This window comes from Marmota flaviventris, chromosome 6 (genome assembly GCF_047511675.1).
Source record: "Marmota flaviventris isolate mMarFla1 chromosome 6, mMarFla1.hap1, whole genome shotgun sequence".
NCBI classification, from domain to species: domain Eukaryota; kingdom Metazoa; phylum Chordata; class Mammalia; order Rodentia; family Sciuridae; genus Marmota; species Marmota flaviventris.
This window is the reverse complement of record NC_092503.1, coordinates 124,194,460-124,480,014: the sequence shown is the minus strand read 5'-3', so window position 1 is coordinate 124,480,014 and position 285,555 is coordinate 124,194,460. Positions and strand designations below refer to the sequence as shown.

The window sequence follows — 285,555 nt, the reverse complement described above, 5'->3', positions numbered from 1 at the left end:
GACCTGTGATGGCAGTAACTCAGGTGTCACCAGGGCTGATCCTGTCTCCAGGACTATGGACAGGGAGGGCATCACGTGGGTTAGCATTGGCTGAGACCTGAGTCTGGCCTTCTGCCTCTACCTTTTTTCATTTCTCAATTTCTATAGAGAATTATCCCTGTTTTTGTTAGTAAGTATGAGTTCTGGTCTCATTCTCCTCTGGGTGTATCTCACCTTTGACAGCAGCAGAAATCCTTTTTTCTATCATTGTCTCACAAAAACCAGTGCAATTTCCTGGATTGTATTTTCCATCATTCCTCCAGTATTTTTAAAGGGATCAGATTATGGGAAGAGAGGAAAGCTCTCACGACTCTCAGACTCTCATCTTCTATAAATTCCTCTTAGGGTTCCATCTTCGCTACTCAGCAGTTTTACTGCTCTGAGCTCTACTAATCCTAGCACTTGCTCCATTACAATTCCTAGATGGATAGAGTTTGATAGAGATTTCTGTTTAGTTGGAAAATATGACTCATTAGTCAAGGATCATATTTCCTGAAGAAAAGAATGTACTTGAGTGCTGTGGAGTGCAGGGGGGCTGGTGTGGAGAGAGGGAGGGCAGCACTTGTGAGAAAGGCCCAAATGCCTGAGACGTCAGTGTGAGAAGCCCTTGTGCTGCAGATGCCACAGCAGCATTTGGTATGAAACTCCATTAATAAAGAAAGTATCTCTAGAATGGGAAGGGCTGACACTGATCATTCATTCAGCTCTCATTTGTTGGATAATGACACATATTTTGTATCCAGGATACATTGGGGAACTGAAAACAAGCCAAAAGTGCCAACCTTGTGAAGCCTGTGTCTATAGAAAAGAGGAAGAGGATACACTCATGTTAGAGTCTGTAAACAAGTCAAAATAACACCTGGCATTTAGCCAGGGGAATGTTAGAGTTCGTAAACAAGTCTGGATGGTGCCTGGCAAAATGCCAGAGGGAGTGGTTGAGAAGTAACAAAAGCAAGCCATTAAGTGTGGAGATTCCTGATTGGTTGACTGATGTATCTAGTTTATGTTAATTAGATAAGCTGTGTGGAATGTATAAATACTGCTCCTGTCCTGCAATAAACGGCTCCTACTCCTGCTATATACTGCGGCACACTCAAAGCACAGTAAATAAGGACGATGTTCATGTTAGGTGGTAAATGCTGCAGGGCAGGTGTGAGAGTGGGTGTGTGTGGAAAGGGAAGATGGCTTTTTTACTATGGTGCTCAGCATGGGGCTTACTAGCTAGGTGATCTTTGAGGAAAGTTTTGAAGGCATGAAAACTTTTGTTATGTGGATGTTTTGGAGGAAGATCTTACTAGGAAGGAGGAAGCTGCAGTACAAATGCATCAGGACAGGGTCGTGTGTGTGTGTGTGTGTGTGTGTGTGTGCTGGGGAGAGCAAGGATCTGGGTTGTCCTGAGCAGAGTCAGAGAAGAAGTACAGCCATAAGCACAGCCAGTCACTTAAGATCTATAGGTTGACGGAAGGAATCTTGCATTGAGTGAGACAGTTTGGAGCAAAGACAGAGATGGTGCAACTTTTCAAAATATCACTCCAACTACTGAGCTGAGAACTGAGTTGAGACTGGAAGACTAGCAAGGCGGCAGGGAAACTGTGGGGACCCAGTCAGTCCTATGCTGGAGATATCATCACCTCACCTGGAGTATAAGCAGGGGAAATTGTGGAAGTGATTGAAGGCTGCACATTTTTGAAGATGGAAGATGGACTTTACAGCACTTCCTAACGAACTTAACTGGAGTGTGAGAAAGAGGAAATAAGAAAACACCCAAAATTTGTGACACTGTAATTAGAAAGATAAGAGTTGAGCTGAGGTGTTCAAACTGCTATACCAATAGCTGATGATCAGACTGTTCTCAGCAGACCCAAGGACTTGATGTAAATATGCATCTTTTGCTTGATTGGTGTCAGTCTGGGGCAAGGTGTGGTAGAGGTGTCCTTGCTCACTCTCACTTTCTATATGTGTCTTGTTGTGAGTTGGTAACAAACATTTCAAAGTCTAAGGCTTAGTACACTTAGTACTAAGTACACTTAGTACTCTTAGTACACTTTGAACTAGCATTACTCTAGACAGAATAGTATTTCAGCACCTTCCCTGGTGTTAGATCTATAGCAGGAAGGTATTAGTAATTCATGCTGATTCCATTTTCAGTAATGTAGTTTTTTTTTTTTTCAGAGTAGAAATTAGAAGTTTATTAAAGGACAGCAGAAAAGACTTCTCCCGGAGGAAGAAGGGGACCCAACAGGTGGAATCCCTTCAGTAATGTAGTTTTAAGGCCACTTCATACCCTTAAATCAGCGGAAAAAAAAAAGACATAAAATGGAAGACTCACCCAAAAGTACAGAAGTAAGAGAACAATTCCTAATCTCAATATATTAATGTGGGCAGAAATTCATGTAGAAAATTTGCTCTTATTCCAAAGAATTTGTCCATTCTGGAAAAACCTTAGCTTTGATATTTCTTACATTCAAGGTATATTCCTGTGTCAGTTTTCTGTCAGTGTAAACTAATACCTCAAATAATTCAGTATAAAAAGGAAAGGTTTATTATGGCTTACAGTTTTGGAGGGTGAAGTCCATGACTGGCCCTGCCACTTCACACCTGTAATAAGGCAGCTCATTGTATTGGGAGCACTGGACAAGGCAAAACCCTGGCAAAACGCTCTGTTCCTGTCCAGAAGGCAAAGGAGACGAAGAAGGGGCATTCAAGGTGTTTAACAATGCCATTCAAGGGTACAATCCCCCGCAACCTGAAGATGTCCCAGGAGGCCCCATCTCTGATGGATTTGATGGATTTTCTATAGCATAACCCAGGGACCAAGCCTCTAGTAATGGGCTTTGGGAACACTTGGCAATCATAATAAACACACGAGTGATGATCCTCAGAGATAGATAAGGAGTATAATGGGAGGTATTCTGGATTTCTGTTAAATATGGGAAACAAAAAGGTTTATATTCTCTGAGCAAGAAATAAAAATATTTTGTCTCTCAGTCCTAAATTATTCTTTATATATTTACCTTATGTCAAAAAAAAAAAAAAATAAGGGAAGAAACACAAATGTTTTGAGAATTCAAAATCACCACTATGCACACAGTTAGGTTTGTTGTCCTGATTGGCTTTCAAATTTTGGGTCAAATAACTTTAAAACTTGATTTTGTTTCATAGATGTCCTAGATTGACTCAAAATTTGAAGGCATGTATAAAAATAGGATTCCATATTTAACCAATGTATCAAACTATTTACAGAATTCATTACAAAAGGATATTAGATGCTTAGAGCAGAAATGTGTTAAGTACAAGTGGAAATGACAATAGGATCAAAAATAAGTAGAAACAACAGATAGTAGAGTGGCTCATAGATGTCCATAAGTGAATTAGGAAACAAAAAACTAGTATCATAACCAGTATTATATATAAAGAAAAATATGACAACCTTAAAAATGCCTGTAGAAGTAGGAAACTAACAATGACATGGCTATTCTCCAAAGACACCAAATTTAGTTATTAGAAAGTAAAATCATAACAGTTCATTGAATCCTGCTTTGAGTCATAAAGGTGTAAAAAACACTAGAAATTCATAAAGGCATATGAAAAGATAGAAGGACATTTAGACTTTGGACAAGTCTTACAGAGATTGCAATTGCAGAGAAAGAGAATGAAATAGGAGAGGCCTACAATTGTCCATCTTCCTTGCTGGATGCAGTTCACAGGACACAGTGCAGGGAGGAAGAGCCCTATACAGCCCCGAAGGCTCAGGGAGGTGAGAAGACAGAGATAAGTATTTGGAGAGGTTACAACAGCAAGAATAGGCCAGATGAAGGCACATAGAGAAGGCTGCTGAAAATAACAGCACTGGAGGTCTAGAGGGCACCTCTCATGTCCTCAGTCCTTCAGTATACACATAAGAACACGATCCAAGGACAGGGAAAGACAGTCTAAAAGCACCAGAGGAAACAATGGTACCTAGGGATACACAGGGCCAGAAAAAGTGTTTGTTCTCCCTGTCCATGCGAAAGCCTCATAGTCTGCTGGATTTTGAACACAGTATTCAGAAGAGTCTGTGACCCTATCAGTGAATAATATGTGGCTTCAAAAAATAAAAATTACCAAGTATGTAATAAAAAGAAGAAAATGCAACACATCCACAGCAAAAAAAAAAATACAGTTATTGTGAATGAATTACTCATGCTCAGAAGATTACATAAGAGACATAAATGGTAGACAAAAAAAGTCCATCATGATAGCACAGCTTGTAATTTCAGCTACTCGGGAGACTGAGGTAGGAGGATTGCAAGTTCAAGTGCAGCCTGAGAAACTTAGCAAGACCCTGTCTGAGTATAAAATAAAAAGGTCTAAGGTTACAGTGCTTGCATAGCACGCACAAGGTCCTTGGTTTAACCCATAGTATCACAAAAATCAATCAATCATTAAATAAGAGAGGATACATAAAAGATTCCAATCAAATTTCCAAAGATGAAAGCATCTATGATGTGAAGTGGGATTAGTGATAAACCCTGCCTTGGAGAATAAAAGATCGGTTGTTGCAGGGACAGATGAGGCAAAGCACCAAAGAGAGCAGGAAACAGTTTTATTTGGCTGCAGTCAGGTTCAGAGGATACAGCTTTTGCTGTAATCAATCAATCCGCTGAACCCTGAGTTTAGGTCATTTCAGAATTTTATACCCAGAGTGTAAGAGGAGGGGCTCAGAAGTTCACAGTCTGTAGAAGTTCACATAAAAACAGTTTTTTTTTCTTTCACTGTTCTGGGCAAGCTAACCCTTCAAGGACAACACCTGAGAAGGGGAGAGCTTCTTCTCCCCTTTCTTTCCTCCCACTGCCAGCTGTTACCATGGAGCCCAATTGGGCTTTTATCTTAGAAATGATGACATCTCTGAGAAGCTCAGCTCAAGGCCAGAGGCCTTGTTTACTTATTTCTACAAACTACTATACTGGATATGTGTTTGTAAAAAACTAGTAAGGGGACATCCTGCACCTGCTGTGCTGATTTCTTCCTGGCCAGTGTCCAAGTAAGACAGGGCAATATGAAAATAGGAAGTTTATCTACATTGAACTCTTTTGTAGGGACTCTATTGATGACAGCCCTAAAGTCAGCCATCTCCAGGTAAAGATTTCTGGAGAAGCCCAGTTAGGCCTTTTTTTTTTTTTTTTGTGGAGATAGGGGGTGCCATTACACAGTGAGCTTGAAAACAAAGAAATAGAAAATTTTCAAAATTACACAGAGTAATCCTTAGAATATATTCTTGGGTTTATAACACATTCAGATATAGATTTAAATACAACAGCACAAAAAACAAAAAAGAAATGTAGGTATTAAGAATCTTCATATCTTGCTGAAATTGTTAATATAATTTGAAGTAGTTTCTGAGACAGTATATCCTACCATAACCCACTAAAAAAACATAGCGACATTTAAAAAGAGAATTAACTATGAGAATTTCCATTACAGTAGAAAATCAGGACTGCACTCCCACCACAGGCCACCACTCCATCAGAGTGCACAGGCCTGGGGACAAGCCTGCCTCCAACTAGGACTCAAAGAGGGAGAACCCACTGCAATTTCAACAGGCCAGGCTGTGGCTGCCTGGAGCCTGGGAGTCAGAGCTACCCAGCTGAGCCCTGGAGGTGTCTGGTTTCACAGGATGACAGCTGGAGAGACATTTGCTTCAAGATGAATTGTACCATGTGTCTGTCTGACTCATATCTAATTTAAATGACGTTCAGATGACAGTTTGGACATAAAACGTTAGAAATGATATTGGAATGAGTTAAGATTTTGTAAGTTTTGGATAGATGAATGTGTTCTGCATGCAACAAAGGTGGACAGAGCACATGAAAATTCATTTGTTGAAGTTCTAGCCCCCAATGTAACTGTTTGGATGTATGTAACTTTAAGCTATACTTGAGGCTAAATATGGTCATAAGATTGGAGAGGATGAAAGGAAGGGATAAAAAGGAAGGAAGGGAGGGAGAGATGGAGTGAGTGAGTGAGTGAGTGTGTGAGTGAGGGAGGGAGGGAGGAAACAACATAAAAAGATGCAACACCAAACCAATAAAACTGGTGCCCTATAAAAATAGTAAGAGATTTTCCTCCTCTTCTTCCTCCTCCTTTCCTTCTTCTCCTTCTCTCTCTCCATTAATCCACACAAAAAAGGCCAGATTGTTACCAGGCAGCACAATATCCCAGTCTGGGAAGAAGAGGTTAGGATTCAAGTTGTTATTGGGTGCCTATAATAACACCTGGGAGGAAGGAAGCCAGACCATAATGCTCTCTGCTCCAGAACATTTGAAATCAAATTGGTAGGAAAATGGGTTTTATTCAAAACTTGCTTTAAGAAACATAGAAGAAACCTAACTGTTCCACAGTTCCATGTCCCAAATTTATGAAAATTAGCCTAATTTTTAAAGAAGAGGAAGGGAAGTGACACAGGCAGGAAATGTACCTGTGCAGATTTAATGATCTTGCCATGAGACAGGCCTGAGTGGGCATCTCTGCTCCCATCTTCTGTGGAGACTCCCAGGGTAGGGACCCGAGCTTCAGCTTCCTTCACTCTGCAGAAGAAAAGTATTTCTAATTCAGTGAGGGGGTTTGATACAAAACTGGAATGTGTCGAAGCTTTGAGTCACTGTGACCAAAAGACCTGACAAGAACAATATAAAGGAAGAAAAGTTTATTTGGGGCTCCTGAGTTCAGAGGTGTCAGTCCATAGACAACCAACTGCATTGCTCTGGGCCTGAGGTGAGACAGAATATCAAGGCAGAAGGTTGTAGAGGAGAAAAGCAGCTCAGGACTGATTAGGTCAGAACTCTCATTATCTAATCATTGCTCTTCTGAATGTACTTGCATTGCCTCAACATGAGGTTTTGGGGGGAACACCTCATATTTAAACCATAACAATAGGAAAACCAGTAAGTAAAAAATCCATAAGGAACATCTATGGAATCGAGAGCTTTTTTTTTTCTCTTTAGAAACAAAGGAGTCCAGAAGAAATTGGAGTGATGTATGTAAATAATTGATAAAAGAAATTGCCAAATGACTTCTTGTCCATTGAAACTGTCCTTCAAAAGTGACCTCTTGAATGACTTCAATTGTTTTTAGAATCCCGTATTAATCTTCTTGCTACCTTTATTTTTTGCACTTTTTTAATATTTACTTTTTAGTTGTAGTCGGACACAATACCTTTATTTTATTTATTTATTTTTATGTGGTACTGAGGATCGAATCCAGGGCCTCACACATGTTAGGTGAGCACTCTACCACTGAGCTTCAAACCCAGCCCTATTTTTTGCACTATTTTATAGGGCTTTTCCTTAGGATTAAAATAGTCATCTTAACTTTTCATATTACCTCCAGTTAACAATGTCTTAGTTCCCGTAAATGTAGAAATCTTGCAATCATTCAGACTTCTATAATCTTGCAACCATTCAGACTTCTAACTGTACTCCTTCTTAAATGTTATAGGTATCATGTTTAATATATCTATTCAGGGTACACAGTGCACAAGAAAAAGTTACATTTGTATTTATTAAGGAAGTGCAAAAGGTCAAAGGGAGAGAAAGAGTGCAAAGGTAGTCTTTTGCATTGAGCCAGATATTTGCTGTTTCTGATGTTCTTGTTTTTTTCTAGGAGTCTGCATTGTCCACTAGCATTGTTTGCTTTCAAATGAAGAATTCTTGACTGTTTCATATAGTGCAAGTCTACTGGTGACAAAATTCTTTACATTTCATTGGAGCATTTGTTTATTTTCTCTTCATTCTTGAAAGACAATTTGGCTAGATATATACTTATGGATTGACTTTACTCAGAGCCTTAAGGGTGTTCCCTCACTTCCTTCTTGTCCTATAGTTTTTGACAAGTCATCAAGCAGAACTGGAGTATCAGGAGAACAAGAAACAGAAGAAGTAACTGGGCAAGTCCCAAACCTTTGATGTTAACAACAACAATCAACCTTAAGAGTCACCTCTCTCCAACTGAAAGGCTTATAGACTAAATTACAAATGATATGCTGTTGGCAAGATATGCACTGGGAGCATAAATACCCAAGTGAAAGTCAATTCATGGGAAAAGATATGCCATGCCAATAGGAAGCCTAAGTAGGCTGGAGTGGCCACGATGCTATAAAAAAAAACACATTTCAAAATAAAATATATTACAAGAGATAAAAAAGCACACATCGGGAGGATAAAAATAGCAACAGGAAGACATAGTACTCAGAAAGACTCATGGTCTCAATAACACTGCTTTAAAATACATGATGAAAAATTAACAGAGTTACACAGAGAAATACACAAATCCAGAAATGCACCAAAGACTTTCATACTCTTCTCAGCAATTTAGGCAACTAGAGAAAACGAAAGCAAAGATAGATAGGAAGAACACTGAAAGCAACATAGACTTCATAAACATTAATAAAATGCACACAAATATCAATATGTGTATTATTTTAAGTGCAAATGGTACATCTTCCAGGCTACACCATTTTTTGAACCATAAAACACTTTTCAAGAAATCTGAAAACACTGTAATGATACAGAGTATATTTTTGACCATAATATAATTTAATTAGAAGCACTTTTCAATAAGATAACCCATAAGACAAAAATATTTGGAAATTAAGCAATAGAATTAAAAATACTCATTGAATAAAAAAAAATTGGAAAACATTTAAGATGTAACAATGAGAAGCATGTTAAAAAGTGGAATATCTCAAATTGGTAACTTCACCCGTAAAACACTGCATACCCAATGCAAGGATAAGGAATGACATAAAGACAATTTTTAAAAATTGATGGGCCCTATCTGGAATTTTTTCTATGAAAAATATTATCTTAGGAGCCTTTGCCTAGATTTAGAAGGGAAAAAATGTGCAAATTGCCAATGTGGGAATTAAATAAAGGATACCAGGATGGATACTCTAGACGTTAGAATGAAGATCTGGGAATATTAGAAATGAGTTCATTATAACACATTTGATAATCTAGGTGAAATTAACATTTTTTTGAGAGAAACAAATTAAGAAAAAAAATGAAAGGCTATACACAAACTGTAGACATTTTTATTTTGTCACTGAAGATCTCCCCAGAGGGAACACTTCAGATCCATAAGACTTAGTGGGTGAATCATGTTGAACATATAATTTAAAATAATATCAATTATAGATATACTTTTAGATATAAAAATATGAAACAACTTCCATCTCCTTTAATGACCAATATTATCCTGCTTCCCAAACTAGGCAAATATCACAAGAAAAGAGAACAATAGTAAAAATTCCTCATGAGCCTGGATGCAAAAATCCAAAAAAAAAAAAAAGATGTTAGGAAGTAAAATACAAAAAATATGCAAAAAACAGCAAACATCTATCCACAATGGTTTCATCATATCATGGGAAATCAAAGTTGGTCTTTTTTTTTTTCAGAATAAAACAAAAATCCATATCCCCACATTAAGAGAATGAAAGTGAAAAGCCTTAGGATTATATTATTATATATTATATAATAGCTATAGCAGTGCAGGAAATATATTTATTTAAATTCAATATCATTTCATGGTAAATTTTCTAGGGCTCTAGGAATTGAAAGGAATGTTCTCAACAAGATTAAGGAGAGTAATAAAATTCTGCTGCTAGCATCTGTATTGGTGATGAAAGTCTCAACACCTTCTATTTTGGGATCAGCAACAAAGTTAAAATGTTGGTTCTTCCCATTTTTATGTAACTTTATTCTGGATGACAAGCCAACACAACAACCTAAAGGCACAAAGGAGCCCCTGCTCTGCAGCAATATTCAAATACACCAGGAAAATCCCCGGGGGTTCTTGATTAGGACTTAGTCTTTTTTCTTCCCAAGAATAGTTTCTGGCTCTTGGTTCTACACAGTGAGATCTGTTTTGGTAATCTGCTGTTTCTCTCAATGAAATGCAGCCTGTGTTTGCAGTTGCATAATTTCTTCATTGCTTCTTGCTCATAAAATTAGAGGGCTCTATAGGTTTCTTCTTTTTGTATTATGTCCCTTACATTTAAGTTCTGTTTATCCTCATCAAGTTAGGAGTAGTGATTCTCCTAATCATGTTCTCTCAAAAAATCTCTTCAAAGTCCTTCATTTTCCACCCATTGCCCATCTTAATCCTTTTATATTTTTTTTATGATATCACCGCAGTTTGGTTGGAATGTGTGTTGTAGTGACTTATTGGAACAAATTGAGACAGAATATTTTTTCAGCCTTTAAAAAGGAGAAAATTTTTCATTTGCAGTAACATGCATGAATCAGGAGGACAGTATACTAAATGAAATAATCCAGGTACAGAAAAAAAATAGATGATCTCAGCATATGTTTCACCTGGTGTGGGGTGATGTACTGGCCAAAAGAGTATTACATTTAAGATATGCAGGATGAAGAACTACTGGAGATGTCATGTTAACATACAGAATGGTGACTATGGCTAATAATACTGCATTGTATACTTGAAATATGCAAAGAGGGCACATCTTAAGTTTTCTAACACGCACACAAACACATGAAAAGAAAGAAAGAAAATGGGAACTATGTGAGGTGACAGATATGTCAACTAGTTTGATTTGGTGATCACATCACAATGCATGCACATAGCAAAATATCAAGTTCTGCATGGTATACACAAATTCTATTTGATAATGATACTTCAATAAAGCTGTAAATATTTTTTCCAGTTGAAAATAATGATCAATTGGTGAAAAACGGGACTCTAGGAGTAAGTTTTGACTAAAATTTTCTCATTGGGTTGCAAGCAACACTTTGCTGCGATGTCAATAATATTCAGTGTTGGCTAGGGCTGAGGATCTATGTTCAATTTCATGACAAGACAGTTAGCCAGAGGTGGACCATCAGTGGCCCAATGTATGGGTGTCTCCACAGTGAGTATCTGCTGAACTAAAGACAAACACCTGGCAAGCCAGAGTAGTGCCCACTCCTCCCTGGGCACCAGTCACAGTGAAGATGAGAGAAGGAGTTATACCTCCACCTGAAGTCGGGAGTTTTAGGACCAAGTTTGTTCTTGGCATTTTTGCTCTCTGGGAACCAGGCAAAGGTTGGAAATCTTTGGGTCGTGGCTACTCAAAGTGTGACCTTCAGCATGAATTTCCTCTGGGTCATGGTAGAAATGAATGGATTCTGTGCACAAATGAATGAATATAGAATGGCCAAATGTCCCTCGATAGAATCTGGATTTGCACTTGAACAAACTGTTCAGATAATTTGCTCACATACTAAAGTTTCAGAAATACTGCTCTAGGACCATCATTCATGTATATATGGGTGGCTACTTATTAACTAATCCCTGTCTAGGAGCCGCTCATTCAGCAAGCCCTTCAATGCCTTCCAACCTCTGCATCCAGCACAAAACTCATGGCAAAGAGAATGATGTTGACCACCATTAGGGACCACAGTCTCCTGGAATCAAGAGGAGTCCCACCAGGTTCTGGATTCTGGGCAGTGAAGTCCTCCTTATCCCAATCTTAGTCCCAGACCTCACTGCTTCCCATCACAGCTGTGCCCCAGATGGCACCTGTGGATACATCAGAAAACTCCCCAGGACACAATTCCCCTCATGATGGTTAATCTGAATTGTCCACTTGATTGGATTAAGAGATGTAAGATTAAGGGGCTGTGGGTGTCTCAGTGAAGGTATTTCTAGGAATCATTGGCATGTTTGACAGTGAACTGAAGTGGAGACCCGCCCTAAATATGTGCAGCACCATGCAATGGGTTGGAGGCTTGCTTAGAGGCTTGTAAAAAGTTGGAACAACAAGGAAGCAGCAGAAGATGCAGATTGATTCTTCTTGAATGGATTCTTTTTTATGTTGTTTTTTACAATTTTTAAAAATTTATACATGACAGTAGAGTCAATTTTGATATAATTTTACATGCATAGATTGTATCTAATTGTAACTAGGGCCCCAGGCCTGTGGATGTACATGATGGTGGGATTCACTGTGGTGTATTCATACATATACATAGAAAAATTATGTCATATTTTCCCACAGTCTTTACTAACCCTAACCCCAACCCCATTCCCTTCCCTTCATTGTGCTTTGTCTAATCCTCTTAACTTCTATTCTTCCTATCTGCCCCTTATTGTGTATAGTAGCTATAGCAGTCCCAACACCTAATGTCCTTTAACCCTATCAAAAGGCCCATATTGAGCCACAAGACCATGGTACAGGATAATGGCAGCAGCTACAGAGTACAAGATGACAATGACCACCTGGTGCTCTAAGTCTCATGTAAGAACAAACATTTTGAGGGCAAATGACTCTCCAAGGAGATTCCAGGTCTTTGGTACCAGACTAGGGCTGCATCACTTATATCTTTTGTTCCGAGGTTCCATATTCTTGGATTGAGTGCCTATAGTTCCTCTAGCTCTCCAACCTGCAGGCAGCCATTGTGAGACCATCAGGCTTCTGGTTCTGTAAGACAATTTAATAAATCCCCTTTTGAAAATTATACACACACACACACACACACACACACATCCTGTTGGTTCTTTTCTCTAGAGAACCCAAACTAATATGACTTCCAAACTCTGGGGCCACATGGCAGAGTTCAAAATAAGGTCTGGGTTCAGGATCACAAGATGACTGATTTGGGGGAAGGCAGGTTGCAAGGGTATGAGGGCTGAGGAATGCAGACATCAGGCCTTGTCTAAGTAGGTCCCAAAGGGAAAAGAAGAGGCAGAATTCCTGTGTCCTGAACTCTCAGGGCTGTGTTGAGGCACCCTCCATACACAGAGAGGGTGAGTAATTAGCACCCTGGAGAAGGGTGCACCCTAGGTATTCAGGGATATGGTGGTTGGCTGTCTGGTTATTAGAGAAGTGGGAAGGTGGAGCGGAACACCTTTGGGTTCCAGGCAGAGGCTGGGCAGATGCCTGGGTTCACATCCATCACAGTCTGGTTGGTTGTAGACAATGTCTTCAGTTCCTTCCACTTCTACTCTGGACTCTCCAGGGACTCTGTTTCTGTGGCCACCAGGAGTATGGGGGACTCTCAACCCAAGCCCCAGGTTTGTACAGAAGTTTCTGTGACCTCAGAGATCCAGAAAGCCAAGGCTTGATGCAGGTTGCCTGAAGTTGAGCTTGGAAAGGGCCATGACATTATAGCACATTGAGTAGGACTCTGAGAACCCCAGAATGAGGGACCAGGTCTGTACATGTCATCATGTGGTACAGTTTTTGCTCTCTCCTCCCCTCCTTGATTTTGCCTACCAACCTACCATTAGGGGGCTCTGGTTGTGGAAAAGGGGGAATCCCTCAAACTGATTTGCCTCTCTCATCTTCTTTTCCCATTTCTTCCATGTGTGTTTGAATGATTCCTGTAAATACAAAACATTGCCTAAAACATACTATAGACTATTAATGAGTAACAGAGCTAATAGCTGTGTAAGTACCACCCCAGTGATAATGAGAGACCTCCTCCAGCACCCAGCCACAAGCTCCTTCGCCTGTCCCCAAACAGAACACATTCCTCCCCCACAAGAGATCACTAGGTAGACCCTTCTCATGGCCCTTTGCATCTAATTCCTGTCTATTTTTCTTTGGTCTCCATTCCCTTAATATCCTGATTTCCTCCCTGTTTTAACATCTTCAGGGACTCCCTCATCCTTCTTGATCAACATTCTAGAGGCTCCCCTCATCCTTGCCATTCTAGTGCTTAAAAAATCCAGTGTTTATTCCTTAAACAGTGCCCATTTATCCCAGGAGCAGAAGCAAAATCAAGTGTCAGAGAGTCAATGGTCCATAGCCCCATCTAGGAGACCTATACACCCACTATGTAGGGTCCAACACCGTCCTGGATCCAACAGAGTCCAGGATCACTCAATGGAAAAAAATATACTCCATATTGTGTTTTGAATAAGAGTTTTGACTCTGCAAACTGATATGGTATGAAGTGGCCCCGGGAGCCTGGGCAGACCAGGGTTTTCCTAGGTGAGGATAGAAAAATGAGCTCAGGCTTTCTGTGCTCTGCCCTGTAGCCACACGGTGGCGCCGTTGCGCTGCCTTCGGAAGCTACCTGAGCATCATTGTAGAGGACCAGGCTGTGGAAGGAGTGAGGCAGAGGTGGCTGATCCAGAGAGGGTGAACAATGTGGGGATAAAGATGTTTCTGGTTAGTACCCAGAAGTTAGGGTTGGGGTTAGGGTTAGGGAAGTTAGAGGAGGCTTCTACAAGGAATCCTGCAGGCTCCTTTCTCCAACTTCTTGATAATAGCCTAGAAAATTGAAAGTAGAGCAGATGTAGTTTTTCTTCTACAAACTATTTGTTTCCCCAAAGCAGCTTTTAAACATAGACTTTAGACAGGCATGGTGGCACATGTCTAAGCCCAGCTACTCTGGAGGCTGTCACTGAAGAGTCCAAGCCCAGCCTGGGAAGATTAGCAAGACCCTGTCTCAAAGTAAGTTAAATAAAATGACCAAGAGTGTACCTCAGTGGTAGAATGCCCCTGGATACAATCACCCACACCACCAAAATAAATACAAATAAATAAATAAATAAACACATACATACATACACTTGATATTTCATACTATAGATTTACAGAAAGGTAAAGGTAGGACAGAGTTCCAGTAGCTCACACACTGTTTCCCCTCCTGTTAACTTCTTACATTAGATCATACATTTAGCAGCAAGTTTTGTTTAAATTTCATTGGTTTTTATTTATGTCCCTTTTCTATTCCAGGATGTCATCCAGGATACCACACTGCATTTAGTTCCAATCATGTCTCCTTAAGACTCCTCTGGCTGTGACAGTTTCACAGATTGTCCTTTCTCTCGATGACCTTGGCATTGTTGAGGAGTGCTGCTCAAGTGTATTTTGCAGAATGATCCTTGATTTGAATTTGGTTGGCTGGGCTGTAGGTTTGGGAAGGCCACAGAGATAAAATGCCACTCAACACAGCATGTCCAGGGAGTGCACTGCCCTCTTGACTCGTTCTGATGCTGTGAGCCTTCTTCACCTGGCCAAGGTGGAGCTGCAAGATTTCTCCCTGGATGCTCCTTTTGTTAGCTTTAGACATTGTGGCATATAACAAATCTTCAGAAGTTATTTATCTTGTTATAAAACTTTGTTCCCTTTGACTTCCTATTCTTCCCACCCTTTCCTCCACCCAGCCTCTGGCAACTACCATCCCACTCTCTGCTTATGAGTTTTACTATTTTAGATTCCATAGACACGTGGGACCTTGAGATATTCATCTTTCTGTATCTGGTTTATTTTGCTGGGTATAATGTCCTCTAGGACCGTCCATGTCGTCAGAGTTGGCAGAATTTTCTTCTTTATTAAAGCTAAGTAATGTTCCATTGTATGTATGGTATATTTTCTTTATCCATTCCTCTATTAGTAGACACTTAGGTTGATTCCATAAGTTGGCTCTTGTAAATAATGCCACAGGGAACATTGGAATGAAGATATTTCTTGTAGATATGATTATACTTCCTTTGGATAAATACCCAGACACAGGGTGTTCAGATCATAGGTTATTTTAATTCTATTTTTAAGAATCTTCCATAATTTAAAAAAATATTGGCTGTCCCAATTTACATTCTGACCAACAATGTATAAAGATTACCTTTTCTCCACATTCTTGTCAATACTTGTTATTTTTTATTTTTAAATATCAGCCCTTATAATAGGTATGATGGTCCAAATGCTTTAGTACAGAAAGTTCTTGGTAACTCCATTCTTGAATTTGGGTAATAAAACTGATTTTTTTCTGTCTTGGTCAGTTGTGTTCTGCTATAACAGAATATCACAGACTGGGTAATTTATAATAAACTAAAGTTCACTGGCTCATGGTTTTGAAGGCTGAGAAGTCCAAGATCCAGGTGCCAGCATCTAGTGTGGTCCTTCTTGCTGCATTAAGCACCATAAAGGCATCAGCATCACAAGGGGGAGAAAAGGTGGGGAGACAAAATTCACCCTTTTATAATGAATTTATTTCAGTGATAGCAACATTGATCCATTCATGAGGGCAGAACCCTCAAGACCTGATCACCTCTTAAAAGTCCAGACTGTTGCAGGGTTAAGTTTCCAACACATGAACTTTTGGGGACACAATCACACATGCCAGTTTCCACAGCTTTTATAATAATAAGTCTATCCCGATGCCTGAATGAGTTGGTTTTTGAGGCATTTGTATTGAGTCTCAACCAGTAATATACATTATCACCCTTTTAGTATATAGCTTTACATTGTGTGCTCTTCTGCACATAATTATTGTAAAAATATTTTTGAAGATAGTTTTTTTTTCAGTATAAAAACTCCTGTATCAGTTTTCATTCAGATTTTAACCTCAGGGAAAGTATTAATTTTGCTGACAGACTAGCATATTTTCTCTTGTTAAAAACAAATGATGCAATTCATTGTTTTCATTTTCTCCATGGCTGATAGGAATCTTAAAAAAATTCAGTAATTCTGTACATAATGTGGATTTTGGATATGATAAAGTTTGGATATGGTTTAACTTTATCCCAAAAGTGTTCATGTGATGAGACCGTGGTCTTCAAGGATGGCAGTGTTGGGAGGTGGTGGACATTTAAAAGGCAGATGCTAAAAGGAGGTTGTTACCAGCCTCTTACTGCTTTTTGGCTTTCTGTCTGGTTATATGATCTCTCTCACATGTGTTCATGCCATTGTGATGTCATCACCATGAGGTCCTTACCAGAGCTGAGCTACCTGATGCCTGTGCTCTGTCCTTGAACCTTCAGGATTATGAACTAAATAAAACTTTTTCTTCATAAAGTGATCCAACATTGGGTATTTTGTTATAGTATTACGAAATATACTAAATCAGCATGTATACTTGCCTTCATCTTTTTAAATCTTGATTTTCTTCTATTTTTTATTTTTAATTAATTTGCTTTTAAATCATCTGATTTTTGGTGAAAAAGGACCATGTAAATATGATTAAAAACTATGTCATAAGTCTTAGTGGTTGTAAGGATAAAAGATTATTCTTTGGTATTTCTTTTAAGAAACTACCCTAAGCCATCAGTATTCAGTGTGTTTCTTCTTCATGAACCAGAATAGAAACCATTCCAAATATCTATTACTGTAGTACATAGTTTCAAATCCTATCTGGAATTACTTGGCATCTTCCTGTATTTTGGAGGTCATTTTATTCCCTTTCCTTTTTTTTTTTTTTAAAAAAAAAATACCTTTGTTTTATTTATTTATTTTTATGTGGTGCTGAGGATCAAACCCAGGGCCTCACATGCGCTAGGAGAGTGCTCTACTGCTGAGCCACAACCCCAGCTCTCTTCCTTTTCCTTTTTATTTTTTTTCCCCAGTACAGGGATTCAAACAAGGGCCTTCAAAGATGTAATTTTCATCTTAATCTTGAGATTATTCCTGTTTATTTCTATAGAATAAAATTCTAAACCATCTGAAGATTCTGAAAGGAGCAGGGATAGAATTCAAAATTTTCAGTCTACACGAGAAGATGACACTCAGACCCTGCTCATCAGAGAAATTTCTAGGAAATGTTCTGTGTTACAGAAGGAATGTTCTGGGAAGGGTGTGTGTGAGATTTTTGGAGGGGATCAAGGGGGTGGTGATTGAAGGGATTCCTGTTTTGAACTCATCTCCAGAAGATCTCACACATGTTCTAGTGTTTTCTGACCTCCCAGAAGGAGTCATCATTCTCTTTCTGCACTTACTGTAGACAAAATCCCAGGGCCACAGTCAAGATATTGTAACAGTGTTTGAACAGGGCCATCAGCTCTTGAGAGAAAGGAGCAGTTCCTGTTGGAATTGCTGGTGGGGCTGGAGCAAGAGCTCACGGAAGGGAGAAGCAGCCATATCTTTAAAGGCTCTGAGGAGGTGGTCCGGCTTGAGACTCTGATTTCTGAGTTAGAGAAGATGATTCAGCAGCCAGCACTGGACCTTTTGCAGGTGAGGGCCCAATTAAATTGTATCTAAATCATTTTGCCCCAAACTTCAGTGTGGCTTCTCTACTAGTAAGAGACTTGGAGCAGTAGTGAGGAAAGACAGGGTTAATTCTAATTTATTGAGTTCTTTAATAAGTTAATCAGCCAGCCAGTAGCTCTAAAGCCCTAAATTGTAGGGAACTGTACTGTCTGTGCCCTTTCCCTTGTCAAGATGTGGGGTACATTGGTTGGTCATAGAGAAATGAATGTGATATTAAACAGCACATATGTGTGGGAGGTGGGTGCAGGTGCTGAGGAAGATAGGAATAGGGAGATAAGAAGACAGGAAGGGGACAGAGTGAGGGAGCTACCTTTCTGGAGGAGTCAGTGTAAGTGAGAAAGAAGTTGAAGGGGAGAAGAGGTGGGTAAGATGGGGCCAGCTGAACAGAGGCCTTCCAAGGCAGGCTGAGATTTCACCTTAATCTGATAGATACAGATTCTTAATAGACTATTATCTATCTGTAAATCAAGGAAGGTTTCCTGGTGAGAAGAATGTAGAACTGAAAAGGGAGGAAATGAGGGAGAAGTCTGTATCCCTGGAAACTGCTTCTGCAGTGGAGAGTAGAGCAGTTTCAAGCCCATCAGAATAACTCTTTGTTTTTATAAGAATAACTCCTTGTATGGTCCTGTTGTGAATCTGCTCCCCAGGGGTCCCACAGGGACTGCTGATGGCTCCTGGGGACATTCTTTCCATGACAGGTCTGTATTGTCTTCCCTTCCAGGACCCAAGTGACATAATTAAGCAGGTAAGTGCTTCTTGACTTATTTTAAAAGCATTTTGTTTTCTCTGCTTTTAATTTATTAAAATTTTATAAGGGCTAGAAGGAAACCTATTTAGAGGGAAAGGAAATTCTTCTACTAGCACAAGTTGAAATTATTTGCATGGAACTAAGGAGGCAGTTCTGGAAAAAGTATTGTCATGGAACTTATGTTGAGATGGAAATGGGCTGAGGGAGAAATGAAATGGGAGCTTATAGAAGAGCATTAGAGAATATTAGAATCCACATTCATTTCTAAAGCCTAGTTTACTTTTGTTTCCCCAATTCTTCCCAGTTCTCAGCTGCAACTTCGGGCTGCAGTTTCCTCCATACTCTGTAGAGCACATTTCACCATCAGATCATCCTCCTTGCTTGGTCATGTTGGTTTCCTGTGCTCTGACTGTAGGAAGAGAACAGTTCTAGGGGACAAAGGGATGATGATTCTCTAGCATTGAGTCTTAGGAAATGTCTGCTAAAAACTTAACATTGGAGTTGAGGATATTTCTTGGTGGTAAAGTGTTTGCCTCTAAAGTTTGAGGGCCTGAGTTCATCCTCTGCCAAAAACAAAACAACAAGGACAACAAAGAAAACTTTAACAATTTTCACAGTTACCTGCCTTGGACAGAGATTTAAAGTCAGGCATTTTGATAATACATAGTTGATCTCCAGAGTCATCCTGGACTATTTGCATATACTGAGCATGTACTGTGAGCCAGACACTGGGTAGAAAGGAGGGTGATGAGATGAGTTACTAGATCCTGGCTGGGGAAACTAAACAAATATATTAAAGATGAGTAATTATATAAGAAATTAGGGTGGCAAAACAAAGGTGATACTTCTTTCCTTGAAGTATGTTGTTTGTGATTAGTAAACTTTCCTACTTTTTGTATATTTTATTTCCTACTTTCTGTATTTAAATTTTATAAAAATTTCTTTTCTTTTTTTATTTTTGCAGTACTGGGAACTGAACCCAGGGGGCTCTGTACCACTGAGCTGAACAATATTCCTGGCCCTTATTTATTTAAGACAGAATATGTCTAAATTGCACATGCTAGCCTCAAACTTGTGATCCTCCTGCCTCAGCTTCCTGAGTTGCTGAAATTACGGATGGGTAACACCATACCTGTTTGGTTTTGTTTATTAGCAAATCCATTAGGATAATTTCTAATTGCAATATTTAGTATTTATATCTCCTGGAAAATTACCATTCATTCATATTTTGAAATTATTTGCATAGTTGGTTAAAAGAATACAATTAAATTTATTAATTTTTGTTTTTATGTCTGATTATTTTCCATTTCTTATTTTGTGTATTTTTATTTCAATATCCTTTAATTTCCTGCCCTTTTCTCTTATTCTATTTTTAATGGATCATTTGTTTTTGCCTATGAGGACTGTTTTTGCCTTATTCCATAATTTACAGTATATTACTTTTATTATTTTTTTTTCTAGATATTTTGAAATTTTGAATTTGATTTGCTATTTCACATATGGTTTGTCTAAGAAAGGATATTTGACAGAGATGCTTTTTTACTAATAAGTTTATATATGTAATTTGTTCTAATTAGGCCATGTTATAAGGACTCCAGAGCCTATGTGAAAGATCTCCTTTGATATCATTTATGATACCACAACTGTGTCCCCTTGTTCCAAAAGTGAGGATCGTCCTGAATTCTCAGACAGCCAATGGCTACCTCTCAGTGTCTCCAAATGGGAAAAGTATGATATTCACTGGCTTGTGGATGAACAAATACCAACATGGTCAGCGATTCGATCCTGAGCCTGGTGTGCTGGGCAGTAAGGGCTTCACCTGGGGCAAAGTGTACTGGGAAGTGAAAGTGGATAGGATCTGGTGGGGAGCAGAGGAGGAAGAAGAAGCAATGAAATACAGAGGTGGAGCCAGAGATGTGTTTGGCAGTAGCTATCTTGGTGGGTTCATAGGAATCACTGATGGATATAGTTCTCCTGGATACAGAAATGAGAGCGAAGAGTTGGAGGAAGAATGGTCTCAGGAAAATGGAATATGGCCGAAATTCTGCTTGTTGGGGGTGGCAAGAGAGTCAGTGGTGAGAAGAGGGTTCCTGGCCTTCACCCCTGAGGAGGGATTCTGGACTCTACAGCTATCTTCAGCAGGGGTCTCTATATGTACAAACTCTGAACCTTTCCAGATACTGTCCTACTGTCCAAGGCAGATTGGCATTGCCTTGGATTATGATGGAGGGAAGGTCACCTTTACAAATGCTAGAACCCAAGAGTTTATCTATGAATTCTCATCTTCCTTTACTGGGAGAATTTTTCCTTTTTTGTGGCTTAACTGCATGAGATCTAGACTTACACTGAGACCCTGAGAGGAAATAATCTGGGCACAGTCCTTGTTTTTTTCATTTATCTCTTTCTCCTCTACATCATTCCCAATTTTCTACTTTGGCTAGACTGACCTGCTGGATTTCTGAATCCCTTAGGTGACTGAAACAGTATGGTAGCCTCAGGAGTGTTCTGCCTTCTCTGCTTTGTTTCTAAAATGGAACTGATAATACTTGATCTGCAGTGCAAAGATTATAATTGTTTTAAAGTATTTATTAAAGTGTATGCTATTATTAATAATTTTTTCCATTGTCTTTGATTTGGTCCATGTTTTTTTTCTGCCATGAGACAAATGTATGTGAGGGTGTATTTGTGTCATGGAATTGCAACCTCTGCTATTAATGCTAATTGTTTACAACTTCCATATGGGTTTCTAAAGGGCCTTTCCTATCTCATTATTGTTTTCCCCAGTTTTCTAAGAAGCTGGGAAAGCATAAATGTTTTGATGTGAATCATACCTGATCAGGCATTTCATCTTTAAACATTGTGAGGTGTATGTATTAGTGGACAATTATTTATTTGTGGTGTCTTTTTCAATTTTTACAATAAGAAGGAGAAGAGAACCATCTGAATTTTAATACACCTGAGTGTTGGAAATCATTTAGTCTTGATGTATGTCTGAGGTCAACTGGGTTTTAAGATGTCAGAAATATAAATTTAGCTTAAGAGTAAATTAATGGACTTAGCTAAAAGCAGGAAAAAAACCTGGATAATTTTAGTAGAATAGAAATCCATTAAATCATATTAGGGGAAGTAGAGTGCAAAGAAGAAAGGACACCTGTGTCTACCCATTTTTAATTTTGGATTTGCTACGGTTTCCACTACAGCCTGAGTAGGATATATCTTGGTGGTAGGAGTCAGTGAGGATGTTGCAGTGAGAGGAAGGAGGAGGTGGAGGAGTCATCACAACTTGAGAGGATCCTGGGATGATCACAATATAAACAAAGCACAGCACACATGAGTCCACTCTAGTTTTCATCTGAGGAAGAAATGGGGGCTTAGTCTGTTTTCTGTTTCTATAACAAAATAGCTGAGACCAGGTGATCTAAAAAGAATAGAAGTTTATTTGGCTTGTGGTTCTGGAAGCTTGAAAGTCTAAGAACATGGTGCCAACATCTGCTCAGCATCTGGCTTCCTTACTACATCATAACATGGCTAAGAATATATAATATGGCAAGACAGAGCAATCATGCGTCTCTCTTCCTCTTATAAAGCCTTTAATACCAGGATGGGGAAATTAGTTCTGATAACTCAGTTGTATAGGAATGTTTTGTTAAAAACTAAGACCAAACAGTTCAAAATTTCTGTGTGCTATATTTATATCCATCAATATAAGCAGACAGAAGTAGATTGTTTAACACTGTTTGGTCAAACTTTCGATATAGTTGGGTCAAAGTATTTTACAACCAGAGCTTTTCACATAACAGATAGCCAGAAGTTTTAACTAGCATATTCTATTACATCTCTGTTTACGTTTAACTTGTAGGGCCCATGGGAACAGATTTTATGAGTTGAAGATGCAAAATATGTTCCAATGATTTTGATTGAAAAATAAATATGAAACAAAATATGACTAAGTATTTATAAAAGAACAGGGTCAGATATTAACAAAGCATCAGTGAAATAGACATGTAAGCAGACAATGGAAGCAGAGAGCAGCAATAACCAGAAACTAATGCTGACATTTTGATCTTGTACTTTCCAGCATCCAGAACTGTAGAAATAAATAAATTTTAAAAATAAATTACCTAGTCTGGCTATTTTTTAAGCCTGCATAAATAGACTAAGACATGGTTAAAGAAATGACAATTCAAGCCATAGGAAAAAAATGTATGTGTCATGAAATACCCAGATTATGTAAAGAATGTTTGCAACTAAATAATGAGACAGACAATGCTTTATAACAGATTTGAAAAACAGTTCACACAGAAGATATGCCAGCCACTGAGCATGAAAGATGTTCACCATCAGTAGTCATCAAAGAAATGCAAATTAAATGACCTACCACCACACATCAACTAGAATGGATACCATTAAAAACATATGAGATAATACCACATCTGAGCTGGGTATGGAGCAATTGGAAATGTCATATGCTGCTGCAAATGAAAAAAAAATGTCACAACTCATTTGTAAAACAGTATCTCAATTCCTGGCATAAACATTTACCTTCTGACCAAATAATTCTACATTAGGCGTTTGTCCAATGGTAGGAAAACATACAGATAGGCTTATACTTAAATGTTCTTAGTGGTTTTATTTATAACTGACCTAAGCTAGAAATAATCCACATTTCTCACCTTCTCAATTTGTAATCCAATGGATAAGCTAGGATTTCAGCAATACTCAGCAACAAAATGAATGAAATATTAATACATATAACACATTGAATGAGCTTTGGAATTATTATTCTATACAAGACTGCATTTTAGGGATTGCACATATATGAAATTCTAGCATACTCAAAATTACAGACAGAAAGGAGATGAGTGGTCACCTAGGTCTAGGAGTAGAGGAGAAAATCAAATACAAACAGGCTTGAGAAACTTTTTAGGGAGAAGGTCAGATAAAAGCATATCTGGCTTGTGGTGATGGCTGTAATATAAACAATTACCAATATTTAATTTTACACCTAAAGTTAGCAAATTTTATGTGAATAAATAAAAGGAGAAGAAGGCAAAATAAACTCATATTTAGATAAAAACTTACAGAATTCAATGCTAGCAGTCCTGCACTACAGGTAATTTGAAGCGAAGTCCATTATAGTTCATGTGTTTTATTGGATATAGATCAATGTTACCTTAAGTAGATTGTGGAACATTAAAGATGCAACTTTTAATTATTACAACAAAATAATAAATGAATGCAAAGAACTAGGTCTAAACAGCCGGTAGAGGAATTAAAACTATAAAATAAATGAATAAATAAAAATAAAAATTTCTTGAAACAAAGGAAAGATAAGAAGGGAGAAGCAAGTATCAAGAAAAGATGAGATACTTTAAAAACAAATAAAAATAATAGTAAACTAAAACATAGCTATATAAGTAATTCAATCAAATACAAATGAAATAAAATTCTATTCAAAAAGCTGAAATAATCAGTTGGATAAAAATCAAGGCCAATCACATGACACTGATAATAGAAACACTTTAAATGCAAAAATAAAACATCAACTTGAGAGCTGAAAGATGGATAAAATTGTCATCTAAGTAGAAGGCATAAAAAACTGAATGCTTGTATTACTGTGAAGCAAAACAGACTTCAAGACAAGGAGTACTTTTAGAGACACAGAGGAATTATGTATAATGATGATAAGCAAGTATCACAAAAGACATAAGTAATAGATATATGAATAAATAATTACAGAATTCCAAAGTGGATGAAAAATAAATTAGTAGATTGGAAAAATAAATAGACTCCCCAAATCACAATATTTCATGAACAGTACTCATCTCCCATTAATAAAACAAGTTCAAATAGTTGAAGATACAGAATACTTACCCACATTGTCAACCAATTTGATCCAACTACGTTTATTGAATACCACATCCAACAACAACAAAAAAAAATAGTTAGACATTTTTTCCAAGTGCAGATGGAATTTTCACCAAGAACAGCTATCTCCTAGCCCCAAGACAAGTCTCAAAAAGTTGATAAGGATTGAACTCATTGAATATATGCTGTGCCTACAATGACAGTGAATTAGAAATTTATAACATTAATCTATCTGGAAAATCTCCAAACATTAGGAAATTAACCAAAGTACTTAAAATTCAAGGGGCAAAGAAGAAAAATTAATTTTTTAAATTTAATAAAATATAATCAAAGTATGAAGAATACTGCAAACACAGAATTTAGAAAATTTTAAATCCTTAATGAATAATAAAACTTTTATAAACAACTGCCAATAAATCAGTTGACAACTGCTATAGTTTGGCTTAATTGTCCCACAGATTTCCATGTGTTAAATATTTAGTTCCTGCTGGGCACTATAGAGAGGTGGTAGAGTAGAGATGGGACCTAGCAGGAGGTCTTAAAGTCATTTAGGCATGGTCTGGAAGAGACAGTGGGACAGCAGCCGCTGCTTCCTCTTGGTGGCTTCCTAGCTGTGAAGTGAGCGGCTCTGCTCCACCATGTATTTTCCTTGATGTGCTGCCTTAGACCCAAAGCAACAGGACAACAGATCATGGACTGTACTTTCCAAAACTGTGAGACAAAATAAACCTTACCTCTTATTAAGTTGATTATCTTAGACATCTTTTATATTAACAGAAAGCTAACTAAACCAATAGGTGATATGATGTAGACAAATTCCTTTAAAGACACATACCAAACTGGATCAAGACTGGCTTTGCAGATAAATTCTATATTTAAGAATTAACACCAATTCTACACAAATCCTACAAGAAAACAGAGGACTAATAATGATAATTCCAAATAATTTTATGAGGCTGATATGACCCCCATACCAAACCAGAAAAAGATATCAAAAGGGAATTTCATTATGTCAGTTTCTGGTACAGCAGGTATAGGAAAAAAACTAAACAAACTGAAAAAATAACTCTCCTTACTTCTGACAGAGAAGTGAGAACACAGGAGGAACGGTTGTTCCCAGAGTTGGATGAAACAAACAGACAGACAGAATCACAACCAGCACAGAAACTGTAAAGGAGCCACTTCTGGGTAGGAAAAACTGAACTTATTCTGGCAAACTGCAGAGGGCCAAATTTACATAAGTATATGAAAATGCAATCATAGCAGAAGGCAGCTCACAGTTTTGCTAGTTCTATCTCTTGGTTCTCATACCAATGATGAGGAGTAAAATCTCCAGCTTTCTCAGGAGAAGGAAGAGATGGACGATTTTGAAATACACTGATCATTCTGTTCTTAACAAGGTCTGAACTGAAGAAAAAAATAGTAGCACAAAGTCAATCTGAGGGAAAGGAAATATCAAACTCCTATCTGCTATAACCTTCTGCATAAAAGAAGGGAATACTGTACTTTAGTTCCCTTTAGCAACCTTCTACCATCTAAAGGATGGGAACCAGAAAAAAAAGTGAAGGCCACAGCCCAGGAGCATAGGCTCCCTAAGACAGACCTGCTCACAGAAACACAGAACCTTTCCTCACCCACCCTCATGTCTTGCAGCCACATGTCTAACGGCCAACTTCCTTTTACCCAGTATATCATGTCTGGGAGGGGCAGTGGGACTGCAGCCCCTGCTTCCTCTTTGTGGCTTCCTGGCTGTGAAGTGAGTGGCTCTGCTCCACCACATACTTTTCATGATGTGCTGCCTCAGGCCCACATCATGGAAAGCAGACATTAAATTAAATGACCTACCACCACCCATCAACTAGACTTCCAAGCCTCCAGAACCACCAGCCAAATTTAATGGGTTCTAAAAAGGAATTACCAGGCATACTAAAAGACAAAAATAACAGTTTGAAGGAACAGAACAAGCATTGGAAGTAGATCTGGATATGTCAGGGAGGCTGGGACTGTCAGACTGTGAACTTAAAACAACTTAAATCTGACTGTGATTAATATAGGAATTGCTCTAATAGAAAATTTAGATGGCTTGGGAGAATAAGCAGATAATGTGAGCATAGAATTAGAAGTTCTAAGGACAAAAGAACAACTAATATAAATAAAGAATATTTTTGATGGGTTCATTAGTATCTTGGATACAACTGGGAAAAAATATCTGAGCTTGCAGATTTGTCAATAGAAACTTTCAAACCCCAAAAGAAAAAAGAATAAAGACAAGGAAGAAAATAAATCTGAATATCTAAGAACATTGGATAACTATAAAGGTATGTAGTTTGTGTCATGTTGATATCAGAAAGGGGAAAAAAGGACTAGAACTGAAGTAATATTTGAAGCAATAATGTCTGAGAATGACCCAAATTAATGTCAGACACTGAACCACAGAACCAGAAAGTTCACAGAACACCTAGCAGGATGAAGACAGGAAAAAAAATATTGCTAGGTAAAATCATACTCAAACACTGGAAAATAAAATAAATAAATAAAAAGAAAGAAAGGGAAAAAAAAAGAAAAAATACTGAAAGAAGCCAGTACATACAGAGGAGCAAATTCATCATGATCAAATTTTAGTGAAAGTTCATGGCCATTCTGATGAGGTTTGGTGGAAATGAGAAATCTGTTAATAGAAGCTAGAAGAGAGGTGATCTTTGTTATCTGTGTCTTTGTGACAAGCCAGGAAGAGAGGCTTCACCTGGAACTAAATCACCTGGCAGCTGGATCTGGACTTTGAGCCCCTAGAACAGTAAAAAACTAAATTTCTGTGGTTTAAGCCACCCAGACAAATGTATTTTATTAATAAGATATACATTATTCACAAAATTATTTTCACTATCTGTTCTGCATAGGGTTACACAAAATAACAATGTAAGAGATGTGTCATCAGGCAGTTCAGAATACTGTGAAGTGAGAATGACCTGGGAAGGATTTCCAAAGGAAAAAGAAATTGGACAAAGCATAAGTAGAATATATATATATGACAAATAAATACATAACTGTCCTGCAGGAGCTCAGATCCAGGAAACAGATTTGGATCTGGCAGGTAGAAGAGGATATAAGGCATGGTTGGGATAGTGGACATTCTTTATTCAGAGGCAGCAGTGTCCTCTAGCCAGCCCAAGCTCCAGCTTCAGCCCCCAGCCAGTTCCATTTAGCCTCCCTGAGCTATTTCCATAGGACTTTTTTTTTATAAGTGGGCCAGAAAAAGAGGGAATATTGCCAACAGGTTACATAAGTGGGTGCATAATTACAAGCAAATGTTTATGATCTTGACTACATATGCTGAATCATGGTGCTATGACCTTGGTTGCATACTAAAACCTCGCTGGTTTCTGAACCTCAGCAATGGAGTCTAACTATAGCCATTTTTGTTCTTCCCTAAAATAACCTCACTAATAAATATAGAAATGCAAGTTTACACAACAGTGACAGATTTTCCACTGACGCACTGGATCAAAGATGAAAACATCAACCCTTCAGTGTTGGTGATGAAGTGGGGAAATAGCCACTCACACATACAGTTGGTGGCATCGTATATTGGTTCAATTCATTCAGAGAGCAACCTGAGATTAATTTATAATTATATATAGTAATATACAAATACATATAATGAATCATTGTCATCATATTTCTTTTTCTAGGAAATATCCTCTGAAAGGCTCTCATAAATCTGCAGATTCACTATGTATATATTAGAAGTCAAAAATATCCTAAATGGCTCCATATCTCTTAATACAATGAAATTTGTGGCTAAAACCTTTCTGCACCAGATCAATTGGTGATTGGATAAACCCAGTGAGGCATATTCATACTGTGGAAAAATATTCAGCAATAAAAAGGAATCAAAAAATGATACATGATATAACGTGTTAACCTTGAGACATTATAGTAGCTGGATGTGGCTCAGTGGTAGAGTGCTTGCCTAGCATTGTGCGAGACCCCGGGTTCACTCCCCAGCATTGTGCAGGTGCACGTGCACACACACTTTATGCTAAGTGAAAGAAACAAAATAGACCACATACTCTATGCTTCCATTTATATGAAATGTCCAGTAAAACAAATCTACAGAATTCAAAACCAGATCAGTGTTTGCCCAGCCCTGGGAGTGGAGACAGTGCAAATGAACATGTGAAATTTCTTAGGGTAATGAAATTATTCTATATTTGCTGATTGCATAGATCTGTTCATTTATTTAAAATTTAATTTTTTAACATAAGAAAATAGGGAACTTTGGACTAACATTAATCATGAACCCTTGACAAAATTGATATTAGCAAATCAAATCCAAAATATTATGATGAATATTTAAAAAGTCAATCCTAATTTACTATATTAATGAAATAAGGGAGAATAACCACAGGATCATCTCTTCAAACAAAAGGTATTATAAAAATTCAAAGCCTATTCCTGACCAAATCTTTTAGCAAACCAGGAGTAAAAGTCAACCTCCTCAATCTGTTAAATGGCACCTCTGAAAAATTTACAGCTAGCAATATACTTTATGATGAAAGTGCTTTTACTTAAGATATTGTGTTAGACAAATTTGTATTGCTGTGACAAAATACCTGATGTCATACAACTTAAATAAAGATAGGTTTATTTTGGATCACTGATTCAAAGGTGTCAGTCCATAGGTAGTTGGCCTTATTGCTTTAGGTCTGGGGGGCATAGTACATCAGCAGGAGCATGTGGCCGAGGAGGACCCTTCACCTCATGATGCCAGGAAACAAACAGAGAGTTGAGGTGTCTGAGGTCTCAGTATCTTCTCTAAGGGCACACACCTAATAATATAACTTCCTCACACTGTGTCCCACCTACTAAAGGTTCCACCACCTCCCATTAGACTGGTGGCCAAGACTTTGGCATATTGGGCCTTTGGGGGACATTCAGGATCCAAACCATACTCATAGGCAAGTGTGTTGACTCTCACCTTTTCTGTTACATATTGTCACTCAACATCTTAGCCAGAGTCTTGAGGCAAGAAATAAAAATAAAAGGGTGTCAGGCAGGAGCTTAGACTTAGGAACAGATTCAGGATCCTGGTAGGTGGAAGAAGATGCAAGATGCAGTTGGAATGGTAGACATGCTTACTCAGAGGTGGCAACAGTCTCTAGCTAGCTTCCAGCTCCAGCTTCAGCCCCACCAGTTCCATTTATCCTCTTTTGTCTTCTGCATAGACCTTTAGTTATATGCAGGCCAGACAAAGAAGGCACACTGACAACAGGTTATATCAGTGGGCACATGCTCACAACAAATGTTTTTGACCCTGAGAACATAGGCTGAATCAGAGTGTTTTTGACCTTGACTACACACAGAAAATATAGTCCACCAGAAGCTTCGGTGAGGGAGCCTAACTACAGCTATTTGGGTAATGCCCTACAATGGGATATAAATTGTAAAAATTATATTTCAATTCATAGATTATGATGCACCTTAATTTGCAGGTAACATGAGGGAACACATAGAAAATCCTAAGACAAAGAAAATTCCTAGAACTAATAGATGAATTTAGAACACTTCAAAGTACCAAGTCAATTGTATTTCCATGTACCAGCAACATAATATTTGGAAAATAGCAATAATTAAATTCCACTTATAATAGCATTGAAATAAAATATTACATTACATACCTATTCTTAAAATCTAGGTAACTGTAATAGTCAGCTTTTTTGCTGCTGACTCAGGGACCTGACAAGAAAAAAAGTTTATTTGGGGACTAACAATTTCAGAGGTCTCAATCACAGAGGGCTGGCTCCATTCTATGAGGCTCCAGTGAGGTGACACATCATGGCAGAAGGGTGTGGCAGAGGAAGTCAGCTCAGGACATCACAACAAGAAACAGAGATACAGAGAGCTCCCCTCAATTTTTGACAAAATATATAACCCCCAAAGGTACACCCCCAGGGACCCACCTCCTCCACACACCCTACCAGCTTACAATTACTACTCTTTTAATCCCTTTCAGGGGATTAATTTATTCTTTAGGTTAAGAATCTCATAACCCAATCATTTCACTTCTAAACCTTCTTGCATTGTCTCACACATGAGCTTTTGGAGGACACCTAATGTTTAAAACATAACAGAAATGTTTTACACTAAAATCTATAAACCATCATCAGGAGAATTAAAAGAAAAATTAAGCAGAAATGCTATAGACAAGGATTAGAATAGTTGATATGGACAAGCTATCAGTGGTCTCAAAATTGATCTGTCAATTAAATGCAATTCCACTTGAAATCAAACAGGCAATTTTTTTTCTAGACACTGACAAACTGAATTCTATAATTAGTATGGAAACAAAAAAATGTTAAATCTTTATTTATTTATTTATTTTACTTACAAGGTACACACTATCTTATTTCAAGATTACTACTGCATTCATGTAGTGAAAACAAAGAGGCCCTGGCCCAGAATAGTCTATATCACTAGCCCAGAATAAAGATGAACACCTAGAACTGCACAACTGTGCTAATAGAAAGGGACTCAAGGGGAGAAGATCATCTTGTCAAGAAATGGAGGTGAACAATGAGATACAAAGAGCAAAACAAAAATCATGTACAAAAACAATCTGAAATGAATCACAGACCTGAATATAAAAGATAAAATCACTAAGCTCCTAAAACACGGCTAGCCAACCAAAATATAATTTGGACCACAAACATGAGCCATAGATGCAGTCTTAAGTTTCCTAGTACATTTTTAAAAATAAAAAATAATGGATGAAATTAGCATTTTATTTTATCTACTTTTTAAATATTTTTTTTAGTTGTTGATAGATCTTTATTTTATTTATTTATTTGTGGTGCTGAGAATCGAACCCAGTGCCTCACACATGACAAGCAAGTGCGCTACCACTGAGCCCCAGCCCCAGCCCAAATTAGTATTTATTAATCTTCGTACCTTCAAAATATAATTTCTGCATAAAGCCAATAAAAAAGCGTGTTGACAAGATATTGTGCATTGCTCTCATGCTTACCCTTTCTCATTACTACTGTTTGGAGAATGTGAGGGCTAGAAAGTCCTCTATTTTAGATCCTGCCAGGTGGAGACTTTCTTCCAGCTCCAAGGACTCTGGCATTTGCACGTCAGATTCACTGACATCTCAAACTCTGCAGGCAAGAGAAGAGCACAGAGATGGAGTTGGAGTGGGACCCGACCTCAGCTTGCTTGCTCCACTCCCAACCTTCCCTCAGACATCAGTACTTCAGTCTCCCCAAACATCAGGTGCCACCCTCAACCTGTGCGGGCACCTGAACTTAAGGTGGCTAGTGTGAATTTCCTGGGACACCAAATAAAACACAGACACACACTTTACCTTTAAATAAAGCTTCAGGATGGCTCCTCTGCTCTCGGCCTCAAGCTCCCTAAATGGGAGGGTGAGGAAAGTCAGGAGAGGCTGGCAAGTGAGCAAACACGTTCAGAAGTGGGCTTTTATTGGGGAGACCCTCATTCTTAGAAAGTTCCATCTAAAAAAGGTTAGGAGGGGCAGGGTTACAAGACAGGTGAGAGTAATTTGACCTATGAGGCTGCAGGAAGGCACGCCTACATCTGAAGACATGTTCTGCTACTTGAGAATGGGGCAATATCCAGGTCACTATGAAAGAGACCTACAGAGCCTCTTCCAATCACTTGGGAAGGAGAATGCCAGTCATTCAGCGAGACCGCCCCACACAATCAGGACTTCAGGAAGCTTTCATAAGGCACAAAAGAAAAGCCATCATGCAATCTACTAATATTCGGCCCAGAATCACAGACAGGAAGTCCTTCCTGAAGTCTGCCCACTCCCCATTCCTGCTATAGTCTGTTGTTCCCTAGTACATCCCAGAATGTGTGGGCAGTGATCAAATGTCAACTCTCAGTAAATCCCACTCTAAGGATAATAATTAAAATAATTAAAAATTAAAACCATCTTCCCTCTCCTTACTTTGTTCCTTTTGTTTGAGTCACTCTACTTTCTGACACTTCTCTTTTACTGCAGTCACCTCGTTATTTATTAAGTCCCCTTGGTTTGTTATACTGCAAGTGCCAGGCACATAACAGATAAACACTTGTTAAGGAGTAAGTAAATCCAAAGATCAGATCTCCTTGGAGCCCAGTCTAGGATAGGAAAGGCAGGTAGATTTCTTGGATGTGATTGGGGGTCCTCTTGCACATGTGTATATGGTGGGGGCTACTTACGGATTTATTCCCATATGGAACCCCTCACTCAGCAAGCCCTAAAGCATCCTCACACTCTGGACATAGCACCAGGCTCATGACCAAGGGAGGAGTTCTGACCACTGTGTTCACAGTCTCCTGGAGTCAGGAGGGGGATCCTGGTCAGGTGTGGGATGCTCCCAGCAGCCTAAGCTCCTGAATTCACTGCTGCTTCCCATCTTGTGGTCCTGCCCCTGCTGCAGACTGTGAATCCCTCAGAAGCAACCCCAGACCACAACCCCTAAACTCTGGACCCACAGAGTAGGGATCAAAATAAATTCAAAACCACAGGACCAAAAATTTTTCAATTTTTCATAATGGAGATGACAAGATGGTGAGGCCTTTGGAATGTAGGTCTCAAGGAGAAGAGGCAAGAAGCTGTGTCCTGGAATCTCAGGGTTGTGGAGAGAAGGCTTTCCAGGGTCTAAGAGGGTGTGTGGTCTGATGTCTTGAAGAAAGTCCACCCTTAGCATCCAGAGGAATGATGGCTGGACACCTGCATTTAAAGGTGTTCAAATGTGAGAGGTGGACAGGGACCACCTCAGCATCCAGGGAAGATCCTGGGTAGATGCCTGGGCTCCCACTCATCACAGGTCTGGTTGTAGCCCTCTGTGGTCTTCAGATACTGTCACATGTATTCTTGACCCTCTAAGAACACTGTCTCCATGGCTGCAGGATACCTGTGGATAGGCTTGACATGGTAACACAATAAGTGGGACCCTGGGGACCCTGGGGCTGGACACTTCACTGTGAGGCATAGCCTTACTCTTCCCTCCTCTCTCCTATTCTGCCTGCCACCCCAGCATTACTGAGTGTGGCTCTGGAAGAGGGGGATCCCCTTAGTCAATTCTCCTCTCTGTTTCTTTTCACATTCCTTCCCTGTGTGTGTTTGATTTATATTACACAGGTAACACAGAAGATTGTCCAAAACATACTATGCCTACTGATGAATGACAGCTAATACCTGTGTCACTACCATCCTAATGAAAATGGAGCCCTCCTCCAGCACCCCAGCCAGAGGACCCTGAACCTATCCTTAAACAGGACAATCCCCCCCCCTCACAGGTGTTCACTAGGCTGACCCTTCCCATGCCTTTTTATTTGTTTGATTCCTTCTCCTCCCTCTTCGACCTGCATTTCCTTAATGTCCCACTTTCCTCCCCATTTTCACATCTTCAGGAGGCTCCCTCACCACCCTTTAGTGGCTCCTCTCACTCCTGCCCCATCAGTGTCACAGGTAAATGGGGAGCTGAAGCTCCAGGTCTCCATTCTCATGTCCCCATGAAAGAAAATTTAAAGAGTCATGAAAAGCCAAGCAAGAGAATTTTACTATAATTGAAAATAAAGCTCAAGCAAAGAATACTCTCAAGAGAGGAGAAAGTGTCATCTCCCAGTACAGAATGAGAAACTTGATACTACTGCCAAATTTATTAAGCTTGATATTTGCCAGAACAGGGATCCACCTTCTGCATTCTTCACCAATCTGATATTTAACTCCTCCAACACATTGAGCAGGGTGGTTTGGGACCCTAGTTGTTTCTTTCAATTACTGTCATGGTGACCATTCCATTCAGGGGGGCTTCATCCACAAAGCAATCCTGTGTTTATACAGGTGCTGGGGTCGAGGATCAGGAGACTTTATCTTAGTGCACCCGGGCTACTAGAGTCCCTTCCGAAATACACTGAGAAACCTGTGATGATAAATCCTAACTTACAATGATCTCACTGGACTCTGTCAGGAGTTAGCCCCATAGATAATTCCTTCTGGGCTTATTTCTCAAATGGTTCCCTTTGTTTTGTCCTTTTTATTCTCAGGGTTATTACACCTGTTTTGTTGTTGTTTGTTTGTTTTCCTATGAGTTATTCATTTATTTATTAGGTTTTTGTTTTGTTTTTGTTACCAGGGATTAAACCCAGGGTGCTTAAACATTGGGCCACATCCCCAGCCCCCTTTTAATTTTTTATTTTGAGACAAGGTCTCATTAAGTTACTTAGGGCCTCCATAAACTGCTGAAGCTGGCTTTGAACTCACCATCCTCCTGCTCTTGCCTCCCTCCCTGAGTACCAGAATCACAGGCATTTACCAAAACACAAAACTTGCTGCTCATTAGTATTAAACACATTTAAAGAAAACCATGTGACCCTACTACCTTATTCCTTGGTATTCCACTGCTCATTACTAATTACCACCTAACACTAGGGTTGGAATATCTCGCCTGTAAAGGAGCCCCATGATCCTGGGAGCAGCAGCAAGAACAAGTCTCAGGGACTCAGTGGTACAAGGCTCCATCCAGAAAATTGAGGGCATGCATTATGTTTGTAGGGTTCATCCAAGCCCTAGGAACTTTCCTTTATGCAAGGAGACCTGGATGCTCCCTGGAACAAAAGTCCACTACCGATCAACTGTGAAGAAACATATTTCATCTTCTATTTTGATTAACAGTTGAAAAATGGGATGAGAGCGCCAGCTTGTGCGCAGAGCCCTGTCCAGTTGCTGCAAGCCTAGGGAGACCCAGGATCCTGAGTTTGACGGGAAATGAGATTTCAGGCCTTCTGTGCTCAGACACGTGGCCACACGGGGGCGCCGCTGCACTGCCCTCCGAGGCTGCCACAGCAGCTCTGGAGAGACCCAGGTTGTGGAAGGACTAGGGCAGAGATGGCTGATGTAGAGCGGGTGCATAGATGTGGGGATGAAGACGCTTCTGAGTTGTCTTTAAGGGCACAGGAGTTATAGGACGCTCCTACTAGGAATCACGCCAATTTCTCAGATCTTCCCCCCAAAAGCCCTTTCTCCAGTTTCTGGATAATAACCTGGAAAACTGAAAGAAGTAAATATATATTCTATGAACTGTTCGTTTCCCAACTATTCTTTTTTAAACATAGACTTTAGCGAGGCATGGTGGTGCATGCCTGTAATGACATCTACTTAGAGGCTGAAGTAGGAGTATTCCAAGTTTGCGCCCAGCCTGGGGAAGTTAGCAAGACCATGTATCAAAATAAAAGGAAAAAGACTGGAAATATAAATCAGTGGTAGAGTTCCCCTGGGTGCAATACCCCATATCATCAAAATATATTTTATTCTTCAATAATATCTTTAGGTTTAGAAAAAGATAAAAATAACACAGAGTTCCTGTAGATCACATACTCTTTTCCCAACTGTTAACATCTTATTTATGATCATGTATGTCATACTATTAAAGCAATATTGATAAATTATTACTCAACAGCATGTTTTATTTGGATTTCATTAGCTTTTATGGATGACCCTCTTCTGTTCCAGAATGTCATCTAGGACACCACACTGCATTTAGTTGCAATCCTGTCTCCTTAAGGCTCCTCTGGCATGACACTTTCTCAGATTTTCTTTTCTTTTGATGACCTTCATATTTTTGAGGAGTGCTGCTCAGGAATATAGCAGAATGATCCTTGATTTGAGTTTTTTTGGCTGGGATGTGTATTTGAGGAGACCACAGAGATGAAATGCCACTCAATACAGCATGCGGACTGTAGATGCTGAGACAATTTCTTGAGATTTTAAAATCATTCCTTCCTCTCAATTATTCTAGAATTCACATTTTTCAGTTGTTGAAAATCTTTTACTGATAGCCTGTGCTCTTATAGTTCTTCTGTCTTCCTTATAATTACTTTTCTAATTATACTACTTTTTTTCCTGGTACTATTTTAATTGTCCAAATCATATATACAATTATTCATTTCTGTTACCAGTTCTAATTTCTAAGAACTTCTTTTTGTTTTCTTTCTGGAAATAATTGTGCATGATTCCATTACCTGTTCACAAATACTATATCTTTTTACATGTTTTAGCAATTACTGAGAGTAGTGGCAGTGAATCAAGCAAAAAAGTTGGGATCAGTTGGGATCTCTCCATATTTTATTCAGAGCAGTGGTTCTCAAAGTGTGATCTGTGGAACCCTTGAGGCGTTCAGACTATTGCATAGGATCCATATGATTTAAAATATTTTTATAATATCACTAAAACATTATTTACACCAAAGTAAAATTTGCCAAAGTGGAATCTTTGGCAAGCTGCAATAGTAGTTATTGTATTCTTGAGCACCTTGTGGAATATTGATAAATATGCCAGTTCACTCAAACATGTCTGGGTTTGAGGAGACCACAGAGATGAAATGCCACTCAATACAGGATGTTAAAAACCATTAACTGTATTAAGTTGCCATTCCAGAATCCACATTATAAAAACACTTAGCTGATAGAATGGGAAGTACACATGAAGCATTTCTGCTACATTAGAAAGTAAGGTGTTTGCGTCAACAAAAGTCATGTGGAGAGTTGTACCAACAGTCTCATTTTTTTGGAATACCATTCCTGCTTAAACGAATGAATGACAGAGAAACTATTCTTTAGACTTCAATATTTGGCCAACATTCTAAAAAATGAACTGAGTATGTCCCTTCGAGATAATCCACAGACAGCAATATGTTCAATGACAAAATATATGCTCTGAAGAGAAAATCACAATCTAGGAGAACCTGCATCCACCACTATTATCCCCATAGACTCCCAAGTATTTACAACACTTTCTGGTGAAATCTGTGGAAATATCAACATATAACCTCTCGATTATTTGCATTTAAATAACACTAGGAGGTCTATAAAACTTGGTCAAACAGTGCATGACTTTAAAAAATATGCACTTGCACAAAATCCATTCGATGTGCAAGACATACTCATTGTGCAATACTTAAATGCAAGAGAATATGAACTATTCAATGATAATGTTTCAGGGTCCCTATGGCAAAAAATCTTTAAGAAGCTAGCACTTCTGTCATTTTAGTGTAGTATCAAAGACAAATAGTCACAGTTATTGAAAACATTAATAAAAACATGCTTCCTACATGTTTCTGTGAGGCTGCATTTTTTTTTGTTTCAACCAAAATCACAGATTAAATAGAAAGAACTTTCAAAATTGTAAACAGTAAAATGATCCAGTCTTCTGATTAAATTTTTGATGTTGGAAAAGTTATTTCTCTTTGAAAGTATTGTTTCTGTTAACGTGCAATTATTTATTAATACTCAGAAAGAATACAATTTTTAAAAATAGAATTAATTTCTAATAGGGCAAGTATTGATAGGCATAATCCACAGAAACATGATTACCTCTGGAATGCACACTACTTTCTAAAAGCATATAAAGACCCTGAAGCGCAAAAGTTTGAGAACTGCTGATTTACACCCTGAGGCAGAAATTAAGGAATGGTGTGACAAAGAAATATTAGTACAAAGGAGTGTTCAGGGCAAAGTCCCAGCCATGGCCATGGGTCTCAGGGTCTAGAAATGGGTCTGGACACAAAGCACTGTGGATTCCCTATCTCCGTGGAGTTTCATTATCCTTCTCCCAACCTGGGTCAGGTCTTTCTGCCTGGACCCTCCTGACGCGGCCCCAGTTCTTGTTCCAATTGCATGTCCTACTCCTAGAGAAGCCAATCAGCGTCACCGCGGTTCGGGTTTCAACGTCCCCACCCAAAAACCCACGGGGGCTCAGAATCTCCACAGAACTGCAGAATGAGGATGATGGCGCCCCGAACTCTGCTCCTGTCAGAGATTTGGGCGGGTGAGTGCGGGGCGGGGAGGTAAACGGCCTCTGCGCGGGAGGAGCCAGGGGACCGTTTTTTGAACCCGCAGGACCGCGTCCCTGCAGCCTCCCGCCCAGCGCGGCTCTTCCTGACTCTCCACTCCTGCCCCTAAGTCCGGCCTCCCACCGCGTCCCAAGTCCCACCGCCTCCTTTGCGTCTCTCAACCCTGTTCCTCTCCTCCTGGATCTTCAACCAGGGACCTGGGGTCAGCGGCCGGCAGGAGAGTCGCGCGGATCTCAGCCGCTCCCGCCCCACGCTCCCACTCTATGAGCTACTTTGAAATCTCCGAGTCCCGGCCGGACCGCGGGGAGCCCCGGTACTTGGAGGTGGGCTACGTGGACGACACGAAGTTCGTGCGCTTCGACAGCGACGCCGCAATGCGAGGATGGAGCCCCGGGAGCCCTGGATGGAGCAGGAGGGGCCGGGTATTGGGAGGAGGAGACACAGAGAGCCCAGAGCTACGCGCAGAGTCACCAAGTGAACCTGATCACCCTGCTAGCCTGCTACAACCAGAGCGAGGGCGGTGAGTGACCCCAGGCCCGCGTAGGAGGTCGTTATCCCTGAGGTCCCTCACGGAAGGTCCGGAGTCTTCGGGATTCATCAGGCCAGTTCACCCCAAGGCTGAGGGACCCGCGGAGACACTCCACCCAGAAAGTGTCCAGAAAGCGTCCGTGGGAACTGTGACCGGTTTCTTTCCGGTTTAGGGGAAGCAACCCTCGGGGTGGGCGGGGCTGGGACGCGGCTGACCGTGGGGCGGGGACAGGCTCTCACACCAACCAGAGACTGTATGGCTGCGAAGTGGGGACCAAGGGACGCCTCCTCCGCGGGTTCAGATAGCCTATGATGGCTCTGATTACATCTCTCTGAATGACGACCTACGCTCCTGGACCGTGGCGACCTGGCTGCTCAGATCACCCAGCGCAAGTGGGAGGCGACAGGTTTTGTGGAGGGCTACAGGGCCTACCTGGAGGGCACATGTGTGGAATTGCTCATCAGATACCTGAAGAATGGGAAGAAGGACCTGCAGCGAGTAGGTATGAGCTGCTGCTGGACAACTGCTTGATCTCCTGTAGATCTCTCAGTCAGCTTTCTGAAAGAAGGGGAGGAGAATGGCACTCACCTAGAACATGGCCCTGCTCCTCCTCCAGAGGGAAGTGAGGGGCCCTTGATTCCCAGGTGCTGTACTAGACAGGAACTGAAGGCCGCTTTTTCTCAGGACAAGTAAGGGATCCAGTCTCTCCCTGGCTGGTGGGAAAGGCAGTAAATAACTCATCACAGTTCCCTGGCAGCAGCCTTGGCATCTCCAAGGGACTTTCTATCAGGCGTTTGTCTCAGCTCCAGCCTAGAGTCTTTGGAGGTCTGACTCCAGCTTTTCCACATCTCTCATCCCCTATCTAGACCAGAACCTGAGGTCTCGCTCAGACACCTGAAGCCTCTTACACTGGGTTGTCTCAACCCTCTTCTAGAACTTTCTGAGGTATAGGAGATTATGCCAGAAACCCGAGTCGAGGCTTCTGTTTAGGTTTTGTGCTCCCTTCACCAATCCAATCCTGTTGTCATTTCTGGGTGGACACACTGAGTGCTGCTTTAGTCGCCCAGGAAAGGTAATGCAATAATGTCTGAATTTCTGCATTCTTCCTCTCAGACCCTCCAAAGACACATGTGACTCACCACACTAGCCTTGAAGGGGATGTTACTCTTAGGTGCTGAGCCCTGGGCTTCTACCCTAAGGAGATCACCCTGACTTGGCAGAGGGATGGGGAGGACCAAACCCAGGACATGAAACCTGTGGAGACCAGGCCTTCAGGGGATGGAAACTTCCAGAAATGGGAGCTGTGGTGGTGCCTGCTGGAGAAGAGCAGAGATACACATGCCATGTGCATCATGAGGGGCTGCCTGATCCCCTCCCACTGTGATGGGGTAAAGAGGGGGTGAGGGCCCAGAGCCTGTTGTCAGGAAAGCAGGAGGCTTTCTGGAGACCCTCTGCAGGGTAGGGACTGAGAGCTGGGGATCAGGGCCCCTCCCCTAACTTCCCTTCCTCTCCCAGAGCCACCCTCTCAGTCCATCTTGGGAATTGTTGCTGGTGTGGTTCTCCTTGGAGCTGTTGTCACTGGAGCTGTGGTCGCTTTTGTCATGTGGAAGAAGAAAAACACAGGTAGGGAAAGTGAGGGGTCTGAATTTTTGTTCCACTGGTGGTTTTAAGTAACTGGTAGAAATGTGTTCTGCCTTGGTAATGGGAAGAAATATCTACACAAACATGTCTACCCAACCTGGACCCTCTTTACTCTTTATAAAACACATAGAAACTTAAGGACAGTTTTATTCTTCTGATGTTTGTGGTGAAGGGGACTTGATTCTCAGCATTTAGAGGCCAGAGGGGAATTTCCCTGATGAGGACACAACTCCAGGAGAGCAATTGCTCCATTCCTAAGCACCTCTTTTCTTCTTGTTTCCTGATCCTTCCCTGCATCTGGAAGGGAATGGAACTTTTGTAATTCTAGAATCTTCCACAAAGTCCAGGACTAGGGGGTACTTCTAAGACCTGTCTCCAACCAGTTCTCTCACAGGATGCTTTCTTCCCACAGGTGGAAAAGGATGGACATAACACTCCAGCTGCCTGTGAGTATAAAGAACAGTGATCCCTGAGACTTTTGGGGTAGTGTAGAGGGGAGCTGATCCATGCCATAATTCCTCCACTCTCCACATCTCCTATGGGCTCTGACCAGGTTCTGTTTTTGTTCTGCCCAGGAAGTGACAGTACCAGGGCTCTGATATGTCTCTCACTGCTTGAAAAGGTGAGACCCTTAGAAGGCCTGAAGAGGAAGAGGGGTTGGAGCATAAGGAGATTCCTGGGTTATAGGATTTAGAAATTTTGAGTGTGTAATGGATTGTTCAGAATGTCTCCACTTATTGACTAATCTGAATTTATTCATAATACTTTCTTTTACAGTTTGAGATAATTACCTTCTGTGGCACTGAGCAAGCAATACAGGTTTTGTTCTGTTTTCTTCCAGTTCCCTACTTAGAATTCAAAGAGTCCTGACTTCTCTTTGTGTAACTGGCATCGAACTATATCTAATGTCTGTGCTCCTATCAGCATAATGTGAGGAAAAGGAGAGAGAGCCCATTCTGGAGCACTCCCCACACTGTCCTGTTCTCTGACCAGGTTCTCTGACCAGTCAGCTTTCCTGTGTAGCAGATATGGGGCTGGGATGTCTCCATTCCTGATTTAGCTGTATGTTGCCCTGAACTGTAGCTTTCCCTTCCCTATTGAAAAACAGAATGTGGATAATGATTTGTATTTCAAATTTGTGACAGGATATATGGTCAATTGGTTAATTAAATTTAAGAAAAAATCCTAAAGTTTCTAAGAGAAAAGAAAACCTGAACTGGGCATAGTTGTCCATGCCTGTAATCCCAGCAGCTCAGGAGGCTGAGGCAGAAGGATAGCAAGTTCAAAGTCAGCTTTAGCAACTTAGTGAGGCCCTACACAACTCAGTGAGTCCCTGTCTCTAAGTAAAATATAAAAAGGACTGGGGTAAGTGCCCCTAGTTTCAATTCCCAGTACCAAAAAAGTGAATAAATAAATATAATAAAGCCTGAAACAATCAAGAATGCACATGTTTGCTGTGCTGACTCTGCTGCAGGTAGAGACGAGGTAAGGATGAATGGAGCTGAGGGTGGGAAAGTTGCCACCAAGTCTTAGCTTAGTCCATCAAGGACTTTGATGTGGTCACTCCTCAGCTTGATCATCTTCCCTGCTCTTTAGTCCTTGTCCCTTCAGTTGAACCTCATCCTACCAGGACTGTGATGATAGGAACTCAGGCATCATCATGGTCCTGTCTCCAGGACCGTGGGCTGGGAGTGGGTTAACATAGGGTGAGACCCGAGTCTGACCTTCTGCTCCCATATTTTTGTGCTTCTCGGTTTCTACAGAGAATCATCCCTGTTTTTTGTTAGTAATTTCTAATATGGGTGTCTCTCGCCTTTGACCACAACAAGAGACCTTTTTCTTGTCATTATCCTGCAAAACCAATGGTGGTTCCTGGATTGTATTTTCCATCATTTCTCTCATATTTTTCAGGAATCAGATTAAGGGAATAGCAGAGAGGAAGGATCTCATGATTTCTCACTTTAGACAAATCCCTCTTAGGGTTTCACCTTCTCTAATCAGCACTTTTACTGCCCTGAGTTCTACTAATCCTGGCTCTTGCTCCTTTACAGATTCCTGGATTGATCAAATAGAGATCAATAGACAAATAGATGTTTATTTGAGAAATATGACCCATTAGTCAAGGATTTTTTTTTTTTTTAAAGATCAAAATGTACTTAGCTGCCATGGGGTATAAAAGAGCTGGTGTGAAGAGAGGGAGGGCAGTACTTGTGAGAAATGACTCTGACCTCAATGTAAGAAGCCCTTTTGCTGCAGATGCAACAGCAGCATTTGGTCAGAGACCATTAATAATAATGGTGTCTCTCTAGAAGAGGGAGGAGCTGACACTGATCAGCTCTCATTTGTTGAGTACTGAATATATGACACATAATTTGCATCTAGGATACCTCAGGGAACTGAATACAAACCAAAAATTCTAACCTTGTGGAGCCTGTATCAGAAAAAAGATGAAGAGGATACACTCTAAGCACAGTAAATAAGGACAGTGTTTATTTTAGTCAGAGTGCATGTGTGGGGACACTAAATATAAGATGGCTGTTTTATTAGGGTGTTCAGCATGGGGCTTATTAGCAAGGTGATTTAAAAAAAACTTTTTTAGTTGTAGATGGACACAATATCTTTATTTCATTCATTTATTTTTATGTGGTGCTGAGGATTGAATCCAGTCCGTCACATTCTACCACTGAGCTACAATCCCAGCCCCTAGCAAGGTGACTTTTAAGGATAGATTGGAAAGACTTGAAGGAATTTTTGGGGATGTTTGGAGGAAGATTTTTCTAGGGGGAAGGAAGGTCCAGTGCAAATGGACAAGGGCAGAATCCTGTGTGTGTGTGTGTGTTCTGGGAAAAGCAAGGATCTGGGATGTTCTGAGAACAGTCATTGAGAGGAGCTCAGAGGCATAGCCACTCATTGAAGATCTGGAAGTTGATGGAAGGAATCTTACTTTGAGTGAGGCAGTTTTGAGCAAAAACAGACAAGGTGAAACTTCAAATGATCTCTCTGACTGCTGAGCTGAGAACAAAGGATTAGCAAGGGAGTAGGTAACTGTAGGTAACTAGTCAGTCCTATGCTGGAGTTTTGGGTTTGAGTAGGAAAAGTAGTGGAAGTGGTTGGATGCTATGCACATTTTGAAAATGGACTTTACCAGCACTCCCTAATGAACTGAATGTGGGGTAGAAGAAAGAGCAAGAAAGGAGAGCACCAAAAATTTGTGACACCATATTCAGAAAGAAGAGTTGCATCGATAGAGAAGAGAAGACTGACAGGCCCATGCAAGGAGAAGACTTCACAAGCACTCGGTGGAGATGTTAAGATGAAGTGTTCAAACTGCTGTACCAACAGTTGATGATCCAACTGTTTTCAGCAATCCAAAGGACCTGATGTACATATACTCTTTTGCTTGACTGGTATTAGTGTGAGACAAGGTGTGTGGTAGAGGTGTCCTTGCTCACTCTCACTTTATGTCTGTATGTGTCTTGTTGCGGGTTGGTAACAAACATTTCACAGTCCAGTGTTGGTGCACGTAGTACACTTTTAGGAACATTGTTCTAGACAGCAGAGTATTCCAGCATCTGCCCTCGTGTCAGATCAAAAGCAGGAAGGAATCAATAGTTCACGGTGATTCCTTTTTCAGTAACATTGTTTTAAGGCTGCCTTCCCACTAAAATCAACTAAAAAGAAGACACAAAATGGAAGATGCATCTAAATGTAGAGAAGTATAAAAAGATAGTAATCCTTTAGCTGAAAATATAAACGTGGGCAGGAATTCATGGAGAAAAGTTTCTCTTATGCTTGAGGCATTTGCCAAATCTGGAAAAATATTAGTTTTTTCTTAGACTCACAAGTCATACTACTGTGTTAGTTTACTGTGAGTATAACCAAATACCTGAGATAATTCACTAATAAAGAGGAAACGTTTATAATGACTCAATTTTGAAGGGTGAAGTCCATGATTGGCCCTGCTACTTCATATCTGTTAGCAAGGCAACACATCATGTTGGGACACTGGACAGGGCAACACTGCTTGCCTCCTCAGCAGGAGGCAAAGGAGAACAAGAAGGTGGAGGGTGTCCCAACAATGTCCTTCAAGGACACAGACCCCAATGCCTTAAGAACCTCCCAATAGGCCCCACCTCTCAAGGATTTCACCATCTCCCTTTATCACTGCCTAGGGACCTGGCATCTAACATGTAGGCTTTGGAAACACTCAATAGTCAATCATATCCTCAGAGATAGTTTGAATAGGGAAATAATAGGAGACATCCTGGCTTTCCGTTAGATCTAGGAAACAAAACATTTGTATCCTCTGTGTAAGAAATAAACATCTTTTTCTTGTTCCTACCCAAGAATTCTTAGAAAACTTACATTAAGCCAGGCAAAAAGAAAAAAAATTAAAAAAAAGAAATAACACAAATGTTTTTGAGAATTTGTAACCGCCACCCTGCACTCTGTTAGGTTTGTTGTCCAGATTGGCTTTAGAATTTGGGGTCAAATAAGTTCAAATCTTGGTTTTTGCTTTATAAATATCCTGGGTTGGCATTGATTCAGATTTTTGAAGAAGTGAATAAAGATTTGTATGGAATCCATATTTAATCAATGTGACAACAATTTACATAATTCATTACAAAAAATGAGAGACTAGCAGCAGAAATGTGTAGGTACAAGTGGAAAATGATAATGGGATCAAAATCAGCAAAAAACAGATAGTAGAAGGAAGCTCATAAGATGTCCATATTTGAATTAAGAAACAGAATATTACAAGTCATAACCAGTGTTATATACAAAGAAAATTATGACAACCTTCAAGTGCCTATAGAAGTAGGAAATTAATCATGATCTAAGTGTTTTTCAAAGACATCACATTTAATTATTAGAAAGTAAAATCATAACAATTGTCTTAAAATTAAGCTCACTGACTTTTGCTTTGAGCTAAAATGGAGTCAGAAACACAAGAAATTCATAAAAAGATAGATATTCACACATTGGACAAGTCTAACAATTTGCAACCTCTGATAGAAAAAGAATGAAAGAGGCAATGTAGAGAAATCAAAAGGAGACAGAAGCAAGGTGCAGAGGCAAAGCCTCAGGGAGTTGAGGGGACAGACACAGGCATTTGGGTGGCCACATCACAGAATATGTGAGATGAAGGCACAGAGAAGGTAGTTGAAAATAAAAGCACTGAAGGTCTAGAGGTCATCTCTTATGTCCTCAGTTCATCAGTACATACATGTAAGAACATCATCTGAGGACAGGAAAAAGATAGACCAAAAGCACCAGAGGGAACAATAGTAGGCAGAGCCAGAAAAAGTGTCTGTTCCCATGTCCATGCTGGAAAGCCTCATTGTTTGCTGGACATTGGATAGAGTGTATAGAAGGGTGTGAGCCTATCAGTGAATAATATGTGGCATCAAACAAAAAATTACAAGTATGCAATGAAAACAAGAAAATGCAACACATACAGCAGAGAAAAATAATCCAGAAAATCTAACATTGAGACAGCTATTATAAATGAATTACTCATGCTCAGAAGGTTACATAAAAGACATAAGATATAGAAGAGTCACCACTAGCACAAAAGGACTCAGCCAGGTGCAAATTTCATGGAACTTCAGAGCCTTTATTTAGTGGTAGATTCATGTCTCTCTCTGATGGGCCCACTTTCCTGGTGGAAACTGAGCCACTGGCCAAAGGGGGAGTCTGTGCTTATATAATTACACTGAGAGGTGACTTGATTAATGAATGTATCAGTTTGGGCACTGAGGAATTTGAGATCTGTTTTTACTGGGCAGGATGGGTTCAGTGGTCAGTATCTAGTAAAGGGTTTATCAGAGACTGCCATTCTAGACTTGATGGATGTCTCCTCCAATGACCTTCCTGGTCATTGGGAAAGAATGCATTTGGAAAGGATCAATGTTATCAGAATTTTGTCTTCATCTTCACTACCTCTTCCCAGGCCACACTGTTTTGGGGTTTGTCGTTTTCTATATTTACTAAGCAAAAGCTTGTAATCATAGCTACTTGGGAGGCTGTGTCTGGAGAATTAAAAATACAAGACCAGCCTGGGAAATTCAGCAATGACCTGTTTCAAATTAATATCCGAAAGTCTAGGTTTCAAGGGTTTGCCTAGTGTGCATGATCCCTGTATTTGATCCATAGTAACACAAAAATAAACAAATGAACAAACAAATAAAAGAGAGCACATAAAGATCACAATCAAAATTCCAAAGATGAAAGTGTCTGAGTTGTAAGGTGAGATTAAGGTAGACCCTGCATTGGAGAATAAAAGATAAGTGAGCTTGAAGACATAGAAATAGAAACTTTTCAAAATTACACAAAGCAAATCTTAAAATAAAATTTTGGATTTATAACATTCAGAAATATGTTTAAAGACGGTACAAAAAAAGAAAAGGAAATACAGCGATAGAGAATAGAATTGCCATCTCACTGCAATTATGTGAGCATAAATCTGAAGTAGTTTCTGGGACAGTAAATCCTAGAGCAACCACTAAAATCACTATAGTGAAAAACCTTGAAGAGAATTAACTAAGGCAATTTCCATTACAGTAGAAAATAAGGGCTGCCACTCCCACCCTAGGCCACCACTCCATCAGAGTACACGGGCCAGGGGAAAGACTGCCTGCAACTAGGACTCAAAGAGGGAGTCCCCACTGTGTCATGACATGTGACTAAATCAGTCAGGGCCACTCCAGGGAATTGGACTGGCTATTAAATAATTAGACACAGAAAGCACCTTTTTCTTGGTTTCAATGATAGCTCCTCAGCCCCAGCTCCCACAAGGGAAGCAAGAGAGGCAGACAAAAGAGAGAGGGGAGCACATTCTGAAGCCCTATATATTGAGGGGAGCCATTCCATAGAACATTCCATCCAAAGAAGAAGGCAGTCCAATCCCATTGGGTAATGCCCACTCCTAAAGCCTTACTCCCCTGCTGAGCAGAGATGGGAATCCACCTGCTTCTGAGGGCAGGGAAGCCAGTCTCCACATCTCCATCGCTGGAAGCTAGGGGGCGCTCAGCTCCTATGTGGCAGCTTCAAACACCACTGCACTTTCAACAGGCCAGGCTGTTGCTGCCTGCATCCCAGGAGTCAGGGCTGCCTCTGTGGCCAAGCTGCTTCTCCAGAGGTTTCAGAGGTGATAACACCTCTCCAGTGGTCCCGAGAGCAGAGCATCAAGTAAAAGAGAATTATTCTTGAGTCTCAAAACTATTGAAATTTTCCCAGCTGGGTTTAGGGGGACCCATAATCCCTCTCTTCTTTGTAGCTTTTCCATTTGAACAGGAATGGCCAGCCTGTACCTGTTTCATCATTGCACATGGAAAGCATATAACTTGTCTGGTTTCACAGGATCACAGCTGGAGAGGAATTTGCTTCAAGATGAATTGCACCATGTGTCTTTCTGACCCATATCTAGTTTAAATAGCATTTTAGATGAGACTGAAGCAAACAAGGAAGCTGGTTTGGGCCTGGGAAGTTGGAGACTGCCCCTGGGGGATTGACATGCTAATTCCTCCAGAGCCCTTCCTCCACCCTTTCACAGAGAACCTCTCCCAGGAATTGTTCCTCCCTGCAGGAGCTGTTAATTAATTCCTGCTGGCCTACTACCTGCCTGCATCACTCCACCATTGGCCCTTCCTCCTTGCCCATTTGTTTCCCACCTTTTGGCTCACCCCAGCCTAGTCACCTAGGCTTAGTCACATACACAGGATGGCGGAGACAAGAGGGGGAAGAAAGAAAATCTAAAATGTATAAAAAGGGCAGGATGCTCCCACTTCTTGGCATGCCAAGATACCAACTATAGACCCTTTCTTCCTGCAGGGAGAAGTATTTCCATTCTTTAAATAAAACTTGCTTTCTATGCTTGCTTCGGAATTTCTCTGGTGTTTAATCTTCACATCTGGGAAATGGGATTTGTGTCATCAGTAAACGACGGTATCAAGACTATGGACATAAAAATTAGAAATGATCTCCTTCGCTGGAAGCTAGGGAACGCTCAGATCCTATGCGGCAGCTTTAGACACCACTGCACTTTCAACAGGCCAGGCTGTTGCTGCCTGCATCCCAGAAGTCAGGGCTGCCCATATGAATGGGTGAAGATTTAGGGGGATGTTGGATAGATGAATGTATTTGGCATGCAACAAGGGCATTTGGGGGGCACTGGGGTGAAGCACTTCTACAATCTTCCTCCCCTGAAAATTCATAACTTAAAAGTTCTAACTACCAATGTAACAGCACTTGGAGATAGCATCTTTAAGAGATAATTGAAGCCATGTGTGGTGGCGCATGCCTGTAATTCCAGCGGCTGGGGAGGCTGAGGCAGGAGGATCGCTAGTTCAAAGCCAGCCTCAACAAAAGCAAGGCACTAAGCAACTCAGTGAGACCCTTCTCTAAATAAAATACAAAATAGAGCTGGTGATGTGGCTCAGTGGTCGAGTGCCCCTGAGTTCAATCTCCCGTACCAAAAAAAAAAAAAAAAAAAAAAAAAGAGAGAGAGATAATTGAGGCCAAATGTGGTCATAAGGGTGGAGAGGAAGAAAGAAAACAGCAACAATAAAAACAATAATGGATCCTGAGACCAATAAACCTTGTCCCCCTAAGCATAGTAAAAGAGAACTTCCTCCTTCTCTCTCTCCTTCTCCTTCTCCTTTTCTTTCTGTCCATTAACACACACACACACACACACACACACACACACGTAAACACACACACAGCCAGATTTTTACTAGGTAGGACAATAGCCAGTCCATGGAGGAAAAGGTCTTAATGTTTGTTTTTCTAGAAATATTCAGACACGAGGTGTTATTAGGCAGCTATAATACTGCCTTGGAAGAAAGAAGCCAGGCCAAAATACTCTTTGCTCCAAAAAAATTTGAAATCTAATTAGTAGAAAAAATACTATTATTCTTATTCAAGGCCAGTTTTGAAGGGAGATGATGAAACTTAATTGTTTCAAAAGTTCCATCTCCAAAATCCCCGAAAATTCAAAGAATTTTTAAAGAAGAGGCAGGGAAGTGACACAGGCAGGAAATGTTCCTACTCAGATTTAGTGATCCTGCAGGTAGACAGGCCAGAGTGGGCATCTCTGCTTCCACCTTCTGTGAAGACTGCCAGGATGGAGTATCTGGCCTTCAGCTTCCTTCTTTCAGAGAAAAAAATATATTACCAATTCAGTAAGGGGGTGGCCCTCAAATTTCGTCTGGTTCAAAATTGGAAGACGTTTTCATCAGCTTTGAGTGGAGCTCCTGGTTTCAAAGGTTTCAGTCCATAGACAGCCAACTCCACTGCTCTGGGCCTGAGGTGAGACAGAACATCAGGGCAGAAGGGTGTGGAGGAGAAACACAGCTGTGAACATGGTAATTGGGAAGGAGAGAGAGAGAGAGAGAGAGAGAGAGAGAGAGAGAGAGAGAGAGAGAGAGAGAGAGAGAGAGAGAGAAAGAAAACCTCAGGTCAAAGCTTGGATGAGCAAGCTTTCCTTTATTCTGCAGCGAAGTCAATCCATCAGGCACAGGAGGGCTCATTTTCTGGGTATGGAGATGGCCCCTGGGTTACAGAAGAAGTCTGGGTTTTATAGTTTATGATGAGGGTGAGTTCATCATTGGAGACTGCAGACGTTCAGTGTAGACAGTCAGGGACCTAGTTGTGCAGGTTAAAATTTTAACTCAGGAAGGCAGTTGTAAAAAGTTTGAGACTCATTGTCACTGTGCAAACCCAAAACTCAGTGTTCACTGCTTATCTTCCTTCCTCTGGGACCCAGTGTTACCTAGAGCTTCACTATTTGCTTTTCTCCTTCCAGGACTCATCTTCAAAGGGGAAAAGTAGAAGTCCAGGGCCCAGTGTTTCAGTATTTGCCTCCTTCCTTTAGAACCCATTGTGATTGGGAAGGAGTAAATGTTTGCTTTTGGTGGAGACACTGGGGATGAACCTGGGAAGGAATGATAATTTGCTTTTTCCTTCAGGCCCATTGTTACTGGGAAAGGTTTAATGTGTGGCTAATTTTCCCTCCCTCCTCCCTAGTCACACTGTCCCTCTGTTTTTCCTGGGGAATTGTTCTGTAGTAATATTATTATTTTCCATAACCCTTAACCACCCACACTGTACTTGCCTAAATTACCACCCAGTTAATCGCTCTCACTGGATCAATCCACTTATTAGGTTACAACTCTCATAATCTAATTGTTTTACCTCTGACCAGTCTTGAATTGCCTCACTCAGGACCTCATATCTAAACAATTAAAGTTGGACACCTCATATCTAAACAATTAAAGTTGCAAAATGGGTTTTATTCAAAGGCAGCTTTGATGGGAGATGGAATAAATTTAATTATTTCAAAAGTTTCATGTTAGAAAAGCTCCAGGTCAAGGAAAGCTTTTAACATCAGGGATAGGTACATGAGGATGAAAGAAATTGTACAAGTTTCACCTCCTTATAAGTCACTGTGGCCCAAATAAATTTTACAGGTTTTGCCTATTTTCTAGTATCTGGAGCCTTCTTAGCATATAAAAAGCAGCCAGGACTTCCTGAGACCATCACCTGTGTCTCACCACTGTATAGTAGGTGTGTCAGGATGCAGCTAGCTCTTCTCTTTAGTTCACAGGATGAGCTTTCATGAACTGTATATGGAGAGCTGCACTGACCTCAGTTCATTCAAGGAGCCTCATCTGTACCTGGACCTGATTCAGATGATGAGACTCTGAGTTGACACTGGTTAGGTGATGAAATGAGTTTTTTGGAAGTCTTGAATGGAAAGCAGTTTATTGTGCATGTGGAAGAAATATGAATAATTTGTGGTGCACTATGGTGGTTTTCAATGATCATAAATTTCTTGATACTCAAGAAGAGAAACTAGTTTCCCTCCCCATGAATGTGGTTGGACTTATTAAATTCATTTCTAGTGAAGAGACAAAGCAGAATCAATGATGTGCCACCACAGACCAAAACACACTGGGGTTTCCTGCTTGGTCTGCTCTCTCTTGAATCACTCATTCTTGGCTGAGTCATCTTCTTCTACACAGTCAGCTAAAGGGAGTCCGCCATGACCAGGACTGAGGGCTGTGGCCACAATCTATAGTAATGAGCTGTGATGGAGGTCTTTCTGTGTCAATCAGCCTTCTAGTTCTGGCTTTGAACATTGTCCATAGGAAAGGGGCAGGATAATAAATCTTGGTAATTTTAAGCTGCTTCATTTTGGAGTGATTGTTACAAATCAGTAAGTAATAAATATACAGGGAACAGCTATTTTAAAAAGACATTAGGAAATCAAATACAAAAATATTCAAAAAAGCATATATCCATCTACCCTGGTTTTATCATATCATGGGAAATCAAGGTTGGGCTTTTGTTTTAGTACAAAATCACCCTAAGAGAATGAAAGTGAAAAGCTATAGGTTTATTAAAAGGGATTCATAAAATGCATTTGTTTAAATTGAACATCATTTCAGTGTGAAATCTCTAGGACTCTAGGAATTGAAAGGAACATTCTTTTCAAGATTAGGGAATGTAATAAAATTCTACCGCTAGCATCTTTCTCAATCATGAAAGCGCAACACTTTCTTCTGGGGATTAGAAACAAAGTAAAGATGTTGAATCTCAGCATTTTATGTAACTTTGTTCTGAATGACACAGCCAGCACAATTGCACAAAGACACAAAGGAGCCCCTGGTCTGCAGCAATGTTCAAATTCTCCAGGCAAATGCTGGAGGTTTCCTTATAAGGACTCAGTCTTATTTCTTCCTGAGAACAGTTCCTGGCTCTACACTGAGATCTATTTTGTACTCTTGGTGATCCACTGTTTTTTCACGAATGAAATGCAGCCTGTGTTTTAAGTTACATACTGCCTCTTGCTAGTGGAACTGGTGGGTTCCATAGGTCTCTTTGTATTTGTAAACTTAGTCCCTTATACTGAAAAGTTGCATGGGGTGGGTTAGTGGATATCTGTAATCCCAGGGGCACTGGAGGCTGAGGCAGGATGATCACAAGTTCCAAACCAGCAGACCCATTCTCAAAAAATAAAAAGGACCAGGGTTGTTGCTCAATTGATGAGTGCCCCTAGGTTCAGTGCTTGATAACAACAAAACAAAACAAAACAAAACAAAAAAAGAAAAACAGAAATGAAAGAGAAAGAAAGAAAATTTACAATGTTTTTCCTAAACATATTTTTCTAAAAAGATCTCTTGAAGTCCTTCAAAGTCCACCCATTGCCCATCTCCAAAATTACTCCATCCTTTTAATTTTTTACAATGGAACCCTATTTTGGAAGCTAATATCTGTTGTAGTTTTTATTGCTTGGAACAAATTGTAACAAAATATTTTTTAGCCCTTAAAAAGAGAAATATTCTCAGGCTGGGGATATAGCTCAGTTGGCAGAGTGCTTGCCTAGCATTCATAAGGCCCTGGGTTCAATTCCAAGTACAACCAAAAAAAAAAAAAAAAGAGAGAGAGAGAGAGAGAGAGAGAGAGAGAAAGGGAGAGAGAAATATTCTCATTTGTAATAACATGAATGACTTAAAGGACATTGTACTAAAAGAAATAAGCCAGGTACAGAAAGACTGCATGATATCACCACATGTGGAATCTGGAATCTGGGGTAGGGAAAAGATACTAGTCAGAGAGTACCACATTTAAGGTATGCAAGATAAAGAAGTACTGGAGATGTGAAGTATTAATATACATCATGGTGATTATAGCTAGTAATACTTCATTGTATACTTGAAATATACAAAGAAGGCAGATCTTATGTTTTCTAACCACACACACAGATACATGAAAACAAAGAAGGAAAGAAAATGGGGACTTTTTGAGGTGATAGATAAGCAGCAGTTTGATTTTGGTGATCATTTCACAATGTATGCACTTAGGAAAACATCAAGTTGTCTACGGTACACATACATGAATTATATTTGATGATAATAACTCAATAAAACTTAATATTTTGGCAGCTGAAACAACAACCAATTGTTGAAGAGCAGGACTCAGAGCAAGTGGGCTGGGTAGTTTTGACTAAAATTTTCTCATGAGATTGCAAGCAAGACTCTGGATCAAATGGCAATAATGTGCAGCTTGACTAAGGTTGAGGATCTTTGTTCAAGCTCATGCACTTGGCAATTAGCCAGAAGCATCAGTGACCCAATGTGTGGGTCTCTCCATAGTGCCCTCTTCTCCAGGGCAAATTTAAGAGTGAAGGCGAGAGAAATGTTTCTACTCCACCTGAATTAGTGAAGTTTAGGATCAAGTTTGCTCTTGGCATTTTTGTTTTCTAAGGACCAGGAAAAAAATTTGAAATCTTTGAGTCAAGATTACTCAAAGTGTGAACAGCAGCGTCAACTTCTCTGGGACATGGTATAAATGAATGAATAAATAGACCTCTGGCCATGTCAGGAATCACAAGAAGACAGCCACTTTTGTTTCCTCACTGATGAACAGTGAGCAATAGCAACCACAGGCTCTGATATCTAGTTGGGCAGGTTCTCCCAAGAAGCCATCGGAGAGTTGTGTACATCTCAGGGACACAGGGTCAGCTATAGCCCAATTTCATATAGTTTAAATAATGGAACTATTTGCCCTTGGAAAGAATCCTGAAAAGGAAAAATGGTGGCCTCTTTTTCTGCATTAGCAAATGTTAACTGCTGTGACCTGAAAACCAAGCCACTGTAAATTTTCATTAAATTTTAAATTGTCAGTAAATTTTCATCCAGGGTCAGTTTGTGACAGCCCAAAACTTCTCCCTGGTGACCTTCACAGTTCAGATCCCCTCCTGGCAGAAGGAGATCCTCCTTTTTTTCTCAGTACTCCTGAGAAAGGGGAGAGGGACAATTCTGAAATACACTGAACATTCTGTTCTTAATAAGTCTGGACTCAAGAAAAAATTAGTAGCACAAAGCCAATCTGAGGGAAAGGAAATACCAATCCCCAATCTGCTTCAGCCTTCTACATAAGAGAAGGGAATACTCTACTTTAGCCCCTTTTAGTAACCTTCTACCACATAAAGGGATTTCGGGGCGGGGGGTGGGGGGAGAAAAACATGAAGGACACAGCCCAGGGGCATAGACTCCCTAAGACTGAGACCTGGTCACAAAAACATGGAACCTTTTCTCCCCTAGCCCCATGTCTTGTAGCCACAAGGAATTGCTCTAAAGGCCAAACGTGAATTCCTTTTACCCAGTATATCATATATAATGTCTGCCTTTCAAAAAGGAATTACCAGGCATACTAAAAGACAAAAATAACAGTTTGAAGGAACAGAACAAGTATTGGAAATAGATCTGGATATGTCAGGGAGGATGGGACTGTCAGACTGTGAACTTAAAACAACTTAAATTCAACTGTGATTAAATAGGAATATTTCTAATAGAAAATATAGATGGCATGGGAGAACAAGCAGGTAACATGAGCATAGAATTAGAAATTCTAAGAACAAAAGAACTACCAATATAAATGAAAAATATTTTTAATGGGCTCATTAGTATCCTAGAAACAGTTGAGAAAAGAATATCTGAACTTGCAGAATATCCAGAATATCCAAACCCCAAAATAAATAGAACAAAAAACAGAAAAAAATGGAACAGAAGACAAACTACAAAGGTATGCAGTATGTGTCACATCCATATCAGAAAGAGAAGAAAGAGAATGGAACTGAAGTAATATTTGAAGCAATAATGTCTAAGAATGACCCCAAATGAACATCAGACACTGAACCACAGAACCAGAAAGCTCACAGAACACCTAGCAGGATAAACAAGGGGGAAAAAAAATCTATTGCTAGGTAAATCAGATCCAAATGCTAGAAAATCAAAGAAAAAAGAAAAGTACTGAAAGAAGTCAGTACATACAGAGGAGCAAATTCATTATGACTGAATTTTGGTGAAAGTTCATGGTCATTCTGATGAGGTTTGGTGGAAATGAGAAATCTGTTAATAGAAGCTAGAAGAGAGGTGATCTTTGTTATCTGTGTCTTTATGACAAGCCAGGAAGAGAAGCTTCACCTGGAACTAAATCACCTGGCAGCAGGATCTGGAACTTTGAGTCCCCAAAATTGTAAGAAAATAAATTTCTGTTGTTTCAGCCACCCAATCAAATGTGTTTTGTTTTAGCAGCCTGAGCTGAATAAGATACACATTATTCACAAAATGATTTTCACTCTCTGTTCTTCACAGGGTTACACAAAATAACAATGTAAGAGATGTGTCATCAGGCAATTCAGAATAGTGTGAAGTGAGAATGACCTAGGAAGGATCCTCAAAGGAAGAGAAAATTTGGCTAAGAGTGAGTGGAATCTATATATGAAAAATAAATACATAATTGTCCTGCAGGAGCTCAGACCCAGGAAACAGATTTGGGTCCTGACAGGTGGAAGAATATATGAGGCATGGATGGGATAGTAGACATTCTTTATTCAGAGGAAGCAATAGCCTCTACCCAGCCCCAAGCTCTAGCTTCAGCCTCCTGCCAGTTCTATTTAGGCTCCCTGAGCCATTTCCCTAGGTCTTTTTTTATATGCAGGCCAGACAAAGAAGGCACAAAGAAGGTTACATAAATGGGTGTATGATCACAAGCAAATGTATATGACCTTGACTACATACACTGAATCACAGTGCTATGACCTTGGGTTACACACTAAAACATAGCTGGCCAGAAGCCTCAACAATGGAGCCTAACTGTAGCCATTTTTGTTCTTTCCTAAAATAACTTCAGTAATAAATAAAGCAATGCAAGTTTACACAACAGTGACAGATTTTCCACTGATGCACTAGATCAAAGATAAAAACATCAACTGCCTTCAGTGGTGGTGATGAAGTAGGGACACATACAATTGGTGGCATTGTAAATTGGTTCAGTTTATCCAGAGAGCAGCCTGAGATTAACTTATAATTACATATAGTAATATACAAATACATATAATGAATCCCCGGCATCATATTTCTATTGCTAGGAAATATCCTCTGAAAGGCTCTCATGAGTCTGCATAAATACTAGGTACACATTAGAAGTCATAGATAACCTAAATGACTCTGTATCTTTTAATAAAATGAAATTTGTGGTTAAAACCTTCCCATGCCAGATCAGTTGGTGATTGGATAAACCCAATTAGGTATACCCATCCTGTGGAAAAATATTCAGCAATAAAAAGGAATCAAATACTGATACATGATGCAAGAAGTGTTAACCTCAAAACATTATAGTAGGTCTAGATGTGGCTCATTGGTAGAGTGCTTACCTAACATTGTGTGAGACTCTGGGTTCTCTCCCCAGCAGTGTGCAGGTACATGTACACACACACACACACACACACACACACACACACATTATGTTAAGTGAAAGAAGCCAAACAGACTCCATACTATAGGCTTCCATTTATAAGAAATGTCAATAAAAAAATCTACAGAATTCAAAACCAGATCAGTGTTTGCCCAGCCTTGGGAGTGGGGACAATGCAAAGAAGCATGTGGAATTTCTTAGGGTAATGGAACTATTCTATATTTGTATTGTAATGCTGGTTGCATAAATCTGTATGTTTATCTAAAATGTGAATTTTTAACATGAAAGTAGGAAACTTTGGACTAACATTACACATAAATCCTTGATAAAATGTCAGCAAATCAAATCCAAAATATATGATGAATATTTTTTAAAAAATCAATCCTAATTTACTATATTAGTGAAATAAGGAATCATCTCCTCAAACAAAAGATATTATAAAAATATTATAAAAATTCAAGATTTATTCCTGACCAAATCTGTAAGCAAACCAGGAGTAAAAGCAATTTCCTCAATCTGGTAAGTGGCATCTTTGAAAAACCTACATTTAACAATGTACTTTATGATGAAAGTACTTTTACTTAAGATATTGTTTTAGTCACATTTGTATTGCTGTGACAAAACACCTGAGATCATGCAACTTAAATGAAGACAGGTTTATTTTGGATCACTGTTTCAAAGGTGCCAGTGCATAGTTACTTGGCCTTATTGCTTTGGGCCTGTGAGGGAAGTACGTCAGTCTATGCTTACCATAATACAGGGTAGACATGTTTTACTGGAGCATGTGGCAGAAGAGTTCCCTTCACCTCCTGATACCAGGAAGCAAAGAGAAAGAGGAGAGGTCTGAGGTCTCTAAGTGTACAGCCCTAATAATCTAACTTTGCTATACCATGTCCCACATATACCATGTCTACCATCTCCCATTAGACTGATGACCAAGCCTATGGCATTTTGGGCCTTTGGAGGACATTCAGGATCCAAACTGTAACAAATAGGCAAGTATTTGACTCTCACCTCTTCTGTTACACATTGTAATGCAACATCTTAGCCAGAGTCTTGAGGCATGAAATAAAACATAAAAGAGTGTCATGCAGAAGCTTAGAAGATGCAAGACACAGCTTTACTCAGAGGTGCCATCAGTCTCTAGCTAGCTTTCAGCTCCATCTTCAGCCCCACCAGTTCCATTTACCCCCTGCCAGTTCCACTTATCCTCTTGAGTCTTCTGCATAGGCCTTTAGATAAATGCAGGCCAGACAAAGAAGGCACACTGACAACAGGTTACATCGGTGGGCACTTGCTCACAAGCAAATGTTTTTGACCTTGAGCACACAGGTTGAATCAGAGTGTTTATGACCTTGACTACACACTGAAAACAAGGCCCACCAGAAGCCTCAGTGAGGGAGCCCAACTACAGCTATTTGAGTATGACCTACAATGGAATAAATATTGTAAAGTTTATATTTCAATCTACAGATTACGATATACCTTAATTTGCAGGTAACATGATGGTATACATAGAAAATCCCAAGACAAAGAAAATTTCTAGAACTAACAGAGGAATTTAGAACATTTCAAAGGACAAAGTCAATTGTATTTTCATGTACCAGCAACATAATACTTGGAAAACAGCAATAATTAAATTCCATTTATAATAGCATTGAAATAAAATATTTAGGTACCCATTCTTAAAATCTAGGTAACTGTTTTAGTGTGCTTTTCTGCTGACTCAAGGACGTGACAAGAACAAAAGTTTATTTTGGGCCTCACAGTTTCAGAAGTCCCAGTCACAGAGGGTTGACTCCATTCCTTGTGGCTCCAGTGAGGCAGCACATCATGGCAGAAGGGAGTGACAGGAAATTAGCTCAGGACATTACATCAGGAAGCAGAGAGAGACAGAGTTCTGCTCAACAAGGACAAAATATATACCCCTAAAGGCACACCCCCAGGAACCCACCTCCTCCACACACTCTACCAGCTTACAGTTACCACTCTTTTAATCCCTGTCAGAGGATTAATTCATTCATTAAATTAAGACTCTTATAACCCAATCATTTCACTTCCAAACCTTCTTACATTGTCTCACACATGAGTTTTTTTGGAACACCTAATATTTAATATGTAACAGGAACGTTTTACACTAAAATCTATAAACCATCATTAAGAGAAAGAACAGAAAAACTAAATAGAAATATTAAAGTCAAGGGTTGGAATAGTTCATATTGACAAGGTATCAGTTCTCTCAAAATTGATCTGTCAATTAAATGCAATTCCATTTGAAATTAAACAGGTAATTCTTTAAAGACACTGATGATCTGAATTCTATAATTAATATGGAAACAAAAAATGCTGAATCTTTAAAATATTTATATTTTTTTACTTCCAAATTGCACACTATTTGATTTCAAGATTTATTACTGCTTTCAAGTGGTTAAAAACAAAGAGACCCTGGCTCAGGATATTTTACATCGCAATGATAGAATAAAGATGCAGAACTAAAATTTCACATCTGTGCTGATGGAAAAGGGACTCAAGGAATCCAATGAGGAGAGGATCATCTTTTCAACAAATGGAGGTGAACAAAGAGACACGAAGAGAAGAACAAATACCATGTACAAAAACAATTTGAAATGGTCACAGACCTGAATATAAAAGATAAAATTATTAAGCTTGTAAAAAAGTGCTAGCCAACAAAGGTATAATTTGAACCACAAATGTGAGCCATAGATACAATCTTAAGTTTCCTAGTACATTTTAAAAATAAAAAGTAAGGGATAAAATTAGTATTTTATTAATCATAGTACCTTCAAAATATAATTTCTGCATGAAACCAATAAAAAAGAGTGTTGGCAAGATATTGTGCATTGCTCTCATACTCACCCCTTCTCATTATTACTGTTTGGAGAATCTGAGGGTTACAAAGACCTCTATTTTAGATCCTGCCAGGTGGTGGCTTTCCTCCAGTTCCAAGGGCTCTGGCATTTGCTGAATACATCAGATTCACTGATGCCACAAACTCTGCAGGCAAGAGAAGAGCACAGAGATGGAGTTGGTGTGGGACCCCACCTCAGCTTGCTCCCTCCACTCCAAACCTTCCTCCAAATACCAGGAACTTCAGTCTCCCCAAACATCAGGATGTCAGATGTGGCTGTAAATCCTAACTTTACAGTGATCTCACTAGACCCTGTCAGGAGTTAGCCCCATAGATCTTTCCTTCTGGACTGATTTCTTAAGTGGCTCCCTTTGTTTTCCCCTTTTTATTCTCAGGGTTAGTACACCTGAGTTGTTTGTTGTTGTTGTTTGTTTTGTTTATCTGTTTTTGTTGTTTTACCTATGAGTTACTCATTTATTTATTGGGTTTTTGTTTTTGTTGCCAGGGATTAAACCCAGGGGCACTTAACCATTGGACCACATCCTCAGCCCGTTTTATATTTTCTATCCTCCTGTCCCTGCCTCCCCGAGTTGCTGGGATTACAGGCATGTACCACCACGCTAGCTGTTCACCAGTAATAAAAGCAATTTAAAGAATACCATGTGGCCCTACTACCTTATTGCTTTGCATTCCACTGCTCATTATTAATTACCACTTTCCACTAAGATTTGAAAATGTGGCCCACTAAAGAGGCCTTTAGAGGGACTCAGTGGTACAAGGCTACTTCCAGGAAATTGAGGGCAGGCATTATGTTTGCAAGGTTCTTCCACGACCTGGGAACTTGCCTTTGTGGTATGGAGCCCTGGATGCTCCCTGAGACAAGAGTCCACTGTTGATCAACTGTGAGGAAACATATTTCATCTTTTTTTTTAGTAACAGTTGGAAATCCCAAACCTGGCTGATATGGGATGAAAGAGTCAACTTTTGTGCAGAGCCTTGCCCAGTAGCAAGCCTAGGGAGACCCAGGACTCCCAAGTGAGCACAGAAAATGGGAATTCAGGTCTTCTGTACTCAGACACATGGCCACACGGGAGCCCCACTACGTTGCCCTCTGAGGCTGAGGGATCCAAGTTGTGGAAAGATTAGGATAGAGATGGCTGATCTAGAGAGGGTGCATTGATGGGGGGGGGGGAGATGAAGATTCTTCTGAGTTATCTTTAAGGACACAGGAGAAGAGGACACTCCTGCAAAGAATTATGACGACTTCTCAGATCTTCTGTCCAAAAGCCCTTTCTCCAGCTTCTGGATCATAACCTGGAAAACTGAAAGAAGACTAAGTGTGTGTGTGTGTGTGTGTGTGTGTGTGTGTGTGTGTTTTCTTCCTACAAACTGTTCCTTTTCCAACTATTCTTTTTTAAATATAGACTTTAGTGAGTCATGGTGCTGCATGCCTGTAATCACAGCTACTCTGGAGGCTGAAGTGGGAGGATTCCAAGTTTGAGCCCATCCTGGGAAAGTTAGCAACCCTGTATCAAAATAAAAGGAAAAGGACTGGGGATATAAATCAGTGGTAGGGTGCTCCTGGGTGCAATACACTGTACCACCAAAATAAATAAATATACTTTATTCTTCAATAATATCTTTAGATTTAGAAAAAGGTAAAGGTAACATAGAGTGCCTAGATTACACACTGCTTCCCCAACTGTTAACATCTTACTTATGTTCATGTATATATATCACACTATTAAAGCAATATTGATAAATTATTACTCAGCAGCATGTTTTATTTGGATTTCAATAGCTTTATTTTTTAGTTATAGTTGGATATAATATCTTTCTTTCTTTATTTTTATGTGGTGCTGGGTAGCAAACCAGGGCCTTACATGAGTGCTCTACCGCTGAGCCACAACTCCAGCCCCTCATTAGTTTTTTTTTTAATGACCCTTTTCTGTTACTGGATGTCATCCAGGATACTGCACTGCATTTAGTTTCAATCATGTCTCCTTAAGACTCCTCTGGCATGACACTTACTCAGATTTTATTTTCTTTGAATGTCCTTCATATTTTTTAGGAGTGCTGCTCAGGAATATTGCAGAATGATGCTTGATTTAACTTTGGTTGGCTGGGGCTGTAGGTTTGGGGAGACCACAGAGACGAAATGCCACTCAACACAGCATATGAACTGTAAATGCTGAGAAAATTTCTCGAGATTTTAAAAATCATTCCTTACTCTCAATTATTCTGGAATTTATATTGTTCAGTTGTTGAAAATCTTTTATTGGTAGTCTGTGCTCTTATAGTTCTTCTGTCTTCCTTACAATTACTTTTCCAATTATACTACTTGTTTTCTTTTCTTTTTTAGAGAGAGAGAGAGAGAGAGAGAGAGAGAGAGAGAGAACAGTATGTGACTACATGCAAGACAACACATCCACACACTTAAATGCAACAGAATATAAACTATTCAATGATGATGCTTTAGGGTCCATATGGCAAAAAATCTTTAAGAAGCTAACACTTGTGTCATTTGAAGTGTAGTATCAAAAACGAATAGCCACAGTTATCGAAAACAATAATAAAAACATTCCTCCTACATATTTCTGTGAGGTTACATTTTTTTGTTTCAACCAAAATCACAGATTAAATGCATTCTCTAAAGACAAATTAAAAAAAAAAAAACTTTTAAACTTGTAAAAAGTAAAATGATCCAGTCTCTTGATTAAATCTTTTGATTTTTGGAAAGTTATTTCTCTTTGAAAGTATTGTTTCTGTTAACATGAAATTAGTTATTTTTTTTAAACTGTAAGGAGTTTTATTCTTAGTCATATAAAATCCTAAAGACTATTTTTTTTAATTTTTATTATTGGTTGTTCAAAACATTACATAGTTCTTGATATATCATATTTCACACTTTGATTCAAGTGGGTTATGAACTCCCATTTTTACCCCGTATACAGATTGCAGAATCACATCAGTTACACATCCATTGATTTACATATTGCCATACTAGTGTCTGTTGTATTCTGCTGCCTTTCCTATCCTTCTACTATCCCCCCTCCCCTCCCCTCCCCTCTTCTCTCTCTACCCCCTCTACTGTAATTCATTTCTCCCCCTTGTATTATTTTTCCCTTTCCCCTCACTTCCTCTTGTATGTAATTTTGTATAACCCTGAGGGTCTCCTTCCATTTCCATGCAATTTCCCTTCTCTCTCCCTTTCCCTCCCACCTCTCATCCCTGTTTAATGTTAATATTCTTCTCATGCTCTTCATCCCTACTCTGTTCTTAGTTACTCTCTTTATATCAAAGAAGACATTTGGCATTTGTTTTTTAGGGATTGGCTGGCTTCACTTAGCATAATCTGCTCTAATGCCATCCATTTCCCTGCAAATTCTATGATTTTGTCATTTTTTAATGCAGAGTAATACTCCATTGTGTATAAATGCCACATTTTTTTTTATCCATTCGTCTATTGAAGGGCATCTAGGTTGGTTCCACAGTCTTGCTATTGTGAATTATGCTGCTATGAACATCAATGTAGCAGTGTCCCTGTAGCATGCTCTTTTTAGGTCTTTAGGGAATAGACCGAGAAGGGGAATAGCTGGGTCAAATGGTGGTTCCATTCCCAGCTTTCCAAGAAATCTCCATACTGCTTTCCAAATTGGCTGCACCAATTTGCAGTCCCACCAGCAATGTACAAGTGTACCCTTATCCCCACATCCTCGCCAGCACTTGTTGTTGTTTGACTTCATAATGGCTGCCAATCTTACTGGAGTGAGATGGTATCTTAGGGTGGTTTTGATTTGCATTTCTCTGACTACTAGAGATGGTGAGCATTTTTTCATGTACTTGTTAATTGATTGTATGTCCTCCTCTGAGAAGTGTCTGTTCAGGTCCTTGGCCCGATTGTTGATTGGGTTATTTGTTATCTTATTGTCTAATTTTTTGAGTTCTTTGTATACTCTAGATATTAGGGCTCGATCTGAAGTGTGAGGAGTAAAGATTTGTTCCCAGGATGTAGGCTCCCTATTTACCTCTCTTATTGTTTCTTTTGCTGAGAGAAAACTTTTTAGTTTGAGTAAGTCCCATTTGTTGATTCTAGTTGTTAACTTTTGTGATATGGGTGTCCTATTGAGGAATTTGGAGCCCGACCCCACCGAATGTAGATTGTAGCCAACTTTTTTTTTTTTTTAATTTTTTATTGTGGGTTGTTCAAAACATTACAAATTTCTTGACATATCATATTCCACACTTTGATTCAGGTGAGTTATGAACTCCCACCTTCACCCCATACACAGATTGCAGAATCACATCAGTTACACATCCATTGATTTACATATTGCCATACTAGTGTCTGTTGTGCTCCGCTGCCTTTCCCATCCTCCGCCTTCCCCCCTCCCCACCTCTCCCCTCCCCTCCCCTCCTCTCTCTCTACCCCCTCCACTGTATAACCCTGAGGGTCTCCTTCCATTACCATGCAATTTCCCTTCTCTCTCCCTTTCCCTCCCACCTCTCATCCCTGTTAAATGTTAATCTTCTTCTCCTGCTCTTCGTTCCTACTCTGATCTTAGTTACTCTCCTTATATCAAAGAAGACATTTGGCATTTGTTTTTTAGGGATTGGCTAGCTTCACTTAGCATAATCTGCTCTAATGCCATCCATTTCCCTGTAAATTCTATGATTTTGTCATTTTTTAATGCAGAGTAATACTCCATTGTGTATAAATGCCACATTTTTTTTTTATCCATTCGTCTATTGAAGGGCATCTAGGTTGGTTCCACAGTCTTGCTATTGTGAACTGTGCTGCTATGAACATCGATGTAGCAGTGTCCCTGTAGCATGCTCTTTTTAGGTCTTTAGGGAATAGACCAAGAAGGGGAATAGCTGGGTCAAATGGTGGTTCCATTCCCAGCTTTCCAAGAAATCTCCATACTGCTTTCCAAATTGGCTGCACCAATCTGCAGTCCCACCAGCAATGTACAAGTGTACCCTTATCCCCACATCCTCGCCAGCACTTGTTGTTGTTTGACTTCATAATGGCTGCCAATCTTACTGGAGTGAGATGGTATCTTAGGGTGGTTTTGATTTGCATTTCTCTGACAGCTAGAGATGTTGAGCATTTTTTCATGTACTTGTTGATTGACTGTATGTCCTCCTCTAAGAAGTGTCTGTTCAGGTCCTTGGCCCATTTGTTGATTGGGTTGTTTGTTCTCTTATTGTCTAATTTTTTGAGTTCTTTGTATACTCTGGATATTAGGGCTCTATCTGATGTGTGAGGAGTAAAGATTTGTTCCCAGGGTGTAGGCTCCCTATTTACCTTTCTTATTGTTTCTTTTGCTGAGAAAAAACTTTTTAGTTTGAGTAAGTCCCATTTGTTGATTCCAGTTATTAACTTTTGTGCTATGGGTGTCCTATTGAGGAATTTGGAGCCCGACCCCACAGTATGTAGATCGTAGCCAACTTTTTCTTCTATCAGATGGCGCGTCTCTGATTTGATATCAAGCTCCTTGATCCATTTTGAATTCACTTTTGTGCATGGCGAGAGAAAGGGATTCAGTTTCATTTTGTTGCATATGGATTTCCAGTTTTCCCAGCACCATTTGTTGAAGATGCTATCCTTCCTCCATTGCATGCTTTTAGCCCCTTTATCAAATATAAGATAGTTGTAGTTTTGTGGATTGGTTTCTGTGTCCTCTATTCTGTACCATTGGTCCACCCGCCTGTTTTGGTACCAGTACCATGCTGTTTTTGTTACTATTGCTCTGTAGTATAGTTTGAAGTCTGGTATCGCTATACCGCCTGATTCACACTTCCTGCTTAGAGTTGTTTTTGCTATTCTGGGTCTTTTATTTTTCCATATGAATTTCATGATTGCTTTCTCTATTTGTACAAGAAATGCCGTTGGGATTTTGATTGGCATTGCATTAAACCTATAGAGAACTTTTGGTAATATCGCCATTTTGATGATGTTAGTTCTGCCTATCCATGAACAGGGTATATTTTTCCATCTTCTAAGATCTTCTTCTATTTCTCTCTTTAGGGTTCTGTAGTTTTCATTGTATAAGTCTTTCACCTCTTTTGTTAGGTTGATTCCCAAGTATTTTATTTTTTTTGAAGATATTGTGAATGGAGTGGTTGTCCTCATTTCCATTTCAGAGGATTTGTCGCTGATATACAGGAATGCCTTTGATTTATGCGTGTTGATTTTATATCCTGCCACTTTGCTGAATTCATTTATTAGCTCTAATAGTTTCTTTGTAGAGCCTTTTGGGTCTGCTAGGTATAGAATCATGTCACCTGCAAATAGTGATAATTTAAGTTCTTCTTTTCCTATTTTTATGCCTTTAATTTCTTTCATCTGTCTAATTGCTCTGGCCAGGGTTTCGAGAACTATGTTGAACAGAAGTGGTGAGAGAGGGCATCCCTGTCTTGTTCCAGATTTTAGAGGGAATGCCTTCAGTTTTTCTCCTTTCAGAATGATGCTAGCCTGAGGCTTAGCATAGATTGCTTTTACAATATTGAGGTATGTTCCTGTTATCCCTAGTTTTTCTAGAGTTTTGTACATAAAGGGATGCTGTACTTTGTCGAATGCTTTTTCCGCATCTATTGAGATGATCATATGGTTCTTATTTTTAAGTCTATTGATGTGGTGAATAACATTTATTGATTTCCGTATATTGAACCAGCCTTGCATCCCAGGGATGAATCCTACTTGATCATGGTGCACAATTTTTTTGATATGTTTTTGTATCCGATTCGCCAGAATTTTATTGAGGATTTTTGCATCTAGGTTCATTACAGATATTGGTCTGTAGTTTTCTTTCTTTGAAGTGTCTTTGTCTGGTTTAGGAATCAGGGTGATGTTGGCCTCGTAGAATGAATTTGGAAGTTCTCCCTCTTTTTCTATTTCCTGAAATAGCTTGAAAAGTATTGGTATTAGTTCCTCTTTAAAGGTTTTGTAAAACTCTGCTGTATACCCATGCGGTCCTGGGCTTTTCTTAGTTGGTAGTCTTTTGATAGTTTCTTCTATTTCCTCAATTGATATTGGTCAGTTTAGGTTGTCTATATCCTCCTGACTCAATCTGGGCAGATCATATGACTTAAGAAATTTATTGATGCCTTCACTATCTTCTATTTTATTGGAGTATAAGGATTCAAAATAATTTTTGATTATCTTCTGTATTTCTGAAGTGTCTGTTGTGATATTGCTTTTTTCATCCCATATGCTAGTAATTTGAGTTCTCTCTCTTCTTCTCTTCGTTAGCATGGCTAAGGGTCTGTCGATCTTATTTATTTTTTCAAAGAACCAACTTTTAGTTTTGTCAATTTTTTCAATTGTTTCTTTTGTTTCGATTTCATTAATTTCAGCTCTGATTTTAATTATTTCTTGCCTTCTACTTCTTTTGCTGTTGTTTTGCTCTTCTTTTTCTAGGATTTTGAGATGAAGTGTGAGATCATTTATTTGTTGGTTTTTTCTTTTTTTAAGGAATGAACTCCAAGCAATGAATTTTCCTCTTAGAACTGCTTTCAATGTGTCCCATAGATTCCGATATGTTGTGTCTGTGTTTTCATTTATCTCTAAGAATTTTTTAATTTCCTCCTTGATGTCTTCTATAACCCATTGATCATTCAGTAACCTATTGTTCATTCTCCAGGTGATGCATGATTTTTCCTTCCTTCTTTTATCGTTGATTTTCAGTTTCATTCCATTATGATCAGATAAGATGCATGGTATTATCTCTACTCCTTTGTATTGTCTAAGAGTTGCCCTGTGACATAATATATGATCTATTTTTGAGAAGGATCCATGTGCTACTGAGAAAAAAGTGTAACTGCTTGATGTTGGGTGGTATATCCTATATATGTCAATTAAGTCTAGGTTATTAATTGTGTAATTGAGTTCTATAGTTTCCTTATTCAACTTTTGTTTGGAAGATCTGTCCATTGGCGAGAGAGGTGTGTTGAAGTCTCCCATGATTATTGTATGGTGGTCTATTAGACTCTTGAACTTGAGAAGAGTTTGTTTGATGAACATAGCTGCACCATTGTTTGGGGCATATATATTTATGATTGTTATGTCTTGTTGGTGTATGGTTCCCTTGAGCAGTATGTAGTGTCCCTCTTTATCCCTTTTGATTAACTTTGGCTTGAAATCTATTTTATTTGATATGAGTATGGACACTCCTGCTTGTTTCCGAAGTCCATATGAGTGATATGATTTTTCCCAACCTTTCACCTTCAGTCTATGTATGTCTTTTCCTATCAAATGCGTCTCCTGTAGGCAGCATATTGTTGGGTCTTATTTTGTGATCCATTCTACTAGCCTGTGTCTCTTAATTGGTGAGTTTAAGCCATTAACATTTAGGGTTATTATTGAGATATGGGTTGTTCTTCCAGCCATATTTGTTTATTTCTGTTACTAAACATGGTTTGTTTTCCTCTTTGATTATTTTCCCCCCCTTTACTGTACTACCTCCCACTGATGGTTTTCATTGTTATTTTCCATTTCCTCTTTCTGTAATGTTTTGCCGAGGATGTTTTGAAGAGATGGTTTTCTAGCTGCAAATTCTTTAAACTTTTGTTTATCGTGGAAGGTTTTAATTTCGTCTTCTATCCTGAAGCTTAATTTCGCTGGATACACAATTCTTGGTTGGAACCCATTTTCTTTCAGTGTTTGAAATATGTTATTCCAGGATCTTCTAGCTTTCAGAGTCTGTGTTGAAAGATCAGCTGTTATCCTGATTGGTTTACCCCTAAATGTAATCTGCTTCCTTTCTCTTGTAGCTTTTAAAATTCTCTCCTTATTCTGTATGTTGGGCATCTTCATTATAATGTGTCTAGTTGTGGATCTCTTATGATTTTGCACATTCGGCGTCCTGTAGGCTTCTAGGATTTGGGATTCTGTCTCATTCTTCAAGTCTGGGAAGTTTTCTCGTATTATTCCATTGAATAGATTGCTCATTCCTTTGGTTTGGACCTCTATACCTTCCTGTATCCCAATGACTCTTAAGTTTGGTGTCTTTATGTTATCCCATATTTCTTGGATGTTCTGCTCATGGTTTCTTAACAGTCTTGCTGAGCTGTCTATGTTCTTTTCAAGTTGAAATACTTTGTCTTCATTGTCTGATGTTCTATCTTCTAAGTGTTCTACTCTGCTGGTAGTATTCTCAATTGAGTTTTTAAGTTGGCTTATTGCTTCCTACATTTCTAGGATTTCTGTTTGTTTGATTTTTATAACCTCTGTCTCCCTGTATAGTTGATCTTTTGCTTCTTGGATTTGTTTATGTAATTCATTGTTGAAGTGATCTTTCATTGTCTGATTTTGCTGTCTAATGTCTTCCTTGAGACTCCAGATCATCTGAAGCATGTATATCCTGAATTCTTTATCTGACATTCCATCTGCTGCAGCTATTACCTCTTCTAAAGTTGATTTGAACTGCATTGCTTGTGGTCCTTTCTTTTCTTGTCTTTTCATACTGCTCGCATTTCTTTCTGCTTGGTGAAACTGTTGTGTTATTGAAATTTTCCTCCTATATATTTATATTGCTCTTGTATAGTTGAAAATTCTTCCTTTCGGGGGCGGGCGGCAGCTGTGCTCCTCCTCCAATTGGGGTGGTCTGTCTACCATGCTGACGGGCTGCTGGGCCTGTTCTGCCAGTCGGTCACAGGTCTGCCTACCTTGCAGGTGCGGGCGACGGCTCTGTTCTGCCCCTACTCCAATTGGGGTGACGTGACTACCACGCCGGCGGGTCACTGGGCCTGTTCTGGGTGTGGGCAGTGGCTCTGCTCTAAGTAGTTAAAATTTAGAGTAAACAAGAGGCAGGTGGACATAGAAGGTATGGTGATCCTGATCCACTCTTCAACCTCTATGGAAACAGATGCCATTTTAACATAAAAAAATGAAATTTAAAACAAATATTTCAGGTTTTTTTCTATGCACTGAATAACACAGCAAAATCCATTATGGAACAAATTCTCCAGATCACCAGGGACATGCAGGTAGAAATGCAATAATAATAGGATAATTTACCAAACTACACATTATAAGGCTAAAAAACTTAGAGAAAGAAACAAAGAAAAAATTTAAAATTAAATAACATAATCAGTTAGGAATATTGCATTATATTTTGAATGTGATACCATGATAATTTTAAGTACTCCTTCTCCAGTGCCCAGGACATATATGTAAAAATTGATATATTTTATGACAAAGAAACATCTATATTATTCATGATATCAAAGAATTATAACCATTTTCCTCTTATAATAATGTAATAAAACTAGAAATCTCTAAAGAAACAAAAAGCAAAAAATACTACTTGCCAGAGTTCCCCAGAGAAACATACACACATACACACACAGTTGTTGTTGTTGTTGTTTGGAGTACTATATTTCAAACCACAGAAAATTCACAAGGAAGTTGCTTTGTTTATCAGAAAATACCAGAACAAATAAAATTTTCTGCCACTGCTTGGAGTCTAAATCTCTGGTGAGCAACTTGCTTATTTCTATAGTGAGCATGTGGCAGTAGTATGAATATCACTGAAGTAATTCTGACATTAGGTTGATAAGATTTACATTAAAATATATTTACAGAAATTCTTTGTAACTAGCATATAGCTACACAACATTTATCAATTTCAAACACACTTGGTTTTCTCATGCATAAAACTTACTGAAATGTTTGCCAAGAAAAGCAATTCCAAACTTTCTTCAAGCAGTTACTAAGGACCTATCTACAAATTTCCTCTATGGTAAAATAGGGAAAGAATACTATAAAGCTGAGATAAAGCAAAGACTAAAATAACAAACTCTTGATTAATTAATCTATACTTATTTTATTGGCAAGTGTCATATGCAAATATGCACCATTAACATCATTCTTTTCAATAGAGTGCTTTGTGTTTTTGTAATTTTTTCCTCCTTGTTGTCCCATAGTTCAATTCCCTGAGCACATAAGAACTAACAAGGAAAGACATTTCTTTCTCTGGAGTATATTATCTCCACATTTGTTTAAAAAAAGTTTAAAAAAAGTTAAAGTGTATGCGAACATTTTCTATGCTAGAGTTTACTTTTACTAATTTATATTCATAAACTATGGTATTGCATATCAATAGACAATCAAGTTCTATAATGTTGATGTGTTTTAATCAAGTTGTATTTACTGATTTGCCTTTGAACAGGTTTTACCTTAATGTTAAGATACAAAAGAACTTTTAGCTTATAGGAAAGCAACTAAGTATTTCTAATAATAAGTATAGAAATACAATCTTTACACAATTTTTATAGTAGATTGGCATAAATAATACAGACATACATTAAAAATTTGCTTGTAAATACTGCCTTATGTTCACTTAAATTTTGTAGTGAAATAAAAAATTGGACTTTTATTAACTATGTACTTTGATGACAAAACAATTTTAAAGTGTTAAAAATATCTTTTTCCCTAAACATTGAAATCCAAAGATCTAACATGTGAAATTAGGAACCCAATTATGAAAGCTGGGTGCACAACAAGATGGCAGCTGGAAAAGATCCCCTAAGGATTGTCTTCCTACAGACAAATCAATAATAAGTTATACATATAGCACCAGATTACCTTCATAAAAATTGAGGGAGCCAGGTGAGAAACTGCAGTGACTGATTTCAGTATAATAATAATAAAAACCATACTAAAGAAGGTGGGAAAGAAGACCCATACTACCCACCCCCAACTTCAAGCCCCTTGAGAGAGATATCTCCTTCTTGGAGGATGGAATAAGGTCTAGACCTTATACTTGACACCCCATAGTTGGCCTGCCACTGTGAAACCAGAGCTAGTCAAGTCCTTCAAACTCTGTCCCCAAGCAAGTAACTGCTGAAAATGCACTGGGCTTTATTATACAGATGCCTCCTGCCCACATCATCCCTCCTCCAATTGTGGACAGAAAAAGTGGAGCTGGATTGCATCCACAGCCAGGTGGTGCACCAACACAAAAAAATTGTTTGAGAGGTCAGTGCTGTGGATTACAGGGTGGTATTTGGCATCAAGAGACCTTTATGGAAGGCAATATTCAAATACAGAGCTTGTAGATCTGTTTCAACATCAGAGAACATCAGCGGAACAGGTTCCAGTGCTGGCTAGTACCATTCATCCCCCAAGACAAGGCAGGTCCCTGCAACTATGAGAATCAAGAACCACCCAGATTTATGTCAGCTTCCACAGCCAAGGTTCCTGAAATTAAACAGTGTTTCCTCGTATAATCAAAAGATCAAGGAAGAAATCAGGAATGAATTAAAAATTTCTTAAAACAAATGGGAATGGAAATACAATATACTCAAACCTATAAACTGCAATAAAAGCAATTGTAAGAGGGAAGTTTATGATGATCAATATCCACATCAAGAAAGTAGAAAGAGCCAGGCATGATGGAACACACCTGTAATCCCAGCAGCTCCAGAGGCTGAAGCAGGAGGATCAAAAGCAAAGCCAGCCTCAGCAAAAGCAAGGAGCTAAGCAACTCAGTGAGACCCTTTTCTAAGTGCATTGTTCACTCTGTTGTTCAGATGTAATCTCTTGTTGGGTTCAAACCAAGAAACAAGCTGTGTGAAAGTTCTTTCTTATCATCATTTAGTCATTGTTATATTTGGATCTGGAATGTTCCTAAAAATCCCGTGTGTGAAAGACTTTATCCCTAGCTTGGCACATTGGGAGATGGAGAAAGCCCTTAGAAATGGAGTGTAGTGGGAAGTTATAGGCACTGGGGCATGCCTTCACAGGATATTGTGGGACCCTGTTCCCACCCCCCTCTCTTTCTTTTTGTTCCTGACCATGACGGGAACAGTTTTTCTTTGCTACTTAATCACACTGTGATGTGTCCCCACGGGCTCAAAACAATGGGGACAATCAATGGGTCATGGAATGAAACCTCCAAAACTGTGAGTCAAAATATATCTTTCCTTTTTAAAAGTTTATTATCTCAGATACTTGTTACAGTCACAGAAATCTGACAAGCACATCCATTCTTGAGCTCTGAATTTTTACTTTTGTTTTTTGATAGGTGGAGATAGGTGGAGAACTTTTTAATAGTTGGGCTGGGTATAAAATTCTTAAGCCACAGCTTCTATTCTTTTAACATTCAATTTTGGGGAAAATTATTTATTGCAGAGAAGAAATCTGAGTCTTTTGAAGGTAAAGATCATTTTCATGTTTCATTTTTTCTGTCTAGATTTTTAGAAGATTTTTAATTTAACTTGTGATTCAAACTCAGAATTCATCCAGTTATATATAGTCTTCATTATTTGGTCTATAAAATGATAATATTTTCCTAGATACATTATTAATTTTTTTAAACTCTGGGATATTTTTTCCTGTTGTATCTTTGATTATTATAATTGAAGCAATAATGCTTCCCTCTTCATGGTGTTTATTATAATTGATTGATATTTCTTCCATAAAACATTTAGGGTGATGCCTGGCATTCACTAAGTGCTCAAAATTTATTTCCCTTTCCTCTGTCCTTCACGGTTATCTTCTGGAATAGTCAGGCTTCTTATTTTGGCAGAGTTCACATATATTCATAAATTAGTACTGTCTGACATCCTTTTCTTCAGATTTCTAGAATTAGGTCCATGACAGAGCACCATTGTTTCCTGGAACACATGAGGTACCTGTATTTCACACAGAGAGGCTTTGAGATCTGACCTGACTCTCTGAAAAGCACTAAGCTTTTGATCTGGTACAAACCAACTGCAACTGCTCAAAAAAACATATTGAAGATAGAGATGGGCATTCTGAACTTTCAGTGAGTAAAAAGGCAAAGAAATTCAGCCACTCATCAATTCTTTCTACAAATGCAGTTAGTCTGGCTAAGGAATGTAAACAGGGTCAAAGAGTCTTCAACCAGTTATTAAGGACCTATCTACAAATTGCCTTTATGTTAATTATAAATCAAGCACTCTAGAAACACCAACATAAGTTATTTTCATGCAAATTATAAATCACTGAAGAAGTTTCTTCACAAAATGACCTGTGCACTACTACAAATTAAGCAACTTAAACATACACAATTGGTATATGTGCTAATTACAAAGGTGTTTTAGAGACAAATTTACATATCTGGAGACATTTATGAATTGAATATGTGACATATTTATAAATTAAATATGTATTCATTGCCCACTAAACTTATTAGAAAATTGTATGTACTGATGATTTTCGTGCTAACTACAAGGCATGTAATTTGAAATTATACTTGCAAATAATCTATGTGCTAATTACACAACACTTTAAGAAAACTAGTGTAGAAATGATTTATGTACAAATGACATACCTAACACCTCAAAAATGCTCAAATTCAAATTATTATGTGTTATTATATAAGACACTTCAAGAACACCAATGTGCAGATGATTTGTGTACTAGTCACATCAATACTTAATTTCAGAAACATCTAATAAAAATCAAATGCATGCTAATCACAAGTACAAACACTTCCTTGTGATTGATGCATGTTCTAGTTGTTAGCTTCTCTTATTTAAGGACCAACTGTCATCTTGATACTTATTATGAACATAAGTAAAATGTTCAAGTTCATAATACAAAGGTCTTCTGCTTGATACTTATTATGAACATAAGTAAAATGTTCAAATTCATAATACAAAGGTCTCAGATTTGGGGCTTGGGTTGTGACTCAGTGGTAGAGCACTTGCCTGACATGTAGGAGGCCCTGGGTTTGATCCACAGCACAACATGAAAACAAATAAATAAAATAAAGGTATTGTGTCCAACTACAAATAAAAATAAATAAATATTTTTATAACTTTATTTTATTTATTTATTTAATGTGGTGCTGAGGATCGAACCCAGGGCCTTGCATGTGCAAGGTGAGCACTCTACCACTGAGCCATAACCCCAGCCCCAATAAATATTTTTTTCTTAAAAAAAAAAAAGGTCTCAGGGGTTGGGGTTGTGGCTCAAGTGGTAGAGCACTTGCCTTGCATGTGTTAGGCACTGGGTTTGAATCTCAGCACCACATATAAATAAATGAATAAGATGAAGGTCCATCAACAACTAAAAAAAAATTTAAGTCTCAGAATTTTCTTTTTCCTCCCTTCCTTCTGCATTCCTGCCCGATTACCACAGACTGTTCACAATTTGGGATGCTGGGAATCTGAAGAACCATACACGGGCTGGTATGTAGCTCAGAGGCAGAGTGCTAGCATACACAAACTGAGTTAAATCTCCAACACTGAAGGGGAGGGGAGGGGAGGTGGGATAGTAGAGGATAGGAAAGGCAGCAGAATACAACATACACTAGTATGGCAATATGTAAAACAGTGGATGTGTAACCGATGTGATTCTGCAATCTGTATATGGGGTAAAAATGGGAGTTCATAACCCACTTGAATCAAATGTGTGAAATATGATATTTCAAGAACTATGTAATGTTTTGAACAACCAATAATAAAAATTTTTTTAAAAAAATCTCCAACACTGAGAAATATATTGATATTTATACTCTCTTGTGTAGGATTCCTTCCTGTTTCTGGCCCCTTTTTCCTGGAGCACAGCATCAGATAGGAAAAAAGAAAGCTGATGTGAAGTGATCATTACACCAGTGTCCCCCATCTCTGGAACAATTGCATAGTAACACTAGCATCCTCCCCCACTCCTCTTCTTCAGAGACCCAGGAACAGAGAGCACATTCTCTACTGGGCACACTCCTTTCATTCCATTCATGTGGCATGTGAGATACCCGCCATGCCTATGTATCACCCCACCCCCTTTTACATAAAGAATGTGTTATTGTCTGTTACAATCCCCTATCCAACTATTCCTGTGGTGGGCATAGCTTTCTGCTCGTCCTTGATCAATATGAACTGGACACTGTGTCTCTTGGTTGAAGAAACATGACTCCATGGTCCAAATTGGTGCAGCGTCTTTTGCTCTGGTTCTTCTGAAGCACTCTGAGAATTTGCATCTCCTGCTGGGTAAGCAAAGCCCCCTATACTAGGGCTGCCAACATCCTTCTAAATTTTTCAGTTATGATTAACTTCTTACCCCAGAGAATCTGTTACATAGATATCTACATCTGTCTCTATTTTCTCAGTCAATAGAACAGTTATTATTTTGTGCCAAGAGGTTGCTTGCAAAAATTCCTAGATGCAGTCTATCTCTTCATTTCAGTACCTATTAAAGTCTACTTATATCATGGACTCAATTGGCTGTCTCAAGTAACAACACCAGGGTATCCACTCATTGATTTCAATCACTTTTTTTGTTCCAGGGATTGAACCCAGGGGTACTTAACCACCAAGCCACATCCCAGAACTTTTTTAATACTTTGTTTAGAGATAGGGTCTCATTGAGTTGCTTAGGGCCTCATGAAGTTGCTGAGGCTGGCTTTGAACTTGTGACCCTCCTACCTCAGCTTCCCAAGCCACTGGGATTATAGGTGAGCAGCACCACACCCAGCTTACCTGATGTTTTAGTCAGATTTTTTGCTGCTGTGACCAACAGAACTGATTAGAAGAACTTAGAAGAGGAAAAGTTTATTTTTGGCTCAGAGTTTCAGAGATTAAGTCCTTGTTCAGCTGACTCTGCAGCTCTGGCTCTAGGGTGAGGTAGAATATCCTGGCAGAGGAAAGCACTTCAGGACTTGGCAACAGGAAGCAGAGAATGTTTCACTCGGGAGAGACAAAATATAAACACCAAAGGCATGCTCCCAGTGACCTATGTCCTCCACTCACACTCTACTTGCCTACAGTTACCACCCATTTAATCCCTATCTGTAAATTAACACACTGATTAGGTTAAGGTTAATGTTCTCATTACCAAATTGTTGAACCTCTAAACTTTCTTGCACTATCTCACCTCTTTGGAAGACACCTCATATCTAAACCACAACACCATACAAACCTGGAAGGGGGTTCTTGTGATCACTGTCCTGCTCTATGGCACACATCAGGGCACAATAGTGCTTTCAATGGAACCAGGTTCCTGGGAGAATTGCTTTAATAAGCTCTTTTCCACTGTAATTTTTCTGTGCCATGTGGCCAGGTCCTTGGCTACCAACCATGAATTTTTAAGAACCAAACACCCTTCAACTCTGAGTCATCACATGAGGGCTCCAGCTCTTCAAGGCAGAAGAAACCACAGAGTCAGCTCTGAATATTGGCCCCAGGTGGCCCTGCCCTCAGGTCCAGCCCTCTCTTGTTGTGAATCTTTTTGTCACAGCAAACTATGAGAATGAGGGTGGATTTTTTTTTTTTATGCTCTGTCAAACATGGAGACAAACATGTCCTTTTCCCTAACTCTTTTACTGTCTCTTCCCAAAGTCATGAAATAAAAAAGATAACACACACACACACACACACACACACACACACACACACACACATATATTAAATTATGAAGACATGAAGTAATGAATAGTCAGACGGGGATTGAGGGGGTCCTCAACAGTCAAGGAAAGCCAGTATTTTAGTCTTCTTGGGAGGAGAAAAACAAGGACACTTACAAATACAATTCATTCACAATAATTTATATATACAATATGTTAAATGTGATAAAATAATGAACATAACTAGTATGGCAGAGCTGCAAGCAGCTCTGTATTAAATCCCTGAACCCCCAACAGTTGATAAATATGTCTTTCCACATGGAGGAGATGAGGAGCCTAAGGCACCAAGAGAGAAAGTGCTAGTCAGAGGAGGGTAGGAAGATGAGTCCAGGCCCAGCCAGGGACAGCAGAGTCTAAGCTCCCTGATGCATCAGGAGAGCCAGGAACTGACAGCAGAGGCAGAAATCCCAGCTTCAAGGTTCCAGTGTGGTAACTTTTTTTTTATTGGGGTGTGAACCCAAGGGCACTTTACCACTGAGCTATATCCCCAGTCCTTTAATTATTGTTTTGAGATGATATCTCACCAAGTTGCTTAGGACCTCACTAAATTGCAATCCTCCTGCCTCAGTCTGCCCAGTCTCTGGGATTATAGGCCTGTGCCTGGCCCACTGTGGTCAGTTGGTGCCCTCTGCTGCTGATCCAGGAACTTACAGACTCTCAACCTCTGGGGAAGAAGGAACCAGTCAATGTTCAATTGGTTCCACAATATTGTTCTTTATTTCCTCAGGACCTCTCTCTCCTCAGTTCCTCAAAACTCTGAATGGGCCTTTATCTGAGAGAAGTAAATTTCCTGAGTTTTTCTCCCTCTCATCCCATTTTGCTGCCCTCATAGGCTCCTCTGGTGTTGAGAGCCACAGCCTAAGGGGCCCCAGCAAACTTCCAGCTGATTGGCTCACCGTGGCCCCAGCAAACTTCCAGCTGCCAGCTGATAGGCTCCTCTGCGGTGATGCTCATTGGGCTGTTTCCCCACCCTTTCAGACCATGGAGCTGCTCATTGGGGGACTCTTTTGGCTCCGCCCATGCAACCCAGCCAATCAGCCTCAAGAGTGGGAGGAGAGGGGGGGTTGAGAGGCTCCCCAAAAGTCGGTGGTGGCAGTTGGGCTCTGAGGGAATTCCTGAAGAGCTCATGTGTTGCTGCGTGTGTGTTCTAAAAATAAAGTTTGTTTCTGCTTGATAAGTGGATCATGAATTGTGCCCAGCCAGACTGCGGCATTTGGTGGCCTGCACGGGGAATGACTGAGCGTAAGTGATAAGGTAAACTACTTGCCCCTGAGGGCAGGGCGAGAGGATGGGTAGCCATTTTAAGATTCTTCTTTCATTTTGTTTCAATTTTGTTTTAAGTTGCCTGTCCCTGGAGATGCGTGAGATGGAAGAAAAACCGCTCACATCTGAGGAAAAACTATTTGCATCTGAGGAACAGATAGGGAGAAAGGACAGATGGACATTTCAGGAGGATAGAAAGGCTGATATAATGATTTTTGTTGTTCCATTTTTGTTTCATTCTGTTTCGGTTTTGTTTGGTGTGATCTTGTTAGGTTGTATTATAGTTATAGTAGAAATATGGAATCAGAAATTAGTAAAAAACAAACTGAAAGAGTGTTAAGTAAATTGTTAGAGGAAGGAGGCATCCCAGTAAAATCAAGAGCAGTCAGGGCATACATTGATACAATACAAAAATGTAGCCCATGGCTTTTTAAGGAGGAGTTGTTAAATATATCACAATGGAACCATCATGGTGAAGATTTAAAAAGAATAGAAAATAAAAGCCCAGGAACTCTGCCAGTTGGCACATTGCCATTGTGGACATTCGTATCTTGTTTGCTTAGTCCAAAGCCTTCAGTTCAGACAATGGTAGAAGAAGAAGACATACTGATTCAAGTAAAAGAGAAGGTCTCTCGAGTTAGTCAGACAGAGGAAAAAATTCAAGTAAAAGAGAAGGTCTCTTGTTCTAGTCAGAGGAAAAATTCAAGTAAAAGAGAAGATCTCTCTCGAGTTAGTCAGACAGAGGAAAAATTTCAAGTAAAAGAGAAGGGCTCTCGAGCTAGTCAGACAGAGGAAGAAAGTTTAGAGCAGAAAAAGCCATCAGGGGAAAAGTTACAACAAGAGACTGCTACTAACACCTTTCTATCACCAGAGGGTGTAAGTATCCAACCAACAGCACCACCTCCATATGCTGGGAGGCCCCCAACCCCCGTAGTTGATAGATGGGATCCTGAGACAGGACCTCAAATATTAGCATGCCCTGTATTTGAGCAGGCTGTAGGGCAGCAAATTCACCATGCTTTAGATTTCAAAACAGTGAAGCAGCTAAAAGAGGCTGTAACAACCTATGGTCCTCAAGAACCCTTCAGTGTAAGCATGGTCGAATCCATTACCAACTTGAACATGACGCCAGCAGATTGGACTAGTATGTGTAAAGCTGTGCTAAATGGAGGACAATACCTGTTATGGAAGGTTGCCAATGTGGAATTTTGCAAGGAGACGGCTAGGCAAAATGCAGCAGCTGGTTATCCTCAGAGAAATCTAGATATGTTGTTAGGAAAGGGACCTTATGAGGGTCAGCAGCAACAAATTGCATATGATCCTGCCATATACTTACAAATTGCTGTAGATGCGGTTAGAGCATGGAAGACTTTACAAGGACATGGAGGTTTACAAGGTCAATTATCTAAGGTAATACAAGGAGCTAATGAACCTTATGCTGAATTTGTAGATAGGCTTATTCAAACAGCTACCAGAGTTTTGGGGAATACAGAACAAGAAATTCCATTAATAAAACAACTGGCTTATGAGCAAGCAAATCGTTGGTGCAAAGAAGTCATTAGACCATGGAAACATGAAGATTTAAACACATATATTAAATTATGTAGAGACATTAATGAACAAGGGCAAGTCTTGGCAGCTGCAGTACAACAGGCTTTAGATGCCAGGCCAAAGACATGCTACAATTGTGAACAAACAGGACATTTTAAAAGGAATTGCCCCATAGGAGGAGGGTTTAACAAAACTAGGTATCAAAGGAGTAGAATACCGGGTATTTGCCCATGATGCCGTAGAGGAAGACATTGGGCTAATGAATGCCATTCTCAAACCACCATAGAGGGTACTCCGTTATCAAAAAATGAACAAGGACCAGGTGTCTATCCACGATATCATGGAGAAAGACATCGGGCTCCATTGCCAAAAAAAATGGATGGGGGGCCCAATGCTCCGGGGCCCACGACCACAAATATACAGGGCACTGGAGGAACCCAGCAACACCATTAGGTTAGTGCCCAGGACACATTATCCATTAGATCCCTCACTAGACAAACCAGAGGATGTGCAGGATTGGACATCTGCGCCTCTGCCAGAACAGTACTAACTCCAGAGATGGGAGTTCAAATCATTCCCACAGGGGTAAAAGGACCTCTTCCCAAAGGAACAGTAGGCTTATTATTGGGATGCAGTTCTTCTACTCTAAAAGGACTTATGATAAGTCCTGGGGTAATTGATCCCGATTATGAAAGCAAAATAAAAATTACAGCCAGTTCTCCAAAAGGTATATCAGTAATTTCACCAGGAGATAGAATAGCACAGTTATTAATAATACCCAGCCTACATGATAAATTTTCCAGTCATACTGTAGAAAGAGGTTCCAGGGATTAGGCTCCACAGGTGTAGATTGGGCTATGCTTTCTTTAAATTTAGATTCTCACCCCATGCTAAAACTAAATATTCAAGGACATGAATTTAATGGGCTACTGGATACAGGCGCAGACCTTAGCATCATATGTCATCAAGAATGGCCAAAACATTGGCCATTACAACAAGCCACTCAAACGCTTCGAGGCCTAGGAGTGGTGACTAATCCCCATAGAAGTGCAATGGTATTAGATTGGAAGGATCCTGAAGGATGTGAAGGAACTATACAGCCATATGTATTGGATCATCTTCCCGTAAATTTATGGGGACGAGATGTCCTAGATCAATTAGGACTAACATTAACAAATAACATCAATTCAAATGTGTCCACTATTATGGCTAGACAAGGTTTTAGGAAAGGAAAAAGATTAGGAGAACAAGAACAAGGTATAGCAGCACCAATGCAAATAGATCAAGGAACAGACAGACATGGATTGGATTTTCAGGAGGGGTCACTGAGACAATAAAAATTACTTAGAAATCAGAAAGACCAGTATGGGTTCCTCAGTGGCCCCTGACTAAAGAAATGATACAAGCAGCCCATGACCTGGTCAAACAACAATTAGCGGAGGGACATATACAACCTTCTGTATCTCCCCATAATACGCCCATTTTTGTCATCAAAAATAAATCTGGTAAATGGAGATTATTGCAAGATTTAACAGCCATTAATAATGAAATGATTATTATGGGACCTGCTCAATTGGGGATTCCCCAATTGTCTGCTTTTCCAAAAACCTGGTATGTTTTAGTTATAGATATTAAAGATTGTTTTTTATCAATTCCAATTCATCCTGAGGATAGTCCACGTTTTACTATCCCTGCACTGAATCATGAAGGTCCTGATCAGAGATATGAATGGAAAGTACTCCCTCAAGGGATGGCTAACAGCCCAACTATGTGTCAGATTTATGTTAACAAAGTAATCCAGCCACTTAGAAATCAAAATCCTGAACTACAAATATTTCACTATATGGGTGACGAATTATTAGCACACAAAGATAAAAACACATTGCTAGAATGTTATGCCACACTTACAAACTTATTAAAAAATTATAATCTAGAGATAGCAATAGATAAAGTACAATTACATTTTCCAATTAATTATTTAGGAGTTCTATTATCCTCAACCATGGTCCGTCCACCAAAAATTCAAATACGAGTAGATCAACTCAAATCACTTAATGACTTTCAAAAGTTATTAGGAGACATAAATTGGATAAGGCCTTATCTAGGCATATCAACAGGAGAGTTGGGACCTTTATTTGATATCCTAAAAGGTCCATCAGATCCAAATTCACCCCGAATGTTAACGCCTGAAGCAAGAAAGACATAAAAATCATTGAAACATATATGGAAAATATGCATTTGGATAGAATTGATATGTTTGCCTTTATTATTTATTGTACTACCAACAAAAATATTCCTACAAGAGTATTTTGGCAAGAAGGTCCATTATTATGGATACATTTATCTTATTCTCCTAACACTATTCTTACTAGGTATCCTGAGGCTGTAGGACAATTAATACTCAATGGAATAAAAGCAGCAAAGGGAGTGTTTGGAATTTCTCCCAATAAAATTATTACTCCATATACTATGGATCAAATTGATGAGTTAGCTAATGAGTTATATACTTGGGCAATAATCAAGTGCAAATCTAATGTTTCATTTGATAACCACTTACCATCTAATCCTTTGTTGTCTTTTTGGTCTTTGCATCCTGTAGTTTTTCCAAAAATGACAAGAAAAACACCTATCATGAATGCTCCAAATATATTCACTGATGGGTCAAATAATGGTACAGCAGCAGTAGTTACCCCTGATCAAACTTTTACATTTTTAGTACCCAAAAAATCAGCTCAAAAGGTAGCACTTAATGCAGTATTACAGGCTTTTGTGATGTTTAAAGATTCTGTATTTAATTTATTTTCCAATAGTCAGTACATAGTTAATGCTATAGTATCCCTTGAAGATGCTGGTAGGATTTCCCCTTCCTCTACTGTTTTCTCTTTGTTTTCCATTATACAAAGTCTAATCTTGGACAGAAAAGATCCATTCTTTATAGGACATATCAGGGCACATACAGGATTGTCTGGAGCCCTTAGTTTGGGCAATGATTTAGCAGATAAAACTACACATGACATACATATTTTCTCTACACTAGAAGGAGCTACAAATTTTCATAAAAAGTTCCATGTCAATGCTAATACTTTACAAAAGTGTTTTAAAATAACTAAGGAACAAGCTAGATAAATAATAAAACAATGTCAAAATTGTGTGACCTTTTTACCACAAGTTAAACTTGGAGTCAATCCTTGAGGACTAATACCTAACCATATTTGACAGATGGATGTCACACACTTGCCAGAATTTGGAAAATTAAAATATTTTCATGTTACAGTTGATACTTCTTCTGGATTTTTGATGGGCTCCCTTCATGCTGGAGAAAAAACTAAAGATATTATAGCTCATTGCTTACAAAATTTTGCCACTGTGGGCATTCCAAAACAGTTAAAAACAGATAATGCCCCTGGTTATACTTCTACCTCTTTTAAACAATTTTGCTCATCATTTGGCATTACTCATATAACAGGAATCCCATACAATCCACAGGGACAAGGCATAGTTGAAAGAGCTCATCAAACTATTAAAATGTACTTATTAAAGCAAAAAGAGGGAATTGGGAAGGGGTATATATTTCCCAAAGATAAAAAATAACCCTTTTTACTCTAAACTTTTTAAATTTGGATTCATCAGGGCTTAGTGCTGCTGAAAGGCATATGTGTCCAAAAAATGTGCATAAGCCCAAGGTACTTTGGAAGGATATTCTAACAGGACAATGGAAAGGTCCTGACCCAGTAATTGTCTGGAGTCGGGGGTCTGTTTATGTGTTTCCACAGGGAGAACAGCAGCCTATTTGGATTCCAGGGAGATTAACTAAGGTCCTGACCCAGTGATTGTCTGGAGTCGGGGGTCTGTTTGTGTGTTTCTACAGGGAGAACAGCAGCCGATTTGGATTCCAGAGAGATTAACTAAAGCAATTTCTACAGACCAAAAAGAAGATGATTTGTCTAAAATCCATAACAGCTGATATCCAGAACTCCAGTTTGGCTATCCTTACATCTATGACAGAACCAGGATGCTTTTTTCAATATCTATTTTATTATTGCCCTTTCCCACATCATGAAGTTCTATTTTGTTTTTTGAGCTCATACAGACCTAGGTTAATGTTTTGCTGATCAGTTCTATTTTTTGACTATGGAGTTTTTAAACATTGCAATGGAGATTTCACCTGTAAAAAGTTACAAGGCCTTTACTATTATGTTATGTGTTGTATGTATTATATTATGTGTGCACACTTGTGTTTTGTGTTGTATGTTTGTATGTGCATATATCCAAATATCATGTATGATGAGCGCTCATGAAAAAATGGATCCAAATTTTTTTTTCTTATTCACATGATTTAAATGGTTTAATTTAAATTGGGTAAACAGCTGTTGAGGATTGTTTTAATATGTGAACAAAAAAGGAGGTTAACAGATCTGTTTGTTTACTTTCACCTTTCCTTTTCATTATATTTAATAATTCTGTTCAGGATAATGTAAATTGTTCAGAAAATTGTTTTATTTTAGTGCCTGCTGGAATGTTACATAATTTTTTCTTTAGTCATTATTGCCAGAATTCCTATCTTCATCCCAGTGCCGGTGAAGACAAAGATGATAGCTATCACTGAACTGCTTGCAGAACTTGCCTCGACTATGTATTACTTGTATGCATTGTGAACTATCTGTTGGTGCAGCGATTTGTGGTAGTGCTGGGATATTTTTGCTGATGGTGTCATCAATGGTACAATTTTTCCAAAAGGAGCCATCAATTGGCTTGATGTATCCTCCTTCCTTCTGCTTGTGATGGTCGTTCAGCTAAAATTTGGGGGGTAACAGAGGTGAGGCAAAGAACCTCACCCCCCCCCCCACTGGTACAAAGGACTATCCACAGGTGTGGCTGTATGCTGGACTGGTAGTCAATGATGGGTAAGATCCAATTGCAATGGTACCAACCTAAGACAGGAGGCTGACGCCTTGAGGTCAGCTCATCTGATGACGGGTAAGGACCATATGTAGTATTGGACAACCTAAGGAAGGCACAGTCCCTAAGCCACAGGCTTGTTGTTTAAACAGAGAGGGGGAGATGATCAGAGTCACAGCCTAAGGGGCCCCATCAAACTTCCAGCTGATTGGCTCACAGCGGCCCCAGCAAACTTCCAGCTGCCAGCTGATTGGCTCCTCTGTGGTGATGCTCATTGGGCTGTTTCCCCGCCCTTTCAGACCATGGAGCTGCTCATTCGGGGACTCTTTTGGCTCCGCCCATGTGACCCAGCCAATCAGCCTCAAGAGCAGGAGGAATGGGGGGTTGAGAGGCTCGCCAGAAGCCAGTGGTGGCAGCTGGGCTCTGAGGGAATTCCTGAAGAGCTCGTGTGGTGTGGCGTGTGTGTTATAAAAATAAAGTTCGTTTCTGCTTGATAAGTGGCTTGTGAATTGTGCCCAGCCAGACTGCGGCACTCTGGGTCTCCATCAGCAGCACCCCTGTCTCTGTTTCCACCATGGAAAGGGTGAAAGGGCTGTAGGATTTGAGGACAGAATCTGTGAGTGAAGCTCAGTGCCCCCTCCTCTCAAGCCCAACTAATCCTGAAAGAGTAGGGGCCTCACATAGAGGGCAGCACCTAGTACTGCCAGGTCTGGGCATGGGGCTCACTCACACACAGTACATCACCCCCTTAGTTCACAGATCTCCTCTGCTGCAGAGGCAGGTGCTCACCCAGCAGGGCCTACCTCACTTGCAGCTCAGCATCCCTTCCCCCCAACCCTGAGCTAGTAAGCTCTAACTGGAGAGCCCACCAGGAAGCCCAGGGGCACCAGCAGACACACCCAGCATGGAAAAGCATATCTGGCACATGATCTGTTGCTCACCTGACCCTAGAGCAGCAAGTGCATAGGAGACTCAGAATCTTTGACCCTCTGCACCTGCCCAGGATCTCAATCTGCACTTTTCCCACCTTCTGCACACCTATTATTCCTATCTCTGGGAATTCAGAGAGCCACTGCTTTCTGAGGTGGTCCTGGTCTTCCTGCCCCAATCTTAGCAGGAACTCACCCAGGCCACAGTCCTCACAGCCCACAGGTGTCTTCTTTTCAATGCAAACTAGGGGATTTCCTGAGACCCTGTAGCCTGAGGCTGTCTGCCCACTTTGCACTCTGGGACTGCCACAGCCACAATCCAGGTATCCTACATGGGGCACTCATGTGACTTCTATAACATGAGCATTGGAGAACTATTATTCATATCCATGCAGCTGAAACTGCAAACATCCTTATAGAGACCCAACATTTAAAGCAGAAATATGCAGAAATGAGAAACTGACCTTCTGAACTCTTTTCATTAGCAATGCCCTAGTGACATTCCAGGCAACCATTTTTGCCTACAGGAAATCAACATTAATACTCCTCCCTGGGGCTGGGGTTATAGCTCATTTGGTAGAGTGCTTCCCTTGCATGCACAAGGCCCTGGGTTCAATCCCCAGCCCCCCATACACATACACACACACACATACACACACACACATACACACAAATACTCCCTCTGTTTGCCCTACTGGAGAAGCCGAGGTAGAGAGAAAGAGCAAGCAGAAAGCTTATTTCCCTATTGGAGGAGTCACCTTCATTGGGTCCATGCTCTGGGGCAGTCTGCTCAGGCTTGAGAAGCCAAGAGACAGTGAATCAGGTTAAGGACGAGAAGCCACTTACTGCCCCCATGCCAGCTATATAGAAGGGGCAGAAACAAGAAGATTTGAGCTTCTGTCCACCCTCTACCCTGTCACTGTTCACGCATAACCTGAACTTCCTGTTTTCTTTTCCTGTCCTCTCAAGCAACTTAATTATGGAGGAATCATTCTGACCATCCCTCACACCAAATTCACAGGACAGTGAGCATCTTGAGAAAAGAAAATAGCTCAGGATGGGGCTGAGGTTGTAGCTCAGTGGTAGAGCACTTGCCTTGCATGTGTGAAGCACTGGGTTAGATCCTCAGCATCACATAAAAATAAATATATTGGGTCTATCTATCTATCTATCTATCTATCTATCTATCTATCTATCTATATGGCTCAGGGAGGGAGGACAAGGGAAAGCCAAAGAACACAGAACAAGGGGTCCAAAACACTGAACTCTAGGGACCATGACTCGAAGGAATGGACAGGAAAATCTCAGAAGCAGGGAAAAAAAACCAAAACAGTAACTGCAGCTGCCTCACAAAGGGCTAGTGTCTCTCCCTAGATGGTCAAGGACAACTGTTTTTCTATTCTCCCTATCACCTGCAAAGCCACTCCAAGAGGAGGAGCCATGTGATGGGAATAGAAGGGAGCCACATCCTAGGTGACCCAGAGGACACAATCAATGTGTGTCAGGGGAAAGCTCCTGAGGAGGGACTAGAGGAGCTGGACAGAGGACAGAAGATGACCAGCTGCACTGAAGACCCCCACACCTGCTCTACACAGGCCTCCCCAAGGCTGTGCAGGCTGGGCTCTGGCACTCCAGGCCTCATGGGTCTTTTTCTTGGTTTCTTCATGATGGCTGGAGTGTCTCGGGAGAGGTCATAGTCAGGAAGGGTCCAGAGGCATCACCTCCTGTGGGATTCCACTCCAGTTTCTAAGCCTCCCATCCCCAGATCATAGATGTTGTTATGATTTAAATATGAGGGATCCCCAAAAAGATCATGTGGTAAATAACACTAGAACATTCAGAGGTAAAATGACTGGCTCATAAGAGCCTTAAAATAATCAGTGCATTAATCCACTGATAGGAATTAACTGGGTGGTAACTGTGGGCAGGTGGAGTGTGGGTGGAGGAAGAAGGTCCCTAGGGGTGAATATTTTTGTCCCTGGTGAAGGGAAAGCTCTCTCTGCTTCCTGTTGGCTGTGTCCTAAGCTGCTTTTCTTCTCCACACCCTTCTTCCATTATGTTCTGCCTCATCTCAGGCCCAGAGCAACAGAGTCAGCCATCTATGGGCTGAAACCTCTGAAACCATGAGCTCCAGATAAATTTTCCTCCTCTAAAATTATTCTTGCCAGGTCTTTCGGTAACAGCTATGGGAAAACTGACTAAACAGATGCTTTTACTATGAGTTTCCCCAAGGCTATGATCCCCCAGATTGCAGATGTTTTTAATGTGCATTCCCCTGAGACCATGATAATCTAGCCCACACTAATCAGCCCACCATTCCCAACACAGACCCTGGTCAAACCTGTGGAGCCTGAGAGAGGAGCAGAAGCCACAGCCCCTGCAGCCAGAAGATCTGCAGCTAGAACTTCAAGGGAATTCCCTACCCTGGCTTTTGGCAGGGCTAAGGGGAGTAGCTGGAGACATGGCTCCCATCACCCACACACAGACATCCATCCCCCTCTATTCCAGAAATCTGGTCACCTCCACTGCTCTCTGTGCAATAAGAGGCATGAAGGACGCTACAGCCAAGACAGGTCCTGCAATCTCCAGCCAGTGACCACTTTTCTCACCTGAACCCTCTGTAGCTGATGTTGTTCTCCTCTCCTTGCACCAAAGGGAGCCAAATGAAGAAGAACGCAGCACTAACAACAGCAGCCAGAATGGCAGGCCATCGGCTCCGAAGCAGCAGTGCAGTCCCTGAAAGCAGGCTTGTTACACTCTGGTACTGGAGCTCAAGGCTTCCCCCCTCTTACCACCCTGGTCACTGACTCACCTTGCTGGGAACCTCTTCTGGGACTCCCAGGCTCACCACAAGACACAGTGCCAGTAATGTGATTCCCGCTGTGTCCCATGTGGCAGTTGAACCTCTGCTCCTGTCCTTGGGGAATCCTGGTGGACACCCAGGTCTGGTAGGTTCCATTCCCATAGGACAGGATACTCCCAGACTTCTGTATGTCCTGGCTCAGGGGTTCCCCATCCTGAAGCCAGGTCCGAGAGATATTCTGGGGATAGAAGCCCAAAGCCCAACAGGTCACAAAGATGGTGTCTTCCAAGACCTCATCACAGGTTACATTCACTGTTGGGGACACTGGAGAAGAAAAAGCAGAAAAAGCAGAACAAGTTAGGGATGTTTTCAAACCTCTCTCCCCTCTAATAAAGGAAGAGAGAACAGGGCTAGTTCTCTCCACTCTTCTTCTGTCTATGGCCAAAGTCCTCATTGACTCCTGACCTTCTAAAAGTCTATTCTCAGTCTGGGGCCTCAATCCTTTGACTGGCAGGAAGATAGGCCTTGGCTTGTGGCCTCACATTCTCTCTCCCAAATGTTCACACTGAAGAAGGGGTGCTGGGGGTTCTCCTGGGTCATGGGTCCAAGAGGGAGCTCTACATGATAAACAGGCTGGTAGGCAGACAGGTAGGTGAGGATTCCACTCCTGCCTAAACCCCTGCTGCCTAAGGTTCAGGTTGCTTCCTGCTCATGGCCCAGATAGTTCATTTGCTGCCAAACCCTCCTGTCTTTATCCAGAAGCTTATCAGGACAGGGAAATCAGACTACAACACACTCACAGGGAACACACGTATCCCATAGTACAAAGAGTCCCCTGGAGCTTCGGGAATGGGGGGTACCTGTAGTTTCATTGAAGGCTATCCAGGAGTTCAGATATCTTCGGAGTCTTCCACAAACTGTTCCCTGCACATGGGCCCATTGAGCCTTGCTTTGAATGCCGTCTTCATCCCAGGAATTCTTGACTTTCATAGCCACAATCTGAGCTGAGGATGGCTGTACCGTCCAGCTGCGCATCTCTGGGTGATAGGAGAGGAAGGGCTCCCCATCGTAGTAGAAATTCCAGAAACCCCTGGTGCGGTTGTCCTCTCGGATTTCACAGCCCCAACTCTCCTGGAGGGAATGAGACCCTGTCCTGGCCCAGTAGTCACTTCTCCATCCCCTGGTTACTCTGCCTTCCCTGCCCAAGTATGAAACTTCAGCCCTCAGGGGACCCCTTCCTGGCTCCCCTCGAAGTACTACTGTGCTGAGCTTCATGGAGAACACTGCTTGCCTCCCCAACCAAATGCAGTTCAAATAGATTAAAATGAACAGACAGGAAAGTTGGGCTCTTCAGGCGCAAGTCTCTGTGCAGGAGGGCTGAGAAATTATAAGACACAAGCCAGGCCTCACCAAGGTCAGGCCAACTCCTGTTTAAGCAGAGAGGAAAAATAAAATAAAAGAAAGAAAGAACTAGCTGATAGTGAGAGATCTATTTCCTGGTACCCAGACCCCCACCAAGAAAGGCACAGTAATCTGATTGGGCCAAAGAGTTCATGAAAAGCTTGTGGACACTGAGTTCCTTATCCAGGACTGGGTAGGGGGCTAGCTCTCTTAACCCCGCAGAGGCATATAAACCCCTAGATAATAATCATTCTTGGGTATCCCACTCTTGGGATTCCTCCTCTTTGGGAGCTCCACTTTCTTTCTATGACACTAATAAATTCTGTTACTTTGCTCTCACTCTTGTGTCTGAGGATTTCATTCTTCAAATTTGCAAAACAAAGAAACCAATCCCATGCTCTATGCTACAAAAAGGGACAGATCCCTGCTCTCTGTTCTCATCCTCATATCACCCTTGCCCCTGCCCACACTCACCTCCTTTCTTCTCTTTCAGGAAGTTGATATCTGCTAGGGTCACCCTAAGATTCTTGTCACTCTCTGCCAAGTCCTGGGTCTCTGTGTCCCAAGTCTCTGGTCCCAGGACTGTTTCTGCCCACAGTGCACAGGGCACTACGCTGCCTTTCTCACTGTCATAGCACAGGAAGGGCTGATCATCCAAGCGACCCTGAACAAAGAACCTTGAGAGCACAGATCCACCTTGACATCTCACTGTGAGGTTATAATGAAGACTGTGGGCTCCTGGGAAAGAAACAACAATGAATGACACTTCTTCCTGGAAATGACTGCACCATCCATGTTCAACCCAAAGCTTCTGCTCTCCTGACCACCCTGCGGATTCAGAAAATGCACATAGACAGCTGGACCTGGTGATGCCCACCTGTAATCCCAGCGATTCAGGAGGCTGAGGCAGGAGGATCACAAATTCAAAGTCAGTCTCAGCAATTTAGTGAGTCTTGGTCTCAACATAAAAAAATAAAAAGGGCTAGGGATGTAGCTCAGGGGTAAAGCACTCCTGGGTTTAATCCCCAGGACCAAAAAGAAAAGAAAAGAAAAGAAAGAAAGAAAATGCACATGGACAAAAACCAAGAAGAAGAATTTCTTTTTTTTTTCCTGCGGACACAACATCTTTGTTTGTATGTGGTGCTGAGGATCGAACCCGGGCCACATGCATGCCAGGCAAGTGCGCTACCGCTTGAGCCACATCCCCAGCCCCAAGAATTTCTAATACAACAAAAATAGGACACTAGAGAGGAAGGAGAGAAAAGTGAGGGGTGAAGGGAGGGGAAATGGAGATGGGCAGGCATGTAGGCCAGGGCTCAAGGCCAGGACACAGGCTCCCTAAGAGTACATGTGGGAATCCAGGGCAGAGGCTGGCCTGCAGGGGAAAGGCAGGAGTAGGAGAGCCAGAGGTGCAGAGCAGAGCTTGCCAGAGGCCAGCGAGGGCCCAGGAGGAACCCAGCATGGAAGGACTCATGGCCAGAGGACTGCAGAGCTCAGGCAGTTGCACAGGAGATGAGAGGAGATTCTGCTTCTGTGCAGGCCCCTCATGGACAAGGTAGAGCTGGAGGGGCCAGAGGAGCTGGAGTTAGTAACCAGAAAGGAGTCTAGAGTAGGATTGTTACCCTACAGAGAAGTGAAAGGTAGACTGAGTCTAAAAGCAAGAGTGGCATAATGGGGCCGCAGGTAGGGAGGTAACTGATCCCATTATCGTCCCCTGAGGAAGGCAGGCAGCAGTGTTCCCAAAGAACCCTGATATTTTTTCCAACAAAAGGGGGCTGGGAAAACTAAATTGTTACAGGCAAACAAAGGAAATTGGACCTTCTACTAAAACCATACAAAAATATTAACTCAGGGCTGGGATGTAGCTCAGTGGTAGACTGCTTGCCTAGCATGCACAAAGACAAAGTCCTGGGTTCCATCTCCAGCACTGAAAAAGGAAAAAAGAAAGGCCAAAAGCCAAGCATGGTGGCACACATCTGTGATTCTAGTTATTTGGGAAGCTGAGGTAAGAGGATCACAAGTTTGAGGGCAGCCTCAGCAATTAATTTAGTTAGATCCTGTCTCAAAATATAAAATAAAAAAAGGGCTGGGGATATAGCTCAATGGTAAAGAGACCTGGTTTCTATCCCCAGTACCACCACCACCACCGTCAGCACACACACACACACACACACACACACACACACACACATAAAGAAAGAAAAAATTTAATGCAATGTGACTCTAAAACCTAAACTTAAAAACTAAAACTAAAAATTCTTAGAAGAAAACATTGGGAATAATCTCCATGACTTAGAGTTTGACCATGCTTTCATAGATAGAAAAATGCACAGACTACAAACAAAAAAAATTGATAAATTGGACTCACCAAAATTAAATATGTCTGTACACAAAGAGGACTCATGCCCAGGTGCAGTGGCACACACCTGTAATCCCAGTGGCTCTCGAGACTGAGACAGGAGGATAGCAACTTCAAAGCCAGCCTTAGCAAAAGTGAGGCCTAAGCAACTCAGTGAGATCCTGTCTCTAAATAAAATACAAAATAGGGCTGGGGATGTGGCTCAGTGATTGACCAGTCCTGAGTTCAATCCCCGGTACCCCCCCCAAAAAAAAACAAGACCCAAGAAAAAATGTTCTATTGGGCATGGCTGTAATCCCAGCTACTTGGGAGGCTGAGGCAGGAGGATTGCAGGTTGGACATAAGCCTCAGCAACTTAGTGAGACCCTGTCTTAAAATAAAATTTAAAAAAGCATTGAGGATATAACTCAGTTGTAGTGTCCCTGGGTTCAACCTCCAGCACCATACACACACAAAAAGCACCCCCCATGGAAATGGTAACCCCTAAAATGGGAAAAACTGTGGCAAATCACGTGTCTAATGAGAAACTAATGTCCAGAATATACAAAGATCTGGGGGTGTAGCTTGGTGGTAGAGTGTGTGCTTATCAAGCACAAGACCCCAGGTTCAATTCCCAACACAAACAAACAAACAACAACAATAACAAAATCCCAGGAGGAAGATGCTGCTGAGAGAGGCGTTACTAGAAGAATACCAGGACTAACTAAGTGGTGAAAACAAGGATTGGGATACGTGGTGTCGAGAACAAGAGCCCTTGAGGTCAAGCAACGAAAAGAGGAGAAACAAGGTCAAGGAGCGGTGGATCAGGAAACTTTTTCTGGGCTGGGTGGGGAGGGGAGATGGGAGGACAAGAGAGATAAGTGGACAGAGCAAGGATAGGCATGGGGTACAGGTGACTCTGAGAGAAGTTGGGTGGTGGTGACAACAAGGGGGTGCCCTGGATGAAGGCAGATGAGGGTGGCTGTTGTGATTGTAAGGGTCCCTCAAGAGGGGGTTTGTGACAGATACAAGTTGGTGAGGGTCCATAACAGGTAGGCAGGGGTTGGGAACAGAGAAAGTTCCCGCAGTGGAGAGATGCAGAGGGACAGACACTGTCCAGCACCTGCAGGCTGCAGTGTGGAGGGCTCTCAAGGGTGACATTTAGGCCATTGAGAGCGAGGGCCAAGAGCAGATGCCAGCACTGGAGGGGGAAGGAGGGTGCCATGCTGACAACAGCAGGGAGGTCACGGTGCCCTGCACTGTGCCAGTGGCTGTCAGCATTAGGGCCCCTGCAATGGGGATGAAGAGAAGACTGACTGGAGCTCAAGCTCCATCAGAAACTTAGGGCCATCTGGCTGGGAGTGCAGCTCAATGGTAGAGCGCTTTCCTAGCATGTATGAGGCCCTGGGTTCCATCCAGCACCACAAAAGGAAAAGAAGGGGGGGGGGGAAGGGAAGGAAAGAATTATCACAATTTCAATGTTATTCCACACAGAACAATTTTTAAAAGTCCTAAAATTCATATGAAACCACAAAAGACCCCAAATAACCAAAGTAATCTTCATCAAAAAGAACAAAGCTGGCTGGGTGCCGTGGCACATGCCTGTAATCCCAGTGGCTGAGGAAGCTGTGGCAGGAGGATCCTGAGTTCAAAGCCAGCCTCAGCAATTTAGCAAGGCCCTAAGCAACTTAGCGAGACCCTGTCTCAAAAAGGACAGAGAATGTGGCTCAGTGGTTGAGTGCCCCTGGGTTCAATCCCCAATACCAAAAAAGAAAAAGAACAAAACTGGAGGTGTCACAATACCAGATTTAAAAATAGGTTACAAATCATCCAGGCATGGTGGTGCATGCCCATAATCACAGTGGCTCAGGAGCCTAAGGCAGGAGAATAACAAGTTCAAAGCCAGTCTCAGAAACTTCTCCAGACCCTAAACAACTTAGTGAGGGCCTATCTCAAAATAAAAATAAAATTAGAAGGGTTAGGGATATTGCTCAGTGGCTAAGCACCTCTGGGTTCAATCCTCAGTACCAAAAAAAAAAAAAAAAAATACAAGTGACCAACAGATATATGAATAAATGCAAATGAAAATTAAAACAAGATACTACTGCACACCTATTAGATTGGTTATTGTCAAAACATGAAAAATAATAAGTGTCAGCAAGAATGGGAGAAAAGAGATCACTATTGGTGGTGTAATTTAGTAAGTCATTTTGGAAAACAGTACAGGAGGTTCCTCAAAAAGCTAAAAACAGCTGGGCAGAGTGGTACACACCTGTAATCTCATAGATTTGAGAGGCTAAGGCAGGAGAATTGCAATTTCAAGGCCAACCTGGGCAACTTAGGGAGACCTTGTCATAAAAAAAAAAATAAATAAATAAATAATAAATTTAAAAAGGAGGGGAGGGTAGGAATGTCATTCAGTAGTAGAGTACTCCTGGCTTCAATCCTCAGTACCCGTACTCTACACACACATACACACACAAATCTAAAAACATAATTACTATATGATCCAGCAATCCCACTACTCCTACTACTGCATGTATACCCAAAGGAATTAAGATCAGCATTCATTGCAGCATTATTCACAATATTCAAAACATGGAAACAGTCTAAGTGTCCATCAACAGATGAATAGATTTTAAAACTTTGGCATTAACCAAGAATGGTGGCAGGCACCCGTAACCCTAGCTATGTAGGAGGTTGAGATGGGAAGATCACAAGAGCCCAGAATTTCAAGACCAGTCTAGGCAAAATGGTAGACTCTAGACTCAAAAGCAAACCAAAAAAAAAAAAAAAAAAAAAAAAAAAAAGAAAAAGAAAACTGTGACATACACATACAATGGAATACTATTCAGCCTATAAAAACAGGTAATTGTCCCATAGGACAACATGGACAAACCTAGAGGAATTAAGTAAAATAAAACAGGCAAGGAAAGAAAAATGCTTTAACCTAAATGTAAAAGATAAAAAAGTTGAAACTCAGAAGAAGAAAGTACAATAGTGGTTAACAGAGGCTGGATTTGGAGTGTGAGAGTAAATAGAAAAGGAGAGACATTGATCAATGGGCACAAAGTTTGTTAGATAGGAGGAGTAAGTTCTGATGTTGTTTCTATTACACAGCAAGGTGACTCCATTTATAGGAAGGGCAACAGAATAGAATAGACATTATGATTGATGTATGTACATTCCATGTATGTATTATATGTCAAAATACATTCTGCTGTCATGTATGACTAAAAATAAAAATAAAAAAAAAAGAAAAAAGAAGTGTGTTCTACTGAGCTACATCCCTAGCTATTTTTTATTATTTTATTTTTAAGACAGGGTACTACTTAGTTGCCTAGGCTGACCTCGAACTTGCCATCCTCCTTCCTCTGCCTCCCAAGTAGCTGGGATTAGAGGCCTGAGGCACAGTGCCCTGCTGGGAGAAAGGTTTAAAACTGGGAAGCTCACAGAAGCAAGAGGAAAATGTCCTTTACAATTCTGGTTTAAAGGCTGACCATGTGCTGCCTAGGGTGTACAAGGACCTAGGTCCAATTCCTAGCACCATCCATATGCACAAATGCTATGGGGACTTCTCCCTCTCCTCATTGCTTCCTTACTATAGGCTAAGGAGGGAGAGCTGGAACCCAGGAATGTCTGGTCAGAGAACAAGCTCATATTAGGGTAAAGGGGGTGCAAGAGGGGAGAAGACCCCCCTCCCCCCAGGCAGCAGGAGCCCAGGGGACAATGAGGGTGGAACTGAGAGAAATCACAAGAAGAATCTCTTGGCCCAGAAAGTCTTCAGCCTGCAATCTCCTGAGCGTTGGGTGAAGCCACAGTCCCCACAGCGGCTGTGGGGATGTCCCTACCAGCTCCTGGCAGGAAGAAAGGAAGACCTCCAACTCCAGGTACTGAGGACCCCAGTGACTTGGGGAGAACACAGGACTTCGGAAACCCCAACACGGGTGGGAAGCGATCGCCTTGAATATTGCTCAAGGGAGCAACCTGGGAGACAGCCCTGGGAGCTCCAAGCGTCAGGAGTAAAAAAAAAAAAAAGTGCAAAAACCAACCGCAGGGCAAAGAAGTGGCAAGGTGCAGCACCGATCTAGGTCGCGGGACAAGGTGGCTGGGGGAAACCTTGAAAAGCGGAGTTGAGATTCTGTGGCAAAGTGGCTGCGTCCAGTCCCGCACCACACCCCTCCTCCACCCAGGGATCGTGCACCTGAGTGCGTCAGTCAGTCCCGGGGACGCTCAGCTCTCGCTGGAACCAGCCCGCAGCCCTGGAATCTCACAGTTCTGAAGGTCCGCAAGGAGCCTACTCACCAACTGCGGCACTCACGGGAGCACAGAGGACAACCAAGGCGGGGAGCAGCCGGACACCGCTGAGCCCCATACTGCGCGAGTCTGCCACCCCTTCAGCAAACCTGACCGGTGGCGAAAAACTCAAAGTGCTCGGAAAACCGCATGAGCAGAGCCTGTGGTTGAGTGAAGGAACACTGACCTCACTCTGTCACTCTGTTGCTTAAGTAGCAGCTGCGCGGGGAGGAGTCACAGGAAGGATTGTGTCTGGAGGAGTGTTCCGGAAGTGTGAGACTTTCCCTCCCATGTTCGCATTTTCTTTTTAAAGATTTTTTTTTTTTTTTTTCTGAGAGAGAAATTTTTTAATATTTATTTTTTAATTTTTCGGTGGACACTACATCTTTGTTTTATTTTTATCTAGTGCTGAGGATCGAACCCAGCACCCCGCGCATGCCTTTCCAGCTCCTCCCAGGTTAATCATTCATCAGTAGAAGCTGTGATCTCAAAACCCAGAGATCCACATTCCTGTTTCAGAACAAAATTGGCAGTGCAGTCAATTCCCCTAACCTGAAGGACCTTTTTTAAGGGAATGATGGAAGGGGTTGTCTTTGGGAATGATTTGGAGTAAGAACAAGTGGATAATGAAGAAGAATTTGAATTTTAAATTATTTTGAATTTTCAGTAGAGCCCAAAATATGGTAGTGAGGAAGATTATTCTAATGCCACTTCAGGCTCAATGTGAGTCAACTGGTGCTGTAGCTGTAGGAGCATCCAGCTCCAAAACTAACCTCCTTGACATGCAGGATTTGATGCTCTACTCAGGATTTGATGCACTACCACACGAGATGAAAGAGATTCAGGAAACCCAGGCTAGACTACCATCCCCCAGTGAAGCACAAGCCACTCCAAGATCAAAACCTGTGTTCATTTCATCTTTGTCTCCCCTACAAATGACTTTTTAAAGTTAAACTAGCTGGGTGCAGAGGTGGATGCCTGTAATCCTAGCTCCTCAAAAGACAGGTAGGAGGACCACTACTAAATTGAGGCCAGCCTGGGCAAATTAGCAATACCTTTTCTCAAAAAAAAAAAAAAAAAAAAAAGGGGGGGGGGGGGCTCAGTGCAGTGGCACACACCTGTAATCCCAGAAACTCTGAAGGCTGAGACAGAAGGATCACAAGTTCAAAGCCAGTCTCAGCAACTTAGCAAGGACCTAAGCAACTTACAAGACCTTATCTTAAAATAAAAAGTAAAAAGGACTGGGGATGTAGCTCAGTGGCTAAGGACCCCTGGGTTCAATCCTCAGTACCAAAAACCAAACAAGGACTGGGGATAATTGCTCAGTTGGCAGAGTGCTTGTTTTGCATGCACAAGGCCCTGGATTCAATCCCCAGCACCACAAAAAACAAAAAAATAAAAAGGGCTCAGGATGTATCCTAGTGGTAGTACACTTAGTGGTAGTAGGTACAGTACTTACAGTAGGTTCAATTCCCAGGAAACAAAGGAAGGAAGGAAGGAAGAGCTATACTCATAATTACTAACCGTTCTTTAAGACTTCTAGCCTATATTTTTTTCCTCTGGGTGGAAATGTTAAAATCACAAAGTTCTGGACTGGGGTTGTGGCTCAGTGATAGAGCACTCACCTAGAACATGTGAGGACCTGGGTTTGATTCTCAGCACCACATATAAATAAATAAAAGAAACATATTGTGTCCACCTACAACTAAAAAATAAATATTAAAAAAAAATCACTAGAGCTTCCAATCACTCCTGCAAGGTAGGTGGGCCTGTGACCCACCAGCAGAAGAGGAGCAGTGGCCTGCTGAGAGGCAGAGCCGCCCCCTCCCCCTGCGCCAGCAAGGTAGACAGAACTGTGACCACCCACAGAATAGGCCCAGCGGCCTGCTGAGGGGCAGAGCCGCCCCTCACCCCCCGCGCCTGCCAGGTAGGCGGAACTGTGACCACTGACAGAAAAGGCCCAGTGGCCCTCGGCGGGACAGAGCTTCCAATCACTCCTGCAAGGTAGGCGTGCCTGCGACCCACCGGCAGAAGAGGAGCAGCGGCCTGCTGAGAGGCAGAGCCGCCCCCTCCCCCCGCGCCTGCAAGGTAGACGGAACTGTGACCACCATCAGAACAGGCCAGAACTGCAACCGACAGACAGAACAGGCCCAGTGGACTGAGGAAGGGTAGAGTCGCCCCGCCCCCCGCGCCTGCAAGGTAGGCGGACCTGCGACCCACTGGCAGAACAGCCCCAGAGGCCTGCAGAGGGGCAGTGCCGCTGCCTGCACCTGCAAAGTAGGCAGAACTGCGACCACCGACAGAACAAGCCTAGCGGCGGGCAGAGGGACAGAGCCACCGCCCGCGCCTGCAAGGTAGGCGGACTTGCTACCGACCGGCAGAGCAGGCCCAGTGGTCTGCCTGCGTGGTAGGCACATTGCCCCAATTGGAGGAGGGGCAGAGCCGCCGCCCGTGCCTGCGAGGGAGACTTTGCAACTATACAAGACCAATATAAATATATAGGGGGAAAATTCAATAGCACAACAGTTTCACCAAGTAGAAAGGAACGCGAACAGTATGAAGAGACAAGGAAAGAAAGGACCACAAGCAATGCAGGTCAACTCAACGTTAGAAGAGGTAATAGCTGCAGCAGATGGAATGTCAGATAAAGAATTCAGGATATACATGCTTCAGATGATCTGGAGTCTCAAGTAAGACATCAGACAGCAAAATCAGACAATGAAAGATCACTTCAACAATGAATTACATAAACAAATCCAAGAAGCAAAAGATCAACTATACAGGGAGATAGAGGTTATAAAAAACAAACAAACAGAAATCCTAGAAATGCAGGAAGCAATAAACCAACTTAAAAACTCAATTGAGAATACTACCAGCAGAGTAGAAAACTTAGAAGATAGAACATCAGACAATGAAGATAAAGTATTTCAACTTGAAAAGAACATAGACAGCTCAGCAAGACTGTTAAGAAACCATGAGCAGAACATCCAAGAAATATGGGATAACATCAAGAGACCAAATTTAAGAGTCATTGGGATACAGGAAGGTACAGAGTTTCAAACCAAAGGAATGAGCAATCTATTCAATGAAATAATACGAGAAAACTTCCCAGACTTGAAGAATGAGACAGAATCCCAAATCCTAGAAGCCTACAGGACACTGAATGTGCAAAATCATAAGAGACCCACACCTAGACACATTATAATGAAGATGCCCAACATACAGAATAAGGAGAGAATTTTAAAAGCTACAAGAGAAAGGAAGCAGATCACATTTAGGGGTAAGCCAATCAGGATAACAGCTGATCTTTCAACACAGACTCTGAAAGCTAGAAGATCCTGGAATAACATATTTCAAACACTGAAAGAAAATGGGTTCCAACCAAGAATTGTGTATCCAGCGAAATTAAGCTTCAGGATGGATGATGAAATTAAAACCTTCCATGATAAATAAAAGTTAAAAGAATTTGCAGCTAGAAAACCATCTCTTCTAAACATCCTTGGCAAAACATTACAGGAAGAGGAAATGGAAAATAACAATGAAAACCAACAGTGGGAGGTAGGACAGTAAAGGGGAGAAAAATAATCAAAGAGGAAAACAAACCATGTTTAGTAACATAAATAAACAAATATGGCTGGAAGAACAACCCATATCTCAATAATAACCCTAAATGTTAATGGCTTAAACTCACCAATCAAGAGACACAGGCTAGTAGAATGGATCACAAAACAAGACCCAACAATATGCTGCCTACAGGAGACGCATTTGATAGGAAAAGACATACATAGGCTGAAGGTGAAAGGTTGGGAAAAATCATATCACTCATATGGACTTCGGAAACAAGCAGGAGTGTCTATACTCATATCAAATAAAATAGATTTCAAGCCAAAGTTAATCAAAAGGGATAAAGAGGGACACTACATACTGCTTAAGGGAACCATACACCAACAAGACATAACAATCATAAATATATATGCCCCAAACAATGGTGCAGCTATGTTCATCAAACAAACTCTTCTCAAGTTCAAGAGTCTAATAGACCACCATACAATAATCATGGGAGACTTCAACACACCTCTCTCGCCACTGGACAGATCTTCCAATCAAAAGTTGAATAAGGAAACTATAGAACTCAATAACACAATTAATAACCTAGACTTAATTGACATATATAGAATATACCACCCAACATCAAGCAGTTACACTTTTTTCTCAGTAGCACATGGATCCTTCTCAAAAATAGATCATATATTATGTCACAGGGAAACTCTTAGACAATACAAAGGAGTAGAGATAATACCATGCATCCTATCTGATCATAATGGAATGGAACTGAAAATCAATGATAAAAGAAGGAAGGAAAAAGAATACATCACTTGGAGAATGAACAATAGGTTACTGAATGATCAATGGGTTATAGAAGACATCAAGGAGGAAATTAAAAAATTCTTAGAGATTAATGAAAACACTGACACAACATATCGGAATCTATGGGACACATTGAAAGCAGTTCTAAGAGGAAAATTCATTGCTTGGAGTTCATTCCTTAAAAAAAGAAAAAAACCAACAAATAAATGATCTCACACTTCATCTCAAAATCCTAGAAAAAGAAGAGCAAAACAACAGCAAAAGAAGTAGAAGGCAAGAAATAATTAAAATCAGAGCTGAAATTAATGAAATCGAAACAAAAGAAACAATTGAAAAAATTGACAAAACTAAAAGTTGGTTCTTTGAAAAAATAGACAAAATCGACAGACCCTTAGCCATGCTAGCGAAGAGAAGAAGAGAGAGAACTCAAATTACTAGCATACGGGATGAAAAAGGCAATATCACAACAGACACTTCAGATATACAGAAGATAATCAAAAATTATTCTGAATCCTTATACTCCAATAAATTAGAAGATAGTGAAGGCATCGATAAATTTCTTAAGTCATATGATCTGCCCTGATTGAGTCAGGAGGATATAGACAACCTAAACAGACCAATATCAATTGAAGAAATAGAAGAAACCATCAAAAGACTACCAACTAAGAAAAGCCCAGGACCGGATGGGTATACAGCAGAGTTTTACAAAACCTTTAAAGAGGAACTAATACCAATACTTTTCAAGCTACTTCAGGAAATAGAAAAAGAGGGAGAACTTCCAAATTCATTCTACGAGGCCAACATCAACCTGATACATAAACCAGACAAAGACACTTCAAAGAAAGAAAACTACAGACCAATATCTCTAATGAACCTAGATGCAAAAATCCTCAATAAAATTCTGGCGAATCGGATACAAAAACATATCAAAAAAATTGTGCACCATGATCAAGTAGGATTCATCCCTGGCATGCAAGGCTGGTTCAATATACGGAAATCAATAAATGTTATTCACCACATCAATAGACTTAAAAATAAGAACCATATGATCATCTCGATAGATGCGGAAAAAGCATTCGACAAAGTAGAGCATCCCTTTATGTTCAAAACTCTAGAAAAACTAGGGATAACAGGAACATACCTCAATATTGTAAAAGCAATCTATGCTAAGCCTCAGGCTAGCATCATTCTGAATGGAGAAAAATTGAAGGCATTCCCTCTAAAATCTGGAACAAGACAGGGATGCCCTCTCTCACCACTTCTGTTCAACATAGTTCTCGAAACCCTGGCCAGAGCAATTAGACAGACGAAAGAAATTAAAGGCATAAAAATAGGAAAAGAAGAACTTAAATTATCACTATTTGCAGATGATATGATTCTATACCTAGCAGACCCAAAAGACTCTACAAAGATACTATTAGAGCTAATAAATGAATTCAGCAAAGTGGCAGGATATAAAATCAACACGCATAAATCAAAGGCATTCCTGTATATCAGCGACAAATCCTCTGAAATGGAAATGAGGACAACCACTCCATTCACAATATCTTCAAAAAAAATAAAATACTTGGGAATCAACCTAACAAAAGAGGTGAAAGACTTATACAATGAAAACTACAGAACCCTAAAGAGAGAAATAGAAGAAGATCTTAGAAGATGGAAAAATATACCCTGTTCATGGATAGGCAGAACTAACATCATCAAAATGGCGATATTACCAAAAGTTCTCTATAGGTTTAATGCAATGCCAATCAAAATCCCAACGGCATTTCTTGTACAAATAGAGAAAGCAATCATGAAATTCATATGGAAAAATAAAAGACCCAGAATAGCAAAAACAACTCTAAGCAGGAAGTGTGAATCAGGCGGTATAGCGATACCAGACTTCAAACTATACTACAGAGCAATAGTAACAAAAACAGCATGGTACTGGTACCAAAACAGGCGGGTGGACCAATGGTACAGAATAGAGGACACAGAAACCAATCCACAAAACTACAGCTACCTTATATTTGATAAAGGGGCTAAAAGCATGCAATGGAGGAAGGATAGCATCTTCAACAAATGGTGCTGGGAAAACTGGAAATCCATATGCAACAAAATGAAACTGAATCCCTTTCTCTCGCCATGCACAAAAGTTAATTCAAAATGGATCAAGGAGCTTGATATCAAATCAGAGACACGCCGTCTGATAGAAGAAAAAGTTGGCTACGATCTACATACTGTGGGGTCGGGCTCCAAATTCCTCAATAGGACACCCATAGCACAAAAGTTAATAACTAGAATCAACAAATGGGACTTACTCAAACTAAAAGTTTTTTCTCAGCAAAAGAAACAATAAGAGAGGTAAATAGAGAGCCTACATCATGGGAACAAATCTTTACTCCTCACACTTCAGATAGAGCCCTAATATCCAGAGTATACAAAGAACTCAAAAAATTAGACAATAAGAGAACAAACAACCCAATCAACAAATGGGCCAAGGACCTGAACAGACACTTCTCAGAGGAGGACATACAATCAATCAAGAAGTACATGAAAAAATGCTCACCATCTCTAGCTGTCAGAGAAATGCAAATCAAAACCACCCTAAGATACCATCTCACTCCAGTTAGATTGGCAGCCATTATGAAGTCAAACAACAACAAGTGCTGGCTAGGATGTGGGGAAAAGGGTACACTTGTACATTGCTGGTGGGACTGAAAATTGGTGCAGCCAATTTGGAAAGCAGTATGGAGATTTCTTGGAAAGCTGGGAATGGAGCCACCATTTGACCCAGCTATTCCCCTTCTTGGTCTATTCCCTAAAGACCTAAAAAGAGCATGCTACAGGGACACTGCTACATCGATGTTCATAGCAGCACAATTCACAATAGCAAGACTGTGGAACCAACCTAGATGCCCTTCAATAGATGAATGGATAAAAAAATGTGGCATTTATACACAATGGAGTATTACTGTGCATTAAAAAATGACAAAATCATAGAATTTACAGGGAAATGGATGGCATTAGAGCAGATTATGGTAAGTGAATCTAGCCAATCCGTAAAAAACAAATGCCAAATGTCTTCTTTGATATAAGGAGAGTAACTAAGAACAGAGTAGGGTCGAAGAGCATGAGAAGAAGATTAACATTAAACAGGGATGAGAGGTGGGAGGGAAAGGGAGAGAGAAGGGAAATTGCATGGAAATGGAAGGAGACCCTCAGAGTTATACAAAAATACATACAAGAGGAAGTGAGGGGAAAGGGAAAAATAATACAAGGGGGACAAATGAATGTCAGTAGAGGGGGCAGAGAGAGAAGAGGGGAGGGGAGGGGAGGGGAGGGGGGATAGTACAGGATAGGAAAGGCAGCAGAACACAACAGACACTAGTATGGCAATATGTAAATCAATGGATGTGTAACTGATGTAATTTTGCAATCTGTATATGGGGTAAAAATGGGAGTTCATAACCCACTTGAATCAAAGTGTGAAATATGATATATCAAGAACTATGTAATGTTTTGAACAGCCAACAATAAAAAATTAAAAAAAAAATCACAAAGTTTTGACAATATCTTTGGCTCACAGTCTGTCTTTTTGTGTGTGTGTGTGCGCGCGCACACGCCTATAGGTATACATGTATGTCTTGAAATTGAGCCTGGGGTTGGTGTTCTACCACCTGGCTATATTCCTAGTTTTTGTTTGTTTGTTTTGATTTTTGCAGTACTGGGGACTGGGGATTAGGGATTGAACCCAGGGGTACTCTACCACAGTGTCACAATAAACCCTTTTATTTTTTGAGAGTCTCACTAAATATCCCAGGTTGGTCTCCAACTTGCCATCCTCATGCCTTAGCTTCCCAAGTTGGAATTACAGGCATGTACCACCACACCATGCTTACCATTTATTTATTTATTATACTAAGAATTTAACCCAGGGGCACTTCACTACTGAGCTTTGTCCCCAGACATTTTTTTGTAAATATTTATTTTTTAGTTGTAGGTAGATACACAATATCTTTATTTCATTTTTATGTGGTGCTGAAGATTGAAGCCAGTGCCTCATGCATGCTAGGTGAGCACTGTACCATTGAGCCACAACCCCAGCCCGTCCCCAGACTTTTAATTTTTTTTTTTTTTTGAGGCACTGTCTCACCAAGTTGTCCAGACTGCCCTTGAATTTACCATGTCTCTGCCTCCCAAGTAGTTAGGACTACAGGGGTGGGCCACCATGCCTGGCTATTATTAATTATTTTGATCAAGATAATTTATTTTGCACAGGAGGCACTGGAGTCCAGGCCCATTCTTGGAGAGTCTATTTTCATTAATGGAGGTCAGAAGAATGACCTTTGCTACAGAGTGGGAGAGAAAACCCAACTCCCCTGACACCTGGTCCCAAACCCTTTCCTCTGTGATATCTACCCTCCTTACAGGGCTTCCCAGGTGAGCCAGCTGCAGCACACTCTCATTCTGCTCATCCCTCACACCCCTCCCCCCCCTTAAAAAAAAGACTTTTACTGCTTTGATAATTACATACAAGGGCTGGGGTTGTGGCTCTGTGGTAGAGCACTTGCCTTGCATTCATGTTCAATTCTCAGCACCAATATAAATAAATGAATAAGATAAAGGCCCAATAACAACTTAAAACAACAACAACAACAACAACAAAAAACAGGTTGGTTCCAGGGCATTGAGGTGACTGCCAGAGAGAAAAAGCTTCAGAGGAGGCCCTGGAGGTTTGGGGCTCCTGATGTGGGTCATTGTCCAAGAATTGGGACTCTATTAAGCTTAAAAACAAATGAAAGGAAGTGAAGCAAAGTTCTATATTTCCCATGATGACAACTCCAGGCAGTTTTGTTTTTGTTGTTTCTCTTTTCTTTTTCTTACTGGGGATGGAACCTAGGGGGGCTCTACCACTGAGTTACATCCCTAGCCCTTTTAATTTTGAGACAATTTTACTAAGTTGCCCAGGCTGGCCTTGAACTTGTGATCCTCCTGCGTACTCCAAAATTGCTGAAAATACAGGTGTCTGCCACCAGGCCTAGTTTCCTAAGGCTTTAAAATATATATATATTTGTGGTATATTACATGCATATGCCAGGCATATGCATGTAATCCTAGGAGGTGGAGGCAGGAGAATTGTGAGTTCAAAGTCAGCCTCAGTAACTTAGGGAGACCCTGTCTCAAAATAAATCATAAAAGGGGCTGGGGGTGTGGCTTAATAGTTAAGCACCCCTAGGTTCAATCCCTGATACCAAAAATTTAAAAATAATTTAAAAAATATATTTAGCTGAAGTGGTACATGCCAGTAATTTCAACTACTCCAGAGGCTGAGGCAGGGGGATAGCAAGTTTGAGGCCAGCCTAGGCAGCTCAGCTAGAACTTGTGTCAAAATGAAAACTAAAAAGAACTGGGGCTGTAGCTCAGTGGTAGAACGCATTGGGTTTTGAGTCTCAGCCCAGCTCTACCACTGAAGGTCCTCAGGTCCCCCCTCCAGTTCCCTCATGATAGCACCTGCTTTATCAGTGCTCTGTGCTCCTCAGTTGCTGAACTCCTGGTCACCTTCTCCAGAAATTGAACATGACAATGGACCAGGTGGTTGTTCCTGATTTTTCCTCCAAACCCAATTCAAGCTCATCAACAGTGCCAACATTAGGCTGACAATCATGATATGAAAAATCAATCAGGTAGCCATTGCAGAGATCCTAGAGCACAAGCAATCAGACAGTTCAGCATCACTATTACCCACTTAAAAACATGCACTGGCTGGGAGCTGTTTTGTTTGCCTCAGGGCTGTGACCTTCTCCAGAACCTGCAGAAGTTTTCCCTGGGGACTTCAGTGCAGAGCCAACTGAAGTGGTCCACAAACACTTCTCTTTCTCCAGCCTCAATATCCATAGCCCCTACAAGCCTCTGAGTGATGATGGACAGTACACTACCTAGAAGATTCAGACCTCAGAGTGTCTGCACACCCTGGATTTTATGGTATTCCAAAAAAGAGCTGACAGTAGGGTTGGCTATCAATTTACTTAATTAATAACAGATTGGACCCAATGGGCTTCCATCCTTCAATTACCCTTCAGATCACCTCTGTCTAGTGTGTGACTTCAGCTTTAATGATGAACCTGATGGACTTTATAAAAGCTTGTCTGGACTTTTTAATCATAAGAGACTTAACCAGGGATGTTTCAGGAAACTGAAATAGGATGAGAATTTGCTTGAGAAAAGATTGTCAGATCTGTCATATTATTTTTCGGTGTTTCCAGCATGCCCTTGGAAAAGAATCCCATTAGTTCATAAACCTTTTCAATTAAAACCTGTGTTGAAAAGATGTTTGCACTCATTTCAGCCTGTATTGTTTCCTTTCCCTTAGCATTACTTTTTTTTGGTGGTGATGCTGGGGATTGAACCCAGAGCCTTGTGCATGCAAGGCAAGCACTCTACCAACTAAGTTACAATCCCAGCCCTAGTGTTACATTTTCAATCAACATTTAAGGACATTCAATTAGGCTTCTTGGCTAGCCACAGTGGTGCAGGCCTGTAATCCCAGCGACTTGGAAGACTGAGGTGGGAGGATGAAAAGTTCAAAGCCAGTCTCAGCAATTTAGTGAAGCCCTAAGTAACTCAGTGAGACCATGTCTCTAAATAAAATACAAAAATGGGCTCGGGATTGTGGCTCAGTGGTTAAGTGCCCCTGAGTTCAGTCCCTGATACCAAAATAGATAAATATGGCTTGTTTTGAAGTGTTTTTTTTTGTTTGTTTGTTTGTTTGGTTTTGTTTGTTTGTTTGTTTTTTGCTTTGAAGACACTTTAAAAACTCAGACATCATGGCATGGGACTGGTGTTGTGGCTCAGTGTCAGAGAGCTTGCCTAGCATGTGTGAGGCACTGAGTTCCATCCTTAGCCCCACTTCATAAAAGTAAATAAAATATAATAATAATAATAATAATAATAATAATAATAATAAACCTCAAGACATGCTTGAGTCCTCCATAGTTAAACATTAAGTATTTAGGAACAATTTCTCTAGACAGGATTTCAGATCATTTGTTTGTGGATTTTTAAAATGTCAACAAGATATGCATGGCAATATTTTTTAATATATTTTCATTACCTAAGCAACTGAAGAAGACTATTTCAATAAAACATATAAAAAGGCTGGGGATGTAGCTTCATGATTAAATGGCTAAATGCCCCTGGGTTAAATCCCTGGTACAAACAAAACAAAACAAAACAAAACAAAAAAAAAAAAAAAAAACGGAAATAAATTGTAGCATTGTGAACACTTTAGAACCATGTTGAAATATGTTATAAAGTAACATAGTAATTTTCTTAAAGCTTTCAAATGTTTCACTTGGTGGCCTAATAAAATGTATACAAAGAAACTACTTAGCATGGAAGAAATTTTGTTACTTAAATGTAAATATCAAGACTCTGATACATTCTTCATAAATATCCCTTGCTGTACTTCCATGTTCCTTATTATTCTGTTTCTTAAAGAAATTTCAATTGTTTTCTGTTATTTAATCATTGCTATGTATTTGCACGTTTTCCATTGGAATGATATTGGCATACATTTGAAGCTTAGTCAGTGCCATCATTATTTGTATTGGAATGTGGCAGTGGCTAAGAAAGCCAGTGGGACCTTCCTTTTGGAGATGGGAAACTTTTTTCCGGTGATACTGGGGATTGAGCCCAGAGTCATTTTACCACTGAACTACATCTTTTTGGTTTGCTGTTGTTGTTTGAAATGGAGTCTCACAAAGTTGCCCAAGCAGGCCTCAAACTTGTGATCATCCTGCCTCAGCCTCCCAAATTGCAGAGATAACAAATCCCACCCCAGTAAGACAGAGATGGAAAATTTTGTGGGAAGTCTATAAATGGGTGATCATTATAATTTCCTAGAACAGTGAGATGACTTGATCCAAAATATTTAGAAAGGAGAATGCAAGAAATTAGAAAAATAACCTGGACCTCTCAGCCATCAAAAATAAAAGTGGTAAAGATGACAGGGAAAAGGCTGGAGTTGTGGCGCAGAGGTAGCGTGCTTGCTGAGCATGCAAGAGGCACTAGGGTTCAATCCTCAGCACCACATAAAAATAAAATAAAGGTATTGTTTCCACCTATAACTGAAATATATATAGATAGATGACAGGGAAGCCTCCTTCAAACAAAATAGCTCACTGGTAATAAATGGATAAGTATTTTCTTTCTTCCTTTCTTTTTAAAAAATATCTTCCATTTATCTATCTATCTATCTATTTATTTATTTATTATGTGGTACTGAGGAACAAACCCAGTACCTCACACATGAGAGGCAAGAGCTCTTCCACTGAGCCACAATCCCAGCCCTTATATAAATATAAGTATTTTTATACATGAGTTGCAAATATTTAAGATTAATAGATGGCATTTAAAGCCTAAATGAAAAAAGAGGATATCCCTGAGGCTCAATCCCCACTACTCCCCAACACACACACACACACACACACACACACACACACACACACTGCAGCTTCTGTTTCAGCAGGTGTGAATAGGACCTGAAAATTATATTTTTAAGAAGTTCTCATGGTTGTGTGTTACGTGTGCTGCTAGCAGATGGAACCCAGCACTCCATGCAAGCTAGGTAAACACTTAGCCACTGAGCTACATCCCCAGCCCTGGTAGATGCATTTCTAATAACTCCTGGGACCACACATTGAGAGCCACTGTCCCAAAGCCATCTGACTTGGTTTTGGATGTCAGAAGAGGACTGGAAGCCTGTGTTGGTGCATACCTGTAATCCTGACCACTAGGGAATCTGAAGCAGGAAGACCTCCAGTTGAGGCCAAACTGGGCAACTTATCGAGACCCTATCTCAAAACTTAAAAAAAAAAATGAAAGGGCTGAAGCTGTACCTCATAGTAGAGTGGTTGACCAGTGTAGGGAGACCAAACTATCAGTTTCCAGAGCCACAACAAGAGCTAGAAGAAGGCTATGAGGCAAAGAAATAGGACAAGCTATATTGCACCTGGCGCATCATAAATAATGCTGCAAGGATAAAGTGTTGACTTCCTGAGGGTCCAGGAATGGCAGAATACCCCAAAGGGAACACCCTCGGAGGGTGGCCCAGAAACAGAGCTTTTCACACAGCCACTTGAGCTCCTGCAGCTCCATCAACTGAATGCTTTATCCTCAGGTCCTCCCACCTTTTGTGACATTGTCTTTCAGGTCTTGCTATACTGCCTCTCTACTGTTCGGGGGAGCTGTGGTATTACCAGAGGAGCTTTGAGAGTTTCTGTTTATTTATTTGTTTGTTTTGTGGTGTGCTCTACCAATGAGCTACATCTCCAGCACTTTTTATTTTTTACTTTGAGACAAGGTCTTACTAAGTTGCTCAGGTTGTCCTTGATCTTGTCATTCTTCTGCTTCAGCCTCCTGAATCATTGGAGATATAAGTATGTGCCACCACAACCAGTTTGAGAGTCCTTTTGACACAAAGATGGAGTGCCAGTCTGATGAGTATGAGCAAACTTATAGGAATAATATCATGGGCTCATGGCAGCTGGCTTCAATCACTTGTTCTAGCTGCATGTGGTAGTGCACGCCTGTAAGCCCAGCTACTCAGGAGGCTGAGGCTGGATGATAGCAAGTTCAAGGCCAGTCTCAGAAACTTAGCAAGGCCCTAAGCAACTTAGTGAGATCCTGTCTCAAAATAAAAAGGGCTGAGGATGTGGCTCAGTGGTAAAGCACCTCTGAGTCAATCCCCAGAACCAGGCAGGTAACAACCAGGTATCCTAAAGGAGCACACCTAGGGCTCTTTTCTGCATTTCACAGGCACTAGAGGGCGTCCTGAGCTTATTGAAGTCACAAGCTCTGTGGGAAAGCACCCAAAGTGCCTTGCAGACCACACTTTTAAGGTTTGCTCAAAATTTCCTTCTGTAAACAAACTGCATTCATTTAATAAATTTTTAAAAATTATTCTATCTTATAGTGAGTAAAAGATTTGTAAAGAAAGCAAATTCAATTAAAAAGAAAAGCTGAGTAAAAATATTAGTAAACATCCGTGTTTAAGGAATGCTCATTCTTAAACAAATTTCTTTTATCATAATGAAGTTAAAAGAATTCTTTATATCCAAGTTTTGTTTTGACTACACCCCAGTTTTAAATATTTTAATTTGGGTTTTTTTTGGTTTTGTCTTCCTTGGAATTATCTTTTATTTTGTTTTCACTTTGTTCAAAATTCAACAGATTCAAAAAGAAAGTCTCTCTCACCCTTGTCCCATCCCTGACAAGCAGCCACTGATACCAATTTATTCTTGTCTCTTCCAAAGGCACTTTATGTATATGTAAACAAATATAAATAATAGGGTAACATGGAAACCATCCCAGGAGGGAATATTAAGAATTGCCTGTTTTTTTGTTTATTTATTTATTTTTTATATATATACTGGGGATTGAACCCAGGGACTTCTACATGAGAGGCAAGCACTCTACCAACTGAGCTATATCTCCAGCCCCTACACAATGTTTTTAAACCCATTTGAATTACTTCTTTTTCTTTATCTATTTCTCCCCCATCCTGCTTTTTCAATGCTGGGGATGAACCCAAAAGCCTCACACTTGCTAGACAAACACTCTACCACAAAGGTATACTCCCAGCCCCAACTTCTTTTTTCTTTTATAAATAATGCTACAACATATAATTTTACATACAGTCATTTTGAAGGTGTGCAAGTATATTTTTAACACATTCCTAGAAGTGGGATGGCTGTCTCAACTATAATATATGAAAGTACCAGCTGGGAGTGGTGGCAAGTGCCTATAATTCCAGTGGCTCAGGAGACTGAGCAAGAAGGATCATGAGTTCAAAGTCAGCCTCAGCAACTTAGTAAGGATCTAGTCAACTCAGTGAGACCCTGTTTCTAAATAAAATACATAAAAGGGCTGGGGATGTGGCTCAGTGGTCGAGCGCCCCTGGATTCAATCCCCAATACAAAAAAAGAAAAAAAGAAAGTGCCTGTATTGGTTTAAGTTTTTAAAGTATAAAATTATGTAGAGATACCCTTTGGGAGCCATCTGTATATAGATATTTAAAATCCTGAAAATGAAGCCAAGCATGAAAATGCACATCTGTAACCCTAACTACTCTACAGGTTGTGGCAAGAGGATGTCAAGTTTAAGAACAGCCTAGGCAATTCAGGGAGACCCTGTCTCAAAATATGCTGAAGATGTGTTTATTCTTAGCATACCCCTGGGCTCAATCCGTACTACTGGGGGAAAAAAGAAAAGTAGGGGGACTGGTAGTGGTGTAGCTCAGTGGTAGAGGACATTTTTAACATATTCGAGGGCCTAGGTTTAATCCCCAGAATGAAAACCAAGCAAAGAAATAAATGACAACCACACACACACACACACACACACAAAAAAAAAAAAAAAAAAAAAACCCAAAAAAAACAAAAAACAATGAGAGTGAAAAAAACAACTCATGCAATGGGAGAAAGTATTTACAAATCATACTTCAGACAAAGGTTACAATCCAATATATACAAGAATTCTAACTTTCCATTCACAAAACAAGTAACTGTATTTAAAAGTTACCAAGGAGGAGAGATTCAAGATGGTGCATTAGAGGATATCTGCATTTCCAGCTGCTCTGTGGATCAGGATTCAAGAAGTAAGAGTACTGCTTCTCAGTGAGGTGGGTGAAAGAGGAAATTCACTCAAATTCAATATCAGTCAGGCTCTTAGAGACTCAGAAAATTTTGTGCAACACAATGTACAAATACATTGGAACCAAACTGCTTGTGTCAGTGGCACTGGTTCACCACAGCAGGGAGGAAAAACACAGAGAAAAACATTTGGCACAGAAACACTGGAGATCAGAAAAGCAGTATGTATTTAGTTGACCCAGAAGTTGCCCAGTGAACAGGTGTTTGAAAAGAGTTCTCTGTTTCTCAACTGGCAAGCAGACTGTTGATGTGGGAAGCACTTTGAGGAGGCCATGCTATAGCTTGCTGCTGCCAGAGCCCAGGAGATCCTAACAAATATCTCTGTACTGTCCAGATGGGTACCCACAGTGTAGCCTGGGTTGTACCTAGAACAATGAGTGAAACTGGCATAGAGAATACTGTACCCAGTGGAATTCAAGTCATAAATACAGAGAGATGTGCAACTCACTGTCCCATTGAGTCTAGTGGATCATGTGACCAGCTGAAGAGGGTTGGGAACCTGAACAGGTGGGCATGAGCACACTCAGGGACTAACCCTGGAAAGGCCATGTTTGTGGGCAGCTGAGTGTGTGTAGGGTTGGCTCTCCTGCCCTACAAGTAGAGGTCTTGAGAGGCTCCAGAGATCCAGACTCCCAGGAGAAATCCACATCTTCTTGGCCATAGAGTGTGTTGATCTAATCTCTCCAGAGCAGATACCATCCAACCAAGTTCCTGAACAGACCCAAGCCACAGACACCAGATCTTCCCAAATGGAACTCTGTATCAGGCTAAACTCTGGGAGTGTATCAATCTGGTCTGTGAGAGAAAATTCCAAGCAACAGTCCTTCCCATCCCATCACCCCTTACACTGGTAAGAAGCTGAGAGCTATTTCAACCAGCTTCAGTTTTAGACCACTCCTGTTGGCAACTTTGAGAGCAATTGAAAAAGAGGAAGGGGTTAACAACACCCAGAGCTTGGTCTCTGTCTCTTCATATAGCCTCAGAAGAAATGGAAAGAATGACACTTGGTCATTGGTCACAAAGGCAGTGACCTTCCATACTCATCAACTGTTTTGACTACCTCAGTGGAGAAAATTCTTTCAGTTTTCATTAAGGTCTATCTTTTTGGGGGTGATCTTGCTGTTCTAATTATTTTGTGAATATATTTCCCCATACATATTTGTTTAATTTATTCTCAGTTTTAGCATTTTTAACACTACTTATTTTCCCTTGACTTTTGAGAGTTAGGGTTTTTTTTTTATTTTAGTTTTGATTTATTTTCATTTGTTTATGTCTCTTGTTTCTCTTTTTCTCCCCTCTTCTCTAACAGCCAAATTCTCTTGTTCTCTTTCTCTGTCCTTTTACTATTTTCTAATTTATTTTTCTCATCCTTCTTTATAACCATCACTTGCTACATCTCTTCTATATGCCCTCTGTTCATATTTTGAACATTCTAAACTTTTCTTTACTATCCTCTTAAATTTTCTTCTCTTACTGAACAGCATTTTCACCATCTCTTATAATACCTTATTTATACAACTCCTGCTCACACCATTCACCTTGTTGCTTTAATTAGTACTGTGGATGGCATGGTCCACTCTTGTTGTTGATTTAATGCCAGACCTATTTATATTTCTGCTGTTGTCAATTGCAGTATTCCCGTTTTTTTGGTAATTAGAGTTGTAGATGTCATAGGAGGCACCAGGTATTGATTTTAATGTTTGTTTAAGTTGATGAGATACTTGTTTTCCCCTTTTCTGTGAGGGACTTGGAATCTACAGGGACACTACAGTTCACAGGGTAGATGCTCTGCTGCTGAAATAAACACAGCAAAGAGACAGCACACCTTGGTACACACAAATGAATCACACTAACTTTAGCAATATTTAGAACAAAGAATAGAAGAGGAAAAAATCCAGTTAAACACCAGATGCCATGTGGGAATAACTAGGGGGATGTTATGGGGCATCCACTCCTACAGCAAAAAGAGAGAGAATGAACACAAAGGCTGTGGGTGCCACATTGCTGAGGGTTCTCAAGCTAGAGCACTCTAGGACACTGTGGCAAGAGAGGTTGTGGCCTAAAAAGGCCCACACATAAAAGTGAAAGAGAAATCCATCCCAACACATGCATAAAACCCAATTAAGGAATAAAATAAACAAGAAAACCAAGCTAACACAACACCTGCTAAAGTTCATAATTCACCAGAAAAAAGCACTAAAGATATTCAGGTGGATGAAATATCAGACAAAGAATTCAAATGAATGATTATAAAAATGATGAATGAATTTCAAGACAACAAAGGAAAACCACTGAATGAATTAAGGAAGTCAGTGAAGGGTATGAAAGAGAAGTTCAATCAGGAGATAGAGATATTTAAAAAGAACCAAACAGGAATCTTGGAAATGAGACAAATTAAGTCAATAAAATCTTCTGTTAAAAGTCTAAGACAGGAGACCCCGCTGAAGACAGAATCTCAAAGCTCGAAGACAAGGTGGCAGGCCTCAAACATTCAGACAATATTACAGAATATAAAGGTGACCAGAATGTACAAGAACTCTTGGACAGGGCTGGAGTTGTAGCTCAGTGGATCAGTGCTGGCCTAGCATGGATGAGGCACTGGGTTTGATTCTCAGCACCACATATAAATAAATAAAGGTTCAGGGGCTGGAGTTGTGGCTCAGGGGTAGAGAGTTTGCCTAGCAAGTTTGAGGCCCTGGGTTCGATCGTGGTCGATTTAGTTGTTGGTGGATATATATATATATATATATATATATATATATATATATATATAGAGAGAGAGAGAGAGAGAGAGAGAGAGAGAGAGACAGACAGAGAGAGAGACAGAGACAGAGAGAGACACAGAACACACACTCTGGGACAACATTGAGAGACAAAATTTAAGAATCTTTGGAATTGAAGAGGGTTATGAGAGGCAGGCTAATGGTGTGGATAACCTCTTCAGGAAATAACAGAAAAATTTTTAAAACATGAGAATGAGAAGGACATCAAATACAGGAGGCGATGAAAACTCAAAAAGGAACATCAGAAAGGAAACTCTACAGAACACATTATAAATAAAATGCCTAACATACAGAGCAAGGATAAAATGGTAAAAGCCTCTGGGAAAAATGCCCCATTAAATGTAACATTTAAGGGCAGGTCTATCAGAATTATACCTGATTTCTCAGCACAAACTCTAAAGCCCAGGAGGCTTTGAATGATGTGCTCCAAATCCTGAAAGAAAATACCTGTCAGCCAAAATGGTAAAGCTCTCCTTCAGAATTTAAGTGCAAATAAAATCTTTCCAAGATAAGCAGAGACAAAAAGAATTCATGAGTACTCAGCTGGTGGTATAGATGCTTATTGACCTTTCCCACAAACAGACCATATATGAGGCCACAAAGCAACCCATACCAAATTTAAAAAAAACTTGATATAATTTCTTGTATCTTATTTTATCATAATGGAATGAAATTAGCAATCAACACCAAAAAAGACCTTCAGAACCTATAAAAACATGTGGTGATTGAACATTACACTTTTGAATGGTGATGAGTAATAGAAGAGAGACATTTAAAAATTCTTAGAGGCAAACAAGAATAGTGATACAACATACCAGAAACTTGGCAACACTGTGAACTCATTCTACGAGACAAGTTTATAACTATAAGTGCCTATATTAGAAAATCAGAAAGACACCAGATAAACAATCAAAGGATGCATCTCAAGACCCTTGAAAAACAAAAACAAATCAATTCCATAACCAGTAGAAGGAAATAAATAATTAAGAACAGAGGTGAAATTGATGAAATAGAGAATACAAAAACAATAAAAAGGATCAATGACATGAAAAGTTTTTCTTTGAAAAGATAAACAAGATTGATAAGCCCTTAGCCAAACAACCAAAAGAAAAGATAGAAGACCTAAATTAATCAAACTTGAAATGAAAAAGGAGAAATGACTACAAATATCACAGACATCCACAGGATTATTAGGGAGCAGTTTTGAAAACTTATACTCCAATACATTGGAAAACCTAGAAGAAATGGATACATTTGTAGACACATATAACCTGCCAAAATCAAATCAAGAAGACATAGAAAACTTACATGGATCAATAACTAGCAAGGAGATAGAAGCAGTAATTAAAAAAACAAACAAAACAAAATACCTTGGGGCTGGGGTTGTAGCTCAGTGGTAGAACACTTGTCTCAAGTGTGAGGCACTGGGTTCCATCCTCAGCAAACATAAAAATAAATAAATAAAGATATAAAAATATATTAGTAAGTAAATTTTTTTTAGTAAATAAATTTATTGTGTCCATCTATAACTAAAAAGATATTAAAAAAAAAAACCCACCTGTTATGGTTTAGATATGAGGTATCCCCAAAAGCTCATATGTGAAACAATGCAATGATTTTCAGAGGTGAAGTGATTAGAGGGGTATGAGCTAAGTAGTGGATTAATCCAGAGGTAACTGTAGGCAGTGACTACCTGATTTAGGGCATGGGGGATGTACCTTAGGTGCCTACATTGTATAAATGAATCTCTCTCTCTCTCTCTCTCTCTCTCTCTCTCTCTTTTTTCTCCCCTTCGCCTCACATCCTCTTATATGTATTTTTGTATAACAATGAGGGTCTCCTTCCATCTTCCCTGCAATTCCCCCTCTCTCTCCCATACCCTCCCACCTCTCCTCCCTGTTTGATGGTAATCTTCTTCTCATGATCTTCCTCCCTGCTCTCTTTTGAGTTCCCCCCCTTATATCAAAGAAGACATTAGGCATTTGTTTTTTAGGGATTGGCTGACTTCACTTAGCATATTCTGCTCTAATGCCATCCATTGCCCTGCAAATGCCATGATTTTATTATTTTTTAGTGCTGAGTAATATTCCATTGTGTATATATGCCACATATTTTTTATCCATTCATTTATTGAAGGGTATTTAGGTTGATTCCACAGTGTAACTATTGTGAATTGTGCTGCTATGAACATTGATGATGCTGTATCCCTGTCGTGTGCTCTTTTTAGGTCTTTTGGGAATAGTCCGAGAAGGGGAATAGCTGGGTTAAATGGTGGTTCCATTCCCATCTTTCCAAGGAATCTCCATACTGCTTTCCAAATTGGCTGCACCAATTTGGCGTCCCACCAGCAGTGTACAAGTGTACCCTTTTCCCCACATCCTAGCCAGCACTTGTTGTTGTTTGACTTCATAATGGCTGCCTTTCTTATTGGGGTGACATGGTACCTTAGAGTGGTTTTAATTTGCATTTCTCTGATTGCTAGAGATGGTGAGCATTTTTTTATGTATTTGTTGATTGTTTGTATATCTTTCTCTGAAAAGTGTCTGTTCAGATCCTTGGCCCATTTGTTGATTGGGTTATTTGTTTTCTTATTGTTTAATTTTTTGAGTTCTTTGTATACTCTGGAGATTAGGGCTCTATCTGAAGTGTGAGGGGTAAAAATTTGTTCCCAGGATGTAGGCTCCCTATTTACCTCTCTTATTGTTTCTCTTGCTGAGAAAAAACTTTTTAGTTTGAGTAAGTCCCATTTGTTGATTCTTGATTTTAACTCTTGTGCTATAGGTGTCCTATTGAGGAATTTGGAGCCCGACCCCACGAGGTGGAGATTAGAGCCAACTTTTTCTTCTATTAGACGCAGAGTTTCTGGTTTGATTCCTAGCTCCTTAATCCATTTTGAATTAACTTTTGTGCATGGTGAGAGACAGGGATTCAATTTCATTTTGTTGCATATGGATTTCCAGTTCTCCCAGCACCATTTATTGAAGATGCTATCCTTTCTTTATTGCATGCTTTTATCACCTTTGTCTAATATAAGGTAGTTGTAATTTTGTGGATTGGTTTCTGTGTCCTCTATTCTGTACCATTGGTCTACCCGCCTGTTTTGGTATCAGTACCATGCTGTTTTTGTTACTATTGCTCTGTAGTATAGTTTAAAATCTGGTATCGTTATACCGCCTGATTCACACTTCCTGCTTAGAACTGCTTTTGCTATTCTGGGTCTTTTATTTTTCCAGATGAATCTCATGATTGCTTTTTCTATTTCTACAAGAAATGCCGTTGGGATTTTGATTGGCATTGCATTAAACCTATAGAGCACTTTTGGTAATATCGCCATTTTAATGATGTTAGTTCTGCCTATCCATGAACAAGGTATATCTTTCCATCTTCTAAGGTCTTCTTCTATTTCTCTCTTTAGGGTTCTGTAGTTTTCATTGTATAGGTCCTTCACCTCTTTTGTTAGATTTATTCCCAAGTATTTCTTTTTTTTTGAGGATATTGTGAATGGGTTGGTTGTCCTCATTTCCATTTCAGTGGATTTGTCACTGATATACAGGAATGCCTTTGATTTATGCATGTTGATTTTATATCCTGCCACTTTGCTGAATTCATTTACTAGCTCTGGAAGTTTCTGGGTAGAACCTTTGGGGTCTGCTAGGTATAGGAACATGTCATTCGCAAATAGTGCTAATTTAAGTCCTTCTTTTCCTATCTTTATGCCTTTAATTTCTTTCGTATGTCTAATTGCTCCGGCCAGTGTTTTGAGAACTATGTTGAATAGAAACGGTAAAAGAGGGCATCCCTGTCTTGTTCCAGATTTTAGAGGGAATGCCTTCAATTTTTCTCCATTTAGAATGATGTTAGCCTGAGGCTTAGCATAGATAGCTCTTACAATGTTGAGATAAGTTCCTGTTATCCCTAGTTTTTCTAGTGTTTTGAACATAAAGGGATGCTGTACTTTGTCGAATGCTTTCTTTGCATCTATGGAGATGATCATATGCTTCTTATTTTTAAGTCTATTGATGTGGTGAATAACATTTATCGATTTCCGTATGTTGAACCAGCCTTGCATCCTAGGATGAATCCTACTTGATCAATATGCACAATCTTTTTGATATGTTTTTGTATCTGACTTGCCAGAATTTTATTGAAGATTTTTGCATCTAGGTTCATTAGAGATATTGGTCTGTAGTTTTCTTTCCTTGAAGTGTCTTTGTCTGGTTTTGGAATCAGGGTGATGTTGGCTTTGAAGAATGAATTTGGAAGAGTGCTCTCTTTTTCTGTTTCCTGAAATAGCTTGAAAAGTATTGTTATTAATTCTTCTATAAAGGTTTTGTAAAACTCTGCTGTATACCCATCCAGTCCTGGGCTTTTCTTGGTTGGTAGTCTTTTGATAGCTTCTTCTATTTCCTCCTATGAAATTGGTTTGTTTAAGTTGTGTGTATCCTCCTGACTGAATCTGGTCAAATAATATGACTTAAGAAATTTATTGATGTCTTCACTATCCTCTATTTTATTGGAATATAAGTTTCAAAATAATTTCTGATTATCTTCTGTATTTCTGTGGTGTCTGTTGTGATATTGCTTTTTCATCCTGTATGCTGGTAATTTGTGTTCTCTCTCTCCTTCTCTTCATTAGCCTGGCTAAGGGTCTGTCAATCTTATTTATTTTTTCAAAGAACCAACTTTTAGTTTTTTTCAATTGTTTCTTTTGTTTCAGTTTCATTGATTTCAGCTCTGATTTTAATTATTTCTTGTCTTCTACTACATTTGCTGTTGTTTTGCTCTTCTTTTTCTAGGGTTTTGAGATGAAGTGTGAGATCATTTATTTGTTGGTTTTACTTTTTTTGTGGAATGAACTCCAAGCAATGAATTTTCCTCTTAAAACTGCTTTCATTGTGTACCATAGATTCTGACATATTGTGTCTGTGTTTTCATTTATCTCTAAAATTTTTTTTATTTCCTCCTTTAAGTCTTCTGTAACCCATTGATCATTCGGTAACATATTGTTCATTCTCCAAGTTATGTAGGATTTTTCCTTCCTTCTTTTATCGTTGATTTCCAGTTTCATTCCATTATGATCAGATCAGATGCATGTTATTATCTCTACTCCTTTATAATTTCTAAGAGTTGCCCTATGGCATAATATATGGTCTATTTTTGAGAAGGATCCATGTGCTGCTTGAGAAAAATGTATATTCGCTTGATGATGGTTGATATATTCTATATATGTCAGTTAAGTCTACATTATTAATTGTGTTATTGAGTTCTATGGTTTCTTTATTCAACTTTTGTTTGGAAGATCTGTCCAGTGGTGAGAGAGGTGTGTTGAAGTCACCCATAATTATTGTGTTGTGGTCTATTTGATTCTTGAACTTGAGGAGAGTTTGTTTTATGAACGTAGCTGCGCCATTGTTTGGTACATAAATATTGATAATTGTTATGTCTTGTTGGAGAATGGTTCCCTTTAACAATATATAGTGTCCTTCTTTATCCCTTTTGATTAACTTAGGCTTGAAGCTGATTTTATTCTATATGAGTATGACCACTCCTGCTTGCTTCTGAGGACCATGTGAGTGGTATGATTTTTCCCAACCTTTCATCTTCAGCCTGTGTAATTCTTTTCCTATCAGATGAGTCTCCTCAGCATTTGAAATATGTTGTTCCAGGATCTTCTCGCTTTCAGTGTCTGGTGATGAAAAACAGCAGCATATTCTTGGATCTGTTTTTTTAAATCCAGGTTACTAGCCTATCTCACTTATTTGGTGAGTTTAAGCCATTAACATTTAGGGTTACTATTGATATATGGTTTGTACTTCCAGTTATGTTTATTTATTTATTTATTTTAATTTGGCTTGTTTTTCCTCTTTGATTAGTTTTTTCCCCCCTTTACTGAGTTACTTCCCACTGTTGATTTTGGATGTTGTTTTGCATTTCCTCTTCTTGTAGTATTTTTCCCCAAATGCTTTGCAGTGCTGGTTTTCTGGCTGTGAATTCTTTTAACTTTTGTTTAGCATGAAAGATTTTAATTTCATTGTCAAACCTGAAGCTTAATTTTGCTGGATACAATATCCTTGGTTGGCATCCATTAGTTTTCAACATTTGAAATACGTTGTTCCAGGATCTTCTCGCTTTCAGCATCTGTGATGAAAAATCAGCCATTAACCTAATTGGTTTACCCCTGAATGTAATCTGCCTCCTTTCTTTTGTAGCTTTTAATATTCTTTCCTTGTTCTGTATGTTGTATATCTTCATAATAATGTGTCTTGGAGTCTATTATGGTTTTGTATGTTTGGCGTCCTGTAGGCTTCCAGGATTCGGAAATCCGTTTCATTTTTCATGTCTGGAAAGTTTTCTAAAATTATTTCATTCAACAAAGTGCTCATTCCTTTGGTTTAGACCTCTATAGTTTTTTTTTTCTATCCCAATGACTCTTAAGTTTTTTTTTTTTTTTATTATATCCCATATCTCTTGGAAGTTTTGCTCATTGTTTCTTACCAGCTTTCTGAGTAGACTCTTTTCGAGTTGATATAATTTGTCTTCATTATCTGATGTTCTGACTTCTACTTGATCTGTTCTACCTGTAATACTCTCATTTGAGTTTTTTATTTGATTTATGGTTTCCTGCATTTCTAAGATTACTGTTTAATTTTTTTTTTATAATCTCTATCTCCTGGTAGAGTTGATTTTTTGCTTCTTGAATCTGTTTATGTAATTCATTTTCAAAGTGTTCTTTCATTGTTTGGATTTGCTGTCTAATGACTTCTTTAAGATTCCATTCCATCTGAGTCAGGTATGCCTTGAGTTCTTTATCTGACCATTTTTCTGATGCCTCTAAGTTCTCCTGTAAATTTAAGCTATCCTGCATTGTTTGTAATCCTTTTTTCCCTTGTTTCTTCATGATGCTCACATTACTTTCCAGCTCTGTTTGACTGCTGTGTTTCTGTTTTCTCCTATAAATTTGTTTTGGTTTTGTATATCTCTGGGATCTCACATTTGTGATGGGAGACTATGTCTAGAGATGTTTGGCTTTATTGTTATTTAAAGCAAATTCATTCTTTCATAAAAGGCATGTAGATTCTGAAGGCCTATAGCAATCTGCGGTTTGGTCTTAGGACTTTATGTTTAGGTCGGGTGCTGTGATGGTATGGAAGTTAGTATGTCTTAGCTACCTTGGAAGATTGCTCTACTGAAGGGGGATATTAACAGGTGAATGGACCAGGGTATTTGGTGGTAGCTAGGGACTTCGGAGCACTATAAACAGCCTCAAAACATTCACCTATTTGCATTTAGAAAATTACACTTAGTGAAAGTCATAATGCTTGGGATGAAAGGTAGGGGAAGGGGATGGAAGAAATCCTTAAAGAGAAAGAGGGAGAGAAAAATAGGTAGAATAAAAGAAAATGGAAAGAAATATAAAAATTGAAAAGAGAAAAGATAAAAGATTTTAAAAAAAAGGATAAATGCAGTTTTGGAGTTCTATTATCTTCTCTTCCAGTAGGTGGAGCTGTGCCCTCCGAGCTGAGCTTCTGCCCTCAATATGCAGGAAACAATCCCTGTGCGGCAGCTCCTCTTCCCCTACTGGGCGGCTCTCCAATCCTGGTTACCCAGGGCCGTTTTGTGTCTCCAGCCCTTCTCCCCCTTCTCCTGCCAGCTAGGCCCCACTCACCAGTAGTGTTCTCCACAGATCTAGTTACACTTGCAGCACCCTGAGTGCCCTATTCTCCAGAACGACTGAGCACTTTGTCTGTTTGCCATTCACCCAGACCCCAAGGTTGTGGAGCTCGGGGGCTGGGGGCCGTCAGCTTATTTTGCCTGGTCCCCTTCGGTAGCCATGCCCTGGGAGCTGGCGGAAAAAGCCTTGGCTGTCGCCGCTGGTGGTAGGGGGAGTTGGAGGTCAGGTGTCACCTCTGCTTCCCTCGGCCCCTACAATCACACCCATGGAGATCTGGGGAGAGATTTTTGAGAATTCCCATCTGTATGTATCTGGTGGTGTGGGAGTCACACACCTGTTGAAGCCGATTTCGCTGGGAAGGGATCCTGTCCCCCGAACTCTGGTGACGTCAGCTCTCTGCTATGGTGGACTCCAGACACCTTGCCGGGGTGTCTGATCGGAGGGGTGTGTCTGGTCTGTCTCTGCTAGGTCCCGGCCTCAGTTCTCAGCGCACTGTCTCATGGAGGCTTGGTTAGCAATCTCTTCAAAGGGTCCAACTCTTCATTTCTCTACGCTGCTCGCGGTGTCTGGCAGTGCCAAGTCGCCTCCATCTTAGGCTCCTTTTAAAAGGTTAGGAAAATACTGGATTATAATACCACCACATATATAGTGTATATTTTTTAAGAGGGAAAACTTGGATGATTTTCCCCCAGTAGTTTGACGGTGGAAAACAGGGACTGGGAAAACTTGGTGCCTTCCACCTTCTCTGAAATGCTGGAATTGTATGTTCTAATATAAAATGGGATTTGGAAGAGGTGCCAGGGAGAGAATATTATTTTTTAAATTATGAGACATTAAGCCCCAAACTCAAGAAAATACTGATTCTAAAGGACAAATTATTAATTGCAACCCAACACCAGAAGCTCTGTCTTAGGATGAGACTTCATGTTTTCATAGCATGGACCATCCCTCAATTGCTTTTGAGAATGATACTTTTATTTTTTAAAATTTATTTCTGCAGTGCTGGGGAATAAATCCTGTGTTTCATGCTGTCAGGCAAGTGTTCTATCCCTGTGCTACACCCCAGTCCTGAATGGGATACTTTTTTAGTGGACAGATATGTAAACAAATATGGCCCAAACCACAAAATAGAGCATAAAGGAGGCTGCAGATGGTCTGCCTCCTGACAACAGGGGGTGGGGGAAAAGAAAAACCCAGTGGAGGTACAAGGGACCCTGTCACATTTTACTCAAAACACGTTTGAGACTTGTATTGCCACAAGTCCACATGTCATGGACAAAGTCCCAGCATATCTCCTTCTTTGGGCCATAATTTTCCCTTGCAAACTGTTAAATGAGCAAATATAAAGAATGGGACTGAATCTGTCATATAAGTAGTTTCAAGAACATTTGGGCAATGCAAATCCAGCTGAGTGATGCTCTCAGGCTCCACCACTGGCAGTCACCTGGAAGGAGAGCAGTCTCAGAATTGCTTCCCAAGTCTGAGGAGGAAAGAGAATTCCAGCCCTAGGGCCTCCTGAGCTGAGCTATAGGGGGATTGCAGTCACAGAGGATAGAAGGAAGCTTGGGCAATAGCAGAGGAAGGATGAGGGGGAGAGAGCTAAAGTCTGCAGACCGCTCCTTCTTTTACCTGTGGTTGACTTTGGAGGGGACCAAATGGTCCTGGGAGGGGTGGTGGTTGCAGATATGGGTTGTCTTAAGATATCTCTTGGTGTCCCCCACCATACCTTGCTCTCTTTTCCTAGGGATTATTGATTAGTTCACACTGGGAGCAGACTGTAAAAGATGTCATTTGAAAAAATGACACTTGAAAAGTAGGCTCCTTATCTTCCACTCTGGTGCATTTATATAAACCCAAACTGAAAGCCAAATGCTAGCCCTCTATGTTTCTAGCAGGTAGAAGGGCCAGTGGCCCTCTTCCTCCCTCAGGTGACAGATACCAAGACTCCAGCCTTGAGGCTCTGGGCTCCAGCCCTGCAGCCAGCAGGCCCCTCCTGCCTGGGCTCCCCTGGCTTTGGACTCAGCCCCACTCCCATGTCTCTACTGCCTCTTCCTTTTCCCTCTCCTGACCAGCTCCTGAGGATCTCTCCACTTTTTCAAAGGCTTTCTCCTACTCGGGCACAAAGACCTCCAAAGTTCAGGGCAAAGAGTAAAAAAGACCCTTGAGAGAAACCCTGAAGGTCCCACCTTTGAGGACAGCCCCCTCTCCATCCCTTCCTCTGTGTGTGTTTGTAAGTGGAGGGTCATAGTCCTTCATCTGGCTACTAGGAAAGCTACCACCTTGGCTCTGCTGCAGGAGTTGATGTTGCACGTGTGCCTTTCTCTGTGGAGTGGGACAACAATATTCATCATATTAGCAGAGTTAGAAAGATCCCCTTAAAGAAGCATTAAGGTTCCCTCCTCACACCACCCAGGGCTGCTATGTGCGCAGATACCAAGTTCTCAGATATGGTTTCTAATTCCAACCCATCTGAAATAGGGTCCCTTGTCATTTTTGCCACTGGCAGTCTTGTGGACCAGGCACATATTTCTCAACAGCAATTATCACTGTGTTGAATAATTTTTTTGTTGATTGTCAGTCTGTATTTCTGAAGCATGTGTACCTTAGGTAAGGAGCTAGTTTAGTTGTCACCACCTGTATCCCCAGCATCTGGAATAATCCTAGTATAGAATAGGGACCCAATGAATCTGGACTGAATGGATATCTAGATAGATGGTTGGATAAACGTGTGTTGGTGTATAACTGTGAGAGACAATTTAATCCCATGTCTATTTAAGAAATTTATTATTTTAAAATAAAAAGCAAAATATAGAGGGATATTTAGATATAAGATTATTAATCAGACATTATTTGCTGTGGTGAGCCGCTTCTGCCGTTTCTGCAGACTATGGTCGCCATTACGAGATGGCGCTGGCTCCGCTGTGGTATGTGACAAACAACTCCTTATCTGAGAGAGTTGGCACATGATTTTTCACCACCCTGTGAGAAAGCTCCACGCGGCGGCTTTGCATTGGCGCTTGGGATGCTTTATTAAGGCTGGGAGGGCATCCGGGGAGAAGAGAAGAAGAAAGAATAAGAAATATCAAGGGACCTGAATAAACTGCTGAGAGAAGATTCCTGAGTGTTGCGTCTTCCTTGCGGGCAAGGGGTCGCGACAAGTGGTGCCGAAACCCGGGAGCCAGAACTCTCAGTAGTCAGGGGTGGTGCACCGGTTAGTCCCAGGTAAGTGGGATCCGCGATCAAAGCGGGGTTAGTCCCAGGTAAGTGGGATACGCGATCAAAGCGGGGTTAGTCCCTAGTAAGTGGGATCCGCGACTAAAGCGGGGCAGTTCCTCTGTAATGAAAGAGGAAGCCTTGCATTTTATTGCAGCTGCACCATATACTTTTGCTTCTACTTTCGCTTTCGTTTTCTGTGTTTCTTCCGCTGTGTCAGTGTGTTTCTGCTGTCTGTATTTTTTTTGTCGTTGTGTCATGGGTGCCGCATCTTCAAGTCCGCTTCTTCTGGCCCTAGATGGCCTGTTACTTTCCAAGGGACTGGAAGTGAAGCATAGTACTTTACAGAGATTTTTACAGAAGGTAGATATCGCTGCACCGTGGTTTGCATTTTCGGGCAGCCTTGCTGTACCTAGTTGGGATAAACTAGGCAAAGATCTTGACTTTGCATCTGAGCAGGGCATGTTAGAGGGTGGGGTGATACCCCTTTGGAAAATGGTCCGTGGTTGCCTCACGGATGGCAGATGCCAGGAAGCACTTGCTAAAGGACAGGAGGTTTTAGAGCGATTACATGAGGAAAAGTCGGAGACGGCAGAAAGCGAAGTGACTCGGGAGGAGGGGAGTGTGCGGAGCATGACACGGGGGAGGAGACGGTTGTACCCAGATCTCAGTACGCTGCGTACACCCCCATGCGAAAGTGGGTCAGAGGAGGAGGAGGATGAGGAGGAAGAGCTCGGGAGGCTGTCTTGTCAGCTAGGGAGTTTAGCTATAGGAGAAGGGAACAAAAAGAAACAAGGGCTCAGGAAGAACGATCCCCCAGATCCACCGCCGTATGGTGGGGGCACTACGGGGAGAGCTTTCCATGCCCAAACATGGAGGGCTGTTCACGCTGAGATGGGTCTTGCTTATCCAGTTTTTCAGGATGACAACAGGGGAAGAGTCCATGAACCCTTAGATTTTAAAATTGTAAAGACCCTGGCGGAGTCTGTGCGCACTTATGGGGTGGATGCCGCCTTCACACTGACTCAGGTGGAGAATCTATCTAGATACTGTATGACTCCCTCTGATTGGGCTAGCCTTGTTCGGGCTTGCGTTTCCCCGGGTAAATATCTGGACTGGAGAGCATTCGTGCTAGAGGGCGCAATAGAGCAGGCCGCCCAAAACCATGCAGCGGGACATCCCCATTGGGACAAGGATATGCTCTTAGGGCAGGGTAGATTTGCAAATCAACAGACAGGATTTCCTCTTGAGGCATATGATCAAATTAACAACATTTGCATTCGGGCATGGAAGTCGCTTCCAAATAGAGGAGAGGTGTCTGGTAATTTGACCAAGATTCTACAAGGCCCTACAGAACCCTTTTCAGATTTTGTAGCAAGGATGGTGGATGCCGCTGGAAAGATTTTTGGGGATCCTGATAGAGCCATGCCCCTTATCAAGCAATTGGTCTTTGAGCAGTGCACCAAGGAATGTAAAGCAGCAATCACTCCTTATAAAAATAAGGGCATAGAAGCATGGATGAAAGTGTGTAGAGAGATTGGAGGACCTTTAACTAATGCAGGTCTTGCAGCTGCTGTCCTTCGGATGGCAAAAGGGGGCAGTCCTGGTGCCGGAACATGCTTCCATTGTGGTCAACCTGGTCATTTCAGACGTGAATGTCCTAAAAAAGATAATTTTACTGGACCCCCTCGCGGTGGCCCTTCCAATGGCCTTCGTCAACCGGGGCTGTGTCCAAAATGTAAAAAGGGGAAGCATTGGGCAAAAGAGTGTAGATCAGTGAGGGACATCTATGGACAGCCTGTTTCAGCTGGGCCAAAAAACGGCCGAAGGGGCCCCCGACCCCAGGGCCCACAAATATATGGGGCAATGGAGAATGTCACACCCAAACCCGAGACATGGCCATCTCTACGCCATCCCATGAGACGCGGAGAGCCACTACAGGTGCCGCGGGATTGGACCTCTGTTCCACCTCCAGACTCATACTAACACCTAAGATGGGAGTCCAATTGGTGGAAACTGAATTCAAAGGGCCTTTACCACCTGGCACTGTAGGTTTGCTAATTGGACGTGCATCCTCTATATTACAAGGTCTTCATGTCTTTCCTGGAGTCATTAGTCCTGATACTGTAGGATCAGTAAAGGTTATGGTGGAAGCTCCAAGGGGTATTGTGTCCATTTCCCCAGGAGACCGGATTGCTCAATTGCTAATTCTACCCAGTCTGCATACCCGCTTTCCTGCTGATTCCTTTTCGAGGACAAGTGATGAGATTGGAGTCACTGGAGGGAATTCTGTTTATTTGTCCTTAGATATGAATGACCGTCCTACTTTAAACTTAACCATAGAAGGCAAATCAATTTTGGGGTTGCTAGATACTGGAGCAGATCGTAGTATAATAGCACAAAAGGACTGGTCAAAGGGGTGGCCGGTGCAGCTCTCAGATCAATCATTAAGAGGTTTGGGATATGCCCAGGCCCCTCAAATCAGCTGTAGACATCTATCTTGGAAGGACCCAGAAGGACACAATGGCACCTTTCAGCCTTATGTACTTGATTTACCTATCTCTTTATGGGGTCGTGATCTGATGAAAGACATGGGGTTCACTCTTAGTAATGACTATTCTCCGGTGTCTCAACAGATTATGCAAAATATGGGGTATAGGCCAGGTCTAGGACTAGGAAAACACCTACAGGGGTGTAGGCATCCTGTGCAAGGTCATCAAAAGCTTAACAGATTTGGTCTGGGTTTTTCCTAGGGGCCACTGGGGCTCAAATACCTATAACATGGCTCACCGAGGAGCCTGTTTGGGTGCCTCAGTGGCCTCTTCCCTCGGTTAAATTGGCAGCGGCCCATAATTTAATCAAAGAACAACTAAACTTGGGTCACATCCAACCTTCTACTTCTCCATGGAATACTCCCATATTTGTTATTAGGAAAAAATCAGGAAAGTGGCGCCTACTACATGATTTACGAGCAGTTAATGCTCAAATGCAACTTATGGGGCCCATTCAAAGAGGGCTACCTCTGCTCTCCTCTATTCCTCAGGGCTGGCATATTATTGCTATTGACATTAAAGACTGTTTCTTTTCTATTCCTTTGCATCCTAAAGACTCACAACGTTTTGCTTTCACCCTTCCCTCGTGTAACCACGAGGAGCCAGATCTTAGGTTTGAGTGGGTAGTGTTGCCGCAGGGAATGGCTAATAGTCCCACGATGTGCCAGATGTATGTGGGGAAGGCACTCGCACCTCTCAGACATAAGTATTCCTCCATCAAGATTATTCATTATATGGATGATGTGTTATTGGCCGCTAAGTTAGAGCAGATAGTTAATGAGGCCTATAGAGACTTAGTAAAGCTGTTAGCTCAATATGGGCTACATATTGCACCTGAAAAAGTTCAAACGGGGAATTCTATTGAATATTTGGGAGCAATAATTGGGTATGATAAACTAAAACCACAAAAAATCACCATAAGAACTCAAGATCTCCAAACTCTGAATGATTTTCAAAAACTGTTGGGAGATATTAATTGGATAAGGGGATATTTACATATTCCTAATGGTGTGCTCCAGCCTTTGTATGCTACCCTTAAGGGTGATCCAGATCTTGCTTCTCCTCGTAGCCTCACCAAAGAGGCTAGAGCGGCCCTTATAACAGTAGAAGAAGCTATACAACATGCTACTCTATGCAGGCTCCAAAGTGATAAATCTTTCCAGTTATGTGTGCTTGCCACTATGCGGCAGCCTACTGGAGTACTGTGGCAAGATGGGCCTTTACTATGGATCCACCCACATATATCCCCAGGAAAATCTTTAGAATACTATCCTGATGCTGTTGCAGCGTTAGCACTTAAAGGGATTCACCAAAGCATTCAATTTTTCGGACAATCACCTTCTTCTCTTATTATACCCTATACTAAGGCTCAACTTAATGTTTTGTGTGCTACTCTAGACAACTGGGCTATTCTATGTTGCTCGTTTCAAGGGGATATTGATAATCATTACCCTTCCCATCCATTACTCCATTTTGTTAAAGAACATCCCATCATTTTCCCTAAGGTAACTTCACCCAATCCAATTCCGGGGGCTGTTAATATTTTCACTGATGGTTCCAAGTCTGGAATGGGAGCTTATGTAATTAATGATTCTCCCCCTGTTCAGCATCAATTTGCTCCTGGTAATCCACAATGGGTTGAACTGCAAATTGTTATTGAGGTTTTTAAACAGTGTTCTTTTCCTTTTAATCTTATCTCGGACTCCATTTATGTGGTACAAGCACTCAAAGTCCTGGAGGCCGTGGGAGCTATTAGTAATGCCCATAATGTATCTGCTTACTTTAATCAGCTTCAACAACTTATCTGTAGCCACACTGCTCCTTTTTATCCAATGCACATACGGACTCACACTTCTCTTCCTGGTCCGTTATCACAGGGTAATGCCTGTGCGGACTCAGCCACTAGAGGCCAGTTGATATGCTTGGCTTCCTCCTTAGAGGGGGCTAAATTATTTCACCAAAATTTCCATGTTAATGCTTTAACGCTGCGCAGGCGTTTTTCCATTTCAAGAGCGGATGCTCGTCAGATAGTATTACAATGTCCCCATTGTGTCACATTTCTTCATCCCCCTACTTATGGAGTGAACCCACGGGGATTAAAACCATTGGTTGTCTGGCAAATGGATGTGACGCACATACCTGACTTTGGTAACCTCAAGTATGTACATGTTTCTGTTGATACGTGTTCTGGAGTTATTCATGCCTCTGCTTTGTCGGGAGAGAAGGCACATAATGTTATCACTCATTGCCTAGAAGCATGGGCAGCATGGGGTGCTCCTGCATCCCTTAAGACTGATAATGGACCTGCTTATACTGGCAGACAATTTACATCCTTTTGTTCTACCATGGGAGTGCAACTTACTCATGGTCTGCCTTACAATCCTCAAGGACAAGGCATTGTTGAGCGTGCTCATCGCACCTTAAAAGAAACTTTACAAAAACAAAAAGGGGGAATAGGAGCTGAACACACTCCTAAAGAACGCCTGTCCTTAGCTCTCTTTACCATTAATTTTTTAAATTTGGATATTCATGGTCGCTCTGTGGCTGATAGACATGTGTCCCCTCAGCCCTCTGTGATTGGTTATGTTAAGTGGAAGGATGTTCTTACAGGCCAATGGAACGGCCCCGACCCCGTGCTGACATGGGCACGAGGATCTGTATGTGTTTTTCCCCAGGATCGCACGGAGCCGTTGTGGGTCCCTGAACGCCTGACAAGAAGAGTCTTGACATCAACCGACCAGCAACAAGAGATACCACAGCAATCCCGTGATGAGGATCTTCACTCTGCTACGTGCTCTGGTTCTGGTGCTGGTGCCGATGGCACAGACGACACCAATGCAGTGGTGGGCAGTTGCACGGGCTTGGCCAATGCCGATGCCAGTTCATGGTAGTTCTAGTGTCCTCCCCACTCTTTTCTTTACCTCATGTGAGATGTCTGCTCCCTGTGCCTCTCCTAGAGGGGACGTGGAAAGCATTTTTAATCGATATCAGGTTAATCTCACAGGAGTTTTTTGTTTCAGCCTTGGAAACGCTAATTGCATTAGCCTTAAGACCAAAAATTTGACTAACTGGGAGGACCCATTGCGGTCCAATCAGGTCTCAGGGAGTATTATTAATGCTGTACTGAGCCAAGTAGTTTCGGGGAAGCAATCAGGTTCAGGGACCCCTGTAAATAGCTCTGCTTTAAACATAACTACCTTGGCTATGATCTCCAAGGTACTAATCCCAGTGCCTCCTTCTTTTAATAGTAATTACAATGCCACTCATTTCAAGGCCTCTCCTTACTGTACCCCTAATCTTGGTTTCCCCCCAACATTTACGCCTTGTCAGGATCATTCTTGGGAGAAACTTCAAGTTGCTAAGGGTTTCTCCTTTCCCCCCTCTCTTAAGAGGTATGTTTATAATTTTAACCATAGTGCCAACTCCTCTACAGGAGTAGGTTGGTCCTGGTTTCAATGGCTGATTTCCAATGAGAAGGGGGCTTCAGCTGATATTTCTGCATTGGCTCAATTGCTGGGAGCCAAAAGCTGGCTGGCTAATGTTTCTGGCACTGTTAGGAAAAGTGAACGAGGTAATAGGCTCACATCTGTTTCGCTCAACTCTTTGCTATATAATGCCACATTGCCTCCTGCAATGGTCTGCGTCCAATCCCCGTTCTTGCTCCTTTTGGCTAATAATACCTCGTCGGGGATGCTGGATTGTTCTAGTGTTACCTGTCTCTTATCTGAGTGTTGGAATGGTTCTTGGACTGTAGCAGTGGTTATGAAAATTCCAACCTTTGTCCCAATCCCAGTCACTGCGGACCCAGATAAATTCCCCATTGTTGAACTACTTAGAGTCCGCAGAGATTTTGGAATTACGGCAGCTATAGTGACAGCTGTGGCAGTGTCTGCTGCTGCAGCAGTTACAGCTGGAGTAGCCATGGCCAGTCAAGTACAAACTGCTGCCACCATTAATCAAGTTGTTCAACAAACTTCCACCATACTTGAATCCCAAAATTCAATTAATCAACATATTTTGTCAGGGATTTTAGCTGCCAACCAAAGGATAGATTTACTTCAAGCTCAGGTAGAAGAATTGGCTGACTTGGTGCTTTTGGGTTGTGTTGATCAACGTGCATATTTATGTATAACCTCTGTCAGATTTAATGATTCCAGGAATGCCTCCCGCATCATTGGCGAATATTTGGCTGGAAATTGGTCCATGGCAGCAGAAAACATGATCCAGTCTCAACTAACTCAGATTGCTGTTTTGAATAGTACCCGTGTTGAACCAGTGACTTTGGGTCAATTCACCGATTGGATATCTTCTGCTTTTTCCTTCTTCAAAGAGTGGGTGGGAGTAGGCATTTTTGGTGCAATGTGTTGCTTCAGTGTTATACTTTGTTTGTGGTTTCTCTGTCGCCTTAAAACTCGCCATGCACAAGAAAAGGCTATGATCATACAAGCTCTTGCAGCTTTAGAAAATGGCAACTCACCTCAAGTCTGGCTTGCGCATCTTAAACAGTAAACCTTTGTCATGGTCGTTGCACCCCAAGTTATTATAGCATTGCACTGGGATCGACATGACTTTCCTTGTTATTCTCTTAGTGTTGGAAAGCCCTTGCACTCTGCCGGTCTTGCTGCCATTGCACGCAGATGGGTTTCCACACTAGTGCTTTTCTATCGCTTTAAAGTCCGTGCCTTTCTTTCAGGGTGCTGTCAACTTGTTTGTCATTAATACAGCCACAGTTCAGCCTCAGCTATCCCCCTTCGTCCACCATCGTCACGATACAGGATGCGAGGCAAGGCACTGCACTTGAGTGATCCTTGACGTGGACCTCAAGGAGAGCATGTCCTATTGTATGCGGGTTAGACGCGTCCACGCCCCGCCCCACGAAAAAAGGCGTCGGCTGATATGGCCTCGGGTCTGGGGAAGGGCCCTCCTTAGGACTGAGCCATACTATGCAGCCACTTCTGCACAGTGGGATAGGACCTCTACTCTCGCCTGTATTGTTTTAATAAAACAGAAAGGGGGAACTGTGGTGAGCCGCTTCTGCCATTTCTGCAGACTATGGTCGCCATTACGAGATGGCGCTGGCTCCGCTGTGGTATGTGACAAACAACTCCTTATCTGAGAGAGTTGGCACATGATTTTTCACCACCCTGTGAGAAAGCTCCACGCGGCGGCTTTGCATTGGCGCTTGGGATGCTTTATTAAGGCTGGGAGGGCATCCGGGGAGAAGAGAAGAAGAAAGAATAAGAAATATCAAGGGACCTGAATAAACTGCTGAGAGAAGATTCCTGAGTGTTGCGTCTTCCTTGCGGGCAAGGGGTCGCGACAATTTGCAATGAAAGAATAAGATACAAATGATAGCTAGGGATGTAACTCAGTTGGTAGAGCCTGAACTAGCTTTCACCAGGCCCTGGGTTCAATTCCAGCAGGAAACAGACAGAGATACCATCAGGAGTATTTTTTTTCTTGTACTGCATATTTGGTTGACAAAAATCAGTGTTTAAATGAGCTTGAAATATCATATAAAATTGCTTTATCATAATAAAGTTTTCAAATGTAAGATTCATAATATTTCATCTTGTTTGAGTGCAGCTATGTAGTCCTGCATACAAACACATGCACAGAAAACATCACTTTGTGACAACACACATCGAGTATCTCCACAAAGAATCTCCCTGAGTGTGTGTCTAGAGATCATCATGGAGCCTTGTGGTGACTGCTCATGTGGCTGGTGGTCATCCTGGAAGTGGAGCAGATACTGGTGGCCCCAAACTCCATTATTAAGGTATTACTATCTGGTGGCCACAGACTCCAGGTAAACAGAGATGCTCTTCCCAGGTAGGACATTGCAGGGGCCTAGGGATCACCTCCCAGAAGCTGAGGGCAGAAGCAGACCTCTATCTGGTTAAGGCATATTTTCTGCTGCGTACCTGTGGCAACTTCCCATTTGGTTTTACACATTTACATCCACTGGGGTTGTTTTGTGTGTACGCTATGAAGTATCTTTGATCTTACTTTTCCTATTTTTCTTTCAATTTTCTTTAAAAAGAATGTACAGTTTCCACAGCACTACTTATTTACAAAAGTTCTTTCTGCATTGTTTTATGATGCCCCTTTATTTGTAAATCAGATGCTTCTATTTGTGGGGCCTGTTCCATTGGCCCGTTTGTTTTTGCACCAATATAGGCAGGTCTTAATTATTGCCACTTTTAATGTTCTACCTTGGTTTCTTCAAGAATTTCCTGGCTATTATTGCCCTTTTGTATTTGCATATCAAATTTGGACCCTGTTTGTCAATTTCTCCAATGAAACTTGTTGGGAATATGATAGAATTGTGTTGGATTTGTGGATTAGTTTTGGGGATTTGCTACTAAAACAACAACAACAACAACAACAACAACAACAACAACAACAAAACCAAAACACATGTACAGAAAACAACTTGGGTGGGTGGGGAACTCAGCACTGCTATATAGGGCAGCTCCAGGGGCCCCTTCACTCAAGTCTATGAGCATCTGCCAGTCACAAGGTTAAGCAGGATCCTCCCAGTAGAGATGAAAGGTGGTTTACATCTTTATGATTTTGCTTTAAAACATTTTCTGTGACTGATTATTACCATAATAGTATAAAATAACCACGTGACGTTTTAAAATCTATGAAAATAAAATTTTTTAAAAAAAGTTCAACTCAAATCTATGAAAATAAAAATTTTTTTTAAAAAGTTCAACTCTCCTTCCCCAGCTCAATTTGAAACAGGATGTCTAGTCTGGGAACTGCGTTTCCTGTGCTCGGCACTAGGCCACAGGGGGGCGCCGCTGCGCTGCTCTCGGATCCTCACTGAGTAGCTAAGGAGAGGTCTGAGCATCAACTGGTATAAGGTTTCTGAGTGCAATGGACTGCACAGATGTCCAGATCCTGGATGTGGCAGAGACTGAAGGAGAGGAGAGATCAGGAGCCCTTGTACCCTGCCTGAGGAATCTATCTCTTCCCAGTCAAGCCTCCCATCAGCCCCTGTTGACAACACCCCAGAAAGCTGAAAAGCAGAAATGTTTTCCTCTGCTCCCATCTCCTGTTGCTTTCCAGTGTTCCTACTTAGTGGAGCAATGATGAAAGCATTTGCATAACTTTTTTTTTTCAGGAGAGACACATGAAACATTGATGACATATTCATCTCTGGCAGGGTCTCTGGGGCCCTGGGAGAATGGAGACTGAATAAATTTTCCCCTGTACTCTTGTTGGAAAAGCTTAAAGGATCTTTCAAAACATGTTACCTGCACATCTCTGATATTTGTAAGATCTTATCTCAAAAAAATTGCGGACTGGATGGACAAATAAATGCCCACAGACACTGACACAGTTGCACATGCATGCACTCTGCTGTGGTTTGATATAGGTCTGTGTGCCACCCACAGGTCCTACATAACATCTTATTCTTCTTCAGTGTAGTGGTATTGCAGATGCTGTGGACCTTGAAGGGCTGGGGCCCAGTGGAAGGTCCTTAGACTATAGAAGGATTTCGGCGCATGGTCTCCAGTCTCTCTCCACTGCCTAGATGGTGATGTAATAAGTTAGCTCTGCCACATGCTAACGATGGCAGGCCACCATCCACTCTCCTCATGAGAACTGGGCTGATACAGGTGCAGGCTTTGAACCCTCCCAAACTGTGACCTGAATAAATTTTTTAAAGCATAAGTTATTCAAGTATTGAACTGTACTAATATGACAAACACTGATACACCCTCAACTGATGCATTCTCAGAACAGGCATACTCTTTTATTACTTATTCTTGTTTTTATTTTTATTATTAAATCAAGTGGTGCTGGACCACTGAGGTACACTCTCTTTTAAATTTTAATTTTAAGACAGTGTCTCACAAAGTTTCACAGGCTGGCTTGAACTTGCCATCCTCCTGCATCAGCCTGCTGAGTAGCTGGGTTGATAGGCATACACCACCAATCTGGCTTACACACATGTACACTTGAAACTTAATTTTTGTTCAGCATTATATTGTGAATATTTCCCATGTTGTAAGGAAGTATTACAGTAAATTCTCTCCAGATTACATGAAAAAGATCAAAGATTCCAAACTTTGAAAGAATAGTAAAGTGGTGACTATAGACCTAATTAGTTCAGTCTTTTTTCATATTTATTTTAGAATGAACAAATTATAGTTAGGTAATTCTTGCTGACTCCCTAGAAAATCAATCATTGTGACACTCATTCCTATGTAAGTCAGTGTTTATCTCCTGTAAAATGACATTCTTCTTTCAATAACAATATTGTCATGACACTAAGGAAAATTACTATATCCTTCTAATATTAGCCAATGTCAAATAGTATAAAATTTGCTTAATTACAACTCTCCTCAGTTAGGAATGAATCATGCACAGCCCAGCCAACCTCCACCTTCAGACACTACACTTAATGATCAGGAGGCAAGAAAGGTTCCACAATAGCACCAAGACCCAACAACACCAAACACATCTCCATGCACAGAGAAAGGGCCCAGACCCCCCTGCTCCCACACCTGCCCCTCACCCAGCCCAGCTGTCTGTCCTGAATCCACCAGGACTAACCTCTTGTGTCCTTTCCCTGTCAGGTTAGTCATGCTAGGTCCCCTTCAATGTCCTGTACTGTAATCCTCAGGAGGCTCTGAATACCCCTGTCCTGTCTCTTCTCCTGCCATCTCCCCAACTCCTGGAATCTTTCCAAGTCACCCTGGAATCCTCAGCTTATGAAAAACAAACCTGCAAAGTTCTCTCAGGACGTCCTTGCCTCCCAGATCTAACATAAATGTAGTTTCCTGGAGGACACGGGCCCTCTGAAATCTCTTCTCATTGGGGTTTCCTTGTGGACCATGTACAGCATCTGGGGTGGGGTCCTTCCTCCACACTGAGGTTCTCAGATCTTTCAGCTCCCCCTTCCCAATATCCACTAGTCTTCCCAATATCCACTGCCTACCAACTCTCCTCATGGTGGGCACTCCCAGGCACCCCAGGCAATTTCCCCATCTCTGCACTCTTGGCTTCTCCTTGTCCCTCACCCTCTCAGAAATGCTATCTCCTTGCTCCTCACTGATTTCAACACAAGAAGATGTGGGGACTGAAGAATGGTTCCTATAGATGCCCAGGCTCTAATCCTTAGAAGACTGAAGAGGTTGTATCATATGGCAAAGGGGACATTACTGATGTAACTGAGGTGACGATGTGAAAATGGGGAGATTGTCTTGGATACCCTGGGTCACCCAATCAAATCACAGTAAAACTTCCAAGCTGTGACCCTTCTCTGGCTGGAGTCAGAGAGATGCTACAAGAGACGCAGGTGGAGGAGATGCAGCAGAGGGGACTTCAGAGGTTCCAGTGAAAGAAGGATAATATGTGCTAGGGGGCACATATGGACCTGAGAGAGGGCTCCAGGAGCTAAAAGTGGTACCTGAATGACAGTTAGATAGGGACTTAATTTTCAAACAACTTTATTGATCCTGGAAGCAGATTCCTTATCAAAGCCTCCAGTAAGGAACAAAGACTTGCTGTCACCTTGGCTTTAGCTCTGTGAGCCCCATGGGGGACTTGGAACCTACATAACAGGAGGTCATAAATGGAGCTACATAAAACCACTTGGGTTGTGGTAACTTCTGTGGCTCTGTGACCTCTGTTTAGACTGGGAAAACTGATGTCCACCCCTCAGCAGGTGGACATGACATAGATGCTCAAGAAGACAATGGAGGATGAGGCTGAGGGAAGAGGGCGTATGGAATAGAGAGATTCTGTGAGGTCACAAGCCCCCTCAGAGAGTGAAATTCCAAATGTCCAAGAGGACACTTTCACCAAAGCTCACAGGAATATGCTGGTGACAAGGGCCTGCTTCACTAAAAAGGTGGGTGTTTTCCTATGCAGGCTGGGATGAGGGTGGGGAAGGGGCTCATTCATATTCATGGGGAGGGTTTGGTCCTGAAAGGTCAGGAGATCAAGTGGTGGCAATTAACCAGCACTGACCAGAGACCATGCCCACCACAGCAACCCCAGAGCAGCAGTCAGGGGTGCTCTGATCTGCAAGGGGCTGTGGAAGTTTGTGGAGTTTTATGTCCCTAGGGTCAAACAGATAGGTGTCAGACAGACGACCAGTAGGCACCCTTCTCAATATCAGCAATAAACATAAAACTGTGGAGCAGGAGGCTGAAAGTGTTTGAACCAATAAGTCTTGATTCCGTTCTCAATTCTGAGCCAATTTTCAGATTCAGAACCCAGTGACTGAAGATGTGTCCACATCAAGGGAAGAAAGAGCCTAGGACACCATGACAATGACATGTGGCCATGATTCCCTCAGTCCTTCTGCCAAGGAATCATCATTATCTCAGGAGACTTCATGAAGAGAGAGAAACAGGCAGGATGCTGGGGAGTGTCAGGCACTGGGATTGAGTTGACACCAACACACACATACCCACAGCCTCACCATTCCTGCCCTCTAGGATGCAGTGTTAAGAGTCTGGACTGGATGCACATCCCATAGAATATGAAGTCATTTCATTTTATCCCACATCATGCTGCCTGGGATGGATGAGCAAGAGGGGGAAAGTGCCCTGGAGCTCTTGATGAGGCACACGCACCTCAGAAAGTGGAAGATAAAACATTCAGAGATTCAGGAGTGGCTCCTTCATTGTGATTTAGGGGTCCAGCTGTTAAAGACAAGCAGAGATTTCTCCTCCATGGTACAGGACCAGCTGCTGCACCTGGCACCTCTCACTGCAGGGAAGGAAGCAGGCGGCCTGTGCCTCTTTGGATTCTTACAACATCACCTTCTACACTGAGGCACAGTGTTTGTGCCACATATTTGGTGACATAATAGGCCAGATTCATGTGGGTCCTGGACAGGAATGGACACTATTACAGTTCCAGGCCATGATAGTGTCAGCCACCACCCTCAGACTCCACTGCTATGGGGGTGTCAGTGATGTGAGAGGTGAAGGATGGAGCTGAACCAAGCACAGCATGAGAAACACTATCAAGGGCCCTGGGGTCTGAGGGAGGCCATGCCTTCCACACCCAGAAATGTGCCCCTCTCAGTAATGAGCTTTTGTGTGTTGCTAGGCCTGGTGAAGTTTGACCATGGGACACTAAAGAACACTGGAGTGATGATAGCCAACATGGACTGGGCTCTGTGGAGCTCACTAGGTCACAACCTGGACAGGTCTGGGACAGTCCATCATCACATGGAAATGGCACATCTGAGCTTGAGCCTGAATCACATGCAGAAAACCATCACACTGAAGTGGCTCTGAACAACCAAGTAGACAAATGGACAGGATCCAACAGTTACAATTTGGATCTTCCATGTCCCAAAGGCACATGAGTTACAGACTTCTTCCCCAGGCCATGGCACTATCTGGAGATGATGGAAGCTCAGGATGTGGACCCTACTAGAAGGAAATGAAGACACTGGGTGTGTGTCATTGAAAGGAATGGTGGGATGTGGCCCCTTCCTGTCTCTCTTTTTGCTTTCTAGCTGCCATGAGGGGATCAGCTTCCTCTGCTAGGAGCTCCCCACATTCATGTTCTGTCTCACAGCAGGCCCCAAAGCAACAGAGCCTTCTGACCAGGGACTGAAAGTTTTGAAATAGTGAGCCCAAATAAACCTTTCCTATTTTTAGGTTGGTTGTCTAAGGTATTTAACAAGAGTAACAGAAAGCTGAATAACATATTTGTGTCATTACTGCCCACCCAGGACTCAAATGACAGGTATATAACTGGAGTATCCACAAAGGCAGAGATGCACCCTGTATTTGAGCCCACCAGCAATTCTTCTTCTTATTAAGGCTGATTCAGATGCTACCATATCTTAACATCCAAACTCTGAGAATTAGGGACCAGTACTAATCCTGGAGATACCAGTATTTCTTTAGGCACTAAATAACAAATTGATTACACTGAGCCAGTTGCATCCTAGAAGGGCAGAGGTTCATTGTCCTAGAAATAGACGGGGATTTCATGTGTCAGTTTTACCTTCCATGACTCAGACCCTTATGGGCTACTCTGAAGGGCTCTCATCATGCCACATCCAAAGGATTCAAATTGCTCTTACTTTATTATCTGACTGTGACAGCAATCACAGTGATACAGGTGTGGCATGAGCCATGACCATGGGACCCACAGGTCATGCACAGTCTGCATTATGCAGGGGCTGCCAGCCACACACAATGCTGGATGGGTCTTGTAAGGCACACCTGAGCATAAGCTTTGAGGAAGCCCTCTGAAGGGCAAGCTGCCTTTTTTGAGGACATAGTGTATTTATTGAATCAGAGACCTCCTTATGGTGCTGTGCTCTCAAAGGAAAGAACATGTGGGTCCAGAAACTAAGTGACTCCATTCACCATCACTTAGATTTACCCACTGGGGATCTTGGACTTCCCATCTCTGCCACTCTGGTCTCTGCAGGATAGGAGGTACTGATTTCCTGAAGGGGAGCATTTCTAACAAAGGATACGAGTGGGCCATTGAACTACACACTGCTGTTGCCACAGGGGAGGTTTTAATAGTGTTATGGTTTGCATGTGAGATGTCCCCTAAAAGCTCATGTGTGAGACAATTCAAGAGGACTTAAAGGTAAAGTGATTGGGTTATGAGAACCTTATTCCAATATGTGGATTAATCCTTGATAGGGATTAACTGGGAGTGATTTAATCCAGGTAATGTGTGCCTAGAGGAGGTGGGTCATTGAGGGTGTGCCTTTGGGGTATATATCTTGTATTTTGTGAGTGGAGTCTCCCTCCCTGCTTCCTGATTACCATTCCCCAAGCCACTTTCCTCCACCACACCCTTCTGCCGTGATGTTCTCTCTGACTCAAGCCCTGAGAAATGGAGTTAGTCTTCTATGGACTGAGACCTCAGAAACCATGGAACCATGGACTCCAAAATAAATATTTTCTCCTCCAATTGTTCTTGTCAGGTCTTTTAGTCACATCAATGAAAAAGCTGACTAAAACGCTTCTGGGACCAGCAGGAGGGCAGAGGACACCCTCAACTCCTTTCTTGCCAGTGGTGATAGAGCCTGATCTTCACAAAGAGGGAGGGCTGCTGTCACACAGTGAGGGCAGGAGGGGTATATGTGAATGCCAGTGATCCACATGGGTGCCCTCTGGTTCTCCTTGTCCCATTTTAACTGGAAGCTAATCCCTGTACCTGCCTTGCCTCTCAGGGTTTGATTTCCAAGATCCCAGACACCTCAGGAAGATTTGGGTCACATCCTCAGGATGTCCAATAAGATCCCTGCTCCTGTGTTGAGACCCAGAGTGGCACTGTTGCAGAGGACCTGCTTACCAGGGCTGTTGAGGTCGATGATTGATGGTAGAGCTTGGATCTGGAATGTCCCATGGGAGCCCATGTGTTCAAGGGGTACTCTCCAGCTTGGCACAATGGGAAGGTGGAGGAAACCTGAAGAGGCGGGGCCTAGAAGGAGGTCTTCTGCCTCCTAGAGACATGTCACTAGAGGCAATCAAGGAAACATACCCCTTCCTCTCTTTGCCACTATGAGGTGATGGGCTTCCTGAGTCATGCACACTTGTCATGATGAACTCTCATCTGTGACCCATGCAGATGAGACAAACTGGATTTAAATGGGCTGGCTGCAAATTTAAACTAAGAAGGTGGCGAGAAATCATAGGACATGGAAATAATTTGGGGATCAAGGGCAGGACAGCTCTTTGACCTTAAGATCATGCTTCCACACTGGAAAGAGGGAGAGCTGGGACCTACAATATGTGTGTATATAGCGGAATTAACAAAGGAGTTTTGGTAGAATATTCTTCATCAAATAAGACAGGGGGTATGCTGGTCAAGCCCAGTAGGTAAGGCCCAGATCCAGAGCCAGGGGAAAGCAGACTTCTTTGCTGAGTGAAGGTGGAGGCCACCTGCATCACGCAGCCCACACAGAGAGCAATGCCAGACCAACACCCCCTTGGCTCAAGGCTGAGAAAGGATGCTTAATAGCTCATGGGTGGCTACCCACATCAACTGTGGTAACACAGGCCAAAAACACCAGAGCCAACAATCAAACTTCCCAAGCTAAATAAACATTTTACAAACCAAAATAAACCTTTCTGCTTTTAAAGTTGATTATTACAGGTACTTGTTAAAAAAAAAATGGTCAAACCAAGGTCACTGATGCCGGCCTGTTGCTGGGAGGCATGGGACTCCTCTGCTGGCCATTACAGGACACTTTTATGTCCTGGTTGTACTTTCCTTAGGTTGCCTGTGGCCTAGGACCCATCCTACAAGCTCTTCTCCCTCTGTCCATCTCCCAGGGTCTGATTATACCTCAATCTGAAGGCTTTCCCAGGAATTTCTGGCTCCTTTCTCACATTCTCAGACAGGTGTTTCCCCAATTAAAATGCTGGTGAGCTCAAACCCACCTTGCAGCTCTGTCTTGGAGAACACGACTAACAAATCATTTCCATTTGTGTGTTATTGTTATTATAACGATCTACTTATTACTTATTCCAGCTTAAGAAATCCTTTGTTTAGGCAAATTTTTCCACCTCCCGGGCCCCACCCACATTGATGATCTATGTGATATTTCAGTGATTTCATGGATGCTTCTTGCTTTGCCAACTCTCTTCATATCTGCTGTTCTACAGGTGTCTTCTCCATCTCCTTACTTTCTTGCATAGTGATAATGCCTGTTACTCTGTCTCTTTCCAATGCTGCTTGTCCTCTTCTCTTCCTTATTTTTGTCTTTTCTATTTCCTTCTCTTTTCCCTCTCTCCATTTCTCTTTGCCTCCCTTCTTTGATGTTTTCCTTTTTATTTTGGAAGATTTGAGTCCAATGTAGTACCTCAGTGGTTTACTAGAAGGAAACAGGAACTGGACCTTAGGGACTGGACCTATGTGCTGACAGTGTGAGGCCAGGGCATGTGGAATAAAGGAACTTCACCACAATGCCATGAACTTCCCCTGACCACTGAGTCTGCTGTGAGAAAAAGAGAAGACCACAACACAACTTGTGTTCTTTGTGGATGTCAAGGCCAACAAGCACCAGATCAGACTCTGGTCTGATGCCACTGATGTGGCCAAGGCCAATATCCTGATCCAGCCAAGTGCAGAGAAGGCCCAGGCTCAACTGCTCCTAATTGTGTTGCTTCAGATGTTGCAACAAAATGGGGATCGTCTAAACTCCATCCAGCTGGATCATTCTAAATACAAATTTTTTTCAAAATAAAAGAGAGAGAGAAAGGACAGTGAATGTGTATTCCTTTCCTTGAGAGCTAAAGACAAACTGGTTCTGGTTGAATTATAGATAGTAATGGAGATAAAACCATTCACCAGTCAGGGATGGTGGCATACACTCCAGAGACTCAGGAGGCTTGAGGCCATCCTCAACAACTTAGTGAGACCCTGTTCAAAATAAAAAATAAAGAGGACTGGGTAGTACTCATTGGTAAACAGCCTGTGGGTTGGATATCTAGTACTCCTGCCCCATACAAAAGGTGTTTTCTAGGTTAATGGCTGCATATCAGGTATCAGGGGATGTGTTATTTTGCTCATGCAATAAAAACTTATGTGACACAGAAGTTGCAGTTGGAGGTGCCCCTGGTTAAGTTTCCAACAATCCACTGGGATTCTCAATCCCTCTCTCTCTCTAGCACAGGTCAAACGTGAGTTGAATGACGTTGTTGTAGCAATCACAACTCCTGTATCTTTTAGGTCCTTGATGGAGGCACTAATCTCTGCAGTCCATCCAGGTAGAGGCATTTCTAGCAGCTTCTTCTTGGCCTTCCCACCACAAAGCCCCCACTCCAACATCAATATATGTCAACCCGGAGACCCTGCCTGTTTCTGAAAAGATTTATTGAATTATGCATTTAGGAACTGTGGGAATAACCACAGAATGGGTTTGTTAAACACTCTGGTCCACTTTGAAAGGAAACTGAGCTAAAAATTCCCTTCATTTCCTGACCTCCATAAACTCCTGTTTGGACTGGGGAGCCATAGTGATATTTGGTGTCTCTGGGACTTAGTGTCAATTTAGAGTCAGTGTCCAATAGTAATAAAATAGTTGATTATTTCTTTTCCCCCAATGTACATTTTCACTACTAAAAAGTATTAAATACTTTTTAATACTTTTATAGTACTAATAAGTACTATAGTACATAAAGTCCTTTGATGAAGGCTGAGAGTAAGATGTAGAAATTTTCAGTAGTGCACTGGGATCCCTCCTCAAGGAAGCTGAACTGTCTATATTCCAGGGGTTCTACGTCTGTAAACTGGCTCAAGTCTGGTGAATGATGGAGGGACTGTGTCTGTGTTCTTATGATTCAAGGCAAATGTGTGTTCCTTTGTCCCAGAAATGTTTAGTTTATATACGTGAAGTAAGAAGTGAGTAGGCTTTCTGTCTGTTTCATTCCTAGGAATATCAGGAGGAGCAAGCAGATGCCCTCAGTGTACCAGCCACTCTACTCTGACTGTTGCTGTGGCAGGTGTCCATTACAGAAATCACACCTACCTCAAGGCCTTTGGCTACTGAGTGCCACCTTTGGCTACTGAGTGCCCCCTTAGATTCCAATATGCTTATTATACTTAAGTTTTCACATTCAGAGACTGCAGTTTGTACTCTGAACTTCTGGCCTCATGAAAGCAGGGGAGGTCACAAATACTCTAAGATTCCACTTATAAAGTGTCTAAAACAGTCACATTCTGAGAACCTGTAAACAGAATGCTGGTTGCCAGGGGTCAAGGGGGTGGGGCAGTTTTGTTCAAAAGACATAGAATTTCCATTTTTCAAGATAGAAAAGTACTAAAAATCTCTTGTACACCATGTACTTATAGTTTAACAGTATGGTATTATATATTTAATGATATTAATATTTAATGATGAGTGCAATGGTGCCCACCTGTAATTCCAGTGACTTGGGACATTAAGGCAGGAGGATTGCAAATACAAAGCCCACCTCAACATCTTAAGGAGACTCTGTCTGAAAACAAAAACAAATAAAAATTCAAAATTACTACAGATGTAGCTTAGTGGGAAATTGCCCCTGAGTTGAATCTCCAGTACCCAGTACCCCCAACAAAATCATTTGAATGATTAATTTGAAGTATTTTTGCTACAATAAAATGTTAACCCTATCTTATCTCTTTATTGTTGAACCAACCTAGATGCCCTTCAATAGATGCATGGATAAACTCTGGTTTATACACACAGGACTATTACTCAGCATTAAAAAAGAATAAAATTAGGCCTTTGCAGGTAAATGGATGAAGTTGGAGAATATCATGCTAAGTGAGATAAGCCAATCCAAAAAAACCAAAGGCCAAATGTTTTCTCTGGTATGTGGATGCTGATCCATAATGGGGCTAGTAGGCAGGGGGAAAATGGAGGAACTTTGGATTGGGCACAGGGGAGTGAGGGGAGGGAGGGAGCATTGGAATAGGAAAGATGATGAAATGAGATATACATCATTACCCTAGGTACATGTATGATTGTATGAATGTTGTGATTCTACATCATGTACAGAGAAATGAAAAGTTTTGCTCTATTTGTGTATAATAAATCAAAATGCATTCTGTTGTCATGTGTAACTAATTATTACAACAAATGAAAGAAAGTTAATCCTATTACTAATTTAGTTGTTTTTATGTGTATGTGTATGTATGCATGTGTGTGCACAGGTAAACTCATGCTTGCTTCTGCTGATGGCACCCTAGGATGTTCTTACTGATTGTATCCCCAGCCCATGTCACTCCAGTTTTTGAGACAGAATTGCACAAAATTGCCCAGCCGGGTCTCAAAATTGTGATCTTCTTCCCCCAGCCTCCCAAGTAGCTGGGATGGTGGTTCTGCCTCAGATACAGGAGCCCAGTCGAGAGATGCAAGTATATCAGAAGGGCTCAGAACATATATTTATTTTGAAGAAATAAAAAGTAAAAACAAAATAAATTAAAATACACAAAGTCAGAACTTCTTGAATCTTACAAATAGCAACATTACCCAAGTTAAATTAATAAGTGCTCCACAGAAAATAATCAAAAGAAAACCAAAAGAGATTATTAACTCCAAGGAATGCTATACCAGGAATGAAATGGTGTACTGGAAGTGGAAACTATGGAACTTTATATATTAGAATAATTGTCATGGAAACAGAAATAGAATGACTGAGCTGAACATAATTTTTGTATAAAAACATTGGAAGATGGGGGGAGGGCAGGAGTGAGAGAGAACAATTCCTACTGACTTCTGTGTCAGCCATGGAGCACTGCAACAGAGCCTGCAAAGGAGAAGGCTAGCAGCCTTAACAGAGGCCTTGTATTTAGAGTTACAGAGGCAAAAGTTGAGGGCCGGGAGTGCAGCTCAGTGGTAGAGCACTTGCCCAGCTTGTGTGAGCCCAGAGTCCATCTCCAGCACCAACAGAAACCACAAAAGATGAAAAGTAAAACTGGAAAGAATCAGCTATAACATTGAAAGTGGTAGCACCTAAGAAGGTAGAAAATCAAGAGGAGACAAAGAGGGTCCTGACTTTTCATGAAATAACTAATGTAAATATTTGACACTTTCTGTTAGAAAAAATTAACTTGAATTAAAAATAAAAAGTTTTTGTAAAATGAAACTCAGCACAATAAATAATGCTTCAGGATAACCAACAACAACACTTACACACTAAAATGTATAATATGCTTAAGAGAAAAATAAAAGATGATGTCAATAAATACATCCCTGGATAATAGTGCATGAGTGTCTGGCTGCAGTACACACAACTGCAATTCCAGCTGCTCATGAGGCTGAGGCAGGATTGAAAGTGTGAGGCCAATCTGGGCAATTTATAGAGATCTTGATTGTCAAAAAGTGAAAAGGGCTGAGGATGTAGCTCGTGGTAGAGTGGGTTCAATCCTCAGAACAACCAAATTAAAAAAAAAAAAATGCATGAGTGAATTCCCTACCCAGCTTCCCTATTGTTTCCCCTAGGGAACACCAGCAGGAGGGATCAGGACCCAAGCAAGGTCCCTCATCAGGCTTTTGCTTCCAGATGGACTCTGTACCCACTCTTGCTGCAGACAGAGTGTGCACACCCATGGTAAATCTCTGGGCAAGAAGCCTCTGGAGACTCCAAGACCAGCAGTCAGGAAGGATCAAGATGGAGGGTGTAGGTCTGCCTCCCCACCACTCTGCCTGCTTTAGACTGGTCCCATGGGGCAGATTCTGGTCACTTACTCTCATAATCTCAGTCCATAAGCACCTGCCAGTCACTTTTTTCCATAAGCAGACTGACTCCTATTACTCAGCACCAGGATACCCCCCAAAGCTCCAACCCTGTCCCATCGTCCAATGTGACATTCCAGTTTTTTATCACATGAGAGCTCCAACTCTTCAGGGCAGATGTGCCCCATAGCATCACCCTGGATGGTTGGCCTCAGCTGCACAGTGCTGTTATGGTTCCTCTTCACCATCTGCTGATGATTCAGGACTTGTGAGCTCCTGAGCTATGGGGGAAGGGAAAAGTCAGTGTTCAATTGGCGGCAGAATATGATGTTTTATCCCTCAGAACCCCTGTCTTCTTAGTCCCTCCAAGTCAGATTCAGAGTTTCTGTGAGAAGAAAATGCCCCCACTAGTTTTCCTCACCAGCCTCCTCTCCTAAATCTACCAGCAGCCTCACCTGCCTCAGTTTCCACCATGCATCACTCAAGGGAATGAAAGACCAAAGAAGTAAGGGACAAGATCCCAAAGTGAAGCCCAGTGCCTGCTCCTCTGCCCAACCATTCCTGACAGAATAGGGACCTGCCATAGAAGGCAGTTCTTGCTCCTGCCAATCCTGGGCACAGGGTTCACACACAGGCCTTTACCCCCTTAATATCCAGGCCTCCTCTGCTACAGGGGCAGGTGCCCACCCAGCAGGGTCTGCTCCAGCAGCAGCTCAGCATCCTTTCCTCTCAGACCTGAGCCAGTAGCTCCTAACTGGAAAGCCCACCAGGAAGCCCAGGGGCACCAGCAGGTCCAGCCCGGAAAAACATGCTGCCCCCTGGCCTGCTGCTCACCTGACCTGAAGCAGCCCACACAGAGCAGATGCAGAATCCCTGACCCCCAACACTTACTCAGGTCCCTAATCTGTACTTTACCCTCCTAAGGCCTACTTGGCCCATCTGCCCCAGGAAATCAGCTACTCCCCAAGGGTTCCTGCTTCCTGAGACTGCGTCACCTTCTTTCCCTCAGCTGCATAGGGACTCACACAGGCCACAAGCCTGGAGGTGTAGCTCAGTGGTAGAGCACCCCTGGGTAAATCCCCAGTACTTCTAAAAGAAGAAGAAGGAAAAAGAGATGAGCTGAAATTAGGTGTCAACATGTAGAGCAGAAATTTGGAGATATGAGGCACCTGACTTTCACTCTTCCCAACAAAATCTCCAGGGAAATTGCAGGCAACTATTTTTCCCTACAGAGAACCAGAACTAGCATTCATATACCAGAGGCTGCAGGTGAGAGCTGCAGAGAGCACTGAACCATCAGCCCTGGCAGGAGAGTCACCTGGACAACTCCTACTGTGAGGCAGTCTTCCTAGGCCCAAGGGGCCAGCCAACACTGAAACTGGGTTCAAGGATGAAAAACTAACCACCACCCCCACTGCTGGCCACACAGAAGGGGCAGAAACAAAAGAAAGATCCTCTACATGAGTAATTGTTCATTCTTCAACTTGGTTCCCTGCTGAAATAACAACTTCCTGTTCTCTCTTTTCCTGACCCCTCAAGCAACCTGACTGGTGATAGCATATGGTTTTGACCACCCCTTACTCCAAATGCACAGGGGAGTGGCCATCTTAAAAAGGAGGATGGCCCAGGAATGGCAGGGTGATAGGAGGTCACAGGGCACAGACCCAACACCCAGCACACACAGCCCTTGGGGACTGTGCCCCCTGAAGGTGGACAGGAAAACCTCAAGTGTCACAGTCAGCTTTCACTGCTCTGACAAAATACCTGAGGTAAAACACTTAGGAGAAAAGATTTACATTGGCTCACCACTTTCTGCCCAGAGTCACTTGGCCCCATTGCTGTGGGCTAGTGATAGGGCAGAAAATAATGGTGGGAAGCACATGACAAGGTGACACTCCTCACCTCATCGTGGCCAGGAGGCAGAGAAGAGCCTGGGTAAAGATGGCTCCTTCAAGGAATGCCTCTTCCAACTAGGCCCACCTGCTAAAGCTTGCACACCTTCCAGTAGGACCAACACCTGGGGCCAAGCCTGCAACTCATGAGCCTTTGGGAGATATTCCACATGGAAACTATAACACCAGATAGGACAAAAACGGACCACAGCTGCCCACAATGGCTGGTCTCTCTCCCCAGATGGTGGGAAGCATCTGCTTTGTCATTTTTCCATAACATCTGTGAAGCCACTCCTGATGGATGACCACTGTGGTGGGGCTAGTGACCTAGTGGACACACACAGGAGAGACCCCTGAGAAGAAAGGAGAGATTCAGAGAAGACAGAAGAGAACTACATATGCTGAATACCCCCAGGCAGGCTCTACATGGGCTCTCCAGGGGCAGGCACTGTTTGCACAGGCTGAATGGGTCTTTTTATTGCCTTGCTCATGACAGGTGGAGAGACCATAAAAAGTGAGGCAGACAGGAAGGAACCAGAGGCATTAGCCTTTGTGGGATTCCTCTAGAGTTTCTAAAGAACACAAATCACAGATCCTTTTACTCTGTGTCTGCCTGAGTCTGTGATAATCTAACCCACACCAATCAGCCCACCATTCCCCTGGTTAAGCCCCCAATGCCTGAGACAGAGAAGGGGACAAGGACAGAGCAGGAGCCACAGCCACATTGCTGCTCACTCCTAACCCTGTGACAAGAATATGGTGCAGCTGGACCTTTTAGGATGTTCATGGCCCTGGCTTTTGGCAGGACTAAAGGGAGTAGCTGGAGACCTGGCTGGCAGCCCCTCACAAATAAAGACACATCTATCCCAGTTCCGGAAGGATGGTCACCTCCACTGTCCTCTGTGCAGTGGGAGTCACGAGGGACCTACAACCCAAAAACCTGCCATCTCCATGCATTCCCACATTTCTCACCTGAACCATTCACAGCAGAAGTTGTCTTCCTCTTCTTGCACGAAGAAGTAGAACAGCATCAACAGCAGCAACCACAGTCAGAAAGGCACTCCATCAGCTGTGAAGTGGCAGGGTCGACCCTGAAAGCACACATGTTACCATCTGGGTCCCAGAGCCTCTAGACCTCCTCCCTCTCACCACCCTGGTCACTGACCTACCCACTGGGAACCCCTGCTGGGACACCCAGGCTCACCACAGGGCACAGTGCCAGTGCTGTCTTTCCTGCTGGGTCCCACGGGGCAGCTGAATCTCTCCTCCTGTCCTTGAGGAATCCTGGTGGACACCCAGGTCTGGTAGGTCCCATTCCCATAGGGAAAGAAACTCCCAGACTGCTGTGTCTCCTGGCTCAGGGGTTCCCCATCCCAGTGTCAGGTCAGAGAGATAATCTTGGGATAGAAGCCAAAAGTCCAACCTGTCACATTGATGGTATTCTCCAAGGCCTCACCACAGGTCACAGTCACTGTGGGGGACACTGTAGAAGAAAAAGCAGAACCAGTCAAGCATGGGATCAAACCTCACTCCCCTCTAAAAGAGGCAGAGGGAACAGGGCTGGTTTTCTCTACTCTTCTATTTGTGGCCAAAGTCCTCATTGGCACTAGGCCTGCTTCAAATCTGTTTTCAGCAGAGGGCATCAGTTCTCTGACTGGCAGGAGCACTATACTTTGGTTTGTGGCCTCACATTCTCACTTCCACATGTTGAGGGTGAGGAGGGGGTGTTATAGGGATTCCTTGTTTTGAGGCCATAAGGGAGCTCTGCATGATAATAGGGTTGGCAGACAGGTGGACAGAAGAGGCCTCAACTCCTCCCTTACCCCAGTCTCCTGAGGCTCAGGGTGCTTCCTGGTTATGGCCCAGACAGTTCATATGTAGCCACAACCTCCTGTCTTTATCCAGTGGTTTAACAGGACAGGGAAATCTGAATACATCGCAACAGAAAACACAAGCATCCCATACTACAGAGGAGGTCCTCTAGATCAAGGCACAGAGGAATGTGGGATATTATCTCATTGAAGGATATCCAGGAGTTCAGATATATAGAGAATCTTCCACAAACTTTTCCCAGCCTGAGGGCCCAGTAAGCCTTGCTTGGACTATCATCTGATTTCCATGGCGTCTTGACTTCCATAGCCAAAGTCTGAGTGGAGGAAGGGTACATCATCCAGCTTTGAGTGTCTGGGTAATTGGAGAGAAAGGGCTCCTCATCATAGTAGAAACCCCAGAAGCCCCTTGTGTGGTTGTTCTTTTGCATCTCACAGCCCCTAGTCTCCTGGAGGGAATGAAACCCTGCCCCCACCCACCAGTCACTTCTACATCCACTGACCTCTCTGCCTCCCTGCCCACCTGGTAGAAACTCCAGCCCACAGAGGACCCCAACATGGCTCTCTCTCTTCAATGCTCCTTATGTTGAGCTCCACAGACCCCATTTCTTGCCCTTCTCAGACAAATGCAGTGAGAAGAGAAGTCCCTGCTCTCTGCAACCAGCCTTCCTGCAGAAAGCCTCACATCACGCTTGCCTCCACCCACACTCACCTTCTTTCTGCTTCTGCAGGGCATTGATATCAGCCAGGGTCATTCTGAGGTTCTTCCCACTTCCTGCCAAGTCTTAGTTCTTCCCACTTCTTCCCACTTCCTGCCAAGATCTGTGTTCCAGATCTTGGCTCCTGGGACTTTCTCTGCCCACAGTGCCCGAGACTCTGCCCTGCATCTCTCACTGTAAAAGTGCAGGAAGGGCTGATTGTGGGAGACCAATCTTACACGAGGCTGAGTCACACTCCCCAGCTGGGTGCTGAGGTGCTCAGTCACAGAAATGTGGCAGAGCTTTCCCCACCCTTCTTGGGTTCGAGGGTTGGTGTCTCATGCATGGGTGTGTCTTGCTACAGCCCCATGGTGAAGCTATGCTCACCTGTTCCTTATAATAAAACCCCTTGCCCTGTTTAGGATAGAAACTTCCATGGAAGTGCCTTGTGTGTGTTCTCTTCTCTAACTGTGCCCTTGGGTGTGGCCTACCCAGGTGTCAGTCAACCTGTTGACAGTGGACATCATGAAGATAGACTCAGCCCCCTGAAACCTTACCCCTTGCCTCATTTGAATAGCTTCTCCCCAATAAAAGGGGTCAGCGCGTGCTCTCTTGCTCTCTCTCTCTTCCTGCGGACCCTTCAGGTCAGAGGAGCCATCACAGCTACCCCAAAGAAAGAGGTATTTGTGTCTCTTGTGTGGTTTTTTCATGCAGCCTAGTCAGCCCAGTTTTCCTGGAGTGACCCCTGCGCCTTTTAGTCGTGAGAACAGAAACCCAGCAGCTGATGATCCAAAAGAACCTTGGTGCACTAAGTAGTCAAGAGACCTCATTTTTAGGTTATAATGAAGATTGTGTGCTCCTCTGCAGGAAGATACCACAGATGACATTTCTTCCTGGAATCAAGAGCTCAGGAATGTTCACCACTTATTTTGCCCTCCTAGGCCACACTGAGAGAATGAACAGGGACAAAGGCCCTTAAATATGGATTTCCAATACAAGGAAAACAGGATAGGAGGAAAGAAGGCATGGGATGTGAAGAACAGAGGAAGGGAACATGGAAACAGGCTGACATGTAGTTTGGAACCAAGACAGAGCACAGGCTCACTAAAAGTACTGGTGGAGAGTGGAAGGGGGAGCCAGGCCTGTAGCAGAAGGCCTGCACAAAGATGAGAGGCTGCAGACTGGGCTTGTCAGAGGGCCAGAGGTCAGGAGGAGCTCAGGGTAGGAGGACCCATGGCCAGAAGGTTTGGAAACACAGGCAGGCCAGGGGACAGAGAGGAAGGCGCAGCCCCTTTGTAAGCTCCTTAAAGACAAGCTGGGGCAAGGAGGGTATCTTAGAGGGCAGGAGGGGCTGCAGATCACAATCCAAAAGGAGTTTAGAGTGGGGTGGTTTTGAAGTATAGGGCTGGGTGCAAAGTAGAAGAGAGGCCATTTGTGGCCCTAGATGGGAAGGTAAATGGTCCCGTCAGCATCCCCCGGAGACAGCCAGGCAGCAGCATTCCAAGAGAGCTGGTGTATCTTTTCTACACATGAAGCTGTGAAAACTGGAGATTCCCAAAAAAAATAAATGAGGGTGGAGCTTCTTCTTACGCATACACAAAAATGAATGCAGTGTTGGAGATAATGCTCAGTGGCAGAACTCTTGCCGAGCGAATGCATGTGCTTGATCCCGGCACCACGAAAACAAAGAAACAAAGAAGAATCCCTATGGCCATCTATCCTAGCTGGTGACCTAATGCTGGGTCCGCAAAATCTTACTATTCCAATAACTTAAGCAAATGACAATGAAAGCATGCAAATACACAGAAGTACCTTTTCAATTATCCGGGGACGGCTCTACGAATTTATGGGTCCCTGGAAAGAGAGAGACACTGGAATTCTTTATTCTTATTTAGGGGACACACAAGGGGTTGTTCCATGGAACATTCTATCCCCAAAAGGCCAAAGGGTAGGATTTCAAAGGAACAGGTGAGTGTAACTCAACACCAGCGGGTGACACCTACACCTGTAGCCACACCTTGTTATCTGAGCCAGGGAATGCCCAAGTTACTACAGAAGGCAATAATTGTTCAGTGCCCAGGGGCATCAGGACTTAAAAGTGTGACCATCCAGGGCAGCTCCTGACAAATTCCTATAAATCAAAAGGGGACAAAGCATTCAACCTATTCAAAGCTGAGCAAAAGATCCCTACAGAAACTTCCTGAAAGAGATATACAAATGGCCAATAAAAACAGGAAAAGAGAGTTAGCATTAGTAGTCATTAGGGAAATACAAACCAAAAGCACAAAAAGATACTACTTTGCACTATCAGGATGGCTACTGTTTTAAAAAAGCATGCAGAAATAACAAGTTTGCAAATATGCAGAGAAAATGTCTCTGGGAAAACCAAATATCCACATACAGAAGAATGAAAATGAACACTCATCTCACCTTTCATCCAAGAATCAAATCAAAATGGATTAAAGATATGAATGGAAGAACTGAAGTTGAGTGTGTTAGGGAGAAATATAGTCCCAGCTACTCTTGAGGCTGAGGCAGGAGAATCACTGGAGCCCATAAGAGTAAGATCAGTCTGGGCTTACTAGAAAAACCCTTTACAAAAAAAGTAAGACCTAAAACTATTAAATTACTAGAAGAAAACATAAGGGAAATGCTTTCTTATTTTGGTTCACACAGAGTTTTCTTGGATATGATCCCCAAAACAAAGGCAAAATAGAGCATTGCGATAGCATCAACCTACAATACTTCTGCTTGGAAAAAAAAAAGGCAGAGTGAAGAGACAACCCATAGATTTTGGGAAACAATTACAAATCATATGTTAGATAAGGGGTTAATACACAAAATATACAAATAACCTTATATTTAACATGGACAAATAAGTTGAAGAGACATTTCTCAACATAAGACATAAAAATGGCCAACAGATATGGGAATTAAAGCAAATCAAAATTAAAACCACAGGTGATATCATGTCATACCTATTACACTAGTCATTGTGAAAATATAGAGTAAAGAATGTTGGCAAGGATGTGGATAAAAGGGAACATAGCTGATGTTGTACTTTAGTAGAATGATTCTGGAAAACAGTATGGAGGTTCCTCCCAAAAGTAAAAATACAATTCCTATGTTATTGAGCAGTCCCACTACCTCATTCACACCAAAGGAATGGAAGTCAGGAGCCTGAAAGGAGACCTGTACTGCATGTCCATGGCAGCATCAGTACCAACAAAACCTCTTGGCCCAGCTGTCTTCTGCTGCTCACCTCCCTCAGTCTCACAGTCTCCCCACAGCAACAGGAAGGGCCATGGGGGAGCTGGGATGTCCCTTCCAGCTCAGGGCAGGAAGAAAGACCCCTAACTCCTGGTAATGAGGACTCCAGTGAGCTCAGCAGAAAACACACCTATGACTCCAAGGAAAAGATAGGGCTTTAGGAGCTCTAACTGTCCCCAACACTGGTGGGAAGTGGTTCCAAAAAAGCACCTTTGATTACAGATTCACCAGGTGGGTTAGATGAACAGGTGAGCCCAGCTGGATGAAAGCTGGAGGAAAGGATTTTCAACAGCTGGCCCCACCTACCCTTAGAAGCACACCCCAAATCACTGCCAACTAGGTTGACTCCCTTTCTAAGGAGCAGTGTGGGTCTCCTCAAGTTTTAGTAGCCAGACACCCTAAGTGGCCATCCGTAGCTCACTTGTTTCTTCCAGGACACGTCTGAAGAAGAGCCAATACATTGTGATTTTCCCAGCACAGTTTACAACCAAGCACAGCCTTCCTGGCAATGTCACCACTAAACATTTAAAGACCTCTTTTCAGCCATCTCTGCCCCTTAGCAGCAGCTTGCACATTCAAATCACCCAGGTTCCAAACTCTCTTAGTACAGCCATTCCAATCTCCTCCTCCCTCTGGCTCTGAGAGCAAGTCAGTTCTCTGTTCTTCTGGCTACATCTAAGTACCTGAGATTTCCCAGAGCAGCTCAAAAGCCCCCCGAGGACCCCTCTCTCAACAGCTCTCCCTCCAGTTGAACTCTCCTACATCAAGCACAGCCCCTTTGCCATCTTGCCTTAGGACACCTGTATCTCTGTCCCTCAAATCAGGCAGGTTACAAGGCCACTATAACTCCCCACCACAACAGCCTCCCCACTTCCCTAATTTTCTTAACAGCTTCATCCTTGGTCCCTTCCACTAGGCCTTTCTCCTTGCCTCTTAGGACTCAGAGTCTTTTTCAGTCCCATGGTTGTTACTTTGGTCCAGACGTCATCTCTCTTCATCATAGAATACTGCAAAGGCCTATTCCTAAACACTGTGCCTGGGATATTCCCAGTTGCCAACATAGTGTCCCAAGAACATCCATAGCTGCCCCATCTGCTGACTTAAACACAGGCTGCCTCTACTCTTCCCATCAAAGTCCACAGCCTTCTGTCTAGCATCACCCGCTTCCCCCCATTTCTCTGGTGACATCTCTGCTGGGCTGAGGTCAAAGCAAACTCCCCTGGTTTCCTCTCCCTGTCTCAACAGGATGTTACTACTAAGAAGTCTCCCTCCTGGGAATTGCTCCTGCCCCGGCCTTACAACCATCCCAACTCTTAATATCCTCAAAATCATCCCATGAAGATAGTAGTGAAGGTAGTACAACCTCATGATTATGCTATAAACTACTGAATTGCACACTTTAAAAGTGTGACTTATGATATATGACTCTACCTTGATAATAGTAGTAATAATCATGCTTACCTGAAATGTCCTTCTACTGTAAACCTCCTTTGTCCCAAACATATATCCCTTGGTCTTTGGAATGTGCAGGGAATCATCCTCAAACTTGGCTGATTAGTAGAATCACTTGGAGAGTAGTTACTATCCATGACCAGGCCACAGCCAAAACCACTTGAATAGTAAAGCTAGGTTTGAACTAGGCCTTAACATCCATTAAAATCCCCTAGGTGATCACAATGTTCAGGCAAGTTTAAGAAGCCCAGGTCCAGCCCATGTTTTTGATCTCCATGATGGTAGTAACTGTCCTACCATGGATGATATTGTCCTGTGGACCACAAACAACTCTAGGGTCAGGAACTGTACTCATTTCAACTTGTCTCCCCTAAAAATGCCATTTCAAAAGTGAACAATAGCTATCCTCACATACTATTCTGTAAGGCCTATTTTACACTTTTTCTGTGAGTGAAAATAGCACGAATCACAAAGTTTTGGCAAGTTTTTGTGTCTTTGTGTTAATTCCTGTTGTGAGACAAATCATGTGAGAGAGCCCTCACTCTATGGAGCTTCCCCAATTTCTTTTTGCTGGCTTGACACAAGTGATTCCATACACCCTTATTTTACTTGAACTTGTTTGTTTTTGGTGAGGTCATCCATTTTTTGCTATAACAATAGTTCATTAATTTTTATATCTATAAAACTCTATTCTCCAGTATTATATTTCTCTACCAGTGGAGTCTGCTGAAAGTCCTGTTTTTCTCAGGCTCCCAGCTACTGCTATGAACTTGACAGATACTTTGAAACAGAGTATGGCCAAATATAGCGCTCACATGCGTAGGATTTCCCTCTGTCTGAACTCTGGTCTCATAGAGTCTTCAGTGCCATCTTGTGTCTCCAGCACCTTCACATGGATTTTCTTACCTACTGACCAATTCACTATTGTTTCTGGGGGTAGGGAGGGATTGAAACAGGCTGGTCTGCCATCTTTGGAAATGGAATCCTGTCTAATAGACTAAGAATGTCTAAATCTTTACACTCTAGTTACCTTGAATGATTTCTGAGCTGAGAGGAGGAAACATGCATGAATTAACAAAGAGATTCAATTCAGAAAGAAAGGAAGGATCTCCCAGAAGACCAAAATTGACCACAAATGTAGGTCCTTCTTCTCACAGATGAACAAGACACAAGACTGGAAAATTTGTTTTAATTTCTAGCTTAGGACAGCTACAAGTTAATAAATTTGCTCTGTCTTGGTGTCAATTACCTAAAAATGAAACACACACACTGGCCATAGATAAATTTGTGATATTGTTGAATATTTGTTTGTTTTACTCTTACAAGTTGTGTGTGTATATATGTATATTTGTGGAGTTTCCTCTCAGTTTTCAAGAGGGGTGCTATGTACCCTTAAGGAAGTCTTGATTTTAATTGCTACTCATTTTAGATGGAGGGAGATATTATTTCACTCTGGTGTGCATTTGTGCATATTGACATTGGTAGTGGTTTGAGTCAACAATGTACAACTATTCAGGCTTAAGGCACATGTGCACTGTAGTGCAAATCATAGTTGTGCTTGTTCCTATTAAAGAAAGTGAACCTTATACATACATATACATAGTAATTTATGTAATGAGAATATATATAAATATATATATATATATATATATATATATATATATATATATATATATATATATCAGTTTGACTATATTGAAGTTTATTCTTTGTAATGTATAGTGCCAAGAGTTTTGATAAATGCATGGAATCTTGTCTACACTATTCTATGTGTTAGTCATCTTTCCAACCTGTTAAAAACATGTGACATAAACAATTTCATAGGGGAAAGATTTGCTTTTACTCATAGTTTTAGAAGTTTCAGACCATGAATGCTTCACTATATCCCTGTGGGCTTGCAATGAGGCAGAACATCATGGTGGGGAGCATGTTATAGGGAAAACTGCTCACTTTACAGAAAGGGGCAGGGGAGACAGAGGAAGAGAGAGAGAGAGAAGAGAGAACATGCAACAGGTGCTGGGGACAATATCAACCCTTCAATGGTACATCCCCCCCCCCGCCCCCATGCACTTAACTACATTCTTCAACTAGGTCCTATATCCTAGAATTTCCACCACCTCCCCCAAAGTGCTGTCAGTTGGTGATCAAGCCTTTAACATATGAGCTTTTGGAGGATATTTAATATCCAAAGCATAACACCCTAGAACTGTGTAGAACAAGGCCTTCATACTGAAATTTTCTCTTGAAACCTGTTTATCACTCTTGTCCAACTGTTGATAACAACCTCAATCTGTTTTTCTTTTCCCAGAATGACATATGAAAATAGTCAGATAACATACAATTCTCAAACCTATTCTCACTTTAAGTCACCTGGGATAGCTTCAAATAGCCCAAGACCAGGATCACACATTAAACCCTTCAATCTGATTCACCAAAAGAGCAATTCAGGTACCTATCATGTCTGTGAAACTCGCCAGGGGATTTCAATGAGCAGCTGAGAGAAGAAGCAGTGGCTCAGAGCAGAGGGTTTCAGTATTAGATGTGAATCAAAACCAGCCAAGAATTGAAGCAAACTCTAGAGCCAGTAAATATCCTAGTCTGCTGTGTATAGAATTTGAAAGGCAATTCTTTTCAGTTAATTAATTGTCTTCTCTACTGAATAAGGTTGATAAAATGTTCCATTTGAAGATGTATCGCAGATATATAACTCAGATAAATCCTAGAGGAAGGTGTCCACAGCAGCTCAGAGATGGGAATATGAGAGGCAAAGATTATGTAACTTCTGTCCAATTCTCTTCTCACCATATCTCCTCAGAGTGCTGGGAGGATGCTTTCCTCACCAAGGTGTTGATGTGGCACTTAATACAGGTAGGTATAATAATGCTTTTAGGTGTTCTGGTTAGTAACCAACCTTGAGACCCACGTCTTCTGAACTTTTACCTAGTTCCATCCAAAGCCAATTTATGTGTCAGATGCCATCCTTTGAGTGGAAGTCCGCTGCCTTCAAGAAATATCCCTGTAATGCATTTCAGAGAATATTCTTCTTACACAGATTTTGCTGAAGGACATTTAGTCATTACAATTGTTCACTAAAGAATGAATAATGTCCAGATGTTCTGGAGTCTCAAACTTAATACCTTTAATTTTATCCCATTTTCTTTAGGGTAAATGCTTTATTGTCACTTGAATGAAAAAACATTTCCCTTTGCTAAGGTAGTGAAGGTAGTCTGCCACATTAATATTTTGGAAGAGATGAATACAATTCCATTTTTTACACATGGGTAACCAATTGCCCTGAAATCATTCCTTCAAAATTTGTTTTTCTTATCAATCTCTTAATGTTAACAGTGTTATATATCAACAATGTATGTTACATATAATGCCAGTTTGTATGTATGGATGTTTCCTCTCTCTCTATTATACACACAGTCACACATGCATAATGTCTACATGTGTGTTGTTTGGTTTGTGTCTTTCTACTCTAAGATCTATTTGTCTATCTCTGTATCAACACCATATCTCTGCTTATGATGACTACAATGTAAGTCTTGGTATCTACTAAGAGAATACAGTCCTGTATTCTCCTTGATTAAACTGCCTTGGCTAATATTCATATAAGGCTTAGAATCAGCTAACCTAGTGTTTCAAAATGCCTAGTGGCTAGTTGCTTGAGATTTATTAGAATTCTTGGAACATTTTCAGAAATTAATGCCATTGTGATATTGAACCCAAGCCAGATTCTTGGCAATTCTCTCCAGTTAATTAATTGTCTTCTCTACTGAATAAGGTTGATAAAATGTTCCATTTGCTATATGGTGGAAAATTTGTAAGTTTCATTCTAAAAGTATATAAAAGTGTATTTTTACTATGTCAACAATTTTTGTTAAATTCACATTCTGTTTGCTTCTGAAATATAAAACACTAAAATAAACATATTTATCTAGCAACCACAGGAAACTATTATTTTTTAAAAAAATTTTATTAGTTGTTGATGGATCTTTATTTTATTTATTTATATGTGGTGCTGAGAATCGAACCCAGTGCCTTACACATGCCAGGCAGGTGCGCTACCACTGAGCCATAGTCCCAGCCTGAAACTTATTAATTTCAAAGATTTGTAATGATTTGGGACTTTATGAATTCAACATATTATAATTTGCAATTTATGAGAATTCTGTCTCTCTCTTCAAACCCTTCTATATTTATTTATTTTCTCTTTGACTACATTGACGAGGTCTTCAATTATAATGCTCAATAAGAGTGGCCGAAAATAGCACCTTAATGCAGATTGTGGTATTCAGATTTTCAGATCATGTATGTTAAAGTAGAGCTGTAACCCACAGGAGAACTGGCTGATTCTAAAGGGACAGCCTTTGGGGCCCATATTAACACAAGGGATCCCTGGTGTCCCATATATGCCCTTTGCAGCTTTACCCTCAAGCCCTGAGAGGCTCCCAGGCACTGTCTCAGCCAGAGACACACCCAGGAAAAAAGCACAGTGTACTTAACTTCTTATTCTGGATTTCTGCCTCTTGTTCCAGGCCTAGTAAGCCTTCAGTGCTTTCTCCACCTTTCTTCCCTTTAGCATATTTTTTAAGTATGTGCTTTTCTCCTCAGTTTTCCAGTTGTATTCCATGGGAGGAATGGTCCAAATTAATTGGCCATTGTGGGAAACCAATGAACAGAGTACAATTTTATATGTTAGCATCAAAAATCAGGGAAAAAAACCATAAGCACCAATAATGGTCATTTAATCAAGTGTAACTTGGATGTAATGAAAACAAAACATTCAATAGCATCTCTATATGCCATAATTAAAATACATATAAATAAATGATGACTTTAAAATTGTACATTTAGCATGTGAGTATGATCCTGATTGACAAACATGGGAGTAAAGGGAACATATTTAAACATTAAATTGAAAAACACATGCACAGTAAGCGTCTGGAAGTTGGAATAGTGAGTGGCAGTGTGAGGCGGGCTTGTGCCAAGGGTCCAGGGGCAGCAGCAGTGGCCTATGTTACCAAAGGGCATGAAGACTGTGTGGGCAGTGGGTGTCTCTGACATTCTGGAGAGGTCCTTGCATATTGAAGCTACAACACCCAAATGACAATCTTGCTAAAAACAGGAGGAAGTAATCTTATCACAGCAGGGTTTACCAGCCACATCACTGTACAACGTAAACCACACAAGAAAGATCTGGATTTGTACATGCCATTTACATTAGGCTATAAAAGAGGAGGCTGTAGTTGAATTTTTGTGCCTTTGAGTGGGAAAGGCCTGTTGCTTATTTTTGCAAATAACCACTGGGGTGTTGGTGCTGTTGCTAAGCAATCTCTGAGAAAAGGAAGTTGTACCTGTTCAGGATGCCCCATGGGAATTCCTCCTGGATGCTCATCTCTGCCAGGCTATAGAGCAGATGTCTGGCAAAGGACTGGCACCAACACCTCAGCTATTCTGAAGACACTGCCAAATTCCTCAGAATTTGAAGCCAGCACATTCATTCAACATCATCTGCAAAATGCCACAGACTCTAGAAATAAAAAATTGTGTTCTGTATGTGTAATAAGAATTATACTGCATTCTGCTGTCATGTATTTAAAAAATAAAATCAATTAAAAATATTTTTAAAAATGCCACAGACTCTGGCTCTCAACACGGTCTATGTTAAACATATGTTTAACTCTCTGTCAAACATGGAGTCAAACATGTTATTTTTGCTGACCCTGTCACACGGTCCCTTCCTAGAACATGAACACAGACCAGATATGTTTCATATTTAAAAGTGTTTAAACATTCATAATGTAAAATGATACAGACAAGAGGTAAGATAAACAGTCAGAGAGGGTTTGAAGTTCCCTCAACAATGAAGAAGAGCATGTATTTTAGGTTTATTGGGAGGAGGCAGAATAAGGATACTTACAAATAATCTCATTTATTAAAACACAATCACCATACTTATATATTTTAGTCCACAGCCAGCGCAGATGGTGAATGGTTCAATCACACAGGAAAATTCTCAGGGAGTTTGAAATAAAGACACAGACACACAATTTTACCTTTAAACCAGGTCTGGGATGGCTCCTGGAGCTTTCAGCCTCAAGCTCCCCAGGGGGGAAGTGAGGGTTTAAGGGGGGGGGGTGTTGTTTACTGGAGAGGCAAGAGTGGGGGCGGGGAGGGGGGCATAGAACACAAGCTAGGGAGTGGGATTTTATTGGGGAACTAAAAACTCTGGGGAAAATCCCGTCCAATGAAAGTCAAGGAGGGCAGTATTTTTGCAAGGTCAGATGAGGTGATTGGGTCCTTGAGGTAGTGGTGAGACATGCCTCTATATGGACTCCATCCTGGAACCTAATAAAGGTAAGGAAATCCTGCTGCATTTCTGCTACTTGGACACCTCAGCACCCAGTCGGGGAGTGTTTCAAGTCATGTGCGAGGTTGGTCTCCCACAATATATAATGTGTTAAAATACAGTAAAATAATAAGGATACTAGTACAGAACAGGTGCATTTGTTAGCAAACATATGTTTCCACATTGTAGAGATGAGGAAACCAAGGCACCAAGACAAAAAGTGCTTGTCACAGTAGGCCTGCCCAGTGTAAGCTCCCCCAGTAGCCCCAGGAGCTCTCAGCAAAGGTTGATACCCCAGCTGTGTGGATCCAGTGTAGTCACTTGGTGTCCTCTGCTACTGATCTGGGTCATATAGGCTCAGGGGCTCTGGGGAAAAGGAGGAACCAGTCAGTGTTCAATTGGTCGCAGAATAATGCTGTTTACTGCCTTGGGATTTCTCTCTCCCCAGTTCCTCAAAAATCAGATTTGGCCAATCTCTGAGGGAAGTAAATGCCCTGACTTTTTTTTCCCTCTCATCCCATTTTCCTGCCCTTATCAGGCTCCTCTGTGTCTATTAGCAGTGTCACCTGTCTCTGTTTCCACCACAGAAGGGAGTAAAAGGGCTGCAGGATTCAGGATCAAGATCTGGAAGTGATTACCTCCTCCAGAGATAAATCATTCCCTACAGAGTGGGGGCCTCCAAGAGAAGGCATCTCCTGCTCTTGCCAGGATGGGCACAGGACTCACACAGAGCCCTTGTTCCCATTTAGTTCCCAGGCTTCCCCCCTGAGAGGCAGGTGCTCACCCGGCAGGGCCTGCCCCACTTGCAGCTCAGCATCCCTCCCTCCCAGCCCTGAGCCAGCAACTCCCAACTGGACTGTCCACCAGGAAACCAGGGGCACCAGCAGGTCTAGCCTGGAAAAGCATGCCTGCCACATGATCTGCTGCTCCCCTGACCTACAACAGCCCATGCAAAGGATACTCAGAATCACTGACCCTCTGCACCTGCCCAAGCTCTCAATCTGCACTTTTTCTTCCCCTACCTGCGTGGTTTACCTACCGCTGGGAACCCAGCTCTTCCCCAAGGGCTTCTTTTTCCTGAGGCTTCCCTGGACTCCCTACCTCCATACCTAGCAGGGACTTCTGTAGGCGACAATCCTCATAGTCCTCAGAGGTCTTCTTTCCAAAGAAAACTAGGATTTTCCTGAGATTCTGCAGTGTGAACTGTAGGCCCATCTATCATCTGTTCCATTGCATTGTCATGGTCACAATACAGGTCTCCCACAGTGGGCACTCCTATAGAGGGATCTCCAAGGGTGACATTTAGTGCACATTAGTACGTGAGTGCTGGAGAACTGCTTATTCACATGATACAGTTGAAACTGGGAACATCCTTACTGAGATTCAACATTCAAAGTAGAAATTTGCAAAAATAAGCAACAGGCCTTTCCCACTCTTTCCCTGGGCACTGCCCTAGTGACATTCCAGGCAACCATTTCTGACCACAAGAAAGTAGAACTAGCATTGCCCTTGTTCCCCCTTTTGGAAGGCCATAGATGGGAGCAGCAGAGACCACAGAGCTGCCTACCCTACTTGTAGAGTCACCTGAATGGGCCCCTGCTATGGGACTGTGTGCCCTAGCCTGTGGGGACCAACACTCCTAGGGGATACACTGGAAAATTCCAGACATAAGAGAAAAACAGTGACCACAGATGCCCTGTAATGGGTTGGTCTCTCTCCCCAGATGACCAAGGACATAAGCCATTCTCCTGTCCATGTCATCTGCAAGGCCACTCCAGGAGGAAGAACTGTATAGTGGAGACAGGATGGTGACTGGCATGCCCAAGTGACCCAGAGGATACTAGCAGGGCCTGCTCTACATAGGCCTCCCAGGGGCTGCATTGACAGGGCTCTGGCCCTATGGATCTCTTTCCTGGTTTGCTCCTGAGAGCTGGAGAGACTGGGGGAGAGTGAGGGGAGGGACCAGTGGCATCACAATTCATGAAATTCCTCTCCAGTTTCTAAGTACCCTAGGGTCACAACTCATTTATTCTCTGTCCCCCTGAGGACAAGATAATCTAGCCAACACCAATCAGCCCTCCATTCCCAACATAGCCCCCTGGTCAAGCCAGGAAAGCCTGAGAGACAGAGGAGGACAGCAGAAGCGACGGCCCCACTGCTGCTCACTCCTCACCCTGCAGCCACAGAGGCTGCAGCTGGACCTTCAGAAATGTATACAGCCCTGGCTTTTGGCAAGACTAAGGGGTGTGGCTGGAGACAGAACTCCATCCTCTGTTCCAGAAAGCTGGTCACCTCCACTGTGTAGCGGGAGGCACAAGAGACCCTACATTCCAAATAGGCCCTGAAATCCCCAGCCACTGAATGCTTTTCTCACCTGAACCTTCTGCAGTAGATTTTGTCTTCCTTTTCTTGCAGGAGCAGACACAAACAATAATCATAATCACAGCAGCAACACCAGCAGCCACACCCAGGAAGGCAGCCCATTGGCTCAGAAGCAGCAGTGCAGTCCCTGAAAGCAGGATTGTTACACTCTGGGTACTGAGCCTCAAGGCTTCTCCCCTCTCACCACCCTGGTCACTGAGTCACCTGGTTGGGAAACCCTGCTGGGACCCCCAGGCTCACCACAGGACACAAGGCCAGTGCTGTTGTTCTCACTGTGTCCCACATGGCAGCTGAACCCCTGCTCCTGTCCTTGGGGAATCCTGGTAGACACCCAGGTCTGGTAGGTCCCATTCTCATAGGAAAAGATACCACCAGACTGCTGGGTGCCCTGGCTCAGGGGTTCCCCATCCTGAAGCCAGGTCACAGAGATATTCTGGGGATAGAAGCCAAAAGCCCAACATGTCACATTGATGGTGTCCTCCAGGGCCTCAGCACAGGTCACATTCACTACTGGGGACACTGGAGGGAAATAAAGGCAAAAATAGTCAGGCATGTGACCAAGCCTCACTCCCCTTCTCCCCTCTTCTGACTCTGGCCTAAGACCTCATTGAAGTGAGGTCCACAAGTCTGTTTTCAACCTGGAGCCCGAGTCCTCTGACTGGCAGGAGGATGGTCACTGGGCTTGTGGCCTCACAGTCTCACTTCAACGTGTTATGTTAAATAGGGGGTGTTATAGGAATTCTGGTTTGTGAGGTGATGAGGGGTATTTTGGGGGGTCCAGGGTTGTGGGGCCAGGTGGGAGCTCTCTATGATAGCAGGCAGGCAGGGGGGTGAGGGCTCACTAGTGTCTGGGCACATACACCCTCCTGTCTCTATCTAGCAGTGTGACAGGACAGGCAAATCACAACACGATAAACTCACACAAGGTCCTCTGGGCAGAGGCTCCAGGGGAGTAGGAAGAGCCCTTCCAGAAGACTAGATATCTCCTGAGTCTTCCACAAATCTCTCCCTGCACTTGGGCCCAGTAATCCTTGCTTTGCATGCCATCTGCATCCCAGGAATTCTTGACTTCCATAGCCAAGTTCTGAACTGAGGATGGCTCCACTGTCCAGCTGTGTGTCTCTGGATGATAGGAGAGGAAGGGCTCCCCATCGTAGTAGAAATTCCAGAAGGCCCTGGTGCGGTTGTCCTTGTGAATCTTGCAGCCCCAAGTCTCCTGGAGGAAATGAGACCCTGCCCCCACCCATCAGTCACTTTTCCATCCCCTGGGCCCTCCGCCTCTCTGCCCACCAAGTAAAAAATACTAGCCCACAGGGGACCCCAACCTGGCTCTCCTCCAAGTCCCCAGTGCAGGTCTGTATAAAGCCCATTTCTTGCCCTCCCCAGTCAATTGCAGTGAGAAGACACAGGTCCTGGAGAAAGCCTCACATCACACTTGCTCCTGCCCACACTCACCTCCTTTTTGCTCTTGCCAGGCATTGATATCTGCCAGGGTTGCTTTTAGATTCTTGCTGTGCTCTGCCAACTCCTGGATCTCTGTGTCCCAGCTTTCAGTTCCCAAAGGTTTTTCTGCCCATGGCCCCTGAGGCTTTGCACTTTCTTTTTTGTCACTATCAAAGTGAAGGAAGAGCTGACGGTCCCAATAACCATTGGCAAAGGACCTTGATTGCACTGATCCACCTTGGGACCTCACTGTGAGGTTATAGTGAAGACTGTGGGTCCCTGTGGAAGAGGAAGCAACAGATGACCCTTCTACCTGTGAACAAGTGCTCATCAATGCTCATCACAAAGGCTCTGCTGTCCTGAGCACCTGAGGAGACAAAGGGACAGAAGAAAGGTTTCTAATACAGTGAAGACAGGGAACTAGAGAGGAAGGAGAGTGGAAGTGAGGAATGGAGAAAGGGGAGTGGGGCAGGCAAGTTGGCCAGGGCCCAAGACATAGGCATGGGTTCTTAAGGGTACAGGTGGGTGTTCAAGGGGAGAGGTTGACCTGCAGAGGCAAGGGAGGTGTGGGAGGGGCAGAGGTGCATGGCAGGGCTTGTCAGAGGACAGAGAGGGCAAAGGAAGGGCAGACGGTGGGTGGAACTATGGTCACTGAAGTGGAGCCCAGGCAGGGAAGGTCCCCAGAGGGTGTGTGTGTTCTGTCCATGTACAGACTTCTCATGGATAAGGTGGGGCAGACAGGGGGTCAAAGTGGGTGTGAGGGTTGTGGCCCCAAAGTGTTGAGTTGGGTTGTATCCTAAAGGGAAGTGAAGCAGTGGGCTTGGTCCAAAGTAAATGATCAGCATCTGGAAGCCTCAGGTGGGGGACTTAAATTGTCCTAGTAGCATCCTCCCCTGGGAAAAAGCAGGTAGCAGTGTTTCCAAAGACCTGATGTAGCTTTTCTTTTTTCTTTATGTATTTATTTATTTTATTTGTTCTAATTAGTTATATGTGACAGTAGAATGCATTTTTACCCATGATATGTAGATGGAGTATATATAGCTTCTCATTGTTTTGATTGCATATGATGTAGAGTTATACTAGTCGTGCAATCATATATGCATATGAATAATAATCTCCGATTCATTCTACTATCATTCTTACTCTATACCCTCTCCCCTCCTTTCACTTCCTTTTATCTAATCCAAAGTAACTCTATTCTTCCATAGCCCCCCACAAACATAATGTATCTTTCTAATAGATGTACTAGAAAATTTGGATTTCCACAAACAATGAAGTTGGATCCTTTACTTACTCATATTTGGAAATTAACTCAGGACTGGGGATATAGCTCAATGATAGAGTGCTTGCCTAGCTTCTGCAAATGTGAGTGAGCTCACACACTCTCACACACACACACACACACACACAAACTCAAAATGAAAAAAAATGCAGACTATAAAACCAAACATTCTTAGAAGAAAACACACTGACTGGTACATATTGTGATATGTGCCTGTAATCCCAGATACTCAGGAAACTGAAGCAGATGAGTGGAAGTTAAAAGCCAACCTGGACATGTGAAATGGGAGAAAAAATTTGCAAGTCATATATCTAATAAGAGATGAACATTCAAATATATCAATATATCTTCGGCTGGGGTTAGCTCAGCTGTAGAACACCTGCCTAGCATGTGCAAGGGCCTAAGATTGATCCCAGCTCCATAAAACAAGCAAACATAAAAGAATCTCAAAAACTCAAAAATAAGAAAAATGTTGAATCTATTCAGAATTGGGCAAAATATCACTACAGCCAGTTGTCTAGTAGATACCCAAATAGCCAATAAGCACACAAAGAGATACTCAAACATCAGCTGTCAGTAGGGAAATAAAATTGAAAGCACAGTGACATTCTACTTTGTACCCATGAGGATGGCTACTTTTTAGAAAAAAAGAATGTAGAATGAACAAGTTCATAACTACAGAGAAAACTGCAGCACGGTGCATTGCTTGCCTATATATATAATGGAGCAACTGCTATGAAAATGGTATGGTGGTTCCTCCAAATATGGAAAAGATACTTTCTATATAATGTAGTAATTGTATTTCTGGACATAAACCCAAAAGTTGTGAAGTCAGGGAAATGCAGAGGTATGTGTACATGACTTTCATAGTAGCATTGTTCCCAAAAGCCAAAAGGTAAAAGTAACCCCAGTATTTATCAACTGATGAACAAACATCTAATCACAATATGGCTTATATGCAAAATGAACATTATTCAGCATTAAAAAGGAAGGACATCCTGAAAATTGCTACACCATCGATGATCTTGAGGACATTAGCTAAGTGGAAAAGCCAGTCATGAAAGGGCAAATTCTGCATGATTGCACTTGTATGAGGCATCTAGGGAGTCAAATTCATAGAGACAGAATGTAGAATGATGGCAGAGAGATGACAGGGACTGGGGTGGGGAGGATGGATGCTTACTGTTTAATGGGTACAGAGTTTCAGTTTCTACAAAAATGTAAATACACTGAATGGCACTGAATTTTACACTTAAAATGGTTAAAATAGGAAACTGTACATTATGTCTATTTTACCACAATTAAACACCAAACAGAAATCAGGGAAGTATACTACAGATTAATGTAGAAACAGGAAGAAGAAGGAAGTGTAGGCCTGAGAAGAGAAAATCAAGGCAGGTGGACAAGTTGCACAACTTGGGGGTCCTTCCGAGTGGGAGAGAGTGGTGGGGGCTGGTCACACCCCAAAAAAGCACCAGGTTAGAAAACAATTACAGGGGTTTGGGGGGGTTTCTCAGTGTAGGAGTGCATGGCTGAGGTCATGGGATCAATGCCCACCACAAAAAATGAGAGATCAAACAAAAAACATTCCAGGAGGAAGCTGGTGCTGGGAGAGGAAGAGTTAGGAACAGCAGGAGCAACCGAGTAGCAAAACACAGATTTTGGATGCATGGTGAAGGGAGTCAAAGTCCTCTGAGGTAAAGGAACCAAAAAGAAAGGGGAAGGTCAAGAAGTAGGTGAACCAAGAGCCTTCTTCTGGTATGGATGGGGAGGGAGATGGGAAGTGCAAAGAGATTAGTGACCTGGGCAAGGAATGACCTGGAGTATGCAGGGTGAACATGGCATACAGGTGACCCTGGAAAAACCTGGGTTAGGATGAGGACAGGGGTGTTGTTCTGGATGAAGGCAGATGAGAGTGGCTGTAGTGATTGCAATGGTCCCACCAGAGGGGGCTTGTGACAGATGAAAGTTGGTGAGGGCTCAGGGTAGCTAGGCAGGTGGTGTGTGCAGGAAAAGGTCCCACAGTGGAGAGATACAGAGGGACCAGGGAAAGAGAGTAGGGTGGAGTGTGGAGGCCTGGAAAGGGTGAGGTTTTAGATGAAAGCAGGCAAAGGTCCATCAAGAAGGAGATGCCTACACTATAGGGAGAAAGAGGATGCAGGGCTGAGAAGAGCAGGGAGGTCAAGGTGCCCTGCACTGTGCTTAAGGCAAATGTCAGCACCAAGATTCCTGCAGGTGATGGCTCAGAGCAGTGGAGATGAAGGGAAAACCCAAGGACAGAAGGCTCCACCAGAAACTTAGGGTCATCAGGCTGGGAGTGTAGCTCAGTGGCAGAGCACTTGCTTGGCATGCTTGAGGTCATGGGTTTAATCCCAGTACCACAAAAATGAAAAAGGAAAAGGAAAGATGAAAAACAGGTTTATCAAAATTCTATTTTCATTCTACGCAGAATTGGGAAAAAATTCTAAAATTCATATGAAACCATAAAAGACCCAGTTATGGTTTAGATAGAAGGTGTCTCCAAAAGCTCATGTGTGAGATAATGCAAGAAAGTTTAGAAGTGAAATGATTGGGTTCTGAGAATCTTAACATAATCAGTGTATTATTCACAGAAGGGATTAACAGGGTGGTAACTGTAGGCAGGTAGGGTGCCACTGGTGGAGGTGGGTCATTGGGAACATATTTTGTCCTTGGTGGCTGGAGCTCACTCTTTCTGCTCTCTGGTACCATGTCCTGAGCGGCTTTCCTCTACCTCAGTCAGCTGCCATGATATCCTGCCTGACCTCCGGCCCTGTGGAGCCAGGGATCTATGGAGGAGACCTCTGAAACCATGAGCTCCAAAATAAACTTTCCCTCTTCTAAAATTGTTCTGGTAAGGTCTCTTTTGTTCATAGCAGCAAAAAAAAAAAAAAAAAAAAAAAAAAAAAATCTGACTAAAACAGACCCCCCAAAAAACAAAGTAATATTGACCAAAAAGGACAATGCCAGATTTCAACATAGATTACAAAACTACAGTAAATAAAACAGCATGGTATTGGCATAAAAACAAATGCTATGACCAATAGAAAAGAACTCGGAAATAAACCCACACATGTATAGTGAATGCATTCTTGACAAAGGTGTCAAGAATACAAAATATGAAATGGGTATCTCAATAAAAGCTGTTGAAAGAAAAGGTATTCACAAATTTAAGAATAAAAATAGACCCTCATATAAGCTCTTGTATGAGAATCATACTCAAAATGCATTAAAGATTTAAATGTAACACCTGAAGCAGGGGGTGTTAGAGCTGGCCCATAGTTCCAGTTTCCTGAGAGGTTGATGCAAAAACAGCACATGTGTTCAAGACCAGCTTGAGCAGAAGAGCAATAAATCTTACAAAAATACAAAGTCCCACTTGAAACTATATAATTGCCAAAAGAAAACACAGGAGCAAAGTTCCTGACATGGGTCTAGAGAGAACTCTCTCAGATATAATCCCCAAAGCACAGGCCACCAGAGCAAAAATAGAACAATTGAATAGCTTTGAACCAAAATTCTTTTTCAGAGCACGGAAAACGAGGGTGAAGAGACAACTCACACATTTGGAGAGTATTTATAAATCATACTTCACACAAGGGGTGACTATCCAAAATATACAAGGAACTCAAAGTTCCTAATAACAAAACAAGTAACACAACTTAAAAATGGCCAAAGAGGAGAGATTCAAGATGGTACATTAGAGGATGTCTGCATTTCTAGTTGCTCTGTGGATCAGGTTTCAAGGAGTAGGGGTATTGCTTCTCAGTTAGGTGGATGAAAGAGGAAATTCACTGAAATTTAATATCAAACCATCAGAGGCTCTTAGAGACTCAGAAATTCAGGTGCATTGAATAAAAAGTAGAAATACATTGGAACCAAGCTGGTTGTGTCAGTGGCACTAGTTCACCACAGAGGAGAGGGATAACACAAACACAGAGAAAACCACATTTGGCACAGAAAAATATGGAATCACAAAAGCAGTATGTATTCAGCTGATCCAGAGGTTGCAAGGTGAATGGGTATTTGAAAAGAGCTCTGTGTTTCTCAACTGGCAAGCTGACAGCTGAGGTGGGAACCATTTTGAGGAGGCCGTGCTGCCAGAGCCCCAGAGATCCTAACAAATATCTGCATACTGTTCCAACAAGCACCTACAGTGTGGCCTAGGTTGCACCTAGAACAATGAGTGAAACAGGCATAGAGAATACTTTGCTCAGGAGGATTAAAGTCAGAAACAGAAGGAGAAGTATATTTCATTTTCCTTTTGAGTCCAGTGGCTCATGTGACCAGCTAAAGAGGGTTGGGAATATGAACAGGTGGACATGAGCACATTAAGGGATTAAGCCTGGGAAAGCCATATTTGTGGGCAGCTGAGTGTGTGACACCTGTGTAGGGTTGGCTCCCCTGCCCCACAAGTAAAGGTCTTGGGAGGCGCCAGAGTTCCAGACTCCCAGCAGAGATCTGCATCTGCCTGGCCATAGAGTGTGTTGATCTGCAGAGCCAGAGCAGATACCATTCAACCAAGTTCCTAAGGCCTGAACAGACCCAAGCCACAACAGATCTCCGCTCTTAGAGCTCTGTAGCAGGCTCACCCTGGGAGTGCATCAATTTGGTCTGTGAGAGAAAACTCCAAGCAACAGTCCTTCCCATCCCATCACCCCTTACACTGGTAAGAAGCTGAGAGCTATTTCAACCAGCTTCAGTTTTAGACCACTCCTGCTGGCAAATTTGAGAGCAATAGAAAAAGAGGAAGGGGTTAACAACTCCCAGAGCTTGGTCTCTCTCTTCATACAGGTGAAGAAGAAATGGAAAGAAGGACATTTGGACAAAGGCAGTGAACATCCATCCTTGTCAGCAGTTTTGGTTGAGTGGAAAAAATTCTTCTCTTTTTCATTCTTTCTTTTTTTTCATAAGTAAATATATATATTTTTTCTGTTGGAAATAGCTGACCCCACTATTCCTGTTTTTGTGTAATTAGTGTTGTAGATGTCATATAATCACTGGGTATTGATTTTTTAATGCTGTATCTTGTTTGTTTCAGTTGATGAGATCTTTGGTTTCCCTTTTTCTGTGAAGTGCTGAGAATCTACAGGGACATTACCGTTCACAAGATAGACAATCTACTACTGAAATCAACCCATCCAAGAGACAGCACACATACAGAAATTAATCACACTAACTTCAGCAATATTTAGCACAAAGGAGAGAAGTAAAAAGAATCCAACTAAACACCAGATGCCATGTGGGAATGGCTAGGGAGGCCCTTAAGTCCCAATCCTGGATATCCACTCCTATAGCAAAAAGAGAGAGAATCAACACAAAGGCTGTGGGTACCACACTGCTGAGAGTTCTCAACCTACAGCACTCTAGGACACTGTGGCAAGAGAAGGCTGTGCCCTAAAAAGGCCCACACATAAGTGGAAAAGAGAATTCATTTCAAAAGATGTGTAAAACCCAATAAAGGAATACAAGAACTATAAAAAAAACAAGCTAACACAACACATAAGTTCATAATTTACCAGAAAATGACTCTAAAGATATTTAAGTGGATAAAATATCAGATTAAGAATTCAGAAGAATGATTATGAAAATGATCAAAGAATTTCCAGACAACACAAAAGAAAAAAAAAAAAAGAAGGAATTAAGGAAGTCAGTGAAGGGTACAAAGGAGAAGTTCAATAAGGACTTAGAGATACTGAAAATTTAAAAAACCAGAAATCTTGGAAATGAAGAAACAATAAGTCAAAGAAAATCTTCAGTTGTAAGTCTCTGTAGTACAGTTGGCCAATCTGAAAGCAGAATCTCAGAGCTTGAGAGCAAAGTGGGAGGCCTTGAACATTCAGACAATATTACAGAGAAAAAGTAATGTGACCAGAATACATAAACGCTGGGACAACATTGAGAGGCAAATTTATGAATCCTTGGAATTGAAGAGGGTGTGACAGGCAGGCTAATAGCATGGAAAACCTCTTCAGGAAAATAATAGAAAACTTTCCAAACCTTGAGAATGAGAAGGACATTCAATACAGGAGGCATTGAGAACCCCCAAACAGGCAACATCAAGCCAAAAAAAGGAACATGTAATAATTAAAATGCTTAACATAGAAAGCAAGGACAAAATGTTAATAGCCTCTGGGAAAAATGTCAGGTCACATTTAAAAGCAAGTCAATCAGAATTGCATCTGATTTCTCAACAGATACTAAAATCCAGGAGGGCTGTGAATGATGTGCTCCAAGCTCTGGAAGAAAATCACTGTCAGCCAAGATGGCTATATACAGCAAAGCTCTCCTTCAGAATCTAAGTGGGAATAAAAACATTCCAAGATAAGCAAAAACAAAAAGAATTCATGAGTCCTCTGCTGGGAGTATAGGAAATACTTAAGCCAATAATTCACACAGAAGAAATAAAAACCAACCCCAGAGTTTATAAATGGATAAGTCTCATTTGAGGAGTTGCCAAGCAAATGAGAAACAGGACAAATTAAACATTAGAAATAAATCAAAATGGCAGGAATTAATAGACATCTCTCTGTAATAACATCAAATGTAAATGGTCTCACCTTGCCAATTAAAAAACATAGGCTGGCAGAATGGATTTAAAAACAAGACCCAACTACATGTTGTTGTAAGAGAATTACCATACAGACAAAGACAGCCACAGGCTGTAAGCGAAAGGATGGAAAAGAATATACCATGCCAAGGGAACTACCCACTAAAAGCATGAGTTTTTACTCTCACACCCAAAACATAGACCTCAAGCCAAAATTAATCATAAGAGATAAAGGTCACTTCATAATGGTAAAGAGATCAATCCAACAAGAAAAATTAACTATAATAAATATTTAGAAATTAAAAGATTGTGCCCCTAATTATATAAAATAGTCATTACACACGACTCAGACCCTAGTACAGTAATCATCTCTCTCACCGTAGATAGGTCATCCAAATCTAAATTCAGTAAACATTCATTGAACCAAATATATAAGTCTGTTAAGTCCCTTTGATTTAAATCAAAGGGACTTAACAGACTTCTATTTCATCCAACTATAGTCAAATACACCTTCTTCTCAGCCGTTCATGCACATTTCCCACAAAAAGATCATATATTAGGCCACAAAGCAACCCATACCAAATTAAAAAGTCAGAATCTTATTTGATCATATTGGAATGTATCTTATTTGATCATATTGGAATGAAATTAGAAATCAACACCAAAAAACGTCTTCAGAATCTATTAAACATGTGGAGATTGACCAATATACTTTTGAATGATTAATGAGTACTAGAAGAAATCGGGAAAAATTTAAAAATTCTTAGAGACAAAGAACAAAAGTATTACAACATACCAGAACCTCTGCAACAATATGAACACAATTCTAAGAGAAAAGTTTACAACTATGAGTGCTATATTAGAAAATCAGAAAGATCCAAGATAAACAAAGGGTACATCTCAAGACCCTTGAAAACACAAGAACAAACCAATTCCAAAACCAGTAGAAGGGAATAAGTAATTAAGATCAGAGGGGAAATTAGTGAGATAGAACAGAACAACAGTAAAAAAGGATCAATAACAAGAATTAGTTCTTTGAAAAGATACACGAGATTGGGAAGCCCTTAGACAAATAATCAAAAGAAAAAAAGAAAAGATGAAAATTAATCAAACTAGAAACAAAAAAAGGGAAATCACTACAGATATCATAGAAATCCAGAGGATTATTAGGGACAGTTTTGAAAAACTTATAATAGAAAAAATTGATAGTTTCTTTTTTTTTTTTTTGGTGGTGGTGGTGTTGGGGATTGAACCCAGGGCCGTGTGCATAGGAGACAAGCACTCTACCAGCTGAGTTATGTCCCCAGCACAATATGGATACATTTCTAGACATATAAGACTTTCCAAAATCACACCAAGAAGACAAAGAAAACTTATACTGACCAATAACTAGCAAGAGATAGAAGCATTAATAAAAAGCCATCTTTTATGGTTTAGATAAGAGGTGTCCCCAAAAGCTCATGTGTGAGAAAATTCAAGGAATTTCAGAGATGAAGTAAGTAGATTATAGAGATATGACATAAACAGTGGATTAATCCAGAGGAAGCTGTAGCCAGACAGGGTGTGGATGGAGGGTATAGGTCTCTGGGGATGTACCTTTTGGTCTTACATTTTATCCCTGGTTCATGAATCAATCTCTCTCTCTCTCTCTCTCTCTCTCTCTCTCTCTCTCTCTCTCCCTCCTTCTGGTCGCTATGTGCTGAGCTGTTTTCCTCCTCCATGCCATTTCACCATAATGTTCTGCCTGACCTAGGGCCCAGAACAATGGAGTGGGCCATCTATGGACTGAGATCTCTAAAATCATGAGTAGCAAATAAACATTTCCTCTTCTAAAATTGTTCTTGTAAGAACTTTTGGTCACACTAACTGACTAAAAAACACCATCCAACAGAGAAAATCCCAGGAACACTATGATTCTCAGCTGAATTCTACAGATATCACAGAAATCCAGAGGATTATTAGGGACAGTTTTGAAAAACTGAATGTTAAAGAAGAATACATGCCAATGCTCCTCAAATTATTCCAAAAATAGAGTGAGAATGAACACTTCAATTCATTCTATGAGCCAGTATCACCATCAGACCAAAACCAGTATCACTATGGATCAATATCTCTGATGAACTTAGATGCAAAAATTCTTAGTAAAATATTAGCAAATTATATTCAATAATATATTAAGATGATTGTACATCATGACAAAGATGTATTGATCAAAGTGATGCAAAGATGGATTAACATTCATATATCAATACATGGAATACACCACATAAGTAGAGTTAAGGATACATAAGGATACATACTCATCTCAATAGATGCAGAGAAACCCTTCAACAAAATTTGGCACCCATTCATGATAAAGAAAATGAGGAAACTAGGTACAGAAGGAATTTACTTCAATATTATAAAGGCTATATACAACAAATCCAAAGCCAATATCATAGCGAATGGGAAAAAACTAAAAACATTTCAATGAAAATCTGGAACAAGAAGAGGATGTCTACACTCATCACTCCTATTCAATGTACTACTAGAAATTCTAGACAGAGCAAATAGGCAAGAGAAGAAAATCAAAGGTATTAAAAATAGGAAAAGAAGAAGTCAAATTATCAATGACTGCAAATGAAACAGTCCCATACTTAGAAGATCCAAAAACCTCCATCAGAAGACTGCTAGAACCAATAAACAAATTCAGCAAAGAGGCAGGTTACAAAATCAACATACAAAAATCAATAGCTTTCCTGTATAGCAATAATGAAACTCCTGAGAAAGAAATCAGAAAAAAAATTCCACTCATTAGAGCCTCATAAAGTAAAATACCTAGGAATAAATCAAACCAAGAAGGTAAGAGATCTCTATGATGTAAACTATAGAACAGTGAAGAAAGAAATTGAAGAAGAAACAAGAACATGGAGAGACATCCCATGTTTTCAGATAGGCAGAATAAATATTGCTAAAATGAACATAAAACCTAAAGCAAGTCACAGATTTAATGCAATCCCCACCAAAATACCAATGATATTTTTTCACAGAACTAGAGTGTGGGGAGCCACACTGAATGACCATGCCTTCCAGTCCTGATGCACCAGGCTCTGACCAGCCACTGCATTAGTTGTGGCTTGGGCGCCAGACCCACTTGGAGAGCAAGGAGGTCTTCTTTGTGGGTGTGACCCTAAGGTTGAGTTACTCTCACCTGTTCCCTTATAATCCTACCCCTTCTGCCCTTTTATGGATAGAACTTTCTAAAAACAGTGACCCCCACCCACCCCCAAATAAAAAGCTGACTTCTGAACGTGTTCCCTCTTTCTCATCAGCCTCTCATGACTTTCTCTTGCTCTCTCTTTTGGGGAGCCTCAGGCCGAGAGCCAGGGAAGCGGACCTAAAGCTTGTGTAATGGTAAGTTGTGTCTGTGTTTTATTTTGTGTCCCTGCAAATTCATATGAATGATCTTAGTTGAGCTGCCCGCGCTGGCCAGGGGCAGCATTAGAGGAAACAATTCTAAAATGCAATCAAAATAATAAAAGACCCAGAATATACAAAGCAATTTTAAGTCTAAAAAGCAATGCTGGGCATTACAACACCTAACTTCAAATTATGCACAGCTGCTGCTTCCAGCCCAGACACACGGGGAAGGAGGGACAGGAAGCCAAGAGGGCATATCTGCATTCTTTCCCCCTCTCCCCCCATCTGCAGTCTTCTCCACTGAAGAATCATGACGTGAGCAAATGCCACTTACCGACTTGGTCAAGGAAACTGCTCCTGCTGGGAGTAGTGCATGCTGTGTCTAGGTGCCCTCTGGAATGATGCTGTGTGATTGAGTTGACACGTGCAACCCTGGGACCTTCAGCCCACCTCCAGGAGCACCAGGAGGATCTGCAAGTTCCAAGGGTGCAAAGGTTGGGAATTAAGTGCTGTGAGAGGGTGCTGTGTGCTATGTGCTGGGTTATATACGTGCATACCACCACTCTCTCCTTTCAGATGCCACTGGCCACAACCCTCTAGCTTTGAATATGCACACAGTACTGGTGGTAGAAGTATGTGTACAAGAATCCTTGAAAGATCTGGAGTTTCTAACACAAAACCTAGTGCTGTTTCCTTCTAGTGTTCTAGTGTCTGCAGAATCCACTTGCATGTGTCGACTTGTCGACTCCTGGGACGCTCTTTTCATAGTTGTGCGCCACTCTTCACTGTTTCTTGTGCCTATCTGCTTTATAAACAGAGGGGATGATCAAACACATCTCTAAAAACACATGGAAATCTCCTTAGAAAGCTTCCGCATTGGTTTTAGAAAGTAAAAGTGCCTGCTACATTTTACAGTTGAGACCCCTACACGCTAGAAACCCTCCACTCACAGGGAAGATGCTTTAGAGCAAGTCTCTTGTTCGCCCCCAGGCCCCGCCCAGAGTGCTCCACTGAGTTTGGGGTGCACCATGAGACTGCACTGAACATTATTCCAGAAACTGGCATCTTAGGGTGCCAACCTGGGAGTACTGGGAATGGTATGACTGCCAAGCTGACTCTACCTAGCATACAGGGAAGCAGCTTGTACTCTCTGGGCAGGTGTGTAGCGGAAGGCCAGTCCACACTGAAGGTGACAGTGAGACTCAGCCCTAGCCAGACAGAGCCAGGTTCTCCAGCCCAAGAAGGATCCCAAGAGAATTCACAGATTTGAACAGGGAAGGCTCAAAGTGCTGGGAATGGTGATGAGAAACAGACTTCAAACTACCATTGTTTTTCTTACTTTTTACTCCTTCATTGTTACCTTTATATCTGGATCGCTTGTTCTTATTAAGTATCATTTGTGGGAGGTTAAAATTCTAAAATGTTTTCTAAAATCTCTGAGATTCTGTTCACTCTAAAGAACTACAGGATTATTTGGTCAACTTTTTATATAATGTTTCAATAGAGATAAACTTAAATAATTCTGTCCTTCATATTAATAAAATCCTAATCTTTAAACTTGAAACTAAAATATAAATATTTTTATTATAGAAACTCTTGATTTAACAAAATTTCAAATTTCTCTAGTAAATATTTGAATTACAAGCAATTTTTTAGGAATGACTCTTTATATATCTTCATATTTCAGTGTACACTCAAATAATGCTGTTGGATAATTTGTATTACTCATTATCTGAACAATAATTATGGGATCATTTGTGATATTGTGAGTACAATAAAGTTCACAGCTTAAAAAAAAAAGACCAATAAGGAGCAGAGAGGGAGGAGCTACACTTAAAATGGAACTTCCCTCAAAGCATAGGACCAAGGCTAAACTATTCCAAAGACACTGGGAAATATTCACTGGGTCACACCAGCCTCAATGTCTGAAAAGCACCTGTGATTTAGGATTCCCTGGGTAGGTTAGACATGCAAGTAAGGGCAGATAGGTGAATTATGTAGTCAAGCCTTGTTACTCTCCTAGAACACTGCCCTCAATCAAGTACAGCCTTGCTGGCAATGTCACCAATAACCAGATTATATGAGCTTTCTGTAGATTTCAACCACCTCTGCTCCGAGTTACTTCTTTTGCACTAAAATCGCTCAGGCTCCAAACTCCCTTAGATGTTTCAGCCATCCTAATCTGCTCCTTCTCCTGCCATTGACTCCAAGATCCAGCCAGGTCTCCTTTCCTCTGGCCACATCCTGCAACTGCCACAGCTCTCCCAGGGCCACTCAGGAGCCTCATTAGGCTGCTCCCCATGGACCATTCCAACACCAACCAGACTTCCTTGGGGCATCAGCAACTCTGGGCCCATTTAACCCCTAAATCAGAAAAGTCTATAAGCCCACTCTACACCTCTCCAACCACTACACACCCACCCCCTTTCCCTACTTCTCTTAATACCATTATCACCCTTGGTCTTTTCTAACTGACCCTTTCCCCTGCCTCTCTGGCTTTTCCACTCAGCTCCTGAAATCCTTTTACAGCTTCACAGTCACTACCTTGGTCCAGACTTTCAACTGCCTTTATCCCAGAATACTGCAAAGGCTTCTTCCTAAATATTGTGACTATCTCCTATTGTCACCATAATGCTTCAAGCCAACCCACAGCTGCTGCATCTGCTGATTTTAACACAGGATGCCTCTACTCTCATCAAAGCCCGCAGGTGCCACAACCTGCTGTCTAGCATCACGCTCTCTCCTTATTTCCCTGGTGACATCTCTCCTAGGCTAAGGTTAGAGCAGCTTCCCCTGATCTCCTTACCATATCTCAACAGGATGCTACTGCAAAGCAAACTCCCTGGGGACTGCTCCTGCCTCTGACTTCCAACTATCAGACCTGTCTACATCCTTAAAATGATCACATGAACACAGTGGTAGTGATGGCACAACCTCAAAATTATACTAAAAACCACCGAATTGCACACTTTCAAAGTGTGACTTCTGCTAAATGAATAATAACTCAGTAATAATAGTAGTAACCATGCTTACAAGAAAGCTGCTTCTGCTGGAAGTTTGCCTTGTCCCCAACACACATCTTGGGAACATGGAGTCAGTTGTTTTCCACCTTGGCTGCTTAGAAGAACCACCTGGAGAGTCCTTAATATCCCTGTGCCCAGGCAACAGCCAAAACCTATTCAATAGGTAAAGCAAGGTGAGAACTAGGCTGCAGTGTCTTTTAAAGTTCCTGAGGCACTGCAAATATGTAGGCAAGTTTCAGAACCAGGGTTCTGGCCCATGAGGGTACTAACTGTGCCTTGCCTCAAATCCCTCTTACCATCAATGACATCCCCTGGTGGACTGCAGACCACTCCAGGATCAGAAATTGTTCATTTCATCTTTTTTTTGTCCCTGAAAATGCTTTTATAAAAATGAACTCTACCTATCCTTCCTAAATATTCCCTAAAGCTGTCATCTATACTTTTTCTGTGGGTGGAAAGGCCATTCATGGAGACATAATGGCAAGCTCTAAGACTTACTTTCCTTTTTATTAGCTGTGATAATTTTTTGTTGTTTTTTAGCACAGAAGTGATTGAAAGATTGGGGTTCAGGCTCCTTTCTGAGAGGCTATTTTCATTAGTGAAGATCCCCAAGGTGATGGTGATGCAGAGTGGAAAAGGGAACACAGCTGTCCTGGCAGCTGGTCCCAAGGTCTTTCCTCTCTGTTGTCTACCTCAGGACTGCTTCTGCCTCTGCCTTCCAACTATGGGACCTAATAGGACTCTTAGCTGGGGCAGCTCAAACAATCAGTCTTATTCTGCTTATTCTCCCCACACACTTATCACCTAATAGTTACATGCTAGGTTTGCAGTCATTTACATATGACTGCAAGGAAAGAAGCCCTGCAGGTCTTGGGCTTAGGATTTGGGGGCTCTGACAGGACCTAGGCCTGGCTGCTCCTTCCTTACCAAGACTCTCAGGTAGTCTTCTTTGCAAAGCTCTTCTGCACCTCCCCTTCCCAAGCGACCTTCTTTCTGTCATTAAACACACACACACACACTCTCTCTCCCCTTAGGATCCCTGGACTCACAAGAATACGTGTAACTTTCTCTGTGCTGATCTTGGGTCCCACTGCTCATTCCCGGAAAAGAAAATGAATCCACTCAGCTCTGACTCAAAAAATCCAGGGCAGTGTCTTGAACATGATTTTAGTATGAGTCACACACCACCCCCACTTTGGCTCAAAGAAAGGAAAAACCTGTTGGGTGGCATAAAAGCAGATTGAAGTGCTTCTCTGACTGCTCGGCAGCCTCTCCTGCAGGCTGTGAAAATGAAGACCCCTTGGCTGGTGGACACCCGGGTCTGGGTCCAAAAGGGATGTAGAGTCTGACAAGCTTCAAATAGCATCGGCCTGGATTGTAGCAGATGGGACCAAAAAGCTTCTCCCTTCCCCTCCTAGTGGCCCCCCCCCCATGGGTTCTAGGATTAGAAAACACTACCTAGGGCTTAGTTTCTGGCTGTGAATGGAATTCCCGCCTCTGGGTGGTACTGATTGAAATCCCAAGATTCCAAGAAAAACAATGACTACTTCCAAGAAAAATCCTCTGAATATTCCCACCCATCAGTGAGGACCTTAAATCCTACTGATCTCCAGGGATGCCTGAAGTGCCTTTCACTAAACTCATCCAGGAACAGAGGGCTCATACAGGCCTCAGTGCTTACAACAACCTGGTGAGGAGCCTTGCCTTGGCCTGTCCCAAGGTGTTGGCAACTAGTCCCTTGTGTTGGTAACTTCAAAAAATGAGATGAAATGGAACAGAGAAGAGTGGAGAAAAGAAGGTCCTAAAAAGAAAAGTTGAAATGCTGAAAAAAAGGAGAGAGGAAGAAAGGTGAAGAGAGGGGAGAATTATTTAAAAAGCAAGAAAAACAGGAAGAAGAAAGAGATGCAGAGATTGGGGTGTCTGCAGGACCCACCCTCACCTGCTTCCCCCAGGACCAGGCCTCTGCTGTCCACATTCAACTCCCTTAAGATTTCAGCACAGGATGCAGACCTTGATCCTTAGAGACCTCACAACCTCCACTGAAGAATGGGCTACAACTTTCCTCCATTTACATATTTAAAACAAAAACCAGCTGGTGATGATGGCACAAGCCTATAATCCCAGTGATTTGGGAGGGTGAAGCAGGAGGATGCCAAGTTGAAGGCCAGCTTTAGCAACTTGAGAGGCCTTAAGCAACTTAGTAAGACCCTGTCTCAAAATAAAAAACTAAAAAAGGCTGGGGATGTACTCCATGGTAAAATACCTCTAGGTATAATCCCCAGTACTGTGTGTGTGTGTGTGTGTGTGTGTAACCAAAAAGAAATATAAGGGTAACAGAGTTCTGTTTCTAATTCCATGGTTATGATTCCAATATTTTTAAATATCATATTTAAAAAATATGTATTTATTTGGGAGCTGAGTCCACAGGCCCTGGGTTCAATGCTGAGCACCTCCCCAAACAACAAAAAAGAAAACCAAACACAAACAAATCAAAAAAGTCCAGAAATTCTGTGTTTCAGGCATGCAGACTTTTCCTACTCTTAAGAACAAGTATAGAGGGATGGGGATGTAACCCAATGGTAACATGCTTGCTTGGATTCAATCCCCAGCACTGCAAAAACAAGTCTCTACAAAAGTTCTTTTTGTGTCAAGCCTGTTGTTAAGCTACATCTTTTTAAACACAGGGTTAAATTCTGATATCTATAATTACAATAAACCTTGAGTTTAGATTTAAGATCACATGCCCTTCAAGTGCAATAAATGTGTAAACACACAATAAAAGATTGAATTTTCTGAATTTTTTTTTGTGCATTTCTCAACACATTAAATATCCAGACCTGGATGCAGGTCTAACCAGTACCATGATTTAACAGCAACAAAGAGTATAAAGGATGTGCTGACCTCCCTGCTACACTGCAATGAGAGATGCAAATATCTGTGAATTTAGTGGTCAAAGTAGGAGATATGGCTCCTCCAATGTTGGTTTTCTGTTGGAAGACTATGCTAATTGTCAGATAGAAAGCCAACAGCTATTATATTATTTCTAGCCTTTATTTTTACCCTTAACCTAGGGTCATCTTTTGTGAATGTTTTACCACAGTTGTTCTCTCTTCTCCACCCTCATATCCATATAAACTTATGGCTGTTAGTAGGATAGTTGTGCTTTTGGACAATAAATTGCAGACGCTATAATTCTTTTTTTATCCTTTTCACTTGGGATTGAACCCAGGATATTTAACAACTGAGCCACATTTCTAAGCCCTTTTTAATATTTTTATTTAGAGACAGGGCCTCCCTAAGTTGCTTAGGGTCTCACTAAGTTGCTGAGACTGGCTTCAAACCTGTGGTCCTCCTGCCTCAGCCTCCTGAGCTGCTGAGATTGTTCAGGTGTTCACCAGCTCATCATAACTCTTTACCTCCAGATTTGTCTGGGTCTATCTCTTAAGAACATGGGTTTGTTTTATTTTCTTTATGCATAACCAAAATACAAATGTCAAAGGAGCCACAATCTTCTTAAATCAACTTCACTAATCTATAGTTTACATACAATAAAATGCATATATTTGAAAGGTACAGCTGCTTGATTTTGGGTACTTATACATGTTTGTGTTACCACCAGATAATGAAAATGGAGAACATTCCCACCATCTCCCAAAGAAAATCTATGCAATGAAATTCTATGTAGCTATTAAAATGAGCAAAGTATATCTTAATATATTGCTATAATAAGAGGTTCCCAACATATTTTAGGCGTTTTTAAAAAAGGAAAATACTGAATTATAATGCTAATACTTACATAGTATATATTTTTTAAGAGAGAAAACCTGGATGATTTTCCCCCAATGGTTTGACAGTAGCATCTCCAAGGACTGGGAAAACTTGGTGCCTTTTGCTTTCTCTGAAATGCTGGAAATGTATCTTGTAGTACAAATTGGGATTTGTAAGAGGTGTCAGGAAGAGAATATTTTTGGTTTAAAATATGAGAAACTAAGCCCTAAACTCAAGAAAATACTGACTTTAAAGAACAAAATATTAATCACAATCCAATCCCAGAAGCTCTGTCTTAGGATGAGACTTCATGTTTCCATAGTATTGGACTTACCCTCAATTGCTTTTGAAAATGATAATTTTATTTTTTAAAATTTTATTTCTGTGGTGCTCTGGATGAAACCCTGTGCCTCATGCTGCTAGGCAAGTGCTCTACCCCTGAGCTACACGCCAGCCCTGAGGATTCGGTCTCTTCCCAGTCAAGCCTCCCATCAGCCCCTGTTTATAACACCCCTGAAAGCCGAAAAGCAGAAATGTTTTCCTCTGCTCCCATCTACTATTGCTTTCCAGTGCTCCTTCTTAATGGAGCAAACATGAAAGCATTTGCCTAATTTTTTTCAGGAAATATACATGAAACATTGATGACATATTCATCTCTGGCAGGATCCCTGGGGCCCTGGCGGAGTGGGGACTGAGTAAGCTTTACCCTGTACTCCTGTTGGAAAGACTTGATGGATCTTTCAAAATACGTTACTTAAACATCTCTATCATTTGCAAGAACTTCTCTCAAAACATTTGCAGATGGAATGGATGAATAAAAGTCCACAGACATTGTTACACTTGCACATGCATGCATGTGCTCTGACATGGTTTGATATGGTCCCTACATATAGGATTCCTCTTCAGTGTAGTGGTATTGCAGATGCTGTGGACCTTTAACTGCTTGGGCCCTGTGGGAAGTCCTTAGATCATAGGGATTTCAGGGCATGGTCTGCAGTTTCTCCCTGCTGCCTAGATGGTGATGTAATAGGTTAGTTCTGCCACATGCTAACACCATGGCAGGCCACCATCCAATGTCCTGTATCAGAACTGAGCTGATACAGGTGCAGGCTTTGGACTCTCCCAAACTGTTACTTGAATAAATTTTTTCATGCATAATGTTACCTCAGGTATTGAACTGTAGTAATATGATGCTGTCAAACACTGATACACCCTCAACTGAGGCATTCTCAAAACAAGCACACTCTTTTATTACTTTCTTTTTTTTTATACCAACACTTAAATCAAGTGGTGCTGTACCATTGAGATATACTGTCTTTTAAATTTTAATTTTGAGACAGTGTCTCACTAAGTTGCACAGGCTGGCCTTGAACTTGCCATCCTCCAGCCTCAGCCTGTAGAGTAGCTGGGTTGATAGGCATATGCCATCAATCTGGCACACACACATGTACACTTGAAACTTAATTTTTGTTCAGCATTATATTGTGAGCATTTCCAGTGTTTTAGGAAGTATTAGAGTAAGTTATCTTCAAATTACATGAAAAAGATCAAATATTCCAAACTTTGAAAGAATAGTGCAATTGTGAGTATATACCTAATTAGTTCATTGAAATAATTTTGCCACAATTTCCAATATAGTTGTATAATTATAGTTGTATAATTCTTGCTGAAACACTAGAAAATCAACCATTGTGACAAAATTCATTCTTATGTAAGTCAGTGCTCATCTCTTATGAAAGATATTCTTCTTTGAATAACAATATTGTCATGACACTACGGAAAATTATTATATTTTCCTAATATTATCCTATGTCAAATCGTATAAAATTTGCCTAATTAATACTCATGTACCTTGCATCAAGAGCCCACTGCACTATCTGAGGATCCTATCTTAACCTGCATCCCCTATCTCTTGAGAACAACACCTAGGACAAGAGAAAAGTAGAAACATCTACTTTATTTCCCAGTTTGTCAAAAATACATTTTTGGAAACACCTTGTTTACTAAGGTTTTTAAAACAAAATGTCCTCTTACTTGGGAACAGCATCTCAATGTCCACATGATATTCTGTATTTTGGATTTTACACTGGGAATATCAGGGCAAGGTCACAGCTTGCTCTCCCCTTGGCCTCTGCTCCCCTAAGAAGAACAGAATAGGGCTCCATGTCAGGGTCCCAGGTGGTGTTCAGAAATGGCACCTCCAAAAACAGGGGTCACCATACCTGAGCCTAGGGGTGAGCACCCAATTCTCCTCAGTTCAGGAATGAATCATGCACAGCCTAGCCAACCTCCACCCTCAGACCCTCCACCTAATGTTCAGAGGAAAAGAAAGGTTCCACAATAGCACCAAGACCCAACAACACCAAACACATCTCCATCCACAGAGAAAAGGCCCAGACACACCTGCTCCCACACCTGCCCCTCTCCCAGCCCACCTCACTATCTGTCCTAATTCTTGGAAGAGTGAAGAGGTTGTATCATATGGCAAAGGGGACATTACTGATGTAACTGAGGTGAAGATGTGAAAATGGGGAGATTGTCTTGGACACCCTGGGTCACCCAATCAAATCACAGTAAAACTTCCAAGCTGTGACCCTTCTCTGGCTGGACTCAGAGAGATGCTACAAGACAGGCAGGTGGAGGAGATGCAGGAGAGGAGACTTCAGAGGTTCCAGTGGAAGAAGGATAAGATGTGCTGTAGGGGGCACATATGAGGACTTGAGAGGGCTCCAGGAGCTAAAAGTGGCTCCTTCATGACAGTCAGCAAGGAGTTAGGGACTGAATTTTCAAACAACTGATCCTGGAAGCAGATTCCTCCCCCATAGCCTCCAGTAAGGAACAAAGACCAGCTGACACCTTGACTTTAGCCCTGTGAGCCCCACAGGGGACTTGGAACCTCCATAACTGTGAGGTCATAAATGGAGCTACCTAAAACCACTTGGGTTGCTAATTTCTGTGACATTTGTGAAGACTGGAAAAACTGATGTCCACCCCTCAGCGGGTGGATATGACGTAGATGCTCAGGAAGACAATGGAAGATGGAATACAGAGGCTGAGGGAAGAGAACCTGTGGAATGGAGAGATTCTGTAGGCCACAAGACACAACAGAGAGTTATATTCCAGATGTCCCACAGGATATTTTCACCAAAGTCCACAGGAATATGATGGTGACAAGGGCCTGCTTCACTAAAAAGGTGGGTGTTTCCCTATGCAGGCTGGGATGAGGGTGAGAAAGGGGCTCAATTCATATTCATGGGGAGGGTCTAGCCCTGAAAGGTCAGGAGACCAAGTGGTGGTAGTTAACCAGCACTGACAAGAGACATGGCCACCACAGTAACTCCAGAGCAGCAGTCAGGGGTGCTCTGATCTGCAAGGAGCTGTGGAAGTTCATGGAGGGTGGTGTCCTAGGGTCAAACACACAGGTGAACAGCAAGTGCCCTTCTCAATATCAGCAATAAACATAAAACTGGAGAGCAGGAGGCTGAAAAAACAAGTAGACAAAGTGACAGGATCCAACTGTTACAATTTGGGTCTTGAATGTCCCAAAGGCACATGAGTTAAAGACTTCTTCCCCGTGGATCTTACTGGAAGGAAATGAAGACCCTGGGTGTGTGCCATTAAAGGGGATGTTGGGATCTGGCCCCTTCCTGTCTCTCCTTTTGCTTTCTAACTGCCACGAGGGGAGCAGCTTCCTCTGCTAGGGGCTCCCCACGTTCACGTTCTGTCTCACAATAGGCCCCAAAGCAACAGAGCCTTCTGACCAGGGACTGAAAGTTTTGAAATAGTGAGCCCAAATAAACCTTTCCTCCTTTTAGGTTGGTTGTATCAGATATTTAACAAGAGTAACAGAAAGCTGAATAACATATTTGTGTCATTACTGGCCACCCAGGACTCAAATGACAGACATATGACTGGAGCAACCACAAAGTCAGAGATGCACCCTACATTTGAGCCCAGCAGCAATTCTTAACACACCTCTTAACACACAAGATCTCAGAATTAGGGACCAGTTCTGATCCTGGAGATACCATTATTTCTTTAGGTGATCAAGTAGACACTAAGTAACAAATTGATTATACTGAGCCAGTTGCAACCTGGAAGGGCATGAGGTTCATTGTCGTAGAAATAGAGGTGGATTTCATGTGTCAGTTTTACCTTCCCTGACTCAGACCCTCAGCCAGAATGCACCATATGAAGGGCTGTCATCATGCCACATCCAAAGGATCCAAATTGTTCTTACTTTGTTATCTGACCATGACAGCACTCACAATGAAACAGATGTGGCATGAGCCATGACCATGGGACCCACAGGTCATGTCACAGTCTGCAGTATGGAGGGGCTGCCAGCCACACACAATGCTGGGTGGGTCTTGTAAGGCACACCTGAGCCTAAGCTTTGAGGAAGACCTCTGAAGGGCAAGCTGCCTTTTTTGAAGACACGGTGTATTTTTGGAATCAGAGACTTCCTTATGGTGCTGTGCTCTCAAAGGAAAGAACATGTGGGTCCAGAAACTAAGTGGCTCCATTCACCATCACTTAGATTCACCCACTGGGGATCTTGAACTTTCCATCTCTGCCACTCTGGTCTCTGCAGGATAGGATACCCTGATTTCCTGAAGGGGAGCATTCCTACCAGGGGATGCGAGTGGGCCGTTGAACTACACACTGCTGTTGCCACAGGGGAGGTTTGAACAGTGTTATGGTTTGCATGTGAGATGTCCTCTAAAAGCGCATGTGTGAGACAAAGCAAGAAGGCTTAAAGGTAAAGTGATTGGGTTATGAGAACCTTATTCCAATATGTGGATTAATCCTTGATAGGAATTAACCGGGCAGTGATTTAATCCAGGTAATGTGTGGCTGGAGGAGGTGGGTCATTGAGGGTGTGCCTTTGAGGTATATATCTTGTATTTTGTGAGTGGAGTCTCTCTCCCTCCCTGCTTCCTGATTACCATTCCCCAAGCCACTTTCCTCCACCACACCCTTCTGCCATGATCTTCTCCCTCCCTCAAGCCCTGAGAAATGGAGTCAGACTTCTATGGACTGAGACCTCAGAAACCATGGAACCATGGACCCCCAAATAAATATTTTTTCCTCCAATTGTTCTTGTCAGGTCTTTTAGTCACACCAATGAAAAAGCTGACTAAAATGCTTCTGGGACCAGCAGGAGGGCAGAGGACACCCTCAACTCCTTTCTTGCCAGTGGTGACAGAGCCTGATCTTCACAAAGAGGGAGGGCTGCTGTCACACAGTGAGGGCAGGAGGGGTATATGTGAATGTCAGTGATCCACATGGGTGCCCTCTGGTTCTCCTTGTCCCATTTCAACTGGAAGCTAATCCCTGTACCTGCCTTGCCTCTCAGGGTTTGATTTCCAAGGTCCCACACACCTCAGGAAGGTTTCAGTCACACCCCCAGGAAGTCCAGCAAGAGCCTTGCTCCTGTGCTGAGACCCAGAGTGTCAAGGGTGCAGAGGCCCTGCTTACCAGGGCTGCTGAGGCCAATGACTGGTGGTAGAGCTTGGACCTGGAATGTCCCACAGGAGCCCATGTGTTCAAGGTGTACTCTCCAGCTTGGCACAATGGGAAGGTGGAGGAAACCTGAAGAGGTGGGCCTAGAAGGAGGTCTTCTGGCTCCTAGAGACATGTCACTAGTGGGGATTGAGGAAACTTACTTCTTCCTCTCTTTGCCACCATGAGGTGATGGGCTTCCTGAGTCATGCACACTTGTCATGATGAACTCTCGGCTGTGACCCATGCAGATGAGACAAACTGGATTTAAATGGGCTGGCTGCAAATTTAAGCTAAGAAGAAGGTGGCAAAAAATCACAGGACATGGAAGTAATTTGGGGATCAAGGGCAGGGCAGCTCTTTGACCTTAAGATCACGCTTCCACCCTGGAAAGAGGGAGAGCTGGGACCTACAATCTGTTTGTATATAGCGGAATTAACAAAGGAGTTTTGGTAGAATGTTCTTCATCAAGTAAGGCAGGGGTTAGGCTGGTCAAGCCCAGGGGGTAAGGCCCAGGTCCAGAGCCAGGGGAAAGCAGGCTTCTTTGCTGAGCGAAGGTGGAGGCCACCTTCATCACACAGCCCAAACAGAGAGCAATGCCAGACCAACACCCCCTTGGCTCAAGGCTGAGAAAGGATGCTTAATAGCTCATGGGTGGCCAGCCACAATCAACTGTGCTGGCACAGGTCCAAAACACCAGAGCCGACCTTCAAACTTCCCAAGCCATAAACCAAAATAAACCTTTCTGCTTTTAAAGTTGATTATTACAGGTACTTGTTACAAAAAAAAAAAAAAAAAAAAAGGTCAAATCAATGCCACTGCTGCAGGCCTGTTCCTGGGAGACATGGGACTCCTCTGCTAACCATCATAGAGAGGACACTTTCATGTCCTGGTTGTACTTTCCTTAGGTTGCCTGTGGCCTAGGACCCATCCTACAAGCTCTTCTCCCTCTGTCCATCTCCCAGGGTCCAATTATACCTCAATCTGAAGGCTTTCCCAGGAATTTCTGGCTCCTTTCTCACATTCTCAGACAGGTGTTTCCCCAATTAAAATGCTGGTGAGCTCAAACCCACCTTGCAGTTCTATCATGGAGAACATGACTAACAAATTATTTCCATTTGTGTGTAATAGTTATTATAACGATCTACATATTACTTATTCCAGCCTATGAAATCCTTTGTTTATGCACATTTTTTAACCTCCTGGGCCCCACCCACATTGATGATCTATGTGTTATTTCAGTGATTTCATGGATGCTTCTTGCTTTGCCAACTCTCTTCATATCTGCTGTTCTACAGGTGTCTTCTCCATCTCCTTACTTTCTTGCATAGTGATAATGCCTGTTACTCTTGCTCTTTCCAATGCTGCTTGTCCTCGTCTCTTCCTTATTTTTGTCTTTTCTATTTCCTTCTCTTTTCCCTCTCTCCATTTCTCTTTGCCTCCCTTCTTTGATGTTTTCCTTTTTATTTTGGAAGATTTGAGTCCAATGCATTACCTCAGTGGTTTACTAGAAGGAAACAGGAACTGGACCTCAGGGACTGGACCTATGTGCTGACAGTGTGAGGCCAGGGCATGTGGAATAAAGGAAGGAGAGGAAGTTGCTGAGGGACATAAAAGGCCTGGACAGGTCTGTAGCGAAGACTCTGGCTCCAGATGTATACTCCCCATCTTCTAGGATTTGTTTCAGAAATTCAGCATCATGAACTCTCACACTTTCCTGCTAAGAATTACAATTGGTACAAGCACATTATTTGAAGAAAATAACATAATAGGATGAAAAGTACCTTCTAATTATCATAAACCTGGGGTGATCTTGCTTGTGTGTGCACTGATGCTTATGGCAGGGTAGACATGTACATCACCAGGCAAGTGGAAAACTGTGTATATCCATAAAATGTAAAACTTCCGTAGTAAAAATGAAGGAAGGACCACTGGTGGCACACACCTGTAATCCCAGTGGCTCAACAGTCTGAAGCAGGAGGATTGAAAGTTGGAGGCCAGCCTGGGCAAGCTAGTGAGACCCTGTCTCAAAATATGTGATTTCTTTTATATATCCGGGAAACTCAGAGGAAAAGCCAAAAACTTATCAGCCTAGTGGATCATGTGATCTAGTGGCTAGAGGATAGGGGTACACTGTAAGCAGATAAAATAAGCACAGTATTCATGTAGGAGGCCTCATAGTCACAACGAGTATATCCAGAAGGTGTGGGGCATGGGGCAGAGAAGACAGGTACTTACCAAAGTCTTGCTGTCAGCCTTGATGAAAAGATGACCTTTGAGGTAAGATTTGAAGGATGAGAAATCATCTTGATGGTGTCAGATCAAATTTTAAGCAAATGGAAATAGCAGTGCAAATGCACTGTGTCAGGAGCTTGTCCTTGTGTTCATGGGAAAGTGAGAACTGTGGTGTGCTCTGAACAGAGTCACTGATAGAGGCCAATGACATGATCAGATCCTGCAGGTCTGCAAGTTCCTGGAAGACTTTGAACCTTTTCTCTGGGTGAGCCAGAGAGTTAGAAGACAGGTTGAGTACAGGAAGATCACAGCAGAACTTCCCATATGAGAACAACTGTGTTGTAAAAGGCACTATGGCTTCTGTGCTGAGAAGAGAATGGAAAAGTGAGGAGCAAGACAGTCTGTGGGAACTTCAGGGAAATAGTGTTTCGTTCCTGGCTGGAGATGACAGTCTTATCCACTTGTGTGTCAGTAGTGAAAATAGTGGGGGTGCCTGGATCCTGGATCCTTTTTGAGGATGGCCTTCCCAGCACTTCCTGATGGACTGAAGCTGGGGTATAAGGAAGAGTCAGTGGTGCACCCCATATATCAGACTGCATAAGGAGAAGGATGGAGTTGCCCTCAGTGGACAGCAGAGGACTCTGTAAAGGGCATATGAGAGAAGAAACATGGCAGGCACTCAGTGAAGACACTGAACTGAGATATATCCCAGAAATGCAGGTGAGGTTGTCATATTGGCAGAGGGACAGATGAGTGTCCAGAAGGGAGAAATGAATTAAAGCCTTGAGCACAGGTGAGGGCACCAAGGGAGTGGTGGCCACAGAAAAGAAAGGGACAGGCACTGAGCACTGGAGCTCAGGGAGCTCCCAGTGTTTGCCATCTGATCAGACCACACATGTCTACAGAAGAGTGCAGGGTTCTGCTACCACACGGATTGGAGAGTCCCAGGTTTCCTGTTGATCTGGACAGCAACCTTAGGTGCAGAGTGTGGAGTTAACCAGTAGATTCTGGGTCCATGTCAAGATGGTACTAATGCTGTCAGTGAATAGTTCATACTTTCCAAAGCTCAAATAACGACCGGGATTCCAGACTGTGAATCAGCTTCTCTTCAAGACTTTTTCATAAGTGACTCCTCTGTCTTGTGCCTACTAATGTGGGGTATTTGGAGTGTGGACAGGACCAAGTGTTTTGTAACAAGCCCACCAGCCATCCTGGTGCTCAGCCAGATAGGAACCACTGAGGTCAGTGATCATTGTCCAGACTGGGAGGGGTCTTAAATTCACATTTAAATGTGTTTTTCTCTTGAAGAAAAAAAGGGACATATGTTGTCATGATGTTGAAAGGACATATTGTTCTCTCTCCTACAGGTACAGCCAGGTGGAAAATGCAGAAGGGAATCACAGCTCAATAGAATGAGTATCTCTCTGCTGCTCTGAAACTGTGTCCCAGACCCATTTCTCCCTTCTTGGAGCAAACATTGGGATCCAAGTTTTTATGACTTACACGTAAGTTTTATGTAGAATGACGAAATAGAGTGGCAGAGTAGAGGAAGGCTGCCCTTACTCCACAGCTCAAAATTGAAGCAGCAGGAGTACTGCTTCTCACTGAGGTGGTGCCTGAGGGAATTCACTAAAGATCAATATTGAACACTAAGAGACCCAGAAATGCACATATTTTTAATAGAGCACAAGAAAGAGTACATTGAAGCCAAAGTAGTGACAGCTGTGAGCTCAGCTCACCACAGAGGGGAGGGGAATACAAAGAGAGAGAGAAACACAAGAGAAAAATTTGGCACAAGCACTTTGTGATCTGGGAGGCTGAGGCAAGAAGATCCCAACTTTGAGGCCATTCTGAAGAACTTAGTAAGGCAATGTCTCAAAAGGAAAAATAAAATGGCCTTTGGTTGTAGTTTATTGGAAGAGGACACCTGGGTTCATTTCAAAGAAAGAAAGGAAGGAAGGAAGGAAGGAAGGAAGGAAGGAAGGAAGGAAGGAAGGAAGGAAGAAGGGAAGGAGGGAGGGAAGAGGGAAGGAAGGAAGGAAAGGAAAGGAAAGAAAAAAAGAAAGAAAGGAAGGAAGAAAGAAGACAACTCTAGCTAAGGTGATTCAGGTCAGAGACAAGGTTGTGAGTGCAACTTGCTTTCTCTGAGTCTGGTGGCTCAGTTGACAAGCTAAGGGGGAACGAAAATGAATAAATGGGTGGAATTACATTCAGGGACTGAGCTTTGAAAGGTTATATTCAAGGGTGTAAGTGTGCTGTGCCTTCTCAACCAAGGGTGGTTGGTTATCTGCCTTAGAAATTGAATTCTCTTGAGGCTCCTGAGATCCAGAGACCCAGCAGAGATCAGCATCTTCCAGGCCCTAGGGGTGTTGGATCTAATCTAAAGGAAAATAACTGTCAACCAAGACTGCTATTCCCAGCAAAATTATCTTTTTAAATCAAAGAGACATAAAAACCTTCCCAGATGAGTTGATAGAAAAAGAATTCACAACTAGTAAGCCAGTGTTACAGAAAATACTTAAGGAAAAACTATGCATAAGAAATTAAGAGAACCCCAGTGGCTGCTGGTGTAAAGGACTTGCCTAGCATGCATCAGGCCTTGGGTTCAACCCAGGGGAGAGCGGGGAAACAAACAAGACTCCATAACTGGACAATATTTATTACAAGTGTTACGAAGCAAATAAGAAATCAAGTCAAATTAAACACAATCAAAATGGCAAGAATTCATGCACATCTCTCTTCTCTTTATAGGAATACTGAATCATCACATCTCCAATTAAATGATGGACACTGTCTCAAAGTTTTAAAAAATAAAAAATCAAGACTCCATTGTATGGTGTTTGCAAAAGACTCATCACACAGGCAAAAGTACTTACAGGCTGAAGGAAAAGAATGGAAAATTATATTACAGGCAGACAGTACCCTAAGAAAAACAGGACTAGCTACTATCATATCTGACCAAGTAGACATCAAATCAATTACTCAGATGGTAAATTACTCAGAAGGTAAAATCTATACTGGAAAAGAGAACAATCCAAAAACAAGAGAAGTTAGAGTAAATATTTCTATCCTAAATGTCAGTGCACCTAATTACATAAAACAGATTCTACTTGACTTAAAGACTCAGCTAGAACCTAGTACAAGAACACTAGGTGATTTCAACACAACTTTTCACCATAGATAAGTCTTAGCAAATAAAGGAAATGACATATTTTTTCATCTTATCAGGTCATAATGTAATGAACAAAAATCCACAGCAAGAAAAAGTATAGAAAAATATAACCACACCAAGATTGAGCAATGCACTTTGGAACAATTAACAAGGGATAGCGAATGTCAGCAGAGAAGATTTTAAAATAATTAAATCAACTGAGAAAAGAAATAAAACATGTCACAATCTCTGTGACAATAAGAAGGCAGCTATTGGAGGAAAATTTATAGCTATGAGTATCTACATTAAAAAGATCACAAAGAAGAAACTTCTACATTGAAAATTAGAGAACACTGAGGGAAAAATTTGACAAGACAGTAGAAGATGAAAAGCCCTCTAATGTTCATGGATACACATAATATAGTTAAAATGGCCATATTGTCAAAAGCAATCTACTGATTCAATGCAGTCCCTGTTAAATTCAATGCCTTTAATCACAGGGGAAAAAAGTCACAAAACTATTCTAAGAGAAAAAAATGCAGGAAGCTTCACAATATCTGTCTTCAAATTATACTCTAGCAGTATAGTAACAAAAACTGCATGCTACTGAAATAAGAACAGATGCATAGATCAATGCAACAGAATAGAAGGCAGAGAGACAAATCCAGACAGATGCAATCATGTGGTCCTTGACAACAGCACCAAAAACAAACAGGAGAGAAAGGACAGCCTTTTAAATAAATGGTGCTGGGAAAACTGGATAACCAAGGTAAAGGATACGTTTTTAGTAGATAGACATGTAATAAATATGATCAAAAATGCAAAATAGAGTGCAAAGGTCCACATCCCACCAGTAGAGGGTGGGGGAAAAGAAAAATTGAGTGAAGGCACAAGGGACCCTGTTATATTTTTCTCAAAACGCGTCTGAAACCTGCCATATTTTTGCCATATTGTCCACAGGTCGTGGGAAATGACCGAGCATATCTCCTTCTTTGGGTCTCAGTTTTTCCCCTGTGAATTGTCAGAGGAGCAAGTGTAAAGAATGAGATTGAATTTGTGATATAAGGAGTTTCAAGACTATTTGGGCAATGCCAGGATCCTAGAGAGAACCCAGCCAACGTGGGCGATGCCTTCGGGCTTCACACAGTGGCAGTCACCAGGGAGGACAGCTGTCTTGGAATTGCTTCCCAGGTCTGAAATGGAGAGTGGATTCCACATATGGAACCTCCTGTGCTTAGCTCTAGGGGGATTGCGGTTGCAGTGGAGGGAGGAAGCTCAGGCAACAACTGGTAGAGGAAGGATTGGGGGGTGAGGGCTAAAGCCTACGGGCCCCTCCATCTTTTGCCTGTGGTTGACCTTCTAGGGGAGCAAAGAGTCCTGGGAGGGGTGGTGAGTGCAGACAGGGCTTACCTGGAGATGTCTCTTGGTGTCCCCACTGTACCTTCCTCCCTTATCCTAGGGATTACAGAATAGTGCACACTGGGAGCAGACTATGTGAAGCTGACAAATGCTGATACACCCTCAACTGAGGTATTCTCAAAACACAGACTCTTTCTTTCTTTCTTTCTTTCTTTCCTTCCTTCCTTCCTTCCTTCCTTCCTTCCTTCCTTCCTTCCTTCTTTCTTTCTTTCTTTTTTTGTTTAAACCCAGTAGTGCTGTACCACAGAGCTACACTGTCTTTTAAATTTCAATTTTGAGACAGTGTGTGACTAAGTTGCCCAGGTTGGCCTTGAACTTGCCATCCTCCTGCCTCAGCCTGCAAAGTAGCTGGGTTTACAGCTGTACACCACCATCCAGGCTCACACACGCGTACACTTGAAACTTCATTTTTGTCCAGCATTATATTGTGAACATTTCCCATGTTGTTAGGAAGTATTAAATAATCTTCAGATTACATGAGAAAGATCAAAGTTTCCAAACTCAGAAAGAATTCTACAATGGTGACTATAGACCTAATTAGTTCGGTATTTTGTCACGTTTGTTTTAGGATGTAAGAAATTATAGTTGTATAATTCTTGCTGAAGCACTAGAAAAATTGATCATTGTAACATTCATTCCTAAGTAAATCTGTGCTCATCTCTTAGGAAATGACATTTTTCTTTCAATAATAATATGGTTATGACACTAAAGGAAATTACTATGAACTCCTAATATTATCCAATGTCAAGGAGTATAAAATTTGCTTAATTACCTACCACATGCCTTGCATTTAGAAACATGATCGTGGCCCTTGACGCTCTCTGAGAATCCCATTTAAAGTTGCAACCCTGATTCCCTTGAGACCAAGACAAGAGAAAAGTAGAGACATTCTCTCTACTCCTTATTTTTCAGTTTTTGGAAATACATTTTTGGAAATACCCTATTCACTAAGGTTTTTTTTTTTTTATTGGTTGTTCAAAACATTACAAAGCTCTTGACATATCATATTTCATACATTTGATTCAGGTGGGTTTTGAACTCCCAATTTTACCCCAAATACAGATTGCAGAATCACGTCGGTTACACATCTACATTTTTACATAATGCCCTATTAGTAACTGTTGTATTCTGCTACCTTTCCTATCCTCTACTATCTCCCCTCCCCTCCCCTCCCATCTTCTCTCTCTACCCCATCTACTGTAATTCATTTCTCTCCTTGTTTATTTTCCCATTCCCCTCACAACCTCTTATATGTAATTTTGTATAACAATGAGGATCTCCCTCCATTACCATGCAATTTCCCTTTTCTCTCCCTTTCCCTCCCACCTCATGTATCTGTTTAATGTTAATCTTTTCTTCCTGCTCTTCCTCCCTGCTTTGTTCTTAGTTGCTCTCATTATATCAAAGAAGACATTTGGTATTTGTTTTTTAGGGATTGGCTAGCTTCACTAAGCATAATCTGCTCTAGTGCCATCCATTTCCCTGCAAATTCCATGATTTTGTCATTTTTTAGTGCTGTATAATACTCCATTGTGTATAAATGCCACATTTTTTTTATTCATTCATCTATTGAAGGGCATCTGGGTTGGTTCCACAGTCTAGCGATTGTGAATTGTGCTGCTATGAACATCGATGTAGCAGTATCCCTGTAGTACGCTCTTTTAAGGTCTTCAGGGAATAGTCCGAGAAGGGCAATAGCTGGGTCAAATGGTGGTTCCATTCCCAGCTTTCCCAGGAATCTCCATACTGCTTTCCAAATTGGCCGCACCAGTTTGCAGTCCCACCAGCAATGTACAAGAGTACCCTTTTCCCCACATCCTCTCCAGCACTTGTTGTTGTTTGACTTCATAATGGCTGCCAATCTTACTGGAGTGAGATGGTATCTTAGGGTGGTTTTGATTTGCATTTCTCTGACTGCTAGTGATGGTGAGCATTTTTTCATGTACTTGTTGATTGATTGTATGTCCTCCTCTGAGAAGTGTCTGTTCAGGTCCTTGGCCCATCTGTTGATTGGGTTATTTGTTTTCTTATTGTTTAATTTTTTGAGTTCTTTGTATACTACAGATTAACGGTGAAAGGGGTTCTTACACGCTGTGCGAAATCTCGATTAAAGCCGCTGCTCTGAGCACCACGCTCAGCACTTCAGCAACCCCCGTGTGCAGCGGCCATCTCTCGAGAGGTTCTGTTGATTCTCACTAAGGTTTTTAAAGAAAAATGGTCTCTTACTTGGGAACAGTAACTCACTGCCCACCTAAAGGATATGTACACTAGGACTATCAGGGCAAGGTCACAGCCTCTATCTCCCCTGGTCTCTGTCCCCCTTAGCAGGACATAACAGGACTCTGTGTCAGGGTCTCATATGTTATACAGAAATGGCACCTCCAACAGCAGGGGTAAGCAGACCTCAGCCTGGAGGTGAGCACCCAACTCTCCTCAGTTCAGGAATGAATTATGCACAGCCTAGCCAACCTCCACCCTCAGACACTCCACCTGATGATCAGGGGGGCAAGAAAGGTTCCACAGTGGCACCAAGAGCCAACAACCCACACCTCATCTTCATCCACAGATAAAAGGCTCAGACCCACCTGCTCTCATGCCTGCCCCTCTCCCAGCCTACCTCACTGTCTGTCTTGAATCCACCAGGACAAACCTCCTGTGTCCTTCTCCTGTTTGATTAGCCATGCTAGGTCCCCTTCAATGTCCTGCACTGTCGTCCTCACAAAGCTCTGCACATTCCTGTTCTGTCTCCTCTCACACGCTCTCATCAAATCCTGGAATATTCCTATGGTACCCCCTGAAATTCTCAGCTCATGAAAAACAAACTACCAAAGTCCTCTCAAGATGTCCTTGCCTCCCAGCTCTAACAGAATCCTGGTCTCCTGGACGGCACTGTCCTCTGAAGTCCCCTCCCATGGGGGATTCCATGGGTATCATGTACACCTGGTCCAGCAGGTAGGTAGGGGTCCTTGCTCCACACTGAGGTTCTCATACCATTCTGTTCCCCTTCCCATTATCCCCTAGCTTGTCATGAGATGGTAAGCACTACCCTCATGGGAGGCACGCCCAGGGACCCCAAGCAATTTCCTCATCTCTGTGCTCTTGGCTCCTTCCTGTTCATCACCCTCTCAGAAGTGCTGTCTCCTTGCTCCTCACTGATTTTGGCACAAGAAGGTGTAGGGACTGAAGAATAGTCCCTAAAGTTACCCAGGCCCTAATCCTTGGAAGAATGAAGAGGTTGTATCATATGGCAGAAGGGACATTACTGATGTAACTAAGGTGAACATCTGAAATTGGGGAGATTGTCCTGGGTAGCCAATCATAGTACATCATTCAAGCTGAGACCCTCCTCTGGCTGGAGTCAGAGATGTGCTACAAGAGAGGCAGGTGGAGGAGATTCAGCAGAGAGGACATCAGAGGCTCTAATGAAGAAGGATGAGACGTGCTATAGAGGGCACATATGAGGACCTGGGAGAGGGCTCCAGGAGCTAAAAGTGGCTCCTTCATGACAGTCAGCAAGAAGATAGGGACTGAATTCTCAAAACAACCATGTTGACCCTGGAAGCAGATTCCTCACCAGAGCCTCCAGTAAGGAACAAAGACCTGTGACACCTTGACCTTAGCCCTGTGATCTCCATGGGGGACTTGGAACCTACGTAACTGTGAAGTCATAAATGGAGCTACGTAAAGCCACTTGGGTTGTGGTAGTTTCTGTGGTTCTGTGACCTCTGTGAAGAGGGTAAAAACTGATGTCCACCCCTCAGCCAGTGGACACGACTTTAGATGCTCAAGAAGACAATGGAGGATGGAATACAGAGGCTGAAGGAAGAGGCCACAAGACACAACAGAGCATTGAATTCCAGTGTCCCAGAGGATACTTTCACCAAAACCCACAGGAATATGCTTGTGACAAGGGCCTGTTTCACTAAAAAAGTGGGTGTTTTCCTTTTCAGGCTGGGATGAGGGTAGGAAAGGGGGCTCATTCACATTCATGGGGAGGGTCTGGCCCTAAAAAAACTTGAGACCAAGTGGTGGCAGTCAACCAGCACTGACCAGAGGGTATGCCCACCACAGCAACACCAGAGCAGCAGTCAGGGGTGCTCTGATTTGTAAGGGGGTTGGGAAGGTTCATAGAGGGTGGTGTTCTTAGGGTCAAACAGACGGTGATCAGCAAGTGCCCTTCTCAGTATCAGCAATTAACACAAAAGCGGAGAGCAGGAGGCTGAAGGTACTTGAACCAAAAAGAAGTCTTGATTCCATTCTCAATTCCCATATCTGAGCCGATGTTCAGATTCAGAACCCAGTGACTGAAGAGGTGTCCACATCCAGGGAAGAAAGAGCCTAGAACACCATGACAAGGACTTGTGGCCATGATTCCCTCAGTCCTTCTGCCAAGGAACCACCATTAACTCAGGAGAGTTAATGGGGAGAGGGAAACAGGCAGGAGGCTGGGGAGTGTCATGCACTGGGATTGAGTTGACACCAACACCTCATACCCACAGCCTCACCATTCCTGCCCTCTGTGATGCAGTGTTAAGAGTCTGGACTGGATGCACATCCCATAGAATATGAAGTCATTTCATTTCATCCCACATCATGCTGCCTGGGATGGATGAGCAAGAGGGGGAAAGTGCCCTGGAGCTCTTGATGAGGCACATGCATCTCAGAAAGTGGAAGATAAGACATTCAGAGATTCAGGAGTGGCCCCTTCATTGTGATTTAGGGGTCCAGCTGTTAAAGACAAGCAGAGATGTCCCCTCCACGGTACAGGACCAGCTGCTGCACCTGGCACCTCTCACTGCAGGGAAGGAAGCAGGCAGCCGGGGCCTCTTTGGGTTCTGACAACATCACCTTCCACCCTGAGGCACAGTGTTTGTGGCTCATACTTGGTGACATAATAGGCCAGCTTCCTGTGGGACCTGGACAGGAATGGACACTGCAACAGTTCAGGGCATGGTTCATCACCCCTCAGACTCTGCAGATATGGGAGCGTCAGTGTGTGAGAGGTGCAGGATGGAGCTGAACCAAGCCCAAGGGGAGAAATACTATCAAAGGTCCTGGGGTCTGAGGGAGGCCATGCCTTCCACACAGAGAAATGTGCCCCTCTTAGTAATCAGCTTTGATGTGTTGCTAGGCCTGGTGAGGCAGAATGTTTGACCATGGGACACTAAATAACATTGGAGTGATGATAGCCAACATGGACTGGGTTCTGTTAGGCTCACTAGGTCACAACCTGGACAGGTCTGGGGTAGTCTATCATCACATGGAAACAGTACATCTGGGCTTGAGCCTGAATCACATGCAAAAAACATCCACCCTGAAGTGGCTCTGAACAGCCAAGTAGACCAATGGAAAGGATCCAACTGTTACAAAGGCACATGAGTTACAGACTTCTTCCCCAGCCCATGGCACTATCTGGAGACAGTGGAACCTTGAGGGGGTGGGTCTACTGAAGTAAACTAAGACATTGAGTGTGTGTCCTTGAAGGGGATGTTGGGATCTGGTCCCTTCCTGTCTCTCTTTTTGCTTTCTGGCTGCCATGATGGGAGTAACTTTCTCTTCTAGGTGCTTCCCATGTTCATGTTCTGCCTCACAACAGGCCCCAAAGCAACATTTTGAAATAGTGAGTCCAAATAAACCCTTCCTCATTTTACAATGCTTTCCCCGGTATTTTTCAAGGGTAACAGAAAGCTGACTAACATATTTGTGTTCATCACCCAGGACTTGAATGATAGGCATATGAATGGAGCAAAGGTAGAGATGCACCCTACATTTGAGCTTGGCAGAACAGATTCTTCTTACTAAGGGTGATCCAGATGCTACCACCTCTCAATATCCAACCTCTCAGAATTAGGAGCCAATGCTGATCCTGGAGATACCATTATTTCTTTATGGGATCAAGTAAACACTAAGTAACAAATTGATTTCACTGAGCCAGTTGCATCCTAGAAGGTCATGAGGTTCATCCTCCTAGAAATAGATTTCATGTGAGAGTCTTTCCTTCCATGAATCAGACCCTCAGTCAGCATGCATCACTATGAAGGGTTGTCATCATGTCATATCCAAAGGATCCAAATTGCTCTTATTTGATATCTGACCATGACAGCACACACAGAGAACCAGTTGTTGTATGAGCCATGACCATGGGACCGACAGGTCCTATCACAGTCTGCACCTTGCAGGGGTTGCCAGCCACACACAAAGCTGGATGGGCCTTCTAAGGCACACACCTCAGCACAAGCTTTGGGGAAGCCCTCTAAAGGACAAGGTGACTTCTTTTAGGACACAGTTTATTGATGGAATCAGAGACCTCTCTATGGTGCTGTGCTATCAAAAAAAAGAAACAAAGTGGCTCCATTCACCATCACTTAGATTCACCCACTGGGGATCTTGTACTTCCCATCTCTCCCACTCTGGGCTCTGCAAGACAGGAGGTCCTGATATCCTGAGGAGAACATTCCTACCAAGGGACACAAGGGTGCCACTGAAAAGAGTCCCAGACACCTCAGGAATGTTTGGGTCACACCCTCAGGAAGTCTGCCAAGAGCCCTGCTCCTCTGCTGTTGCCACAGGGGAGGTTTGAACAGTGTTATGGTTTGCATGTGAGATATTCCACAAAGCTCATCTTTGAGACAATGCAAGGAGGCTCAGAGGTGAAATGATTGGGTCGAGACAGCCTTATCTCAATCCATGAATTAATTCTTGATAGAGATTAATTGGTGGCAATTTAGGGCAGGTAGGGTGTGGCTGGAGTAGGTGAGTCATTGAGGCGAGCCTTTGGGATATATATTTTATATTTTATTATTGAAGAGTCTCTCTCTCTCTCTCTCTCTCTCTCTCTCTCTCTCTGTTATTGTTTCACCTCCTTTTCCTTCTTCCATCTTTCTTCTTCTTGATTGCAATGCCCTAAGCTACTTTCCCCCACCACACCCTTCCACTATGATATTCTTCCTCACCTCAAGCCCTGAGGAATGGTGTCAGCCTTCTATGAACTGAGACCTCTGAAACCATGTTAACTCCAAAATGAACTTTCCTCCTGTACTTGTTCTTGTCAGGTCTTTTAGTCACAGCAATGAAAACGCTGACTAAAATAACCTATATGACCTCCGGGACCAGCAAGGGGTAGAGGACACCCTCAACTCCTTTCTTGCCAGTGGTGATGGAATAAACTAAGGAGGAGAGAAGGACACTGTCACACAGTGAGGGCAGAGGGGTGATCCACATGGGTTCCCCCTCATTCTCTTTGTCTTATTCCAACTGGGAACTAATCCTTGTATGAACTTTGCCTGTCAAGGTTTGATTTCCAAGGTCCCAGACACCTCAGGAAGGTTTGGGTCACATCCCCAGCAAGTCCACCAAGAGACCTGATCCATGTTGAGACCCAGGGCAGCACTGGTGCAGAGACCCTGCTTATCAGGGCTGCTGAGGCCAATGACTGATGGTAGAGCTTGGACCTGGGATGTCCGACAGGAGCCCATGTGTTCAAGGCGAACTCTCCAGCTTGGCACAATGGGAAGGTGGAGGAAACCTGAAGAGGTGGAGCCTAGAAGGAGGTCTTCTGGATAGAGACATATCCCTGGAGGGGATCAAGGACCCGTGCCCTACTCTCTCTTCCCCCACGAGGTGAATGGGCTTCCTGAGTCATGCACACCTGCCATGATAAACTGTGCTGCCACAGGCCCAAAACATCAGGCCAATAGTCAAACTCCCAAAACTGTGAATGGAAAAAGACCTTTTGGCTTTTAAAGTTGATTATCACAGGTATTTGTTTCAGGGGGAAAAAAGGTCAAACCCAAGGCACTGAAGCAGGCCTGTTCCTGGGAGGCATGGGACTCCTCTGATGGCCATCATAGACAGGGCACTTCTGTATCCTGGTTGCACAATCCTTAGGTTGCTTCTGGGACCAATCCAACAAGCTCTTCTCCCTCTGTCCATCTCCCATACCTCAATCTGAAGGCTTTCCCAGGAATTTCTGGCTCCTTTCTCACATTCTCAGACAGGTGTTTTCCCTAATAAAATGCTGGTGAGCTCAACCCACCTTGCAACTTTATGTCTTGGAGGACCTAACAAATCATTTCCATTTGTGTGTTACTTTTATTATTATGATCTACTTATTACTTATTCCAGCTTATGAAATCCTTCCCTTTATCCAAATTCTCCCTCCTCCCGGACTCCTTGTTGATGACCTATGTGTTATTTCTGTGATTTCATGAATATTTCTTGTTTTGCCAACTCTCTGCATATCTGTAGTTCTATATGTCTCCATCTCCTTACTTTCTTGCACTGTGATAATGCCTGTTATCCTTGCTCTTTCCAATGAGCTCTTTCCTGTTCTCTTCCTTATTTTTGCATTTTCTCTTTCCTTCTCCTTCTCCTCCTTCTCCTCTCTCCATTTCTCCATGCCTCCCTTCTTCCTTGTTTTCCTTTTTATGGAAGATTCCAGGTACATGACAATACACCTGTGGTTTACTAGAAGGAAGCAGGATCTTGACCTACGTGCTGATAGTTTGAGGCCAGAGCAGGTGGAATAAAGGAAGGAGAGGAAGTTGCTGATGGGCATATAATGCCTGGGTAGGTCTGCATCCAAGACTGTGCTCCAGACTCCTATACCCCGTCTTCTAGGTTACCTTTCAGAACTTCAGCAACATGAACTCTCATATGTTCCTGCTAAAAGTTAAAATTAGAACAAGCACTTTGAAAATTAGCATTATCCACTGTAGTTGAAGAAAAGAATATGATAAGATGGAAAGTTGTATCTCCCAGTAGCATCTTAAATTCCAGTTAAAGTGACTGTTTCCTGAACAGCTGTTACTTTCTCTGATGTATTTCATGAACCTGAAGTGACTTGCCCACCATCTTCTGATCCCTCCACAGAGAAATGATCCAGCCTGAATTCCTCCTATAAGCCTATGCATCATTTTTTTAAAATTAGTGCATATTAATTATACAGAATAGTAAGTTTTCATTGTGGCATATTTATACAGTTCTCACCTTTATTATGGTATTCATCAAGTTTATATTACATCTATATTACAGCTTGCAAACACATTTTCTTACCTCCCTTACAAGACTGAAATATTCTTGAAGGTAGTCATCCATGGATTTATTGTATATACTACTATCCCAATAGCATCTTAGAGAATGTCTTATAAATAGTAACTGCATATATACACAATAAAATTGTTTAACTGAGGATTTAAAAAATACTGGATTAAGCCAATTCACAGAAGCCAAAATATGTTACCACTCTAGGTGTCCATCAATTGATGAATGGATAAAGAAAAAGTGGTCTATGTACACAATGGAGTTTTATTCAGCCATAAAGAAAAATGAAATTATGTCATTTGTAGGGAAATGGATGGAACTTGAGAATATTAAGCAAAAAAAGCCAAACTTGGAAGGCCATGAATTGTATATTTTCCTCTCATATGTGGAAGCTAGAGGGGAAAAAGGGAAAGAAAGATGTGAGATAGAGTCTGATGAAAATCCAGGGGAGTTCAGCAGAGGAAAGGAAACAGGGAGGAAGGAGAAAGGGAAAGAGATACTGGGGAAGGACGTTGACAAATTACAATGTTATAATGTGTGTGTGTGTCTAAATATGTAACAGTGAATCCCACCATTAGGTATGATTTTAATGCACCAATAAAAACATGGAAAAATAAAATAACTAATTAAAAATAAATAAAATACATTACTCTAAAAAAAAAAGAAAGTTCCTTCTCATGATCATATGCCTGGGGTGATCTTGCCTGTGTGCGCACTGATGCTTATGGCAGAGTAGAATCAAACACATGTACATCATCAGGCAAGTGGCATACTGTGTATAACCATAAAATGTAAAACTTCAGCAGTAAAAATGAAGGAACGACAGCTGGTGGCACACACCTGTAATCCTAGTGGCTCAAGAGGATTGAAAGTTGGAAGCCAGCCTGAGCAAGTGAGACCCTGTCTCAAAATATGTGTTATAGTATTTTTTATATCTGGGAAATTCAGAGGAAAAGTAAAAAAATATCCAGCCTAGTGAAATATATGTTCTAATGGCTAGAAGAGGATGCACTATAAACATATTAAATAAGCACAATGTTCATATAGGAGGCATAAGAGTTACAAGTTTATTCAGAGGGTATGTGGTGGTGGGGGCAATAGGGAAGACAAGTATTTGCCAAAGTACTCAGTGCCTTGATGAAAAGATGACCTTTGAGGTAAGATTTGAAGAACATGAATAATAATCTTGATGGTATCAGTATCAAATTCTTTCCAGGAAGGATAAATAGCAGTGCAAAGGCACTGGGGCAGGAGCATGTGCTTGTGTTCATGGTAAACTGAGAACTGTGGTATTCCCTGAGCAGAGTCACTGAGTAGAGGCCAATGATATGATCAGATCCTGCAGGGCTGGAAGTTCCTGGAAGTCTTTGAACCTTTACTCTGAGTGAGCCAGAGAGTTAGACAGCAGTTTGACCACAGAAGGATCACAGCAGAACTTCCCCTATAAAAAGACTTGTGTTGTAAAAGACACTATGGCTTCTGTGCTCAGAAGAGAATGGCAAAGTGGGGAGCCAGATTCTTAGGATGGCCTTCCCAGCACTTCCTAATGGACTGAAGCTGGGGTATAAGAAGGAAGAGTCAATGGTGCACCCCTTATATCAGACTGCATTATGGAGTAGCCCTCAATGGACAGCAGAGGACGCTGGAAAGGGACATGGCAGGCACTCAGCATAGACACTGAACTGAGATATATCCTGGAAATGCAGGTGAGGTTGTGACATTGGCCGTGGACAGATGAGTGCGTCCAGAATGGAGAAATGGATTAAAGCCTTGAGCACAGGTGAGCACACCAAGGGAGTGATGGCCAAGTAAAGAAAGGGACAGACACTGAGCCCTGGAGCTCTGTGAGCTCCCCGTGTTTGCCATCTGATCAGACCACACGTCCACAGCCGAGTGCACAGTTCTGCTGCCACACCCAGGACACACATGGATCAGGGAGTCCCAGATTTCCTGTGCACATGAGTCCCTTGGACATCAACCCAACATGGAGAGTGTGGAGTTAGTAGTAGATGCCATTTCAATGTCAAGGTGGTGCTGATGCTGCCAGAGTGTAGTTCATACTTTCAGAAGCTCAAATAATGACCAGGATTCCCAGACTGTGCATCAGATCTCCTCAAGCTTACAGTAAGTGACTCCTCTGTCTTGTGCCGACTAATCTGGGAGATTTGGCCCAGCAGCCAAACTGGTGCTCAGCCAGATAGGGACCACTGAAGTCAGTGATCAGTGTGCAGAGTGGGAGGGTTCTTAAATCCACATTTAAATGTATTTTATCTCTTTAGTAGAAAAGGGATGTGTATTGTCAATGATGAGGCCTGATGTTGAAAGATCATGTTGTTCTCTCTCCCATGGGTACAGCCAGGTGGAAGATGCAGGTAGTGAGTCACAGCTCAACAGAAAGAATATCTCTCTGCTTCTCTCTGAAACTGTGGCCCAGACCCATTCCTCACTTCGTGGAGCAAACTCTGCCATCCACGTTTTTATGACTTACACATATGTCTTATATAGAACGAGGAAACAGAGATGGCAGAGTAGAGGAAGGCTGCACTTTCCACTTGCTCCGCAGCTCAGAATTGAAGCAGCAGGAGTTCTGCTTCTCACTGAGGTGGTGCCTGAGGGAATACACTAAAGTTCAATATTGGACAGTAAGAGCCTCAGAAATTCTGGTATTTTGTATAAAGCCCAAGGAAAGGGATATTGGAGCCAAGGTAGAGACAGCAGTGGGGTTAGCTCACCACAGAGGGGAGGGGGAATAAAAAGACAGAGAGGAACACAACTGAAAAATTTGGCACAGGAACTCTGTGACTTGGGAGGCTGAGGCAGGCTGATCACAACTTTGAGGCCCTCCTGAAGAACCTAGTGAGGCCCTGTCTTAAAATAAAAAATAGAATGAATTGTGGTTTTAGTTCATTGGAAGAGCATGCCTGGGTTCATTCCAAAGAAAGAATAGAAGAAAGGAAGGAAGCAAGATGATTATAATTAGGAGGATTCAGGTCAGAGACAAGGTGGTGAGTACAGCTTGCTTTCCCTTTGAGTCTGATGGCTCACATGATAAACTATGAGGGTCAGAAAACTGAAAAAGTGGGTGGAAATGCATTTAGGGACTGAACTTTGAAAGGTTATATTCATTGGTATAAGTATGCTGTCCCTCAAAACCAAAGTTGGTTGATTATCTGCCTTAGGAGTCAAATTCTCTGGAAGCACCTGTGACCCAGATACCCAGCAAAAATCAGTATCTGCCCAGCCCTAGGGGTGTTTGGATCTAATTTGGAAGAAAATAATTGTCAACCAAGACTACTATACCTAGCAAAATTATCTTTTAAAATCAGAGAGACATTAAAAAAACCTTGCCAGATGAGCTGATATAAATAGAATTCCCAAGCCAGATGCAGTGGCTCACATGTGTAATCCCTGTGGCTTGGGAGGCTGAGACAGACGATTGCAAGTTCAAAGCCAGGGTCAGAACTGGCAAGGCACTAAGCTACTCAGTGAAACCCTGTCTCTAAATAAAATACAAAATAGGGCTGGGGATATGGCTCTGTGGTTGAGTGCCCCTGAGTTCAATCCCCCAGTAATACCCCCCCTCCAAAAAAAGAAACAAAATTCACAACTAGGAAGCCAATATTTCAGAACATACTTAAGGAAAAACTCCACATGAGAAATTAAGAGAAACCCCAGTAGCTGCAAGTGTGGCTCGGTGTCAAAGACTTGCCTAGCATGAGTCAGGCCTTTGGTTCAACCCAGGGGAGAGGGGGAAACAAGCAAGACTCCATGACTGGAGAATACATTACAAGTGTTGCTAAGCAAATAAGAAACAGAATCACATTAAACATGAGAAATCAATCTAGATGGCTAGAATTCATGCACATATCTCTTCTCTTTATAGGAACACTGAATGTAAGTGGTCACATCTCCAACTAAACAAAGGACACCATCACAAAGTGTTTTTTTTTTTTTTTTTTTAAATAAGACCCACTTGTGTGGTGTTTACCAAAGACTCATCACAAAGACAAATTCTCTCACAGGGTCTTTGCTTTTTCAACTTTTGATGATCATGACTCTGTGAATAAGATTGTCGTTCAGAAATGCCATACTGTGAAGGCCACAACTGTGAAGTGAGGAAAGCCCTGTCAACGTAAGAGCTGGCCAAAAAAGTTGACATGGTTGTAGAAAGTTTGGTGGTGATTATGGAGGTGGTTTTGGTGTAAATGACAATTTTGGTCGTGGACAAAACTTCAGTGGCTTTGGTGGCAGCCATGGTGGTGTTGGATATGGTGGCAGTGGGGTTGGCTACAGTAGATTTGGTAGTGACAGAAGCAATTTTGGAAGTGGTAAAGGCTACAATGATTCTGGCAATGACAACAATCAGTCATCAAATTTTGAACCCATGAAGGGTGGAAACTTTGGAGGCAGAGAAACTCTGGACCTGATGGTGGTGGAGGACAATACTCTGCCAAACCACCAAACCAAGAGGCTCTGGTAGTTCCAGCAGCAGCAGTAGCTATGACAATGGAAGAAGGTTTTAATGTTGCCAGGAAACAAAGCTTAGCAGGAGAGGAAGTGACAGGGAAGCCACAGGTTACAACAGATTTGTGAACTCAGCCAAGCACACTGGGGCAGGGCCTCGCTGCTACAAAGAAGACATGGTTTAGACAATACTCATGTATATGGGAAAAAAAACATTTCAAGTACTGTATTTGTGACTATTAGTATAACAGATTATTTTAGTTTCTGTTCTGTGGAAAGTGTAAAGCACAAAGGGTTTTAATGTAGACTTCTTTTCTCTTTTTTTTTTTTTGCACCCATGATGTTAATTGCTAAATGTAATAGTCTGATTATGACACTGAATAAATATGTCTTTTTTTATATGTGCTGTGTAAAGTTAGTCTACTCTGAAGCCATCTTGGTAAAACTTCCACAAAAGTGTGAAGTTAGAAGTCATTCGGGATAATACCAGGTTCACACAGCTTGGTGTAGTTGTAACCTTTTGAAGTTCACCATTGAAAGGGTCACACAAGCACAGTCATGGAATTATTTGGTTATAAAAATGATTGTTGACACATCCTATGCAATATCTAAATTGAATAATGATACTGTACACTTAACATATGGGAATGAAGCTTGTCCATCATCCATTTTCATGTGTAATCAACAAACAATTTAATTCTCCTGAATGGAAAAAAGAAAGCCCTCAATTCTTTCTACCTACCCACTGTGTTTAACATTATATTCAATTTCCATTTATGCATCCACAGTACAGTGTTCTGGGTAAATTAATGAATTACATGAGGTGTCCTTCATTTTGTTATTGTTATTTTTTATAATGAGAATTAAACTAGAAGTTCTTTTTTTTTTTTGGAAACAGGGTCTTGATAAGTTGCAGAGACTGTACTTGAACTTGGGTTCCTCCTGCCTCAGCCTCCTGAGATGCTGGGATCAGAGGCATGCAATGCCACACTGATGTCTGTCATCTTTTATGTCAAAATTGATACATTATTAAATATTGGTATGTTATATTCTAATAAATAATTTACTGTGTTTACACAGGCTTGCCTTCCTTTTAATTATATTTTTCCCCATGTGACATAAAATTACTGTGCTAGATTTTAAAATTCCAGATGACATAATGATTTTTAGAGTGGCCTAGACAATTATAAGCAGTTTTCTTTTTTTTTTTTTCCATCCACAATCTTTTTTTTTTTTCCTTTTAAATTTTTTTATTGGTTGTTAAAAACATTATAAAGCTCTTGACATATCATATTTCATACATTAGATTCAAGTTGGTTATGAACTCCCAATTTTACCCCAAATACAGATTGCAGAATCACATCGGTTACACATCCACATTTTTACATAATGCCCTATTAGTAACTGTTGTATTCTGCTACCTTTCCTATCCTCTACCATCCCCCCTCCCTCCCCTCCCATCTTCTCTCTCTACCCCATCCACTGTAATTCATATCTCTCCTTGTTTATTTTCCCATTCCCCTCACAACCTCTTATATGTAATTTTGTATAACAATGAGGGTCTCCCTCCATTACCATGCAATTTCCCTTTTGAGCAGGGAGGAAGAGCAGGAAGAAAAGATTAACATTAAACAGATAGATGAGGTGGGATGGAAAGGGGGAGAAAAGGGAAATTGCATGGTATAAGCAGTTTTCATAAAGAATTTGGTGATAGAAAACTACTTAGTTAAAAAAAGAAAGAAAGACAGAAAACTACTTACTTTACAAATTTCCTAGTTACAGCAAGATTTGGGATTGGAAAAGTCAGTCAGTTCACATATAAATGAAAATTAGTTACTACACCTACAGAGAACAGTGATAGATACCTTTATTGTGATTCAAATATTTTATTAGCTTCTGAATTTAATAAAATCTCATCCCTGAAGAAAGCTTCAATCACCTGTATTGACATTCTTTCCAAAAGTTTCAAGGATGAAGCTGTCATTGATAGCCATTGGGGGACTAAAAAACCCAGGGACAATGGACCCTTCACTCATTTTGTTTCTCTAATGCTCCCCTGTTCACATGTGACTGTCTAAACTTAATTCAACTAAATTAAAGAAAATGTAAGATCCAGTTCTCACTTGTACTAGCCACATTTCAAACCTCAGTCACAGGTGGCTCTTGACTGTGCTGATGAGCAGCACAGACAGAACATCATCATGGCAGGAGGGACCACAGGACACTGGTGTTCTAGTGAATTCTGATTCTATAGATGGGCTCCTGAATACAATTAAGAGATGACGATAATTCCTCATTTCAATTACTCTTCATGATCTCTTCTCTGGTTAGTCTGGGTCCATCTTCTTTTTGACCAAAAGATTAATTTTTCCAGTTATAAATAAATATTTAATATTACTTTTTAAACTGATTTTACCCCATAAATGAAAAGAGAATGAATTATATTTATATATTATCAAAAGGTTTTAGAAGAAAGTACCATGTTAAAAAATTAGAAATACATAAACACACCAGTTTCTGTACCAATTTCCATAGCAATAACAATCCATTGCTCCCCTGAGAGTTACCCACCATCTTGTTCTAGAATCATCCTCTTCAGCCTGGTCCATGAAGTTTTAAACCTATTGGTGCATCTCTAAACAACACATATTACTTAAAACTCTATACACAGTTTTAATTTTTTTATACAAATGTGATCATGTTATCTTTGACCTCACTTTGGCTCAATGTGTGTTTGTTAAGTTTTTATAGGTATGTATTTATCTTTGCTGCATTATAGCTTTCCATTAAATAAGCAATTCACATGTTAAATTGCCCCTTCTATTCTTTGTGGTCATGTGGTTTGTTTTCAGGCTTGGGAAATGATAAACAAAGCTGCTCTAAGCCTCCTGATATATGTTCGTTGCTGCACATGAGCATGTGGCTCTCAGAATTATGTGTCCAGGAGTAGAACTACTGCATGTGTATAACATCCAACCTAATAGGCGATGCCACACTGCTGTCCAGGTGTCTGTACCCCTGTGCACTATGGCGCAGTGTAAGAAAGCTCTTGATGGTCCAACTTCTCATTAGAAATTCCTTTGAATTTTTCATGAGATTTATTTCTTACAACTTGACTGAGTTATGATTCACATACCATTCACACATTTAAAGTCTACACTTCAGTACATTCACAGAGTTGTGCACCAGTCACCACATTCAATTTTAGAATATTCCCATCACCCCATAGTCACCCCTTCCCCTGTCCAGGACTTCACCCTGGCACTAGGCACCTGCTCTTCTGCTCTCTGTCTCTATAGATTTCATTATCTGAACATTTCATGTAAATGGGATCCTACAGCATGTGGTGTTTTGTGGCTGGCTTCTTTCATTTAGCCTGTTTTCAAAGTTCATCCAGGTTGTCATTGTGGTTTGGTTGGCATTTCCCTATTGGATAATGGGAAACTGATGAGCTAATGAAGTGAATTTATGTTTCCATAGGTTTGTTGGAAAATAGATTTATTTTCATTTTAGAATTTTCCATTCATCCTTCTCCTGAACACACCATACTCTGTGAGCTGGGGGCTCTTATTCTTCTCAGTTTCATAAGATGGTTGTAATTCCAAATGTCCCTCACCTTCTGCCCCCCCATTGGGTTTGGTAAGTTGGGATCCCAAGTCCATCTCTCTTTGAAGCAGACTGCCTTAGACTCATTGACTGACCACTTTTTACATAATCTATTTACCAGTCCTTGTTACATTGGATGCTTGGCAAATATTTTCTCCCACTCTACCTTCTTTTTTCACTTTATTTATTTATTTATTTGGTGCTGAGGATTGAACTCAGGGGGCTCAACCACTGAGCCACATCCCCAGCCCAATTTTGTATTTTATATATAGAGAGGGTCTCACTGAATTGCTTGGCACCTTGCTGTTGCTGAGCCTGACTTTTCCCTCCCAATCCTCCTGCCTCAGCCTCCTGAGCCAGGGATTATAGGCATGCTCTACCATGCCTGGCTCACTGGTGACTTTTTAAAGTTGAAGATACTGTTTTCCAACGTTCCACAAAAAAAGTTATTTCTATTTTTGGTTGGAATTACACTTAATAAATAGGTTTGAAGACTGCTAATAATTTTTTCCACATGGAGACTCATACATAATTCATGGATGTGGGTATTCCCCTATTAAAATATTTCAATAAAACATTACTGTTTACACTGTCTATCTTCTGGTGGCTTCATTCTAAATATCTTGAAAGCTTACTCTAGTGATCACAGTCTCTCGCAATTACATTTTTGAAGTATTAATTGTGTCCTGTAGAGATACAAGTGATTTTTGTCTCTAGTTCTTGTCCAATAACAACTATAAAATTTTGTCAGTTCTTATATAGTTTATATTTTCTCTTGCTTGATTACACTTGCTGGGAAATCCAGTATACATTTGAATGTAGTGGAGCTAGCAGGTGTGCAGGGTATGTCCTCTCTGCCCTGCAGATCCAGTCTCCATGTAGGTTCCTGCTTATGTCCTGGGAATGGCCCTGTATGGACTGCCTGATCTGCAAAGTCAGCCTTGCTGTCTGCCCCTCAGTTAGCCTGGGCTCCACAGGAGCACTGTGATGGAAGAGAGGGTGAAGGAGCATTGGTTTGTGCTTTTTCTTCCCCTGGATTCCTCTTACAGTATTGGAACAAATAGAAATGAGTCATGATTGGTCTGAATTCTTTTCTGTGTCCTCTCAGTAAGCATCTCAGATTAAATGTGTTGTTCTGAGTGCCAAGCTTTTTTCTTTCATCAAACAGTTTAGCTAAATTCATCTGTGCACTAGACCAATATTTCTCAAATTTGTCTTCAAGTTAAGTCATCTTTAGAAATTTTAAATAGTGTAGGCAAGGATCAAACATCAAACTCTTAAACCTGATTCACCAGAAGAGTAATTCAGGTACCAATCCTGTCTGTGAACCTCCCCCAGGGGATTCTAATGAGCAGCCAAGGGAAGAAGCAGAGGCTCAGAGCAAGAGCCTCAGTAATGGGTGTGAATCAAAACCAGCCGGAAATTGCAGTAAACTCAGAGTCCGTACATTATTCTAGTCAGCTGTGCAGTGAACTTAGTGAAAACTACCATCCCATATCAATGAAGATGTATCACAGATATATATGTCAGATAAATTGTACAGAAAAGTGTCTTCAGCAGTGCAGAGAGTTGGTAATGTTGGATGCAAAGTTTATGTACAACCTGTTCAACTCTTTCCTCACCAAATCTCCTCAGAGGGCTGGAAGATCCTGCCCAAGAAGTAGATGTGCCATTTGACACATGTAGGTGTAAGAATGTATGTTCTGCATAGTAACTAACCTGGAGTCCCATGTCTTCTGAATTCTTACCCAGTTCCAACCAAAATCAATTTACATGTCAGATGCTATCCACTGAGTGGAAGTCTGATGCCTTTAAGAAACATCCCTATAATTCATTCTGAGGTATATTCTCCTTACAGGGATCTTTCAGAGGGACATTTAGCTGTTACCACTGTCCACTGAGGAATGGAAATCTCTAAAAGATTTGTGGAAGCTGACATTTAATGTCTCCCTTAGGGCAAATGCTTTACTGTAACTTGAATAAAATAATTTTCCAATACTTAGGTCATAAAGGTAGTCTATAATATCAAATAATATTTTGAAAGAAAAAATTCAATTTTTTTCCATATGGACCAATTAAACCATTTGTTCAATATTTGTCCTTTACACAGCAGACTCTAATGATTCCAGTGTTATACATTTACACTGTATATTACATATAGTGTCAGTTTGTATGCATACATGTGTTATATGTCTCCATCTGTCTCTGTCATACACACAGTCACAAATGCCTAATGTCTACATGTGTGTTGTTTGGTTTGTGGCTTCCTACTCTGTTCTAAAATCTACTTGTCTAACCCTGAATCAACACCCTACTCTCTATCTACAATAACTCTAATGTAAGTTTTGATATCTACTAAGACAATATCTGCGCCCTTGTTCTTTTTGTTTAAATGTGTCTTGCCTATAATTCATAAATATTTCCAAACAAGGCATACAATCAGTTAACCAGGTATAACAAAATGCCTAGTGGATATTAATTAGATTTTATTAGAATTCTTGTAACATTTTAGGAATTTAATGTCATTATAATATTGAATCACAATGAGAATCTTGGTAATTCTCTTCAGTTAATTGTTTTCTCTAATTGCCGAATAAGGTTTTTAAAATACCCCAATTGCTATATTGAGTAAAACTTGTAGGTTTCATTCTAGAATTTTGTAAAAGAGTATTTTTTACTATGCCAATGACTTCTCTGTAAGTTTTCACACTCTGCTTGCTTCTGGAGTATAAAACACCTAAGAGGGGAAACTATGTTATTAATTCCAAGAATTTGTAATGATTTGGGATTTTATAAATTCAACATATTATAATTTGCAATTCATGAGACTTCTGTATCTCAGTTCAAATCCTCCTATATTTATTTATTTTCTCCCTTGACTGCATTGAGGAGGTCCTCAAATATAATGCTTAATAAGACTGGTAGGAAATAAGACTTTACTATACATTTGCTCTTAAGATTTCCTGAATTACCCCTGTTAAAGTAGAGCTGTAACCCACAGGAGAACTGGCTGACAGATTCTTAAGGGACAGCTTTTTGTGCCCATCCCAACACAAAGGATCCCTGGTGCCCCCTATGTGCCCTTCGCAGCCTTTAACTCTAACTTTACCCTTCTGCCCTGAGAGGCTCCCAGGCACTGGCCCAGGAAGCAGACACCTTAGGACAAAAGTGCAATGTGCTCTATTTCTAATTCTCGATTTCTGGATCCAGGCTCCGTAAACCTTTAGGGCTTTCCTAGGCTGTCCACACCTTCAACCATTTCTTTCAAGTAAGTGCTTTTCCCCTCAGTTTTCCAGTTGTAGTCCATGGGAAGTGTCCTTTAGAGTAATTGGCAGTTGCTGGAAACTGACGTACAATTTTATGTGTTAGTGTCATATATCAAGGAGGAAAACCATAGGTACCAAATAATGACCACTTAAGCAAGTGTAACTTGGAATAAAAACAAAAGGTTCCATATCATCTGCATAGGCCCTAATTAAAATATGTCAACAAATAATGACTTGAATATTGCATATTTAACGTAGATGATGATCCTGATAGAGAAACATGGGAGTAAAGAAACATATGAACACAAAATTGAAAAACACACGAACAGTAAGTGTGGGAAGTTGGGGCAGTGAGTGGCAGTGTGAGGTGGGCTTGTGCCAAGGTGCAGGTGCAGCAGGGGTGGCCTGTGTTACACAAGGACATGAAGACTGGGTGGCAGTGGGGTGTCTGTGACCTTCTGGAGAGGCCCTTGCATGTTGTAGCTAGAATACCAGAATGACAATTTTGCTAAAAACAGAATTAATCTGATCACAGCAGAGCTCACCAGCCCATCACTGCCCAGTGTAAACCTCACAGAGAGCTCTGGATTGTGCATCTCATGTTGTTTACATGAGACGCAAAAAGAAGAAAAGGTCTTCCTTGGAGGCTGTAGTTGAATTTTTGTGTCTTTGCCATCTTCAAATTCTTGCCATGCAATCTCTGAAAAAAAGGAAGCTATCTGTTCAGGATGCCCCATAGGACTTCCTCCTGGCTCGCCTCATCTCTGCCAGGATACAGAGCAGTTGGGCCTTGCCTCAGCTGTTATAAAGAACACTGCAAATTCCTCAGAATTTGAAGCCAGTACGTTCATTCAACATCATCTGCAAAATGCCACAGACTCTGGGTCTCATCATCACATATGGTAGATGAATATAGTAAATTAAATAGTTGTGGGAGACCAACCTTACACGTGACTGAGTCACACTCCCCAGCTGGGTGCTGAGGTGCTCAGTCACAGAAATGTGGCAGAGCTTTCCCCACCCTCTTGGGTGCGAGGGTTGGTATCTCCTGCATGGGTGTGTCTTGCTACAGCCCCATGGGTGAAGCTGTGCTCACCTGTTCCTTTGTAATATAACCCCTTGCCCTGTTTAGGATAGACTCTTCCATGGAAGTGCCTTGTGTGTGTCCCCTTCTCTAACTGTGTCCTTGTGTGTGGCCTACCCAGGTGTCAGTCAACCTGCTGACAGTGGACATGATGAAGATAGACTCAGCCCCCTGAAACCTGACCCCTTGCCTCATTTGAATAGTTTCTCCTCAATAAAAGGGGTCAGCCTATGCACTCGCCCTCTCTCTCTTTCCACAGACCCTTAATGTCAGAGGAGCCCTCACAGAGACTCCAAAGAAAAAGGTATTTGTGTCTCTTGTGTGTGGTTATTTTGTGCAGCCCAGTTAGCCCAGTTTAACTGGAATGACCCCTGAGCCTTTTAGTCGCTAACCGAAACCCGGCAATTGGCGCCCAACAATCTTTACATATTATATTAGATAATTATGAGATTTGTGAGAACATTTTATTAAAACTGAGGTTCTCCAAATCAAAGTTGTATGTTACTTTTGAGCAATAAAGTTTACAAAATTTAAAAATTCATTGATATTATATAAGTTCTCTGACTGGACCTATTTTCCATAAAAAATACAGTAAGATTTATGTACTACTCCCTACACTAAAAAATAACCTTCATCATATTTTTTTACAGGCAATTAACAGATACATATTTAAAGGATAATATTCTAAAATATAGAGATATTTTGAGACCTTCTCTCAAAAAGAGATTGAGGGTTCTTTCTAAATTGTTAGGATGGATCGACTAGTCTATATTGAAAAATTATAATAATAAAAGGTAAATCTATTCTTATCATTTAAATACTTGTACTATAATATATAACTTAAACTAATGATACTATGACTTATGCCAAGCTTTTACTCAACTTTATTCAATAAAGAAAAGGGGGAATACAGGACCCCAGAGACACACTAGATTTTACAAATATTTTAAAATTTTTTCTTAAATTGTGTTAATACTGAGAGTCTTAATGTTACTGAACACAATTCAGTAAATTAAATCAGATATCAAAGGAGAGTTTAAACCAGTCATGATAATGACTGAGAAACCTGGCACAGGAAGGTAAATTTCCAGCTACAGAGTTTATAGCCATGCAGTTTCATGAGTTTGTCAGGAAAGTAAAAATTATGAAAAGACTTGTATGGACCCATTTCCCAGGTCCACCTTTAATGTGTCTTGCAGTGTGGACTGGAAAGTCCACCCATAAAACTAGATTAATTGTCCCTGACTGTAATGGTCAGTTTTACCTATATATCAATTTTATGGTAAACAGGATGTCTGGAAGTATCTTTTGAGAAAAAGACAGTGTTGAAATAACGGACTCTTCCACATCCATATGGATGATGGCTATAAACCAGATGTAAGTAACACCAACTAAAGGCCAGTTCTCTATGAAGGATCATGCCCTGAGTCTTAGAACTGCTTTCCTCTTCATCTATCTGTTTCTCTCAGCTTTGTCACAATATTACTGTTTGTCTGTCTATGGCTTTTTTCCTTCCTTCCTGAATGCAGCCTCACCAACCCAGTGCTGTGAGCTGGGCCCTCCACACAGAAGAAACCTGAGTTTGCCGATCTCAAGATAAATGCTGGTGTGGAGGCCATGGAGACATTATCTTTCAAGGAACAGAGAGCCCTCTCAGGGACAATGCCATGCACACTCCACATCACCCTGTTTTGCCCCGGAGGATGGCTGGTTTGTCAATGATGGGTAAGATTCCTCAAGGGAGGGACAACCTAAGACAGACACAGTTGCAGAGGGTCCATCAGGAGAAAACTTGGGGACCAACAGAGGTAAGGCACTGAATCTCACCCCCCCACACACTGGTGCAAAGGCCTAATTCTTCTCCCCTTCTGAGAGAGGTCTCCTGCCCCATGACTGCTTTGCTTCCCACACCCAGCTCAGATCAGAACCCAAGTGACAGAGACCCAGTCAACAGTGACTGCCTGCTCACCACAGCAGGAAACACCCGCAGCTACAGGAATGGGCCATGTCTGGATGCTTTTCTCTTTCTTGGTTCTTCCCTGTTTTCTCCATGCTTTTCCCTTTTCCTTGTTCTCTCATCAGGGTTCTCCTTTGGCAACAAGTTTAATGAAAGGGGAGGAAATGTTGGAATAACTTTCAGTTGCAACTAGCAGCTATGAACAGCTTGGAATGCTTGAGGAATCCACATTCCTTCAGGCCTGACAGAAATATCTGTAGGGTGGGGTGCTCTGCTCTAATGAGCCATCAATGAATCCACATGCTCAGCACTTCTGGTTAGCTTTAACAAACTACCGGGCCAAACTACCCTGACTCAGTAAGCCCCTTCCCTTAGGGACAAAGACCCTTCCAGATTGCTTTCCACCATGACAGCAGCATTTAGAGTTTCCTCACAGTATGGTTACATCAGGCAGAAGATGATTGGCTTATGGATATTGTCCTGCTTATGTATGATTGACGAGCACACCCCACTCAAACCCTATAACAGTTGTATGCATTCCAAAAAGAAACTGAAATACTGGACATCAACTTGAGGTTTATCACCAGCCAGTTATCACCAGCTCCCATGACTGAGGTAGCCAAAATAGCTGAACAACAAATTGACCACACCAGTGACAGAAACCTATGCTAGACAACAGATAAAAAACCTAAGCTAGCCAATTATGCTGGAATTTAGTGACTAAGACTACATTTACCTATATGGACAATTGTTGGAAAGATTATCAAAATAGATTTTTACAAGACTATTTATATTACTGACAGAACTAATTAACTCCTTAAATGTGAGAGTTAAGAGAAAAAATGATAAATACCCTGTAGCCTGTAAGAATACAACTTATGGTATCATTAGTTATTGCCAGCTAATATTTCAAAGCTATAATATGCTGAAGTTAATATTCAGGCTTTAAATCAGGTGTATGTCAATTAACCAGACCTAGGCAAGCTGCTGGTCTCATAATCCCTGAAGTGACTACTTTAAATATTATTCCTTGCTTATTCAATTGCAGCCTTTGTGGCTTTATCTTAAAACTTACAATGTATGGATTTTCTTAATGTTTGATTTAAATTATTTCCAAAATCCTTCATGGTTAGATAAGTGCTGATGGAAGGATGAGAACTAAGTAATGATGCTCTAGAAGACAATGTAATAAATAATGTGAGTGAGCCCTTTGCTCTATGGTTTATGGAGAGGCCTAAATGCCATGGTAATGAAAATGTCTATGGCCAAACACAATGCCTCCCAATAAAGTTGGAAAAAGATTAAAAATCCTCTGATGAGTGTTTGGCAAATTTGATTGTGTTATGAAGATGATATGTTTTCTACTAATTCTTTTTGTGTTTCACTAGCAGATTGTGAAGACTTTGGACCAAGAGTCAAGTGACTGAAAGATAAAATTTCCCAGTTACATTTTTTTTATATATATTAAGAAAGGGGGAATATGTGGGGGACCAGTCTTACACATGAGTGAGTCACTCTCCCCGGCTGGGTGCTGAGGCGCTCAGTCACAGGAATGTGGCAGAGCTTTCCTCACCCTCTTGGGTTCGAGGGTCTGTGTCTGGTGCATGGGTGTGTCTTGTTACAGCCCCCTGAGTGAAGCTATGCTCACCTGTTCCTCTGTAATATAACCCCTTGCCTTGTTTAGGATAGAATTTTCCATGGAAGTGCCTTGTGTGTGTCCCCTTCTCTTACTGTGCCCTTGGGTGTGGCCTACCCAGGTGTCAGTCAACCTGCTGACAGTGGACATGATGAAGATAGACTCAGCCCCCTGAAACCTGACCCCTTGCCTCATTTGAATAGCTTCTCCTCAATAAAAGGGGTCAGCATGTGCTCTTGCTCTTCTCTTCCTGTGGACCCTTAAGGTCAGAGGACCAGTCACAGTGACCAAAAGAAAAAGGTATCTGCATTTCTTGTGTGGTTATTTTGTGCAGCCCAGTCAGCCCAATTTAACTGGAGTGACCCCTGAGCCTTTTAGTTGCTAACCGAAACCCGGAAAATAGTGGAACTTTTTGTTTCTTGAGGCAAAGCTGGGAATCAAAAAAGGGCCTCACATGTGCTAGGAAAGTTCTCTACTACTGAGGTTGTGGCATTTTAAATTCAGGTATTTCAAGGAAATGGAGAGGATCCCAAGAGTTTATGACATCATTATACCAAATACAGAGACATGGTGACAAGCTTTGGTTGAAGCACTTAGTACTTAGACAGACTGTGAAATCATTAATGGACTTGAACATATACAGATAAATTCACAGGAATCAGAGAGCTTTTTATTTCTATCGTGAGAATGGTGACTTCTTTGCAATATATTATGGTAAGAATAAATCTATTAAACATTAAAAAAAAATGACAATCCTTGTTTTCATGCTGGTCACATGATTACAGTTCATTTGCTCTGCTCCCTGCTCTGTGCTCTCTTTGCCTTGAGCAAACATCTCAGCTGGTCATACTTCTTCACCTGGTGGGGGAAGAACCTTGCCCCAGTCCTGTAACCCAGTACAACCTGGTTGGCACTGTAAGGCTTAGTCAAAAGGCCCTTCCACCCTCCTTCCAAGTCAACTGCATCAGGATGGTAGAGAGCATGGTTAAGATGTGTGACTTCCAGGAACATTGGACCATTGTCTCAATTTTGGGGCTGTGAATTGAGTTCCTTGATACATAGCAATGCTGTGTAGAACACCATGGTGGTGGAGAGGGCATTCTGTAAGCCCACAGATGGTCATTTTGCCAAACATATTGCATATAGGAAGGGCAAATCCAAATATAAACCAACTGTCTATGTTCTTGTAAGAAGAAAACACTGATCCTTCTAACACAGTAGATGTCCAGCATAATCCAATTGCTACCAGAGAACTGGTGATAATTAGTGTCATTTTGGAATCTCAGGTTTGTCACTGTTGCTAGCAGATTGGACATTGCCACATGGTCCTTGGTGACTGGAAGTCCTTGTTACTAAGCTCATGCATAACCTTCACCCATGGCACAATGGCCAGATTTTGCACAAACCCACTGGGCAATGGCCAGAATGACTGGGGAAAGAGGCAGGCTGGTATATGCAAAATAATTCACCCTATCCTCTTGATGATTATAATCTTCCATGTGAATTCAGCCATTGCTCCAGATTCCCTTGTCCAGGAGTTACTAGAATGTCCCTTCCAAGCCTTTACCTATCCAACTAATCTGTTGGCTACATCTCATGGACTGATATGTATTAGATATATGCTCATCACTCCCTCCAAGCAAAGAAAACAACCAGTTTCACTGCTTCAAGTTCTGCCCACTGGAGATATTCCTTCAGCAGTGTCATTCCAGGTTGTCCCAAGAAGGGACTGTAGGATGGCAGCCATCCATTTTTGCATGGTACCTGAATATCATGCAGAAACATCTGTAAACCAGACAGATTTCACTTATGCTTTCAACTGGTCATCAGGAAATGAGTCTCAAATTAAAGGCTGGGACAGGAGGTAGTATAACAGGAATGAAGACTATGGACCTGGGGTTAGGATTTGGGGGCTGCCTCCTGAGTGTCAGGCAGTGTTCTTTGCCCCCACCCCCATAAGGTAAGTGTGACAGGTTAATCTTATTCTTCCTCTACTTTTTTTTTGTACTGAGGAATGAACCTGAGTCCTCATTCATGGTGATGGTGACATGGAATTACACAACTTCTGGATCGTGTGCACGCATGCCTTTCCACACAGCCTTCTTGGTGGTCCGTGCCTTGGCTTAGGCTATGATAGGGGAGGAGTTTCCTTCTTTCTTTTCAGCACCACCTTGGTGAAAAGGACACACACCATGTCTTGCTCCAGGGTATACCAAATCCTCAGCCAGTTTTTTTTTTTTTAAACAATACCTTTATTTTATTTTCTATTTATTTTTATGTGGTATTGAGGATAGAACCCAGGGCCTTGCATGTGCTAGGTGAGCGTGGTACCACTGAGCCACAACCCCAGCCTGCCTCAGCCAGTTTCAAAATTTAAATCCTAATGGTCTTGATTGCCTTAATCTCCTTGGGGACATCACATTTGTCCATTACAGTGATGATGTTATTTCCATGGATTGGAACCAGTGAATGTGAAGTACAACTACATTGAAAGTTTCAGCAGAGATTTTCATGTTAGAAGGTGAAAATACAACTGATAAAAACCTGGGGCCTTCTACCTCAGTGACATTGGGAGAGCCCAATGCTGTGAGACATGTCCAGAGTCCCTCCTGAAGTGAAAGAGAAGGTGTTGCATCTGGCCCCTCCTATGACCAATAAGTAGGCACAATGCCCAGTGGGCCTCTTTAGATTTTGGAGGCAGCATATTCATCATTTGGCAGTGCTACTCTGGGCCATTTATGGAGTGACCTGAAAAGCCTCTGTTTCTGAGTGGGGCCCAGAACAAGGGAAGACTGTGATAGTGTAGGCTGCTGTGGAAGTAGCATGGACAGCTGCTATTTGGAGCCTCTGGAAGCTCCCATAGGTGAATTGCAGCATAGGCTCCTGATGACTTTGGAGCAAAGTCCTCCATCCCCCACGGATAAGTACTCTCCATCAGAGCTGCCCAGCATGAATTGTGTGCTCTCTCAACCACCAAGTCTTAAAGTTATGCGTGCACACTAGCACTCCATTGTCAAATGCTAGTGGTGTGCATTTGCTCAGACCGAGCAGGCCCTCAAGGTTAAAGTCAGTTACATGTAGAAGTGGCCCCAGGTCCATAGTCTTCATTCCTGTTATACTACCTCCTGTCCCAGCCTTTAATTTGAGACTCATTTCCTGATGACCAGTTGAAAGCATAAGTGAAATCTGTCTGGTTTACAGATGTTTCTGCATGATATTCAGGTACCATGCAAAAATGGATGGCTGCCATCCTACAGTCCCTTCTTGGGACAACCTGGAATGACACTGCTGAAGGAATATCTCCAGTGGGCAGAACTTGAAGCAGTGAAACTGGTTGTTTTCTTTGCTTGGAGGGAGTGATGAGCATATATCTAATACATATCAGTCCATGAGATGTAGCCAACAGATTAGTTGGATAGGTAAAGGCTTGGAAGGGACATTCTAGTAACTCCTGGACAAGGGAATCTGGAGCAATGGCTGAATTCACATGGAAGATTATAATCATCAAGAGGATAGGGTGAATTATTTTGCATATACCAGCCTGCCTCTTTCCCCAGTCATTCTGGCCATTGCCCAGTGGGTTTGTGCAAAATCTGGCCATTGTGCCATGGGTGAAGGTTATGCATGAGCTTAGTAACAAGGACTTCCAGTCACCGTACCTGGCTTCAGCCTGTTTTCTATTGAGGGTTTTAGGCATTTCACAGCCCTCCAAGTTGTTTACATAAACTTAAAAATTAAATTAAAACATGCAGATAAAAGTTCTCTATTCACAATTCAATGTTAGTTTCTGCACTTGAAACCACTCCCAGCCCAGACACAGATCAGAAGCCTTTCTCCATCTTTTTCTGGACACTATCTTTCCTTCACCCAAGTAGTTGCCTTCCTGTCTTAAAATGCCATAAATTACTTTGGTCTGTTTTTAAAAATTTATGCACATTGAATCACAGAGAATCCACTCTTTTGTGTCTGGTTTGAAGTCAAATACAATAGAATGACAAATCTCAAGCAACAGGTTTTATTTGGGAATCAGCACAGAATAGAATTGACCTTTTAGACACATGCAGACCATGCTGGTGTCTTGTTTTTTGGAAAATCAAAGAACACACTTGAGGATTTTGGGGGTAAGTTACATAAATCATGTGAAGGAAAGTTCCTGGGCACATGTGGCACTACATAGGGGCTGGTGAGCTCTGATGGGCAGGTGGCTGTAGCATTGGCAGATACCAGGTAAACTTGTTACCCTAACATACCAGGCTGCTTCCTTGGATTGGATTTGCAAAAGAGAGCATCAGGCAAGTGTTCCATAAACTACTAGCTGTCTTTGTGCTAATTGCTGTGCTTGTATATCTGCAGTCGCAAGCTGCAGATTAGAAAAATCTCTTGTGATAATCTCTGTTGTCAGACAAATCACTTGTGAGAGCCTTCATTCTATGGGCTTCTCCAAATCCATTTGCTGGGCTTGAGATAAGTGATTCCATACACCCTTATTCTGCTCAAATTTGTTTGTTTTGGTGAGGTCATCCACTTTTTTTGCTATAACAATAGTTCATTCATTTTCATTCTGTAAAACTGTATTCTCCAATGTTAAATTTCTCTACCAGTGAAATATTCTGAAAATCCCACTCTGCTTCCCAGGCTCCCAGCTACCAGCCTGAACTTGACATATACTTTGAAGCAGAGAGTTGTCAAATGTAGTGCTCACATACCTGGGATTTTCCTCTGTCTAAACTCTGGTCTCAGAGGATTCATTGCCTTGATCACTCTCCAGTGCCTTCACATGGATGTTTTTACCTACTGACCGATTCACCATTGTTCCTGGGGGGATGGGTTGGTTTGAAACAGGCTTATCTGTCATCTTTGGAAGTGGAATCCTGCCAGATAGACTAAGAATTTCTGTATCTGTACACTCTAGTTATCTTGAATGATTTTTGAGTAGAGGGGAGGAAACATGCATGAATTAACACAGAAATTCAATCCAGAAAGAAAGGAAGGATCTCCCAGAAGACTAGAACTGACCACAAATGCAGCTCCTTCTTCTCACAGGTGAACAAGAAATTAGACCAGAAAATGTTTAATTACTAAGTTAGGACAGCCACAAGTTAATGAGGATTACTCTTTCTTGGTGTCAATGACCTAAAAATGAATGAAACACATACACCCTGGCCACAGTTAAATTTGTGATATTGTTGAGTATATACGTTTTACTTACAGAAGGTGTGTGTGTGTGTGTGTGTGTGTGTGTGCATTTAGAGTTTCCTTGAGAGAGAGAGAGGAGAGAACATGCAACAGGTGCTGGGGACAATATCTATCCTTCAATGATACACTCCCACATACTCACCTACTTCCTTCAACTAGGTCCCAAGTCCCAGATCCTAGAATTTCCACCACCTCCCAAAAGTGCTGTCAGCTGGAGACCAATCCTTTAAACACATGAGTTTTGGGGGGGCCATTTAAGATTCAAACCATAACACCCTAATACATCCAAAACGTATTACATCCGTTCTGCATAGAACAGATCCTTCATCCTAAAATTTTCTTTTGAATCTTATTTATCACTCTCCTATCCAACTCTTGATAACAATCTAAATCTGTTTTCTGTTCATGTAGATTTTCTTCTTCCAGAATGACATATGAATATAGTCAGCATGTGCTTCTCAAACTCATCTTCACTTTGAGTCACCTGGGATAGCCTTAAATAGCCCCAGGCCAGGATCACAAATTATATCCTTCAATCTCATTCACCAGAAAAGTAATTCAAGTACCAATCCTGTCTGTGAAACTCTCCAGGGATTCCAATGAGCAACCAATGGAAGAAGCAGTGGCTCAGAGCAGAGAGTCTCACTGTTGGGTGTGAATCAAAACCAGCTAGAAATTGAAGCAAACTCTAGAGCCAGGAAATATCCTAGTCTGCTGTGCAGATACCTCAGATAAATTGTAGAGGGAGGCATCTACAGTGGCTCAGAGAAATGGGAATGTGGTATGTAAAGATTACATATAACCTGCTCAACTCTCTCCTCACCATATCTCCTCCTCAGAGTGCTGGGAGGACACTCTCCTCATCAAGGAGTTTATGTGCATCTTGACACATGTAGGTGTAAGAACTGCTAAGTATTCTGGGTAATCTCATGTCTTCTGAACTCTTACCCATTTCCAACCAAAGCCAAATTATATGTCAGATGCCATCCTTTGACTAGAAGGTTAGGTGCCTTTAAGAAAGATCCCTATAATGCATTCCAAGGTATATTCTTCTTAATGAGATTTTGCTGAAGGACATTTAGTCATTACCATTGTCCACTAGGAATGGAAAATGTCCAAATGATCTGGAATCTCAAATTTAATATCTTTAATTTTATCCCATTTCCCTTAGAGTAAATGTTTTATTGTAACTTGGATGAAAAACATTTCCCTTTGCTAAGGTAGTGAAGGTAGTCTACCATGTTAATTAATATTTTGGAAGAGATGAGTACAATTCCATTTTTTTCCATACGGGTAACCAATTGCAATAAAATCATTTCTTTAAAATTTGTCCTTTACCCATCAATCTCTAATGTTATCAGTATTATATATCAACACTCTAAAGCCAGGAAATATCTTAGTCTGCTGTGTAGATATCTCAGATATCACTATTTTACATATAGTGCCAGTTTGTATTCTCTCTCTCTCTCTCTCTCTCTCTGATACACACTGTAGTCTCATAATATCTTCATATGTATTGTTTGGTTTGTGTCTTTCTACCCACAAATCTATTTGTCTATCTCTGTATCAACACCCTACTCTCTGCTTATGATAACTGCAATGTAAGTCTTGATATCTACTAAGAGAATACAGTCCCTTATTCTTCTTGTTTAAAGGTGTCTTGGCTATTATTCATGTATATTTCTATATAAGGCTTAGAATCCCCCAACCAAGTGCCACACAATGCCTAGTGGATATTTGATTGAGGTTGATTAGAATTCTTGAAACATTTTTGGAAATTAATGCCATTGAAATATTGAATCACAAGCCAGAATCTTGGCAATTGTCTTCAGTTAGTTAACTGTCTACTCTAATTACTGAATAAGTTTGTTAAAATATACCCCATTTGCTATTTGGAGGAAAAATTGTAGATTTCATTCTAGAAGTGTATAAAATGTATTCTTACTATGTCAATGATTTCTTGTTAAATTTATACTCTGTTCACTTCTGGAATATAAAACATTGAAATAGATATATTAATCTAGCAACCATAGGAAACTATGTTATTAATTCCAAGAATTTATAATAATTTGGGACTTTATGAATTCAACATATTATTATTTGCAAATTATGAGAGTTCAATATCTCTGTTCAAACCCTTCTATATTATTTATTTTCTCCCTTGAAAGCATTGAGGAGGTTCTCAATTATAATGCTTAACAAGAGTGCTGGGGGCTGCGGTTGTGGCTTAGTGGTGGAGTGCTTGCCCAGCACGTATAAGGCCCTAGGTTTGATTCTCAGCACCACATATAAATAAGTAGAGAGATAGATAGACAGATAAAAATAAAGATCTTGATAACTTAAAACAATTAAAAGAAAAAAATTAAAATAAGAGTGGTGGGAAATAACACCTTAATGTACTTTTTGCTATTCAGATTCTCTGGATCACATATGTTAAAATACAACTGTAATCCATAGAAGAATTGGCTGATAGAATCTTAAGGGATAGCCTTTTGGGCCCATCCCAACACAAGGGATCGTTGTTGCCCCCTATGTCCCTTTTGCACCCTTTAACTGTAGCCTTTGCCCTCCAGCCCTGAGAGGCTCCCAGGCACTGGCCCAGCCAGAAGACACCACCAGCACAAAAGCTCAGTGCACTTAACTTCTTATTCTAGATTTCTGCCTTCTGGTTCCAGGCCTAGTAAACTTTCAGTGCTTTCTTAGCTCATCTACCCCTTCAGCCATATTTTTCAAGTAGGTGCTCTTGCCCTCAGTTTTTCAGTTGTATTCCATGGGAGGGATGGTCCAAATTAATTGGCAGCTGGAAACCAAAGTACAGAGTACAGTTTTATATCTTACCATCACTTATCAAGGAAGAAAACCATAAGCACCAATAATGGCCATTTAAGCAAGTATAACTTAGATATAATAAAAACAAAAAGTTCCATAGCATCTCTATATGCCATGATTAAAATGTATATCAATAAATGATGACTTGAAAATTGCATATTTAACATGTGACTATGATCCTGATTAGCAAACATGAGAGTAAAGGGAATAGATCTGAATATTAAATTGAAAAACACATGCACAGTAAGTGGTTGGAAATTGGAATAGTTGAGTGGCAGTGTGAAGAGGGCTTGTGCTAAGAGTGCAGGAGCCACAGATGTGGCCTATGTTACACAGGGGCATGAACACTGTGTGGGCAGTAGGTGTCTCTGACATTCTGGAGAGACCCTTGCATCTTGGAGTTAGAACAGCAGAATAACACACTTGCTAAAAAGGAAGGAAGTAATCTGATCACAGCAGGGCTCACTGTCTTAGTCACTGTACAATGTAAACCACACAAGAGAGCTCAGGATATGTGCATGCTGTTCACATTAGGCTATAAAAGAGGAAAAGGTCTTCCTTGGAGGCTGTAGTAGAATTTTTGTGTCCTTGCTATCTTCAAATTCTTGCTGAGCAATTTCTGAGAAAGGAAAGTTCAAGATGCCCTGTGGGACTTCCTCCCAGCTCACCTCATCTCTGCCAGGCTACAGAGCAGCTGTGCTTAAAGGTTTTGAAACATTGGCACCAATGCCCCAGATGTTATAAAGAACACTGGAAAATTACTCAGAACTTGAAGCCAGCATGCTCATGCAGCATCTGCAAAATGCCACAGATTCTGGCTCTCATCATTGTATATGTTAGATGAATACAGGTAAGTTAAATAGTGGAACTTAGGGTTTCTTGAGGCAAAGCTGGGAATCAAACACAGGCCTCACATGTGCTAGGCAAGTTCTCTACTACTGAGATCTATCACTAGCCTAATAGTGGCATTTTTAATCCAGATATTTCAAGGAAATCAAACAAGATTTTATGACATTAGTACACCAATACAGAGGCATAGCAACAAGTGAAGCACTCTCAGTGCTCAGATAGTGAGATCATTACTGGACTTGGATACCCAGAGATAAATTCACAGGAATCAGAGGGGTTTTATTTTTATTGTGATAATGGCAAAGTCTTTGGAAAATAATATTTTGCAATATATCATGGTAATAATAAATTTATTAATCATAAAACTATGATAACTCTTGTTTTCATGTCAGTCACAAATTAGAGTTGGTTTACTCTATTCCCTGCTCTGTGTTCTCTTTGCTTTGAGTAAACACCTCAGCTGGTCACGGTTCTTCACCTACTGGGTGACAAACTTGCCCCAGTCCTGTAAGTTATTACCACCTATTTGGCACTATAATGACTTAGTCAAAAGGCCCTTCCACCAGCTTACCAAGTTTAACTGCTTCAGCATGGTACAGAGTGCTGTTAGGGAAGGCAAATCCATTTATGGACCACCTATCTATATTCCACTAAGAAGAAAAGACCTTATATACATTCCCCAGTCCCAAGTCAATCAACGTGTTTCCACATCATTGAGAAGGAAGGAAAGTGCTGCTCAGAGCAGGGCTGCACAGGCTAAGCTCCCTGAGATGCCTTAGGAGCTCTCAGCAGAGGCTGACACCCCGGCTGTGTGGATCCAGTGTGGTCACTTGGTGGTCTTTGCAGCCCATCCAGGTCTTGTAGACTCATTTGCTCTGGGGAAGAAGGAGAACCAGTCAGTGTTCAATTGGTGGCAGAACATTGCTCTTTATTCCCTTACACCTCTCTCTCCTCAGTTCCTCAAAAACCAGACTTGGCCATTCTCCGAGGGAAGTAAATATCCTGACTTTTTTTCTCTCTCATCCCATTTTCCTGCCTTATCAGGCTCCTCTGTGTGTCTATCAGCAACATCACCAGTCTTTGTTTCCACCATGGAAGAGAGTGAAAGGGCTTCAGGATTCAGATTCTAGATCTGGAAGTGAGACCCAGTGCCCCCTCCTCCACAGACAGTAGGAGCCTCCCAGAGAGGGCAGCTCCTGGTTCTGCCAGGCTGGACAGGGGCTCACTCACACAGAGCCCTTCTTCCCCTTAGTTCCCAAACCTCCTCCCATGTACAGGCAGGTGGTCACCCAACAGGGCTTCCCCACTTGCAGCTCAGCATCCCTCCCTCCCAGCTGTGAGCCAGCAGCTCTTAACTGGACAGTCCACCAGGAAGCACAGGGGCACCAGCAGGCACAGCCTGGAAAAGCATGCCTGCCACATGATCTGCTGCTCCCCTGCCTACAACAGCCCAAACAGAGGAGACTCAGAATCACTGACCCTCTGCACCTGCCCAGGCTCTCATTCTGCACTTTTGCTTCCTCCTACCTGCACGGTCTACCCACCCCTGAGAACCCAGCTCTTCCCCGTGGGTTCCTTTTTCCTAAGGCTGCCCTGAACTCCCTATGTCCATTCCTGGCATGAAATCCTGCAGGCCACAACTCTCCCAGCCCATAGGGGTCTTCTCCCCAAAGCAGATTAAAGGCCTTCCTGAGATCCTGCAGTATGGACTGCCAGCCCACCCTCTGCATCCTTAAATGGCCATGGCCACAATCCGGGTCTCCCACAGGGGGCACTCCTGTAGAGGGATCTCCAAGGGTGATATTTAGTGCACATTATCACATGGGCACTGGAGAACTGCCTTTCACACCATACAGCTGAAACTGGGAACGTCCTTACTGAGATTCAACATTTAAAGGAGGAATTTGCAGAAATAAGCAATAGGCCTTTCCCACTCTTCCCAGGTACTGCCCTAGTGACATTCCCCATTTCTGACCAGAGGAAAGTAGAACTAACATTCCCCTGCTGCACCTGTCAGAGAGGCCACAGGTGGGAGCAGCAGATGGCACATAGCTGCCTACCCTACTAGAGGAGTCACCTGCATGGGCCTCTGCTCTGGGGCAGTCTGCCCTATCTGTGGTAACCAACACTCCTAGGGGCTACACTGGAAAATGGTAGATATAGGAAAAAACTGTAACTATAACTGCCCCAGAATGGGCTGGTCTCTCTCCCCAGATGGTCAAGGACATCAGCTATTCTACTGTCCATGTCATCTGCAAGGCCACTCTAGGAGGAAGACCTGTGTGGTGGGGATAGGGTAGAGACTGGGAGGCTCAGTGACCCTGAAGACACACTCAGGAGACAGCTTCTGAGGAAGGACTAGAGAAACTACCCACAGGGCAGAGGTGGTGGCCTGGGATGCAGAGCCATGGCCTGCTCTATACGGCCTCCAGGGACTGCACTGGTGGAGTGCTGGCCCTGTGGGTCTTTGATTATGTCAGCTGGAGAGACTGGGGGAGAGCAAGGCAGACAGGAAGGGACCAGAGGCATTACCTCTGTAGAATTCCTCTTCAGTTTCTAAGAATCCAAAGATCACAACTCATTGACTCTGTGTCCCCTTCAGGCCATGATAATCTAGTCCACACCAGCCACCATTCCCAGCCCAAACCCTGGTCAAGCCAGCAAAGTGTGAGAGAAAGAGACATGGACAGAGCAGGAGCCACAGCTACAGCCAGAAGAGGCCACAGCAGGACATTCAAGGATGTTACTGCCTGGCTTTTGGCAGGACTGAAGATTCTAACTGGAGACATGGCTCCCAACCCCCACAAATACACAGCCTTCCAACCCCTGTTCCTGGTCACCTCCACGGCTCTCTGTGCAGCAGAAGGCATGAGGGGCCCTACATCCCAGGCAGGCCTTCACATCTACAGCCAATGACCACTTTTCTCACCTGAAGCCTCTGCAGCTGATGGCGTCTTGCTCTTCTTGCAGCAATAGACACAAACAGGAATCATAACTGTCATAATCAGAAGAACAGCAACAGATAGGAAGATGGGCCATCCCTTCCAAAGTCCAACACCTGAAAACAGGATTGTTACACTCTAGGTACCAGAACTTCAAGGCTTCTCCCTTCTCACCACCCTGGTCACTGACCAACGTGGTTGGGAACCCCTACAGGGACCCCAAAGCTTACCACAGGACACAGGGACAGTGGTGTTCTTTCCAATGTGTACCACATGGCAGCTGAACCTCTGCTCCTGTCCTTGGGGAATCCTGGTGGACAGCCAGGTCTGGTAGGTCCCATTCCCATAGGGAAAAACATCCACAGAGTCCTGGGTGTCCTGACTCAGGAGTTCCCCATCTTGAAGCCAGGTCACAGAGATATTCTGGGGATAGAAGCCACAAGCCCAACATGTCACGTTGATGGTGTCCTCAGAGGTTTCACCACAGGTCATATTCACTGTTGGTGACACTGGAGAAGAAAGGGCAGAGCTACTCAGACATGGGACCAAACCTCATGTCCCTCTCAGGGAGGGAATAGGGCTGGTCTTCTCCAATCTCTGACTCTGGCCTAAGACCTCATTGACCCCAGACCTTCTACAAGTCTGTTCTCAGCCTGGAGCCTGAGTCATCTGACAGAAGGATGGGCTTCTGGCCTCACATTCTCACTCCACATGTTCATGTTGAGGAGAGGTTGTTACAGGGACTCTGGTATGTGAGGTCATCAGGGGTATTTTGGGGGACTCAGGGTTGTGGGGACAAGTGGGAGCTCTATGATAGCAGGCAGGCAGGCAGGTGGGGGCTCACTAGTGTCTGGCACATACACCCTCCTGACTCTATCTAGTGGTGTGACAGGACAGGCAAATCACAACACAAACTCACACAAGGTCTCCTGGGCAGAGGCTCCAGGGGAGAGGGAGGAGCCCTTCCAGGAGACTTGATAAGTCCGAAGTTTTCCACAAAGCTCTCCCTGCACTTGGGCCCAGATGTCCTTGCTTTGAATGCCATCTTCATCCCAGGAATTCTTGACTTCCATAGCCAAGGTCTGAGCTGAGGATGGCTCCACTCTCAAGCTGCGTGTCTCTGGGTGATAGGAGAGGAAGGGCTCCCCATCATAGTAGATCATCCAGAAGCTCCTGGTGCAGTTGTCCTCTTCAATCTTGCAGCCCCAAATCTCCTGAAGGGAATGAGACCCTGCCCCCACGCAACAGTCACTTCTCCATCCCCTGGCCCCTCTGCCTCCCTGCCCTCCAAGTGAAAAATTCCAGCCCACAGAGGACCTCAACCTGGCTCTCCTCAGTGTCTCCTCACTGTCAATTGCAGTGAGAACAGACAGGTCCCTGCTCTTTGCCCCCAGCCTTCCTGGAGTAAGCTCATGTCACCCTTGCTCCCACCCACACTCACCTCCTCTCTGCTCCTGCTGGGCATTGATATCTGCCAGGGTTGCTTTTGCTTTCTTGATGTGCTCTTTCAACTCCTGGATCTCTATGTTCCACCTCTCATTTCCCAAGGGTTTTTCTGCCCATGGCCCTTGGGGTTTGGGGCTTTCTTTAGAGTCACTATCATAGTGAAGGAAGAGCTGATGGTCCCAATAACCATCAGCAAAGGACCTTGATTGCACTAATCCACCTTGGGACCTCACTGTGAGGTTATAGTGAAGACTGTGGTTCCCTGTGGAAGAGGAAGCAACAGATGACACCTCTTCCTGGAAACAACTTCTCATCAATGCTCACCACAAAGGCTCTGCTGTCCTGAGCACCTGAGGAGGCAGCAAACACACACAGACAAAGGGACAGAAGAAAGGTTCCCAATACAATGCAGATAGGAAAGTAAAGATGAAGGAGAGGGGAAGTGAGGGATGGAGAAAGGGGAAATGGAGAGGGGCAGGCATATAAGCCAGGGCCCAAGACAGGGGAACAGGTTGCCTAAGTGTATAGGAGAGAGTTCAAGAGGAGAGGCTGGCCTGCAGGGGCAGGAGGAACAGGAGGTCCAGATGTGCACAGCAGGGAAGGCCCAGGAAGGGTGGAGGGAGGGTGGACCCATGGTCACACATGTGCAGGGGATAGGGCAGGGGGGCAGGGGGCTGAAATAGGGGTGCTGCCTCTCTGCAGACTTCTCATGGATAAGGTGGGACAGGCAGGTTGGGGCAGTGTAAGGGAGGGTTGTGGCCCCAAAAGTATTGAGCAGGGTTGTACCATAAAGGGATGTAAAGCAGTAGGTGGGTCCAACTCAAAAGATCAAACATCTGGAGGCCCTAGGTAGGGGAGGTAAATGGTCCTATTAGCATCTCCTGAGAAAAGGCAGATGGCAGTGTTTTCAAAGATCTGATGTATCTTTTCAATAGATAATGCTGGAAAAATTGGATTTCCACTCACAAACAATGAAGTTGGACCCTTTACTTATTCACAGATGGAAATTAACTCTGGAATAGAAATTAACTCTCAATGAGAGAGTGCTTGCCTAGCTTGTCCAAGTGCCTGGGTTCAATATGCAGATTGTATACACACACATACACACACACACACACACATAAACTCAAAATGCAAACTATAAAACTTAGAAGAAAACACATTGGCAGCTACATATAGTGATATATGCCTGTAATCCCAGCTACTCAGGAAACTGAAGCAGATGAATGCAAGTTCAAGGTCAACTTGGGAAACTTAGTCAGAGACCCTATCTCACAATAAAATTTTTAAAATGCCTGTCATGTAGCTCAGTGTTAGATTTCTTATTAGCATGTGAGAGATTATAGGTTCAATTCATATTACTAATAATATATATATATGTATATATGTATATACATATGCATACATGTATGTATATATTAGATAAACATATTTGTTAGAAAATGTATTGGTAATAATCTTCAGAAAAAAGAATTGACTAATTTTCAATGATATGACACCACAAGCACTTGTCAGACACTATAGATAACAATTGATAAATTTGACCCATCAAAATAATTAACATAAAAACATCTAAACACCAAAGCATACCCACAGAAATGGTGACCTGCAGAATGGGGTAAAAATATTTGCAATACTTGAGCTGGGGTAGAAATCCTCAGCTGTAGAGCACTTGCCTAGTATGTGCAAGAGCCTGGGATTGATCCCAGTTCCCAAAACAAGCAAACAGAAAAGGATCTTGACAACTCAAAAATAATATAAAAGTTGAATCTATTCAGAATTGGGCAAAATATCTCTACAGCCAGTTCCCTGGTAGATATACAAATACCTAAGAAGCACATGAACAGATACTCAACATCATCAGTCATTAGGGAAATGAAAATAAAAGCACAATAAGACTCCATATTGTACACATGAGGATGGCTACCATTTAGAAAAAATGAATGTGGAATGAACAATTTCACAAATACATAGAAAATTGCAGCACAGGTGAATTGCTTACCTATGCATACAATGGTGCAGCTGCTATGAAAATAGTAAGGGGGTCCCTCCAAATGCTCAAAAGATACTTTCTGTATAATCCAGTTACTGTATTTCTGGCCATAAACACAACAGTAGTGAAGGCAGGTAAATGCAGAGATGTGCACACCCACATTAATAACAGCATTGTTCCAAAAAGCCAAAAGATATAAGTAACCCAAGTACCCATCAGCTGAGGAACACCTCATCAAAATGTGGCTTATATGCCAAAGGAATATTATTCTGAATTAAAAAGGAAGGGCATTCTGTTAGTTGTTACACTATGGATGATCTTGAGGTTACTATACAAAGTGTATAAAGGAAGAGGGACAACTTGCACAACCTGGGGGAGGCCCTTCACAGTGGAAGGGCTGGAGTGGAGCAGGTCACATCCCAAGAGAGCATCAGGTTAGGAAAACATAGGGGCCGGGGGTGTTACTCAGAGGTGGAGTGCATGGTTGAGGCCAGGTTCAATGTCCAACACAAAGAAATGAACAAACAAATAAAAAATATCACAGGACGAAAGTGGTGATGGGAGAGGCCATAGTTGGGGAACACCAGGACCAACCAATTACCAAAACACAAATTTGGACACATGGCTGAGGGAGCCAAAGCCCTCTAAGGTAAAGGAACCCCCCAAAAGAGGGAGAAGGGCAAAGAGCAGGAGGACCAAGAGCCTTTTTCTAATATGGATGGGAAGGGGAGGAGGGAAGGGCAAGAGAGATTAGTAGCCTGGTCAAGGAATGACTAGGGGTGGGGGTTGAACACAGCATAGAGGTGACCCTAGGAGAACCGGGTTAGGGGGAAGACAGGGGTGTTGCTCTGGATGAAGGCAGATGAGAGTGGCTATAGATTGCAAAGGTCCCACCAGAGGGGGCTTGTGACAGGTAGAAGTTGGTGAGGGCTCCAGGCAGGTAGGCAGGGGTGGTGAGGAAAAGGTCCCACAGCAGAGAGGTGCAGAGGGACCAGGGAGAGATAAAGTCCAGCACCTGTAGGGTGGAGAGTAGAGGTATAAAATGGGCAAGGGTTGGATAAAGAAGTGGGCAAGAGACCATCAGGAGGGTGATGCCCACACTGGGAGAAAGAGGGCATGATGCTGAGAACAGCAGGGAGGTCAAGGTATCCTGCACTGTGCTCAGAGCCAATGACTGTCAGCACCAAGACTCCTGCTGGGGAGGGCTCGGAGCAGTGGGATGAAGAGAAGACCCAAGGACAGACGGCTCCACCAGAAACAGGGTCATCAGGCTGGGAGTGGAGCTCAGTGGCAGAGCAGTTGCCCGGCATGCTTGAGGTCATGGGTTTAATCTCAGCACCACAGAAAAAGAAAAAGGAAAAGGAAAAAACAAAACCAGTTGGGTTTATCAAATTTCTAATTTCATTCAACAACGAAATGGGAAAAAATTTCTAGAATTCATGTGGAACCACAAAAGACCCTGCTGTGGTTTAGATATGAGGTGTCCCCCAAAAATTCATGTGCGAGATAATACAAGAAAGTTTAGATGTGAAATGACTTGGTTATGAGAGTCTTAACCTAACTAGTATTAATCCCAGGTAGGAGCTACAGAGTGGTAACTGTAGGAAGGTAGGTTGTGGCTAGGTAAGGTGGGTCATTGGCAGTATGCCTTTGGGGTACATATTTTGTGTAGTTGGGCGGAGCTCACTCTCTCAGCTTCCTGGTGAAATGTCCTGAGCTGCTTTCCTCCAACTCACTCCTCTTCCATGATGTCCTGCCTTACTTAGGGCCCCAAGGAATGGAGTCAGCCATCTATGGATAGTGACCTCTGAAACTACAAGTCCCCAAGTAAATTTTTCCTCCTCTAAAATTGTTCTGGTCAGGTCTTTTGTTCACAGCAATCAAAAAGGTGACAAAAATAGACCCCCCCAAAATCAAAACTGTATTGATCAAAAAGGACAATGCTGGGAATATAATAAAACCAGATTTCAAAATAGATTTTAAAACTACAATAAATAAAGCATAATGGTATTGGCAAGAAAACAAACATGACGACCAATGGAAAGGAACTCAGAAATAAACCCATACATGTAGAGTGAATGCATTCTTGACAAAGGTGCCAAGTGTACAGAATATGAAATTGGTATCTCAATAAAAGCTGTTGAAAAAAACAAGCTATTCACAAACATAAGAATGGAAATGGACCTTCATATAAGCCCTTATATGAGAATCAAACTCAAAGTGCACAAAAGATTTAAATGTAAGTCCTGAAGCAGGGTATGGTAGAGCAGGCCTGAGTTCTAGTTACGTGGTAGGTTGAGGCAGGATGAGCACATGAGTTCAAGACCATCCTGAGAAAAAGAGGAAAAACACTTACCAAAACACACACACACACACACACACACACACACGCACACACACCAACTGAAACTACAAAGCTACCAGAAGAAAACATAGGAGCAAAGTCCCTGACATTGGTCTGGATAGAACTTTCTTGGATATGATCCTCAAAGCACAGGCAACAAAAGGAAAAATATACCAATAGAAAAGCATTCAACCAAAGTGTTTCTGCCCCCAAAAGAAAATAATTAAGAAGTGAAAAGAAACTCATACACTGGAAGAAAGTATTTGCAAATCATACATCAGATAAGGGCTACTCCCCAAAATATACAAGGAACACAAAGTTCCCCATAACAAAACAACAAGCAACCCTATTTAAAAATTGCCAAAGAAGTGAGATTCAAGATGGTGCACTAGAGGATGTCTGCATTTCCAGTTTCTCTGAAACTTGGGATGCAAATAGTAGGTGTACTGCTTTTCAGAGAGTTAGGTAAAAGAGGAAATTCACTGAAATTCAATATTAGACAGTCAGAGGCTACTCAAGACTCAGAAATCCTTGTGCATTGAACAAAAATTAAAAATACATTGGAACCAAGTTGGTTGTGGCACTGGCTCACCACAGAGAGGAGGAAAGATACAGAGAAAAACACACTTGGCACAGAAAAACCTGTAGATCAGAAAAACAGCATGTATTTAACTGATCCACTGGCCGCACAGTGAACAGGAGTTTGAAAAGAGTTCTCTGTTTCCTAACTGGCAAGCAGACAGCTGAGACAGGAACCATTCTGAGGAGGCCATGCTGCAGCTTCCTGCTTCCAGAGTCCCGGAGATCCTAACAAATATCTCTATACTGTCCAGATGAGTACCCACAGTATGGCCTGGGTTGTACCTAGAACAATAAGTGAAACAGGCACACACAACACTGTGTGTGTCGGGTTGGGGGGGCGGACTTCAAGTCAGAAATACTGTGAGAATTGCAACTCACTGTCCCATTCAGTCTGGTGGCTCACGTGACCTCCCTGAAGAGGGTTGGGAATCTGAAGGAGGGCATGAGCACACTCAGGGACTAACCCTGGGAAGGCCATATTTGTGGGCAGCTGAGTGTGTGACACCTGTGCAGGGTTGGCTCTCCTGCCCCACAAGTAGAGTTCTTGGGAAGTTCAAGAGATCCAGACTTCCAGCAGAGATCTGCATCTGCCTGGCCATAGAGTGTGTTGACCTAATCTCTCCAGAGCAAATACCATCCAACCAAGTTCCAAAGGCTTCAAGCCGCAGCCACCAGATCTCCCCAATTGGAACTCTGTAGCAGGCTAGACTCTAGGAGTGCATCAATCTGGTCTGTGAGAGAAAACTCCAGTCAACAGTCCTTCCCATTCCATCACCCCTTACACTGGTAAGAAGCTGAGAGCTATTTCAACCAGCTTCAGTTTTAGACCATTCCTGTTGGCAACTTTTGAGAGCAATAGAAAAAGAGGAAGGGGTTAACAACTCCCAGAGCTTGGTCTCCATCTCTCATATAGCCCAAAAGAGGAAAATTCTTTTACTTATCATAAAATGTTGTATCCTTTTTTGGTGTTTTTATTGTGCTGAATATTTCATGAATATATATACCTATATATATTGGTTTACATTTTTTTTCTCATTTTTAGCATTTTTTAACACTACTTATTTTCCCTTGTCTTTGAGAACTAAAATGTTATTTTTTTATGTTTTATTTTAATTTGTTTATTTCCCTTGTTCTCTTTTTCTCCTTTCTTTTCCCACTAACAGCCAAATTCTCTTTCTCTCTCCCTTTACTTTTCTATTTTCTGGCATCCTTCTTTACAGCCATCACTTGCTACATCTCTTCTGTATTCACTCTGCTTACATTTTGAACATTCTAAACATTCCTTTACTATCCTATTTTCTTCTCTCTCTCTCTCTCTCTCTGTCTCTGTCTCTGTCTCTGTCTCTCTCTCTCTTTGGAATTGGAGCTTGAACTCAGGGACACTGAACCACTGAGATACATCCTTAGTGCTTTTTTGGGGGATTTTATTTAGAGTCAGGGTCTCTCAGGGTTGCTTAGAGCCTCTCCATTGCTAAGCCTGGATTTGAACTCACCATCCTCCTGCCTCAGCCTCCTGAGCCACTGGGATTATAAGCCTACACCACCACACCCATATTCTTCTCTCTTCTGAACAGCATTTTCACCATCTCTTCGAATGCCTAATTAATATAACTCCTGCTCACATTATTCATGTTGTTGCAAGTATTAGTTCTGTGGCTGCTATAGTTGATACCCATTGTTTATTTAATACTGTATCTAGGTCATGGCTATTTATGTTTTTGCTATTGGCAACTGCTGACCCCACTATTCCTAATTTTGTAGTATTAGTGTTGTAAATGTGCACTTTTAGTATTAGTTTTAATGCTGTACATTATTTGTTTCAGTGGTTGAGACTTTTGTTTTCCCTTTTTCTGTGAAGTGCTGGGAATCTACATGGACACCACACGTCACAGGGTAGACACTCTGCTGCTGAAATAAACCAGCAATGAGACTACATAACTTGCACATGCAAAAATTAACCACACAAACTTCAGCAAAATTAACCACACAAAGAATAAAAGAGAAAAAAATACACCTAAACACCAATGCTATGTGGAAATGGCTAGGGGGGCCCTTGGGTCCCACTCCTGGACATCCACTTCTACTGCAAAAAAGAGAGAGAATGAACACAAAGGCTGTGGGTACCACTTTGCAGAGGGTTCTCAGTCGAGAGTGCTCTAGAACACTGTGGTAAGAGAAAGCTATGGCCTAAAAAGGCCCACACATAACAGCAAAAGAGAAATCTATCCTAACAGATGCATAAAACCCAACACAGGAAATCTAGAGTCATGAAAACCAAGCTAACAACACCTGCTAAAGTTCATAATTCACCAGAAAATAACTAAAGATATTCAAGTGGGTGAAATATCAGATAAAGAATTCAAAAGAATGATTATAAAAATGATGAATGAATTTCAAGACAACACAGGAAAATCACTGAATGAATTAAGAAAGTCAGTGAAGAGTATGAAAGAGAAGTTAAATAAGGAGATAGAGATATTGAAAAGGAACCAAACAGAAATCTTGGTTCACAATAAGTCAATTACAATCTACAGTTGAAAGTCTCTTTAATAGAGTAGGTCATGCTAAAAACAGAATCTCAAAGTTCGAAGAGAAAATGGCAGGCCTTGAACATTCAGACAATATTACAGAGACTAAGTAAGGTGGCTAGAATATATAAGAACTTTGGGACAACATTGAGAGACCAAATTTAAGAATCCTTTGTATTGAAGAGAGTTATGGGAGACAGGCTAATGGCATAGATAATCTCTTCAGGGAAATAATAGAAAAATTTCCAAACCTTGAGAATGAGGGGCCATCCAATACAAGAAGTATTGAAACCCCAAACAGACAACATCAAAAAAGAACCTCTACAGAACGTATAATTAAAATGCTTAACATACAGAGCAAGGAAAAAATGGTAAAAGCCTTTGGGAAGAATGTCAGGTCACATTTAAAGGCAATTCAATCAGAATTACATCTGGTTTCTCAGCACAAACTCTAAAATCCAGGAGGGCTTTGAATGATGTGTTCCAAGCCCTGAAAGAAAATAACTGTCAGCCAAAATGGCTATATACAGCAAAGCTCTCCTTCAGAATCTAAGTGGAAAGGAAAACTTTTCAAAATGAGCAAAAAAAAAAAAAGAATTTATGAGTCCTCTGCTGGTTATTTTTGAGCCAATAATTCACACAGAAGAAATAAAAAAAACAACCCCAGAGTTCAAAAATGGACAAGTGTCATTTGAAGTGTCCCTACACAAATGAGAAACAGGACAAATTAAACATTAGAAATAAATCAAAATGGGGGCTGGGACTGTGGCTCAGCAGTAGTGCACTTGCGTGGCATGTGTGAGGCACTAAGTTCGATTCTCAGCACCACGTATAAATAAATCAAATAAAGATCTATCAACAACTAAAAAAAATTTTTTTAAAAAGAAAGAAATCAAAATGGCAGGAATTTATAGACACCTCTCTGTAATAACATCAAATGTAAATGATCTCACCTCTCCAATTAATTACACAGGCTGGCAGGATGGACTAGAAAACAAGACTCAACTGTATGTTGTTGTAAGAGGCTCATCCTCTAGATAAAGAGAACCACAGGTTGAAAGTGAAAGGTTGGAAATGGATAGACCATGCAAATGAAGTCCCCCCAAATCATGAGTTTACACTCTCACACCCAACAAAGCAGACTTCAAGACAAAATTAATCATAAGAGACAAAGGTCACTTCCTAATGGTAAAGAGAACAACAAAGATAATGGAAAAGAGAACAACCCAACAAGAAGATTTAACTATAATAAACAGTTAAAACAAGGGCTGGGGTTGTGGCTCAGTGGTAGAGCAATTGCCTAACACGTGTGAGGTACTAGGTTTGATTCTCAGCACCACATATAAATAAATGAATAAAATAAAGGTCCATCAACATCTAAAAAATGTTTTTAAAAAAGTTAAAACCCAAAATGTGGTGCACCTAATTATATAAAACAGTCACTACTCACATGAAAGAATCAGATAGATCCTGGTATAATAATACTGGTTGATTTTAACACACTTCTCTCATCAGTAGATGAGTCATCCAGACATAAATTTAGTAAAGAGTTTTATAATGAAAAAAAATATTATAAATCAAATAGACTTAACAGATTCTAGAGACTATTTCATCCAACTGCAGCCAAGTACATTCTTCTCAGATGCCCATGGACTTTTCCCATAAACAGATCATATATTAGGCCACAAAGCAACCCATACCAAATTTTAAAAATTGATACAATTCCTTGCATCTTATTTGATCATAATGGAATGAAATTAGAAATCAACCCCCCAAAATACCTTCAGAACCTATAAAAACATGTGGAGACTGAACAATACACTTTTGAATAATTAATGAGTAATAGAAGAAATCAAGAGAGAAACAAAAACAGTGATACAACATACCAGAACCTTGGCAACACTATGAACTAAGACACAAGTTTATAACTATGAGTGCCTATATTAGAAAATCAGAAAGATCCCCGTTAAACAAAGGAGGCATCTCAAAATCCTTGAAAAACAAGAACAAACCAATTCCAAAACCAGTAGAAGGGAGTGAATAATTAAGCTCAGAAGGGAAATTGATGAAAAAGAGAATACAGAAACAATAAAAAGGATCAATGACATGAAAAGTTGATTTGTTGAAAAGATAAAGAAGATTAATAAGCCCTTAGCTGAATTACCAAGAAAAAGAGAGAAGATCCAAATTAATCAAATTAGAAATGAAAAAGGAGAAATCACTACAGATATTACAGAAATCCAGAGGTTTATAAGGACAGTTTTGAAAACTTATACTCCAATACATTGGAAAACATAGAATCAATGGATACATTTCTAGACACATATGACCTGCCAAAATCCAATCAAGAAGACATAGAAAACTTACATAGACCAATAACTAGAAAGGAGATAGAAGCATTAATAAAAAGCCTTCTGTTATTGTTTAGATATGAGATGTCCTTCAAAGCTACGGAGGGTGCATCTTTATACTAAGGAATACTTCAAACCAAGGGGTAAAGAAACCTCTACAATGAAGAAAGAAATTGAAGACACAGAAGATGGATGAGACCTCCCATGCTCATGGATAGGAAGAATGAATATTGCTAAAATGAACATAAAACCAAAGGCAAGACACAGACTCAATGCAATCCCCATGAAAATACCAAAGACATTTTTTTTCACAGAATTAGAGAAAAGTTTTATTGTGCAGTTAGAAGATTGAAAGATCCAGAACAGCCAAAGGAATTCTGAGCCCAAAAAGCAATGCTGGAGGCATTACAACACCTGACTTCAAATTGTACTACAGAGCAATAGTGACAAAAAAAATGCACGGTACTTAGCATAAAAACAGATACTTATACCAATGGTACACAACAGGAGACACAGAAACAAACCCACACAGATACAGTCATCTGATCCTTGAAAAAGGCGCTAAAACACACACTGGAGAAAAGACAACCCTGTAAACAAATGATGCTGAAAAACAGGCTTTGCCTATGTGGAAGATTGGGAGGTGGCGTTTATCTCTCACAGTGCACAAGTCAACTCAAAATAGATCAAAGACCAAAAATGGGAATTAGACCAGAAACTATGCAACTCCTAGAAGAAAAAGGAGGTTCAACACTTCACCCAGATTCAGGTGATGACTTTCTCAACAGGACACTTAAAGCTCAGAAAATGATGCCCATAGTTAATAAATGTGATGGCATCAGATGAAAAAGCTTCTGTACAACAAATAAAACAATTAAGAATGTGAAGAGAACAAAATAAACTGAAATTGGCTGCTATATTTTATATAATTGTTTCTGCAAAAGCCCATTTTTTGGATTCTAATGTTTGACATGGTTAATTCTTATTAATTTGTTGGACTTTATTGTTAATTATGCAAATAGATAATTTTTAATTTTCCACAAGTAAAATTTCACTATTAGTGGTTTGAAATGGATGATAAGCAAACCAATTTGATATAACATATGAACATTTTCCATTGTATTATAACACTATACACTTTCTTGACAGTTAAATTTTTAAAAATGTTTTTATAGCATGTATTATATATGTTTATAGTATATGTAGTAAATAAAAATATGGCCAAATGTAAAAAAATCAAAACTACACTGAGTTTCATTTGACTCCAGTTTGAATGGTAGCCATCATGAATACAAAAAAAAAAAGAAATACTGACAAAGATGTGGAGAAAGAACAACAATGTTAGTTCATTTGTAAATTAGTAAAACCACTATGGAAATCAGTATGGAAGTTCCTCAGTAAACTAGGAATGGAACCACCACCCAGCTGTACCACTCCTCTATATTTGTACTACAGAATCAAAGTCGTCATACTGTCATGCAAATTCATGTTTATAGCAGCACAAATCACAGTAGCCTCAATAGGGTACCAGCATAGATTTCCATCACTGGATGAACGGAAAAAGAAAATATGGTATATATAAATGATGAAGATTTACTTAGCCAAAGGAAGAATAAAATTTTTGCATTTTTCAGGAAAATGGATAGAACTTTGACAATATTATGTTCAGTGAATTAAGTCCAACTCGGAAAGTCAAGGGTCATATGTTTTCTCTCTTATGTGGAAGCTAGAGAAGACAAACCCAAAGAAAGCTGGGAGGGTCTCATGAAAATCAAAGGAAGCTCACTAGAGTAGAGGAAAGGAATCAGGGGAGGGAGGAGGAGATGGAAAGGGAAAATACTGGGGAATGATATTAGACAATTACATTGTTATATTGTGTACATGTATGTATATGCAAACAAACTCTACCATTAAGTACATCTATCATATCAATTAAAAAAATAGAAAACAAAAAATGGACAAAGAGCCAGGCACTATGGTGCATGTCTGTAATCCCAGCTACTTGGGAGACTAAGGTAGGAGAATTTCTTGAGCCAAGGAGTTTAATGCCAGCCTGGGAAACAGCAGCAGACCCACCTCCAAAACAAAACAAAACAAGACAAAAACAAAAGAACAATACATTGGGGCAAATACATAGGAAAAATACTAATCACTCTTAATAACAATAGCAACAACAAAAAAGTAATTAGGGCTGAGGGTGAAGCTCAGGAATAAAGGGATTGCCCAGCAGATACAAGACCCTGAGATTAATCTCCAATATATTTATCTTTAAAAGTCCCGAAAAAACAAGAAATTGTGTTATTTGTGACAATAAAGATGAACCTAGAGGACATTAAAAGAGAATAAAACAGACACAAAATGATATCACTTATATGTAGAGATTGGGGCAGATAGGAGGGGTGCTGGTTAGCACAGGTAGAGTAGACAGAGGAGGGGAGACACTGATCAAGGAATACAAAGTTTCAATTAGAAAGGAGAAATAACTTCTATGCAGTTCTATAGCACATCAAGATGATTACCGTAAATAATAATTTAGAGTATGTTGCAAAATAGATCAAAGAGAGGATTTTAAATAATCTGACCACAAGGAAATGATAAATATTTGAGGTGATGGATATGCTAATTACTCTGATTTGATCATTATAAAATGTGGATATGTATCAAAATTTCACATTGCATCCCATAAAAAGAAAAGAAAACTTGAAAAAAAAAACCCACTCCAACTAAAAATCTTTTTTTTTTTTTTTTTTTTTTTTTTTTAACAGCAAAATACAGGCCTGGGAAGGGTGGGTGGGAAGAGGGTGGTTACAGCAACATTAGGTATAGCTACTCTAGGTAATGACTAACAGGAAAAGAGAAAGGATCTAGTGGGGAGGGTGAGAAGATGAGGGGCAGACACCTTAGAAGTAGATCAGAGAACTGCAGGCAGGAGGAGAGAGCAGGGAGGTGGAGGGCACCAGGACAGACAGGGTGGGGTGTGTGAGTCATGCAGCTGAGGAGGCTTGGAGAAATCCAGTGAGAACAGGGGAGTTATAGGGTAAGGGGAGGTATAAGGGGGGAGAAGACCCTCCTCCCTTAGGCAGCAGGAGGCCAGGGGACCTTGAGGGTGGAGATGAGAGAAGTCACTGGAACAATCTCTTGGCCCAGAAGTCCTCAGCTTCTAACCTCCCTCACTTGAGTGTTTGGAGTAGTCAGTACCCACAGCGACAGGAAAGACAGTGGGAGGCTGGGATAGCCCTACAAGCTCCTGGCAGGAAGAAAGGAAGACCCCTAACTCCAGGTACTGAAGACTCAAGTGAGAACACGCAGCTGACTCCGGAAACTGTCCACCCCCCCCCCCATCCCCGCAGGGATTAGTGGTTCCATGAAGGCAGACCTCCAAGGGTCCTTGAATATCTCTCAAAGAGTAAAGCAGGAGGCAGACCTGGGGACTCCAAGGCATCCTAAGAACCGAGATGTTCAAAAAGGAAGCACAAGGCTCAGAGCAGAGGGAGGGAAGCGAGTTAAGGCACAGATCCACTTGGGGAAGGTGATGAGGAATGCGCCCTGAAAAGCGGAGTTGAGGTTTTGTTGGAAACAGGCCGCCTCCAGCTCCGGACCCCTCCTTAACCCCCCAGAGCCCGCCAAGTGGGCTCCACATGCCTTGGAAGCCGCTGGACGCCCTGGATCTCTCAAGCTTTTCCAGCTCTGAAGACCCACAGTTAGCGCACTCACCAGCGGCTGTACCCAAAGATGCACAGATGGCAGCTCCTGCCAGGAGCAGCATGACAGGCTTCAGCCTCATAGCGCGCGACTTTGCCGCCCTCCCAGCTGACCTGCAGGACTAGTCTCAAAGTTCCCGGGAAGAGAGGCACAGGTGAATTACCTTGCAAGGGGTGTGGTTCAATAAGCACTCACCCAATGAGGACATACCTCTGACTCTAACCAATCAGGAGCAGAGAGGGAGGAGCTATGCTTAAAGTGGAAATTCCCTGGAAGCACAAGGCCAAGCTAAACCTTTCCAGACTCTGGGAACTATCCACCAAGTCCCTACAGCCTCAAGGGCCAGAAAAGTGCCTGTGATTTAGGATTTCCCAGGTAACTTAGACGTGAAGGTAAGGGCAGCTAGGTGAATGCTTGAGGGTCAGATTCTGAGCAACTGCCATGGCCCAACCTTAGAAACACTGCCACATCACTGGGAACCTAGTGGAATCCCGCCCACAGAGAAACATGGGTCTCCCCAAGCTCCTGTAGCACATTACCCCATATGGTCAGCTCTAGCTTGTTCCTTCTATGGCACACTTCCGGAAGATCCAAGCCTTGTTACTCTCCCAGCATACTGCCCTCAATCAAGTACATTCACCAATAACCAGATTCCAAGAACTCTTTGTAAGAATTCAGCCTCCTCTACTCCCAGAAGCCCCTTCAGCACTACATCACTCAGGCTCCAAACTCCCTAAGAGGCTACAGCCAGTCTAATCTGCTCCTTCCCCTGCCATTGACTCCAAGATCCAACCAGGTCTCCTTTCCTCTGGCCACATCCTGTAACTGCCCTAGCTATCCCACAGCAATGCATGAGCCCCATCAGACTGCTCTCCATGGGTAAATCCAACACCAACCAGACTCCCTTTGCCAGACCACCTTAAGGCATCTGCATCTCTGGGCCCATTTGACCCTCAAATCAGAGAAATCTATAAGCCCACTCTACACCTCTCCAACCATTACAGACCCACCCCCTTTCCCTACTTCACTTAACTGCATCACCACCCTTGGTCACTTCTAATTGGCCCTTACCTCTGCCTGTATGGCTTCCCCAGTCAGCTCCTGAAACCCTTTTACAGCTTCACAGAAACTACCTTAGTCCAGACTTTCATCTACCTTCATCCAGGAATACTGCAAATGCTTCTTCCTAAATATTGAGCCTACCTCCAGTTGTCACCATAATGCCTCAAGCCAATCCACAGCTGCTGCATCTGCTGATTTTAACACAGGATGCCTCTACTCTCCCAACAAAGCCCACAGGTGCCACAATCTGCTGTCTAGCATCACCCTCTTCCCCCATTTCCCTGGTGATATCTCCCCTAGGCTGAGGTCAAAACAGACTCCCCTGGTCTCCTTACCCTGTCTGAACAGGATGCTACTGCTAAGCAATCTTCCTGGCAACTGCTCCTGCTTGCCTTCCAGCCATCAGACCCGACTACATCCTTAAAATAATCCCATGAAGACAGTGGTGATGGTGGTACAACCGCATGACTGTACCAAAAAACACTGAATTGCACTCTTTCAAAGTCTGACTTCTGGTAAATGAATTATATCTCAGTACTAACAATAATAATATGCTTACCAGACAGCTGCTTCTGCTGGAAGTTTGCCTTCTCCCCAACACACATTTCCTGGTCTTTGGAACATGGAGTCAGTTGTTCTGTACCTTGGCTGCTTAGCAGAACCACTTGGAGAGTCCTTAATATCCTTGTGCCCAGGCCACGTCCAAAACATATTCAATAGGTAAAGCTAGGTGGGAAGTAGGCTGCAGTGTCTTTTAAAATTCCTTTAGTGCTGTAAATATGAAGGAAAGTTTCATAATCCAGGGTTCTGGCCCATGATGGTTCTAGCTGTGCCTTGCCTTGAATCCCTCTTACCATCCATGACATCCCCCTGGACTGCAGACAACTTCAGGATCAGAAATTGTTCATTTCATCTTTGTTGCCCCTAAAATGCCTTTATAAAAATGAACTCTACCTACCCTTCCTAACTATTCCCTAAGGCCCTCCTCTATACTTTTTCTGTGGGTGGAAAGGCCATTCATGGAGATGTTTTGGCAAGCTCTTAGACTTACTTTCCTTTTTATTAACAGTCAATTTTTTTGTTTTGTTTGTTTTCAAGCACAAAAGGGGTTGAAGGATTAGGGTCCAGTCTTCTTCCTGAGAGGCTATTTTCATTAGTGAAGGTTCCCAAGGTGGTGGTGATGCAGAGTGGGAGAGGGAACACAGCTCTCCTGACAACTGGTCCCAAACCCTTTCCTCCCTGTTGTCTACCCTCCTTCCAGGACTTCTTAGGTGTGGCAGCTCCAACAATCTGTCTTATTCTGCTTATTCCCCCAAAAGACTGACTGCCTTAATAATTACATGCTAGTTTTGCTCTAGGACATTTACATATGACAGCAAGGAGAGAGCCTCAGAGGAGGCCCTGCAGGTCTTGGGCTCAGGATTTGGGGCTCTGCAGGACCTAGGCCTGGCTGCCCCTTCCTCTCCAAGACTCTCAGGTAATCTTCTGTGCAAGGAGCTTCTGCACCTCCCCTGCCCCTATGCCCCCTTCTTCTCTGCCTCACTAAACACACTCCACTCTCCCCTTAGGGCCCCTGGACTCACAAGAATACCGAGGGCTTTCTCCGCGCTGACCTGCTGACCTTGAGCACCACTGCTCAGTTTCTGAATAGAAACAGAAACCACCCAGCTCTGACTTACATAAGCCCGGAAGCACACTCTCTTGCCCTAGTTGGGCGGCGATTTGTGCCGGGAGACTTTACTGGGATTGCAGAAGATCACAAGTCACGCCCACTTTGGCCCAAAGAAAATAAAAATTGTTGGTTGATATAAACGCAGATTGAAGGTGCTTATGGGCGCCTGGCGGGAGGCTAGCGAGCTGCATCTGCGTTTGGGGTTCTCTGGCTGCCGGGCTGTGAGAATGCAGACCCCGCGGCTGGCTATGTCCATGTAGTGAAGTGGGATGTGCAGTGGGTCACAGTCCATCCGTCATCTACCCGGATTTCGCCTGTGGGTACCGATTTTAGCTTCTCCCATCTCCTCCCTCTGGGGGCCGGCCTTTGGGTTCTAGGATCAGAAAACACTTCCTAGGGCTCCTTGCCCGCCAGGATTCAAATTCCCGCCTCAGCGTGGTACTGATTCCTCCAGATTACAGGGTGGAGGGGACCAATTCCAAGAAAAAACCTCTCAACGGACCACACGGGGGCGCCGCTAAGTTGCTCTTGGATCCTCCCTGAGCAGCCAAGGAGAGGGCTGGGTGTCAGAGGGTGATGAGGAAGTTTCTGAGCACTTTGAACTGCACAGGTGTCCAGGTCCTGGATGTAGGAGAGACTGAAGGAGAGGAGAGCTCAGGAGGCCTTGTGCCCTGCCTGAGTGAATTGTCTCCTCTCTGCCACCCCTTCCACCCGCCCCTGACAGCAACATCCCAGAAAGCTGAAAAGTAGAACTTTTTTTTCTCTGCTCCTATGCTTTCCAGTGCTCCTTCTTTATTATACATATGTGGTTCTGAGGATCAAACCCAGTACCTCATGCATGGTAGGCGAGCAGTCTTCCACTGAGCCACAACCCCAGCCTCCAGTGCTCCTTCTTAATGCAGCAAGTATGATAGTATTTGCATAACTTTTTCTCAGGTGAAATACATGAAAAATTGATGACATGTTCTTCTGTGGCAAGGTCCCTGAAACCCTGGGGCCTGGAGCCTGAAAAAAATTTCCCGAGGGCTAGGGATATAGATCAGTTGGTAGAGTGCTTGCTTTGCATGCACAAGGCCCTGGGTTCAATCCCCAGCACCACATACACACACACACCAAAAAAAAAAAAAAAGGTGAATAAAATTTCCCCTGTAATTTCTCTGGAAATTCTTGGAGGATCTTTCAAAAGTACATTACCTAAACATCTCTGTCATTTGCAAGAACTTATCTCAAAAAAATTGCAGATTGAATGGATGAATAAATGTCCACAGAGACTGACACACTTGTAAACATGTACACCCCCTCCACTATGGTTTGATATAGGCCTGCATGTCACCTACAGGTCCCTATATGAAGGCTTGATCCTCAGCACAGTGGTATTGCAGATGCTGTGAACTTTAAGGGTTGAGGCCCAGTGGAAGGCCCTTAAGGCACAGAGGTTTTGGGGGCATGGTCTCTAGTCTCTTTCTGCTTCCTAGATAGTGATGTCACAGGTTAGCTCTGGCACATGCTCACACCAAGGCAGGCCACCATCCACTGTCCTACCAGAACATAGCTGATACAGGTACAGGCTTTGGACCCTCCCAGACTGTGCCTTGAATAAAACTTTTCATGTATAAATTAGTTGCCTCAGGTATTGAACTGTAGTACTATGAAGCTGACAAACACTAACACACCCTCAACTGAGGCATTCTCAAAACATGCTCTTTTTTCCCCTACATTCTTTTTTTTTGTACTAACACTCAAATCAAGTGATACTGTACCACTGAGCTACATTGTCTTTTAAATTTCAATTTTGAGACAGTGTCTCACTAAGTTGCACAGGCTGGCCTTGAACTTGCCATCATCTTGTCTCTGGGTGTAGAGTAGTTGGGTTTATAGCCATGTGCCACCATATGGCTCACACACATTTTGGGGGGTGAAGGGTTAACAGAGATTCAACTCAGGGACACTCAATCACTGAGCCAGACAGGGTCTCACTGAGTTTCTTAGTGCCTCGCCATTGCTGAGGCTGACTTTGAGCTCAGGATCATCCTGTCTCAGCCTCAGGAGCCACTAGGATTATAGGCATGTGCCACCACTCCCCGAGAAACTTAATTTTTGTCCAGCATTGTATTGTGAATATTTCCCATGTTGTTAGGAAGTATTAAATTAAATTATATCCAAATTACATGAAAAAGATCAAGACTCCAAGCTTTGAAAGAATAATACATTGGTGACCATAGGCTAATTGGTTCAACATTTTCTTGTATTTCTTTAGGATGTAAGAATAATTTCTTTCAGTTGTATAATTTCTTATGTCCCTCTCTGAGGATCCCATATAAACTTGCAGCCCCAGTCCCTTAGGGACCACAGCCAGGACATTAGAAAAGTAGAAATATCTCTTCCACTCCTTATTTCTCACTTTTTGGAAAATATTTTTTGGAAACACCCTGTTCACTAAGGTTTTTAAAGCAAAATGATCTCTTACTTAGGAACAGCAACTCATTGCTCACCAAATATCCACAATAGTATGAATATGGATGCTGAGACTATCAGGACAAGGTCACAGCCTCTCTTTTCCCTGGGCCTCTGTCTCCCTCAGCAGGACAGAACAGGGCTCTGTGTCTGTATTGCACCTCCAACAGCAGGGGTCAGCATACCTGAGCCTAGGGGTGAGCACCCAACTCTCCTCAGTTGAGGAATGAATCATGCACAGACTAGCCAATCTTCACCTCAGATGCTCCACCTAATAATCAGGGGGCAAGAAAGGTTCCAAGTGGCATTAAGACCCTACAACCCACATCTCATCTCCATCTACAGAGAAAAGACCCAGACCCACCTGCTCCCATACCTGACCCTCTCCCAGCCCACCTCACATGCCATGGTGTGAGCATGAATCCCCCAGGACTAACCTCATGTGTCTTTTCCCTGTTTGGCTAGCCATGGTAGGTCCCCTCCAATGTCCTGCATTGTCATCCTCACAAGGCTCTGTATATCCCTGTCTCTTCTCATGCCCTCTCCCCAAATACTGGAATCTCCCCATAGCACCTTCTGAATCTCAGCTCATGAAAAACAAACCTCCAAAGACCTCTCAAGATGTCCTCACCTCCAAGCTCTAACAGAAACTGGGTCTCCTAGAGGACACAGGCCCTCTGAAGTCCCCTTCCTTGGGGGTTTCCCTGGGGGTCAGCAGCTGGGGTGAACAAGTGCTCCACACTGAGATTCTCAGATCATCTGCTGCCCCTTCCCAATATCTGCTAACCTGCATAAGATGGGAGCCCCAACTCCCTCGTGGTAGGCATTCCCGGGGACCTCTTCTCAGCACTCTTGGCTCCTCCCGGTCTGTCACCTTCTCAGAAGTGCTGTCTCCAGCTCCTCACTGATTTCAATGCAAGAAGAAGTGGGGACTGAAAATTTTTTCCAAAGATGCCCAGGCCCTAATCCTTGGAAGAGTGAAGACTTTGTATCATATGGCAGAAAGGACATTTTTGATGTAACTAAGGTGAACATCTGAAATTGGGGAGATGGTCCTGGGTAGACCAATCAAATCACAGTAAAATTCCAAGCTGAGATACTCCTCTGCCTGGAGTCTGAGAGATGCTGCAGGAAAGGCAGGTGGAGGAGATGCAGCAGAGAGGACATCAGAGGTTCTAGTGGAAGAAGCATGAGACGTGCTGTAGGACACATATGAGGACCTGGGAGAGGGCTCCAGGAGCTAAAAGTGGCAGTCTCATGACAGTCAGCAAGGATATAGGGACTGAATTCTCAAAACAACCATACTGATCCTTGAAGCAGTTTCCTCACCAGAGCCTCTAGTAAGGAACAAAGACCAGCTGACACCTTGACCTTAGCCCTGAGAACCTCATGGGGGACTTGGAACCTATGTAACTGTGAGGTCACAAATGCAGCTACATAAAACCACTTGCGTTATGATATTTTCTGTGGTTCTGTGACCTCTGTGAAGACAGGAAAAACTGATGTCCACCCCTCAGCAGGTGGATATGACTTAGATGCTCAAGAAGACAATGGAGGATGGAATACAGAGGCTGAGGGAAGAGGGCGTGTGGAATGGAGAGATTCTGTGAGGCCACAGACCCACCAGAGAGTTGAATTCTTATATCTCAACCTGTCCAAAAGTCAACTTGAAATGGAAATAAGGCCCAAGAATTACAACAACAACTTTGCAATTTCTAGAAGAAAACATATGGTCAAACTCCTCCCTATAAGCAAAGAGAATGATTTCCTCTATAGGATTCCTAAAGCTCAGGAAACCACACCAAGAACTAGTACAAGGGATGGCATCAAAGTAAGAAGGTTCTGCACAGCAACAGAAATCATTAAGACCATGAAGAGAGAGCCTACAGAATGAGAGAAAAATTTTGCCAGATACCCTTCCAACAAGGTAAGTATTCCAAATATATAAAGAAATAAAAAGGCAGATGCCACTGCCCTGCTGGGAGGTCTCTACTCTGGGCGTGCCCTCTGTTACCTAGGAGGTGAATTCCAGCACTAGCTCCATGGTCCCTGTGGCTGAACTGGAAGTCTCCTGTCAATCAACCACTGCCTGCACTGCTACCATCATTGCTACTGCCTCTGATTCCACTGCTGCCAGCCTGAGATCTCCTGGCAATCTTTTTTCTGGGTGCTACTGCCACAGAAGAAACCACTGCCTTAGATGCAACTGAAGCCAACACTGCTGCTGACCCCCGGAGATGGCCTGGAGACTATGCCCCCATGCTGCAGTTGTAGCTGCCGGTGCAGCCACTGCTACTGCTGACCTGCTGCCTGCTGCCAACAACCACTGCCACTACTGCTGCTACCACAGCCTAGAGGACTGCTTTGGAGGAGACTCCAGGTTTGGTTGCACGTGGCTGCACCCATGTTGGGGACACCAGCCAGGCCCAGGGGCCTGGGTGCCAGCAGGTTTACCACCACAAGAGCCCCTGTCTGGGACCTCCAGATGGTACCTGCAGGTCCAGTGTAGGGGTGCCTGCAGGTTTGGAGGAGCCTGGAGTCTTCCTACTGAGAGTGCTGGAGGCCATTATTTTGCTGATGCTGCATCTTGGCATTACTCCTTTGCATGAGTTTATCCTGGTGGTCTCTCTGCAAATCAATAAACCGAAGTATAAATTTAATAGAAATTTACTAGAGCAGCATTGAGATCTTGGGACTGAAGTATGGCCAATCCTGAAGTATCTAAAGCCAAGACTGGTGGAACAGAGACTTGGGTTTCAAGGCCTGATCTGGGTTTGGTGATCCCAAGAGATATCAGAGACAGGGCTGAGAAACTGTTGAACACTGACAGAGACAGTTTGACTTTCCAGCAAGACTTATTTTATTTTATGTTATTTTCTGATTCACTAATCTTTCTACCATATTTGTAACAGAATGTTTTTTATGCATCAGTGTGTGGAGAACAATGATATATGATTGGGGTTTTGCATTTTTGATGTATTCTTATGTCTTTAATTATTTCTCTTTGTTCATATTCTTCCTCTCTCTTGCCTATTTTCTTTCCAACTTTTCTCCAACCATCAGCCAATCTCTGTCAGCTACTCTTCCACTCTTCCTGTGAAATTTTACTTTTAGCTTCTATCTTCGTCTTTCATGAACACTGCATACTACACTACCTCTGTTCTCTCATTCACCATTTAAATCATAAATCATTTTAACAAATATTCTGTTATACTATAGATAGTTATTGAACTCATCATTTTGGTTCAATGTGAGAAAGAAGAAGATGCCTTAGTGGGAGTTATTAGGTTTAAGGCTATATGTTGTGTTCATTGGGTGCAAAGTGCTGGAAACTTCAGGGACACTATATAGCTACAGGATAGAATGTATCCTGCCTTAGATCCTTACTTTTAGATGGGAAAACACACTAACAACATGAAAAAACAAGGGACTAAAGCATCCCAAACAAACCAAGATGCCCCAACAATAGAAGCCACTGATAACACAGTAGAAGAAATGTCCAAGAAGGAGCTCCAATTGTATATAGTTAAACTGATATGTGAAGTAAAGGATAGTATAAAGAGAGAAATCAAAGAAAAATACAAGAAGTGAAAGACCAATAAAGAGGTAGAGATTATGGGGGGGGGGGAAGCAGAAATCCTCAGTAAACCAAATTATATATTCAATAGAAAGCATCACCAACAGATTAGACCAGTTGGAAGACAGAACCCCAGACAATGAAGCCAAATATACATAAAGATATGGAAGTGAAGAAAGTAAATGTTCAGCAAATTATAGGACAAAATAAGATCTTGCTGTATATCAAATAGAATTTTCCTTAGAAAAAATGTGGTTGGGAATAATAATCAAAATCAGACTCTGAGATGTTTGAAAATCATAATTTAAGCAAGATCAATAAAAATAAGTCTTCAATTAGGCATATTATAGATTTAAGAATACTAGGGGGCTGGGGTTGTGGCTCAGTGGTAGAATACTTGCCTAGCATGTGTGAGGCACTTGGTTCGATCCTCAGCACCACATATAAATGAAATGAATAAAATAAAGGTCCATCAATGTCTAAAAAATATTTATAAAAAGACATTTTAAAAAAGAATACTAGGAACAAGAAAATTTATAACAATTGGAAGAATAATATGTTTACAAAAACAAATCATAAATGTATTATTTATTATTCAATACCAGTAGTAGAAACCAGAATAAATTCTATTGTATCCTTAAACTGTGCCAAAGTAATCAAAGTAGAATTTGATTCCCAGCTAACCTATCATCAAGGGTGTCTGAAATACAAACATGCTTACATGAATACATAGGGCATACACTGAAAGGCTTGATTTCATAAGTAATGAGTAACTGCTAGGGTATGTTAAAACAAGGTAAAGTCCTATTTTAAAATTGATATGTGTGTGTTCAAAGAAAACTCAAAATGATAGATCTATAATACTATAATAACATTTACACAGTAAAAGTTTAGAGGATTAAAACCTTTTAAGGTTGTTCAGTTACTGGGAAAAAAGAGGTGCTGGATAAATTTATTCTAATATTTTATTTCCATAATTCAGTTGTGTGAAACCACAATAGGAAATAAAACATATCAATAGAAGGGAAGAAATGAAGTAACATTAAGGAAGGGTAGAAACATTGATTAATAGAGTAGCATGCAGGGAAGGACTAATTGAAAAAGCTAAAGTATAATAAAGTCTTACCTAGGATTGTACACAGCCTCTTCAGTTACTGCCATTTGCATCATGCATCCAGGACTTTGAACTCTCCTTCTGCCAAATGTTAACTGGGTGAATTCTCTGAATCTCAGTTTCTTCTATAAAATGAGAATAATACTACTTATCTTAAAGGGTTGTTTTCAGAACCTGCAATGAAAGTAGGGCTTTACCATAATCCCTTACTTTGCATCCTTGGCTTATAGTTTTAGCACCACTTCTTTTTTTTTTCTTTTTCTTTTTTTTGTAATTCTTAGTGAAACAGCATTTAACATTACCACTCAAATTTTGTGTCAAAAATACATTTGTAAACTACTAGCATATTAGAATTTTGTTATCTATGACTTCCTTTATTTTGCCAGATCCTTTCTGCCAGGATTGGCAATGCCTAGATTATCTTGCAGATTGGCAATGCAAAATAGGCTGCATGGGATTCAGAATGAAGTGAGTGGAATAGACAGGTGATAATTTACCTTTCCTACCATGTCCTCTTATTCCCTATTTTCCTGCCTCCATTGAATCTTCTGAAGTTCACATTCTCCATATATTTGATGTTTGGACAAATGGAAATAGGATGATCACTCCAAAAAGTATTTAGACTCAAACACAATTCACATTACACATTGGTAAAATAAGTTGCTTCCTCTTAAGTCTATCGATCACTATAGTTTTAATGACTTACAATTCAACATAACTCTACCAATGCCCTAAACTTTAATTTTCAATGCATTCAATTAACTAATAATGTACCTGATAAGGGGTTAAGTGCAAAAATTGTTTTCCTGATGCACATACAACTGAAATTTTATCCATCCACTTGTTTTTTTTATTTTCATCTCCTCCTCCATATCGCATACTTCCTGACATAAGGAATACACACTTTTTGGATTACAAAATTTTCACACAGGAAGTTGCAAGGATGATGGCCTTTAACCTATAAAATCTTGGCAAAATATAATGAAGAAGTACCAATGTTTCAAAATGAAGAAAATTCAGCAAAAGAATAACTATTATTTAATTTTCAGTTGCTTTTAGGACACCATTAGAAACTGCACAAATATGGGGCCTGCTATTTTTTTAAGGCCACAACAGCTAGCCAAAGTGGAATCCCTTCCTGGGATGCACAGTGCTGGTGGGATTCATTGCTGGTGAAAAAGCATCATCTCATGATTTTTGTCTTTCCTTCCTTCCAACTGAAAATTTAATCATGATACTGAAAAAAGGAAGGCATGGAGAGAAGGAAGGGAGTTACAAAAGCAAGAACACATATCACACACTACAGTGCTGCTATTTGAAAAGAGTCACATAGATTTGTGCATCAGATAGCCCTGAAGATGACAGTGGCCTTGTCCAAATCAGTGTATTGCATTCCTAAACTACATTTCAGATAGAAGAATGACCTGGCTGACATCAATGTCCTGCAAAAGGTGCCAGATGAGCTGACCCTAGCCAGAGCTGAACTGGAGATTCTGACTGAGAATCTGACAGAAGACTTGGCCTATCTGAAGTAGAATCAATCACGAGGAGGCCAAAATTTGATTTTTTTCCTCCCAGACCTCAAAATTAAAACATCAGGTTTGCAAATCTGGAGATAAAACACGACCTGTGTAAGTGGCCATTTGTTTTGGATGTGCCCGTGCATGTACATTGCTGCTACTGCTGTTTATAATGGTTCTTACTAAGGTTTAATTAATCAGAGACACATTCTGATTTTGTCATTTTCATTATAGGTAATAAATTAAGTAATAACAATTTTAACTCTCTTGATTTAGTGATTTTGAATATATATATATATATATATATATATATATATATATATATATATATATATAATTTCAAAAGTTAGAAAATAAAGAAGTCTACCAATAACATAAAAAGCTATCCGTGCCACACATGGCACTCTGATGGACCACAGTGTATACCAGTGACTGGTGTAGAGAATAGACACTGGCAGTAAGTTTTTACTCAATTTTCAGTGATTCTACCAATTCTTCAGGATTAGACACTTCTTGCAGCCCTTGACTTAACAGCTGTAGATGAAATCTCTCTAGCAACTTACATACCAAGCTTGCCCTTCCTGTACAGACAGGACAGTGGATTCTCTAGAAGGAGGGTTAACCAACCCTTCTGGCCCTTAGACACAGCATATAGAGTCCATGGTCACTTAAATATCCTGTGAAAATATCTTTAGTAGTTATTTTGTTGTTGTTGTTTGATTTAGTGTGCCCAAGAACATTTACTTTTATTTGTTTTAATTAGTTATATGTGAAAGTGGAATTCATTTTGACACATCATACATAAATGGAGTACAAATTCTCATTCTTCTGGTTGCACACGATATAGTTATTCTGGTCATGTAATTATATTGTAATGGGCCAGGCTATATGGATAATAACCAATCAGACTCCATTTTGCCCTGAGACTCCACATCATGTAAGAAATGCTTCTCCCAGGGAAATCTCCACCTCTACCCATCAACAGTTGCTTAGCATAGCATGTTTGGCAACACAAAATGTCAATTCTTATACAATGTAAAAGTGTTTTCCTTGTGGTTCCCATTTTTCTTGGACAGTGTGTTCTGTCAAAGATTGATTATCTAGATATTAGTAACCATTCTTTATCATGTACATGACATTTTTGTCCATGCTGGGTGAACAAACAACAACAAGAAGTAGTAATATTGTCTTTAAAGTTACCAATGCAGTTTCATTTCTAGGTCATCAAACAGTTGTTGAAAAAATGTGAATGTCTATAAAATGTCTACTATCCATTGTTTCTAGGATTTTTCCTCAATTGAAAAAAAACTGATACTGTTCAGTGCACTTCTCTGATATCTTTGATTTTAAAAATAAGTAAATTTTATTTAACATATATAGAATTAATTTTAAATAAGTTTGTTAGAGACATCTAATTGGCTTACAAAGTTAAAATGTTAACTGCTAAATATAGCATCAAGTACTCTTGACTCCTTAATTTTATAGGGTAACATACTTAAACATTAAATGTGTTTTCCTAAATTGATAAATAAAAGAATTTAAAATTACTTTGTGCTGTCACTAAAAATGTGTTTTTCATTCTGCTTATGATTTTAGATCTCATGACATTTGTTTATGGTTTTGAATTATACAAACAGCCACTTATTCTTTAATGTGGTTTTGGACTACAAAAAGTGTACTCACATCCCGGGTGGGGGTTGAAGGGTATAGACTTGCAGCCTACCTATCCCTTGGATGGTGGATCTGGACTACCAGCTGGTGAATAAAGTTTCCATCTCCTGCTTTAAAATCAACTCAGTAATTTATTGCAATGTCACCTTTACAATATATGCACATAGAGTAATAATTTGCAATTCATTCTGCTCTTCTTCCTCCCTTCATACCCCTCTCCCCTTTCACTCCCCTTTGTCTAATCCAAAGTATCTCTATTTTTTCCTAGCTCCACTTCCTTATTGTGCATTAGCCTCCACATATCAGAGAAAAACATTAGGCATTTTGTTCTTTGGGATTGGCTTATTTCACTTAGCAAAATATTCTCTACCTTCATCCATTTACTGATAAATGCCATAATTTCATTCTTCAAGGATGAGTAATATTCCATTACGTATATGTATTACATTATCTTTATTAATTCATCTCTTGAACAGTACCTAGTTTGGTTCCATAGTTTGTAACTGCTTTGCAAATATAACCTCATGACATCTTCACCTTATCATTGTTGAGAAGGTTCATTTACTAGGCCCATTTGCTGGATGAGAAAATGGAATCTCAGGGAATTTCACCTAATTATTCAGAGATATTTTGTAAAGCAGAAATACAAATCTAGTTCCATCAGCACCCCCAATGCATTCTACTTCTACACAGTTCATGGCTGACCTTATCTTACCCAAATCTTACCCACAATCCATCCTGAGCAGGTCCCAGAAGGAAATCAGGCTGGCTCTTCCCAGAGCCCTCTAGACAGAGGTTGGCCTCCTCCACTCTTAGTGTTATTTTTTCTCTGATTGCCTGGCTCCTCTCCAGGCTCTTCAAGCTGTCCTCTCCCACCTTTGTTGTTCAGTGACATCACCTGTCATTCATGTTTTTATAGACCTCTGAGGAAGGGAAAATCCACATGGATTTCAGAATGGCTCAAGATGTAAATGACTGGTCATAATTGGACACCCTAAAATGGGATGGTATTGATGGCACAGGGGTATAAATCTCATGGTGGGCCAGAAAACTCATTTACAGAACAGCCAAAGGTTTATGTAGATCCATAAAATGGCCACAAACAACCTGAACATCTAGGTAGTAACTCATCTGGAGCAGTCATAACCTCTTTCTGCTGGAGAAATATCAGTGGCTTCTTTTGGAATTGAATTAGGTGTGAAAAATAGCTCCTATGCCATTTGGCTAGGAAAAATGGTAATGATGATGAAGGTGATAATGCAATAGCTTATATTCATAGACCACTTTGCATACATTATTTCATTGAATATTCACAAAGTCCTTTCACTGACTGTCCTAGTCAGTTCTAGCTGCTACAACTAAATACTCAAAGCTTAAGAAACATTTATTTCTCCCCATTTGGGAGGGTGGGAAGTTCATGGTCAAGGTACTGATAGATTGAATTCTTGGAAAGAGCCCTCTTTTTGCTCATAGCTGGCTGCTTCTCACTGTATTCTCACTTGGTGGAGAGCAAGTAAGCCCTGGTCTCTTTTTCAAATTCTGAGAACACTAATCTCATCTTGGGAGACATGCCACCCCTGGCCTATCGAAATCTGATTACCTCCCAATGGCCCCACTTCTCATGCTATCACATTGGCATTAGGGCTTCAACATCAATTTGGAGGAGACACAAACATTCAGTAGGGAATGCACTGTGGAGGCCTGGGCATATTCAATATCTTCTCTGTGCTTCTGCTGCCTCATAAAGAAAAAGGATGGTAATAACTCCTGATCAATGTGCGTGTGTGTGTGTGTGTGTGTGTGTGTGTGTGTGTGTATGATTACATTGAATTAAAAACAGGGGATTAGATGATATATGCAAGTAATCCTCGATTTTAAAAAAATGAATATACAAACACAGGTGTCAAATTAAAAGCTGAAACCAAGTTTAAGAAAAAATTTCAGTGTGGGAATAGAACATTTTATCCTCTTCCTGGGAAATATTGAGTTTTTTCCTGATGATATCAACTTTTTAGGAGATCTAATACATATTTATGAAATTTAACATGATAATTTAGAAACAATGATATATGCTTATATTATACATGTATTACTTTATTCTGATTCCACATTTAGAAATCAATTTTTAAATAAAACTCATCATAGTCCTCTCTAACATTGTTTTTTTTTTTTTTTTTTACCCTCTCCAAAACAAATTTGGAGTCTTAAAGGCAGTTTCCAGGACTTGGGTTCTGTTCCCTCTAAGGCGAGGGAAAGACGGGTCCTTGTGAATCAGGATGATCTTGACAAACCACAGCAAGGCCTTCATGTGGCTTAGTATATTTGCAAGTTCATCCTACAGGTGTATGTTTGCGACCACCACAATGTGTATTCCTTTTAAATGACTGAAAACACTTGTACACAACACTATCCATAGACTCACACCCAAGGCCACATTCCAAGGAATCCTAGCAATCTGTACTTTCTATCTGATCTACCCCAAGCATGAATTGCTGATTTAATAAGAAATAAAAGAAGCAATAAAGACTGTGTTTACCTTTGTTAGTAGAAAATAAAGAGTTCGGCCAACCTCATACTCCAGGACCACTTAGGTGTGGCCCACATTTGGTCACCCTGTCCATCAATGTAGTCAGTACCCTGACTCCAGAGGCAGGCATGATCTAGGAGGGTGTCCATTTTTCCTCCCTATGCAGCAGGAAATGGTGGCTGAAAGAGGAAACTGAGAATTTCCCAGCATGTAAGCCTGTGGGGAGGCCTATGGTGGGGGACATAAACCCATCTTCCAGACATTTTCTCAAAAGCACTATGATTTCATGACACTCGGGAAGTGAAGGAGCTTCTGGTTCTAGCCACTCCAGAGGAAAGTTCAAGATAAGTGCCAATTCAGCTGTGTGGCATGAGGAAGGACCTATACACTGAGCCCCAGGACCATGTTCTTGGCAACCCAACTCCAACTTTGTCACCCACTGCAAGTCTGTGCTGCACTGGCCCATCTGGTGATTCATTACTTCCAGGACCCTGATTCCCAATGCAGCCTACTGGGCAGCACCTCGAACTGGGTTCAGAAGGATGCAATGCCAGGAATTATCCCACCAGGAGAGATGAGCACTGCCACAACCTCACCCAGTGGCCTTCACTGATTACTGCAGGTCCAGTGGACCCAGAAAAGGCCATGGGCAATGGAAGGGGCCCAAGGAGCACCCACTTGGGACAACAGTCCCAGGTGAGGCTCCCTCCAACCTCACTCCTCCAGGTCCCCACTCACTGATATTTTGCCCAGTTCAGAAGCAAGCCCAGAACACCACCAGTGAGGAGGTGGGACAGTTCTTAATAGCTGAGCATGGAGGATCATGCAGGGCTGCTTAGTGGGTTATGGGAAGCTTGAGCTTGAAACCTCACAGCTAACTCTGGCAGGGTGCCCTTCCATCCAGGAAAAGCCAAGACCCATGACAACTGGAACCTCCAAAGTGTGAATGCTGAGTGGGTCTCTGGGTCTGTAGGGTGTCTGTGTTGGATTGGACTGGTGAAAGGTAACATATCTTACACTGTAGGAACAGTAGGAGGCCTAGTATTGTCCCCAGAACAGCTAAGCAATGAAGACAGTAAAAAAAAAAAAAAAAAAAAAAAAAAAAAAAGGAGAGCTGGGGTTGTGGCTCAGTTGCAGAGTGCTTGCCTAGCACGTGGGAGGCACTGGGTTCAATTCTCAGCAGTGCACAGAAATGAATAAAGGCCTGTTGACAGCTAAAAAAATAAATTTAAAAATTGGAGAATCTTGATAACCAAAATTCAAAGAAAGCAACCCAAATATGAATAAAACTCGAGTTTGTGAGCACACAGCTGGGTTTTTCTGGTTTCCACAAAAGAGAAAGGACTGTGCACAGAGGGTAGCATTCCCTCCCAGCCTGCCCTGCGGAACCCCTCAGCCAGACTCTGGGGGATGCCTTAAATGCATTCTCAGTGTCTGTTCCGTCCACTGCTCCCAGAGGAAGTGCAGGAAGACACACAGGCCATGATCCCAAAGCTGCCACCACCTGCAAATGCTGCTCAGCCAAGAAACTTGCCCCCCAGCAGTTCCCCTTCTGACTGTCCAGGCCCAGGCAGGACAGCAGACAGAACTCTGACAGCTCAGGGGCGGGGCATGGGCTGAGGGATTCTTGCCATTGCAAGAGCTTCTGGCTGTCAAACTAAGTCCCGCCCACCCTCACCAGAGCAAGGCTAGATACAAACACTAGCTCACACCTTCAAGGGAGGACAAGATGTCCTTGCCCAGCCCCAGCAAGCGAGATCCTGGAGATGCCACCACCACTTGCTCACCTGCTGGTGCACCGCCTATCTAATGACATTGCTTTCCCCTTCAGAGGCCCAGGGAGGCTACCCCCCTGCTCCAAGCTTGGAGGTATCGGGGGCGCTTATATTGGGGCCATGCCACTTCCCGCCTTTTCAGAGAAGAGCACTCCAGTAGAGGCAACGACCTGTCCCTGTACCGGAGGCGCAGATACTGCCAACCAAACACCCACTCATCACCCTAGTCCGCACGTGCTCCACGCCCCAAGAGCTACCCTCAACCCGCAGCAAGAGCCTGCTCAGCCCTCTGACTGCCCCCACGTCCATTGTAGTTCAGCCCATCTGTGCTGCCATCCTGGCTGCCTCTGGGGAGGGGCAGGGTCGTTGCACCAGTCTGAGGGGAGAGATCCCTGGCCTTGCCATAGCTGCCACCCCTCAAACCCAGCATCTACAATCCTTCCGAGATGATCCGGAAACCTCACTGGGTCAGGAGGTGGACCAGCGGGATCTGAATCACATCCCAGTGTCAGCACTCAACAGTCCCCCAGGACCCACGCACGCACCAGGCACGCAGTTCCCTTGCCTATTTCTTCCCCATCTGGTGCAAGCACGTGGACTTTGCACGTGCATGCAGACTTTGCACATGCACGCGGAATTTGCACTCGCGCGTCTGTTGCTGGCGCAAGCCTGCCTCTTGCCCAGTATTGACGGTTTTCCTCACGTGCTCGCCTGTTCTCCACTCATTCCTTCCTCAGCCGCGCCCTGGCAACAGTCTGACAGCCATTTCGCCTGAAGCTGCGTGAGCAGCTGAAGAAGGCCTTCTGCGATGGCCGCTAGAATTACCCACTAGCGCCTTAGCTAAGACTGCCATGGAGACTTCCCACAGCAAGTGTTGTCCCTCACCCCTGCCCCCAGCGCTGAGTGGCAGAGACCTGCCAGAAGGGTCCCACAAGAAGCCCGGTCATGGGCCTCGCCGACTTCCCTCTACTGGTTGGCCACTAAGGGCTTCCTGGGCTGGTGGCACCACTCGCAGGTCATCTTGCGCCATCCTGCAACTGCTCCTCAGCGGTTGCGAAAAGTGCCTGCTCGGTGCTTTTCCAGGGTCCTGAGGACCCTTCAATCTTTTTTCGGAGACTTGGATATTGCCTCCTCCCTCCGCATGCCAGGTCTCCTGAGGAGGACGCTGCTGTCAACTGCAGCTTTCATGAATTCCTGCATCCCAGGCCACAGACTCAGATAGCCGCCTTGTAGGGTGCAGGGGCAGGAAGAGGCTCCTTGCCAACTTCCAGCACCCCAAGAACCCTGCCCAGGGAGGACTGTGATCACAGCCCCTGGAGACAGTGGCCAAGTGGTGGCTGAGCAAGCAGAGCACCCTGTAGATAGAGAACATCAGAGGGGGCGCCCACAGGTCACTGGAAGAGCAACTGCTTTTAGGCCCCTGGGGGCCCATAGCTGTGTGCCTGCCTTTGTGCCCAGGCCTGGGTCTCTGTGGAGAAATCTCTGCACCCAGAGCTCCCAAGACAGAGCTGAGAGCTCCCGGGCCATCTGCATGAGCTCCTGCCCCCAAAGAAACCCCATCAACAGCTCCTACATCTCCACGCGAGGTCTCCAAGCCCTGAAGAGGAGGGCTCCAGACCCATCCAAGGGGAGTGGGCCCTGGAATGTTCTTCATCCCCAGGGATTCCCCCAAAGAAAGCCAAGGGTGAGAAGGTGGCAGAAGGCAGGGCGGGACACCCATTGCCCAAGAAGAAGTCCTCACCAACGGGAGACACCAGTAGGCCACGGAAACGCAAGTTTCCTCTCCTGCAATGCCGCCGAGGGGAACCTCTGAAGCTGCCACCACCTCTGTTAGTGGCCCGTCCAGTGACTGCTGAGGATCTAGACAGGGAGAAGAAGAAAGCTCTGCAGCGCATCAACCGTCTTCTGATGGGTGAGACCCAGGCCATTGGGAACAGCTGTGCAATGGCCCCACAAGCCCATGGGGGGGTCCCCTCTCCACTGGGAGGGGCCAGGCCTCTGCCATCAGTGGGCCTCAGCCAGACCTTTCCCCATCCCCCTAGCAGCACAACCATGGTGGCCCAAACCCCAGTGTGGGTCAGCTCTGCTGTCTCTTCCCAGAGCCATCCTCCCATTACCAATCTTACAGGACGGCTCTCCCCCAGCCTGCCAATTGCTGCTTTGGCCCTTCCTCCCAGGCCCTCTCTCAGCACATTGGCAGGCTTGGCTGCACAGCCAGTGGCCCCCTTTGGGGTCACACCCTTGAACACCACTATGCCTTCACAGCCCCCACATCTGGGGCCTCCCTCCACCTTGGGTAGGAGCTTCCGGCACTCTCACCAGGGCCCAAAGCCCTACTGTACTCACAGGCCCTCACCTATAGCAAGCTCCAGCTCTCCAGCTCCAAGGGTGCGAGGACACATTCCTCAGGGTAAGCAGCCTCTCACCCCTGGAGCCACTGTCCCACCAAGTTCTGGGGTTCCTGGTGGGATGAAGCCTGGAGCCCCTAGCTTTGTCAGCTGTCATCAGCTTGGACACGTGGGAGCTCCAGGTCCAGGGGCAGCTCCGATGCCACCCTTGACTGTGGGCCCAACAACCTTGGGCAGCCTAAACTACTCAACCCTTGGGTCTGACAAACAGAGAAACTCCACTGTGGGTCCTCGTGGCAGTACCCAGACATATTCAGTGACCTCAAAGGCAGCTGGGAGGAGAGACTTGTCCTTGGGTCAGACATCACACAAGAAAATATCAAGCTCAGAAAGTAGAGAAACCCCCCAAACTAGAGAGCACCGTGGGGCAAGTTTGGGAAATGACACCTACACTGCCCCTAGCCAGAGCACCACCATGGCACCCAGAAAACACACAAAAGAGGGTAAAAAAGGGCAAGGAAAGAGTGGAGTTCCTACCCCGAGTGCCATTCCTCAAAGCCTGCCCATCCAGAAACACCAAAGTTCACCTCAAAGGACAAGTACTACAAAGGGTATCTCTAGTTGCCCTTCAGTCCCTGGGACATCAAGGAGATCAGAGAGCCCAGACTTGCTTCCTGAACTCATGTCAGCCTTTGGGGCCTGGTGTAGCTCCTTCCAAAGAGGAGAAACCCCAAGCACCAGGCAGCAACATGGGGCAAGTTTGGAACAGAACCTCTCGAGTGCCCCTAGCCAGAGCACCACCATGGCACCCAGAAAGCACACAAAAGAGGGTATAAAAGAGCAAGGAAAGAGTGGAGAACCTACCCCGAGTGCCATCCCTCAAAGCCTGCCCACCCAGAAACACCTAAGCTCACCTCAGGGGACAAGTACTACCACTGAAAATGGTATCTCTAGTCTCCCTATGGCCCCTGTGACATCAAGGAGATCAGAGAGCCCAGACTTGCTCCCTGAAATGATGTCAGCCTTTGGGGCCTGGTGTAGCTCCTCCCAAAGAGGAGAAACCCCAAGCAACAGGCAGCAACATGGGGCAAGGTTGGAACAGAAAACCTCCAGTGCCCCTAGCCAGAGTACCACCATGGCACCCAGGAAAAACACAAAAGAGGGTAAAAAGGGGCAAGAAAACAGTAGAATTTCTACCCTGATTGCCATCCCTCAAAGCCTGCTCACCCAGAAACACCAAAACTCACCTCAGGAGACAAGCACTACAAAGGGTATCTCTAGTTTCTCTTTGGTCCCAATGACATCAAGAGGATCAGGGAGCCAAGACTTGCTCCCTGAACTCATTACAGCTTTTGGGGCCTTGTGTATCTCCTCCCAAAGAGGAGGTACCCCAAGCAACAGGCAGCAACATGGGGCACAGAACACCTCCAGTGCCCCTAGCCAGAGTACCACCGTGGCACTGGGGAAACACACAGAAAAGGGAACAAAGGGGCAAGGAAACACTCATGTTCCTGCCCTGACTGCCATCCCTCAAAGCCTGCACACCCAGAAACACCTAAGCTCACCTTGCGGGACAAGCAGTACAGCCAGTAAGGATACCTCTAGTTACCATTTGGTCCCAATGACATCGAGAGGATCTGGGAGCCATGACATGCTCCCAGAACTCATTATAGCTTTTGAGGCCTTGTGTGTCTCCTCCAAAAGAGGAGGTACCCCAAGAAAGAGGCAGCAACATGGGGCACAGTTAGAACACAACACCTCCAGTGCCCCTAGCCAGAGCACCACCATGGGAACCAAGGGACAGAAAGCAAGGCCACACCAGGGAAATCAACCTCTGGTGTGGCCACAGTTACTGCCATCCCCCAAAGCCTTCCCACACAGAAAGGCTTAAGTTCTCCTGGGGGAACCAGCACCACATCCTCAAAATCAACCTCTACTTTGATGTCCACCCATAATCCATCTATGAGCCCTGGGAGCCCAGACTGGCTCCCAGATCTGATCTCTGCTTTTGGAGCCATGGTCATCAGCCCACGTGGAGAAATAAGAAGCGTGAGAAAGCGCTAAGAACACACTTGGGCTTTAACACCTTCAGCCCCCCTACCCAGATAGGATGATGCTAACTTCTTTAAGGACTGACACTGCCTAGATCCCAACAGTCCTCCACTGCCCTCAGCTGGGCCTCAGCTGGTCCTGCCTCCACTCCATGGGTCCACTGGGCATCCTATCACCTCCACCATAGGATGGTGAGTCTGGCATGCTGTAACCCTTGAAGACTTGTGAGGGCACTCAATATGGCCAGGGCATCCACCCCAGTGAAGCAGGGCCATACCCCCAAAGACAACAGCCCATGGGAGCAATCCCAAGGTCAGCTACTTGCTCTGTCTCAACCTATACTTCCTCTCCTCTTCCCAGAGGCCAGTATGCTGTCTTTACCTTAAAAGTTACTTTTAAAACAGCCACCATGTTTATCATGGGGCTAAAATATAGGTGGATTCCAACTGTATCCAATGTAATTAAATCCAGGCACATGCATTCATCTTTAAAACCTCCCATTATATGAATATCATTAGTAGATAGTGGGATGGATTCTTCATCCACATTGCTGGATGTACTAAATGTAGATCTGGGAAACAGGTCCAATAAATTTTTTCATAGACTCCACTCACCTGGCAACTCAACAGAACCAGCATAGCCATTGTGGTTGAGAATTATTACCTCCTTGTTGTTGAACTATCTGTTCAGCCTGAAAGGCCAGGTCCTTCAGTTGTCTCCTCAATGACAGGTTGGGTTTTCTGGAAATATAGAGGCATAGCATTTACCCTATGTTATTACTAAATCTGGTTTATTCTAGTGCTCTATGTGTCACTCATCAGGAGTGAGACTTTTAATATCACAATTTTGAAACTTTTCAAAATAATTGTGATTTAGTGGGGTTATATGGGATTTTGTTTCCCCCTTTTTATTTTTAAAATTGTAGAAAAAAGTTGATATTAGCTGGAGCACCATTAGCTTTAGAGAATGTCCCAGCACTGTACAAGTATTTAAACAGCAAGAAGTGACAATACATATTTTTATTTGGCCAGGAAAATTAGCAAGAGTGACCTGTGATGCAAGGGAGGATTGTTAAAGTCCATGCTGTTGAGCTAAAGAGGGCACCACAGCAAAAGGAGGCCTAGATTTTTGTTGTTTTGTTTGTTTTTACGAGTCTTATGATTTCCCTTTGTCTCTACTAATGGGCTAAGCAATAAAAGTATAAACTGGGGCCAGTATAGATACTAAAATACAGTATTACAACTTGTTTGTCTTATAAGAAATCACCTTATTATTATAAATTACCTTCAGTTGTTACATTAAAATTTGTACTTGCATAAGGCTTTACGAGATAATAGTTTTAAAACTTGTAAGGATAATACAATATAAAACTAATAGGAGTAAAAGATTTAATTTTATAATAGTTATAAATTAAGGAATATAACTTTTATAATTTGAAACATTTACTTATTTATATATAGTGTTTTTGTTTACTTTAGGAATATAGTAATTTTTATAACAAAAGCCTATCTTCTGAATTTAATTTTAAATAAACTTGAATAATTGTCTTAACTTGGAATGAGATGAAAGAATTTTAACTTAGGTATGGTGGCCACTTGTTCAATCTTAGGCAAGATGTTTTGATTTTGAAACTAGTCTTAATTTTTTACTTGAATATTATTTTATAAAAAATTATACATAATTTTTAAATTAATATTAATTAGTGAATGTAATTTATCATTATATATGAAACATGAAATAGACAAGGTAAGAGAGCTTTTAATACCCTGTTAAGGGAAAGAGGCAAAACATTTTTAAACTTTAAATAAGTTAGGCTCTCTTTGTTGTCTTTTAGAAATATATTTAAGTTGACTTCTCAGGAGAACATAACATTTTATAACATTTTTGGTAGTCATCATGAACCATAAAGTGAAGCTGCTTGAAGAGGTATCCCATCGGCTTATAGGAGGGTGCAGTTGGCTGAGCGAGGAGGCCAGTGGTGATACCATGTCTTTCATCCATAATGAGGTGGAAAGGGTGTTTAGGGTTAGGAAGAGAGAGTGCAAGAATATGTAAGAGCATTCCTGAGCTTGTAAAGGAATTGGCTACTAGCTTAGGGGAGGTGAGGGTCCAATGAGGGGTCTCCTTAGTGGCCTTGTATAAGGGGTTGGTAAGAAGTGCAAATGCCTGAAAAAGTCTGCCAGACCCAGGAAGGAGAGGATGTAGTCCACTGTTTTGGGTGGTTGTAGGTCATGGAGAGCTTGAATTCTGGCTGATGTCAGGCTTTTAGAGGTTGAAGTGAGAAGTGTGCCTAAATAGTTAACTGAAGAGGTAGTAAGCTGGGCTTTGGCTGGAGAGGCCCAATAGTCCAGGGACCCCAGGAAATTGAGGAGCTGAGCAGTGTGAATTCACAAGCCTTGAATGATGAACCGCATAGAAGGTCATTCACATATTGTAAGAGTGTGCTGCCCCCTAAGTCACAAGCAGTTAGATCCCATGCCAAGCCTTGCCCAAAGAGTTAGGGACTGCCCCTGAAGCCTTGGGGTAGGACTGTCCATGTCAGCTGATGGGACCTAAAGGATGTAGGGTCTTCCCATGTGAAGGCAAAGAGCTAATAAGAGTCAGGATGGAGGGACACTATAAAGAAGGCATCTTTAAGATCCAGGACAATAAAGTGAGTGCTCAAAGGGGGGACATGAGAAAGAAGAGTGTCAGGGTTGGGAACAACCGGGTGGATGGGAATAACTGTCTCATTCATTAGGCAGAGATTCTGGACTAAGTGATAGGCTCCTGAGGGTTTGCATCCTGGCAATATGGGAGTGTTGCAGGGGGAGTCAGTAGGAAAGCGGGGTCCCTGGGCAAGTAAGCAGTCTATAATGGGTTTAAATTGCTCCCTATAGGTTTTGGAGATGGGAAATGGGGACATAAAGGAAGTTTAGTTTGCAGTTTCAGCTAAATATGTACTGGTTTGTGGTGGGAGGCTATGACCGGCTTGAAGATGTCCCAGTCCTTGAGATCGACTAGATCAGGGGACGATGGCACAGTAGATACTGTCTGGTTATTAGAGAGGGTAAAGATTAGAGGCAGAAGGACATGGGTGGTAGTATTCCCTGGATGTATTTTAGACCATGGCTCCTAATAATTTGAGAACATCTCTGCCTAGGAGAGGAATCGGACAGGATGGAATAACTAGAAAAGAGTTTGTGAATGGGTGTCCCTTCAGGGCACAGGTCAGCTGAGCAGTTCAGTTTGGGGAGGAGGGTTTGCCTTCAATCTTCATAACTGAGACCTTGGAAGAAAACAGAGGCCCAGAGTGGGCAGGCAGGACAGAATAGGTAGCTCCTGTGTCCACAAGGATGGTTGTGGACTTAACCACTACCTGAACTGTTATCCTGGGCTCCGTGAGTGTAATGGGGGTCCTCAAGTCTGGCATTCTTCAGTCTTCTGTGAACCCCAATAGTTTAAGAGAAGATACCACCTAGCTGGTCATACTCCGATGTAGAAGCACCAAGGAAGGGCCAACCATGGGGCAGTCACTCTTCAAATGTTCTGTCTGCTTACAGATAGGGCATGGACTGGAAGGAGGGTGTGGCTTTGGGCATTGGTGATTTCAGTGACCTTTGCATCCACATTTGAAGCAAGTACCTGGTGTAGAGGAATGATGGAACTTCCATGGAGCTCTTGCTTGAGCTGCAGGCCTCAGGGCTCTGGTAAGGCCTGGGTTTGAAGTGTTACCTTTTTCTGTAATTGAGCCTACCTAGCTAGTTCAGCTGACTCCTCCTGGACATTATAAACTTTAAAGGCCATTTTCACCAGATATTGGATAGGGTTCTGAGGGCCCTCCTCAGCTTTTTTGAGCTTTTTTCTGATATCATAGGTTGATTGAGGCTGCTAGATGCGGGCTCACTCATGGGGGTAAGGATGGAGGACAGAACAACAGAGATGTCATGCCAGATAAGATCATAAGTCTGGGAGAGGTATTGGCATTTTTAAATATAAGTAGAAATGTCAGCAGAGAAGGACCCAAGGTGCTTTTCAATCTGGGAAAGATCTTGAAGTGAGAATGGGACATGTATTTGGACAATCCCTTCAGCATGAGCCACTTCCCTGAAGGGACAAAGGAACTTTGGGTTATCTGATAAGAGGGTCTGGTGGGACTGGGTGTGGGCACAGACAGGAGAAAAGAGGGGTAAGTGGGTGGAGGTAATCATGGCTTCAGGAGAGGAGGAAGGAGGGGGGTGAGAGGGATGGAGGGGGAGGGGAAATGTTGTGTCAGTAGAAGAGGTGGGCAGGGGAGCCTTGGCTGCAGGAGAAGAGGGAGTTGTATGGAGCGAGGGAGGAGGAGCTGTGGTGGCAGGAGGAGGGGTGGAGGGGTAAGAGGGGTGGCAGGAGCAGATTGGTGTGTATTGGGAGGGGGAAGACACGTAAGGTAGTGCTGAGAGCAGCTCTGGTGGTTCTGAGGATGTGGAAAGAGAGGTTGAAGAACACTGGGAAGGAGTTTGGGATTTTCCTAGCAAGGAAGACTGGAGCAGGAGAATGATAGAACATAGAGGAGGACAGAGCAGAGAGTAGAGGGAAGGACAGGATCATATCTCAAAAAGCCTGAATGTTTTTGCCCACTTTCCTGTCCAGCAACAAAAATTGTCCAATTCAGTGAGGGTTTCAAATCAAAGTTCCTTCTGGGGGCCATTGTGACTCATTGTTTAAGTCTGGTTCTTTTTCAAACATTCTCTCTCTGGGTTCATGTTCTACCTTAAACCCCTTCAATCTTTCAGCTGAATTCTCTCAGATTCCATTGATATTTTAAAAAGATTAATGTTTTGCATAGTTTGTCTGGCAAGTTCAAATATTTGGCATCAGTGCCAAGAAAATTATAGAATGTAGGAGGTGTCAGGTTTCCTTGTATTGTGAAATTTCTTGTATTTTTGCTAAATTTGTCCTGCTGATGAGATGGATGTGTCTCTGCTATTTATTTATTTATTTATATACTTTTAATCTAGGATGGAACACAGAGGAGCTTAAGCCCTGAGCCAGCCACATCTTCAGCCCTATTTATCATTTTCATTTTGAGAGAAGCTATCACTAATTTGAATAGGGCATCACTGTGTTACAGAGGCTGGCTTTGAAATTTCAATCCTCCTAACTCAGCCTACCATCTTCTGGGATTAAAGGCAGGCACTGCCATGCCCAGTTGTGTCTCACACTTGTTTTGGATCCATTCTTATCATCTGCCTTCTCCTGGTGCAGTTGGCTAGGGATGGTTTGGTGTGTGGTGTTGAGTTTCACTCCAGATGCACTCCATTGCCTCTATTCCCTGTTGCATCTCTAGCTGTGAACGGTAAGGACTGACCCTGGGCATTGAGTTCCACAGTGTGAAGGAGTGGAGTTCTCTGTTTGTCAAGAGAGTGGGGAGCCTCTGGTGTTCCTGTGGTGTGATGTAGACAGAAGGGTCTGTGGGTCATGCCTCTCTACTTCCTCCTGCAGTTGGTAGGGAAGTGCCTACCACCAGAAGAGGTTTTCTTGAGCACTGGTGGACATTGGTTTTGTCCCTTAAAATCTCATTTTGGAACAGACATGTGTATGTAATTATCCAGACCACTCCTCTGAGGAATTGGAATGCTTATGACAGAAAAAAGAGGTGACTCAGATGCCAATTCTGTGCCCAAAAGACACTGAAAATGAAAGAGCTGCCAAAAATAGTGGGCCCAATTTGAGGGCCATATTGTTTTGAATATTGGCAATGAACTTCACCTACATGTCCAAGACTGTAGAAAATTGAATGGGAAGGGGCTCAGAAGTACCTTGAGGGTGACTATTGGGAGACAGCTTCCCCAGTGAGAGTATAGGTGACTAGTTCAATGTAATTATGTTCTCACCTTTGTCTCCAAAGTAATTCACCAGTTGAGTAAATCTTGAGTTCTTTGGAGACTGTGTGATGCCTGAAGTCTCAATCAACATGGAACACACAAAATATGACTCACACCCTAAAATGTAGGTAGGGAAAGAGCTGGGTAGGCAGATAGGAGACTTGCACTCACCAAGGTCAAGTTTCTCCTAACAGAAAGACGACAGTGGAACAGAATACAAAGACCACAGATGCAAGGCTGAGCTTCAAACAAAGGGTGAGACATCTGTTAAAAAGGGATAAAACTTCAACACAGTGACCTTAACATGAGGGGAAGAAATGGCACATGAAGTGCACATTGTCCCTGAATGCCTTATTTTCTTAAGCCTTAGATCCTTATAAAACCTGAGACAATTGCCACTCATTGGCAACCCTCTCTTGGGACCCCACCCATGCAGGAGTTCTGCTTTCTTTATATTGTTTTTGTATAATCTGACACTGTGCCCTCACACTTTCACTATTTGTGTCTGTGAAATTCCTTCAATGGATGAACAAGGCAAAGAACTCAGTCAATTCCATGGTGTGTGTCACAAAATAACTGAAGACTAATTATGTCAGGAAACTAGATTGATATGGGAAATGATATTACCTACTGCCCAGCTCCACATCCTGTCTGTCCCCAGAATGGGGCTGCAGTTGAACCCTTATGAGATCATTCAGACCACACTAAGAAGAATGCATTCTCCATTTTGAAAATATGAAGACAGCACTCAATATTCTTTACAGCTGCTGAAACTAATTCTGACCTCCATGCAGGAATTTCCTTCTTCTAGGACAACACCCTCTCCTCAGGACCCTTCTCATACATTCTAGGCAGGAGACTCAATCCTACTTAAGACATAGAAAAGCCAGAGATCAGAAGTGCAACTCATGGATAAGTGGACAGGCGCTCATGAATTTCTCCTAACCACGCACTCACACATTTCTAACCCTCATTCACCACATCTGAAGAGGAAGGACACCACCAGAAGATGATTGTCCTGCTCATCCTGGGAATCCACAGTCCCTGGTTAACTGACAACCCCTCTACAAATCTCACATGTCTGTTTAGGAGACAAGCCCCAGATGGAACATACCAAGCTTTCATGTGTTCAATTACTGTTCCTCTTGACCTTCTCTATCCCTCCCTCAATCCAGGTCAGATTTCTTTCCACTTGGTTACAGTTTGGGCTCTCAGTTTCTGATCTCCATCATCAGGTATTTGGCTGGGACTTCAGAGAGCTCCCTCTGCTGGACACTGACTAACTTGGAAAATTCAGGCAGCCATTCAAATTACCTGGCAGCAGTTTCCTACCTGGCTCAGATCAGGGGGGGAATGCTGCCATGCTCAACAGAAAATGCCTCCTTCCCCCTTCTAACCAGGAGAATCCTGAGATGTTAATAATCAAGGCTGAGGAGAGAAAATATGTCTCTTCTAGAAAGAGAAGGATTCAACACCACTCCAGACAAAGGCAATGGAGTAGGTAATGTAGCCAGATGGCTACTGGCAGGAGAAGCTGAATGGGTGAGAGATCCACCTCATGTATTGGTACACTACATGACTTTTGTGGGACTCTCCACCGAGTAGATTGGGCTCCCCAAAGATGTGGAATGCAACCATCACTCCAAAGGAGACCATGTGCCTTGGCCTATACATGCATTCTTGCAAAATAAAGCATCCCCTTTTCTGGCCTATTCAAAATATTTCTTGAGTTGAAGGGATGTTGGCCCCTGATCTAGTGCCCCAACTATAAGTGTAAAGGGAAGACTCACACTTGCTGTATGAGCTGCCACCTGTCACTCACTTCCTTGGTCTTGAAGGGTCTGCATCATCTGTTACATCCACTAGGGGCCCCACTGCCCACAACTTGCCCTTTCTGAGGTGGCCTCTTCTTTTTGATCCTTTGTGCAGTTTGTGAGTCTTGGGCCAATCACCATCATGAACATCTTAAAAGAGAGTGCAGACCTGGCATCAGAACACCTGGGCTAGGAAGAACAAGAAAAGAAAACTCACTTTTTTTTTTGAACCTAGGGAAAAATTACTTCAAGGGTGTAAAATATTCTTGAGGCATTGGTGTCATTGTGCTTTGACAGAGGAAGAGTGCCCCCTGAGTACATCTTCCCACTTTCTGGAATTGGGATGGTAGTAGAGTGTTTTCTGTGTGAACAAAAAACTTAATCACAATAGAATACACTAAGATGGTTATTCTGCACCTATTTTATAAATTTCATGAGGGAAAATTAAAGAGTCATAACTACTACCAAAAGTGGGGGTGGGGGAATGTAGTATCCAGGAGCAGTTCTTGGTTGGGTCATCACCTCTAGGATTCCAGCTCTCATTTAGCTTGATTTGGATCACTTCACATTTCTACCTGGACACTTAATTTACTGAGAGCCATGTTGCCTGCCTCAGAAGGCTGACACCTGTGAAGACTTGTGTTGGTGTTCCTTTCAGGGCTTCCTCCGATGTCATCAAACAAATATCTTGTGGCATTTTTTTCTATATTAAAGGGTAGACTAATTGACAAGTCCCCTCTCTCCCCACCCCCCAAAACAAGCAAACAGTGGTTTTATGTGAAATGTGATACCTCTCAGTTTTTGAGAGCTGTTCCATTCCCTTAATGACGGGTTGTCTCAGTTGTTAGGGTTAGTATCAAGATTTCCTGGAAATCTTTATCATTTTCCCCATATTTTCACTGATGCAGTATGGCTCAGCTCCCCTACCACAACCCCTTGGTGCCTTTTCTCTACTCATCTTTCCCACATTTTTATTTTCCTTTTTGTTCTTTATTTTTTGCATATCAGAGAAAACGTACATCCAATATTTGTGCATCTAAGTTCTTTGGGGATGTTGATGTGTAGGTTTTTTTCCTTGATGTGTCCTTATCTGGTTTGGGTATGTGTGAGATGCTGGCTTTATAAATTTGGAATGTGTTCCATCCCTTTGTATTTCATGGAGTAATTTGAGGAGTTTTGGCATCACTACTTATTCAAAGACTTTTGGTAGACCTCAGCTGGGAGTCCATCCAGCCCTGAGTTTTTCTTTGTTAGAGACAGTAATGAAAAGCCTTCCATCGCATTACAAGTCATTGGTCTGTTTGGGTTTTCTTTTGCTCTGGATTCAGTTTTGGTAGATCCTATTTATCTAGAAATGTATTCATTTCTTCTAGGTTTTCCAATGTATTGGAGTACAAGTTTTCAAAATAGTCTCTAACGATCTGCTGGATTTCTCTCATATCTATGGTGATTTCACCTTTTTAATCTCTAATTTTATAAACTTAGCTTTTCTCTCCTTTTCTCTTGGTTATGTTAGCATGGGGGCTTATCAATCTTGTTTATCTTTTTAAAGAAACAAGTGTTTCATTGCTCCTTAGTGTTGTTATGTTTGTTGTCAAGTTCATTAATATTGGCTCCGATTTTATTTCCTTCCTTCCTTCAGTGTTTGCTCCTCCACCATAGCCTGGCTTTTACACCATTTCCCATTTACACAGTGCATGATGTCGGCTTCCTCAGTAGAGGGCGCGGAAGTGACACTGCAGGAAGCAGAGGCCTCTTGTGGTTAAGCTACTGCACCATTGCTCTGTGATGCTGGTATGAGTCCATGTGAGGGCAGCGTGGATCAGGTGAGGAGATCCTCAGATCCTGAGGAAGGCTTTTGTCTCCAGGAAAATTTTCCAACACTTTCCAAGCTGATCTTAGGTGATGGTGCCCTCCTAGTGAATGATCCAAGGGTATTGGGAGGCACCTGGCTCTGAGTTCAGAACTTGGCAGTCCCTGGCTCTACCCATGCCCACCTGAGTTGTAGCAGACCAAACACACTGCCCTTACCAGGCACATATTCCCAAGGGTCCCCCATCCCTTTCTGTTCAGAGGACTCTGTGAAAGCCATGGCTGCTGCTCCCTCAGGTAAGGAAGGTCCAGGTGGCCTGGGGAGTAGACAGCCCTGTATGCTCCTACCATGTAGTCACCCATGCCCATGGGCTTGTCCCCTAGAGATGAAGACCCGGCATAAGGCAGAAGCTGCTGCAGAGTATTGAAGCTGCTGCTGACCTTGAGGAAGAAGGTAGGTGCAGGACGCACATCTGGGAAGGCACAGCCAACTTGAGTGGGGGGCAATGGTTCTTGGAGGGGTGCTCCCTGGTGACAGGAGCTGCCACATTGTAGGCAGGCTCACCCAAGATGAGCATCTACCTCTGGAGGGCTGTAGGGGTGACCCATGTGTTTAGTGTTCTGGGGCTGGAGATATGGGGTACCTGTGGTGTCTTTAAGCTGTGTGCAGGGGTGGATGCAGTGTGAAGATCCTCCAGGGTGGGGGCATACCTTGAGGTGTCTAGTTGGGACCCCCTGTTGTGCAGGAAGAGTTGTGTGGGTCTCAGTGAGGGGGCCTTAAAGGAGAGACAAGCTCCTGGAGACAGGTAGGACTGTTTGGGGAGGTCCATGTTGAGTGGGCCTGCCAAAGAGGGCCCAGCGTTCAGCAAAGGAGAGGTTCAGTTTGGGGACAGAGGCCACTTCTTGAGGGTCTCAGGTCTGTGGACTGCTCCTTTGGCAGGCAGGGTCCCATCATCTTAACCTTCCGAGATCAGATGAGATCGGGCACGTTCAGGGTGGTATGGCCGTAGACCCATCATCTTAACCACCTTACACAGGAGAATGACAAACAGACTTCTGCTGCCCTGCTGCCCATTTACTGTCCCTTGGGCCATGGTGGAGATTAGTCCAGCCTCTGGATTAATAGCTAGTCACCTCTGAGGTCCCTGTAGAGGTGGGGAACATTTATAGTGGTGGTGCTAAGGATGGCATCTGCAGGTCTGGACTGAGTGTGCATGGGTGCACACATGGCTGTGTGTGTGTGTGTGTATGTGTGTGTGTGTGGTGTGCATATGTGTGGAGTTTGGGCTGCAGTGTGTGAGTATGAGAATGTATGTGCATCTGTCTGCAGATGTCCAAGTGCATTTCAGACATTGCATGTGAATCGGTGTGAACTGTTTTTGTGAGTCTGTTTTGTGTAATGCATGAGTATATATGAATAAATAAGGCTATGATTTTTTTTGTGTGTGTGTGTATGTGTGTGTGAGATTTGCCCTTCTCTTGTCACCCCCCACCATTGCTCAGCCTGGCACCCTTTTGCAGCCATGTTTGCATCTTGTGAGCTGTCAGCTCGAGATCTTGCATGGTGTAGACATTTGGGGCCAGCCTGGTCTGTGTGAGTATGTGTGTGAGTTTTTTTTTTTTTTTTTTTTGTGTGTGTGTGTGTGTGTGTGTGTGTTAGGGGTGGCATCATATGGTGGACGAACTGAGCACCACTGAGGCTCCCCTCCCTGTGCAGATGCAGATTGAGCACTTACTCACATGCATTCATTGAGAGTACAATCCAGTCTGAGGACAGGTAGATAAATAATAAGTTCCATGGCAGAAATAAAGGTCAGAAAGACAGGGAAAGGGCTCACCAGAGATGGTGGTCAGCTTGGCCTCGTTGAGGGGATAATGTTTGAGCAGAGCATTGAAGGAAGGGAGGACATACACTTCTTCAGGAAGGGTGTTCCTGGCAGAATTATCAACACCTGCAAGATTTGAGCTGGGAAGACAGAGTAGCAAGGTGGCCAATGAAACCAGAGCAGAGTGAAGGAGAGTGATGATGAGGTCAGAGAAAGAACAGGGTCCACCTTGCAGTCTCGTGGCTGCTGAGGTCTTTGGCCCTTACTCTGGGTAAGATGGGAGCCCTGGGGGAGTTTGGACCAGAGGAGGAACATGGAAGTATCAGGGACCAGTAGGAAGGAAGCAGGTCACTAGGATGTCAGGCCAAAGAGGAAACTTCGGCCTATTCTTTTCAGAATTTTGCCTCTGGGCTGGGAACCCCAGGCTCAGCCTCCACTTTTCAGCATTCAGAGTAGGGGTGGCAGAATCCTTGTTCATCGAATGGGCACAGAACTTCCAAGAAGAACATTTCTAGGTCCCTTGAGTCCTGTAGGATTGACTCAGTTGAGCCTGTGTGTAGGCTCATGGGGGCAGAACTTCTCATGAATAATGCAGTCCCACACACATGATGTGTTTTGAGGCTGTTTCAGGACTCTGGCAGCTCAGCTCCTGGGAGCTCTCGATAGTGTTGGGTGTCTGGTAGCCTTGTTCTCCCTGGTTATCAATAGTGAGAGTGGCAAGAGGGGCCTGGCTTTCTTGTTTGCTTGTGTCTCCTGTGCCATGCTGTTGGGTCTCCCTGCAGAAGACTCATGAGGTGCTGTAGTGGCTTGGGGGAGCATTTTGTCATGGGTTAACAAGTAGGAAAGGGCACTTTTGTCACCCCCATGGGCCTGCAATTTATAAGGCTTCAGGCACCTGATGCAACAGGACATGGCCTAAATCCTTGTTCCCAGGCCTCTGTCCCTAACAACCATGTGATTCCTAAAAAGTCCCTGCTCGCATCCCCCTGTTCCTGCTTTCTAAACACAGGAGGTTCTAGAGCTGACCACCACCTCTGGTGAGCCCTAGGTTCTAGCCACCAGCTGGCACCACGCTCTGTGACTGGGCCCTCCCTGTAATTTGCCAAGGCTGTACTTAAGATATAATAAAACAGCAGCTGATAAGGCTTGCTCCCCTCCAGGAAGCCCAGGATTCAGTTAAAGACATCCTGAGTAAATAAAGGCATAAAAACAAACAAACAAAACAAAAAATTACCATATGATACCTAGCTGTTCAATAGACAATCTCATTTAACCACCCCCATGCTCTGTGGAGTGAACAACACACCTTCACTGGTGCATTAGAAAACTGGGACAAGTACATGGCAGGTATCATGCCTAAGGTCACAGAGATAGTGAGTGGTTCACCCAGGGATTTGGCTGCAAACCATGCTTTACATTGCTCTGCAGCTGCAACCAACAGCCCATAGGTGGTTGTGACCTATGCTGGGAGTGTGAGTTGGAGTTGGCAAAGGGCCAGAGTTTGGAATCAGAGAATCCTGGGTTCAAATTGTGGTCCTGCCTATTTAGTAGCACCTGAACCTCTGGAATGACAGTCTCTTTTCCCTTGTGCAGCAGTGTTGCTGACCTAGTCTAGCGGTGCCATCTGTATGCAGGAAGGACTGCTTCGCTCACTCCAGAGGGAGCAAGATGGACTCAGCTGCAGGGGGTCAGTTTCTGCCCTGTGCTCACAGATGACTTTGCAGATGCTCTCAGAGCATGAGCTTGATCACCTGGATAAGCCCTTGGTAGGGGTGCTGCAGGCCCCAGAGCTGTGCTATATGTTGAATGCAAGGGGTATTTCTTGATGTCCAAAGGGACAAGCTCTTTGTGGGGAGCCTCCTGATCCTGCCATGGAGTTGTCCTGAGCCCTTGGGTGAGGGGTATCAGAGTTCTAAATTCAGATGGGTCACTGTGTTTTTCTTTTGGTGATATGAGAAGATGGAAGATCCATATTTTTATGCTTTTTCTGTGCCTGATGTTTTAGGAGCTCAGATTGTGGGTGTTCTTAGGAATGCAACAGTTGCTGCCATACCGAGGCCACATTGAAAAATCAGATAGCTGAGGCCTAGGAGTCAGACACTCAGTGATACTTGGGTCTTTGAAAGCATTCCCTGTAGTGATTCTTCAGTCAATTATGCTTAATTAGTAGACTAGAATTATAGAATCTTCAGTTCATCAAACATCAATCCTAAGTGCTTTGCCTTGTCTCATATAATCTACAAGGCTGACTTCCTCTTGTGTAGGTGAAAGTAGCAACTCCTTTATTAGCAAGGAAGTTGAAGCTCTGAGGGTTTAAGGAGTTGAGCCAAGGCCACACAGCTATGAAGCAGCAAAGTGATCCACCTTTCAAATTGGATAAACCCTAACAATGTTAGCTAGAACAATAAGTAAACAAGCATAACTTTACAGGAGAAAGAAAGGCTGACAAGTGGATAGCTTTGGTTCACATGTTTGGGAATTGTGGGCTGAACACAACAGATTTAGGCACAGCTTTATCCAGAGGTTGCAGTGACATCATCAGGACACTGCCTCTCTCCATCTCCCTGCGCAGCCTTCTTTGCCCACCCTGACTCTGGGGGTGGTGGCATGTTGCCAAGCAGCTTTAGAGACACAATCTTCTAGTTTGGCATTGGAGGAAAAGACAGTGTCCTAATGATGATAGTGAAAGTCATGGGCCAGCCTGGGTCACTGCTTCTTTCTGCCCATCATGGTGGTATGGATTGATCTCAGTGGTCAAGCCTGGAGGGGCTGAATCATTGTGTGAGAGAAAGAAAGAGTCACCAAAAATATTCAAGGGTAAATGATGAGACAGGGAGATGAAAGCCAAGCAGGCAAGCCACAGATGTCCCCACTGAAGGGGT

General features: G+C 42.1%; 3 protein-coding genes and 1 long non-coding RNA gene across 4 annotated transcripts; 1 reads left to right on the top strand and 3 right to left on the bottom strand.

The window, feature by feature from the left end:
* Positions 1 to 49,874: 49,874 nt before the first annotated feature.
* On the bottom strand, positions 49,875 to 151,038 carry LOC114080509 (MHC class I polypeptide-related sequence B-like). Its single transcript, XM_071613838.1, has 10 exons — positions 150,980 to 151,038; positions 149,111 to 149,204; positions 148,226 to 148,396; positions 106,564 to 106,706; positions 96,661 to 96,761; positions 90,492 to 90,755; positions 89,477 to 89,899; positions 88,626 to 88,940; positions 88,423 to 88,549; positions 49,875 to 49,965 (listed from the first exon to the last, which is right to left on the bottom strand). Exons 1-10 carry the CDS (start codon positions 151,036 to 151,038, stop codon positions 49,875 to 49,877), a joined length of 1,788 nt encoding a protein of 595 aa, XP_071469939.1.
* LOC114082047 (MHC class I polypeptide-related sequence B-like) lies at positions 146,810 to 167,760 on the bottom strand. Its single transcript, XM_071613577.1, has 10 exons — positions 167,449 to 167,760; positions 166,915 to 167,226; positions 166,234 to 166,512; positions 165,986 to 166,120; positions 164,721 to 164,898; positions 162,617 to 163,977; positions 160,168 to 160,272; positions 151,212 to 151,490; positions 150,980 to 151,098; positions 146,810 to 148,396 (listed from the first exon to the last, which is right to left on the bottom strand). The coding sequence occupies exons 2-5, from the start codon at positions 167,066 to 167,068 to the stop codon at positions 164,759 to 164,761; spliced, it is 708 nt and encodes a 235-aa protein (XP_071469678.1). The 5' UTR covers positions 167,069 to 167,226; positions 167,449 to 167,760; the 3' UTR covers positions 146,810 to 148,396; positions 150,980 to 151,098; positions 151,212 to 151,490; positions 160,168 to 160,272; positions 162,617 to 163,977; positions 164,721 to 164,758.
* A 64,288-nt stretch (positions 167,761 to 232,048) lies between these two features.
* LOC114084375 (MHC class I polypeptide-related sequence B-like) lies at positions 232,049 to 252,361 on the bottom strand. The gene is made up of 7 exons (XM_071613576.1): positions 252,249 to 252,361; positions 251,225 to 251,436; positions 236,099 to 236,365; positions 235,577 to 235,888; positions 234,888 to 235,166; positions 234,645 to 234,773; positions 232,049 to 232,590 (listed from the first exon to the last, which is right to left on the bottom strand). Exons 2-7 carry the CDS (start codon positions 251,268 to 251,270, stop codon positions 232,472 to 232,474), a joined length of 1,152 nt encoding a protein of 383 aa, XP_071469677.1. The 5' UTR covers positions 251,271 to 251,436; positions 252,249 to 252,361; the 3' UTR covers positions 232,049 to 232,471.
* On the top strand, positions 251,882 to 252,477 carry LOC139706058 (uncharacterized). The gene is made up of 2 exons (XR_011707777.1): positions 251,882 to 252,142; positions 252,234 to 252,477. It is a non-coding gene; the product is annotated as an uncharacterized lncRNA (long non-coding RNA).
* Positions 252,478 to 285,555: the final 33,078 nt, after the last annotated feature.

Excerpts from the sequence above, each read along its gene's own strand:
- LOC114080509 (XM_071613838.1), bottom strand. The coding sequence starts at position 151,038 with ATGCTGTTCTACTTCTTCGTGCAAGAAGAGGAAGACAACTTCTGCTGT. Across the intron at positions 149,205-150,979 it reads TTCTGCTGTGAATGGTTCAG|AAGTACTGGGGATTTACCCA; the intron begins GTGAGAAATGTG and ends TTCTTCTTTTAG. Across the intron at positions 148,397-149,110 it reads ATGCAGCTGAGGGAAAGAAG|CTCAGGAGCTCACAAGTCCT; the intron begins GTGACGCAGTCT and ends CTTCCCCCATAG.
- LOC114082047 (XM_071613577.1), bottom strand. The coding sequence starts at position 167,068 with ATGGAAGTCAAGAATTCCTGGGATGCAGATGGCATGCAAAGCAAGGAT. Across the intron at positions 166,513-166,914 it reads CTCTGCCCAGAGGACCTTGT|TGTCCCCAGTAGTGAATGTG; the intron begins GTGAGTTTATCG and ends ATTTCCCTCCAG. Across the intron at positions 164,899-165,985 it reads ATCTACTGCAGAAGGTTCAG|ATCCCTCTATAGGAGTGCCC; the intron begins GTGAGAAAAGCA and ends TCACCCTTGGAG.
- LOC114084375 (XM_071613576.1), bottom strand. The coding sequence starts at position 251,270 with ATGTGTGTTGGGGAGAAGGCAAACTTCCAGCAGAAGCAGCTGTCTG. Across the intron at positions 234,774-234,887 it reads CACTGTCCCTGTGTCCTGTG|GTGTTGGACTTTGGAAGGGA; the intron begins GTAAGCTTTGGG and ends TCCTGTTTTCAG. Across the intron at positions 232,591-234,644 it reads ATCAGCTGCAGAGGCTTCAG|AGCAAATGAGTCTACAAGAC; the intron begins GTGAGAAAAGTG and ends CTTCTTCCCCAG.